The sequence below is a fragment of the Neltuma alba genome, unplaced genomic scaffold (genome assembly GCF_004799145.2).
Source record: "Neltuma alba isolate B1F8T4 unplaced genomic scaffold, ASM479914v2 tig00012821_pilon, whole genome shotgun sequence".
NCBI classification, from domain to species: Eukaryota; Viridiplantae; Streptophyta; class Magnoliopsida; order Fabales; family Fabaceae; genus Neltuma; species Neltuma alba.
This window is the reverse complement of record NW_021637213.1, coordinates 1-252,810: the sequence shown is the minus strand read 5'-3', so window position 1 is coordinate 252,810 and position 252,810 is coordinate 1. Positions and strand designations below refer to the sequence as shown.

At 33.5% G+C, this 252,810-nt stretch overlaps 23 protein-coding genes, 2 long non-coding RNA genes and 10 pseudogenes across 35 annotated transcripts; 21 read left to right on the top strand and 14 right to left on the bottom strand.

The window, feature by feature from the left end:
- The first annotated feature begins 578 nt into the window (after nt 1-578).
- Nucleotides 579-2,214, top strand: LOC114731326 (protein SHORT-ROOT-like; annotated as a pseudogene).
- Nucleotides 2,215-6,419: 4,205 nt separating this feature from the next.
- On the bottom strand, nt 6,420-10,221 carry LOC114731293 (uncharacterized; annotated as a pseudogene).
- Nucleotides 10,222-23,956: 13,735 nt separating this feature from the next.
- LOC114731316 (ADP-ribosylation factor-like protein 8a) lies at nt 23,957-27,107 on the top strand. Its single transcript, XM_028918452.1, has 6 exons — nt 23,957-24,153; nt 24,876-24,957; nt 25,063-25,095; nt 25,228-25,349; nt 26,299-26,460; nt 26,687-27,107. The coding sequence occupies exons 1-6, from the start codon at nt 24,116-24,118 to the stop codon at nt 26,802-26,804; spliced, it is 555 nt and encodes a 184-aa protein (XP_028774285.1). The 5' UTR covers nt 23,957-24,115; the 3' UTR covers nt 26,805-27,107.
- An 844-nt stretch (nt 27,108-27,951) lies between these two features.
- On the top strand, nt 27,952-33,235 carry LOC114731303 (pentatricopeptide repeat-containing protein At5g67570, chloroplastic). Its single transcript, XM_028918439.1, has 9 exons — nt 27,952-28,631; nt 28,732-28,923; nt 29,391-29,472; nt 29,568-29,753; nt 29,843-29,956; nt 30,489-30,582; nt 30,663-30,820; nt 31,275-31,715; nt 32,432-33,235. The coding sequence occupies exons 1-9, from the start codon at nt 28,042-28,044 to the stop codon at nt 33,233-33,235; spliced, it is 2,661 nt and encodes an 886-aa protein (XP_028774272.1). The 5' UTR covers nt 27,952-28,041.
- A 2,456-nt stretch (nt 33,236-35,691) lies between these two features.
- Nucleotides 35,692-38,400, top strand: LOC114731290 (NADH dehydrogenase [ubiquinone] iron-sulfur protein 4, mitochondrial-like). The gene is made up of 5 exons (XM_028918433.1): nt 35,692-35,968; nt 36,465-36,553; nt 36,972-37,101; nt 37,614-37,643; nt 38,061-38,400. The coding sequence occupies exons 1-5, from the start codon at nt 35,810-35,812 to the stop codon at nt 38,118-38,120; spliced, it is 468 nt and encodes a 155-aa protein (XP_028774266.1). The 5' UTR covers nt 35,692-35,809; the 3' UTR covers nt 38,121-38,400.
- Nucleotides 38,401-40,641: 2,241 nt separating this feature from the next.
- Nucleotides 40,642-46,060, bottom strand: LOC114731318 (uncharacterized). Of its 3 annotated transcripts, XM_028918455.1 has the most exons (11): nt 45,570-46,060; nt 44,245-44,461; nt 43,784-43,941; nt 43,519-43,664; nt 43,369-43,431; nt 43,191-43,283; nt 41,964-42,125; nt 41,746-41,849; nt 41,233-41,408; nt 40,826-41,098; nt 40,642-40,775 (listed from the first exon to the last, which is right to left on the bottom strand). In XM_028918455.1, exons 1-10 carry the CDS (start codon nt 45,664-45,666, stop codon nt 40,848-40,850), a joined length of 1,467 nt encoding a protein of 488 aa, XP_028774288.1. In that variant the 5' UTR covers nt 45,667-46,060; the 3' UTR covers nt 40,642-40,775; nt 40,826-40,847. The 3 variants fall into 3 exon arrangements, with proteins under 3 accessions (XP_028774288.1, XP_028774287.1, XP_028774289.1); XM_028918454.1 differs by having other exon boundaries at nt 40,642-41,098; XM_028918456.1 differs by lacking the exon at nt 45,570-46,060 and adding an exon at nt 45,240-45,423 and having other exon boundaries at nt 40,642-41,098.
- A 7,876-nt stretch (nt 46,061-53,936) lies between these two features.
- Nucleotides 53,937-56,759, bottom strand: LOC114731319 (uncharacterized). Of its 2 annotated transcripts, none has more exons than XM_028918458.1 (4): nt 56,421-56,759; nt 55,965-56,246; nt 55,725-55,873; nt 53,937-54,384 (listed from the first exon to the last, which is right to left on the bottom strand). In XM_028918458.1, the coding sequence occupies exons 2-4, from the start codon at nt 56,212-56,214 to the stop codon at nt 54,259-54,261; spliced, it is 525 nt and encodes a 174-aa protein (XP_028774291.1). In that variant the 5' UTR covers nt 56,215-56,246; nt 56,421-56,759; the 3' UTR covers nt 53,937-54,258. The 2 variants fall into 2 exon arrangements, with proteins under 2 accessions (XP_028774291.1, XP_028774290.1); XM_028918457.1 differs by having other exon boundaries at nt 53,937-54,393; nt 56,421-56,756.
- A 6,362-nt stretch (nt 56,760-63,121) lies between these two features.
- Nucleotides 63,122-64,772, top strand: LOC114731287 (cyclin-D1-1-like). Its single transcript, XM_028918430.1, has 5 exons — nt 63,122-63,395; nt 63,483-63,569; nt 63,655-63,955; nt 64,048-64,163; nt 64,260-64,772. The coding sequence occupies exons 1-5, from the start codon at nt 63,126-63,128 to the stop codon at nt 64,410-64,412; spliced, it is 927 nt and encodes a 308-aa protein (XP_028774263.1). The 5' UTR covers nt 63,122-63,125; the 3' UTR covers nt 64,413-64,772.
- A 6,461-nt stretch (nt 64,773-71,233) lies between these two features.
- Nucleotides 71,234-74,957, top strand: LOC114731325 (heptahelical transmembrane protein 4-like). 5 transcript variants are annotated; one of them, XM_028918465.1, is made up of 4 exons: nt 71,234-71,614; nt 71,941-72,231; nt 73,152-73,215; nt 74,154-74,957. In XM_028918465.1, the coding sequence occupies exons 2-4, from the start codon at nt 71,969-71,971 to the stop codon at nt 74,805-74,807; spliced, it is 981 nt and encodes a 326-aa protein (XP_028774298.1). In that variant the 5' UTR covers nt 71,234-71,614; nt 71,941-71,968; the 3' UTR covers nt 74,808-74,957. The 5 variants fall into 5 exon arrangements, with proteins under 5 accessions (XP_028774298.1, XP_028774297.1, XP_028774296.1 ...); XM_028918464.1 differs by having other exon boundaries at nt 71,258-71,614; nt 71,966-72,231; nt 73,152-73,425; XM_028918463.1 differs by having other exon boundaries at nt 71,546-71,614; nt 71,960-72,231; nt 73,152-73,425.
- A 2,815-nt stretch (nt 74,958-77,772) lies between these two features.
- On the top strand, nt 77,773-79,057 carry LOC114731301 (glycosyltransferase 6-like; annotated as a pseudogene).
- A 1,925-nt stretch (nt 79,058-80,982) lies between these two features.
- On the top strand, nt 80,983-83,056 carry LOC114731288 (galactomannan galactosyltransferase 1-like). Its single transcript, XM_028918431.1, has 2 exons — nt 80,983-82,766; nt 82,806-83,056. The coding sequence occupies exons 1-2, from the start codon at nt 81,465-81,467 to the stop codon at nt 82,860-82,862; spliced, it is 1,359 nt and encodes a 452-aa protein (XP_028774264.1). The 5' UTR covers nt 80,983-81,464; the 3' UTR covers nt 82,863-83,056.
- Nucleotides 83,057-94,085: 11,029 nt separating this feature from the next.
- On the top strand, nt 94,086-95,408 carry LOC114731292 (galactomannan galactosyltransferase 1-like). Its single transcript, XM_028918434.1, has one exon. It carries the CDS (start codon nt 94,086-94,088, stop codon nt 95,406-95,408), a length of 1,323 nt encoding a protein of 440 aa, XP_028774267.1.
- Nucleotides 95,409-96,129: 721 nt separating this feature from the next.
- On the top strand, nt 96,130-97,311 carry LOC114731322 (2-keto-3-deoxy-L-rhamnonate aldolase-like). Its single transcript, XM_028918460.1, has one exon. It carries the CDS (start codon nt 96,316-96,318, stop codon nt 97,123-97,125), a length of 810 nt encoding a protein of 269 aa, XP_028774293.1. The 5' UTR covers nt 96,130-96,315; the 3' UTR covers nt 97,126-97,311.
- Nucleotides 97,213-98,639, bottom strand: LOC114731300 (pre-mRNA-splicing ATP-dependent RNA helicase prp28). The gene is made up of 5 exons (XM_028918438.1): nt 98,616-98,639; nt 98,258-98,530; nt 98,087-98,150; nt 97,760-97,999; nt 97,213-97,667 (listed from the first exon to the last, which is right to left on the bottom strand). Exons 1-5 carry the CDS (start codon nt 98,637-98,639, stop codon nt 97,528-97,530), a joined length of 741 nt encoding a protein of 246 aa, XP_028774271.1. The 3' UTR covers nt 97,213-97,527.
- Nucleotides 98,640-104,364: 5,725 nt separating this feature from the next.
- Nucleotides 104,365-104,960, bottom strand: LOC114731289 (uncharacterized). Its single transcript, XM_028918432.1, has one exon. It carries the CDS (start codon nt 104,958-104,960, stop codon nt 104,463-104,465), a length of 498 nt encoding a protein of 165 aa, XP_028774265.1. The 3' UTR covers nt 104,365-104,462.
- Nucleotides 104,961-117,035: 12,075 nt separating this feature from the next.
- LOC114731299 (rust resistance kinase Lr10-like) lies at nt 117,036-118,058 on the bottom strand (the record flags this gene model as incomplete). Its single annotated transcript, XM_028918437.1, has 1 exon — nt 117,036-118,058. A coding segment is annotated over one exon (1,023 nt), but the record flags the coding sequence as incomplete, so codon positions are not given.
- A 19-nt stretch (nt 118,059-118,077) lies between these two features.
- LOC114731315 (uncharacterized) lies at nt 118,078-118,816 on the bottom strand. Its single transcript, XR_003738910.1, has 3 exons — nt 118,525-118,816; nt 118,243-118,269; nt 118,078-118,153 (listed from the first exon to the last, which is right to left on the bottom strand). It is a non-coding gene; the product is annotated as an uncharacterized LOC114731315 (long non-coding RNA).
- Nucleotides 118,817-121,274: 2,458 nt separating this feature from the next.
- Nucleotides 121,275-125,136, top strand: LOC114731298 (rust resistance kinase Lr10-like; annotated as a pseudogene).
- Nucleotides 125,137-126,064: 928 nt separating this feature from the next.
- LOC114731297 (rust resistance kinase Lr10-like) lies at nt 126,065-128,553 on the bottom strand (annotated as a pseudogene).
- A 1,644-nt stretch (nt 128,554-130,197) lies between these two features.
- Nucleotides 130,198-130,560, top strand: LOC114731296 (uncharacterized). Its single transcript, XM_028918436.1, has one exon. The coding sequence runs from the start codon at nt 130,198-130,200 to the stop codon at nt 130,558-130,560; it is 363 nt and encodes a 120-aa protein (XP_028774269.1).
- Nucleotides 130,561-137,401: 6,841 nt separating this feature from the next.
- LOC114731295 (rust resistance kinase Lr10-like) lies at nt 137,402-138,118 on the top strand (annotated as a pseudogene).
- A 14,179-nt stretch (nt 138,119-152,297) lies between these two features.
- LOC114731305 (rust resistance kinase Lr10-like) lies at nt 152,298-154,832 on the bottom strand (annotated as a pseudogene).
- On the top strand, nt 154,485-184,248 carry LOC114731307 (rust resistance kinase Lr10-like). Its single transcript, XM_028918445.1, has 4 exons — nt 154,485-154,539; nt 182,020-182,481; nt 182,751-182,777; nt 182,863-184,248. The coding sequence occupies exons 1-4, from the start codon at nt 154,521-154,523 to the stop codon at nt 183,978-183,980; spliced, it is 1,626 nt and encodes a 541-aa protein (XP_028774278.1). The 5' UTR covers nt 154,485-154,520; the 3' UTR covers nt 183,981-184,248.
- LOC114731304 (G-type lectin S-receptor-like serine/threonine-protein kinase At2g19130) lies at nt 155,111-161,538 on the top strand. Of its 3 annotated transcripts, none has more exons than XM_028918443.1 (5): nt 155,111-155,819; nt 157,351-157,401; nt 159,268-159,303; nt 159,829-159,854; nt 160,004-161,538. In XM_028918443.1, exons 1-5 carry the CDS (start codon nt 155,126-155,128, stop codon nt 161,318-161,320), a joined length of 2,124 nt encoding a protein of 707 aa, XP_028774276.1. In that variant the 5' UTR covers nt 155,111-155,125; the 3' UTR covers nt 161,321-161,538. The 3 variants fall into 3 exon arrangements, with proteins under 3 accessions (XP_028774276.1, XP_028774274.1, XP_028774273.1); XM_028918441.1 differs by having other exon boundaries at nt 155,111-155,837; nt 157,357-157,401; XM_028918440.1 differs by having other exon boundaries at nt 155,111-155,837; nt 157,354-157,401.
- Nucleotides 165,229-166,367, top strand: LOC114731311 (rust resistance kinase Lr10-like). Its single transcript, XM_028918448.1, has one exon. The coding sequence runs from the start codon at nt 165,325-165,327 to the stop codon at nt 166,171-166,173; it is 849 nt and encodes a 282-aa protein (XP_028774281.1). The 5' UTR covers nt 165,229-165,324; the 3' UTR covers nt 166,174-166,367.
- Nucleotides 177,282-178,407, top strand: LOC114731313 (uncharacterized). Its single transcript, XM_028918449.1, has 3 exons — nt 177,282-177,298; nt 177,439-177,662; nt 178,282-178,407. The coding sequence occupies exons 1-3, from the start codon at nt 177,285-177,287 to the stop codon at nt 178,350-178,352; spliced, it is 309 nt and encodes a 102-aa protein (XP_028774282.1). The 5' UTR covers nt 177,282-177,284; the 3' UTR covers nt 178,353-178,407.
- On the top strand, nt 181,318-231,214 carry LOC114731308 (rust resistance kinase Lr10-like; annotated as a pseudogene).
- Nucleotides 200,571-207,773, bottom strand: LOC114731294 (rust resistance kinase Lr10-like; annotated as a pseudogene).
- LOC114731317 (rust resistance kinase Lr10-like) lies at nt 212,370-212,939 on the top strand. Its single transcript, XM_028918453.1, has one exon. It carries the CDS (start codon nt 212,370-212,372, stop codon nt 212,937-212,939), a length of 570 nt encoding a protein of 189 aa, XP_028774286.1.
- Nucleotides 213,950-235,128, top strand: LOC114731309 (protein PHLOEM PROTEIN 2-LIKE A10-like). 2 transcript variants are annotated; one of them, XM_028918447.1, is made up of 2 exons: nt 213,950-213,956; nt 233,568-235,128. In XM_028918447.1, the coding sequence occupies exon 2, from the start codon at nt 233,661-233,663 to the stop codon at nt 234,708-234,710; it is 1,050 nt and encodes a 349-aa protein (XP_028774280.1). In that variant the 5' UTR covers nt 213,950-213,956; nt 233,568-233,660; the 3' UTR covers nt 234,711-235,128. The 2 variants fall into 2 exon arrangements, with proteins under 2 accessions (XP_028774280.1, XP_028774279.1); XM_028918446.1 differs by lacking the exon at nt 213,950-213,956 and having other exon boundaries at nt 233,277-235,128.
- LOC114731312 (LEAF RUST 10 DISEASE-RESISTANCE LOCUS RECEPTOR-LIKE PROTEIN KINASE-like 2.4) lies at nt 214,155-215,035 on the bottom strand (annotated as a pseudogene).
- LOC114731314 (rust resistance kinase Lr10-like) lies at nt 217,545-219,999 on the top strand. The gene is made up of 3 exons (XM_028918451.1): nt 217,545-217,653; nt 217,804-218,357; nt 219,038-219,999. The coding sequence occupies exons 2-3, from the start codon at nt 217,890-217,892 to the stop codon at nt 219,788-219,790; spliced, it is 1,221 nt and encodes a 406-aa protein (XP_028774284.1). The 5' UTR covers nt 217,545-217,653; nt 217,804-217,889; the 3' UTR covers nt 219,791-219,999.
- Nucleotides 225,519-227,932, bottom strand: LOC114731306 (rust resistance kinase Lr10-like). Its single transcript, XM_028918444.1, has 3 exons — nt 227,172-227,932; nt 226,887-226,913; nt 225,519-226,800 (listed from the first exon to the last, which is right to left on the bottom strand). Exons 1-3 carry the CDS (start codon nt 227,896-227,898, stop codon nt 225,683-225,685), a joined length of 1,872 nt encoding a protein of 623 aa, XP_028774277.1. The 5' UTR covers nt 227,899-227,932; the 3' UTR covers nt 225,519-225,682.
- Nucleotides 235,129-235,766: 638 nt separating the features above from the next.
- On the bottom strand, nt 235,767-239,032 carry LOC114731323 (uncharacterized). The gene is made up of 3 exons (XR_003738911.1): nt 239,022-239,032; nt 237,133-237,265; nt 235,767-235,900 (listed from the first exon to the last, which is right to left on the bottom strand). It is a non-coding gene; the product is annotated as an uncharacterized LOC114731323 (long non-coding RNA).
- A 1,123-nt stretch (nt 239,033-240,155) lies between these two features.
- Nucleotides 240,156-241,043, bottom strand: LOC114731321 (phytosulfokines 3). The gene is made up of 2 exons (XM_028918459.1): nt 240,899-241,043; nt 240,156-240,782 (listed from the first exon to the last, which is right to left on the bottom strand). The coding sequence occupies exons 1-2, from the start codon at nt 241,013-241,015 to the stop codon at nt 240,648-240,650; spliced, it is 252 nt and encodes an 83-aa protein (XP_028774292.1). The 5' UTR covers nt 241,016-241,043; the 3' UTR covers nt 240,156-240,647.
- Nucleotides 241,044-252,810: the final 11,767 nt, after the last annotated feature.

Genomic DNA, 252,810 nt, shown 5'->3' with positions numbered 1-252,810 from the left:
AGGCAAGCAACGTGAGTGGGTTGTGATAGATAGTGGGTTTCTCATCATCATCCCCTTTCACGCCGGCAGCTTTACTCTCTCTCTCTCTCTCTCCAAACTCAGTTGTGTCACGCCTGCTTCCACTCACCCTCTCTCTCTCTCTCCCTCCCCCCTATAAATAAAAAAAGAAAGAAAACCTAATCTCCACTAACCCATATGGTCATCTCTTTCTCTTCTCTCCTGTTCCTTCTCTCCCCACTTTTTGTCAGAAAAACATTCTATTCTAACCCCCTCAGCTGGCTACCCCATACCCCTTTTTCTTTTTCTAATAACCCCCCCACCTCACCTGACTACCTCCCTTCCCTTTTCTTCTCTTCAATATAATTATTAGTTCATTTGAATACCCTATACACTGTAGTACCATACCTACCATCCTTATTTCTCATCGTTTTCCCCAAACACAAAATATATATATAATTAGTTTTTAATTAATGTCGCTCTATTGCACATAGGCATCCCTATTCAAGCCTATAACTTGCAATATAACCCAATTCATCAAATTTTCCCTAATCATTCTTCTGCACACACCCACCCCAACTGTTGCAGTTAAAAACACCAGAACCCATCGCACTCTTTCTATTCACATTTCACAGTCTGTATTTTGTATTGATGTGAGGTTAAATGGATACCTTGTTTCGGCTTGTCATTTTCAGTCTCAACCAGCACTGATCCTCAATCTCTCAACAACTCCTCTAGCAGAACTTCTAGCAGCTCTAGATCCTCCAGACAAAACAACACAGCAACTTCCACCATCATCATCACTACCAGCAACAAGAAGACGAAGAATGCTTCAACTTTTTCATGGATGAAGAAGACTTGTCCCTCGTCTTCTTCTAGGCACTACTATCCTTATCATCCCCACCCTTCTTCCACCCCCCCACCACTGCTACTCCTACTTCACCACCACCACCACCACTCCCACCACTTCTGATTTCTCCTTCTCCCTCTCCCCCACCGCTCCGGACTTCCACAACTTTGAATTCTCCGGCCGATGGGCTCACGACATCCTCCTCGAGACGGCCCGTGCCGTTGCCGACAAGAAACTGCGCGTGTCCAGCAGTTGATTTGGATGCTCAACGAGCTCGCCAGTCCCTATGGTGACAGAACACCGATCAGAAGCTCGCAGCTTACTTTCTTCAGGCTCTCTTCAGTCGTGTCACACCGAATCGGGGGACCGTACCCACCGTACTTTGGCCTCCGCGTCGGAGAAAAACATGCTCTTTTGAGTCAACCAGGAAGATGGTCTTGAAGTTCCAAGAGGTCAGCCCTTGGACTACTTTCGGTCCCGTCGCTTCCAATGGCGCCATCTTGGAGGCGTTAGATGGTGAGCCCAAGTTGCACATAGTTGATATTAGCGATACATATTGCACCCAGTGGCCTACTCTTCTTGAAGCCTTGGCCACTCGCAGCGATGAAACCCCGCACCTCCGGTTGACCACTGTGGTTAGCCGCAGAGGCGGCGGCTCTATCGCGGCGGTTCAAAAAGTCATGAAGGAGATAGGTACTAGGATGGAGAAAATTCGCTCGGCTCATGGGTGTGCCCTTAAAATTCAACGTCATTCATCACGCGGGTGATCTCTCAGATTTTAATTTCTCGGAATTAGATATCAAAGATGACGAGGCTCTCGCCATTAACTGTGTGAACTCGTTGCATTCCATCACGGCCTTTGGTATAACCGAGACATGTTGATATCCTCGTTTCAGAGATTACAACCTAGGATAGTCACCGTGGTGGAAGAGGAAGCTGATCTTGATGTTGGATTTCACGGGTTTGAATTTGTACGAGGTTTCCAAGAATGCCTGAGGTGGTTTAGGGTTTACTTCGAGGCACTGGAGGAGAGCTTCCCCCGAGCAAGCAACGAGCGTTTGATGCTCGAGCGAGCGGCAGGACGAGCCATCGTTGACCTGGTGGCTTGTGATTCCATCGCAGTCTGTAGAGACGGCGGGAGACAGCGGTTAGATGGTCGCAGCGGCTGCATGGCAGTGGGTTCAACGCACTGCCGTTCAGTGATGAGGTTTCCGACGACGTGAGAGCGCTGTTGAGGAGGTACAAGGAGGGGTGGGCAATAACACATTGCTCCGACCCCGGAATATTCTTGGCGTGGAAGGAACAGCCGGTGGTGTGGGCCAGTGCATGGAGGCCTTGACGTAGTGGATGATGAGGATGCTGTGACGGAGTGATTCGCCGTGTTTTCGGTTTTTTTGGCACGTGCATGATGGGACGAGATTGCTGTGGCCGTGGTGTTTTTATTTTTTTTTTTTAATTTTCTTTATTGATCAGTTTGGCAAGACAATACGATTGGGGGTTGAGATGGTTGGGAGGGGGAGTTTGAATTTTCAATTATTCTTGATAACATTTTGTGATTAATTTTTCATATTACGAAGAAATAGTTTATGACTTTGAATATATAATATATATGTATGAAGTAATCAATGGCATAATTGTCCGACTATTTTATTTTGAGGGGATGATGAACTTATTCCCTTAAATTAATGTCATGTTGCCTTCAAGAGATGCATTTTAAGAAAACAGAGATGTGTGTATTTAGATGGAATTGTTGGTTTCATTTGAGAAAACAGTAGTCCGTGTTTGATAATATCATTTTTATTTGCTGTATAACTTTTAGTTTAGATGGCTCAATTGTATTATATTTTAATGTTTTTTATTTCAATGAAATAGGTCATAATATGAGAACAGTCTCTCAACTTCTTTTTTTCTTTTTAATGATGACTGAGAATTTGAAGTAATAATTAAAACACACCAAAATCTGAACATTTGTATATATATTTTTAAAAAATAATGGCATGGATTTGTGATTTTAGGAATACTAAAGCACAATTCTCATTATTTATTGCTAGCATTAATTATTTTTAAGTATAAAATACTTTTTCTTTTATTGTATTATTTTTTACGTACTGACAAGCCCATAGTTTTTATAAATTTCATTTCAAATATTGCATGATCATAATTAATGTTTAATTGGCATGATAAATGGTTTCCCATCATAATTTGAGAACCAATTTTGTGCTCATAAAACTGTGATGAGTACTCTGAGTTTATTAGATTTGGATCGTCCACGTCTTATTTAGATAGTTTGAATTTAATTTATTTTTATTTTTATTTATTAAAATAATTATTTTAATATGTATAGAATCTAAATAGAGGTAATTTTTTAACTATCATTCTTTCAAAAATAGTTTGTTCTATTTAAAAATAATTAATTAAAAATTTAAATTTGGACCATTCAAATTAAATATAGATAGTCCATCAAAATAATGAGTTTGAAACTCATTCTCATGTTTGCTATGAACATTCATATCTCAAGCGACAAAGTTCTCTTACTTGATTAAAAAAACACAGTAATTTATTCCCATGTGATAACTTTTTTAATCTAAACTAGTCACAAAATTAATTGAGAACACAATCTGCGTAGCACATGCTATCATTTTACCCTCAAATCAGTTGTCCTGGCGTATACAAATTGGTGCGAGATTCATGAGAAAAAGAAGATTATAACGAAGTGGTAAATAAAAAAAAAAAGTTTATGTTCAATGAAGGTCACGCCCATATTGCCTTTAACTTTCGATTAAAATTGTAATTATGGAGTTGTTGTGATGGAATTTATAGGTCAAAGGTCCTTTTTGCCTGTAAAGAAAAAAAAATATTGTGATTGAGAGTAAGGTAAAAATAGTTAAAGGTAGAGTTTAAACATCTTAGTATAATTTTATATCTATATATAATATTGCGATTGAGAGTGAAATGATGAAAGTAGGAATTATTTCCCTCTAGTTATTTTGAATACGGCATAAATTAAAATAGGACTTAAACCGCCCAATAAATCTATCACCATTGAATCAGAACTTAGGAATTGAATAATGGGCATAAATAATGCCGGGTTATACCAAAATATGGTTATGCATGGTCCAATCCCGATCAACTAGCAAGTTAATTAACAACATAATTATGCCGGAGAAGATAATCGACTTAAAAACAAAAAGAAGGCTCAGTCTTACCATAATAATATTTTTTTTTTCCCTTCCCGCAAAAAGGTCCCAAAGAAAGAATCAAGATTTGGTATTTGGTTTACAAAGATGATATCACCTGTGTAGGGATAATGGTGTATACTAATATTAAAAAAAGTTGCCCATCCATACTGGTAATTAATATATAATAAACTGAACTAGCAAAAAACGAAGGAGGACGTGTTCATCAAGTCTTTCAAGTGATATATAGAATCTTTAGGACGGCCACTATGTTGGGTTTCATATGTGAGGGAATCTCATAAAAAGGAGCAGAGTCTCCTCAGTGGAAGAAGGGTCTTAGTGGCCAGCAAAGCACGCTGTCTTTGAATGTCTTTCCTTTTTCTTTTCTCTCTCTAGAGTCCATCATCTTTATACATACATATAATTTTATATGTGTGACACAGATCTTAGCTTTAGCTTCTTTGTATGGCCCCCACGAAGCCTGAGCTCTTTCATGGAGGTGAGATAAGGGTTCACAAGAGGCACCTTTTGCCCATGAAAGCTAATATATTGTAACTGTCATGGACAATGAAAAGGAAACATTATGAATAGGGTTCATCTTTTTAGGGCTGCCTGCCCAGGACTTCTGGTGGAGCTTCCCCTCTCCACGTTTATACACCCACTCACCCCTCTCTTTATATATATGTATATATTGCCTTTTGTGCTTTTGGAAAATAATCATATATTGTGGCTTTCATTCGGTTTTAATTTTCATAAAGGGAGTTTGGTGCAGGACCCAACTTTCTTCTACCAGTTTAGGCCTTTGGTATTCTTTTCTATGACATTGACAACGACCAGCTGAAACCTTTATGTTTTAATGGGACCGACTTCGAGCAATAAAGTTTGTTCAAGCGTATTTGCCAGCCCATAGTACTCCTGGATCTTTGTCCCTCTGTCCCTGTATTTCCTGTTCCCGTAGCCTATATGGTTTCTATAATTATACCACACGAATAGTTTCTTTGATAACGCAATAATTGAAGAATCCAGTAACAACCAATATGTCAGGTCAAAAAAAAAAAAAGGTAACAACCAACATGATAGTACCATTAGGGCTTACCCTTTTTTAACTCGTGGAGATCAATCTTGCAGTTGAATTTATGTGTGACATTTGTTTTTTTTTTTTTTAAATTACAATAAAAGTTTAAGTGAGTTGAGTACCAAAAGCTTATCAAGACCAACGTTTACAGAAATACTTACAGATAGCCCACCAATAAGATCCTCATATTGGCAGTAAGATTTGAACTCACAATCTTATAAGTTATGAACCCACTCCTTACCAAATACCAAATGGTGAAATGGACCAACTCCTGTTTGCTATGCGTGACATTTGTTCTCAAAACTCACTTGAACTATTTTGAGGTTGAGGCCCAATCGGATGGTAGACACTACATAGTACTCAGAAGATTCATCTTTTCAGGGCTCACTAGCCATAAGACAATACCAGTTGATAAAAACCATGGGCTGCCGCCAACGTGGGGCTTAAGAGAAAACGGCGCCATGGACCTCGGGGCCAGGATAGAATTCTACATTAGCTGTAACAAGATATAGAACAACAAGTAACTATTTGGAAAATCTGGAAGTGGAGAAACGAATCAACCTTTGATCCCAATTTGTTAAACCTGAAGAACCTGCTCTTATTATATTGAATAGCTGGATGAATTTTGTAAAGAATGGAGTAGTTAGTCACGGTGACTATTTTGTCAGTAATCATCCTCAGTCAACGTGGCAGCCACCTCCTAATGGTTGGATTAAAGTAAATGTTGATGGAGCAGTGTCCCATTCCTCGACTGGATCAGGATGTGGCGGTGTTATCAGGGACCATAATGATAAGTGGATTGCCGGATTTTCTCACTTCTTGGGATCATGTCCAGTAATAGAGGCTGAACAATGGGCCATTTATAAAGGGCTTCAACTTGCTTGGGATATGGGTTTCAGAAACGTTATTCTAGAGTCTGATGCCTTGAATCTGATCAGCTTATTAAGAGATAACAGGGACTTCAATAACGGTGGTCTTCTGATGGTTCAAATTCAGAAACTTGTCAGACTTCCCTGGCACTTGGAGATTACCCACATTAATAGGGAGAGGAATCGGATAGCAGATCTCCTTGCAAAAGACGGCTTATCTCATACTTCCCTCCTTGATTCTTGTCCTCCCAAGCTTCAGGCCTTAGTTTCTACTGAGTGTATGGGATCTAATCCCTTTGATGTTTAAGTTTTAGTTCCGGGCTCTGCCCTCCTTTGTATAAAAAAAAAAAAAGAAAAAAAAGATATAGAACAAAGCCCGAAGCTTCGTTGCTATCATGGCATGGTCTTGAACAGATCTTGAAACAGACGACTAAACTAGATCCCAGGAGGCATTAACATGAAATCAGTATATTATATCCACGTATGCAAAGCAATTTCATGTATGTATATCAGAATCGGAAAGAAAAAGGTCAATAAATTTTGCACATAAGAAAGAATCATTTTACACCACTGTAAGTTAGGACTCGGTAGATCAAGACAAACACAGCTTGATTACCGGGAGAACTCCAGTCAATGGCCAATTTTTCTCGATATATACACGTGAATTAGGAAATGTGCTAACCTTAGTTCTTGAGACTATAGTCCTGCATCCGCGTCCTCCTGGTGTGACTGAACTCTTAGTTTTGAGCAAGGGTTTACCAATGCAACTCGGCGAGCTGCAGACTCAGGCTACATAGTTGATCAAATATTCAAATGTACAAAGAGCAACCTCATTATATGGATCCCCTCCATCCCAGAGGCAGCCTCCATTTTCTGTGCCAAAAGATAGAAACTCTTGACCATAATGGGAACTCAAAATTGTACTCCAGAGGTTGATCAGCAGGTCCTGCCACAATCAAAGGCAGCCATACATATCTTGAGTCCCTTAGGTCTGCAGGATTCCACCGATCTGCCATAAAAATAAATGAACCAGGATATCCTGGTATAGGGAGTACAAAAGTGCTCTGAGCAAAGAAAGTGGTCAATCGAAATACTTTGTTCCCTCCAACGCATGGATTTCCCATTGTTTCCCATGGCCCCAATATTGACTCAGAAGCATGAGCCAGTGCCTCGTTTGGGCCCACCCAGTGCAGCCAGATGTGATCATATAGTATGTGCCCTGGTGCTTGAATAGAGCAGGTGCTTCTCTGTGCTGGCCCACTAGAATTCTTCTAATGACAGAAGTCACATTAAGATAATCTTCAGTTAAGGGTCCAATGTGCAGTTCACTATTTTCCACTGAAGAGTATATTAGATATGCCATCCCATCATCATCCTTGAAAACTGTCATATCCCTGCTTTCATATCCATGTGGCCTTTGGCTACCAAGATAATCAAAAGGACCAGCAGGAGCATCACTGATTGCTACCCCAACAGCAGCTTTTGTATAATTGGCATCGTCTATGTGCATCCACATCACATATTTTTCAGCTTTGTCATTGTAAATCACTTTTGGCCTCTCAAGCACCTTGGACTTGTGCAGATCATGAGTTTCATTTTGTTTCCACCGCCGCCAATACAATACCCTCATTTTTCCAACTCCACAAATCCTTGGAAGAATAACAGCCAACTCCTATAACGTCCACCTGAAGGGGACAGAGATAAAAGTCTAATTAGAATTTCTGCACAAGGCAATGCAGCCGAGTAAGCATACACAGTTTTTTTTGTTGGGCCACCCCTTTGTTGCCACCCAAAGAAGCCGTCGTGGCTTATAACAGCATGGTATGACTTATAATATCAGCACCGTAGCAAAATTATTTAGAATGAGAACATAACACTGACAGGGAAAGAGCAGATTGATATACTGTAAAAAGAGTATTCACTCCATGATAGTAAGAGAGACAGAAAACAAAAAGCTTACTAGAGTGTGTGTATACATATATATATTAAAAAATCTTACTGCTGTCTTCCCGGCGGGTATGGAATCATTCCATATAAAAACTCACTAGTATTATTATCTTTGCAAGTTCAGTTTGAAGCTAATTATCTGGTTAAAAAGAAAAAGAAAGTGAAAAACAAGTTACATCCTAAGTCCACTCAGCCTATTCATACCACAAATCAACCTCCAGACCTTAATCTTATGCCACTGGTAATGTTTACTATGGCATTCAGGTCAATAATTTGTAATCCCTTAGTAAATCAAACCGCCAACAGGCATTTCCAATGCTATCCCTCCACAAAAGATTTCATATAAAATAATGACATTGAGAATATTCAGAACTCAAGATATTGAATTTGCTAATGAGACATAAGGCCCCTTGAACTAGAATCTTACATGAATTAAATACAGGTAAAACTACGCAGTTGTGCGTCAAAGTAGGGACAGTGCAGATATGTAAAGCCTAAAAGCCATATAAGCATCTCCAATCAGTGATAAAGCCTTCCGTTTGTTAAAGATATGTTATAAACTCAACAACCAAAGGATGCAACGTCAAAGCATGGCACTAAAAATAAGAACTCGCCTCTTCAACAACCAGGAAGATGACTGAGCATCTTTTCTGTCCAGAAAATAAGACGCACAAATTCCATTAGAGGGGGAAAAAATCACATTATACTTGAGAACAAGTGTTTTTCACGTAAAATGACTTACCCGGGCAGCTCCTTTCTTGTGAGCACGGTAAGTGGGCCCATCTTTGTACTCACCATACCAATAGTACGTCCTCGATTTCTTATCATACAGAATGCCACCTCCGTGGGCTTGAATAGGATTTCCGTCTGTATCCAGCCAAATTCTGCCAGGGTAGTAATAATAACTCTCATTCCCAGCATTTGCTGTATCTATAGCTCTTCTGTGACCAGGAAAAAATAGATGTCTCAGTTGTGAATTTTCATCAAGGAATTCATCAATCACTGTAGTTGTGCGCTTAGGTCTGCGTTTTGCTGCCCTAGGAGACCTCTTTCCCCTTGGTGGGGGAATTCGGATGTTCTCCTCCTCCTCCACTTCTTGAAGTTCACGAAGTTGGGGATGACGGCTTACTCGCAATTGGACCTCTCCACCTTCCCTATATCTTTGATGAATACTGGAATAGAAATGAATCAAAAGAATGCATCCTACCAAGCTCCACACCACAGCAGATGCAGAAAATCTGCTCCCTGCATTGCGACATAAATTTGTTGGTTTCCTGTATTTGTTCCTCATCCTCTTTCTCTCTTCCCTTTTATCTTCAGGCTAATGCTGCAATTAACAAAATGCAACCTATGGAGACCTCATAACCCCACTAAATTCAACTGACAAAGATTTAATGTACCTTGTACAAAAGACAATATGCAAGTAATTGTGATAAAACCAATTCAGGGAATATGATACTAAATTATTTTAAAGGGTGACAATAAACTGTTGACTAGTTGGATTCTTCTCTTTCACTACGATATTCCACTCCAATATTGACCGCCGTCAATTTATCATGGTCGGCAGCGATTTGCCCCCTCAATAGATTACAAGTCAATTTTCTCTTAAAACAAGAATCAAAGTGAAAAGCGATTCGTCAGATCCACCAGACCGTCACGCAACAATGCAACAAAGCTTACCCCTAAAATTAGCATCGCTTCGAGACAGAGAAGATCAAAATCCTCCGGAAGCTCGCAGATTACAACAACAACAATAACAGAGAATCAAATTGCGACCAAAGAAGAAGACTTACGTGATGTCACCCGAACTATGAACTGAACAAAAGTCCTAAACATGAGTCTCTCCTGCAGCTCTCAAAGTTAGAGAAACCGAGGCGCGACCACCAAAGTACGCCAATTTCAGTTTCTCGTCCCAATACGAGGCCGGCGGCGAAGAAAAGCAGAGAAGGGAGCAGGTGCAAAATGAAGAAAATGAAAATAACAGAGGCGGTAGTTAAGTTTGCGTGAAATTTCGATCTGAACACCGAGGTAGATGACGTTGACTTGCGACCGAATCTAGAATTGCACTATCAGACGGTGCTTTTTGGTGCCGAGTGTCTCAAAAGAGGGAAGACAGCTCTAGAAGCTTCAGCAAAACGAGCCTTCTTTCTGTTTGCCTCTCAAATCTTCTTTTACTTTGGCGATTCTCTTTCTTCTTTCGGCTCAGTAGACGTTGATATTCTCAATAATTTACTGTCCACCTCCAATCACACTGGGACAGTTAGCAACAACTCATCGTTTCTCATCTTCAGAACTTCAGAACTTCCGGCCAAAAAGGGCCAAAAAAAAAAAAAAAAAAAAAGGAACCCTCCGAACAAGGAAGTGAAACCGGGAATCCAAGGATGTCACTCACCAGGTACCTCTTTGACTTTTTTGCGCTGTGGTGGCAAAAACGAGAAGAGGACTTCTGGTTTTCAATTTCCTCGCCCTTAAGTAATTTTTTTTTTGGCCAATGATTAATTTAAAGCTTATACAAGTTATAGGAGTAATTTTTAGAGTGTTATAATTATTGCTTTAACAATATATTACTTATGATTTGAAAAATAAAAAATAAAAAATATTAGGAAAGCATAACTTATTTGGATTCTGCCTAAGAAGTTACTCTTTCTTTAACCGTGAGGGAAGTGTGAGGCTAAATTTTTTGAATTTGATTTAATTTAACAGCATTTAAGTAAGCAATAAAAGTATTGTAATCAACAAAACTTTTGAAGGAACCTGAATTTTATTTAGGAAAAATAGAAAAAAAAAAGACTGCTAAAATAAAAAAAACTATAAATTGGGGCTCATAATAATATTAGTATGTGTTTTGACAACAATAGTATAGGTTTTGATAATAATTTTTGTGAATAGGTTCCTGTATATAATTTTTCTATTTTGATGATTTTTTTTTGCAATTTTTCCAATTGTTTATTTACTTTTATGGAAATTTCAAACTACTTATAAATAATAAATTATGCAAATATTTTAGTTTGGATGCACATATTTTTAAATTTATTTTTAGTCTTCCAGTGCCTCTTCATATATTTTTTAAGCCAAAAAAATTCTTCACATGTTTTAATGAGTTTTAAATAATTGCTCGCAAAAAAATGAGTTTTAAATAATTTTTTTAAGCTATGTATTTTCTTCTTGGGACGCTAAAAGTGTTTATTTTTTGCAATAACTCATTACTGCCATCTAAAAAAAAAAAGGCTTTTAGCCAGCTAAGCATCCTTTTTTTTTTTTTTTCTTGGCTTGACATTTACGTATCTTTTCAACTTGCAGAAGATAAAGTCAAGGACTCATATATTAGCTAATCATATATGATTAACTTACCGTCTATTATTAAGTATTCAAATTACATAACATTTAAGAAGGCATTTGGATACTTTTACATAAATCAAGCCAAAATTTCTCTTACATATTTATATATTTATCTTAGGCTTAGTGAAATCATTTCAAAAGAAGTTAACAAACACCCGCTGATATACCCCACCAACCTACCTGCCTTTTTGGGAAAGAAACGGATACAGACAAAAGGTGAGATGTCCAAATCACGGTTAATCAAGGTTAATTATGAATTAGTTATGACGTTTCTTAACTAGGGATTCCATAGACCACGACCTGTGCATTAAGGTATGGCACGGCTTCCTAGCTGATAATCTAATTAAGAAGCTTTATTAATCTATCTATCTAATATACTTATAAAATCTTGTAATATCCGCTAATGCTTAAATGGGTCAGGTTGTAGATTCATATTTTATTTGTTATATAAATTTATTTTAATTTATGCGTCACTTTGTATCCTACCTAAGTTTCTTGTGTAATTATAGTGGGTTATTAATAATAATTAAATTCTTTCAACTTTATACAGATCTAATATTTTTTATGGTCAAATAACCCATATTTGTTGGTGCATATGCTCTCTCTCCATATATATGTGGCCCATTTTTATTATTTTATTTTATATAAAAATTTATATTTTTATAAATACAAAGCAAAAGAAGAATATTTTGGGTGGGAAGAAATGAGAATTTCTTAAAATAAGAGGGGCCGTCTAATATACTTATGAAATCTTGTAATACTTTCTAATACTTAGATGGGTCTGGTTGTAGATCCATATTTTATTTGTTATTTAAATTTATTTCAATTTTATGTGTTTCTTTGTGTCCTACGTCAGTTTCTCATGTAATTATAGTGGGTTATTAATAATAATTCAATCCTTTCAACTTTATATAGATCTAATATTTTTTATGGTCAAATAACTCAAATTTGTATGTGCATATGCTCTCTCTCCATATATATGAGGCTCATTTTTATTATTTTATTTTATATAAAAAGTTATATTTTCAAAAATACAAAGCAAAAGAAGAATATTTTGGGGTGGGAAGAAATGAGAATTTCTTAAAATAAGAGGGGCCATGAATACAATCCATATACATATGCCTTATTTTTTATTATTTTATTTTATAAAATAAAAGTTATATTTTTAAAAATACATAGAAAGTTATAAATTTTCAAAAAAATATCATAATTGTTTCAATAAGAAGTGACAAAGAATACAAATAGAATGACATTCCTAATTGAATCAAATATGTAATACACCTTATAAATATCTTTCGCTTATTTCAAATCCAATCATATATAGTTACACACCACCCTATGCTATCGCATGGGAGAGAAATTTCTAGTTATTATTTAAAATGTATTAATACTTAATACTTTTTTTTTTGCTAAAGTATAGGTATTCTTCTATTGAAGGTAATCCTATTCGAAATACTATTGGGCACTAAATGTGGGCACCTCTTCCAACAAGAATTCAAACTTTGGTTTATCACATTGTGAAAGACGCCCCTTCTGTTAAATCCAACTCTCATTGGTTTAATACTTAATATTAATAATTGGGAAAAATCAAATAGGAAGTGCAGGACAAGGATTCTAGGCCCACCAAACCAAATGGGTCATCCAATCCAATAAAAGTTACAGTGAGAGTTGGGTCTAATAAAAATGTTAGCCTACAAACTAATGTTTGAGTTTTTGCTGAAAAAAATATACACATTTAGGATATTGTTGTGTCTTAAACGAGATTGCTTTAGGATACATGTCCTTGAAAAATGCCTCAAATAGAATCGCATCCAATAAAAAAGCTGCTACGCATGGCAACATAAAAGTTGTAATAGATAACAAGATGTCAAATATTTAATTTTTTAATTTTATTATTTTTAAGCATTGTATCTCATAGTTTGTTACGGTAGAAAAATCCAAACTCCCCCTGCCATGCCAAATGATAGCAATACTAAACCACTTTTATTGATCCTACAAGCGGATAATTTGTACAATTAAATAGACCACTCTTTCTTCATCCAGGCACCAAAAAAAAAAAACCACTCTTGTCTATGTACACTTGAGCATCCATGGCTGGTAATGCCTAGAGCTAGAAGCACTGAAACTTCTCTCTTATTCTCTCATATTCACACCTTAAATTGGGAAAAAAAATAAAATCAAAATAAAATCCGAAAAATGACTCATACCCCCTATCTTGATAAATTCTACCTAACTCGATCTTGCATTCTACCTTTACAAATTGTAAATGAAATAAGTATCTCCTTACTCCTATCTATCCAGATTCGGGAGTTCTCGTTCTAGCCCTATAAAAGATGGAGGGAGATGAATTGTTAGAGCACAGAAAAGTGCGTGCTAGCCACGCGAGCACCAAGATGATCATGACAGTGGAGAGAGACAACATAGATGCCCACAAGAATCTAAGTGCAAGTTTTAAGGGTCTGCACTGGTGCGACAATATATCTGAAGTTCTGTTCTTGAGAAAGGAGCATCTTGATAGGCTTTGCAAGTCTGGATATATGTCCAGAAAATCCTGAACAGATCTGCTGTAAGCATGAGCTATGTTGTACCATGCTTCTGGAAGAAACTTTGCTTCCTTCTCACAATCCTCTGCACTTTCATCTTTCCCACATTTGAATCTTGCCAGAATCTGATGCACCCATGCTAAGCTTTGATTAGTACTATGTTCTAATTTCAACTCCTTAAACATGGGAACTGGTATAGTATCAAAGAAGTCTTACTTTTGGTAAGTCGCCAACTGGGATGGCATTCCGAGGGCAGGTTTTGGGAATGAAGTTGTAATCTGGTGGTCCAGAGAAAGGTTCACATATCTTTACAATTCCTATCACTTTCTGGGCCTGCTTGTCTATTCCCAATACACCATAAATCTCCGACATTTTATCATTCAACTGAGCACACAAAAAATGAGATTTTTAGAGCATTTGTGTTGTACTCGGAGTAAACAACATTAGATTTTCTCTACCTCTGCGATGAATGTGTGAATTGTGAAGCCTATTCGAGTCATCAACTTGGCTGCGTCTGAGTCGTTCATGCATGGCAACATGGAGCTCAGGCTACTGTTTTGTGGGTTCTGCTCGAATTCCTCAAAAGCAAAACATGCATCTTCTGCAAAACTGCATGGACGATTTTATTAAACCATGTACGTACGAAGAAGCACCTTGGAAAAAAGGGGTCCAATAATTGAAGCTATATATGTGCGATTCAAGCATGAACAATGATTTGTTTACTCACGTGTGTAAGAAAAAATCAAAACCCGTCAAGACCCAGCATAGGCTTGTCAGCATCCAACAACAAAAGATTATGCTGAAACAACAAAACCCACACTGTCACATGCTGCAATCACAAGTTATAATTCGAGCCTTAAAGAGTAAAGATAAATACACTAATATCTTACGTGATAAATCCGGGGCGCCAAAACAGCAGCAGCAGGACTGAGACAGAGTCAAATGTATGAGCAAGTTAACGAACTTTTTGTAAACATTTAAGAAATGAGCACGCTTGTTGTACTAGGAAGTAGGAACATATGCTTAAACTAATAAATTGACTTTGCACAGGTTGTGCTTACCTAGTGCTGCAATCAACATAGCTAAGTTGACGGCCACAACAACGAGATGAGCAATATATCTAGGGCAAATATAAAGCGTATATAAAATCAATCAACCCGTTGATTATTTACAAAAAGAAACTAGAGTAAAACAAAAAGAATGAAGTCATACGAGGTATGAATGGCCTTCTGGAATATACGACCACTTGAGTCGAGAAAACGACGGATCACCCGCGAGTCGCTTCTGAAACTTTCAATCGTAGTATTCAAATTCCCAGTTATCTGTTGGTTATATGGAAGCAGAAGGTATTGCATTTGTTTCATCTTTTTAATCACTCTGCTTAATGACCTCAGAGCATCTTCTCCTATGCCCAGTACTGAATCCTTCAGTTTCTCTGTTCTCTTCAGGGACTTCTGATTGGTCACGAACACCAAACTTGAAGCAACTCTGTAACACACAAAAGAGTGAGTGTACGTATATATATAGGTGCTTAGTATAAATCAAATCATGGAATTCGAAGAAAAAGAGAAAGAAGATTGTGGGGTTACATGGCGAGAGAAGTCAATAAGAGAATCAGTAAGAAGAGAAGGATATGATGATTGTCCAAACAGTCTTTGAAGGGTAATGAAGCAGAGCCACCGCATAGCCATTTGATGATCATGAAGATTCCAAAGAGCAGCCCACATAATAACCAAACTCCGGCAATGGCGTAGCCGTGAACTCCTGTAAATGCCGCAGACTGAAAAGGATCAGAAAGCAATACGTAAAATCAATTTATGTCACCGCACGTTTCATTTGCAACATCTGTATTTTGGTCATTTTGAGTTATGGTTAAATGTAATGGCAGAATATAGAATGTATCGATTTGAAAAACTACTTACAGCAAGGTAATGCTTATCTCGAACATCAAACCTCCATTGTAGTGTTTGAAACGTCGAAGTGGATCCGGTCTCTGGAAGCGCTTATCAGGAACAGAGGAACCCGACACGAGCCGGATTTGTGGGAACACAAAATTGCAAATCAAGAACAAAATTAAAGGAAGAAAGAGGGAGCGAGCGGTTGGGTTGGGCATGGCAGAATCAGTTTAACTGTGTGGGCGATTCTGAGCAAAAGGGAAAAAGACACCATTGGGGTGTCTCGAAGTGCTACAAACTAGGGGAGTAAGAGAAAAGAAATGTGACTTAGTGAACAAGGTAAGAATAGCTTGTGGTCATGGTTTAGTGAAGAATTTTGATATGTCGAAGGAAGGACAAATCGCAATGTTAGAGATGGAGGAAACGAATCGAGGGCCGAAATTGGAGGCTTGCAATCCCCAAGCCTGATCAATTTGACCAATTTTAGTACACTGAGTCTTTCTACATAAGCCAAGCTCTTTGCTTTCCTTTTTAGTCTCTATCTTCGATCCCTTTTATTTACTCTATAAAAACACTTCTAACATTCGTATGGAATAAACAAAAATGACTGGCTTTGTTGCACATATAATAATGCCTTTTCTTTTAATGGTGCACGAGCATATAGCGTCGCACTTGGGAAAGTAACGGAATTGGGATAACTTTGGGAAAAATATGAATTTAAAGGTTTGGTTTATCTTTTGGGAGTTGTCCAAAAAGCCACGGGAGAAGGATACTATCTCTTTATAAGGCTCAAAAAGCCTTGGAAAAAAATATATGCTGCCCAACAACAAAAGTAGAAAGAGATATGGGGATGTTTGGATCCAAATCAGACAGAAAATAGATATGAAGAGTTAAGATTCACCAGCCAATGACATGGAAAAACACTTGCTAATTAATCATGCTTTTGACCAAATATATATATATATATATATATAAATCACATATTCCCTCTGTCCCAATTTACCTGTTATTTTATGATGATAATTTATAATTAAAATATTTTCGCCTTCCAATTTCATAATTAATATGCGATTGCTGAATGAGTACTGTTTTGTGATCATATAAAAGTTAAAAAAAGGGAGGAAAAAAAACAATACAGACAATTGAATAAAATTACATCATACATTAAATTGTTTATCACATTTCTTAATTTTTTTCTGTAATAAAATATTTAACTACACTTAAATTGAAATGAAGGGAGGATGCATCCATGTGTAATATAAAATTATACATCTATAGATAATACAAAATATGTTATTATTTTTTTTATAAAATTTGATTTATTAAAAAGATAAAACGATGCAAAGAAAAAAGACTGTACTTGAAATGATGTGTACTACTTCTGGTTCTTAATATAAAACTTAGTTTGACATCCAATTTGATCTTAAATATAAAATTTCAATCTACTTTGTCTATCATATTTATTCATTTTTTTAAGGTTGTCTTTATAGTAGTTGTACATATTAAATATTTCATGAAATGGTAATTCTAGTTAATATATATGATTAGTAAGGGTATTTTAGAGAAGATAACACATATTTATTATAAATACCTAATTTAACTATTTTCTTAATCTACTCAAATTAATTACCTAACTCTTATATTAAATATTAGAGTTATTATTGTATAACAGGTATTGTAAGTTTCTGTTCTCTTTAGCGTTCTTATATTTATTTTCAAAGGATTGCATATCTGTTGATTCAAAATGCGATTAAAATATATAATTGCATTGCATTATCATTTCCAATCACTAAGAGATTGGGAATATATTTTTTGATTCATTCGCATAGTTACATTTTCAAGTCGGCACTTGCTCACATGACATTAAGTACTCCTCCGTTCCTTAATATAAAATTTATTTAACGAATTTGATTAGATTAAGAAAGTTAGGTAAATTAGTTAATTATAAAAAATATGATATGTTTTTTTTAAAACACCATAATCATCTTCCTTAATATCGTTTCTCTTTTTTCTACTTGATTATGGCTGAGGGAATATTCATATAGGTAATTTAGGAAAAATAGATAAATATAAGAAATAGGTTTTATATTTAAGATTAAAATTAACTCAATAATTAGGTGATATATTAAATATCAGAGGAGTATCTTTTTTGAAGGTTCTCTTATAAGGCTGTGAGTTCAAATACTTTATAAAAGATATAGTAGATACGTGGGTTGTAAGGGGGGAAAAAAAGGGAATCTCCAAGATTAAAGAGTGACATGATATCAAGAGCCATTCGATGTAAATTGAAGAATGAGAAAATATTGAGAAAAATATTATTAAAGAAAGAAGTCGCGCATCTAATAATTAGAAGGTATATTATAAAGCCTGAGATGTGTCTAACCAAGCGGTTTACCATATTTTGGTGAAGTAGACAATTCTCAAACTTAATTAATACTCCCAATCCTAATTACAAAGACTCCTAATATGTTTCATAATACAACATGTTTTAATTATGTTTTTTTGCCGGAAATAATTAATTATGCTTTTGACCAAAAGAAAAAAAATCATATATTCTCTCTGTCCTAATTTACCTGTTATTTTATGATGATAATTTATAATTAAAATATTTTCATCTTCCAATTTCATAATCAACATGCGATTGCTAAACAAGTACTATTGTGTGATTATATAAAAGTAAAAAAAAAAAAATCATGAGACCTAGCACAGTTGGCACTTGGCTAGGTTTTTTAAGTATCTAGTCAGTTTGATGGTGTGTATAAAAAAGGTCTCGTGGTTAGTACTAAAGTCTCTTCAGGAAGCCTACGATGCGAAAGGATTAGTGGATATTCTGGATTCAAACAAAAAAAAGGTTAAAAAAGGAAAAAAATAAACAATAAGAATAATTTAATAAAATTACATCTCATATTAAATTGTTTATCACATTTCTTAATTTCTATCCTAAAATATTTAACTACACTTAAATTGAAATGAAGGCAGTATGCATCCATATGTAATATAAAAGTATACACCTATATATAATACAAACTTTATTAAACTTTTTTAGGTTAATATAAGTTTTGGTGCTTCAAGTTTGCCCTTATTTTGATTTTAGTTATTCAAGTTTTAAATCATAGGTTTTGATCCCTTAAATTTTTTTATTTAAAATATTGGTTTGTATAATTCAATAAAAATTTAGACTATTTTGTCTCTTCATAAATCAAACCTTATGGTTTGAAACTTGAGAGATCAAAATCAAAATAAAAGAACACTTAAGCAACCAAATATTATATTAACTCAAATGATGAATATATTTTATAATATGGGATTGCAAGTGTCTGTTTTCTTTAGCGTTTTTGACTTCCTGGGTTCCCAAAACCTATGCTTATGTGACTTATTCAGTCTCTTGATTACCATGTAGTTTTTTTTTTTAGGGTCAGACTCTTCATCAGAATAGTTAATTAGTTATGGATTACTTCCAAAGGATTGTATGTCTGTTGACTCAAAATACGATCAAAATATATAATTGCATTACATTATTATTTCCAATCTCTAATTGATTGACATAGTTACATTTTCAACTCGGCCCTTGTAACTCAAATGATATTAAGTATCTTTCTTAAGGTTTTCTTAAATATAAGGTTGCGAGTTTGAACATTTTATAAAGAATATAATGGATGTGTGTGTTGTGATTTAAAAAAAAAAAGAGAAAAAATTAATCTTTTAGTCATTCAATTTTTAACTCATTTATAACTCAATCCTTCAAGTATGACTCGACACAATTCAAACCCTAAACTTTTGACTGGCTTAAAACTTTTTCACTTTTTTTTAGAAAATAATATTTATCAGTCCAACTCAGAAATACACATCCTATGTGTAAATTAACTAGTGCTTATGTGGCTGCCACATCTTCTTCCTCATCATCAATCTCCTTCTGTCTTCCCAAGAAATTAGCTCTCGTCTACTCTCTGATAAATCATACAGCTGCCAGCAGCAACTGAAAATGTTAGCTCGTTTCTTCTCCTGAAACTCTCGCCTCTTTCAGCATCTACATGTATCAGCAATTGTGTCACAGAAAACCCACTCTACTTTTTCTTGGTTGCACAGTTTCCCTGTTTGAAAGGGAGTGCGTATAAGATATGAAATCAAGAGGAAGCTATGTAGAGACATACTGGGAAGATCCCAAGTGTCGTATTTGTAAACATCATCATCTGCTTGATGAGCCCCCCTCCCCTTGATCGATCAGTTCGATACTGATGGGTTTCTTGTCAAGCTTCCTTCTGAGGTAGAATCTCACGAGTTCCTCATCTGTAGGATGATATGAAACTTTCAGAGAGCAGGCGAGAGCTAATTTCGTGGGTGGATAGGAGGGGGTTCATGATAAGGGAGATGATGACTTGGCCGCCACATGAGCACTTATTAATTTACACATAGGATGACTATTTTCTGAGTTGGACTGGTAAAGATTATTTTCTAAAAAAAGTAAAAATATAAGGACTGAGTTTTAAACAAGTCAAAAGTTCAGAAACTGAGTCGCACTGAGTTATACTTAAAAACTGAGTTATAAATGAGTTAAAAGTTAAAAGATTAAAAAAATTAATTTTTCCAAAAAAAAAAACACAATCAAGATTAAAATTGATACTTCTTCGGTCCTAAATATAAGATTACAAGATAAAATGGGTTTTATATTTAGGATCAGATGAGTACTAAATTATGCTCAGTATAGTTGATATACAAAGATTAAATAGTAACATGGGTCAAGAGCCATTCGATGTAAATCGAAGAATGGGAAGATATCAAGGAAATATTATTGAAAAAAATGAAGTCTCGCATCTAATAATTAGAAGGTATATCTGGTCCCAAAATAAAAAAAGAAGAAGGAATATTATAAAGCTTGAGACGTGTCTCACAAGGTGGTATAACGTATATCGGTAAAGTAGACAATTCTCAAACATAATTAATAGAGATATTATGAGATGCCAAAGAAGGAATTTAATTATCAAGAAATTTTAATCACAAATGACCAGTATGAACTTATTGTCATTCATATCTTGTAACTTGTCATTATATGCTTTTTAGTTATCAATAGACTTTAAAATAATTAAATTTATTTTTTTAGGACCTGATTATCATTCTACCTACTTAATACTCCCAATTCTTATTGCAAAGACTCTTAATATGTTTCATGATATAACATGATTTATTTAAAGCATTGATTTTCTCTCCTAGTATCCCCGACTAATTATAAAACTTCTTAACTAGTTAACTAAACTCTTCTAACAAATAATTTTATTAAGAATAATTTTGATACTTTATAAGAAAATAACTAATTTTGTTAATTTATATAAAATTATTATTAAGTACTTATAATAAGGATATCCAAAGTTTTGACGAATTTCAACTATTTTAGAAGGCAAGAAACATCAAAATTGTATATCATCATATTTTTCTTTTTTAATTTAATACGACTTAAATATATGTATGCACCCAAAATATCAACGTTGGGTTTAAACCGAAATCTCATCCAAATATTATTGGTGACGTTGTTATTGGGATAACTGAGCATTAATACCACATTTCCCTTCAATCCTTCCCTAGATGCATAATTTGAAATTGAAATACTTGATTCTATTCTTTCTCATGATTAAGAAAAAAAGATGAAATTTCATTCATCGGGTAAACTTTCTTGGATATGAATGCTTCGTACTCAATGCATGTTTGCTGACGCCTTTGGTTTAATTCAGAAATGGTGGGATTATCCAACGCGACAAGTTGAAACATTCTAGTAGCTTGGAATGAGCGCTGCAGAAGGCAGGCTTTGCCGCTGAAGTTGTTTGGCGACCCCGAAACCACGAATGTGAAGTTATTGTGTCCATTTACAACAAATGTGATTAGATTAGCTTTTAGAAATGATTGCATGCTATATTGAGTATACAAGATAAATTTTATTTTAGCCTGAGTAAAAATATTTTTTAATTAATTTCAGAAATATTCAAACTCTCTTTTTTAGTGTCCGTTTAAAATTACTTATTATAAGCATGTTTATATAAATCGAAATCGAGATAAAACTTATTTCATATACTATAAATCATAATTGAAATGTTGCTTTTGCAAACTTCAATGGTAATTTTGAACAAACCCTTAACAAAATAATACTCTTCCGGTTTTTAATATAGGACATGTTTAACTAATTTGATTAGATTAAAAAAGTTAGGTAAATTAGTTAATTATAAGAAATATGACATATTTTTCTTAAACTATCATAATTATCTTTCTTAATATCCTCCCTTCCTCTTTTACTTAATTATAGTTGAAGGAGTATCCATTAAGATAATTTAGAAAAAATTGATAAATATAAGAAATAAATCTTATATTGAGGATTAAAATCAACTCAATAGTTAAGTCATATATTATGGACTAGATGAGTATCTTACAATATAATACTTTCATAGCCAGCTACTATAATGGTACCTACTCCTATCAAAGGAAGCGACCTAGTTGACGGCTAAGCCCAATAAAACCACCAAATGAGAAAGGTTTTGTTTGGATTAGCATTTGAAATTATTTATAAGTACGTTTTATATAAGTCAAAATAAAACTTTTTTCATGTTTTTACTTTATATTCTGTAAATTATGATTAAAAATGAATATTAAATTATTCTAAATGAATATTAAATGACATTTTTTTTGACCTTGAGGGTATTAAATGACATTGAATCATGGCTTGTTTGAAAAACACAAGACATTGAATGGTGGCAAAAATAGTAAGCCCACCTGATTTCATCAAATCTAAAATTAGGCCCTCTATGGTAGGGTCAAAAAATAGGTCCCCGCTACAAAAAATACAAATGTTGAGAATGATGAACGGACCGGAAGGTGTAAGCTTTGGGGGTTGATTTGAGAAAAAACAAATTAAATCTCATATATCACTGAAATATTCATAATACCTTACGTTACATAAACGTAGGGTTCTAATTCTAAATTTTGTTCAGGTCAAAACAAAAAAAAAATCTAAAATTTGTTCATCTATATGAAAGCAGTTCTGAAATTTAAAAAATTGCTAGATGTTGGATTATACTTTTTTTCCCTTCCCAAAAAAAAATTTTCATTAATTTTGAATTGTCCATAGTGAAAGGAACATTTTCTTCTTTACTTTCATACAAATAACACATACTACGATAGGACAAAGCTTACATTATATGCTCTGGTCAAAAAACCTTACATTATATGCAAATGAAAAATGGAGTGTTTAATTTCTTTAAACAAATCTCATTATCTATTCTTATATATTTTAGCAAGATGATGCATTGTTGATGACAATCGAGGTTCTAATATTCATAATGAAATTTTTAATTTTTATAGTTAAGCTCTTAAGTCCTGTTTGATGCGAAACATTAAAAATAAAAGATAAGGATAAGGGTTGATATTAAAAAAAATCATTAAAAAATATTTAGTATGAGTAATTTTTTATTATATTGAATTACGCAATCCCATATAGATGGGATTGGAGATTACCACTTCTTCCCATGATATTTTTCAATCTCATATATATGATTTACCCGGTTCCAAATAATAAATAATCACTCATACTAAAAAAATATTTTAATATATTTTTTAATCTTAATTTTAATTCCTACTTCTAATTTTTAATTTTAGGTACCAAATAGGGTCTTGAGTTTCCACAGCCACAGGTTGCTTTGTTTTGGACGGTTTTGACTAAAGCAAGAATATTTTGATTTGATCAATTTTTTTGTTTGTTTTGCAACCAAAAACAACGAAGCTTCATTATTGTTTTTCTCTGTTCTTAAAGTGACTTCTCCCTATTCTTACGCGCCAGTTGGAAGCTCGCGTCTGGCACAACTGAAAAGCAAAAAACGCTGTTGCCCAAAAAAAAAACAACAGATGAAGGCATTGGTCACTTGCCCGAGAGGGGCCCAGGGCCCAATTGCTATCCCATGCCAGCTGCCTGGCTTCTGCCCTTGCCTGGGTGTGTGTCTTTTACGCGCTATCACTGAGAGTGGAAGAAGGCCATTCTCGATATCTTTCCCATTCGATCGAATCTTCATTTTTTAAACCAAAAATAAAAACAGAACAGATAGGCAATCGTGGCATGGCATGATCCCGGAGCTATTTGCTGAGTTCAATTATGGTATGGGACCCGCCTGGTTTAACGGACACGATGATTGATTCAATTGCGTATGACCGTTCGATATTCGTACATCGATCGGAGGAAAGGCGAAGTTTCTTTTTTTTTTTTTTTTGGTTATTTAAATCTGGGTAGGAGCCATGAAATGTGGATGTGATGAACAGTAGCTAGGTAGGAAGAGGGTACGAGGACGATTGTGAAAGATCAATTGGATGCGAAGCCCCTGGATCTCCCAAATTCAAACAGAGGAATCGTAGATCTACTTTTTCCCTTTTCTATTTTGTATTTGATCAGAACCAATGGGTTTATGGGAAGCTTTTCTCAATTGGCTTCGCAGGTTGGTTTTCTCGCTTTGCCTTCATTGGCTGCGTAAATTGACACCTGTTTTCATGAAATCAATTCAGTTCGCCATTGTCCTTTTCCTTCGTTTTGTGTATTGTGGGTCTTAAGTTTGGATTCTGGATATGAGGCTTATCACTGAGATTTTATTTAGTTGTTTAGTGGCAACTCGTAAATTGACTTGCAAATTTTGAGTTTTCTCTCATTGATCGGAAAGACCAAAAAAGATAAGAAAAAAGGTATGGTAATTGCAAGTTGAAATTTTAATGTTGTCTGTAATGCTGTAAGGGATTAATTGATATTGAGGAAGAAAGTGTGTCTGTATTGGACGGTTTCAGTTCGTCTGAAGAAGTTTATTTCTAAACGAATTATGAACATTCATCACAGAAATATTATTAGGAGCGTCTTTTGTGATGAGACAGCTTGAAGATAATCCAATTGCTGCATTGGAAATTCGAGTCCTTATCAACTTTAAGCTAACTGTTTTCGAAATTCTTCTGAAAGTAAACATATCTCAAAGGACATTGTTTAACTCACTTTTTCAGTTTTTGATTGTATCTTGCACACACACGCATTCGCATGCATGGCCTATGGATGCATGTGTGAGCTTAGTGGACATGTGCAGTGTCTTTTTCTATCATGTGATTTGTCCTTGCATGAAATTATTTGTCCAATTTCTTCAATGTGGTTAAGCTTAATACGTTGTAAATTTGATTGCAGCCTTTTCTTCAAGCAGGAAATGGAGTTATCTCTGATAGGACTTCAGAATGCTGGAAAGACTTCACTTGTAAATGTCGTTGCTGTAAGTACAATAACAATACTAAATTTCATTTAATGTATTATTTCTTTCATTCTTCATAATTTGGACCTTATTCACTGAAAGTTGGCTCCATGATCTGATTTCTAGACTGGGGGCTATAGTGAGGACATGATTCCAACGGTAAGTTCTGTTTCCCAAATGCTTATATTGTTTGTTTCTTCTCCACTCATGAGTCATAAGGATAGACAAGTTCTCTATCTATCAAGGAGAATAGAAATCTGATTAAACTAAACTAATGTAATCTGATTACAGGTGGGATTCAATATGAGGAAAGTCACAAAAGGCAATGTTACAATTAAGTTATGGGATCTTGGAGGGCAACCTAGGTTCCGCAGCATGTGGGAGCGTTACTGTCGTGCTGTTTCCGCAATCGTGTATTGACCAAATTTTTTTTTCTAGTTGACCTTGAAGATTCTTTATTTTTCTTTGTGACTTGGGCATTTTTTCAAAAGTGAAATGATAAATGCAATTATAGTTCATCATAGGCATCTACTGATGAATGTACTCGTGCACTAGTGTAGATCTGTATCTTTTCATTGGTGACTCATTTTTGTGTTTATGATGGTGTCAGCATGTTTGGTAAATTGTAAACTGTTAAGTTCTGTATAGAGCACTCGAATGATTTTGTCTGATCAAGTTGCTTAGTTGTCTAGCTCAATCTTTCATTGAATGTTCATTATAACCAGATAATGTTCTGTTAATTATATTTCTTTAATTGTCGAATCAAGTGCATGTTTGTTTCCACAGCAGAACTAAACACGTTAAATTTTTCCTGTCATGGCCTAAAGCGCAGTTCTTAGTTGATTAATAAATGCATGTTACTTTGATGCCTGTCCATGGAACTCCGCCCTTATTTGCTTGATTCATTAAATATATTTGCCTCTCTGTCATTGACATATGTCTCAGGCGGTGAATTTTCTACGTGATATTGGTCATCATGATTAATTATTTGTAGGGCAAGGAAGTGACTGCTACTGGAAGCTCTGCCTAGATTTGATTACTGGTCATTAGATTTAGATCAGTTTTACCCCACAAATCCTGATGTCTTGTTCAAGAAGCATTTGACTGCCCATGTTATAAACGAAATGGTTACATGTTGAACGAAAAAGTTGTGATGCTGCTAGTTATTGCCTCTTAAGTACTGTGATTTTGCCTTATTTGACCTAGTATTAGTTGCTCGTGTTTCTTTGAAATGAAGCCTTCTGTACTAGTGAAGTTGCACTAGTGGTGTAGTCTATTTTTCTTAATCTGGTTATGATTATGTTTATGTTAATCTAATTTCATCTGTGAAACTCAATTGTTCTTATCTCACCTTTGCCCCAGTTATGTTGTTGATGCTGCCGATCCAGACAATCTTAGCATATCAAAAAGCGAACTTCATGATTTGTTGAGTAAACCATCATTGAATGGTATACCCTTGTTGGTGTTGGGGAACAAGATTGACAAGTCAGGGGCTTTGACTAAACAAGCATTGACTGATCAAATGTAAGATAAATACCACTATGGTAAACTCTTGTAAATAATAGACAATAATAACAACAAAGTTTTATCTCATTAGGTGGGATCGGTACCCTTGTGCTCTATTAACAGATTAAATCTTTAGCATGTAGTGATGCGTAAAATTAATGAGTACTGCTCTGCTCATTCTGCGTCTTCCATATTTGATTCCCTTGATTTTACTTGTGTGCTAAAAGAGCTGCCTGGCGTGCAGGGATTTGACGTCAATTACCGACAGAGAAGTTTGCTGCTTCATGATCTCGTGCAAAAACTCGACTAATATTGACTCTGTTATAGATTGGCTCGTGAAGCATTCCAAATCAAAGAGCTGAGAAGTTCCTCTCTGCTTTGAACTCTGCTGTAACTGCTCAGTCTGGATGTTGGTGGTGGCATTTGCGCATCTAAAACTCGGTTTCACATAGCCTTATTCTTGCCCTTTGTTTTTTTCTCGGATTTTTGTTATGTTAATATCATATCATTCTTATCGTTTGGGGACGTGAACGATATGCCATATTTGTCAGGGATTACTTTTAGTGCAGTTATTGTGAGTTACATCGTGTTTGTACTTTAGTTGTACGAAAATTTGATAATTCGTTGTATAAAAAGTGATAGTTCAATTTTCTGGCTTGGAAAAATTGCGGGGTGGCTCTAGTGGAGGCCTTTGGAGAAGACAGTACTTTGAAGGTTTGAAACTATGAGAATTTAGGGCAAGCAAAATCGAACTAAACTGAATTCGTTTTGATATTTTTTATTTGGTTTTTGTTTGATAGATATTTGGTGTTTGATTATTAGGGAAAAAAATTTCGTTTAAAACCAAATAAAAAAAAACAAAATTAAAGGTAGAACGATGGGTCCTATGTGTTTCTGTCCAGGTCCCGGTCCCGTAATCATAATTCAAATTCAAAATAATGGTTCCCTATTTAATAACCTTTTCAAAAATCGATGAAACCGAAATACTTTGGTTTTTGGTTTTTCTAGAGAAACGGAATGCTCACTTAAAAACCCATTTTTAAAAAAAATGAACTTAAACAGTCTGATGAATTATTTGCTCAAAAAACAGTCTGTGAATTAGAAATTTGATCTAATAAAAAATTTGATATAATAAAGGGAGAACTTTAAAAAAAAATTACTTCAAAAATTTCAAAATCTCAAGAGAGAAATGACCAAAAAAATGTACTGTTATTAATGATAAATTAGTCCTTATAATTTAATTAAAAATGATATTGAATTTACCCATATTGCAAGGGTTTATATTTACTAATTACTAGTTCATATAAGGGTGTCAAACAAAAAATTACTAGTGCATATAACTGAACTAGTGTTATAAGATAAAATTTCCTTCAAATTATCTCAAAAATTTTTCAGCGAAAAATTATAATAAAAAAATAATCTTTTTTTTTGGGACCAGAAATAAAAAAATAATCTGTTAGGAAATAAATTCCCTCTCATTCCTCTGATGACTGATATTTCGCGCTGCGGCTTGTAAGCTGTGACACAGAATATCTTGCTCGTTGGGAGTCCCCGTCATTCTTATCTTGCAGTCTGTAATGTAATGCTCTGAACTTCGTCATGGAAAGTTTGCAAGCAGTGTTTCATCCTTCGGTCGTCCAATATGAGCCAGACACTGAGAATATCAAACGGAAGCTCATCAAGAAGGGTGTCTACCCGACACCCAAAATCATTCACACTCTTCGTAAGAAAGAAATCCAAAAACATAATCGAAAACTTAAGCGTCTTGCCGAACAAGATGACCACGTCCCTCGGCTTACGCGGTCCCAAAAGCAAGAACTCTTGGAAGAATACGAATTCCAGGCGTTAAAGGGCGAATACAAAGAATTTTCAAGAGCAATAGAAGCCAAAGCAGGAGAGAAGGCTGAAGCCATGATGGTGGGGAGGCCATGGGATGCGCTTAAGAAGGTTGAATTTCTAGAGCTTGCGCGAACGAACAAGGAATATGGTGGTGAAAAGCTTCGGAAGGAGAGTTTGAAGGAATTGAAAGAAATGTTTGAGGCGCGAAAGCTGGATGAGTTGCGGTGGGCTTTAGACGATGACATTGAAGTGAATGAGGATTGGCTCAGTGGTGAAAATGAAAACCAGGCGGCTGGGAGGAAGACAAGGAAACGCAGCGAGGCCGAGGTGATACGATTTCTCGTTAATAGGTTAGTGATGAATTTCGATTCTGGCTAAATTTTAGAGTGATTCTGTGAGCTGAGGTATTATTGAGGGATTTTTATTTCTATTTTTTTTTTTTAAATTTAGGCTAAGTGCTAAGGAGATTACTATAAAGGATTGGAAATTTGCAAGAATGATGAAGCTGTCTGGATTGCAATTTACTGAGGGTCAGTTGCTGAAGATTCTCGAAGAGCTTGGCGCTAAAGGAACCTGGAAACAAGCGCTTTCTGTGGTGGATTGGGTGTACAATAAAAGTGACAACAGGAATTATAAAAGCCGGTGATTAATTTGCTTATTATTGTCTTCTGGAGAAATTATTTTCAGCTTAAGAAGATTGTTTAAGGTCCCCTGACATTTTTGCGTTGTATGAAATTCTAAGTCAAACCTACGATTGGAAGTATTTCCTCAGTTTTCGTTATTTATGTGCTCCATCGTCCGCAAATACAATCAGTCAGACCTATTGGTTGGAGTGAATAGCTTTTATTTGGGATTGACACTGATAATTCACCTGCTTCTATAGTTTTACATTGAGGCCCAAATATAGAATGGTGCTTGGGGAGATAGACATTTTGATTGGAGAAATGCAAGATGTGCATGTCTCCCTCCTGGAAAAACACTACGTCACTGCCTAACACACGCACACACTTTGTATATGTGGGTATTATGCCAATCTTTTGCTTATCTAATTGCTTACTGCCTTATATATTAAAGTCCCTGTTCTAAAGAGATTTGCAATGACCTTGTAGGTTTGTTTACACAAAACTTCTTGCGGTTCTTGGGAGGGCAAGAAGGCCAAAGGAGGCCCTTCAAGTTTTCAATCTGATGCGTGTAAAATCAAGTGCCTAGACTGTTTTGTGAGGAGGGTTCCTCCTTAATTGTTATTAGAATATTGCTGGATTTACTTTTACTTTCTGCTTATTCAGGGGGATCTCCACATATATCCTGATATTGCTGCATATCACAGCATTGCTGTTACACTTGGTCAAGCTGGTCTTCTGAAAGAGTTGATGAAAGTTGTGGAGTGCATGAGACAGAAGCCCAATAGAAGATTTATGAACCGGAAGGACTGGGATCCCATCCTTGAACCTGATGTGGTTATATATAATGCTGTAAGAAAGAAACTAAATGTCTATTAGGCCACTGAGGAACTTCTGGTAGTGCCATTTATCAGATTGACTAACTGTTCAATTGCTGTCAGCTACTGAATGCTTGTGTTCCATCAAAGGAGTGGAAAGGTGTGTCATGGGTGTTTAAGCAACTGAGGAAGGGTGGTCTGAAACCAAATGGGGCAACTTATGGACTTGCAATGGAGGTAATTTATCAACATGAAGCATGCATACTCTAATATTGGAATATGGAAATTCAGTATAACTTTTATTTTTCTTTCCAATGATGCGTCATACTGCGAATAACTTAGCTCTGATTGGGTAATATAGTTCCCATGAGTTAAGAAATTCTAGCTTTTTGAGGACTCAAGGTGGGCAGTCCCATCTCTTATGCGTATGTATAGTATTGGCTCTTTTTGAAATACAGTTCTCAAACAAACGATTTACCTGGTTTATTCTGTTCAAATTTTTTTATAATGTTAAGGGTGAAGGACGTTTCCCCCTTATCTTTTTTATATAGAGATGTAGGTATCCATGTTAATAGGAAGGCTCAGATTTTCATATTATTCTCATGTACAACAAACTGCTTTTAAGTTCTATCCTGTTTGAGGCATGAGAGTCTTTATGATTGATGGGGAAAGCTGGTTTTGTTAACTTGTTAGGGGAAGGTTCTTACTTTCCAAATGCTTACGTTTAAAGCATATGCATTCAAGTCTCACAAGTGGTCCTTGTTATAAGGTAATGTTGCAATCAGGCAAGTATAACCTTGTCCATGAGTTGTTTAGAAAGATGATAAAAAGCGGGGAGGCTACCAAATCTCTGACATATAAAGGTAATTTATTTAGTTCCTTCATTCTTGCTATTTGGTGCTGATGTTTGCATGCTCATACATATCCTATCGGACTTCTTCAGTGTTGGTGAAAACTTTCTGGAAGGAAGGCAAAGTTGATGAAGCTGTGGAAGCAGTCAGGAACATGGAAAGAAGAGGAATCATAGGAACAGCCAGTGTGTATTATGAGCTAGCTTGTTGCCTTTGCAACTTTGGGAGATGGCAAAATGCTATGCTAGAGGTAAAGTTTTCATTTGCATTGTTATGCTATGGCTGTGCATATAGTTATTGTTTTTTATTTCTTCAGTAGGGATAAGGTGTTTAAATACCCGGAAGTACATATGAAGGAGCATCTAGCACTTGTAAATTTTTTTTGGCTCTTATATGTTGTGGAAGTTTTATTTCTTAGCATTTTTACCTTGAACCATTATCCTCCTCTAAGTTTGATTGTCAAAGACACTGGTTAAATTTAACGGTGGATAGTGGCTAGGGTAGTTTCGCTACGAAAATAAACTTCCAAGGCATATAAGAGTTAAAAAGAAAAAAGAAAAAAAAAAATCCAGGTACTGAGTGCTTCTTTATGGATACTTCTGGGGTATTTGCTTCTTTATGGATACTTCTGGGGGTATTTAAGCACCTTATGCCTTCTTCAGTAAACCAGGAATAAAATACGTTTTCTTTGGAATGTGGCACAGGTTGAGAACATTAAAAGACTTTCTCATGCGAGGCCATTGGAGGTTACCTTCACTGGCATGATAATGTCTTCCTTGGATGGTGGCCACATTGAAGAATGCATATGTATATTCGAACACATGAAAGAACACTGTGCTCCTAACATAGGGGCTATAAATGCCATGCTGAAAGTTTATGGCCGAAATGATATGTTCTCTAAAGCTAAAGAGTTATTTGAGGAGGTTAAGCGAGCTAAATCAGATTGTTATGGATCCCCAGGAGATGGTGGCGAGCCATCCATTGTACCAGATGAGTATACATATAGCTCAATGTTGGAAGCATCTGCCAGTGCACTCCAGTGGGAATATTTTGAGCATGTGTACAGAGAAATGACACTCTCTGGTTATCAGCTGGATCAAAATAAACACGCGTCATTGCTTGTTGAAGCATCAACAGCGGGCAAGGTAGTAGACATATATATTATTGAATTCTTTCTCGTCGTGTAGAAAGATAATCTATTATTTGATTGGTAGGATTATTAGTTATTTTTGCACAAGCATGATTACAGAACTCAGCACAAAAGGCATATTCATGAGGCTTCGAGTATGAGCTTGAGGTGTTATTTAGAATTTCAATAGTGGTGATTCTGGTTTTTCCCTTTATAATCAAGCTCTGAATTATTTCTGAGATGATTTGGGTCAACTGCAATTTTGTCTCATTATTACAAAGTTAGCCAGGGGAATCACGTAAGATATCCTGGCCAAAATGCAAATGAGACTTCCACCTGTATTTGGAGTTTGTGCAAAACTCACTTGTAAGTGATAAGGTTAGCACAAATACCCCTTCTTGTCGTTCCAAGTGACCAACATCTTTATTTGCCACTTGGACGACAGATTATATTTTTTCCCCCAACTGACAATACATGAATATGTGCAAGGGTTAGGACTGGAAAGGATTGTGCTGCACCTGCACAAAAATGATTTTTTTTTTGGGTTGTCAGTCGAGTTTTGAAGTTGAGGAAAATTAATTGTATAACCCCCTAAGCTGATGATGCTTTCTTCCTCTCTTCCGTCGTTTTGTATTTTGCCATTCATCATTGTTATATCCTCTCCCCTTTCTAGCCCTGCAAATTTATTAATTTGACTCGTTAAATGTGTTGGCCTACTTGGCTTCATTTCAGGGGCATTTACTGGAGCATGCATTCGATGTCCTTCTGGAAGCCGGAGAAATCCCTCCTCTTCTTTTCTTTATGGAACTGGTAGTTCAAGCTACAGCTTATCATAATTATGAAAGAGCTGTTGTCCTTATTACCACCATGGCTTATGCACCATTTCAAGTAAGCGAGAAGCACTGGACTGACCTGTTTAAGGAAAATCAAGGCAGAATAAATCTCGAAAATCTGGAGCATTTGTTGGACGCTCTTGGCAAGTGTGATGTTCAATATGAGCCAACAGTCTCAAATTTATCGAGATCATTGCATTTTCTTTGTGGAAGTGGTACAACAAGAAATGTCTCTGGTACCATTGATATTGGAAGTGAAGATACTAGCAAAGATGAGAGTGAGAGAACTGATGATGGTGGAAATGCAAATGTGCCATTTAGTTCAGAGACAGCAATGAACGAAGGTGCTGAATGGATTAGAGGCATTGTTGGCAGTTCCCATGTCGCTCCAAATATAACTTCGTCCCATGATGATCGTGTCAACAGTGATGATGATGATGATGATGATATTGCCATTGTTTCTAGGCCTCAAAACTCTGATAATGTGGACAGAACAAGTTTTTTTACTGATAGGCGGGGATTTGCTGATGATCTGGATCTTGACGAATATTTTGAGACTCTACATGAGAAGTGGGACTTGTCTGATGGAAGCACTGAAGAGGACGAGACAGCATTTGAGAGGCCCTCAGCATATGAAATATTGCAAGAATGGAAGAAAAAGAGAAAGGAGGATGGGAGTTATCCTAAATCACAAAGTGCATAATGACAGTAAGGTGCTTTAATTCAATGTGCTAGCACAACTAAGGTAGAGCTGACAGTAACACGTTGTAAAAATATTGAAGCGTTACAAGTCTGTAATTCATTTCATAATCTTGTCCTTGTGATATATTATTAATTTCTGTTATATCTGTAAATTTAAAATCAAGGCATTATATTACTACAAAGGCGTCTCACATTGTAAAATATTTGGAATGCATTTGTACAAGGGTCCATCGTATATTCAAGTTGTTTTAAATATCTTGGTGAAAAAATTTGTTTCTCTAATTATCCATAAAAAGTAACTAGTTGCATTTTGTAGTGTAATGTAGACGTACGTTACTCGTACTCAAAACTTAGAGTCCGTTTGGTTCCATTGCATACAAGTTATGAATGCAATGTAATGCAGTGCAATCTATAATGCATGCAATTTTAAGTACCATGTTTTTGTTTGGCATGATATTAAAAGGATGACAGACGACATTAATTTTTTAATTAATTTAAATATAAATAATTGTGAAAAGACAAAAATGTCATTAAAGGAAATTTCCTCCCTCCGCCTCCTCCATCCTATTGCCGATGAGTTAGAGTTGCAGCGACAACACAAATCACAAAATTAGGCAAAAATCAAAATTCACAAAAATGAAATCAATAAATTGATGTCGTAATGGCGTGAAACCAATTACTGTTGTTCAAGTCTTAATTATCAAAATCGATAAGCAGCATTAGATGGAACCTGAGATCTAGAACTTGAATACATGAACTCGTTCTGGGGGGAAAAAAAAAGAAAAAGAATCTCCGAACTGCTGAATGGATGAACCTAAATCATCAAGTAGCAACAGGCAATGAAGCACTAATTAAAATCTATGGAGATAAAAGCGTTTAGGATGGACGGAAGAATCAAAATCTAGTAGATGTTTCGACAATCAATAACACGTCTACTCAAGGAAGAAGACCATTGATGAAAATGAAGAAGGAGTCGACGACGGAAGAAGTGTTGCCAGGCCAACGGTGGTGAATAGGTATTGGCGAAAATAATCCTGGGGCAGTTGTTGTCTTTTCATATGGGTTATAGAGGACAAAATTGACATTTTATAATGGATTACAGGTCTGCAATGAGTATTCATTTGTTTACAAGCAGTCATACCCCCACTTGCATGTATTTTCTCTTGATTCACATCAACCATGCAATTACTATTATCTTATTTGATCTGTATTTATCATTTTATATTTTCAAGTGATACTCTTATTATTAAAATCGATGATCTATATATATAAATAATTTATTTCAGGTCATGATCATATAGTAAAGACTAAGTAGACAAACAATGTTTAAAAAATTAAATGGCTGCACCATTTGATGCATAATTTTGCTAAATCACATTTTTACTTAATTTTTAATGATGATAGTAAGCAAGAAGTCACGTAGCTACATAATAGTAATTTATTGTATTTCAATTATATTTTCTCGAAGAGGTGTAGATTCTTTTTAAAAATTGTTTCTGCTCACTTAGGTAATTAATTGTGAACCTTAAATGCAATAATTATTTATTATTCGAATGCAATGATAAGAACAAATGAACAATCCATGCACCCCACGGTGGAATTATGTAGCTTTAATTTTAATTAAAACATAATTGAAGAATTCAATCGTAATAGAACGTATGTTTGATTTAACTAGGAAATAATACATTTTTATGTAAAAATGACATACATGTGTAATAAAAAAATTATATCATTGTTAGCCCTTAGTTAGAGATAATGAGATTAAGAAAATTTAAAATTATATGAAGCTTTTTAATTATGGATTATCCTTTGATTTGATGACAAGGTGGTCTTGAATAATTTCTCAACATCTCTTTTCATGTGGCTATAACTTTCTCTCAATCTTTTCTAGAGAAGTTTACAGTTTAAAATCTATACAGTCCTTTCCGGGAGTTTCTATACGTTTCTGTGGTGTAGAAGAAGAGTCCATTTTTTTATTCAATTATTCATTTTAGATAATTTTTTTGTTATTTAATCTATTTAAAAAGTCTTAAAATCCTTCATTGAAGATATAAAATAATTTTTAATAATTATGAAAGATTTAAGTCAGTTAAATTTATTTAAAATAATTTCTATATTTCGATTCTAAATTGTGAAGAGCCTGCCTCATGCAACAGAGATAAAAATAAGAAAACTAGACAGGTTTTTCTATTATTTGATTCCTTATTTTTATTATTTAAAGTAATAGGAATATAATATTTTGAAAAATAGTTTAAGATATTGAAATTTATAAAATTAATTTACGTTTTAAAATTTGAAATTTAAATTTTAAAGTATTAAATAGAGAAATGAAAATTAGAGAATCGTAGTTTGGGGGGAAAAAAAAGAAAAATTAGAAAATTGAAATAAAAAAATTCCATGACTTGATGGTCCGTTTCAAAATATAAGAAATGAAATTTAGCGCAACATCGAATCTCGCATGGGCATCGCGGAGGTTGTGTAATTTCCTTTTCCCTTGGTCGCATTGTGTCGTGCTTAGAATTGATTAATTTTCCTGGGCCGAGCGTGATTGCCTGGAGATCCTGGTTCATCGACGATGGCTAACACACTGCAACGCGCGGCGAACCATGGTCGTGCCCTGCGCGCCACTTTGGCCCCTCTGTGCCGGCCATTTTCTTCAGACGCATTGGTCGAGGTCAAACCCGGAGAGATCGGAATGGTTTCTGGAATTCCTGAAGAACACCTTCGTAGGAGGGTAATCTATTTTACTCTAATTCACCTTCACTTTATTGTGTTATAAACTAGAGACTAGGATTACCAATTCCTCTTTTCTGCTGCCAATGTGGTTTCTTAGTTAATCTAGGGTTCCCTGGCTCCCAGATACGCTCCAATCTGAAACTTGATATTGACTAGGGGTTTTGTATTTGTCTCTGTGCATTCCATTGCGGCGCATGCCACCATAGTGTTTGGATGAGTGCTACTTTAAAGAATGGTGCTCTGTAGTCTAATTCCCCGGCTTGGCTCGAAGCATTCTTTTTTCTTTTTTCTTTTTGGGGGGGTGGTTTTAAGCAAGTGAGGAAAATTAACTGGTGATATGCCTAGTCATCCCTCTCTAATATAGGGAATGTACCGATGCCAACTTGAAATCTGACTGATATTGAAGTGCCACTAAAATCAAGCTCCTCCTTCCTCCTTTCTTGCCAGCCACTGAGACTCAAAATTGTTCTTCTTCTCCTCAATGTGTGATGCAGGTTGTAATTTACTCGCCCGCCAGAACTGCCTCTCAACAAGGGTCTGGCAAGGTTGGAAGATGGAAGATCAACTTTTTGTCAACCCAAAAGTATATTCTTTAGTCTCTCCGGTTCTTTCACCATTTATTTTAACTTCAGTATTGCTGTATTAGATCTGAATTACAGTTACATGGATTCTCTGTTCCTGATTGCATGTGATGAGATGCTGTGTGATGAATTTGACATCAGGGTAGATGACATTTTGGATTTTTCCCCTTGTAATATATTTAAAAGTTGAAACTTACTCACCAGAGTTCACTTATGGTATTGCTGATTCTTCCTTGTTTGATATCCGACTTCCTACTCTTCCCTATGTGGATATCCCTCTAGTTGCGAGGAGTTACTTGAAAATTCTATACAATATCCTAAGTAAACTTGGTTATTGATCTTATCACTTGAGTCAGTGGTAATTTTGTAAACATTAATTGTGGCTGAACTGCTTGTTATTGTTAACGATTATTCTGTTAGATGGGAGAATCCTCTCATGGGATGGACGTCAACTGGGGACCCATATGCCAATGTTGGTGACTCTGCCTTGAGTTTTGATAGTGAAGAAGCTGCAAAAGCATTTGCTGAGAAGCATGGTTGGGAATATGCGGTATGCTTCACTAATCAATTATTTGGGTGATTGAGCAAATTCAAGCCTTTACCACACATTTTTATTTAAAAGATTTATTGTCTAGTGGATTGATTCATCTTTTCTTACTCAGTCCAACAAAGATCATAATGAGCGTATCTTTATTGCTCCCAACATTTTGAAGTAAACGAATAATGCCTCTCATTTCTGACGATCATGAGGCAGTTCCCATAAGGCTTAATTGAGACGGAAATGCATAAAAAGAATATAGTTCAGGTTGAGTTAGTAGCGTTGTTTCGACCATTAGGCTAGTAAAATATTGTGATTGTGTAGTAGTTCTGATAAAGCTGAGTTGAGATATGGATTTATGAAATGAATAGAGTTGTCACAATCAATTAGTGGTTTTCCAACCATTAGGCTAGTAATAAGATTCCTGCTAAAGAGAAAAAAATTTCTTGATAAATCACAAACTGTTGTCCCTCAAGTTTGGTATTCTTCTATTTTTATTTATGAAATCTCGGAACTTGATGCAGGTCAAGAAGCGTCATACACCATTGCTGAAGGTTTGAGCTTCTTTCACCTGGTTTATTTATGATTTAGCAATTTTTCTTACGGTAGTTTTAGCTGAATTATGAATTATGAATTTTTATGGGGTTAAGAGTCCTGTGGGTTCTGTTAGCCGTGAAGTTTTCAAATATGCTTTAAGGTGTTTTTTGGGATTCTATCTATGTACTCCTTTTGGTCTTGGCTGATGGACCATTTTATATTATTTTTTTATTCTCATAATATCATAATTTCTTTTTCTCCCCTAAAATCTTGAGTGGTGGTTCTTGATGTCCTCGGCTGTATAGCAGCAGGTTAATATCTTGAAGTGGTGATCTTGAAACCCAGTGGCTTTACATATGTGAATGATAAGAAAGTTACTTCTGTTTGAAAATGCTTATATACTCCTTAAGCGTTGGCCTGTGGACTTGTTGCAGGTTAAATCATATGCAGACAACTTTAAGTGGAAGGGCCCCCCAAAAGTTGGGGAGCAATGATTTATTGGTTTGCATTTCTTTCCAGGAAAGTTCAGAATGATGCAGTTTTTTCCATTCCCATCTTTTCTTGGAAGAAAGCTGTAGCATGATGTCCTTGATTGAAAATAAATGAGATTGAACTTTCAACTAATCACTTGCATCTTTGTGTTATATTATTTCGTATTTTTTAACCAAGGCATCTATCTTCTGTGTCCTGACCTGATGTGCGTTGCCTTTGGCAATGAGCATAAATAACTGAATGTCAACTACAATAATATTAGTTTTAGGTTTTTGGTTGTTTCGCGTTGTTTGGGGTATAACGATTCTGTAGTCATTTTCACAGGTGTCTTCAGCTAACACAATCTGGAAAGATGGCCTTATGTGTCATATGCGATCATTTTACCGTCGAGTTCTGTCTAGCTGGTTTTAGGGAGATCAGTTAGGATGAAATATAGGAGGTTTGATCAGCTAGGGACCAATCTATTTGCTGACCTAGTAGGCTAGTAGCTTGGCTTAATCACACCGAAGTCCTTTACCCACCACCCGAACTGTATGTGTGCATTACGCCAGAGTTAAGTTTAAAGACGATAAGAATCCTTTATGAACATTCGGTTATTTCTCATTTTTGGAGAGTTTAGAATAATTTTATGGATTTTCACGGAAACAGTCACACGGAAACATTGCTTATTAGAACATTTCACACGCGTGGGGGAATTTCAGAGTGGTCCCCCATAAGCTATCAATTGACACTATAAAATATGAAGGAATTGTATAATGTGAAGTTCAGTGGGTTGCTTTCCTGTCAAGTGTCAACAAATACTTGAGTGGGTATGCAGCTATTAAGTGGATCCTTTTTTGACTGTGTATTTCAGTCTTAACTGGGCGCTTGCAATTTACTTGACATAAATGCATTCAGCTCACGGTTGCATAAATTATTATCGCAAGGACCCCGCCTGCTGCATGCATCAACTAACTAGTATTTTAGGGTTGTTTTTTAATAAAACAATTACTCTTCTGGTTTTAAGTATAAAACTTATTTTGCTTCAAAGTGGGTCAATGGGTCTTATACTTAGTACCGGAAGAGTATTTAGTTTTAATGAGTATTAAATATTTTCTTTGATATATGTCTAGAGAATAAAAGTTAACATGATGTTTGGAGATTAGTGTGGTTAGTATGGGTGATAGAGTATTGTAAATCATTTCAATTTTATGACAAATTTAATACTTTAAATCATTTTTATTGATATGTGTGAATTAGTTAAAAATGACATATAATAAAGATAGAAAAGAGTGGATACTTTTTTAGTCTTATTTGTAAGGTAGACACTTATAGATAGAGAAAAAAAAATTATATGTGAATGTATGCTTTTACCCATAGGGTATGTTGGAAAAAATGATAAATATTAAATAGGAATAAAGTTTAAAAATTACTGAATTTTAAAAGAATTAATGAATTTAAAATTTAAAGTTTTTTTTTTTGTCTGTGGAAAATTGAGAGGATCGCCATAATCAACGGTACTTGTTAATATGCACGTTCGAGATATCTACTCCTGCGTGTGACTGGGGTCCTGAGTAACTTTGGTTTTATATAAATAACTCCAATGAGGTTATTAACACTGCATGGAGCATTAACTTACTTCTGTCAGGCAATGCGCACACAATAAGCTCGCGAATTTTCTTAGCATATGATGAAAAAAGGCAGATGTTGAACTTACACGTGAAAGGAAGTTAGCATGTTTACAGTAACCGAGGTGAAAAATCCGTTCCCGATAATCATATGAGATAGTCAATACCCCCAGCTTAAGAGTGAGATGTTTTGCATGGGGAAATTGGCGAAGGACATTTTTTGGTTGATTGTAGTGACACTAATACCTCCAGCTTCTTACCAACAAGGTTGGTTCTAGCAGAAAGGATCAATCCCTCACAGTATGATGAATTAAAATTCAAATCCTCACAACGAGAGGTGCCTGCATTTGGTGCCCAACAGTACCGCGAATAGAATTATCTCTAATATGAGAATATCAATGTTTCAGCCCAAAAAAACCAGCTTCTTTTATAGGGTTCTTACCCTTTTATTTTTGTATTTGCATGTTCCACATTATTTTCTAGTAATTTCGCAAAAAGAAAAAAAGGAAAAACAAAAAGAAAAGAAAAACAAAATTTATCAAAACAGAACATAACAATAAATAACTCAATTAAGCAGAATATGACTACGAAATCTCTTTAAACTATATGGTGAGAATATTGGATTTGACGATGTGTTTTCGTTTTGTTGTAAAGTTCGTTAAGATTACGAATGAGTAGCAATTCAGAATTTTTCTTCCCTAATGCTCGAGTTTGAAATACAAATACTTCAATATAAAGGGAATACAACAAGGGAAAATATGTTCAAGGCGGAAAATGGAACCATTACTTCATCGATTTCATATTACAAAACTTACAACTCAGTGAGATGAATGAATACAAGCATACAACCAAGGCCTAATCTCGTGGAATGAACGCAAGTTAAATCTCCAATTCCTCCAATCTTCCCCCCGGGAAAACTAACAAAATACAAAGCATGAATATCTAGTATCTACCTATTTGAAAACACTAGCTTGTCACGAGAATGTTACACCAAATGAATTTCCCTATTCTACAACATCGAGTCACAATGTATCCTCAAAAAAGAGGGAAGTATATGACCTCCTGGTCATCTAACCGGAACCTACGGGATTATCCTGATTGTGCAAAGAATGCTGAGGAGGCTCAAGACCAAAACAGCCACCTGCGCCGCCGAGCAGTTGATTTGCTGTTGGGTGTTACACTTATCCGGTCTGCATTGGCGACCAACCATCTACTGAAATCAGGGGAAGTAACGAGTTCTTCCAAGGCTTTCTCAGTAGATTCTTTTGTGAAAGCATCCCACTCCGCCTCTGAATATTTTCTTCTCTCGGGCGTAGCGTGGAAGGTAGAAGGGTATGTGTCTGACAGCTTGGGAGGTGGTGTCCTAGTGAAACCTGTTGAGGCACAAAATTAGTGTTAATTACCATTTATCTCTATGCTTTTCCTTCCTCCCCAAATAGTCATGAAAAAGAACGGGAGAGAAGAAATTCCAGTGAGTTAAAACAAGCAGAAGACAGATGAACCAGACCTCGTCCAGAAGATTTGCACCGAGATAGCATGAAATTTTTCTGTCGAGGCCATGAGAATGTGAAGTCCTCTTGGCTTCGCATATTGAACATGTATTCATCATGTGAATCATCAAAAGGTGATGAATCAAGAAATTCAGATCTTCTCCTATTTTTCTTGGGGGATTTAAACAAGCTCCTGCAAAGTAAAGCACATATGACCCATAAGCGGAAAAACACCCCAAGTGACAGTGAGAGAGCTTATGGTTCAACGCTCGGTAAAGGTAAAATCTCCAAATGAATCAAATATTTACCACCAAACTCCCCAAAACTCCACTTTAATTTTTAACCAAAGCTACAAATACACCCCCCCCCCCCCCAAAAAAAAAAAAGAAGAAGAAGAATGCAGCATCCTCAAAATACATAGAATGAAGCTCCTCCAGTCATCATCCTATGTTTATGAAGTAATCTAGACGAACATATTGATAACTGAAAATAAAAAATTAAGCTCTAGAATTCACGATGGCAGACTTTACCTATGTAAGCGGCGGAGGAACCTCAATCCAATTATTCTCTTCAGCAAAGGGAGGACTAGCCCAGATAATAATGCCAATGTTCCCAATATAGGATCCATGGAACTCTGGAAGTAACATGTTCTCATCAAATTTGCTATCGGTGCTCATAAGTGAGAAACCATGAAAGCAACATATCAGAAAAGGGGTTCCTAGCAACCTAGGGGAGGGACAGTAAGAACCTGAAGGATCATAACAGCAGCCAATATCCGGATGGACCATGCAACAAAGTGAGATGTGTTTACATCCACTGACCCATCTTCTGTCAGAACAAGCTTGCGTACAACCCAGAAGCCCAACCAGGCACCAGCTAGCACAACAAAAGCCAGAAGAAATATAGCCAACTGCAATTGATAATTTATGAATTATCAATTAAAACCTCAAAAACAATGCTCAAGAATTCATATTTGAAACATAAACAAATGATAAAAAGGAAAACTGCTAGCTAATGTGCACTTTAGTAGCCAGGACAACGACCAAATTACATCGTCGCTGCTTGCAATAAATTAATTAATTAATAAAATAAATCTGTCCCTTTGTAGAATAGGGCTAATTCAAATTCTAACATGAAGTTGTTTGCTAACTAAATATATGCCAAAAATCTAGGATCCATCCTTAATGATAGCCTCAGGTTTACCTTAATTCCAACATATATAGTTCATTTCAAATATCAAGTTTATATAAAACCAGTTCGGTTACATTATATGTTTGCCAAAATCCCCTTAAGAATATACTAGGATACTTGCACAAATGAACCAAACTAAAAATCGACAAACAATCAATGTCTTGCAAAATGCAAGGATAAGTTACAGAAATTTAACAAAATACATGCAGATTTCCCAGTGTCTTATCATTCCAATGTGGTGAATGGGGAGTATTCTGAAGTGTGCATATTAAATAATACCGTGCCCTTGTCTTGTCACTCCACAAGCGTGATAAATGGTGAGCATTTACTAGAGAAGATGAAGGAGGGGAGGAGGAGGAGAAGAAGAATAAGAAGCATTGTCATTGACATGCACGTTCTACGTGTGCATTGACCCACATTTACTAAAGTAAATAAATTAGTTGAGTCGTCAAAAATTTCCTTGCTTAGGCATAAGAATAAAGTCAAGTCATAACTATACTGATTTCGGTAATAAGAAAATGAAATTCCTGTGTGGAAGGGAAATGATGATGCACAAAGAATTAGAAGCTTTTATTAAATTAAAATTTCAAAAAAATAAAATAAAATAAGAAAACCAAAAAGCCTCTAAGTCATCCATCAAAAAGCCAGTCATTCAATCTACAGATAAAAGAAGCCAAAAATATAACCATAATAACAATAAGAATCAGAAGAAAATAGTTCATAAATTTTGGCTATGCAGCATAGATGTGGAAACAAATTATCAAACAGCATAGAGATAACTTACAGGACTATACATGTCTTCATTAATTCCTAACTCTGTAAGTACTGAACGAATCAGACGGGGCACATAGCGAAGGAGAAAAGTCCCAAAGCCAACCTGATAGAAATAATGGTTAAATTCGCATCACCTGCATTCATACTTAATTAGCATATGAGATAGAAAGGAAGGAGGCTGGCCATACAGCAGATGAATATAAAAATATAGCAAGGGAATTTTTTCGACCAGTTGGAAGCAATTTCATCCCCTGTCAATGAAAAGAGGAGTCCATGTTATGGGTAAAAATTAATTTTCATAATCGTACATTAGAATTAAAGCAACAGAAATGAATTACCTGAAAAAGGATCATCAATATGACAAGAATTATCCCAACTGCCATTGCGCTACTATAATAAAATGTCAATGATTTGCTCAGAAAGGATGCCAGGTTCAACAAGATAATGCCAATTATTAAGAAAAGTATACGGAACAGATTGAATTCTGCAAAGGAGTAAAAAGAATGTTAGTACTGAAGGTCGCCACTCTTATAAGAGATAAATTTCCACATTACTTAAAAAAACTGAAAATCATAAAAAATACATAAACCTAGGAGGATTTACCTTCTTCAATGGTCACCTCAAAGTTTTCCAGCGTAGAGCCACCAGTCCGTATATCTAAGAGCTTGTGGTCAAAAGGAGAAATAGACCGAACCCAAGAGCCCTTGTTAACTTTCTCCCACTGGCCTTGTGGACACATCCCCACACTAATAGACACATTCCTGCACGAGATACACAATTACGTGGAAACCAACTTTAATTATTATTTTGCAGGTCTCATCTATCATACATTCATTATAAGAGAATAGAAAGCTCTTTCATTTGAATAATCAAATTCAGATTTAACGTAAGAGACACTTTTTTTGTATACGATGATTAAATGTTGATCATGTCCACACATCAATCTAGTTTATGCAAAGAACCACTATATTGTACAGGAAAACTAAAATGCAGGCCTCAACCATGCGCAGATTACAGCCACATAAACAAATATACACAGGGCATGTACTAGTGCTCATACGTACCTGTGAAAGCATATCTCAATGATTGGGTTGCGAACATCTGAATTTGTGGGCAGCACTTTTACCTTTAGGGAGTGGGCAAATTTCCCCAGGTTTTGGAACCTTGATAGTCCATGTATATAAACTCTTTCGCATAACACTTTAGCACCGGGCTTAGAACCAGGAGAGTTCTCGACAGGTAAGCCCCGTGATAGTTGCAGTGTGTTATTTTGATTAAAAACTAGAAAATGACAAAAAAAAAAAAAGAGGATAAATCAAAGCAGAAGCATAAGAAAAACTTCAAAATGCTTATGGCTTAAGATTTCTACTGGATAAGAAGAGGCCAACATCCACCCACTACAAGCATGACAGTGGAGTACAGCTGTAGCAAAACAGAATTATAAGTCAAACCCAAAAATCCAACCCTTCCTCCAAAGAGCAATATGTCATAGAATAGGGGAAAATGGTCAGCAAACTTGCACTTCATTTCTTAAAACATTTGCTTAACCAACACGAAAGCCTGAGACCTAAACTTACAATAAATGTTATGAAAAAGGAGGGTCTTGACCCAAATTGCACCTCCCTTGGAGATGTAAGAGTCCTGGGTCCTAAAACAGATCTCTGCTGCCAAAGACTTAGTTCCTCCTTTGTAATAATAACAACGATAATAACAACTAGATGTTGGTCTTATACTTTGCAGAGAGTTTGAGAAATGAGCCACACTGTCTATAGGCAGAACCAAGATTGGCAAACGAGGGATGTCAAGATCAAAAGGCACATATAATACAGAGTTTATATAAATTTTGAGGGGGCCGGAAATACATTACAACACCAAGAAAAAAAAAATGAAAAAATTTGGGGGTCATGGCCCCTGCTAGCCCCCCTCTCCACCTTTCTTAGATAGATTTTACACCCACAGACATGATATTAATGATGGTGGTGCTAACTACACCATTCAAAAATAATAATACTAGTAACAATAATAGTATAGTAGCACTAAACAAGAAGAGGAAGCTTACTGTTGCTTGAGTATCTTAGAAATCCGAACTTAATTATGCCGTACATTGTTTGGGTTAAAGAGGCTCTATTATCTGTTCTCATTCTTGTCAATTGAAATTAACTGTCATTTGTTCTCGAGGTGTAACCATCTTTGCGTTAAGAAGAGAAAGAATAAATGAATCAAACTTCCATTTCATTGTGAGAGTACCCTGGCAGACAAAATTTCTACCAGAAGCCATCTCATTCTAGTTCTAGTATTTACTATTTATGGATTCTAACAGCGACGGTGAAAACCCATCCTTAAATCCCAATCAAATTGGACAGCAAAAAGAGGGCAAAGAAAGACATACATAAGGAATGCTCATGGCCTGATACGAGGATTACAGCAGAAGCCCACAGGAAAAAGAAGAGCCAAACAGAGCGAGGGGACAGCAGGGTGACCACCATGGCTGGGATGGTAGGGGAAGAGTAAAGCGCGCGTTGAAAATACGTCAAAAGTTAGGGGTAATTCTGCTATTTCGTAAAAACTCCGGGCATTCGGGCCTGACAGGCACTTTTGATTTCTGCTTCCCCCGTTTTTTTTTGGGTGAGTGAAGGGTGTTTTTCGAAGATCCCACAATGACGCTACTGGACCCAAAAGAAGTTATAGCAGGCCAATGCAGGGGAATCCAGATCTTGATTCCTAGGTTTGGCTAGCCCATATAACTAAAGCCCAGGCATTTAGGGTTGGAGTTTTTCCTTCTTGCTTTTATGAAAGACCCAAAAACTCATCACCAAAAAAAATTACCACAAAAAAAAACAAGAATAATAATAGGGCAACTCAAAAAGAGTCTCATAACCAACATGTTGGGTCTACTAAAACGGACTAATCTTTGGTAAAGCATTTTGACAGGTTATCCAATAGAGAAAGAAAGTTAGAGAGAGATGCACTGAGTTTTTCCATGGACTTATTTGACCAAAACCTTCAGAAACTCCCACTAGACTGCCCCATGGGCGAGCTGCAGGTGAGTGAAGAAGGACAGGAAGTTGTACGAGCACCTATGAGATGGACTTAAATAGGCAAGCCTTACTTCAGACCTCTGGACAGGGGAATGGAGAGGAAAATGGAATGAACACAAAAACAAGGGGTAAGATGCAAAGAACCGTTGGAAGATTTACTGGGGAGGTTTCACTGGACCAAAGAGAGGAGGATTGGATGTTAGAAGAAGAAGGGGGAGTGCCTTTTACACAGCAATCAGGGATTTCATATCGAGATGAACTGAAACCACGTACAGAGTAGGAAAGAAGGCGCGAACAGGAAAGGGAATTGAAGGACCAGTGGGATGGAAATCTGTTGATGCTGAACGAGCAAGAACTCACAGAAGGAGTGACCATCATCGACACAGACAGGGGCCCAAGACTTGAATTTTCTGAAAAAGAAAGAAAGAGACTGGAGATGAAATGGCAGGATTCTCTAATCATTAAACTCTTGGGAGGGTCTCTTGGATTTATGCAACTGAGGACGAAGGTGAAAGCTATGTGGGGAAAGTCAGGGAACGTCGATCTCTCAGACATTGGAAATGGCTATATGATAGCTACTTTCCAATCTCGCGATGATTATTTCTTTGCCCTCGAAGGGGGCCCTTGGCTAATAGCAAACCACTACCTGACAGTGCAAACATGGAAAAGGAACTTTAACATATAGAATGAAAAAATCCAAAAGATAGCAGCCTCGATTTGATTGCCAGGACTCCCAGGAGATTACTATGACAATAAGTTCTTCTACAATCTGGGAAACAAGATAGGCACAGCAATTAAAGTAGACGAAATGACTCTCCTAAGAGCCAAAACGATGTATGCTCATATGTGTGTGGAGATAGACCTAAATGCTCCCCTGCTTCTGTCATACACAGTGGATGGGAATGAGCTGAAGATTGAATACGAAGGCCTCCACCTCATATGTTTCTCCTGTGGAAGGTTCGGTTATGATAAAGACCATTGTCCACAGAAAAGGCAACCGGAGGAGAATAATCAAGCACTAGCAAATATGTAGAAACAAAAAGTGGTTGAGGGGTCCCATCCGACTAAACTTCTAGCAAGCTCTCTGGTGAAGGTCTATGGAGAGTGGATGACGGTACAGGAAACAAGACAAGGAAGAAGGAACACCACTAAAGAGGGAAAACAAATCGACGGTCATCAAAAGGACATCAAAAAACCTACTAAAGTGGGGCTATCCTCGAGATATGCAGCACTAGAGTCAGAGGAGGATATTATGGAAAAAGAAGAGACAGAGCAGATTAGCAGGTGCCCGCTATAGGAGATAGAAAGTAATGTGGTCAGGAAGGGAGAAAAGAAGCAGGGCCTGAGTCGTACAAAAAAGAAGAGCATTGGAACGGAGGAGACCTCGAAAAAAGGAGAGAATAAGGGGATCGAAAGAAACCAGGGGAAAGGCAATGCCAAAAAGCAGGGTGTGCATACAGGGCGAAAAGACTCTGACCAAGAGAGAGAAGAAAAGTGAACATGTTTGAAAAATGGCGGGGAAAAGAACATGGGCTTGAGAGGGGAGGAAAATTATGGGCCTGAAGGGAGAAAAGAGGAGATAAGGAGGAGGCCGGCCCAATAAAACTCACCGAACCCATATAATGAAAATCAACAGGACCCAATAGACTTGAGGGCAGAAAGTCACGAGAAAAATATTGTGACCCATTTCTTGGAGAGTCTGCCCGAGAAAAAAGAAGACAGTATGGAACTAGATGAAGGAAGACCTCCAGACCTAATGAACCAAGAGAAATTAATGGGCAACTTGGAGGTGGAAAGCATGACCCAGGCACAGGGCAAGGAGGTGAATGATCGAGCAATGGTCGAAGAGGTGATTTAACTCAATAGAGTTGGAGGATGTGCTTAACCTGGTGAGTTCCTTACTTCTAATAGTCTTTCCATGATAATGGTTTGGAATGTAAGGGGAGCAGCTAGTAAAGAGTTCGGACTGACTCTTAAGGAATTAAGACAAAAATATCGTCCTAACATTGTTGTGTTATTGGAAACAAGATGTAGTGGGAGTATGACACAGAAGGTTATTAAGCGATTGGGCTTTAAAAAACAATTGCTTGTGGAAGCTAATGGTATGTCGGGTGGCATTTGGGTCCTGTGGCAAGAAGATGAAATAAAGATTAGAATGCTGAAAGCCCATAGACAATTTTTACACTGTGAAATATCCGGATTAGGGAAGGATACTTGGAGATTTACTGCAATCTATGCTAGCCTGAGGGAACAAGAAAGAAGATTAATGTGGGAGAGAATTGAAGACATTGTTAAAAGTAATTGCTCACCTTGGTTGTTAGCAGGAGACTTCAATGATATAAAAAATCAACATGAACAATGTGGGGGTGTAGGACTGAATGATAGAAAATGCCAGAGATTCTGTGACTACATCAACTCCTGTAATTTGATTGATATGGGATTAGAAGGACCTAGATACACTTGGATAGGACCAATTATAAGACATGCGAGTCGGCTTTCTAAAAAGCTAGATAGAGCACTGCGCAACAGTGAATGGAGAAGAAAATTCTAAAAAGCTTTCTTCAATAAATCTTTTGATACACCTGGAAGATGAACGAGGAAGGAGAGAAAAACGGCCCTTTAGATTTGAGGCAACTTGGCTAAGACACGCTGATTTTAAAAAATTCTTAGAAACGTGCTAGGTTGAACCAGGGGAAATAGAATAGAAACTGGCCTCACTAACACCAAAGTTACAGCATTGGAACGAAAATGTCTTCCGCCACATTGGAAAAAAGAAAAGAGAACTTATCCGAAGAATAGAAGGAATTTAGAAGGTGGGGCAAGGGAAACAACATGGGAAATTGGAATCACTGGAATTACAGCTTAAAGAGGAACTTAATGAAGTGCTGGAAAGGGAAGAAATCCTCTGGTTTCAGAAAGCCAGAACTAAATGGCTCAATGAGGGAGACAGAAATACCTCCTTCTATCACACAAAAACCAATATCAAGAGGAGAAGGAGTAGAGTAACAATGCTAAGAGATGATTCGAATAACTGGGTGCAAGGTAAAGTGGAAATGGGTCAAACAGTGAATGAATTTTTTAAGAAGTTGTTCTGTGAAGATAATGTCAGTAGACGTTGGATACAAACACATCACACTTGCCCGAGAGTGTCAGGGGAGGAATGGAAAGAAATTTCAGAAACCATTAATGACATCGAGATAAAACAAGCAATGTTTTCAATAGGAGGAGTAAAAGCGTTGGGAGACGATGGCTATCCAGCAGTGTTTTTCCAAAAGAACTGGGCAATAGTGGGAAACAGTGTGAGTCAAGCGGTGAGGAGTTTGTGGGAAAATCTTGAAAATATTAAGAAGGTGAATTCTACCCTCATCTCTCTCATCTCTAAGATTGACAATCCTGAGAAAGTCAATCAATTCAGATAGATTTCTTTATGCAATTTCATCTACAAAAGCCTCTCTAAGATCATTGTTAAAAGGCTAAAGAACATCATGAACAAGATAGTGTCACCCTTCCAAGTTAGTTTCGTACCTGGAAGAAACATTCATGATAATGTTGTTATTGTGAATGAAATGATACATTCGATGAAGAGACAAAAAGGGAGGAAAGGATTTATGGCGATTAAGGTTGACTTGGAGAAAGCATATGATAGAATAAGCTGGGAAATTCATGGAAAAAGTGCCAAGGGAGCTTGAATGCCTTGAGGTGATAGTCCATAAAATTATGGAGTGTATTCACACTCCTTCCATTCAGATTCTGTGGCATGGAGAAAAACTTGAAGAGATGAACCCGACCAGAGGTCTTAGGCAAGGAGACCTTATCTCCCCTTATCTCTTTGCGCTTGGCATGGAAAAACTCACACTTAATCATGGATAGAGTGAGAGAGAGAAAATAGAAAGGCTTGAAAGCGAGTCGAAAAGGCCTGACCATATCTCACATGATGTTTGCAGATGACCTCGTGTTATTTGCTGAAGCTAACCCTGACCAAATTGATATTATTGTACAATGTTTGCAGGTTTTCGGTGAAATTTCAGGACACAAAGTGAGCAAAGAAGAGACTCACATTTATTTCTCCCCAAATGTAAGTACGCTTACCAGGAAAATTATATGCAATAGGAGTAACTTCAAACAAGTTGACGAGTTAGGAAAATACTTAGGACCTGAACTCTCCTTTCCCAGGAGACGCAGAGACAAGTACAGATCAATTGTGTCTAAGGTACAGAAAAGGCTATAGGCTGCAAAGCAGCAAGCCTGTCTCTGGCAGGAAGAATGACTTTAATCAACTCAGTGACATCGTCCATGGCACTCTACCCTATGTAATACGACCGCATTCTACAAGGAGTGATTGAGGATGTGGAAAAGGTGCAGAGACAATTTCTATGGGGTGAACAAGATGGAAAAAGAAAATGGCATCCAATCGCCTGGAAATCTGTCTACAAGCCGAAGGTGGAAGGAGGGCTGGGAGTGAAACAACTCTCACTGATGAATGAAGCTTTCTTGTTAAAACTAATATGGAGGATGCATGAAAGCCCGGATGAACTATGGGTTTGTGTACTGCAAGGAAAGTATGGTAGGCAACCAATAGAGGGAGAAATGTTTCAAGCCAAGCAAGGAGACTCCAGACTACGGAAAGAGCTAGTCAAATTGAGAGAAACATTCCAGAGCAATATTGAGTGGGAGGAGCAGTACCAAGTGCGTAAACCAGTATGGAAATCAGCAGAGGATGGCTCCTTTACTACTACTCATGCCTACAAATGGTTACGAAATGAGACGCAATCAATGACATGGAGTCCCTGGAAACAATTATGGAAACTGCAGGTCCCAAAGTGAGTCAGAGCATTCATGTGGATCACGTTCAACCAGCGGCTACCTACTAAAGCAATTACAGGCAAATGGAATGGTAGCTCAGATATATTTAGAATTTGTTATAATGCACGTGAGGATTGGCTACACACACTACAAGATTGCCCCTATGCCCAACAGGTGTGGAAGAAACTGGAATGGCAGAAACATGATTGACTATTTTTTGAAGTAAATGGAAGAAATTGGTTGCAACAAAACATTAAAAACAAGGGGAGAAGAATAAAGGATTATGATTGGCCAGAGAGACTTGCTATTGGATGCTGGCTAGTCTGGAAATGGAGAAATCTCCAAGTGCATGATTAGGATTTTGTTAGACTGTATAACGAAGTTGACGTTATTAATAGTTATCTTAGGAACTACAAGAACAAAGCTGTTGCTGGAGTAAGCAAGGAGAGAAGAGGAGAGATAAGAATGATAAGTTGGAAGCCACCCGAGAAGCATTGGTGCAAGCTGAACTTGGATGGATAGAGCTCACATGGAGAAACGGCAGGCTGTGGGGGAGTGATAAGGGGGCATTGTGGAGAGTGGTTGCAAGGATATTCAGTTAAACTGCAAAGCTGCACAACACTGAAAGCAGAGTTTTGGGGGATATATGAGGGACTCAAAATATGCTGGCAGATGGGGTTCAAGAATGTAGAAGTAGAGTGCGATGCTTTACAAGCAGTTGAAGCAATAAACAAAAAACTACAAATGAGAAGTGAAGCTTACTGACTTATTTAGGAGCTGCTGTCAAGAGAGTGGAATGTTCGACTCAATCATGTCTTCAGGGAAGGAAACAGATGTGCTGACAAAATAGCATCCATTGGTGCAAGCCAAACGGAGTAGAAATTGGTCTAGTTCACACCACCGAAGGCTGTCCAGGAAATTCTGAAGGAGGACTTGCTAGGAATAGGAGTGCCAAGATACGTTGATCACACTTAGTATTCGGGCTTAGCCCATCCTCTGTCAACCAAAAAAAAAAAAGGACTAGTATTTTACAATGTAACAAACTAATGTTCAAATTCCTAATGCGATATGTACACAAATTTAGTGCCAAATAGTGCTCTTAATAGGAGGATACTTATACGTATAAAAAAAGGTCTAATACTACACTTTTAATTTCAAAAAAAGTTATTTTTCTTTTTTGAAAAAATTATAATTTTTTTCCTAAAATTAATTACAGAATAAAAGATCAACGGAGAAGGGGAGATGTCAATTGTACGTAGCTTTCAGGGAAAAAAAAATCACCACTAGAATCTAACCATGATTTTGCTGGCCATTACAAACATTGGGAATTTTTAAATACCAACAGGTCTGAATAAAATATAGAAAAATCTAAATTCGAGCTTTTTTTTACTGCTATATTTTAAATCATAATTCTTTAATTGATAGTTGAGGAGACTCCATTTTAACAGAAAAAGAAAAATAGTCCAGATCAAATACAGCAACTTTCACCAATCAATCTAATGCTCTACAGAGATGACATTAAATAAAGAAGCAAACGAATAATAGAGTATTTATTGTGGACAAATAAACGAAATGCAGGGGCTTCTTAATTTTGTGTTACAGCGAGGCTGCTAGGTGTCGTGTTCGAATGGTGGTAAACAGGGAAGAAGGCGCATCATGCATGTGAATAATAAGAAGAGTGGTAGACACATTTGAGAACAAAGATCTTGAAGCTTTTGAGGGAAAAGGCAAGAATGTGGGAAAAGAAGGGGGAAAAGTGAGTGCATTATTGACTCATGATGAAAACAACAAACATCAAATTAAAAGCAAAAGTACGTGCTACATGCAAATGTTTAATATTTATGAATGGCGTTATAGTGTAGTGGAGGCAGCACTATTAGCAGAGGAACACAAACATTGTGGGGTCCTGAGATTTGAGTCAGTGCATTATCTTTGTTTTTATTCTCAACTCTGATTTGTCTCTCCTCTACTCAGTGGACAACTTCATTCTTTGCTCCGTCCACAACACTTGCCTTGGATTTATCCTTTATAAGGAGCCAAAGTGGGTGTTATATATTGCCTTCATCAGATTTAAAAATTCCAATCCAGCTTGCACCCATTGTATGAAAGTGATCATCGTTCCATAAAAAGCTTTAGCTTCTGCTGGGTTTATGGAGGCGTGCCAAGCAAATGCTCATTTGCGCCTTTTGTTTCATCACAGTCTAATATTTAGTATGCGGAGAGAGACGAGAATGGATATTTTGCTTCTTCCTAAAAAAATATGTATCGTGGTGCAGTTGGTGCCTTCATTTTATCACTTCAGAATATATTTACTTGATAAATCCAAAAACAGACAATTGCTCAAGTAAAGTGCATAGATGTTCTAAAACCAAAAGCACATTAAGAATGGACTAAGAGAATAAAAGTCCCTTACAAACCCCTTTATCCTCATTGCCAACAACAGAAAGATATGAATTTAATGTTCTTCACTTCTGCTCGGTTGATTTGAAATCCAGTTGATATGAAGAATGCAGAATTTTCTCTTCAAAATCACTTTTTACGTTCATTCCATATTCTATTCTCTTTACTTTTAAGCCCCTTGCGGTCTCTTTCATTTATGGTGCATCACAAATTTAAAGGAAAAAAAAATCATTAGAAAACGTCTAGAGGGGTGTGATCGGAGCCTCGTCGGATCACAAGACAGGCATTCAGCCCCAGCTCATGGTCATGTGGGAATAAATGCCACCGTCAAACTTTTGAAGCAAAACAGTTTTATAGACGCACGTCTCTGTTTATACACGATAGCGAATCAAATTATCAAAATGGGGCAGGACCACCTAAGATAAATCTAGCCTCCTGGTTCCGTGGGCTCACAGTTTTAAAAATAAAAATAAAAATAAAAAATGCAAAAGCCATTTTTGGTTGCCCGCAGGACATCCACGTTCCAAGAACCAGTTCACTATCAAATTACCAAGCAAACTTCTACACTTCAACAAAAGAGAACAACGACAATATTTCACAGACGGAAAGGTAATTGCTATTACACGTACGACACTAATTGGGTTAGGCCGTTAGGGGCTGATATGTAAAGCTAAGAAGTAAACGTGTCATTCCAAAGAAAGCTACATCATAAACCACCCTATTATATCAGGAAAATTCTAAGAATTAAGGACGCATATTACTGTATGATGGTATTGGAAAGAGTGAAAAGAAAGGTTGGTTTGCGGCTTGTAATTTGTTGAGGGCCGAATAGTGCGTTCAAGTTCCAACTTCTGCAATGCTCTGTAAGGCTGGCCTCCATTGCCCCCCACCACCACCATGTTGTCTTCCCACAACTTTGTGACTGCTGCTACCACTGCCATTGCTTCCCATTCGGTGAATCTCCTGTTCCACCTGACACACATAAAATAAAGGCCACTTATGGCTATGCGCAATTGGATAGACACACGTTATGAAGGAGAGCGATGAAGGCAAAAAGAAAACGACATCTCATTTTGATACACACCCATGCTTATGAATAGTGTGCAGAGCAGTATAGCACGACTTTACGTGACATCGTTATCCCTTATCTTTTTACCTTTTTTTTTACTATTTTCTTTCAAAGTTTTAACTTTAATGTGATTGACATGTTCATCTTTCTGTCTTTGATGGTAAAAGATTACATGTGCGAATAATAATATAATCAGCTGACTGAGAATTGAAACTAACTACTGTAAATGACATAACTTTCAAGAGAATTCCAGCTTGAATTGATTTCTTTGACAAAAAGCATCCCCGCCATCATTTGTGATTAGCTCAGAGGCGGTCTTGACGTCCCTTTAAAATTAGGTGGTGCTCATGAAGGGGAAATGGGAAGAAACTTAGAAAAGTGGTAAAAGTAACCAAACAAAAGCACCACGATTATAGTATTATCCTTTGGATAATGGAGCATGCACTGTTTGACGTACGATTTTCGCTTACTATTACCCTAGAAGTCAAAATCTTGTGACAAAGTAATTAGTATGCCAATCATGTACCTAGGTAAAGCTTGCAACACAAATCTAATGTTATTTTTCTTTTATATCATCATGATGGCAAAGTTTTAACATTAATAGCACGCAAACAAAATTAAATTTTTTTGTCTTGTTTAATAGCTTGTCCCCATGAAAATCTGAATACGACTTTAAATCGATTGTAGATAGCCATGCTAGATATCAAACAGCTTTGCGCAAATCAAAACAATCATTGCATGCACTCGCAATGATTCTAGTTCTTAAAAGCAAGAGAATATGGTATGAGCACGCTCCTGATGCATCCGAATCAACGTGCAATGGTAAGGCACGCTAATCTCTTCCATATTCATGATGTGATTAATTATTCTTTCAAATTTGACTAACACATATGGCTGAACGAAATAAAAAGATCATCCTAGAGATTCGTGCTTAATTAAACAATTATCAGGTTCTTCCAGGTGCCAAGAAGATAACGTTTTCTGTAAATTTACCCACTGAAAAAAAAGAACAAGGTAAAAAATGCATAGTAAAGATGCCTTCCATTGTGTAACGTGATCCCTGTGTCAGTTATCAAATCACTAACAATTCTTACGCCCCAAAAAGAATCGATCAAAGTAGAATGCTTAACCTCAATTATTAACACTTCATCATTTGAGTGAAAAATATGTTCGAGTCTTATGTGATTTAGGCTAGCACTATTCACTTCGAAACAGAGCATCATATGATATTTACCTTCAAGGGAGCAAAATCGGGTCTCGAACTCGGACTCGGATTTGGTGCTCTGGAGTCCCTGTGTTTGATGTGAACGCCAAGACCGCCTCTGTCCTTCAGCAGTTTCCCGAGTTTAACGCATTTTTTTGCAGACAGCTCCTTTAATACATCTGCGGATCCAAAAACTTTCGCTGTAAAGGAAAAAGCAGCGACAAAGAAGAGCTACAGCGAGAGTAATATAGTAGCAGCAACATTACGAACCTTCAAAACTGATCAAGCGATAAACCTGGCCCATAAGCAGAGTATCGTCGGGTCGGAGAAGTTTGAGCTGCTTCAATGGCGCGCCATTCTCGGACTTGAGAGTGGGCGAAGTAACAACGAGAGCAACGTAGTGACCAGGATTGGAGTTCATCACCTGGTGAGCGCTCACCGACCAATAAATCCTCTCGATCTTATTCCCAGGATGCTGAATCACAACCGTCGCCGCCTCCGCCGCCTGACAATTCCCCATGATCGGAACTCAAGTTGATCGCAGCACACCTACTGAGCAGAATAACAATGAAAACGCTTCAATTCAATTGTTCCGTTACGTTTCAACAAGGAAGACGTTTGAGAATCATGCATTAAGCAGGTCAGGGGTAACTGTTTCTCATGGAAGAATGAGACGCATTGAAAAAAAAAAAAACACGAGAGAGAAACAGAGAGAGATCAGCTTACGGAGAGACACAGAGAGAGAGCGTGAGCTATAAATGAATCTGACGCTCTTCCACGTTCACTGACGCACGCCAAGAATCAAGGGAGAGCTGATGGATGGATGTGACCGAGTGTTACCGCTAACCGATAAATTATAGTCATGAGCTTATAATAGGTGATGCCTCTTAATTGAGAAATGGTCGGCTTGGTTGAGCTTTGATAAGATCGGAGCTAAACCTGAGAAGATTGCGAGCGTGAGGGGAGTAAATTCTGTTGGAACAATGTTCATAAAGCTTGTATCATATAGTCATATGCAATGAAGGAGGGAAGGGAGGCTCGTTTCGACGAGCATGAATCGTCGTCGTTTTGTGAATTGTGAGGGCGAGCTATGAGAAGTGGGTCTGCGAATTGCTGGGTTTGCACTCTATATAAGGAAGAATGTGGGGCCTGTCTCGTTCATTTATTAAAAGTGGAAACCACTTTCATAAATGATTCAGTTATTTACCATTCTCTCTCTCTCCCCCCCACTTCGTGTTTGGTATGAGAGATTTAGAAAAGAGAAAAAGTGAGAGAAAGATTTTAATCATTTCTTCTTATTTAATAATATATAAATTGTAAAAAAGAAAGGAAAATTTTTAAAAAAAATTTCTCCCCTCCCCTCCTCAACCTCTCCTTTAAAATTGGAAGAATTTGGAGGAAGAGGGCAATATTTTGCTATGTTATGACTATTATGTTCATATTTTATTATGTTGGGACTATTATGTCTTTATTTTAAATAAAATAAGAGTAAAATGTTAAAATATTTTTCCCTCCCATCGTCTCATGAACCAAATAAAATAATATTAAAACTCTTCTCCTCCTTTTTTTTTATAAGTCTAAATAAAATAATATTAAAATCATTCTATTTTTTCTCTTCTTCCATTAAATTCTATTTTTTTTTTTATTGAGCCAAACAGACCTTCAAAGTCCCGATCTTTTTGGCGGGATGCTGTTGTAAGTAACGTAACAGAATCAAGTCTAAACTCAGAGGCTTCCGAATTCGGGACTCATCCCCCGGGCCAGCAACTTTCGATACCTGGTTTTGGAATATTTAGAGGTCAGTGACGTCTCATTTTGAGATTCTCCCACCTCATCGTCACTCAAAGATTCATTTCATATTATTTTTCAAGCTCCATGTAAATCTACCCATCTAAAGATTTTGCCTGCAATGAATCTATATACTCATAGAACACATCATTTGTTCTATGTGCTCTTCTTCGCCTAATGAGATAAGATTTGTTATTACTAACATCATTTGTTCTATGTGCTCATAGGGTGTGTTTGGATGAAACCAAACTGTGGTTTGGAAAAGTGATTTTGGAAAATAGATTCTGGGAAAAATAGATTCTGTGAAGAATAGATTTTGTAAAAAAGTGATTATGAGAAGTGAGAGTGTTTATATAGTTGTTATCAGAAGCACTTTTTATATATACAAATTACTAAAAAAAAAGACATAAGTTAATATGATAATTACAAAAAAAAATAGATTTTATGATATATTTTAATTTGAAGGAATAAAATTGTTAATAATATGGTTTTTACCAACATAATTAATAATACATAAGATAATATAATTAATAAATAATTAATGTGTATATATATTTATAAAATATAAGATTAAATATATTTATAAAAAAATATGTTTATAAAAAAAATAACAAGATACATATCATATAGGCTCTCACACTCTCCCTTCTTTCTCCAAAAGCAAAAAAATTTGCTTTTTCCAAAACCATGGTTTTGGAGTCAAAACCATGGTTTTGACCCAAAACCATGGTTTTGGTTTTTGGAGGGGGTGTTTGGGTAGATTATTCCCCAAACCATGGTTTGGGTCCCCAAACCATGGTTTGGGGTGTCACCCAAACACACCCTTAGTCTACGGCACCACACTCCCACGAGTTATAATGATGCCTCATTATTTTTTGAAATCTCTTCTTCATTTTATATTAAAGGAAATCACTATAAAGTTGTAAAAAAAGAATATAAATATAAAAAGTTTTAATAATAAGCAAGCAGTATAAATTTTATTGTCATTTTCTATATTGAAACTTGTTATTTACGATGATGAGAATTATTTTAGTAATTATGTAAATTCTTTGGTATATTGTATACTGATTTTCTCTTTATGATATTGCTGTCCTTCCGGGAAAATCACTCGTATTGGGAAGGTAATACGACAAGATGGGGCATCAACTTAACGTATTCTTTGTGCTGATAAGTATCTAATGAGTTTTTCTTTCTTTTGGTTTTTTAAACTAAGCTGTGTCTCGCGGGTGATTGAGGGAGCAGCTGAGCGTTGAGGAGACGTAGTTTTATGCTTTTATTTGAATCTTGCTTAGCCCTTATCTTTTCGTCACAGGCTGTTTTTGTCTTGCCTTGAAAAAAATTAAAATAACAACAAATTGATGATTAGCTAATTAATTAAAAAATGAGGAAGCATGGCCAGCAGCAGCCCACGATACTTGCAGGTCAAACAAGATTAGACTGTACGTGTTGAGTTAAAATATCACTTCCCTTAACCATCCGTTGTTTTTGCACATTAATTCCTCTTTTATATTTGTGGTCGTCGATGCCTAATTAACAGTTTTAGTCTCTGTCATTGTGTTAAAAAATTAATCATTTTAAAACTTTTACTAAGATGACATAAATCTGTGCCCCCCCCCCCAAAAGACTTTTAATAAAAATTTCACTGAACTCCTTTATTTTTAAAATTAAAATTTTCTCAGATATTTTTAATTCCATTAAGCTTCTATGTATTTCCAATGTTTAAAATTTAAAGTATAGGCAAGAGTTTTCTTTTCAGACAATACTAAGATCAAATTTCTTATATACATTATGTCAAGGTTTCTAATCATTTATGGCTATGTGTTCTATTTTGAGAACAAAATAGGATAAGTGACTGTATGTAATTGGAGAATTTGATAAAATGGATCTAAAAAATTTGATGTAAGTTTTTCTTTTTAAAATAAAAAAACTTTGAATAATATCAACAAAATTCAAGAAAGACTTGTATTTTTTACAAGCAAAGTCTTGCATATGTTTAAAATAAAGGACATATCGGTATATATTTAGAAGAAAAATTCAAGAAAATTTGCGAATTTTATATTAAGAAAATTACGTACACTGTGAAAATAAATTCTAAAATTTACAAAATTTGTTTAATTTACTGTAATTTACTATAAAAAATAAATATATGACAACATGTGTTCTTGATAATTGTGAAATTATGAAAAGAAGTATTTGTCACTTTTAATTTTATAAATTATTTTAGGAAAAATTCTAGAAAAAGCCTTTGGAATATAGAAAATTCTAGATTGGGTCCTGGAATTTTGTAAATGACAGAAAGGGTCAATGACCCAATCTGTCATTTGTAAAATCAAGAGGAATTGACAATTTTACCCTAACTAAGTAAAAGTGAGTAATTATTCTCTAAACAAATCTAGGTAATGGTTACACTATTCTAGTGATTACATGATTAGTTGTAGTTAATAACAAGGTACCTGACTACGAAAAAGTGAGTAGTTATTTTCTACACGAATCTAGGTAACGCTTACACAGTTCTAGTGATTATATGATTAGTTGTAGTTAATAACAAGGCACCTGATTAGGGAAAAGTGAGTAGTTATTCTCTACACAAATCTAGGTAACACCTAAACCTTTATAGTGATTCCTTAAATCATTGTGGTGAATGAATATAAGTGAGGACAAAGTTGTCAATTCCTCTTAATTTTACAAGTGACAGATTGGGTCATTGACCCTTTCTGTCATTTATAAAATTTCAGGACCCAATCTGAAATTTTCTATATTCTAAGGGCTTTTTTTGGCATTTTTCTATTATTATTTTATTAACAAAAAATCAAGATAAAGACCGTGAGCATTAATTTGTCAAAAAAGAAAAATAAAGGACAAAACACCCTTTTCCCCCACCCATTCAACTTTGGGGGATGCCAAACACCCACTTGATTACAAGTTAAAACTAATTAATGCTATGCACACTAACTTAACAGAAAAGATGGTTGGCTGGAAAGAAAAAAAAAGTTAACAGAAAAGATGGAAAAAGGAAAAATAGGGGGAAACTGGATCCAAACTTTGTAGGCCCCAGCACTTACCCGGTTTCGCAGCCGTAAAATATGTTGTGCTCGTGTAATCCAATACCATCATTGGGCTTTGAGATTTTTCGTCAGGCCCACATTGCAAGCCCAAATAACTGTAATCCACATCAAGTCTCTCATACATGTGTGAGCAACCAACTGGAGTTGGGTCTAACAGAAAGGACTAGTCCCTCACAATATGGTGAATCAAAATTCAAAATTTTGTTAGGAGAGGTGTCCACATTTACTGACTAGCAGTACCTCAAATATGATTGCCTCCAATAGGAGGATACCCCAGTTTTAGCCAAAAAATATGTGTGTGCTCATGTGTGAGGAACAAATGGGGGTTGAGTCTAGCGCAAGATGCTAGTTCCTCATAACGTGCCAAATCAAGATTTGAATATTCACTTTTTTGAGAAGATCAACCTTTTTTTTGAAGAAAGAATTAATCTTTTAATCCTTATAATTTTGATTTACTTATAACCCCATTCCTCAAGCTACTCAGTATAGCCTATAGACAAAAATTATATTGTCATGATACAAGCCAAAGTAATGAGCAAATTATATCAGGTTAGCATTTCATATTATTCATGTTACGTAGAATTTAGGAAGTTTTGCTCATTAATACTGGTGGAAATCATGATGCAGGAAAATATAGTAGAGAGAAAACAATCTAGAAAGATATCATCTTCCCCAACTCCTAGCAAGCCATTGAAGACCTCAAATTGGAAGCAAATGGAAACACCACTAGCAGCTGAGCAAAAAAAGACATCAACAATCTAGGTGGATCCGGCCCTACCAAAGTACGGTGGGTTGGGTTCAATTGGATGTGGATAAATCAACGAACCAAAGAGCTGAAGTTACTTGATATTGATTAATACAGGTGAAGATTTCAGAAAGTGTGGAAAATAAACTCAGTGACTCAAAGTATTTATAATCAAATACATAGATTAGTTATAACTTACTCCTTTAGTCTTATTTATAGAGCAGATAGAGAAGACATTCTTTGGTCCTATTTATAAGGCATTGAGAGAAATTTTTTGTATGGATGTACAATTTTACTCTCTATTTATTATTATGTTGATTTTGTTTACATGAGGTATAATGTATATTAAATAGGGATAAAGTTGAAAAGTTGTTGAATTTTTTGGTTCTATTCATAGGATACTGAGAAAATTTTTTGATATGGATGTACCATTTTACCCTTCATTTATTATTGTATTGACTTTATTTATACGAGGTATAATGTATATTAAATAGAGATAAAGTTGAAAAGTTGTTAAATTTTAAATAAGAGTTAATAAAATTTAAAGTTTTTCTTGGTTTGTATGAAACATATTGAAAGTGACTCATAAATAAGACCAGAAAAGTAATTAATAACAGAACACATGTGAGTATTGTTGTATAATTACTTAATCAAGATAGATTTACATATTGACACAAGTTATGGTTTAACAATGTGGGACAAAATGCCATATTAGGGCATTCAACAAGAAACTTTTATGCTCTCAATTGCAAGCACTCTGTTCCGGTGGAAGAGGATTCTTGAACGTCTCAAACCTAATTCGGACTTGAGATTAAGAAAAGTTAGTACTCCTTCTGTCCTTTACTATAAGATCCCATTTTTTGAATAGGTTTGTCTCTTTTTATAACATCTCTTTTGAGTTTGTCTGAACATTTAATACACTATTACCTATTTTATCCCTAGTTTAATGCATTTAATACATTCTCTTTCTTTATTTATCCCACTATTACTCTTTCACATCTACCCATTTATATATAGGGGTATATTTGGAAAAAAATTATATTTGCTACATATTAATTACTTTTAATTAATGTTAACTTTTTTTTAAACCGTGCAATTTAGTTAAAAAGATCTTATAATAAAAAATAGAGTAGTATGTGTAACAACTCTATAGAAGCTTTAAAATCAACTGAGAAAGAATACTCAAGTAAGCACCAATTGATAAATACCATTAATAAAATTAGGGAGCTCTTGATGCGAGACTAAATGGTCATAGTCATAATGATGATGACAAAAATTCAACATAACGGCCTTCAATCCCATAGATTGTGGGAACTTCTTATGGTTTGATTTGTATGACAAGCTCATTGCTACTTGCACCTCAGTTTCTTCTTGTACAGCTTAGTATCATAGCCTTTAACTTCACAAAACAAAAGAAAACAAAATTAGGAGCGTTCAACCTGTAGGTGTGTTTGATCTATATACTGCCACCCGTGATTTCTCCAATCGGTGTTAGCTCTGTGTGTATTAATGTCTGTTGCATAATGCGAAAATTGCAATCCTATAGTCAATATGATAGAGACGGCTCTCATATACACACAAACACAATCATCTGATGAAGCATCCGTTCTCTTTGGAACGGTCCTACCAAGCTTGGCTTCTCTTTCAACGAAGTTTCATGAGAAACTGTACAGGGTCCCCCTTGGTACGTTGCTTTTGCAGGGCTTGTAAATTAACTTTATGACGTAATCTTGATTCGTGTAACATGTTCACACAAACACATATAAATCTAATAATTTCAAGTGGGTATTCTCCATTGTTTTGTTCTACAGCTGATACACATACTCAATCGCCATGTCCGTGTCCCCGAACCACCTAGTAAATCTTGACTTGTTCTGCAATGAAGCAGCTAGCGAGGTGGTTTCATCGGATTCCAATATTACCAACTGTGAGTCATTGGCGGTTTCGAGTGTCTCATGGGATTCCGATGATGAAAGCTGTGTCTTAACCTTACTAGATTCCGAGGTTGATCAAGTACAGGAAAGACAACAGTCACTTGCACTGCTTCATGAAAAAGCATGGCTCAGAACTGCTCGAGAAGAAGCCATAAAGTGGATGCTAAAGGTTCGTTCATATAACTTCCCATCATCCATAACCTGTCTGCAATGGTGCTGAGATACATGTATATTGTTCTGAATTCTGATTGTGTAGGTGCAAGGCTACTACAGTTTTACACCAGGGACAGCATATCTATCTGTGAACTATCTTGATCGTTTTCTTTTGTCACACCCACTGCCGGTATAGTTTTCAGATTGAGAATGATTTGGATAGAGAATTTAGAATGCAAATTTCTGTCATAATATAAAGGTTTTAATATGTGCAGAAAGATGAAGCATGGCCTTTGCAGCTAGTAGCCGTTGCCTGTCTGTCTGTGGCAGCAAAAATGGAAGAAACAAGGGTGCCACTTTTAGTAGACTTACAAATGATAGAGCCTAGGTTCTTGTTTAAGCCTAAAACGGTTCAAAGAATGGAGCTTTTGGTTATGGCCACTCTCAGGTGGCGATTGCGTGCTGTTACTCCTTTCGATTTCGCTCATCTTTTCATTGCTAAGGCCAAGCTATCATGCTCTGCCTCCTACCACATTATTTCTCGTGTCTCTGATGTTATAATCAGAACATGCTTAGGTACAATTTCTAAGGTTTTTATCCTTTTCTTTGTCTCCTATCAATATTTCCAAACAATTATATGATAACTCGATTATTTTGCTTTTAAACAGTGATCGATTTCTTAGAGTATCCTCCATCTGCAATAGCGGCCGCTGCTCTGCTTTGGACAACCAATCAGTATGTTGATGAACAGAATCTAAGCTTCTTCCACGAAAATATAAGCAGAGTAAGCCTGAACAACGTTGTTACAGAACATAAATAAAGGTTTTTTTCAATTTCCACCGTTTAATGACAATCTTGTTGGATTTGATGTTGAGCACAGGAGATGGTCCAGAAATGTTACAACCTCATGAAACAGAGGAGTTTCCGATCAGAACATTTTGCAACAACGACTTTAGATTCATTGCCCCTAAGTCCTACTTGTGTGCTTGATCTTGCAGCTACGCAAGAAAGCAGCAAGGATCACAAGCCCTGACTTTGATTTCACAAGTGTTTCGTCAAGAGAAGATGGCCAACAAAGTGCCATGAAATTGCTTTCAATTTGTCCATTCCTGATTCTTTTCATTTTACTTTTTTCCCCATTGGTGTGTTGGTGTGATTGTGTGCAGTGTGCAGTGTGCTTTTTTGGTTTTTTAATACAAAAAAGGTTTAGATGAGTTTCGTCCCGAGCCTTTATCTTGCCAAGATGAGGACATGATTCCAGGCTCAGAGGATGCTCACAGAAGTACTTACATATTGCTTAGCAATAAGATCCTCATATCAACAGCGAGATTCAAACTCACGATTTTGTGAGTTATGAGCTGACTCTTTGTCAACTGAAATAACTCTTGTTGTTGACGCTTCTTCTTCTTGGTTTTTTTCCCATAGGGTACAGTGTGGAGAGTTTTTATTGAACTGGTTGATGGTTGATTTTCTTCATGAAATAATAAGATTCTTTTTTCCCCTTTTTTTGATTAAGCCATTGTGAGAATGAGATCCGACTCTGTCATGTTAAAAACAAGTGACGAAATACAATATGCAAGCTGATGTTGTTTCTGTAGGAGATTATATTTGTACAAGATCTTCATACTCGTGTGGATTCACAATGGAGATAAAAGAAGGCTGAGATGCACAACAGCGACTGTTTTGTACTAATCTGGGTACCGTCAGATTTAGAGCGCCGTAATGTTCATCATGTTGTGTCTTTGAATTCTAACAATTGGCTTATCTTCTATAACAAGTTAAAGGGATGGATGTTTAACACTTAATGGTTATGACTTTTTAAGAGTATCAGTAAATAATATCTAAATAGTCTGAGGTTTCAAATTGAAATATTATTGAATTCAACGTAATTTACACGGAACCGAAATAAAATTATTGTGAAATTAGGGTTGAGTGTGAATATTCTCCATGTAAAATAAAAATATTTATTTTGAATAACTTGTTATTTTTTAGTCTTTTCAACCACTTAGATTTTTCTTATTAACAATAGAAGTAATTCAACTCTTGATGTTAATTAAGAGAACTATTTAAATTTATCCAAGGTTGGCGTACGCTTAAATTATGATGTCAATCAAACACATCAGCTTTTATTTAAATAAAACTCACATTGACTTTATCTATAATACTCCTTCGGTTCTTAATATAGAACCTAACTGTTGAGTTAGTTTTGGTCTTAAATATAAAACCTATTTCTCATATTTATCAATTTTCTCTAAATTATTCCTATTGATACTTCCTCAACCATAATCAAGTAGAACAGGGAGAATAGGTATTAAGAAAGATGATTATGGTATTTTAGAAAAAATGTGTCACATTTCTTATAATTAACTAACTTACCTAACTTCCTTACTCTAATCAAATTAGTTAAATAGGTTTTATATTAAGGATCAGAGGAGCATATGAACTTCTCCTCCATAGGACTTCTATGATTTACACAAGTGGCACCACTTCTCTTTACATCTTTGAGTCAAGTTAATGTTGTTTCTTACAAGAAATTTTTTTTAATAGTCTACTTGATCATTCTATATCAGTAGCATTTTAAAAGAGCTGGTAAAAAAAAAAAGCATTTTAAAAGAGGATGTCAAAATCTTTCTCAAGTTATTATTATTTTTTTTAACAAAACTGATGTTTTATTAGTTTTTCATTTTCTAACCTCTTTAATGGTAATCTTAATTGTATAACTCTTTTCATTTTATAAATTTGATTTTTTTTATCAAAAAAAAATCTATAATATATGAACTATTAATTAATTTACATATATTAATGTGCAATTAAAAATGTGTGTAATTTTATTAGTTTCCTATTCCCTATCCTCTTCAACGGTAATCTTAATTATACAGCTCTTTTGATTTTATAAAATAGATCTCTTTACTAAAAAAAATCTATAATATATGAACTATTAATTAATTTGCATATATTAACGTGCAATTAAAAATGCATGTGTTTCATTTTTTTTTAAATATCATTTTCAATCATTTACTTTAAAATTACTCATTGATGGCAACTTCATGATTGATTGAGTGGTCCATTGAAATACGATTCCACCTTGTCATTTTAATCAAAATTGAACAAGCACAAATGCCATAAGGTCAAATACAGAAAATTGATTAGTTTTTGAAGCAAAAGGGCAGAGACAAGCAGCGTGGGAGGATGAAATATAAAGAGGCTCCACTGGACAACAGCCAAAGAGATTGCCATATATAAGCTTAAACAAGATAACCATTTCCAGTTTGAAAGCTTGCTTGAGATATAAGCATGTAGCAAAATTTATTAAGAAAAAGACAAAAAGGAGGGGCAAAACGCAAAGAGAGAACCAGGAAATATCAAATAGGAGAGACACACACAATATATTATCAAATAGGACAGTGGGTACAATACGAGAATGATTTGCTGTGTAATCAGAGATTGTCTACCTCGTGAGGTGGTTGTTACGAATCATATTATAAACGCAAAAAAGTGACTTGAAAGAGGAAGCTTCCCTTTGCAATGGACCTCTCAATGAATCGATTTTTTCCCTCTTTTTGATTCTGTGACAGGTGAAAAGTGTTGAGCTTGAGGTTATCCATAAAAGGCTTTCTTTTAAAATTGGGTATTACGGACTCAATTTACAACTTACCCTTCAAAATTCACAACCCCGCAAGCAATCTTCCTTATTGAACAAATAATTCAAGGTGAAATTTTGTTTTAAAAGTTTTCACTTATGAGCGTTAAGTGAGTTGCAAATTTGTCCTGAAAATTTAAAATCATAGCAACGTTGCCTCCTGTCATTAAAAATGTTAATGATTAACATTATTATTTTAATGGTCAACGTTAGCTTTTTAATAATAAGGGACAAGATTGTTATTATTTTAAATTTTCAGAAAAAATTTACATATTGAAAATCTTCTGGGTGCCTGATATACCTAAATAAAAACTTTCAAGACAAATTTACATCTAAATAGTCCTTTTTAATTTGATACTTTTGAATTTTCCTCTGTGAATTAAATTCTTTAATTTTGCTATGTCGGTATCATTAACATTTGTATAGGGGGCAACTGTGATAATAAAGCAAAATGAAAGCATTAATTAAGAGAATAAAAATATAAGTAGCAAATTAAAAATTAAAAAAGATAAAATAACCGCAAGATGGTTTTCTCTTTTGCTTATTGATATAAATTAACATTGGGGTAGCATCTCGTCGGCCAAAAAATAAAAAACACTGGGGTTAGCATACTAGCATCATTATTTTTCATTGGGTTATTGTAAAAGAGTATGAAAATCTGATCATCATAAAATATGTGTGGGAATGTAACACCTTCTTCCAGAAAGGGGGCAGCAAAGGCAGATTCAGATGTGTGAAGAACATTAAATGGAATTTTTCTCCTAGTGGCTGCGCGAAGCTTAACTTTGATGGTGCTACTAAAAGAAATCCAGGAGACGCCGGGTGTCAGGGTGTGGGGGTGTGCTGAGGAATGAGAATGGGAGTTGGATTTGTGATTTTTCTGGAAACTTGCAATGCCCTTTTTGCAGAATTATGGGGAGATAGTAATGAATTGAAATTAGCTCAGGGAATCACTAGGATCATCATTGAAGGTGATTCATTTGTAGCAATTCATTTATTTCAAGAGGCCTGGAAAGATAAGACGGTGATTAATAGAATTATTGGGTCCTGGTTAGAATCACAAAACAAAGATGCCCAGGTGTGAATAAATCACACGTATAAAAAAGATAACTATGTTGCAGATTGGCTCGCGAACTTTAGTCTTCACTATGATGAAGGTTTGTGTAAGTTTGTGTTGCCTCGTAGAGGCTTGTCTAGTTTGATCCTTAGAGACGGAATGGGGTGTCCTTCCCTTGTGCTTGTGCTGATACTGATTAGGTAATTTGGGTGTTTTAGCCTTGCTTCTAACAAAAAACAAAAGGAGTATGAAGTCCAGTGTCAAAAATGTATTGTGTAACGTGTTGCATAAATAATAGCTTATTTTGGAGTCCTTCTTATTATGTATATTAAAAAAAAAAGAATACGGCTTATTAACAGTTTTATATTACATATAGATATATAGATTTTTTTTTTTCCTTATCAATATAATATTTCAATTATCTTTTTTTTTTTGATACAATATTTCAATTATCTTTTCATAGAAGGAAAGCTTACATTATCTAGAAAATGGGCATGGAGTGAGTGTGGACTAAAGACGAACCCATTTGGCGTTGGGGCTTGGCGTGGCCCAGTTACATAATCAAGTTTTTGACTTTCTTCAAACGTTTTTTTAGCAGCGTCAAGAAATTGGGCACATGCAGGATGTGGAGGTGTTATTAGAAATCACAGCGGACACTGGATTGTGGGCTTTTCTTATCAAATCGGGAAATGTAGTGTTTGCAAGCTAAAACATAGGCTATCTTCAAAGGTTTGCAATAGACTGGGATTTTGGTTTCAAGACAGTGATGGTTGTACCAATAAAAGTTAGTCTTGTTTAATAAGAAATCAATTCATAACTCATAAAATCATAAGTTTGAATTCCACTGCTGATATAAGAATCTTGTTAGTAGGTGATCTATAAGTATCTTTGTAAGTGTTCTTTGAGTCTAGAAACATGCTCTGGCTCTGATAAGCTCCTAGAACCTAACTCACTTAAATTTTTTTCGCAAAAAACATTTCGCGCTTTAAACTGATTACAAGAGTTTGATTGATATGCTGTTAAAGAAGGAAACAAGAGACACTGCATCCCTCATGATAATGTAGATACCAGATATGCTGAATCTCCAATCGCAAGTTGAGCTAAATTATATATGTAGAGGCGGGAATGAAATTTCGGATGCTCTTGCTAAATTGGGAATTTCTAAATCCTCTTTTTATGATGTTTGCCCAGATTACTTGAGGGCTTGTGTGGAGAAAGAGAATGTGGGAATTAATCCCACCTGAGTTAGTTTATTTTTTAGTTTGGGTTCAGCCCTCTTTTGTAACCAAAAAAAAAAATCACTTTTACATATAAACAATTTTTTTTGAAAATTTTTTGCAATTATGCAGTGGAAACGAAACATTATAAGGCCAGAGGAGATGATAATAATAATAATAATAATAATAATAATAATAATAATACTCCATTAAGAAAAATCATAATGATAAATCAAAGTTTGATAATTCGTTTGAAGTTTTTCATTTCCTTTTGTTTTAGATGGCATCTTAAAGCGAAAATAATTCGAATTGGAATTTTGTGATCTTGTCAGATTATTTATATTCAAATGCTCATTTTATATTTAATGGTAAATTCTTATGGTGAATAAAATAATAAAAATAATTGAACTGATGTTAAATTCTGTTGTAACATTAAAATGAAACATTAAACTAGGTTACTGTTTAAAGTGGATATATAATTAGCATAACATTGATTTCAACATAAATATAAATATAAAAAAGTCCCTAATTAGAAAATTGATTTTGCAAATGCATCCAGGGACTCAAGTTTTGAGCGAGTCCTTGATGGGATGCAACTCGTTTTAAAAGGATGTAATTTTCTATTTTCAATTATTTGTAAAAGCATTTTATTTTTTAATTTTTTTAATAATGAATTTTCAAATTTTAAAATGAGAATGATATTATTAATTGTGGCTGCGGACGAGGAGGGAGAAAGGCATTGCTGAATGCGCACGGGACCTCAGAATGGCGACAAGTATGAGTAATATGCTTCGGAATATTAGGCCACGTGGTTGCTGCACACTAACTTCTACTCACAACTTCACGAGCGGACATCTTCGCTTTCTTACTTTTCGCATGCTCCCGAACCCCTTGTCCTTTCCAAGATATTTTCCCCTCTCTTTCATTCAAGTCTCATTTATTTTCTGTTTTTCCCCCCCTTCCTTTTTTTTTTGGCCTGAAGTTTTTTCCCCCCTTCCTAAGGGCGAAGTTAACGGCCAGTTGTACATCACTCACCATGTCTATATGTGATTTCAGATTTAAGTATGATATGATGTCGGCATATTTATTTGCATGTATTTAATTATATAAAATAAAAAAAATTTAATTATACTACTTTCAATCTTTAATATAAAAAAAACTAATTAATTTATTTAAATAAATTAAAAAAATTTATTAAGTTAGTTATTTATAATAAATACTATTGCTAATCATGTATATTAGTTAGAACTAGCATTTGATGAAATTTTTAACACATGTAACTACTATAAAGATTACTTTAAAAAATAAATAAATATAAAAAATAAAGTGGATTGAGTTCTTATATTTAGGAATAAATTGAATTTCAAACTAACTTTTATATTAAGAACGGAAAGATAGTCATATATTTTTTTTGTCAACATAATTATTTTATATTAATCATTCATCATGTTTTCCAATTTATTAGAATTAAGTTGTTTTGTGTTGACCAAAAAAAATCCAAGCTGTTTTGTTAAACAACATCTCCAATCCTTCATATAGAAGCTAGTTTGATATTCAATTTGGTTTTAAACATAAAACCCTGATTTATTTTATTTTTATATTTATTTATTTTTTCTCAAAGTAATTCTCTTTATAATAGTTGTACATATTAAAGATTTCATCAAATGATATATTATTAATAAAAATATTTTAAGAAAAAACAATATATAATTACTATAAATAATTAATTAAATTAATTTTTTTAATCTACTCAGATTAATCAATCAAATAATTAATCAACTTATTTTTTTTTTGATAAACAATTAATCAACTTATTAAGGATTGGAATAGTTTTTACAAATAAATTTTATTTATTTCCCACCGAAATGGAAGCCCGCCCGGTCCAGACTTCAGACTCCAGAGAATTGGAAAGGCCAGGAACCCAGGGTAAGTCGCCTTCAAAATCGGAGCGAACGAATCAGACGAGACAATCATACGTATTTATATATAATTCTACTCCTCCGTCCGTCGACGACTCCGCATCTCGTCCAAGGATCTCGTCTTTTCTTCCATCGTTAATCTCTCACCGCATAGCTGGGAAATTCGTTTCATTCCACAGTCAGCTAATTGGAATTTTCTCCACTTGCCCTTTTTACCCCCCCCCCCGGGGGTCGTTTTCCTCCCCCTCCTTCTGTATTTCAATATTTTGTTCTTTTCCTTCTTTACTACGGCTCTTTTCGGCCTTCAATTTCCTCGCCAGGACAAATTTCTGAATAGATTACATATTACAAGAAGAATCTCCATCTGAGGGTTGTTCTTAGCTGGTGGTTCTTCGGTTTCAGGTAATTCTTTTCGTATTATTTGGAATTTTGTTTGATCAGTGTTGGAGACTGTTGGTATTCTATTATCTTTTGAATTTGATATTCTATTGTGATCTCACATAGGCTGATGTTTAGGGGCATAGAAGATGTAGCGAAGAATCTTTTGTTTCTCACGTACTTATGCATTATCTTGATCTTTTCCCAATATTTTTTTTTCTTTCCTGTTCTTATCTTGGAACGCATCGAATAGCTTACGAAAATTTCTTTGATGGGATGACGCCAACATTTATCTACGCCAGAATATAGCTCTGCTTAATATATTTCTTCATAATTGTATGTGTTTACAGTTTCTTTCACTTTGTTCAGTAGTAGAGAATGGCTGGCCATCATGCGAAATATGACGATATGGTAGAGTCTTCTGGATTAACGATGGAGAACCATCGGAGATGTTCTGCTAGGGCGGGGAAGGGGAAAAGATTGTGGAAGAAGGTGAAGTACCAGCTGGTTGAGTATCACTGCTTGCCGGGTTACTTGAGAGACAATGAATACATTCTAGGTCATTACCGATCAGAATGGCCCTTGAAGCAGGCGTTGCTCAGTGTCTTTAGCATTCATAATGAAACACTAAATGTTTGGACGTAAGACTTCTTCTATCAAACTATTTAATTAGCGTTTCTTCCTCCTTATTCTTAATACTTCTTGCTGTAGTTGATGAAAATTGAATTTAAAAGATGTAATTTATCATCGCTTTTATTATATTGATTTCTTATGTCTTGTCTGTACATCTTAGCACAAGGTCGCCAAGAATTAGTTGTGTTAACAATTTCCATAAATTGTGATGTGAAAAGGCATGCAGTGGCTAATTAAGGATATAATTACTATCTATGAATCCAACTGCGATGGAGTGTTATTAAATTGTGTCTTAATCATAATTATTTTACAGACTACTTGGTACAGCTGCAGACGGAAAGTGTAATTTGTTACTTGTTTGAAGTTGCCTATTTGGAAAGGAAAACTAGGACCATTGGATTGGATGTGACCTGGACTTTTTGTTCATAATGAGTTCCGTAAATGAACTGCTTCTTAACATTCATTAGATCCCGGGGATGTATTGGTTGATTCTACTATTGCAGCTTATCTCCATTATGTATTACGGAAGTAACAGATTTTAATTTAAAAGAATAAACATGCAATTTTCTAAATGCCATTTACTTCGAATAGACTATTTGCTCTGTCTTGCTGTGTGGATGATAAATTTTTCAAAAGCTATTGTGAACGCTTGAGAAAATGAATATTAAATACACATGGATTGTCATATGCCTTTTTGTACAACAAAATTGTGCGAGTGCCTTTCCTTTTCGCCCTTTTCTGTTTAGTGTTCCTCCTCCTTTTCCCTCCTCCATTTAAGTGTTGTTAAAAAAAATATGTGAATCCATTGCTTTAATCATTTGCTTTTCTTTTGTTGTCTAATCCCTTTTAAGAATATTGATCACTGAAACGCACATTCTTATTTGTATGTAATTTTCTTACTCCTAATCATTAATTGTTATTACTACAGGCATTTGATTGGATTCTTCCTATTTCTGGCATTGACCATATACACTGCCATGAAAGTTCCGAAGGTAGTTGATCTTCATTCTCTTCAGCATTTTCATGGCATTGTGAAGAAGGCTGATCTGCACAAATTGCAAGAAGAACTTCTGAAATGCCTTCCTTCATTGCCCTCAATGGATATGCTTACATCACTTTCAAGTTGGCATGTAAAGGAACTTCTGTATAACTGTTTGCCAGAACGATTTTCCAGTGGTAATCATACTGATGGTTGTGTTCTGGTAATTGCTTTACAACAGACTACTAGTTTTTCTAATTCTTCTTTTAGAGGGATATCATAAGATTTGGATTCTTATTGATATCTGGGCAACTTTCACTTTTACCTACTTGCCTGTAATTTCTTCTTTTGAGTTTGTGTGTTTGTCAGACTACTGGTGAGTGATTAATGCACAGATTCAATTTTGTACTACCTCCGATCCTAATATAAGAGCCAGTTGATTAATTTGAGGAGATTAAGGAAATAAGTTGAGTTAGTTATTTATTCTAAATAGGTATTGTCTTTCCTAAAATATCCTTGTTAATCAAGTGTATTGACTAGAACTATCATTGTTAGAAGGGCTATTTTGGAAAAAAAAAAGTATAAATATGAGAGAGAAAATAGATTGGGGTCTTATATTTATGATTAAAATAAATGCTAAACAGGGTTTTATATTAAGGACCGGAGGTAGTATTAGGTAGTTATATCACCAGGGTTACAATTCATTGCATATTTAGACTGTGGAAGAAATTCAGATGTCATAGTTGAGGCGAAACATAGAGTAAATGATAATGATAGCTGGTTGTCAATGAAAGCTTAAGTTCCTGGTGCAGGCCTGCTAGTTGCATTGAATTTATGATTATAACGTTCACTAGGATATGATGTGCTCCGCGTACAATTTTCATCAGATTATCTAGATGATTGACTGGCTTTAACGAGCCATTTGCTTATTTGTTTGGTTATTTCTTGCAGCATAGTGTGAAGGAGGACCTAGCTAACATAATTGCACCGTTGATGATGAGACCAATTACAAGGTGGCCATTTTTTGCATTTTTGGGGGGTGCCATGTTTTGCTTGCTGGCTAGCAGTGTATGCCACCTCCTCTCTTGTCACTCAGAGCGCATGGCATACATCATGCTAAGGCTCGACTATGCTGGAATTGCAGCTCTGATATCCACCTCCTTCTACCCTCCAGTGTATTACTCTTTTATGTGCAATCCCTTACTCTGCAACCTCTACTTACTATCCATAACACTGCTGGGTATCTCCACCATCTTGTTTTCTCTACTTCCGGTCTTCCAGAACCCAGAATTCCGCACAATCCGGGCATCCCTCTTCTTCGGCATGGGTCTCTCGGGTGTAGCACCTATTCTCCACAAGCTTTATTTGTTCTGGGGTGAACCTGAGGTGTTCCGCACAACAGGGTATGAGATTTTGATGGGCGCTCTCTATGGGATTGGAGCGCTAGTTTATGCTACTAGGATCCCAGAACGTTGGAAACCTGGGAAATTTGACATTGCTGGGCATAGCCACCAATTATTTCATATATTAGTGGTAGCTGGTGCATACACTCACTATCGTGCGGGATTGGTTTATCTCAGGTGGCGTGACCTTCGTGGTTGTTGATTCAGTGAGCTTCTATGCACATGACGATGTTAGGGTTTAGCTTATAGGTACAATTTGGTCAATAACAATGGAGAGTTTACGTCTTCGAAAGATGTAAATTTATGATATAGTCGTGTTCCTGGTAGGAGGTGTTTATGCATCTGGCCGGGCATATTCGTGTATGCATATTGTATTCGCATGAACAAGTCAGTAATGGCAGTTTACAGTATGGATGTTACTCTCTTATTGTCTCTCTGGTCCGATCGAGGAGCGACTTGTAGTATGCTGGCTTTGTGTTTCTCTAATTTTCTGAGAGGCTGGGTATTCTTGGAGTTTTGATGCAACAAGTCTTATTTCACTAACATAAATGGCATGACGTGATTGCACGAGAAGTTTTTTTTATATAAATATATAGTTTTATTTTTTATTTTTTATTATATTAATTTTATTTGTATTGTATATTAAATAGAGATAAAATGGGTCACTTTTATTACCAAAAAAATGATAAAATAAAAACATTGTTGGATTTTAGGAAAGAGTTAATGAAATATTGAAAATAAATTATAAGGATAAGTATTTTCTTTTAGAAGAATATTTATTTGACTTCATTGCCGGGTAGAAATTTTCTATTCGCAGAAAAAGGTGGGGGGGGGGGGTGAGGAGACTGACTGCTGTATTGAGATGCCAGAATATCATCCTCAAGGCGGCAGCATTCTTAACCAAAGCCTCGTCACTTTGTCAGTGTTGAGTGTTGACTTTGATCTAAATTTTAGAGGGAGGCATTGAGTGTTTCATTAACACTGGTTAATAAATTATTGACACCCAACCCGTTATAACTCCTGGTACTTAATTAGTACTTTTCTAATTTTATTTATAAGTCATTCTTAAAATATTTTAGACAGACAAAATTTTTTTTTTAATTTCATTAACTCTCATTTAAAATATAAAATTTTTTTAACTTTCTATTTAATATACATTATATCTAATTAAATAAAGCCAATACAAGGGTGAAATTATACATCCATAAAAAATTTTCTCTTAATACCCTATAAATATAACAAAAAAAATCTTCTCTTTTTGTTCTATAAATAAAACCAAAAAAGTATTTGTTATAATGGATATTGAGGTAGGCTCCACAATTTCCCATCTTTCTTTTCCATAAATTAATTTTGACTCAATAAGAATTAGTACTGTAAAGACGCTAATATTGTTGGTTGAGTGGTAACCGGTAAGTTGTGGCATTTCCTAAAAAATAGATCACAAATTCAAATCTTAAGAAACAGATTTATTAAAAGGACTTGAATTTTAAATACTCTCAGTTCAACAGAGATTAGTTTTAAATCCAAAATAATTTAAGCATACCCTAAATTACATCCAAAAAAAAACTTTGCATCCCTAATTATAAAACTAAAACTAATACTACTTCCAGTCATAATCATAAAAGCTAGTTGACTAATTTTAAAAAAATTAAAAAAATAAGTTAAGTTAGTTATTTGTAATAAATATGTGTTATCTTTCCTAAAATGTCCTTGCTAATCAAATTTATTGGCTAGAACTACTATCATTAGAAGGACTATCTTGAAAAAAAATACATAAATATAGGAGATAAAGTAAATTGGAGTCTTATAATTAAGACCAAAATAAAAATCAAACGAGTTTTTATATTGAGGATAGGAGGCATTGTTGTCAAACTCACGAGTTGAATCTCCGAGTTTAACGTTTTTACGTTTTCAGCTAACAAAATCGTGTTGACTCGTTCTTAAACTCGTGATAACTGTAAACTCGGTTAAACTTACGAGTTTATTTACCGAATTTACCATTTTTATGTTTTTAGCTTACTAAATCGTGTCAACTCGCTCTTTAACTCGTGCTAAATTTTTGGATTTGATTATGTTTAGTGACTTTATATATGAATTTTATAAAAATTTCTTTATTGAACATGATAAATTATGAATATTAATAGATATAATTTTAATTATTTAAATTTAAAATATATTTAAATGAAATTGTTCTCATTTTTTTATATATATTAATTATTTGATTATATACTTTTAATGCCAATTTATTAATAAAAGTAAACTCTTACAAGTTCACGATTTGAGTTTACAATCCGAGTTTATATCATTATTACGAGTTTGTTTAAACTCGCGATTTTAATAACCTTGATAGGAGGTAGTATAATATAGTATTGGTCCTCTGTAAAATATTCTCCGAATTATAACCGTTCTAATGTTAGTTTGTTTTTATCACAAAAAAATATAACAAGAAAATATGAAATTTTTATCTAAATTTTCTCCACTACCGGTTGAAATTTCTTTTTTTTTGAAAAAAGGTACTATGTTGCGCACCCAGGGACTAGGGGCTATTTTTAACTTCAGTGCAATATATTTTTATTAAATGTTATTAAAATTTAAAATAATCATGTAGAACTTAACAGGAAAATAAATTTAACTGAAAAACATTCACTTTTTTTTGCCAACGATTTACTGTTTTCATTTTAATTATTAATTTAATGGAATTATTTGTTTTTTGGTAACAAATTTAATGGAATTATTGATGAGAGCATTTTTAGTCATCATTTTGAATTTTGATTCTATGTTCGACGGAATCACTGCAAAGGACATGACGGTACGAACTTATTCCCATATTATCGTTGAGACTCGAGGCCCCCAACCTTGGTCAACTTTGATGAACTTCGCTATGGAACTTCCTTCTAAGTGGCCCTCCTCGCTACTGATTTCAAGACTCAAAATCACAATCTGCATTCATCATCCCTCAAATCAATTGCATTAAATTCCCCTCACTGATTACTCTCTTCTTCCTCTGAACTGAAATCTCTTCTCATTATTACTCCTGAACTTGCCTCATTCGCAGTCAACCCAATGAATTCACAAATCCTGATGATATTCCCACTTACCAACCCTTCTCACTATAAGTTTCAACTCACACTCTTCTTCAAATCCAATCGAATCTTCATCCTTTCCAAATGGCCAAGCCCAACCCTCGCAAGAAACCTTGCCCCGATGGCCTTCTCCTCCTCAGCGCAACGCTCTTCGTTCTCCTTCTCCTCTGGACTCTGTGTTCCACCAGATTCCACCTGGCGCTATTCTTCCACTCTTACTTCTCTGGCCGGATCAACAAAACCAGCTCAGACGGATTGCCCGGGCCGCCCGACAGAACCTTCTACGACGATCCGGAACTGAGTTACTCCATCGAGAAACCGATGAACAATTGGGACGAGAAGCGAAGGAAGTGGCTACAACTCCATCCATCCCTCCCCGCCGGGGCACAGGATCGGATTCTCCTCGTGACCGGATCACAGCCGTCGCCGTGCAAGAATCGCATCGGCGACCATTTGCTGTTGCGAGCCTTCAAGAACAAAGTGGACTACTGCCGAATCCACGGCCACGACATCTTGTACAGCAACGCGCTTCTCCACCCCAAAATGGACTCGTATTGGGCCAAGCTCCCAATAATCCGGGCCTCCATGGTGGCCCACCCAGAGATCGAATGGGTCTGGTGGGTCGACGCCGACGCAATATTCACAGACATGGAGTTCAAGCTTCCCATGGAGAAATACAAGAACCACAACCTCGTGGTCCACGGGTGGCCCAACATGGTATACGGAGACAAAGAGAACAAGAGCTGGACGGGCCTAAACGCCGGGTCACTCTTGATCCGGAACTGCCAATGGTCCATGGATCTGATAAACGAATGGGCCAAGATGGGCCCAATAAGTGAGAACTACGAAAACTGGGGGAAGATATTGAAATCAACATTCAAGGACAAGCCATTTCCATTACCAGATGACCAGTCGTCGCTGATTTATAAGCTGTTTACAGAGAAAGAGAGATGGGGAGAGAAGACATATCTGGAATGGGAATATGAACTGGAAGCGTATTGGGTGGGAGTGGTGGAAGGTATGAGGAAGTTGGGGAAGAGTACAAGGAGATGGAGAAGAAGAGGGGGGGTTGAGGAGGAGACACGCGGAGAAGGAGAGCGCGTGGTACGGAGGGAAAAGGGAAGAGTATATGAAAAGGAAGGGAGTGAGGAAGAGGAGGGCGTTTGTGACGCACTTCACAGGGTGCCAGCCGTGTAATGGAGAACATAATCCCAGTTATGATGGGGAGAAATGCTGGAAGGAGATGGAGAGAGCTTTGAACTTTGGGGATAATCAGGTGATTCGCAATTATGGTTTCATTCATAGAGATCTTCATAGCTCAGCCGTGTCCCTCCTCCCTTATGATTATCCCTGGTTTGACTTGTATTGACTCTCCTTTTATCTATTATTCTGCCTTCTTTTACTGCGTCTTCATCCTCTTCATCGCCAGCCTAATTAATTTTTACAGTTCAAAATGCCATTGCATGTGCTAATGACCCTAGCTAGCAGCATGAAAGGTATATACGTGGAAAGTTTCGGATTTGACCTATTATTTGTAACCTCTTAATACCTGCCCTTGATTGATAAATACAATATGTCCTTTTGAAAGACGAAGTAACAAATTAAATATGAAGTTGTATATGAGGGAGGAAGAGATCGAATGAAACAAATAGTAATTGTAAAGGCCTTGAACGGAGTCTGCCATTTAAGGTCTCACAAATGGCACTGGGACAGGCCAAGTCAAGAGGGGGAAGGAATCACAGAATCATAGGGACTTGTCCTTTACTGATAGGATTTCTTCTTCTTTCTTTTTAATTAAGGAAGAAGACGTGGCATCAAACCTTGCATGTCCTGAAGCCACGAAGGCAGTAATAAAACCAAAAGCGAATTGAGTCAAACCGAAGATATCAGAAACTTGTCTTGAACTAGGAAGACAGGTTCTTTGAAGAGTAGCCGAGCAGGGGACTAGTGGCTTACTTAGAATGAGAGCTTCTGTGCCAAGGGAGGAGCAACTTCAGCATTCTTGGCTTTCAAAGGAAGAAGAATCATGTGGTGGTTCTTGTGAGAGGAGCTTTATATTTTGCATTCTCACATTTTTCAAGTAGAAAGTCTCTTAATCTGACCTTCTGGAAGTAATATAGCAAATTAACTGATCTACCTATATCATCTAGTAAGTTTATAGGAGCCTCACTGAATACAAGCCCTACCGCCACTTATTACATGAGGCTCCCGTGCAACACAGGGCCCCATCATATGATGATTTCCAGAAGTTTATCACCACTACAAATTATTCGTACAAATTTGGAATTTTAAAGTATTTAACAAGAAAACTTTTTTTTTTTTAATGCACAAACTAGTGTGAGGCTATGTTATCAAGGTTTTTAATCAAATTAAATTAAAACATGATAAATATGACTGTGAATAATAATAGTAATATGATACACAGCCGCATATATTTGGCGGATGATAACTTCTACATCTATACCATATATAACATATCATATTTTAAATGAAAATATTATTGACAATAGGCGTCTAAAATTAATATACTAATTGAATTTGGATTATGTGTGGATTGTTTTCAATGCTTTCTCTGATTGAGCATTTGAATGCGCATATTAATATATATATATATATATATATATATATTATATGATGATATTGGCTTTTCCTTTCATGTGTTGGGCCATAAATTAATGCATGATTGAAGGATATTATTTTTCACTTTCCCACCTTTTCAAAAAACACGAGGGATGCAGCCTGCAACTCTTTACACGTCATATGTATAAGATTAAAAATGGGATTCACAATTCAAAAATAATAACTTCCTATCTTTAATGTTATTTTCCAAGGACGGAGAAACTTGAGGCGTAGAAAATGCATCACTAAAAAGTTTCAATTCTTCTTCCAAGCCCACAATCACGGCCTCCCAGTTTTGGAGCCTAACATGAAATCAGAAATTGTCAACATACACTCACGCACGCTTCAACTGTTTCATTCGCTAACATCCAAATGAGTTGATTTAATTTACGGGCTAAAGTGTCAAATTAATCGGTTTGATTAATTGATTTGAAAGATATTAGACACGTCACATTTACTTTCAAAATTCCCCATCATTTCCCACATGAAAGCTGCACATAAGATGCTTTGTTAAAGCTCATTGGGCACCCATACCACGGAATCCAAATTATCTTTACACCTAATTAATGGTACTTAATTTATATGCATCACTAACATTAACCTTGATTATAATTGTTCAAAAGAAAAGATTCTTCTTTTTCTCATGCATTCTTTTATGGCCCCTCACTGCTTTCGCCTTTTTTCCTGTGACATCCAAGTCCAAATCAATTAATTAAATTAGCGTGAAAAGTAAAAGCTAGACAATGAAACGGAATGAAAGGAATTTGGCGGGGCAACTGTCGGTCGCTCTCCACGTGTCCATAGTGATTTATTATCACTCCCTGCAATCTACTGCTAACACGTTAGCTATTTGCAGGAAACCAGGCATTCCCTTTCCCAGTGAGCTCTTTCTCCTATAAACGACACTGCGTATCGTGGCTTGGCTTCTCCACTCGGCAACTCCGCTTCCTTCTTCACTCTCTTCCATTCCCAAAACCCTCTGTTGTGTGTGGTTTCAGCTTCAGGCAGGTTGTGATCTTCTCCGTCGCGACCTCTGCTAATTCGTAATCCTGCGAACAATGGTCTTTCACATGGCCAGGAGTTTCCATCACGCGACGATTCACAAGAGACGTTAAGCATGATACACTTCATCCACCTCCGTTTTCTCCGGGCATAACATGGTATCTGTTGAGGCTTCACATTTCTGTACTAGCTCTTCTATGGCCAAGTTCAGCTCAAGAAACAAATCCTCTGGCTGTTTTTCCGATGGTTGCCTCTTCCTCGGTGGAGCATTTTCCGCTCTTCTCCTGGTTTGGGGTTTCTGGTCATTCATAGCCCCAATCCCTCCTTCAAACGCCAATTTTGAGTCCGTCGCCACTAAACTGAAATCATTCAAATTCCCAGGAACTGTCTCCGGCGGTACGAATTGCGCCCCCTCCACTCATGGCCCCGATCTCCGAGACGACCCGCCGGAGAAAACGTTCTACGATGACCCCGAAATGGGCTACACGATGGACAAACCGATGAAGAACTGGGACGAGAAGCGAAAAGAGTGGCTGTCGCGTCACCCGTCGTTCGTCCCCGGAGCGCAGGAGAGGATCCTCCTCGTGACGGGATCTCAGCCGTCGCCTTGCCGGAATCCCATCGGCGACCACCTACTTCTGAGACTCTTCAAGAACAAAGTGGACTACAGTCGTCTCCACGGCTACGACATCTTCTACAACGCCGCGCTGCTTCATCCAAGAATGAAATCATACTGGGCGAAGTACCCAGTGGTGAAGGCAGCCATGTTGGCCCACCCGGAGGCCGAGTGGATCTGGTGGGTCGACTCGGACGCGTTGTTCACCGACATGGACTTCAAACTCCCGCTGCATCGTTACAAGGATCACAACCTCATAGTTCACGGGTGGACCCATCTAATACACGAAAAAAGAAGCTGGACGGGCCTGAACGCCGGCGTGTTCTTAATCAGAAACTGTCAGTGGTCGTTGGACCTCATGGAGGCGTGGGCCAGCATGGGCCCACAAACGCCAGAGTACGAACAGTGGGGCAAAACCCTCAGAGCCACCTTCAAGGACAAGGAGTTCCCGGAGTCAGACGATCAGACGGGCCTCGCTTACTTGATCGCAGAAGAGAAAGAGAAATGGGCGGACAAGATTTATCTGGAAGCCGAGTATTACTTCGAGGGTTACTGGGAGGAACTAGCAGAGCAGTACGAGAATATTACGGAGCGATACAGTGAACTGGAGAGGGAGGACGAGAGGCTACGAAGGAGGCACGCCGAGAAGGTGAGTGAGAGTTACGGCGCGGTGAGGGAACCGTACCTAAAGGAGGCAGGGAACGGCAGAGGAAGCTGGCGGAGGCCGTTTATCACGCACTTCACGGGGTGCCAGCCTTGCAGCGGAAATTACAATCATAGGTATACGGCAGATATGTGTTGGGGCAAAATGGTGAAGGCTCTGAATTTTGCTGATAATCAGGTGATGCGTAACTACGGTTTTGTGCATCCGGATCTACAGGATAATTCTGTTTCCTCAATCCCTTTCGATTACCCTGCAGTGCAGGAGAGAACCTGAGTTAGGCAATTAATAAATTACAAGTTAATTACACTTATTTAATGAGATCCAATTATGAATGACCAATGCACACTGAGATTCTGTGTATATTTTATGTTTATGGCTATGATGGGTTAGTGCATGTGGAAGTGATTGGTGGGGGGAAGTGATTAATTAATGCATAATCGGATGTCCCCGAAGGGACAATTAATTAATGCATAATGAAGCGGTGTATGATGATATTATTGTGGTTCTGGATCCCTAGAAAATGTAGAATGTTGGTTTGGTGGTTGTACTCCTCCGGTCTTTAATATATGACCCAATTCTTAAGTTGGTTTTGGTCCTAAATATAAGACCATTTCTCATATTATCAATGTTCTCTAAATTATCCCTATGGATACCCCCTCAACCATAGTCAAGTAGAAGAGGAAGATGAGGTATTAAGAAAGATGATTATGGTGTTTTAAGAAAAATGTGTCATTTTTCTTATAATTAACTAACTTACCTAACTTCCTTATCTAATCAAATTAGTTAAATGGGTTTTATTAAGGATCGGAGGAGTACCTTTTATTCTTCAATAGTAAATTTTTTACTGGATCATGTTTATACCTTGACTCGCCAGTCCGTTAATTTATGCTTCTCGGTGAAAGCCTGGAAGTGAAAATGACTTCTTCTTTTTTTTCTTGACCGACCTGGGAAGTTGAAAACGACTCGACACTTTCTAAGTTTTTATCACTTCGCTATGCCCAAAAAACTGTTTCGGTTTCAACCAACTTGGCTTGACGTCAATGTATGTGCTGCCAACTTTCTGTGCTGCCAACTTAAAATTGTCATAAGATCTGCTAGGTTAATATAATTTTTTATATTTAAAGTTTTAAATCATAAGTTTTGAATTTTTAAGAGACAAAATGGTTCAGGTATTTATTAATTTATAAAGATTAATGTTTTAAATAAAAAGAAATTTGAAAAGCTAAAATCTATGATTTTGAATTTTAGGGATCAAAATCAAAATAAATATAAACAGAAATAATAAAAAATTATATTAACCCAAATCTGTTTTATATCGATTATTGTCTTTTTATTTAGCATTCATGTTAATAAAATAATGAGAATTAAGGTTTGACAGAATAAATTAGTTCCTTATAGTTAAGATTGAAATTTCTATTGAAATAGGTACGCACATTTAATACCAAATGACCTCTCAAATGAGATTATTTTCCAACGGCAAGATACACGTGGGTTAAGAAATTAATGATAATGAAAGCCAAATATACGTGGATTTTCGAATACGATTTACGCCACCTCAGCATCTATTTTCCGTAATGTTCATAAAAGCAAGTGGCCCAGTGGGTGATGTAGAAGTAGGATTAATATAAAGAAATTAAGGCAATTAATTATTCCTAGGAAAGCAAAAGATTCAATTAGTAATGGTGAGTCGTGAGTCTCGTGACATGAAGAGATATCTGTACACCCGTGTGTTGACCTTTTTTTTTTTTTGGGTGATCATCAACATTGGATTTAAATAACAATTATCAAATTATTTTCATTGATTTTTTTTTTCAAACAACTAAACATAAGAACGACTTGAAGATCAAAATACTTTTTCTTTAAATTAATTTATAATAAGTAGATATAAAAAATTTATGAAGAATACACTCTTTCAATAATTGTCAAAGATAATGTTATGCATTTAAACCTATTTAAAATGGACTACTTAATAAATTTTGTGAACTACTATTATGCTGTATTGCCTAAAAAACGAATTGTTCAAGTATTGAGAACAACATGTGACTCAAATGATACAATTGTTTTGTTCGGCCAGGCATATACAACCCAATAATGTGATCCTTATAGTATAATGGAGTCTCTGTTTCGTCCACATGTGGGCATGGGTTGGGGTTGTCGGTTGGGGAGCATTGTATGGGGTGTCTCATAAATGTCTATTTTGGACCTTCAGAACCGAGGACCCACTTCATCTGCGGCCCAATCACTGTCAAAATACTTGACCCTCCATCACAAGTTCCAATTTATTTTCTACCGGGAAAAAAAAAAAGATTCGAATTTACTGTAGGAGTGTGGGAAAGCTAAAGGATGAGAGGAGGATTAAGCCTGTTTGGAAGTACTTTTTTAATCATTATTTACGGAATTAAAAAACATATGAGAAAATTTTGTATCGATTTATGTAAACTAATAAAAGTAAATACAAACACGCCCTTAAATGAGAATCGGTTTCTCCTCTTTCCTTTTTTTTTTTCTTTTCAGCTGCCTCTTTATTTTTTTTTATCCTTTCCCAATTTCCTATAGCCACTGCCTTGCCGTAACGGTACCCTTCCCCCCCCCCCCTTCTTCTAAGCGTTTAGTTTTTTTTTTTTTCAGTTTGCATTATTATATACTACCTCCGGTCTTTAATATAAGACCCTGTTTGACTTTTATTTTGATCCTAAATATAAGACTCCAATCCACTTTTTCTCTCATATTTATATATACTTTTTCCAAAGTAATCCTTCTAACAATGATAGTTCTAATCAATACACTTTATTAACAATGATATTTTAGGAAAGGCAACATCTATTTAGGACAAATAACTAACTCAACTTACTTTCTTAATCTCCTCAAATTAGTCAACTGGCTCTTATAATTAGGACCGGAGGTATTATAATATAAATTAGAAAGAATCTCATGAAAAGAAGTTTGAAATTACTAAATTTTGAATAAAAAATTCCTATGTATTATATACAAGTCCAGAATAGTTAAAATATATTTTTATCTGGAATTTAGTAATTTCAAACTTTTTTTATGGGATTCTCTCTATAAATTAATTTTATAAACTATTTATAAAATTACTAAGTTTTAATTCTAAGTTTCACATCCTGTCATTCATATATAAACTCAACTCTTTGATTCATTAGTTGTTCGCCTTTTTCTCTCCTCTCTTCAATCACTCAAAGATGACAATACTAACTCACTCTTTCTTCCTTAATGTGCATTATTTGATGAAACATGATAATTGCTATAAATTTATTTTAATGACATTCAAATGAAGTATTATCTCAGTAGAAAAAAATTGTCGTCTTGATTTTCATTGCACAAGTAAAAGAAGAAACTATGTTGAAATATAAGATTATTGGTGCCACCATGATGAATTCTTAGGATTGCTTCTTTTACTATTATAAACAAATTATCCTATATGTATTATTGTAAACTTGTAATTATGGGATATCTTAATGAATAAATTATTTTATTTTATTATAAGTTTAAATTAAATCTATTTAAATAATTAAATCATATAATATTTTTATAGCTTCAAAACATATTTGAAAGCTTAAGAAAACTTCTAAATAAGCTTGAAATGTTATATATGAGATTTTTTTTTTACCAGCGTTACATATGATATTTGAGACATAGTCTTTTAAGCTTATTTAAAAGCTTACATTTTAAGTAGAGCTTTTTAAAGGCACAAGTTTAAGCCTAGGGGGAAAAAATATTTACACACACACTCAGCCTCAGTTTTAAAATCAGGCTTTATGGCATGTTTGGTTGGATTATAGGAATGAGGATTACATGTAATCTTAATATAAAAATCTAATTCAATTGTTTGGTTGGGCTTTACAATGTAAACAAGATTACATCTTAGTATCCTGATTAGCTTAAAAGCCTGCATCCAGATTACATAGATGGACCCTATGAATGAAGATTACATGATGGGGAAAATACATTATCACCCTAGCTTGGAAAAGTCAGACACAATTGGAGCACCACTGCCATCCAACTCAATCCCCAACTCTCATCTCCTCCCACTCATCGTCTTTTTTATCCAGCCCCAACCTCCAGACGCACCCACCTTCCTTCCTTCTTTTTTGAAGTGAAAAAGGGATTTTATTGCAAATCAAAAGTCTCCAGTGAAGCAACTTGAAAGTGGTGTACCTTGAGATGATACACCATGAGGATATGGTAGGTGGGTTTCGAATACCGTCTGAACTAGTAACCAAAAGGGGTCGAAAGGATTCGTGAGTGAAGCTGATCAAGGATAACAGATTTTCATTGTGATGAGGAAGGAGTACAAGACGCAAGAGGAGGCTTTCTTCTTTCTTTTTTTTTGATAGACAAGGATATTTTTGTCCTTTTAATTTTATATGTAATTAAGTAAATATGAAAAAAAATTATTTTGCTACCCCATTCTTAACATGGTACCAAACAAACTTATTGTAACCACAATTACATTACATTACATTCCTATCCATTACATTTATTGGAGGCTCAAGCCTATTTAGTTAAAACCTAATCTAATCTAACTTATTTCCATCTTTACCCTGACTCCTAGACTTCATCTGCATTATCCTCACCCAAATATAATTTTCAATCAAGTTTAACACTACTGCAAATTTGCTAATACTTGACGGTTCGTGGTTAAGAACTATCAAATAAGGTGACATTATTTGATAGTTCTTTGCAAGAACCATCAAATAAGGTCAAGACATTATTTGACAATTCTTTGTAAGAACCGTCAAATAAAGATCTTATTTGTTAGAGAGATTAAGTAGCTTCATTTTTATGATATATAGTTATTTTTTATTATTTATTTTTTATTTACAAGATAATATAATTATTGACAACAACAAGATAATATTAAATAAACAAATTATATTTATGGAATTAAAAATCCAATACATTATATATAAATATCATATATTTGGAAAGAAATTAATCATTTGAACACTCTATGCATAAAAGAACATTGCCTCTTCCTTCGAATTCTAAAAGAAAATCTATTAATGAAAAATTCCATGATGTGGAACACCACTGCAACAATATTCTCGAATGCCCATATCCTCTGTATGCAAAATATTCTCTTTTTGCAAAATATCAACATTTCTAAATTAGTAGCTATTTGAAATCCCATGTCACTTCTCAAATATTTAAATAAACAAGCATGCAAAAGTGATTAATCACTTCTCAAATATTTATAGATAGCACTCATCAAAGTCAGAGCACAAGATTTAATATATTTCTGACCCATAATCTCATACGATGCCCTTTCCTCAAAGAGCTTAGGCCAAATTCAAAGTTAATTGCCCAAGCCAAAATCATTATAAAACTCTAATCTTAAGAGCTAATATCCTAATTTCATATTCACATAGAGCAATATTTAAACCTTCTGCTTATTGCCAGCTATTTTCCTTGTAGAAGCAACACCATATTGATGAAAGTCAAAATAAGCATCCTACATTCAGTATAGATATTACAGCACAAGTATAGATATGTAAACAATAGGACTACCAAACTTAGTTGTTAGCTTAAGTTGCTAGCTTATGATCACTATTTTAGTAATCGATAATCATATACAAATCCAAATTTACGTTATATCAAACTCTTCTGATTTCTGCATTGCTTCTTGAGCAGCTTTAACAGCTTGATTGTTCATGCCAAGATTAGAACAAAATCGCCTCTACAGGTTATGATGAAACCAGTATTAGTGATACTAAATTAATACTAAAAATGATGAAATGTGTTTATTAGAGGAGTGAATAACCAGTCAATAGATCAAAATCACTATGTATTCTTTTGCTCGGCCAATTTCCTTCTTTGTGTCTCCATTGGCAATAGAGCAAATTTCTAGTTGAAATCCATAGGTTCAAGAAAGCTCATTTACAAAAGGAAACATAAATTGGGAAGCATATATTAGATGTTTAAAAGTATCACAAGATGTACCCTTTACAGTGCGTGGCTTATCTTCTTGTCACAAGCAATATGGAGGTAAGCAGCTAGTAAGCATCCTGATTTCTTCCTGATTTTCTAAACTTTGGTCTTCGACCCTCTTATGTATCTCATTAGCTTAGTCCTTCAAATCAAAAGCAATATGAGAGGAACACACGTGGTTAGAATTTAGCCATTACCATCTCTAAAAAACACTTTTGAGAGACACTTCCAATTGTGGCTGGGCATGGAAATACATAGACCCACACGTTCCAACACCAATTAGAATCTAGTTTTCACTAGTTATAAGGATAGGCCTTTACTTATTTTTGAACTAGTTACCACTATATACCCTCTCTTCTTTCATCTCTTCCCTTATAAAAAGATGTTTTCAACACCATGGTAGGATCTGTCTAGGGATGGGCACACATTATGATGGCTTGGCTTATTCATTCCCTACCTTCAAAATTAATTTAGTCGATTTACCAAAAGGATTCAAACCTCTTTAATTTCTGTTCCCCCAAAACAAAACAAGTTTATTAAGACAATACTAATTGAGTGAAAGTCCAACCATCCCTGAGCAATTTCCTTCATTATCTGAAGGATTAGTTGCATATAACAACTGAAGACACACACGCACACGCACAAATAAAATGTAAACAATAAATACTATTTATTTTGATATGATACCTTTCTCTAGCAGTACTGATTGGTTCTGAGTCCCAATGAGCATATAGTGCCTTACTCTTTTCTAGAGAGGTGACTGAGGGCAAGTCAAAAATACATCTAATTGCCTTTCCCTATGAAGCCAAAAAAGCCATATTAGAAGTAACATTAATATGCTTCGCATGTTATCTTATTTGATGATTTTTTAGTTATCTTATTTGGAAAATATAACAAATAAATTCAAATTTTGAAACCCTAAAATCGCTTTCGCAAATGATCCCCTTAGACTATATCTCTCCATGAAGATCTCTCAGCAGTGCAAATCCTCTTCGACTTGGGCTTGAAACAGTTAAAATCGACAAGATACATAGCTTTTTAGTGGCTCATGAATGGAAAGTGATGAGGAAGACGATGAGGCTAGAGCAGAGAGTGACGAAGATGAGATTGTACTTGAGATTGTCCTAAGGTTGGAGGAGATTGTGGAACGAGACGGGCGGTAGAGAGGTAGTTGAAGGTAGAGGTGGCAACGAGGATGGGAATCGACGAGACTTGACGGCCAGAAGAGCTTGAGTGAGGAAAGTAATCGAGGTTGGGACAGGCAATTGTGGGAGAGGGGCGGAAAAATATTCAGAAAATGTTCGACAAGAAGACTGTGGGTGATTAATTGTTTTGACGGTTAATAAGGAGAACTGTAAAATAAATATTTTTAATAAATTATAAAACTCTTATATAATGAATACTAGATGGTTTTATCTAGAACCGTCAAGTATTGTTTTTCTATTAGCGTCTTTTCTTGTTTGACAGTTTTTAGAATAATCGTTAAGCATTTGGCGTCAAATATTTATAAATTTGTAATAGTAAAATTTTTTTAGACCTGGAATATTTCCCAATCAAGTTAAGCCGAGGGCTTGTCTCTGGATTAAGATTGCCTTGCTAAATGGCCAAGGTTAAAATTTTCTTAATCAAGGATTTGGACCCATTAAAATATTTTTCTTTTACGCAGCGTTCAATTTAAAAAGACGATAAATATGTCATAATTAAAATATATGCGTTTGCTCCTTTTACGACTACGTTTGAGCTCTACACGATATGAAGCATTCAGCTTGAGAATTAACTTCTGGCACTGAATCCGAACGCGACAAGATTCACCGCATTCTAGTTTTTAATTTGGAACATACATTAATTCTGAGCAATCTGTTTCGTCTACATATATAATGTGGGCGGCAGTACCAAAATTCTTCAAGATCTAGCAGATCTTCCACCTCCTCTATAATGCTAGGCAAACCCTGTTGACAGCAACACTTGCAGAGAATGATAAATCCGAGTCATGTTTTACAGACACTGTCCGTAAGAGCTATTTTGCAACCACCGATAAATAAGGATGCGGCACTCCCAGGATTAAACGGATCCTTCCTATATAACAGGGTGAGCAGAACAATAGAAGATAGTAGTAAACTCAACTGGTAAGAGAACACACAAGAGGGGGAAGAGAGGAGCTCGAAAACTCTAGAGCTGTGTGTAAAACCTTAGAATGAAACACCCTTTTATAGGCCTCATATTTTAAACGTTGGCAGCCTCCTTTTCACATTAAACCGCCAGCTTTATAAAATTGAACGCATGCCATCAATTTAGGGACGTTGTAGTAAATGGTAAATCCGTTTAATCTTTCAAAACATTATTTAATGTTTAGTCGGTTAATGCATTGAAGCAATTTGAATGGACCGCATTCAAAATTGCTTCAACACATTTGAATGGTAGGAAAAACCGTTTAATACTTTAATAGGTTTTATTGCATAATAAAGGCTCACCATTTGATGTTTAAAACTTCCACCGTTTCATTTTTTAAAAACTTCAACGTATTTAAGTGATAAATAACTATTAAGAATTTTCAAACATTCCATCTTTAAGGCATTGAAAATCCATTTATGACATTAAAACTCTTTAACATTTGATTTTCCTATTCTTAATAATAATAAGAAAATCTGTCCATGATTAATGCTCAATTTGTTTTCATCTTCCCACATTCCCAATTAACGTAGGATCCTTTCTTTGACACACCCAAAAATATTACAACATATAATCCGAGTTCTTTGCATATTATATGCTGAACTCCTTAAATTAGCAAGTACTTGTTCTTTCTGCTCATTGTGTCGTTTTCCAACTTGTTTTTCCGTTTCTTTTTAATCTTCTTTGCTTGGTAGTGGTTTACATGTAGTTGCAATTGTAAATTTATGAGAGGGGTAAATCGTAAACCGGAATGACATTGTTTTCAAATAGAAATAAGAAATCACTGTTAGATTCTTTTACGTACCTCACTTGTGGTATGATTTGATAAATCTTTCATTTTAATCTTCAAATTAAATAACTTATAGCTTATCTCTTATTAAAATTGGCATGCATGTATCAATTTGATTCTTATTATAATTAAGTCACCTGTAAAAGAGATTTTTTTATCCCAAATATAAGTAAGATCAATTTTTAATTTTACCCTTATTTGATTCTCATTCTTAAAGAGAGAAAAGAAAGAGAAATGTAAGAATGATTTATTAATATTGAGAGGAAAGATATTTAATAAGAATAAATTTGAACAATTTTATCAATTTAATTCATTTTTTAGTATGTAAAAATGAGTTATAAGTGATTTACAACAAAAACCCGGCTGATATTCTATATTTTTATCTTACTTTTACTTAGCCAGAAGTCCTTCAACTCTAAGGTGTTTCATAACTCAAGTTTAGAGTTTATATTTTTCGTCTTGTATATGCTTAGTTAAAAACCTAAAATTAGGTCAAACAAGTGAAGACTCGGACAATCTTACCATAGGCTAATCCTTGCAATAAAGTATTTTGTCTTTTGCTAAAAAAAAAAAAAGTATTTGTCTTAGCTTCAAATGCTTACGCTCTTATGCATATCTTCAATAACTTTAATATGTAAAACATACGCACTTTTATTTTTTCTTAGATTTTTCAAAGTACTTCTCAAATAATATACGATCGTGAGTTTTTTCTCGAGTCAGTAAAAATTATATGCAATTTTTTTCCCTTTGCTTTGATACTTTTCAATTAATTCTCTTAATAAATATATCACTTTTACTGTAAACCTTCCCGACAAATGACGATACAATTAGTTTTTAGAAAATACGGGTCTCAAATCTATAGTTATGTTCAAACTTGAAAAATTATGCGTCTCAATTTTATTGGTGGATTACTGAGAGTTTATCATCTGAGAAATTTACCATTAGCTTTATTTAAATTTATTGGATAAATAATTACTTTTATTTATACATCAACACCATTGCAGGCTAAAAGTTACGCTAATGAGTGTTTACGTCTGCAAAACTATATTAAAAGTAAACACATATCTATTGATCCGTAATATATACTCATCCGATCCCTAATATAAGATCTAATTGTTAAGTTAATTTTGATCCTAAATATAAGACCTATTTTTTTATATTTATCAATTTTTTGTAAATTACCCTTATAAATACTCTCTGAATCATAATTAGCTAAGCGAGGGAGGGAAGATATTAAGAAAGATGATTATAGTATTTTAGAAAAAATATGTTATATTTATTATAATTAACTAACTTACCTAACTTTTTTAATCTAATCAAATTAGTTAAATATGTCTTATATTAAGGATCTGAGGAGTAGTACGTAATATTATATTACATAACATTTTTTTCCCGTTATAACATGCTAATTAAGCATATCATATTCGACTGTACACATTTATCCTCAATTTAATAGTATAAGTTTTAAACAATATAAGAAAAGACCAGGCGCAGTTTTATTGTAAAGGGAAATTATTGTAGTTCATGTATACCCCATACGTTAGACTCCATTTTTTGATCTAATAATCGAATTAACATAATCTAAGAGAAAAGTTAAATACGTTTTATATTTAAAGAAGCTACCATATTATTTCACATTGAAAAAAGGAAGTCATTTCCAAGGCACTAACTATATATGTTAATACAATCCAGTGAATTTAAACATACAAGTTACATATAATACAGAAACATTATTAATGCTAACATCAAAATACATATTTGTTGGCATTGCTTCATCATCTCATTTCTGTGGTACTCCTCTGGTCCTATTTATAAGGTACTTCTAACATGTTTCACACAGACCAAGAAAAACCTTAAACTGCATTAACTCTCTATTAAAATATAACAACTTTTCAACTTTACCCCTATTTAATATATACTCCTTTCAAAAAAAAATAAGTACTTACACTATAATAAATGAAGGACAAAATAATACATTCACACTGAAAAATTAATGAAGTGACTTATAAATAGGACAAAAAAAAACCTTCTCTCTCTGTCCTATAAATAGGACTTAGAGGAGTACCACGCAAACTAGATAATGAAGATCAATTGGAAAGAAAGGGAATTGGCCGTGCGAACTGTCGTTTACATACCACGTGTCTAAACATGAACTAGTTTTTTATACTGTACACGTAAACACAAGTGCAGAAACCATGCAAACACCTTACCAGTTACCTCTCTCTAGTATTATATAGACGACAATGCGCATCATAATATAAATAGCTTTCGTCTCCAGCTCCTACACGTTTGAAACCACCACTTTGTACTCAATTTCAGGGATGGAGTTTGGAATTTTCTACTCTTTTTCCACCATTGACGACCTCTGCTAATTTATACTTTAGCAGAGACACTCCCAAATATAGTTCACGCAACGCAAGCTAAATCGTTTCCACGACGAGACGCTACCCCGCTATATATCAGACACGCCGACCAGGTAATTAAGTGGGCTAAAACCAAAAGCCAGCTGGTAAGTGCTTTAAGCCACCGCCGTCTTCTTTACTATAAATGGCATCTCCGGAGCCCTCCTATTCTACAATTAGCCCATCATGGCCAGGTCGAATTCTAGAAACAAATCCTCCGTATGGTTCTCCGATGGTTGTGTCTTCTTCGGAGGTGTGCTTGCTGCTGTTTTCGTGGTTTGGGGTTTCTGGTCGTTCATAGCCCCATTTCCTCCCAAGACCCCCAACTTTCAGTCCGTCACCGCTAGACTGAAATCCCTAAAAGGTCCCGACGGCGCTCTTATCTGTGGTGCTGGTACGCATGGTCCTGATCTCCGACACGACCCGCCGGAGAAAACCTTTTACGATGACCCTGAAATGGGTTACACACTAGACAAACCGATGAAGAACTGGGACGAGAAGCGCAAGGAGTGGCTGTTACATCATCCGTCATTCATCCCAGGAGCGCGAAAGCGGATCCTCATGGTGACGGGATCTCAGCCGTTTCCTTGTCAGAATCCGATCGGCGATCACCTGCTTCTCGGGTTCTTCAAGAACAAAGTGGATTACTGCCGTCTCCACGGCTACAACATCTTCTACAACAACGTGCTGCTTCATTCAAATATGGAAACATACTGGTCGAAGTATCCGATGATAAAAGCGGCGATGATGGCCCATCCGGAGGTCGAGTGGATCTGGTGGATCGACTCTGACGCCATGTTCACAGACATGGATTTCAAGCTCCCACTGCATCGTTACAAAAACCACAACCTCATGATTCAAGGGTGGCCTCGCCTGGTACACGAGGACAAAAGCTCGATGGGTCTGAACGCCGGCGTGTTCCTGATCAGAAACTGCCAGTGGTCGTTGGACTTCATGGATGAGTGGGCAAACATGGGCCCACAGTCACCGGAGTACAAAAAGTGGGGAGAAATACAGAAAAACACCTTCAAGGACAAGAATTACCCGGAGTCGGATGATCAGGCGGGGCTGGCTTACTTGATCGTGGAAGAGAAAGAGAAATGGGGGAACAAGGTTTACTTAGAAACAGAGTACGCGTTCTCGGGTTACTGGGAGGATCTAGTGGGGACATATGAGAATATAACGGAGAGATACAATGAGGTGGATAGAGAAGATAAGAGGCTAAGGAGGAGACATGCAGAGATGGTGAGTGAGAATTACAGTGAGACGAGGGAGAAGTACCTGAAGAAGGAGGAGGCGAGTTGGAGGAGGCCGTTCATAACACACTTCACGGGCTGCCAACCTTGCAATGGAAATCACAATGAGATGTATTCAGGTGACTCTTGTTGGAATGGAATGAAGAAGGCTCTCAATTTTGCGGATAATCAGGTGCTGCGTAATTATGGTTACGTACACCCGGATCTACTGGATAACTCCGTTTCTCCTATCCCTTTCGATTACCCTGCCTGACACATCCTTCAGGTCATTATTTATTTTTTTATTTAATTAATTTTATATGCTCTATTAAAAAAATAAAGCCAGAGCATTGTTCAGCTAGGGCGTGTCATGTTTTCTGGTAGTTTTACAATTTTTAGGCCATATTGGGCCAATGAGTGTCTTATGCGGGTTTGATTTGGGCCAACAGGGCGCGGGAGCCACATATCAAGATCCGGGCAATAGAAGCGGAAAACGGGAACCGATTCGTTTGTTGAGGTTATGCATGCCAAATTGCCAATAGTCCTGGATAGCTTCCCAGTTAGGCTTGCTTTTCGTTCACAATATTGTACCTTTTTTTTTTTTTTTATGTGGACCCCAAGAAAAAAGTTTATGTTATGTCTTTCCCTTCTCTATCCTGACCACTTGGAATGGCTCTCTGTGCATTTTAGATGTATAGCAATATCATGATATGCTTCTATGATGTTCTTATATTCAGTTGTTTTATATATCTCGTTACAAAAACTAATTTTTAATAAATGACATTTCGACAAATAAATTTTGTAAGAAAAACAATAAATTTGTTATAACTTTTTCTGAAAGCTGAAGTTTAAAATGTACTACGCCGGGGAAAAAAAAAAAAACAAAAGAGTTGCACTCCTGATTTGCGTTTCTTCGACCATGATTCAGTATGAAAGTGAAGTTGATGGAACAGACAAAAACTTTGGAGAATGAAAAAAGACGTTCCCACTTCCCAAAGCCAAATACCCGTAACTGTGCTTTGTCACAGGACTGCCTCCATGCTACAATATAATGCGTCCAATGAGTTATCTGTCTCTTCTACCGTTAAAATGACTTGTTCAATTAGCTTTCTTCCACAATCGTTTCCGTTATGAGCTAGCTCTTCGCTCATCCTGCACTCACCAACCCTTCTATACTGGTAATGGAGAAGATGAACAATGGCAGCATCGTCACCACGAAAACTCTCAAGTTCCGAGTCCAAAACGGCGAGGTCCTCTATGGGGTATCTCTCCTCAGCTTCTCCCCGACAGTCGCAGAGATCTTAGGCTACGTCGGTTACGACTTTGTCCTCATCGATATGGAGCACGGCCCCGGCGGAATCTCAGACGCCCTCCCCTGTATCCACGCACTCGCCGCCACCCAAACTCCCGCCATCTTCCGCGTTCCCGAGAACTCCCCCGTTTGGGTCAGGAAGGCCATCGACCTCGGCGCACAGGGTATCATTTTCCCCATGATTGACGACCCTGAATCAGCCACAAAGGCGGTGTCGTATTGCCGATATCCGCCAGCCGGAGTTCGAGGGGCCGGATCCATCGCTAGAGCGTCGAGATACGGGCTCGATCCGAATTACCCGGACCAATCCCATAAGGAGTTGCTGATTATTTGTCAGATAGAATCAGAGGCGGGCGTCAAGAACGTGAAAGACATTGCGAGCGTGGACGGCGTGGACATGATAATGGTGGGCCCGCTTGACCTGAGCGCCAGCATAGGTTGCTTGACGAACCCCAAGAATGAGAGGGTGAAGAAGATGATCGACGAAGTGGAAAAGACGGTTTTAGGCCTTGAAGGCAAAAATGGTGGTGGACCTTACTTGGGAAGGTTTGGAACCGCAAGCGATGGACCTGAACAATATCAGAATCGTGGGTATCGCTTGATTCGTGTTAATGTGGATGTAATCCTCTTCAAAAACGCCTGCCTTGAGGACATCAAGAAGTTCAAGTCAGCAAAATGAATGGATATCGATTTGGATCTTCCTCTAGGTTGTAACAGTAGACAAATAAAATAACTTGATGTTTCTGCAAAATTGTGGTTGTATCTGTTGTGTCAAACAATAACAAGCTGATTTATTTCGTAGCTGCTCATGTGTTTGTACTTTGTATGTCTAAATCTTATCGTCAAAATTGAAATTCCTTCCGTTTAATATTACAGTACTCATATCAGTTACCAGGTTTCTGTTGCTTCGTAAGATCCTCTAATAAGTAACAAATTACAATGCAACTCTGAAGCATTTTTCTCACGAACTCAAACCACATAAGCTACCATCTCAGATAAGTAATATTTACTGCACTGGTCAAGTACTTATCGTTTACAACGGCAAAATTCAACAGGAGTCATCATCCTTCGAAATCAGAAGCTAATGGTCTTCTTTCAGGTCAACAGAAGGTTCTGAAGCAGAGTGTCGATTGAGATTTTCAGCATCAGAGGAGTTTTGCTTCACCTTCGCCATTCTTTTTGCTTTCCTTCGCTGATTTACTTTCTTCGAGGTTTGAGGGCCTAAACAAAGTCATGTGATAATAAACGTCCCAACAATATCGAGCTGTTAATTTCATGGAGAACACAACGAGAAGTGCACAAATGATTCTGACCTGGCTTGTCTGGTCCACAATTTTCCTGACTCTCAGAGGCATTTGATCGAACAGCTGGAGGGTGATCCGCATGTTGATCGGTGGGTAACAACGGCCCGATTAGTTTTCCGCGACGGAGGGCTTCTTCCTTGAGCTTCCTTTTACGGATTTTCTTCCGTTGAGCCCTGGTTAGCTTTGGCGAGTCAGATTCCTGTTCTTCCTCGGTACTTGTAGATGCATTCTCATAAACATCCAAAGTATCTACAAGTCATAATTCCATAAAAAGAGAAGTTTGGTTACTGTTTGCGAGTGCTAGTTACAGTTGAAACAAATTATATGGTTTAGAACCTGGAAGAGCATCAGAACCAAAACCTTCGATCGAAGCCTGCACAGGATTCGCCTCTTCCTCTGGCTAAAGATGATGACACTATTACATTTACCATCAAAACGAATGCAGGAAAAAAGTGAAAGAAAAGAAAAGAAAAGAAAGGAAGAGGGGAAGTGAGAGAAACATAGTACTGGGGATGCAGGAGATTCATCTTTAGGCGGAGGTGGAAAGAGCATTTCAACGATGGCCTCATTGAACCTGCGTTTTCTCTCTTCCCGGTTCATGAAAGCCAAACGAACGACCAAAATTGAGAACTTGAGACAGTAGTGCTGCTGATTTGGCTTCAATACAGAAACGCCTTCTGGGTCTTCTTTTGTCTTGGTACTTGAACTGAAGCAGTGAACCTCAGAAAGAATTAAACTTCGAGGAATCAATCGAGATTGAAGGCATATGAGTATAAACGTCTGTGCGCGTGGGAACAGGGAAGACACACACACACATAGATTTTTTGTTTTATTCTATTTTATTTGCATAAAATTATTTTATCACCAGGGCAAGTATAATAGTTTCCATTCTTTTAGTCTATTTTACCTACTTCTATAGTTTCCATTTACCCGCTGTAAAACATCCCATTGTACTAGAGGGTAAAATTTGTTTGTTTTGTTTTGTTTTTTTAAATTTTGGCTGAAAAATAACAATGATTTTCAGCTAATCTAACGGGTAGCCTATGTCAAACCGAGATGAGGTAGCAGGCTAGCCAACCCAATTTTTTTTTTTTTAATTCTTTTGTAGTTCTACAATCTTAACAGATTATCCATTTAATATGCATCCCATGCAGGCATGATTATGAACCCTATAATTTGCTAGGAGAATTTTTCCATAATTTGAAAAATATTAAAAGAGATCCGTATGTATTATATAACATCAAGTAACGTTTAAAAAAGCTAACATAACTATTGAAAAAACTAATAATAAGGGGTCAGGGGAAAAAAAACTAATAATAAAGGGCGACATAACGAAAGCGAAAAAATAATCTACAAGTGCTCCAAATCTTCTTCCATCTGAAAGTATGAAGTGATAAACACTAAACAAAGCTTAATAGTTCATTGAAAAAAATAATAATAAATGGTAAGTCAGTCAAAGTTTTCTAGAGAGAGAGAGAATAATATGGGTTAACCGGATTAGTCCAAGGGCCTAATGGATCAAGTTGTTTTATATGGGTTCTAACTTTTAAGCCTAGCCCACTCATATTGTAGTCAGAAGTATTAGTTCGATTTTGTAATTCTGGGCTAAGGCCCTCTTTGTACAAAAATGAGTAAAAACCAGTGTAAAAGACGGAGCAAGACCAAGAATTGGGTCTAACCAAAAAAAAAAAAAGAAGTAGTTTCTCACTACATGAAAAATCTAAGATTTGAATTTTTGCTCAAAAAGATACTCACATTTAGTGTTTAATAGTGTCTCGAATAGAATTACATCCAATTGAAGGATACCTATGCTTATAAATAAATAAATAAATGACAATTTTTTGGTACAATTAAATGACAATTTGTGCATGGTTATATTATTATATCGAACTGTATTCTAGCCCCGTCGAGGATGTAGCATCGATTGTTATTGTTGAGTTCAACTTCAATACAATGAGAAATATGAAGACATAAATCATATCATCTACATAATTTATAAAATTAAAGTAAAATAAAAGATGGTACTACTATTACTCTATTATTGTTGACGTGGTTGTTGGTTTACTTCTTACACAATTCAGATTTTATCCCACCTCTGTATGTAGATGGAGAAATGTTCTAAAGTACCCACACTAGATAATCAAGAAAAAAATAGGAAAAATACAGTGGGACTGATTTTAATCATATATATTCTTCTGGTTCTAAATATAAGATCCATTTTATAAAAATCACAATTTAGGACGGAGGAATAGCAATTTTTTGTTGGGATTCTGTATTTCTGTGACATTTTATAAAATTCTGAATTTCCATTTGTGAACCGAAATCCAGACAACAGCAGAATCCTCTCATATATTTTCTTATTGGAATTAGTAAAGTAAATTTTACGTTATTGTAGCTTAGATAGGCTGCTCAATTACTTAGTCAATGAAAACAATTTTAGTAAGAATATTAATTAAGTAATTGGATATTACCCGAGACTGAGAGTTTTGAGACGTTTTACCTTCCATTTATATTTATATTCCATTATCCTATACGCCAAAATCTTCACTGGCAGGACCCAGTTTGTAATCAACCAAGAACTTACGTCAAATCCTAGAGGCACTACTTTCGTTCTTTAGTTTGCTATACGTACAATTCAATGCAAAGCCAGGTTGCTTCAAATTCGACGTTTCTCAATCATAATTATTATCTTCCACAAACATATAGTAACAAGTAATTATAATCCATTTGACCAACGATTTGCAGTAGAACAGAAGAACAGAGAGAGAAGTGGAGATACAAGACATAGTGATTTAGTTTTCTCAGTAAATATTTCCTCCGGTTCTATATATAAATTTTACTTTTAAAAAGGAGTCTGCTTCCAAATTATAAGCTTCATTTTTGAGTTTGTTTAAACATTTATTACTTTTTTCCCCCTATTTTGACCTTAGTTGATTGTATTTAGTATTCTTATTCTCTCATTAATATTACCCCGTATATTCTCTTTCATCATTTTTTTTAATTTATTGCCTCTCTCATTTATTCTCTTAATAAATAAAAGCAAATTTTTTTTAAAAAAAATATATTTCTGACATATTTATTATTTTTAATTAATTTTAGCTGCTAGTTCGTTAGACGTGATTTGGTTATTTGAAGCTTATATACAGGACCAGAGGAAGTATATATTTTTAAATATTATATATAGATTCATGGGGACCGAATCCTTTGCTCATTTTTATTAAAAATATGTAAACAAATCGATATTTTGTGGTCTACACTCTACATCTGATTTGCGTGAGATTTCTACTTTGAAAGTTGAAAATAAAAACAATTCAGTTGAAGAACGAGTTGAAATCAAAGCATTGAAGGCTTTTATTAATGTGTTTAGAAGACTAGAAGAAATGACTTTAATACGGCGGGCGTTTAGAATTGTGTAGAACTCTTTGAAAAATATAATCCTTGGGCTTGCTCTTCAACAAACTGTGGACTGGAAACTAAGCTCAACCATTTAATTTGAATTGATATAAAAAATGAAATCTTGATCGAAGACTTTAATACTGGCTCCAACATATTTTTATTTAAAAGAAAAAGTGCACTTTTGTGATATAAATTTGTGAAATATATTTTTATATCATTTAATTTATAATACAACATATTAAAATCAAAGTTTACTCTATTGTCTATATTTTATAAAATATGATATGAACGAATTTTCAGTTCAACTTTTCTGCCTAATAAATCCTTTCATATTGTGGATGAAATTATGAAAATTCAAAATTTTCATAGGTAAGCATTTTTTCGCAACCATGTGTGCATAGTTATATTTGGTTTTCCTCATAGTTAATATTTGGTTTTCCTAGTAAAGGAAAAGGGGACGGAGATATAAATGATGTGTCGAGGAAAAATTAATTAGAATACATATATTTCAGGACTCAATTCTTTTAGAGCAAATTATCAAATTTAAATTTCATGAAATAAAAAGATCATATTATAATAATTACGTTTTATTTATGTTTTGGTTGAAAAATTAAAAAAGGCAGTAATATTAAATATTAGTTATTGAAATGAATAAATCCTGCCTCTGACTTTCATTTAACATTTTGTACTTTTCTTTCTTTCTTTGTTTTTTTTTAAAAAAAAAAGAGAATTCAGGGCTGAGCCTAACTGATCAAATACCATCAATCTCTGCTCAACAAAATGAGCTTTTAACAATAAAAGGGGGAATAGTTGGCAATAGTTGAAAAAGTCCTATTATGAAATTACCGGGACCTTGTTCTTATCCGCTCCAATCAACTTTGTCAACAATTCACACCGCTAAATATAAAGGCCAAACAAAAAAATTTATTTTGATGTAAAATATAAGACTTTAATTAATTCACTTTATATTTTAAATTGATAGTTTTTTTAAAAATTTTTTTGTTAATTTTATATATCATAACGGTTTTTATTAAATAATAATTAAAATACACATGATTAGAAAAAAATATAAAAAAATAACACATATTTATTATAAATAATTAATTTAACTAATTTTTATAATATCTGTAAATTAGTTCTCTTGTTCTTACATCAAAGACCCGTCAAAGTATTTTTCATTTCATTCATACATATACAGGTCCCCCACGTGAATATGAATGATTCCTGTTTGTTTGTCAAACTTCTGACGAAATTAAAAACATGACGAACATAACTATATTTATGCCCCTTATATTATATCTTATCATGAGTTAATTGAAAAACGTTATTGGTTTAAATAATAAACAGCTATTTCATGAGTTGATATTTATTTTTGGGAAGAGGAAAAGATAGTTGAGTATGGATTACTCAACCTTGCGAAGTATCAGCAAGTCTACCAACAATTAAGGAAGTCTGGGAAGCTGCTTGCCTCAGGAAACAAGTTATATTTATTACTTATCCGGTACTTAATATAAAATTTATTTAACTAATTTAATTAGATTAAAAAAATTAGATAAATTAGTTAATTATATAAAATATGACACGATTTTCCTAAAACACTATAATCATCTTTCTTAATACCACCTCTCACACTTCTACTTGATTATGGTTGAGGGAGTATCCATAGAGGTAATTTAAAGAAAATTAATAAATATGAGAAATGAGTCTTATATTAAAAACCGGAGTAGCAATATTAACATGAATCATCATGGTGGGCGTGAGTCATGGTGGTTGATGAGTACCATTATAGCTGCAAATTATATTGCTCCACATACTCTTATTTGTGCAGTTTTCATTCGTTTCACTTAATTTAATAATCAAACAATTTCTCCATCCTACAAGTTGGGGCTTCAAAGTGAAAGCCTCAACTTATCAATTAGTAGTAGTAGTGCATGCACGTTAGTTTCGTTCACCATTATTGAAAGTTTGAAACCCCACTATATAAAACTGCAGCAAGAAATGGTTTTCTTAATTTCTAATATAAAGTCAAAGATACATTATTAATATCATATAACTATATACCGGATTGGTACAACCGCACCCATAATATGTATGGCTTCTCCTTTTTCATGCCTTGATTACTTTTTTATGGATAATATATGAGATTTGTATAATGATAATAAATTTAAACACTGCATTTTTATTTCAAAATATCAGATAACAAAAAGTGGATGAAATTTTTTTTAATAATATTTATCTTGCTTCTATGTTATTTAATTATGATAAATTTACATCTCACTCTTCATAGAACTTGAGGAATTGAGCTAAGGTAGCTAGCCATTGCCGGAAATCCTGATGCAGTTTTTAACACGTACGGAATTCGGAGAGGTACAAAGTGAAAGGTTCAGAATGGCAATGAATAACTGACATGTTTGTTGTTTCATTCTAGTATCTCCGATCCTTAATATAAGACCCTATTTGACTTTTATTTTGGTCATAAATATAAGACCCAAATCCACTTTGTCTCTAATATTTATATATTTTCTTTCTAAAGTAGTCATTCTAATAATAATAGTTCTAATCAATATACTTGATTAGCAAGGATATTTTAGGAAAGATAACACCTATTTAGGACAAATAACTAACTCAATTTACTTCTTTAATCTCCTCAAATTAGTCAACTGGCTCTTATAATTAGGACCGGAGGTAGTAATATAAGACATGAAGAAAAATGATACTACTTCTGGTCCTAATTATAAGAGCCAGTTGACTAATTTGAGAAGATTAAGGAAGTAAGTTGAGTTAGTTATTTGTCCTAAATAGGTGTTGTCTTTTCTAAAATATTCTTGCTAATCAAGTGTATTGACTAGAACTATCATTGTTAGAAGGGCTACTTTAGAAAAAAAAAAGTATAAATATGAGAGACAAAGTAGATTGAGGTTTTATATTTAGGATCAAAATAAAAGTCAAATAAGGTCTTATATTAAGGATTGGAGGTAGTATTATCTATATGCATTACAAATTTTTTGTCATGAAGACAACCTAAATTTTCTAGAAGTTATGTACGCAGCCAAACTCAGACGAATGGAAACTCATGAATTACTCAATCTGGTTCTAGTTCTCCTGAATCACGACACTACGCAGATATACACACGGGCGCACACACCCTGGAATCAATAATTTCAACATTTCGCACAAATACGATTGAGATAACCGAAGAGCAGAAATCAAGAAGCTAATTAATAACATGATAATTCTCACAAAAACACAGATATACAATCAAGAATCTCAACAATTCTCATGATCAGATCCTTACGTTACTTGACATAATTAACTGCTAAGAGCGTACTCTTGCACTTCTGCTGACGGCGTAGCTTCTGCTTCTAGCATAAACAGAAGGCTTTGTCTTGAAGTCGTCGTCAAATTCACACGGCTCATCTTCATTGATTCTTCCGATTGCCACGCTGCGACTCCGAGGCACCGCCATCTTAGACCCCTTAGCCGGCGCCTGCGACGACGGTGACCGCGTCTGTTTCTGAAGTACTGAAAGATCGAGCCCACCGCAATGGCGGTAAGGCACAGAATTAGCCCTCACGAGCTCCCTATAATCATCAGAAGAAGGTGAGGATGCGGCAGGCCCGGCGCTGAAGCTGCGAGGGAGGACCAAGGGATGGGAGGCGGGGCAGCCGAAGGCGGTGTCGACAGAGTTGAAGTGAGGAGAGAGGCGGTTCATGCCATTGACGTAAAAGTCCCTAGCCCTGGTGAGGAATCGGATCGGAGCTTTTATGTACCAACTCAGTTTCCTTTCTTTGATGGCCTTATTCTTGTTCCCCATGACGATGATACTGTAACTGAAAGGATTGTTTGCTTTAAAACCTAGAAATGTCCTTTTTATAATCTACTCACGGTGGAAGGAGGAAAGCTGGGATAAGGTTGGACCCCGGGGGATGATTCATATGTTTGAAATGAAAATCCGGTAATTTATAATTAAGTTTGATTTGATGGATGGGTGGATAATAATCTTCTTATTTTTTTATTATCATTGTTGTCTCTTGACTGTATATCATTAGCACTTGGATACCTATATGGTTGCCTGCTGGATTCTTTTTCCTGAGAAAAAAAAAAGGCTAAAATATTTTACAGATTGTTTCGAATTAATTAAAAAAAAATTTAGGGTGAAATTTACTGCTAAAATTTGGAAACTTGCTATTTAGAAATTAGGAAAGGTACTTATAATTAAAATTTCCAAAATTTATAGTAATTTTTAAAAACATGATAATAAATCTATTAAAATTTATTAGTAACTTGAGTCTTTAAAATTGTATAGATTTAAAGACTTTTCAACTTAAAATTTTTAAGAAACAAATCTTTCGATATGTTTCTTTGTAATATACAAAGGCAGAGCTTCTTTGACCTTCATCCACCCCACAAAAAAAATAAAAAATACTACCTTCGGTCCTAATTATAAGAGCTAATTGACTAATTTGAGGAAATTAAAGAAAGAAGTTGAATTAGTTATTTGTAATAAATATGTATTGTCTTTTTTAAAATATTATTACTAATCAAGCATATTGGCTAGAACTATTATTATGAGAAGGACTATCTTGGAAAAAAATACATAAATATGAGAGAAAAAGTGGATTGGGGTCTTATATTTAAAATCAAAATAAAAATTAAACAAGATCTTATATTAAGAACAGGAGGTAGTACTATCCTACTTTCCTTTACCTTGTCAGCTTGGCAAGTACGTACGGTTATTATCTCAGTCAAGCTACGAGGCTCCTCCCCTCCCTTTAGTTCATTTAGTTTATAATATATTTTGATTATTATCTTTCACATAAATCTTATTAATTTTTTTGGCCTGAACATAAATCTTATTAATTGACAACCGAATTTTCGTTAGCCAAACCAAACTCACAGAGATGGTTTTATGAAACTCGAGGAGTGATTGCTGCCTCTCACTCTATATATACAATCAAACAAACAAACAAACCCAGAAAACTTAGTTTTTATGTCCATTTCGATAGTTATTAAAGGTATTTTATGGATATAAAAAATTTATTATAATGAACTTAAATAAAAAAGTTCGAATTAAAATACATTGATTTTAAACATTATGCTGAATAAAGGTAATATTTTTTTTACTGACAAAACCTTTTTTTTTCAAAATTAAATATCACAAGATTCCCACAATGATTAGATCAAGCCGATGCTTCATATTGCGTCGGAACAAAGGGAAGCATAAGAAAAAGAATAGTGCCGGTCCAGTTAAACAATATTGCCCTATATTGTTGTTAAGTATTAACTAACTTGATCAGGACAATATTCTTATTTGAGAAGTCCATGATACCAACTGTTTGAAAATAATGGCTCATTTGCCCCAAAAAAAATCAATTAAAAAATTAAACAAAAAAATTGAATAAACAATTTGTCAGAAATAAAATTATATATATTGAAGTTATCAAAAAAAATTATATATATTGAATGAGTGCTCTGCTGGGTGAACGTGTGGAATTTGTCAAAGGATTATGCTTAAAAATATATTTATACAGCAGAACTAAACTATTTAAAGCCTGAAACGCGCGTTCGAACATAAGTACTATTTTAGGAGCAGAGAACCATATTGTTGTGCTTCAAACTGTGGATCAGAGTTTAGTGGGTAAGAATACAAAAAAAATGACAATCCAGAAAGTGGGGAAGTGCCACCACCATATAAAATTATTAGAATTTGAAGTCAGAATTAATGAGATAGTGCTTAATTTGTATTGGGAAAAAAAAAAACAGAGGGGTAATGCTTACTTTAATTCGGCCGGACTTATTTTATTTCATCGTTCTCCTTGTGATTTTTGCAAGTTGAAGGCTGACTCGTTGCTGTTTTTTTTTTTTTAATTGCCCTTTCTGGCTAATCAAGATTGACTTGTCATGCTGCTGAATTGATCTTTGAATTTTCCATTTATTCTCAAAGCCCGCTGATAAGATGAATAACGACTCAGGAAAAAGTAAAGAAAGAAAGAAAAAAAAAAGGTTGGCGGGATTAATTCTGAAGTTAGAGCAAATCATACATTGTTGAAAGCAAATGAATGAGGATTTATTTGTTTATTTGTTTTCCCGCCTCAAATATCATTGTCCAGTTAGGTCAACGAAAATTTTTTATTTTGTATTGTTGAAAGCAAGTGAATAAAAAAACATTGCATTTCTTTATTATTGTGCGCCTTTATTATCTCAGTCAAGCTATGATTCTCCTCCCTTTCTTTATGTTGTTATTATTATTTATTATTCCTTCCGGTCCTAAATATAAGACTCATTTTGTAGTGTAAATTATACTGTAAAATGAGTCTTATATTTAAGATTGGATGAGTATATCATTAATTATTTTTTTTCACCTTTTTTTGCTGGAATTGACAACCAAATTTGTTTGGGAAAATTACAATAGAAGACCCTTAAAATAACAAAACAGAAAAATAGGCACCTGAATAAAAGAAATGGCTTGGAGAGACCAGGTCTCAAATTGCAATTATCAAATTAAGCCTAAAAGACTAAAAAACCATTCTTCTTTTTTTTTTTTTCTTTCGTCCTTCTCCTCTCCTCTCTTTTTCATTCTCTTTCCTCCTTCCTTTCTTTTCCTCTTCTGTCTCCTGTGAGCCTATTAAACCACCACAAATGCCTAAAAAATTACTTAGTTGTTTGCTCCAAAACTGTAATTTTCTTCCATGTTTTTTGATCTGCTATGTTTGTATCTCTCTAGCGCCAAGAATATCTAATTCCTCAACTTTACTTTGTCCAGAATGGATAGTACTATTGGTGAAGCTGCATTTGATCAGGCTCAAGTATTTAAACATGGTACGGCGTTGAAGTTGGAGCTGTGATTGTAACCAAAATGGGTGGGCATGCAGAGGGCGGTGAAATGCTTTAAACTTTCCTCGCTCATTGTCCAAGACTTCCCTCAACATATTGGACTTCTAACCAATTTCTTTTTGAAGAAAGTGTTTTCTGATCTGCTATGTTTGTATCATCTTGCTATAGTTGGATAGTTCAAACCCAAAGCTCACGGCTCGAGGTTCTAGTATGTTGGAGAAGTAAAGCAGATGGTGGAAAAGATATGGAGCAAAATGAAAGGACTTGAAGTTGATAGACCAGTGGTCAAGAGATAATGTTTGTCACTGACTGATTGGAGCTACATCAGTTGTGAAACCATAATGCCTTCACATTATTTATTTGTAAATAATAAGTTTAGTATGAAAAATAACAAGTCTAATATAAAAAAATAACAAGTTCAAAAAACTATTCACATTAACTTAAGTTTTAGTAAAAATTGACAGCATTTTCATAATTTATTTGGGAATAAAAAGTCTAGCATAAGAAATAATAAGTGTTGAAAAATCATTCATATTAACTTAAATTTTAGCAGAAATCGGCATTGTCTTTGCAATTTAACTACAAATGACAAGTTTAGTATGAAAAATGAGAAGTGTTAAAAAGTTATTCACAGTAACTTTAGTTTTAGCAAAAATCTGGTCACGCGAAAAGTGTGTCATTGGGTTTCTTATGAAATTGAGTTTACTGGGAAATCATCATTATTTGCACATTACATAGCCAAATGATACGTGTGTTAAGAGAGATAACAAGTGTGTCATTGCAATGAAATTAAGTTTCGTGACAAGTTGCCATTATTTTCATATTTTATAGCTAAATGACAAGAGTAGTAAGACAAATCACAAGTCAAGTAAGTAACATGAGAAGCCTGTAATCAAGTTTCTAATAAAATTAAGTTTTATGAAAAGTTATTATTATTTTCACATTTTATTAGTAAAATGACAAGAGTGGTAAGTCAAATAAAAAGTGTGGTAAGCAAAATCACAAGACTGTGACTAGGTTTCTCATTAACTTCAGAATATTAAATAGATTAACATTGTTATCATCTAGAATTGATAAATACAAAATGTTAGTATTGTTCTACCCATAAACAAAATATCAACATTTCCATATTGTAACATTCCAAAAAAATAATAATAAAAATAAAATAAAATAAAATAAAGTTATTTTTTTAAAAAAATAATATATATTATATAATATTTTATTATTAAATAATAATATTTTATTAATTTAAAAAAAATACACCCCAACTTTTCCACCAAAGCCGGTGGAAAAGTAGGGTGAATTGAAGGCAAAGAAGAATTTCGATCGGGTAATTAAAGAGGGAGGAGGAAAAAAAAATGGCGAAGGATAATAAATGAAGGCAGAAAAACTTGGGGTGGACGGTTGAAATGAGAAGGATAAATAGAGGAGGGAGTGTTGTGTAGAGTAGAGAAAGAGAGGTGAGAGACGCAGGAAGAAAAACAAAGAACAAGAGAGTGAGTGAAGATTTCTGCAAGGACGTGCTAGCATTTGGGGATCATTTAGATACATAAAAATACTTCTTTCTATTAGATTTCTTTTATGAATATTTTCTATATATTTAGAACTTTATATTAGTAGTATTACTACAATGTTTAGAGAAAATTTTGTGAGCTGGGTACAGAGTAAGTAATGATTTTTGACAATATATGACTGTAGAAATTTAGAGATAAATAAGTAGTTAATTTTAACCGGTTTAGATTTGTCTATTTATTATCTATGGTATTTAAAATTAAATTTATTTGTTGAAAAATCTGTCATTTATGATATATATCATATTTATACCGATTAAAAATAGGTTAAATAATTTATTTGGGTTGTTCGATATATTATTAAAATTTTAATCAGTTTATATTTGTTTATTGATTGTTTTGAGAATTTTAAACTAAGATTTTAGTTGAAAAATGTATTATTCAAGATATATAGAATGTTTTTACCGATTAAATTTAAGTTAAATAACTTATTTGGGTTACTTAATATATTATTGATATTTTAATCGGTTTAAAATGTAAAATAGGTTAAGACTATATTATTAGAAAAATTTTGAAACTAGAAACTTAAGTTATAAATTGAGATTCTTACAATATTAGATAAAAACCATATTTTATAAATATTTATAATTTAAATTAGTTATTTGGGTAGAGAAAAATTGTTATTTGAAGTAAGAATTTTTGGATAGTAAATATGTATAAATATTAATAATAATAAATTCTATGTAATTTAAGTTAATTATTTGTATGTATATTAAATTGTATCTATATTATTTGTAGATTATCTTGTACTTCGGAGTTTGTAATTTGTGCTCTTATTTCTCAAGCTGTGAGGTTGAGCTTGGAGTAGAGGTAATCAGGGTTAATTTATTTTATATACATGCTTTGGATTGTAAGGTGTTTATTATGTTTTTATTTTCTCAAGTTAATTTGTGAAATTATGCCTGTGAATAAAGAGTATATTTTCTTATATGACAAATTTTGGTGAAGTGGGAAATATGTTGATTTAAGTATGCTTGAGTTGTGCTTTATTATAAATTTTGTTTTCTTGTGGTGCTGAATTTTAATATACTAATATTATGTTATAAAAAAAAAAGAAAATGTGTCATATTTTGTTTGGAATTATATCATCTTACTTTGAAAAATTAGGAGATTTTTAAATATATATATTATGACTATGCATGGGGTTCATATGTGGAGGTTGGGATTTTGTTATGTGGAGGATAATTGTTCCTGAAACCCGCGCGGCATGCCTACACTATTGATCCCAGTGTTTGGCCTTTTTGTTAGACCCCTGTAGTTCCTCCTTTTCCTTGGCCCGGAATTGAGAACGAACTCTTGGGTAGACACCTCTTGCACCATAGTCCATTCTTGGGCGGTGTAGGTACAGGAGGGGGGCCCGTTGCTTGATGTGAGTGGGGTGACCTTTGGCCGGGTTACTCAGCACAAAAAGTCCGGGTCCTTGTCAAGGAGTCATAAAGAGGAGCAAGGTGATGGAAGGGCATATTTCATTGTGTTGTTGCATATATGTACTTTTATATGAATTGTGTTGTGGATGAAGAGATATACTCTTTTTATGTGATTGTATCTATTAAAATATCATTTATTTCTTAAACTATATTTGAGCACTACTTCACCAACTTACCATCCTACTTGTGTATATCATAAATTAATACTTGGTTACTGGGACTTTACGTCTCACCCCGCTATTCATCAATACTTTTCAGGAGAGCCATCTAGTTTGGCTCGGCGCGAAGGGAAGCAACCAGAGGCATAGGCGAGCATAGCCTAGTAGTCCTCTTTTGGTTTAGGCATGTAATGTTATGTATATTGCCATCTTAGGGCCCACAACTGTGTTGACATATATTTTCTTTTGTTTGGATGACTGTATTTGATGGAATGCTGTTAAAATGGCTAAAGGCCATAAGACTCTGCTGTATGTGATACTCTTATTTGTATGACTTGTGGGTCGGGTTGAGCACCCTAAGTTTCTTGTGCCCTAAGTCTTTGTGGGATGAATATTATGTTGGGCTTGTGGGCAGTTACTGTGCCCTGAGGCTTTGTTCTACGTTGTTAAATCCATGGGTGTTTTATGTATCCTGAGCCATTTGGGATATTTTTGAAATAAGTCAAACTCTTTATAACCATGGTAGCATTTTAACACTCTAACTCAATTCTTTTTCTACCATGGTTATCATTTAAAAAAAAATAGTTTTATAATTATGTATTAAGAAGAGGTCTTTTCACATATCATCATGTCATGTGGTTGACAAGTCTGTAATTACAATAGTACTAAGAGAAATTACAACAATGGTAAGCCAAATAACAAAAAACCAAAGGTGTTTTGACAACAACTGATTTTATAATATTCAGTGATAAGTAGATATTAGCATAGTTTATTCACTTAATATTCCCTTGTCACTAGCATTTCTAGATCATCATATGAACATAGTACCGAAACAATATCTATCTACAAACTACAATCTTCAAAAGAGAAAGAATTTAATTTGCTCAAGAAAACTTTATCTTCAACTTGCAAAACCCAAACAATGTCTTCCAACTTTGACATGGCCACCAAACTTCCGGTGCCCATACAAGTAGCTATGGCATAGTCAAAGAGGGATTTGAAGTAGAGAAAAGGATATGTGGTGGTGCTGCAGGAGGATTTGATGAAGTTTGAAGGGAAGGAGGCAACGACGGAGAGGAAGGTGGCCACAACAAGAAGAGACATAAGAGAAAGTAAAGAGAATTTGGCCATCGTGGTGAATAGTGATGAGGAAATGAAAGATAGTGCAAAGAAGATGTAAGAAGGAATAGAGACGGGAGTGGGGATGAGAAAAGGAGTTGCGGGGAGAAGGAAAAAGAAGAGGAAGGAGAGGAAGAGGAAGAGGAAGAGAGAGAGAGAAGAATAAAAGAGAAGGAGGAGGAAGAAGGGAAGGACATTTTGGTCTTTTAACTAACATTTTATAATTCATATTAAAGATCTGTTCTCTAACCGTAATTTTGTTAATTCAAGAACCCATATTGCAATTTCATAATTTTCAAGGTTTTTATTTGCTATTTTTTCAAGTTGTTTCTCCAAAAACTTTTCTGGGTATCTGATCCATAAAGGAAATCTATTATAATTGGGCTTGCCTTTTCCACCTGTCCCCCCCTTCTCTCAGCTTATTCTACCCACAGGCCCAATCACTTCGGGCCATGTTCATAGCCTCGGTTTTTGAATGAAGATATATCATTCATAGTTAAATTAATTCTTCGACCTGTGAATGGTTTAAATCATCGATGTATGACATAAATAAAAATATAATGAAGCATTCATCCGTCCAATTGAGAAAAGAGCTCGCCGAGAGAAAAAGCTTTCACGAGAAGATAGAAAAACTCTATTTGAATGAAAAATGAAATCACTTACTAGCTGCCAGGGAAATACAAGAGTAATACCAAAAAAAAAAAAAACTTATCATTTCTCACCTCAAAGATAGAAGAGTTACTATGTGCTACGCTGAATGGCTTTGACCTTTCTTGTCTGAACAATTCTCGGCGTCGGGGGTAAGAAACCACGCTGCAGATAGGCAACTCCATTACTTGATTTCTTCTTTTTCCCCCCCCCCCTTTTTTTTATCGTTGAAAGTCCATTATTGATTTAAAGTGGTGTTTATATTTGCATTTTCTTTCCTAATTCAGGGGCAAATTATCAATACATCTCCCCCTATACTTGAAATTGGTTCATATAAGTTTACTACTTTCTCTCCTTAATATAAGAGTTCGTTGAAAATTCAATTTGGTTCCAATTAATCCATATAGTAATTATACATATTAAAGAATTTTCATGAAAAAAAAATTTCAATACACATGATGAACAATGGTATTTTTAAAAAGATAATATTTATTTATTATAAATAATTAATTTGACTAATTTTATTAATATTTTCAAATTAATTATCCAGTTATTATATTAAAAGTGAGGGTAATGTCATTGTTAAAATACCATATTACTTTTGGCCTTATTATAAAACCTCGTTGACTATTAAAAAATTTTTATAATTAGGACAGGAGATTATATATATGTGAATACAATTGTTAAAATAAGAATTAACCTGTACTAGCTTTTATTGTTAAAAGTTTTGATGCGAACAATTAAGGAACAAATTTCAGCTGGCGAAAGGGTTGGACACTCTCACCAAAAGGAGAGGATTCAATCCTAGAGAGTGTCACTTTGTTGTGACTCTAGTCGCGGCGGTGAAAGAGGCATCTTTAAAGCCAAGGCCTCAGCTCGTAACATGTGGTGATTCCCCACGTGGAGCTCTCCCTATTCCAATAAAGCTACAGAGCTGGATAGAACTGAAGTCAATGGTTAGTTGCCTTGCTTTTGGATCGTGGGTGAATCCGATCCCTTTCTTAAAATTTTTGTACCAAAGAAAAAGGAACAAATTTCATGAATCATTAATGGTCAAAAGTGATGCCGCGTTTGATTAATGGTGTGTACCTGGGCGTGCATACGCACGCTCCATTCTTATCGTACAAGTTTTAAAAATAAAAATATGATTAAAAAAAAAAAGGTTAAGTTGAATCTAGTAGTTGAAATATTTTTTCCATGTATCTAATATTTTAAAATATTTTGTAATATATCTAACCTCTTAAAATTTTTTTAAAAAAATACGTTCGACACTTTAAAATATTGTTTGGTACATCCAGTATTTTGAAACATTTTTTTTAGATTTGTTTAACACTCAAAATTTTTTTTAGTGCATTCAACACCAAGATAAAAAATATTTTAAGGTGTGAGACACACCTAAAATATATTTTGAAACGCTAAATGTACCACAAAGTATTTTAAAATATTAGATATACTTCAAAAAATATTTTAAGGTGGTAAAGCGATAGTAGATTATAGACTAGTTACTCCTGCGGTTCTTAATATAGGACTCATTTAGTTAATTTGATTAGATTCAGGAAGTTAGATAAGTTAGTTAGATATAAGAAATGTCTCCTAAGACACCATAATCATCTTTTTTTAATACCCATCTCCCTCTTCTACTTGATTATGGTTGAGGGAGTATCTACAAGGGTAATTTAGAGAAAAATGATAAATATAAGAAATGAGTCTTATATTTATGACTAAAACCAACTCAATAATTGGGTCCTATATTAAGGACAGAAGGAGTAGTTAACTAGTCAATGCATCACCCTTAGAACGTTGAGACGATGATGAGTTTTTGCTATCGACAACTTTGGAAGGCACCATTTGAGTTTTACGAAGTGATTTTCCATTTGAATTTTTTCAATCTATAAAAACATTTAAAATATGTAAAATCATAGAGTTAGCAACACACAGACACTGGGGACTTTCCGCTTCCGAAGTGGGGATAGTTGGCTCGTAGTGTTCTGTGCCAAGGATGACAATGCAGTTGCTTTTGTTTGCTACTCCTCTCATTTAACAACCCCAACTTTGGAGAGTGCACGATGCTTCCTTTTCATTTGTCGGCAGCCCACTTTCTATTTTAAAATACTACTGTTTTATATATCTATTAAATTCTGGACATTTTTTAGTTGTTGCATTTATTTTTTCCCCAAAAATAAATATTTTCACTCGTTAAAATATAGTAGAATTATAATCAAATCTCATAAAAAAAGCTTGTAATGACAAGTTATATAGTAGAAAATGACAATCTCTGAAACTTATTTTGTAATTTTTTTCATAGGACTTGATTGTAATTCTCCCCCAAAATATATAGATAATAATTTAAAATTTTTTAAATTGTAATTATTCTTTATAATTAGAATCCAGCCAAGATTTGCGCGAAGATGCGGAAGAAAGGGAGAATTTTAGTGAGGGATCAGATTCACAAATTAGTTATTAAGAAGGTATTTGTATTTATCACTCACGTAGCACAATATTTACTCCTCAAATTATGAGCATTTACCATTCACATAATACGAATTTACAACTAAAATATATATTCAACACTATTTACCACTCAAATAGCACAATCTACAAATGGAACATTGATTATTCATCATTAGTGGTCCTTGGGAATAAAAGATTCATAAATTTGGTTCTTAGATATAATTCTTCTTTGGAAAAAAATAAAAATATTATATGATGGGATAAGGTTCTTAAATATCCCAAAAGTATTAACGAAAGAGCACTTAGCACCTAAAATTTTTTTTCTTACTTTTATATGCCCCGAAAGTTTATTTTTACATCAAAAATATTTTGACCGTTATTTATTGTTAAGTTTGATTGTTAAATTATGCAGTCTAACTAGTGTCTTTAACAGTTAAACTTAATAGTCAATAACAGTTCATGATAGAAATATTACAAAAATGAAACTTTTAGGACATATAAAAGCAAAACAAAAATTTTTTCAGGTACTGGGTGCTCATTTGTGAATATTTTTAGGATATTTATGTATCTTATTTCTTATAAAACGGAGTAAAGTATTCATGAGCAGCATAACTTCATACACAGGGAGAGAGTTAGGATTTAAGAATAAAGGAAGCCAGATGAAAAAGATACAGCATGAAAGTTAATATAAATTTTGTCATAAAAAAGAGTTAATGTAAACTTTATGGCTACAAATAAAATATATACCTGTATAATACCATTATAACAATAAACGCTAAAACTTTTCGAGGCTATGGCTTCCGCCAGTCCCTGTCTCTGCCTTGCCTTGCCTTTTTGTGCATACAGATATTTGACTTAAGAGGTAAATTTGTTCAGGAAGTTGACTCAGGAGTATTAGGAACTTGAAAATTTTTATTCGTGTAAACTTTTTCTAAAAATTTAAAATCCTTACAATTTTATCTTTTATCATTAAAAATGTTGACGGTTAGTATCCCTGTTTTAACGGTCAATACTCATTTTTTTTAATGGTAGGCGTAAAATTGCTACTATTTTATACTTCTAAGGCAAATTTGTAACAAAAAAAAAACTTTCGAATGCCTAGTGCTTCTGAATAAAAAATTTTTAAGACAAATTTATATCTTAACTGTATATATTCTTTTGGGAGGCTGTTTTTCCTGATTTTCGAAGGAATTTGGTGGGAATCACAAGCATCAGTGTATTGACTCAGAAGCAGGATGGGAGGAAAAGAAGATACGATTAACAACTGTATTTGGATCCTTCCTTTTCATGATTGATTTTTTTTTTAAAATATAAATGATTGGTGATATTAATGGAGTTGCTTTCCTTGACCACGTGGACATGGGCGCACCATAACATTTACGGAATTCCATCCATTCATATCCAACCTGTCTGATTCTCTTGGAAGCTGTGGCCGAAGCTTCTCTGTTTCTACTTCCTTTCCAGCCACGGAATAGCAATGTACTTCTTTCATTTTAATTAATGTTCATATGAAGAATCAAGAAGGATTAGCTATTTGCTTTCTATGATCCATTATATTCTTCTATAATCAAGTACTGAAGGCTCAAAACTACGCACAAACACAATCGATGACAGAACCGCACAATTTAAAAGCAAATATTTACAATACCAAGTTCATATAATATTTGACTGTTATAGACTTTCACTCTACTCCCTGGATTATTGCTAAACCTTGCATCAGATTTCTTGCTTGTACATTAACCCTTTCTCTTGTTGAAGGACCATCAGAATTAAAAGGATTTGGAGGCATTGGTAATCTGTCTCCTTCTCCTTCCAACATTTGAAGAACTACTTGCATTGATGGTCGATCCACAGCATGCCATTGAATGCACCACAGGCCTACCATTCCCAATTTTCTTGCAATTTTAGCATCCCCTTCTTCCTCAATATGAATCCTCACATCCTCCTTTTCTTCTAAAATATTATAGATCCATTCGGGATAGTAAATGTGGGGAGCATTTTCTTTTGTGTCATGGGTAATCCTTCTTCCTCCTATTAATTCAAGTAGCAACATTCCAAAACGATAAACATCTGCTTTGTGAGATATATTTCCAAAATTTCGTGAGAAGACTTCTGGAGCAATGTAACCCAATGTTCCTCTAGCGTTTGTCATTGACACTATGCTTTGATCCTTGGAACACAGTTTAGCCAACCCCAAATCACATATTTTTGGAGTCAAGTCATCATCCAATAGAATATTATGAGATTTGATGTCAAAATGAAGTATGCATTGCTCACAGCCTTGATGAAGATAATCAATTCCTTTGGCTGTACCTAAAGCAATCTCATAGAGCTTTTTCCATCCAACAAAGTTTTGCCTATTGCCTGGTGAATTTATGAAATTTTGTAATGAACCATTTTGAAAGTATTTGTAAACCAGTGCTCTCCTAAAGCCATCAGCACAGAAGCCCATTAAGTGAATAATGTTGACATGATGGATTTTACCCATTGTTCCAACTTCAGTGATGAACTCTTCACCATTTCCTTCAGAATTAGTGAGGATCTTCACTGCAACCTTGAACTTAGATGGAATGTTTCCTTTGAACACAATACCGAAAGACCCTTCCCCTAACTTGACTTCAAACTGATTGGTAATTCTCTTGATTTCAGCATAAGAATATCTGGTGGACTTGAGAGCTCTATAGTCTTTCAAAAACTTCTCAATTATTGCTTGGCTTTCTTTCTGTGATTTATAAGAGTTGCTGATATAAAGAATTGCCGCAAGAGTACTCACTACTAGAAGTGAGCCCATCATTGATCCTGTACATATAACACAAACTCGAATATTTAGTTTTAGAAAGTATAATCTGCTTTCAGCAGATTATACTAAGTTCATTTTGGAAACTAACCTGCAATTACGTATTTGTTTGATGAACCTGCAAAAGAAATTAACATGATTGGTCAGCTAAGCATGTTGATATAGGTATTCCAAAGAAGTCATGCCTTATCATGTAAAGAACATTGATGCTGGGCATGAGACAAGAAATGTGTGGTGATTTTGTATGTTTATTAGAATAGATAATTAACATTCCAGGCAAATGCTATGGCCAGTTTATGTAAATGATATAAATCGCCATACATGTGTATTGAAAAAGAAGAGCAAAAGTTTTGATGGAAGAGTTTCATATTACCACTGTGACGATCCCCAAAACATGTAATATCATAGCTGAATATTACTATTCTTGAATCCACATCTTGTTCCATTTGATTCACAATGTTTGCGCATTGGATTAGACCACATCAAATGAAGAGTGTTCTCAACATCAAAAATCTCAAGTGGGACAGAAGAAATGTTAAATATTTTGCTGCAAAATAACAAGGGAAGTTGTCCAATCTCGCGATAAGACAAAACGGCATACACATGGTAAGCAGAGCTGCTGAGGCACGTTGAAATAATCGCTCCATCTCTTGGCGATGAGCAATTGAAAATTGTAAAGTCATTAAGATTTCGGTCTATGAACTGGAAAGGAGAAGGAACTAGAGTGAGATTGTGGACATGCCTTGGAAGGCAACCAGAAGGATCATATAATTGAATGGTTTGAGATTTGTAATCAATATGTTTGACACTGAGCTTGACTGATCCAGGAAGCTCAAGAACAGCATGTTTGGTAGAAGAACATTCTAAATCAAACCCAGGATAGCCGCATTGTTCTGGTTGGCGTCCTTTTACTCGGAAAGGAAACTGAACAGGAAGTTTTCCACATGATGTTTCAGGTTTTGGACAGCTATTCGAGCTTCCTACTGACCCTAAAAACATGAGAGTTAGCAACAAGCATACAGAGAAGAAGGAGTTTACGACTGCAGTTTCCATATCTCCAGCGTTTGGCTTGCCAAGTAGCCAAGATCAGTTGCATCTAAAATACAAAGTCTCAGAGACTTTTTCAAACAAGGTTAGCTTCCCAATAATTTTCCCACATGGTATACCTACCACCTTACGTGTAAACACGCCTTTATGAATTATATATTGACATCGTATATGCAATCAAGTTGGCTAGTGGCAACTTCTTGATTGCAATAATATTGAAATATGTGGCAGACTAGCTTTGTAAGTCTCGTTCTTATTTACTCTTCATTTGGAGATCTTGAGAATCATGTATTCCTCCACAGGAAAATTACTGGTAGCTCTGTTTTTGATAATGTTATTCTACAGAACTTGCAAGGCATCAGATGGACACAAAACTGCTCTATTTTATGTGGAGATCACAACATTAGCAGCCCTTTTCAGCTAAAAGAATATCCAGAGGAGTGTAGTGATCAAAGGCACAACCTATCTTGCGAGCACAACCAATTGGTAATGTACTGGCAGTTTGGGAGATACAGTGTTGTGTCCATTAATTATGAGAACTACACAATCCGATTGAGGGACGCTAATATTGTAGAGTTGGATTCCTCTTCCCTTCCTGGGTATTCTTTAACAGACTACAACTTTAGCCAAAGGGATCCATATATCTCCACCATCGATGGGCGCAATGAAAATGGAGTTTGGCAATGGTATGGATTGAACACAAATATGATATACGTAAGGTGTGAACACCCTGTGGATTCCCCTGGGTTTGTGGACACAGCCCCTTGTTTCAACACTTCAAATGGCTCTGTGGCTTCTTCTTCTTCTCCGTCTTCTTCTTCTTCTTCATCATCATCGAAGTTGTATGCCTATGTCGGCAGTGGATACGTAAGAAATGTGGGGGTCGAGGATGATTGCCGTATAGAAGCGATGTATATGACTTCGTGGCCTGCTCTGTAGAACCAGTCCAGCTCCTGCACAGACATTGACAATATCCTTCTTTATGGCTTTGAGCTCTCTTGGATCAACAGTTTCTGCCCACATTCTGGACATGATTATGAAATAATTCTCGGTATTGGTGGTGAGAAACCACGCTGTCAAATAGGTAAGTCCATTAATTTTTTTTCCTGCTTACGTTGACGATCCATTATTGAATTTTGATGCAATTTTGGCTGCCAATAATATTATACATGTGGTACAAAACCATTTTTTGGGAAAAATATATCATTTTTTGGTTCAGGGTGTGTGTATCATATGCATTCCACTGTTATCGTACATATTTTTAAAATAAAAAATATAATTAAAAAAACTAGTGTGGATGAAATTGAATTCGTTTGGTTTGTATATGAAATAAAGAAAGCAATAAACTATCTAGTTAACAGGAATCTATCCATCACCCTTAGCACACAAGGTGACTATTTTTTAAGAGGAGTCTATCCATTACCCTTAGGGCATTGAGATGACTATTTTTTGCTATTGACAAATTTGGAAGATATTACTTGTATTTTGAAAAGAATGCTTTTCTATTTGAATTTTTTTAATCCATAAAAAATTTAAATATTTAAAAGTAAAGAGCTAGCAACACGCAGATAGAATAAAATCTCAATCTTTATCATATTAGCTGTAATATTTTTTTTTTTGCCCGCATATTAGCAGTAAAATATATATACCATATCCCTGTACTAATACATTTGTTTATCTGGTGTAGCAGCAGCAAGTAGCATTTTTAAAATGATCCTTTCGATTATCCAGGGTAAGGCACCCCATCATAACTTCTAACTTATTTGATTCCTTCTTGCATAACATGTAACATACTATTTTTTTAAACAAAAACTATTTAATATTTTATTATATTTTAATATTTAAAAAAAAAAACACACCACCCCACCTTTTTCCACCGACAGTGGAAAAAGGAGGGGGGTTATTAATGAACATAGAAGGAAAAAAACAAAGAGAGAGGGGCGGCTGAAGAAAATGGGATCAGATGTAGTAAGTGTAAGTTGAAAAGAAGGAAGGAGTATTAAATAGAGGAAGGAAAAGAAGGAAAGGAACGGATGAAGGAAGAATTTTTGGAAAAATAATAAATGAATGAAGAAAATGGGAGAAGGGATAGTTGGAAGTTGGAGAAGTGAGTTTAAAAGAGGGGGAGCAGGAGACGGAAGAGAAAGAGAGAGTGAGAGAAGAGAAGGAGAGGGCGAAAGGCAGAGAGAAAACAAAAGAGTGAGTAAAAGTACGTGCTGTTAGAAAGACAAGGCAATATTTGGAAATCATTTAGGTACATAAATATACTTCTTTTTATCATATTTTCTTTATGAGTATTTCCTATATATTTAGAACTTTATATTATTAGTATCATTATAATGTTTAGAGAAAATTTTATTATTTGGGTATAAAGTAAATATGGAGTTTTGACAATACATGACCATAGAAATTTAAAAATGCATTATTAAGGAATTTTAATCAGTTTATTTTTGTTGAATGATTATTTTGAGAATTTTAAACTAAGATTTTAGTTGAAAAGTTTGTTATTTAGACTTGTAATATGTTTTTACCGATTAAATTTGAGTTAAATAATTTATTTGAGTTATTTAATATATTATTGAGGTTTTAATCGGTTTAAATATTGAATAAGTTAAAAATATATTTTTGAAATAATTTTTGAAGGCTTGAAAAATGGTAAATTAAGAATGTTGTGAAATTAGATAAAACTACAGTTTGTTTATAATCTAAAAAGAAATTGCTTGGTTTGAGGAAAAATTTTATATGAGATTATAATAAATAATTGAGAATTTTAATATAAAATATTTAGATTTTGGGTAATAAAAATATATATACTTTTGTTAAATTTAAATAGCCTTATATGTAAATTATTTTTCAAAATAATATCTATTATAAATGCCTAGATTTGGGAGAGTTAATATATTTATGTAATTTTGGTTTAGAGGGTAGTCTTAGAATTTTAGAGTAGTTTTGGAGTAGTTCTGAGTTTATATTAATAAATATTTATGTGTAATTTTGTAGACCCTTGAGATTTTAGAGTAGTCCTTGTGTGAATATTTGTAAGTTAAAGAGTACCAGGTAACTTTGAAAATTCTTTCTTGTACATGTGAATTGTGTATGATTGTATTATGAATTTAATATATTTTTATATATTGAAATATAATATTGTGATTTTTCAAATGAATGTTTTGGTATGTTATTTGATTTTGTTAAGATTTATTGCTATTAGTTATGATTAATAATTAAATATATTGATAGCTATGGAATTATCATGAGTTGTTATTAAATGGTATATAATTTTTATTGCTATCTTATTTTTAATATATTTGAGGACGTATTTATGATGTAATATTATTCGCATCTGACATGCATTGTTGGGCTAAGGATAAAAGGAGATTGCATGGATATAAAATTACCACGTGGTGTGCCATCACTCGGTGTACAGTGGATGGCACTTGTCAGGGCTCATTCTTCCATGTTTTCCTTTGGCCGGGAATTCATTGGAGCTGTGGGACATGTGACACCTCCCTATTCACAAAGGAGGGGAGCCATAGTCCGAGCTTGAGCTCTATATCTTTGGCTGGATATATCTCTAGTGTCGGTGAGCTTGGAATAATTCAGTAAAAATGGATTAGTTCCTATCGGACTATGTGTTAGCCTATGGCTCCAGTCAGCGGTATAAGGGTGGATGGTGATATAAGGGAGGCAGCATACTGCATTATTTTTGGATATATTGAAAAGAGAATGAAAATTGAATTGAATGTTTTAAACTCATGATTTTTAATATATGCATATATACAGACATATAAACAGATTTTTGGTTTATCATATATGATTTGCTTGTATAGGTTAGAATTTCAGTGGTTATTGAGACGTTTGATCTCACCCCCCTATATTAACAATTTTCAGGCGAAGGATCTAGTAGAAATCAAGGGAAGGCACTAACGGAATGAGCCGTGAAGGCTTTTGTGCTCCTCAAACACATGCTATGTTATATTTTTATTTGCCATGACTATAAGACTTTAATAGTTTATGTGGTTAAGCTATTTTAGAAATTTTTTGAAATTTTGACTTGTTTGCAGTATTAGAAATATGTATGGACTTCTAAATTAAATATTTTATTGCGTATATTGATATAATTATGTGAGGTGTTACATAACACATCCTTTCAAGTTGCACTGTAATGGGAATCTCACAGAAAAAAGAAAGTCAGAGATCTCTGTTGCTCATGTATAAAACTTCTATGAATTTACTGTTAAAGATTTGTCCTAGACATCAACCTTTTTCCCCTTTCACAAATAATTTTTATGACATATTCATTTAATTATTATAATCTTTATTGAATAATGGTGCATTTTTTTTTCATTTTCCTTATACGATGTATAGATAATTGTTTATACATTGTGAAGGAAACAGCTAATGCCAAGAGCTCACCTTCATACTAACATGACGACTTGACAACTTATTCAATATGCGGCACTAACTTTTTTAACATTACAGTTATTTTCTCTTGATGGAAGCTAATATTAGTTTTTGTTTTATCTATTTTTCAGATCTTGTGGACTACGTACACACTATATTAGGTAATCCTTTAACTACTCCAACAGAATTATCTAATTCATAAGAGGGTGAATATGGATAGTTTAATAACTGGCCAAGCACTAATAATGAAGTACTAGTTCAAGGGTACGTTCTAAATATTAAATTTTAATGAATAGTTTATCATACTCTGGGTAAAATCATTCTGGGGACTCCATTTGTCATTGCCCTTCTGATCTATAATTGTCTACGGAGACATTTATCAATGTATGACAACATTGAAGAATTTTTTGCAAAGTGACAACAATATCATGCCTATGAGGTACTCCTATGGAGAAATCAAGAAGATGACAAAAGGGTTTAAAATCAAACTCGGGAAAGGAGGTTATGGCTCTGTGTTCAAAGGACAACTTCAAAGTGGTCGTGAGGTAGGTGTCAAGATGTTGGATAAGGCCAAAGCTGATAACCAAGAATTCATAAATGAAGTTGCTACACTTGGTAGAATCCACCATATGAATGTTGTGCAACTTATCGGTTATTGTGTGGAAGGATTGAAACGTGCTCTTATATATGAGTTCATGCAAAATAGATCTCTTGACAAATACATTTTTTCTAAACACGACAACGAGCAATCCTTAGATCTTCATCAGTTGTATGCCATTTCTGTTGGAGTAGCTCATGGTATTGAATATCTTCACAAAGTTTGCAACATTCAAATTTTGCATTTTGATATAAAGCCACGCAACATCCTTCTTGATGAGAACTTCATCCCTAAGGTTTCTGATTTTGGCCTTGCCAAACTCTACCCTACTAGTGATGGCATTGTGTCACTCATAGCTACAAGAGGTACGATAGGATACATGGCCCCTAAACTTTTCTATAGAAACGTGGGTAGGATCTCTAACAAAGCCGATGTGTATAGTTTTGGGAAGTTATTAATGGATATTGCTGGTAGAAGAAAGAATCTAAATGTGTCAGCTGCATAGTCAAGTCATTTTTACTTTCCCTTCTGGGTTTATGATCAATTAAATGAAGGAAATGAGATAAATATAGAAAATGCAATGGAAGAAGAAATGAAGTTGGCAAGGAAAATGATGATTGTGGGACTGTGGTGCATCCAAACTAAGCCAAATGATCATCCTTCAATGAACAAAGTTGTAGAGATGCTTGAGGGGGAGGAGAATGACTTAGAAATGCCTCAAAAGCCTTATTTTTATCCACAAGATGTACCCAATGTTGATGTTAGTAACCATTCAAGTTCGATAGTGTCATCCTGTGATCAATCAGTAAGTAATTATAGAGAAACAACTTCATTTTCAGCTCAAGAAGATGGAAGATCATCATAGCATTGTTTATAGTTCTCCAAACATTTCTGCAAGGTTCTTAATTATGAATCAGAATATTTCCTTTTGTTAGATCAGTACAGTTTTATTTTTTTGGCCAAACAGGTCAGCATGGTTTGTTTCTGTGGTAGGCCTTCAGGTTGAGTTTCCTTATGCATTAGACATTGTAGAATGAATTAGGATCTTAGCAACACGGATCATTAATGACTCACGGTATGAAGCTTTCTACATAATCCATTATTTTGTTGTTCTCGGTTATTTGGCATTGGCAGGATTTATGTCTCTTTGGATAACACTTGCTATTTTTATTTGCAGCAGAAACGATCAAAAAATATTGCCAATGGGCCAAGTTCTTTTTTAAAGCATTCCTAAATGAATTATACAAAATTGTTTGGAAGCATCCATTCTATATTAAATAGATTTAAACTAATACGTAATAAATACTCATATAAATATCCTAACATGCACTTCAAGTCTATTCTACTTAGTTTTGCAAATAAAATGTCGCTAAGAGTCTCTCCCAAGTATCAATGCTAAGCTACACTCTATCATGAAACAGTGTACAGCCTATAGATACAGTTAGTCTGCATTTCTCAGGATTCAGATCAGATGTAATATATTCTTCATAGCACTTTACATATTCTTAACTGGAGAAAAAAAAATAGTCCAGAATTGAGGACTCTCTTAGTAATTTGACTGCTACATGCCAATTTTCAGATTATTATGCACCAGAAAACTTAGAGAGAGAGATAGAGAGAAAAGCAACACAATCCAAGGTCCTCAAGTCGATACCAAAGAGTTCCTAGCTTATTGGCATCTCCATCTCAAAAAGAAAATAAATATTGATCATATAAATAATTAGCAAGGCTTTCATATATTTACATATTGCATTTTCTATATATACTCGAGTGACTGAAGACTTAAAACTACAAACTTAAACAATGACAGAACCACGCTCACTGATCAGAAGGAAAACCAATATTAATATTTGACATTTATTAACTCTCACTCTGCTTCATGGATTATTTCTAAACTTTGCATCACCCGTCTAGCAGGCTCACTGGCTTTTATACTTGTTGAAGGACCTTCAGAGTCAAAAGGATTAGGAGGTATTGGTAATTTGTCTCCTTGTCCTTCCAACATTTGAACCACCACCCGCATTGATGGTCGATCCATAGCATGCCATTAGATGCACCACAGCCCCATCCTCTTCTTCCTCAATATGAATTCTTATATCTTCCCTTCCTTCTAAAATATTCTAGATCCATTCAGGATGGTAGATGTGGGCTGCATTTTCTTCTGCATCATTTGTGATCCTTCTGCCCCCTATCACTTCAAGTAGAAGCATTCCAAAACTATAAACATTGGTTTTGCGAGACACATGTCCAAAGTTTTAAGAGAATACTTTGGGAGCCATATAGCCAAAAGTACCTTTGGCATTAGTTATTGACACTATACTTTGATTTAGAACATAATTTGGTTAGCCCAAAATCAGATATTTTTGGAGTGAAATCATTATCTAATAAAACATTTTGAGGTTTTATGTCAAAATGAAGTATGCATCTCTCACAACCATGAAGATACTCAATTCCTTTGGCTATGCCTAAACCAATTTCTTGTTACTTTTTCCAACTAGGAAAGTTTTTCCTTTGACTGAGTGAATTTATGAAATTTTGTAATGAACCATTTGGTAAGTACTCATAAACAAATGCTCTTCTAAAGCCATCAGCACAGAAGCCAACTAAGCGAATAATGTTGGCATGATGGATTTTGGCCATGGTTCCAACTTCCATGATGAAGTCTTCACCATTTCCTATTTCGGAATCAGAAAGAATTTTCACTACAACTTGGAATTGGGATGAAATGTTTCCTTTGAACACAGCACCAAAAGATGCTTCTCCTAACTTTTCTTTAAATTGATTGGTAATTCTCTTAATTTCAGCATAAAAATACTTGGCGGGCTCCAGTGCTTTACAATCTTTCAAAAACTTGTCAAGTATTTCCCGGCTTTCTTTTTGTGATTTGTAAGAATCGATGATGTAATGAACTGCAACAATAATTGCTACTAGAAGAAATGAGCCCACAATGACTCCTGTGTATATAAAAACTCAAATTTAATAGAAAAAACTATACTTCCATTGGAAAATTCCAAGCTCAATTTGAAAGCTAACCTCCGGTTAAAAACTTGTTTGATGAACCTGCAAAATAAATTAACATTATATTGGTCAGCTTTGCACATGCACTCAAGTACTTATATATTATTATATTTCTCTATATAGTAGATTTTTTAGAAAGCATAGGCCCACATGACTTAGAGAGGGGTGTCAGCTGCTACTTAGATGCTGCCCCTGCTTCCCCTTAATTTTGGGGCTCTTCCAAAAAAAATTTTTGCTATTTTTTTACCATTAAATTCTACATAGTTTGATATTTTATTTGTAGAAAATGGTTCAATTTCTTTTTAATTTAGAGTTCTACATCTTTAAAAAAATCGTAAAAATTTGAAAACTATACCATTTTTTATAAATAAGATGTCAAATATCACTCCTTTTGTATAGAATTTAATAATAAAAAGAACAACAAACAAAAATTTGGGAAGAGCCCAAAATTAAAAGGAAGTGGGGGGCATCACCAAGGGGTAGCTTACACCCCGCTCCCCATGACTCATCTTAATAAGAATTTTGATGCTTTCCATGTTCATGTGAATTTGTATATCCATTGGAAGCGACAGTTATATGAATGAATCCATGTTATGGTCTGCCATTTAAATTTGTTCAGAAAGCAGACTAGATCATACCTGTGTCAAAGCATGCAGTTTCATTACTAATGCTGCTATTCTTGAACCCGCACCTTCTCCCCGTTGATTCGCAATGTTTACGCATAGGATTAGACCAATTCAGATGAAGACTGTAATCATCTCTAAAAATCTCTCCTGGGACGGATGAAATGTTAAATACGTTGGTGCAAGACAAAAATGAAAATCGTCTGATGTATGTACTTGATGAAATGGCATATACGTGATGGGTAGATCTGCGCTGGCAAGTTGAGATTAATTTCACATCCTCGAAGCTTTTCGGTTGCGAGCAATTGAAGACAGTGAAGTTGTCATCATCATCCTCAAGAAACGACCTGGCTTTGAGTTGGAAAGGGGAAGGAGGAAGAAGAGTGAGGTTAGGGAGATGTAGAGAGAGGCAGCCATGAGGATCATAGAGCTGAACAGTTTGGCAAGTGTAATCAATGTGTTTGACATTGAGTTTGATTGAAGGAGGTAGCTCAAGAACAGAAAAATTGGTAGAGGAACATTGTAAACCAAACCCAGGATAACCACACTCTTCAGGTTGGTGTCCTGTTATCCGGAAAGCAAATCGAACAGCAAGTTTTCCACATTTTGCTTCAGGTTCTGGATAGCTACTTTGGCTTCCTACAGATTCTGAGAACCCACCTATCAGCAACAAGTAAATGATGAAGAAGGAGTTTACTGTTGAAGTTCTCATCATCTCCCCCCTCTGGCTTTCTCCCAGTAGCTAAATGAGTTAATTTAGATTTTTGTTTTTTTTAATTTAGTCTTTGTAGTTTCAAAATTTCTTAAGACTTAGCAAATTTAGGGGTGTTTGGTAACTTAAAAGTACTTTTCAAAATATTTTTTTATAGATCGAGATAAACTGTTACATATGTTTATTTCATATACTATAAAAGTACTTTTAAAATCATAATTTTAATTCTATTTAACCACGTTCTTACTCCTTAAAGTTAACTAAAATTTATATAGAAGTCCCTGGCAAGGCAATGTGGGAAAATGAGACAGTAATATACTGACAAGGTCCCCACCACCACGATCACTTTGGTCAAATGGTAGATCTGTTTCTAACTACGCAGGCATTCACTTAAGCCCCTGTTTTCGTAGTAGTAGAACAGAGCCTTGGGGGCATTGCTCATTTTCTTTTTCATTAGTTAGATCATTTTTTTATGCAATCATTATGTATATCATTGCTTAACACTCTCTATAACGTGAATTAAAAAAATTAATTAAATAATGAGAGGATACTTCTCTCAGATTTATCTTATAGTGTTGCCATAACTTCTCTATCTTATACACTCTGTAATTTAGCTGTGGTGTTCTTGACTTAAACACGTGTGTGTGTAATTTGTAAAATCTATTAATGGAATCCAAAGGCATTGAAGGAACAATATCATCGAATGAAGACTTGTACAAAAGGTATTTCACACGGTCAATAACCTTTTGCATAGAGAAGTAAAGACCAAAAACCAGACTCAAATGAATGAAATGATACGACGGATGGTGCGAACATGGACGAACTGGCTTATGCATTTTAAAAATTTTTTATGGAGCCACCAAATCCCTTATGTCAAACACACAAAGTAACATTTAACCTTTTTTAGAAGTTGTTTGCTGTATTCTGAGGACCGTTTTACAAATTCTGAAGTTATAGGGACTAAATTAAAAACTGGTGCAAAGTACCAGGAATAAGGGTCGAATTTCACTGATTACGTCCCATGATATGCCTGCACAATCCAGATAAATCATTGAAGTGGGCTCAGGTGTTTGCATCAGGACCATTCGGGCAGAAAAAATGCCAATGTCATGATGATAAGAAATAAATGGTTGAGTATCTTCAATAATTATGCCGCGCACAGCCCTTTGTGTGTAGTACTGCGAAGCTGCCAAACTCGTGCCATCGTCAGAAGCATTCCTTCAGGCAAATTTTTGATCGGATGAAATATGTAACTGAGGACTGGGCTTTAAACGTCATTACGGAATTGTAATCGCTACTTACTCTTGAGTCTAAGGTAAGAAACATGAGTTATAGGAACTAATTAAAAATTGATGCAACTAAACGTCCAATGTTCCTGATCTCCTCACACGACGTACCTGCATGATTCAGATAAATCATTGACAGTGGACCCGAGTCTGCAACTGCTTGAAGATAAGGAATATATGGTTGTGGATCTTTAGTTTATATCGTTTCTTGTCCTCTCTTCAATATATAATTATGCAAGTACGCCAGGAGAAATCCTGCAGGCAAATTTTGGATCTATGAAATATATAATTGGGACCAAGCTTGAAGGTAAGAAGCATGTGTTGCTCAGCAGCACAATTACTGGTGCCGTTGTTTCTGATAATGGGATCCTACGAATCATGCAAGGCATCAGAAGGAGATGTTAATGTTAGGAGAGCTTTCCGGCTAGAAGACTCTCAGAAGGGGCGTGGTGTCCCCATTTACGAGCTATCTTGCGAACAGAACCAATTATTAATGCTTTTGAAATCTGGGAGGTATAATGTTGTGTTCATTAATTATAAGAATAGTACGATCCGAGTGAGGGATACTCGTGTGGTAGAGTCGGATCACCCTTCCTTGCCTGGCTATTCTTTAACAGACTTAAACTTCAGCTATTGGGACGATCCATATAGCCCCACCATTATTCCATCCGTTTTCGATGGTGTTTATGTGGAACTTGAATCGAATCAACTGACAAGAGTATGATATTCGTAAGGTGCAGAAACCAGTGCATTCCCCCGTGTTGGTGGACACAGCCCTTGCTTCAAAACTTCAAATGGCTCTGTAGCTTCTTCTTCTTTGTATTCACATGTGAATGTTGGCAGCAAAACTCTCGGTGACTTGGGGTTAGACGATGATTTTGGTATAGAAGTGATATACATGACGTCCTGCGCCTGCTCCGAAGAACAACCAGACTTGTCCTGCACAGACACCCACAATATGCTTCTTTATGGCTTTGAAATTTTTTGGTGGAAAGGAATATCAAACTTTAACGAAATCAAGCATCTACGCTGTTTAGTAGGCAAGTCCTTAAACTCTAGCTGTAGCTTCATTACTCTTGCATTTTCCTTACTTAAATCAGGCAAATTCTCCGTTCTGGAATTGGGTTCAAATGAGTCTGTCATAGACATTGTTAAAATGTTCATGCGTCCGACTCTATCATCTTCATACGCACAGAGAGAGAGAGAGAGAGGCTTTACAAACTTAATCCACATCCCTCGCTGTCATTTGTCTTTATCCACATGTCTTCACTCTTGTCCTGTTCATACCTTCCAGGCTGAAAAGAATTTGCTATAAGTGTCACTCAGAATCGAAGCCCACGTAAACATTAATCTGATTCCTTTACATGTATAATCAAGAGTGAACTTGCCAATTTGAGTTTTGGATAGTGTTGGGATCGAGTCTTTTGAAAATGGGTTTGCATCATAATAACTTAATCAAGAACTGATAAAGTCCATCATTGGTAAAACATTTCACCCTATATGCAAATTATTTAAATTAGGAGAAATCCCCCATATTATTTATTACTAACATAGTTGTTTATTATCAGAGGACTTTGTAGCTCGCTACGTATTTGCGTACCGTCGGGTAGGAGGTAAGGAACTTGTAACATTTTTAGCACGACACATTTTTTTAATTTTGTAAAAGTATATATTCATCTAATAGCATTCTTCAAAATAAAATATTTAAATAGAGTGTCAGATGAACTTTTTACTGTTCAAATTTTTTTTTAAAAAAGATTTTGTGACCTAAAAATTTGTTTTTATGTATGTCGTAAAAATAATTCTATGGCTAAATTTGTCTTCAAGCAAATGTTAAATTTTTAAGATTCTTGACATTCATAGCTTTAATTGAAAATCTTGAACTGTGCCACTTTAAATATAACAAGTTGTATTTTGTCAAATTTTGTTATCCTAAATTTAAATAATTATATTTACAATTTCCCTTCTATTCAATGTGGCCCTAGCTATTTGCTCAAGATATAAATTGACATCACCTCTCTTTCTTTGCTTCGCAGCCCCTTATATTATCCGCCATCATTTTGTTTAGGTATTTTCTTGGCTTGAACCAAACAATAAAAGTGACGTGTTATAGTTCGAGATAGAGGGCCAGCCCCCACATTCGAATTTTTTTTTTTTTTTGTGTTTCTTCTCTTTCAAATTTTCGTGAGCAGTTATACTTTGCCTTTGTAGAGGAATTTTTGGGATCGTAATTGTCATGGTCTGTCGATCCATAAATGGCGACGAAGACATCTGGCAGTGCATGTCAACATTGAAGAATTTCTGCAAAGCCACAGCAGCACCATGCTATAAAGTACTGCTATAAAGAAATCAAGAAAATGACACAAGGGGTTTAACGTAAGACTTGGGAAAGCAAGCTATGGCGCTGTGTTCAATGGAAAACTTCGAAGTGGCTATCAAGATGTTGGATAAGGGCAAAGGCAATGTCAGGATTTCATCAACGAAGTTGCTGTACTTGGTAGAATCCACCATGTTAATGTGGTGCAACTCATAGGTTATTTGTGTGAAAGGATCAAAGCGTGCTCTTGTATATGAGTTCATGAAAATGGGTTTAACATACTTTTTAAAAAATATATAAATATCTAAAATTAGTAATATTTTATTAATATGTAAAAAAAAAAAAAAGAAATGGCTTTCCACCACCAAATTCGGTGGAAAGCCGGGGGGATTTGACTTGGAGAAGAATTTTGGGGGAGGGTAGTCAATGAGAGAAAAAATGAAGGAAGAGTAATTAATGAAGAAGAAAGAAAAAGAAAGGAAGGAACATATGAAGAAAGAATGTTGGGGAGGAGTAATAAACGAAGGTGGAAAAATTGGGAGTATATTAATTGACGAAGAAAAAAGGACGGACGCAGGTTGGAAAAAAAAAAAAGGGGACGGTTGAAGAAAAATAGGATGGGTGTAGATATAATAAATTGAGGAAGAGAATTAAATGTCATGATATTAAATACCTGCGGCCTTTGTCTTCCTTTCACTTTTGTGTGAGAAGTAGAGAAGAGAAAGGAGAGGCAGAGAGGAAAAGAGAGCAAGCGAGTTGAATTGCAGAGTACGTGACAAGTTTTGGGAATCATTTAGGTACACAAAACTATTTTTTTTTGTCAAATTTTTTTTATGAATATTTTCTTATATTTATAGTTTTTATTATTAGTATCATTATAATATTGAGAGAAAATTTTACCATTTGAGTATGGAGTAAATGTGGAGTTTTGATAATATATGACCGTAAAAATTTAAAGATACATTAATAAAAAATTTTAATCAGTTTATATTTGTTCAATGATTGTTTTGAGAATTTTAAATTAAGATTTTAGCTGAAAAATTTGTTATTCAAAGATATAGAATGTTTTTGCTGATTAAATTTAAATTAAATAATTTATTTGGATTATTAAATATATTATTGAGATTTTAATTAGTTTGAATATTGAATAGGTTAAAAATATATTTTGAAATAATTTTTGAAGGCTTGAAAAATTATAAATTAAGATTTTATGAAATTAGATAAGTTACAATTTATTTATAATTCAAAAAAATTGTTTGGTTGGAGGAAAATTTTTAATGAAACTATAATAAATAATTGAGATTTTAATATAAAATGTTTATATTTTAAGAAATATAATACATTATATATTAAGTTCTAAATTTAAATAGTCTTATATATGTAAATTATATTTTCAAAATAACATTATAGCTATTATAAATAGCTAGATCTGGGAGTTTATGTAATTTTAGTTTAGAGAGTAGTCTTAAAATTTTAAGGGTTTTGGAATAGTTTTAAGTTTTATATTAATAAACCTTTATGTGCAATTTTGTAGACTCTTAAGAATTTAGAATAATCTTTGTGTGAATATTTATAATTTATAAGTTAAAGAGTACCAGGTAATTCTAAAAATTCTTTCATGTACATGTGAATTGTGTATGATTATATTGTGGATTTACTAATTTTTATATCATACTGAAATATAATATTATGATTTTTCAAATACATGTTTGATATGTTATTTGATTTTGTTAAGATTTATTGCTATTATGATCAATATTTAAATATATTGATAGGTCTGAAATTATTATGAGTTGATGTTAAATGATACATAAATTTATTGCTATCTTATTTTTAGTAATATATTTGGATATATTTATGATGTAATATTATTTGCATATGGCATATACATTGTTGAGCTAAGGATAGAAAAGATTTGTATGGATATAAATTACCGCGTGATATGCTATCACTCAGTGCCACAGTAGATGGCACTTGTCAGGGCTTCTTCTTCCATATTTTCCTTTGGCTTGGAATTTTTAGAGTTGTGGGACATATGATACCTCCCTATCTGCAAAGGAGGGGAGTCATAGTCCGAACTTGAGCTTTATATCTTAAGCCAAATAAATCTCTAGTGGTGGTAAGCTTGAATAATTAGTAAAATGGATTAATAATCCTATTAGACTATACGTATAGTGCCTATTGTAACACCTTATATAATTATATCCATATACCTGATAAAATATTTCATATAAAATCCATACGTTACTAACACTCCAAACATTCATAATTTCAAAATATTTCTGACATAACAACAAAATACTATTAAAGTTTTATAATCATGAGAATTAAAATATAACATAGCAGTGTCCGAAGAGCACAGAAGCCTTCATTGCTCACTCTATTAGTGCCTTCCCTTGATTCCTACTAGATCCTTTGCCTGAAAATTGTTAAGATAGGGGATGAGATCAAACGTCTCAATAACTACTGAATTCTAACCTATACAAGCAATTATATATGATAATAAAAAAAAATCCGTTGTATGTGTCTGGTGTGTGATATTATATATATATGAAAACTACGGATTGATACATTCAACTCAATTTTTTTTTTAACAATATACCAATATTATTTTTCTAATATATCCAAAAATAATGCATATATGCTGCCTCCCTTATATCATCGTCTACCTTATATACCGCTGACTAGAGTCATAGGCTACACATAGTCTGATAGGAACTAATCCATTTTACTGAATTATTCCAAGCTCACCGATACTAGAGATATATCCAGCTAAAGATATAGAGCTCAAGCTCGGACTATGGCTCCCCTCCTTTGCAAATAAAATAAGGAGGTTTCACATGTCCCACAGCTCCATTGAATTCTCGGCCAAAGGAAAACATGGAAAAAAGGGGCCCTGACAAGTGTCATCTACTGTGCACCAAATGATGACATACCACGTGATAATTTTATATTCATGCAATCTCCTTCTATCCCTAGCCCACAATGCATGTCAGATGCCAATAATGTCACATCACAAATACGTCTTCAAATATATTAAAAATAAGATAGCAATAAAATTTATATACCATTTAATAGCAACTCATGACAATTCCATAGCCATCAATATATTTAAATATTGATAATAATTAATAGTAATAAATCTTAACAAAATCAAATAATATATCAAAACATTTATTTGAAAAATCATAATATTATATTTTAGTATGATATAAAAATTAGTAAATTAACAATACAATCATACACAATTCACATGTACAAAAAAGAATTTTCAGAGTTACCTGGTACTCTTTAACTTACAAATATTCACACAAAGATTACTCTAAAATTCTCAAGAATATACAAAATTGTACATAAGTATTTATTAATATAACCTCAAAACTACTCTAAAATTCTAAGACTATCCTCTAAACTAAAATTACATAAATATATATTAACTCTCCCAAATTTTGCTATTTATAGTAAATATGATATTATTTTGACAATAAAATTTTCATATAAGACTATTTAAATTTAATAACTTAATTAAATATATCTTTATTACCCAACATATAAATATTTTGTACTAAAATTCTTGATTATTTATTATAATCTCATTTAAAACCTTTTCTTAAACCAAACAACTTCTTTGAATTATAAACAAACTGCAACTTTATTTAATTTCATAAAATTCTCAATTTACAACTTTTCAAGCCTTAAAAATTTTTTTCAAAAATATATCTTTAACCTATTTAACATTCAAACCGATTAAAATCTCAATAATACATAAAATAACTCAAATAAATTATTTAACTTAAATTTAATCAGTAAAAATATATTGTAAGTCTAAATAACAAATTTTTCAACTGAAATCTTAATCTAAAATTCTCAAAACAGTCATTGAACAAATATAAACCGATTAAAATTCTTTAACAATGTATCTTTAAATTTCTACAATCATATGTTGTCAAAACTCTATATTTACTTCATATCCAAATGGTAAAATTTTCTCTAAATATGATAATAAAACTAATAATATAAATCTCTAAGTAAAAATATGTATAATGAAAATTTGATAAAAAGAAGTATCTTTGTGTATCTAAATGATCCCCAAAGCTTGTCCTAACTTTCAGATCACGTATTGCAGCTCTTATCACTCCCTCCTTCTCTTCTCTCACCTCTCTTCCTCTTCCGTGCTCTCTTTGTCTGGCTTGAAAAAAGATAACCGGGATAAGCGTATATAATACCCCACACATTTAATTCTTTCCACCACCCCTTCCTATTTTCTTCAACCTATATTGTCCCCTATAATTTTTTTTTCCCAACCTGCGTCCTCCCTTTTCACTTCTTCAATTAATACTATTGCCAATTTTTCACCTTCATTTGCTACTCTTTCCCAACATTCTTCCTTTGTCTGTTCCTTCTTTTCTTTTTCTTCTCTCCATTTAATGCTCCTTCTCCTTTTTCAACCTTACACCACCCTTCTTTCCATTTTTTTTATTCTTCTAATTTACTACCCTCTCCCAACTTCTACTTTCAAAGTCAAATGCCACAACTTTCCACCAAATTCGGTAGAAAGTTGTCTCTCTCTCTCTCTCTCTCACATTTTGAAAAGTATGTTACACCTATGGCTCTAGTCAGCAGTATAAGGGTAGACGGTGATATAAGGGAGGCTGCATATTACATTATTTTGGATATATTGAAAAATAATGTTGGTATATTGTTAAATTGAAAATGAAATTAAGTTGAATGTATACATCCTTGATTTTCATACACAAAATATATACTCACACACATATAAACAAATTTTTGTATATTATATATGGTTTGCTTGTATAGATTAGAATTTTAGTAGTTATTGAGATGTTTGATCTCATTCCTTATATTAACATTTTCAGGCGAATGATCTAGTAGGAATCAAAGGAAGGCACCGATGGAGTGAGCCATAACGGCTTCTGTGCTCCTTAAGCACATGCTATATTATATTTTTATTTGCCATGACTATAAGACTTCGATCGTTTATTTTGTTATGTCAGGAAAATACTTTGAAATTATGACATGTTTGGAGTATTAGAAATACGTATGGACTTTTAAATAAAGTGTTTTATCGTGTATGTGAATATAATTAAATGAGGTGTTACATGGGTCACTTGACAAATACACATTCTCTAAGCCTAATGACAATGAACAATCCTTGAATCTTCATCAATTGTATGCCATTTCTCTTGGAGTAGCTCGTGGTATTAACTATCTTCATAAAGGATGCAACATGCAAATTTTGCATTTTGATATGAAGCCACACAACATTCTTCTCAATGACTAGTTCATGCCAAAAATTTCTGATTTTGGCCTTGCCAGACCCTATCCTACATATTATGGTGTCGTATCTCTAACAACAGCAAGAGTGACTATAGGATACATAGCTCCTGAACTATTCTATAGGAATGTGGGTGGAGTTTCTTATAAAGCCGATGTCTATAGTTTTCGAAAGCTATTGATGGATATTGTTGGGAGAAGGAAGAATTTGAATGTGCTGGTTGAACATTTAAGCCAATCTTGCTTTCCCTTCTAGGTATATGATCAACTAAACGAAGGAAATGAAATCAACATAGAAAATGCAACAGAAGAAGAAATGAAAGTGGCAAGGAAAATGATGATCATTGGGTTGTGGTGCATTCAAACCAAGCCTAGTGATCGTCCTTCAATGAACAAAGTTGTGGAGATGCTTGAAGGAGAAGAGCAAGACTTAGAATTGCCTCAAAAGCCTTATTTTTATCCGCAAGATTTGCCTGCAGTTGATGATGATGATAATAATTCAAGTTCAATGATCACATCATCTGAGCCTGAAGAATGTTCCTCAATGGACGAAATTGTAGAGATGCCAGAGGGAGACGAGAAAGACTCAAAATTGCCTCAGAAGTGTCATCAATATGAACTAAATTTACCAACAAAATCTTTCAGGTTCAACAAGTCTGTCTACGCTTAGAACCATGTTTAATTAGGATATGAGAGAGAGATATACATATATATATATATATAGCGTAGTAAATTTATGTTGGATACCAGCGATCTACTGATCCTAATATATATTAATCTTTGTTGAGACAAGTGATGCTTCCAACAAGTATCTTTGCCTTTGTATCAGAGACCGCAAATGTGAATAAGAAGTTTTTTTTTGGAGGGGGGGGGGTTTGTTGCTTTATTAGCATGAGAAGTTGATATTAGACTTTCATTTTTATTTGATATGTGGGATAAATTATGGAAAGAAGCGCTTGTCTTTTTATGGTATGTTTTCCGAAGAATTGGTACAACATACTACTTCCGATCCTAAATATAAAAACTAATTGATTGATTTGAATAGATTAAGAAAATAAGTTAAGTTAGTTATTTGTGATAAATATGTGTTATCTTTCTTAAAATATCATTGCTAATCAAATGTATAACTTAGAACTACTATTATTAAAAGGAATATCTTTAAAAAATAAATAAATATAAGAGACAAATTGGATTAGGATCTTATATTTACAACCAAAATAAAAGTTAAACAAAATTTTATATTAAGAATTGGAGACTGTATCATTTATCAGTAAAATCAGATATATATGTCCTTTAAGGTGTCTTGTCTGGCAAAGAACAAGTGTTGAAATCGCATATCTCTTTATCAAGTTCCTTAATTTATGACGTCAATATGGTCTGTTTCTCTTCTGACCCTTTCAGTTAACTTATTTGAACTACTGAGGATGTATTCTTCAAGAGAATGTGTTCTTACAGAAAAGATCTAAATCACATGTTATTATCCTCTAAAACAAGTTTTAAATGAGAACATTGTCAAATAATATGTGCTTTTATTTTTTTTAGCAAAAAATAATATGTACTTTTATTAAGATATAATTTTTATATTAACAAATTATTAACACTTTAGTTTAATAGTTCATATAAAATTATCAGTTTCATTTGTGAATTTGGGGGCAGAGCACAGTCCACATGAGTGTTGATCATTATTTAGACTATCTAGATCGATTTTCGATGTTCTAGATTAAAATTAAATTTTTATATATTTTAATTAATTTTTTATTTTAGTAAATAAAAAATTTAAAATAAAAACAATTTCATAACTAACATAAAAAATTACATATTAAAAATTTTAAATTTGAACTATTCATATCAAATTATAAACCGTCTAAATTACATTATAATAATAAGCACATGGTACTTATTATTGTGATAAGCACCAAATGAAAACCTCGCATCAATTCGGGCTTCGCTAGAGATGATGTTAATGTGAAGATTTAGAGTCAGAAGTCTCAAGTTCTACAAGTTTTATATTAAAAAGCTCACTTGATTGCTGCCCAGCGTTTTTTTTTCTTTTTTGGGTTTTTAAATTTTTAACCTGTAAAGTCTGATTTTGGTCTTAACTTGCATATTATATTTTGAAAGGAGAATTACAATCAAGTCTCATAGAAAAGAAATAATTACTAAAAAGTCCTAATAATAACCTGAACAGCCTATAATAACAAGTCCTATAATGGAGAATGACAATTTTTGAGACTTTTTTTGTAATTTTTTTTCTTTCATAGAACTTAATTGTAATTCTCCCTTCAAATAATGATATTTTGAGATTTTTCTCCCCCATTCTATTTGTATAACAATGTCCAAAATTTAATGAAATGTTTAATTTGTATCTTTAAGACTTATTCTAGAAAATGTCAGGGTCTCTTGTACTTTAAGCTTAAATAAATTGATGCCATTTATTATTAATAATAGATGTCAAGTAGAATTGCAATAATATATGCCCTTGAAGCTTCTAACAAAATGTTAGATGACAAGACATCATTCTATTGGAGGCAATTTTATTTCAAGCATTGTTGGACATTAAATATGAGCATATCTTCTTATGAGAATTTAAATCATGATGTGCTCATATTGTGAGGGATTAATTCTCTCTACTAGACTTAACTCCTATGATCAGCAGAAATGGAATTGTATTGGTAATATATACCCACGTTGGATTTCGTATATAATATTAATGATAGACCTGGGCCAGTATATATATAGATATCATGCCCTGGACTCCTCCAAGGAGAATCAATGTGTTTCGTCTTTCAATGTAAGTCCGCTATGTTTTGGACTCACTTCTCACTTGATAGTCTTTGACTTTGAACACTCCCACCGGTTTCGGCCTCGTGGGTTGAGAGGACCTAGTAGACACCTCGTGCGTAAGCCCCTAAAGTGCTATCTCATATCGTTAATATGAAAATTTATTTTATTTTTATTTCAATCTTAAATATAAGATCTTAATTCACTTTATCTCTCATACTTATTTAACTTTTTTTTAAGATGGTCTCTATAATAATCATAGTTATAACCAATATATTTGATTAGCAAGGATATTTTAGAAAAGACAACACCTAGTTATTTTAAATAACTAACTTAACTAATTTTCTTAATCTACTCAAATTAGCTAACTAGCTATTATATTAAGGACCTGGGGCAGCATAATTTATAGTTAGCCATTTTATAAATATTAAGAGAAATTGTTTTAAAATAGTTTAACATTTTAGATACGTCCCAAATCACAATTATTTTTTTAAGAGAATTTAACACATAAATAATTTCCTTAGCAATATAAAGTTAATTATCATGAATCTCTCCCTTGATCACAGCCCTTACGGTTGACAAAGTGTAAAATGGGTCTTGTGTGGCTCATCGTCAAAATTAAGTTATTGGAGCTAGGGATATTTTTGGAACAAGACTTAGGCATAGAATTTTTTTCATGATGTGATAATTAATTTACTTTTCCATTTCTCATTTTGGCTTTGCTCCATAGAATAGGTCAAGTCAATGGACAGTGTGACAAACACCACACAACTTGGGAGTTAATAGACATCTCTCCATGATGTGATGCTATCTTCATCTTTGTATATTTATTTTTTTGAAAAAATTAATTTACAAGTCCTTATAGTTTTACTTAATTTTGATTTAAGTCCCTATAGTTTTTTTTTCTTTTTATTTGATCCGTATTTTTTGTTTTATAATTAGCGTTAATCCTTCTGTTTGTTAACCTTACATTTGCCGTTAGTTTTAGTTGACTAGAGGTGATGTGCCATTTGAATAAAATCTAGCAAGCAACCATCTTTAAGATAGTCTATATAACAATAGTAGTTCTAACCAATATATTTGATTAGTAAGAATATTTTAAGAAAGACAACACTTATTTATTTCAAATAACTAACATAACTAGTTTTCTTAATCTACTCAAATTAGTTAACTAATTCTTATATTTAGGATCAGAGGCAGTATAATTTATAGTTAGCCATTTTATAAATATTAAAAGAAATTGTTATAAAATAGTTCAACATTTTAGATTTTGTCCCAAATCACAATTATTTTTTAAGAGAATTTTACACATAAATAAATTACTTCGCAATATGAAGTTAATTATCATGAGTCTCTCCCCTAATCATAGTTCTTATGGTTGACAGCGTGTAAAATGGGTCTTGTATGAGTGAACGTCAAAATTAAATTATTGGAGATAGGGACATTTTTGGAATAAGACTTAGGCATAGACTTTTCTCTTCATGATGTGATAATTAATTCACTTTTTCATTTCTCATTTTGGTTTTGCTCCATAGAGTGGACCAAGTGAATGGACAGTGTGACAAACACCACATAACTTGGAAGTTAATAGACTTCTCTCCATAATGTGATCATATCTTCATCTTTCAATATTTATTTATTTTTGTAAGATAGTTCTTATAATAATAGTAGTTCTAACTAATACATTTGATTAGTAAGGATATTTTAGAAAAGACAACACTTATTTATTTCACATAACTAACTTAATTAGTTTTTTTAATATATTCAAATTAATCAACTAACTCTTATATTAGAGATCAGATGCAGTAAAATTTATAGTTAGCTATTTTATAAATATTAAGAGAAATTGTTTTGAAATAGCTTAGCATTTTAGACTTGCCCCAAATCACAATTATTTTTAAAGAGAATTTTACACACAAATAGTTTACTTTGCAATATAAAGTTAATTGTCATGAATCTCTGCCCTAGTCACAATTCCTATAGTTGTGAGCGTGTAAAATGGGTCTTGTGTGAGTCAACGTCAAAATTAAGTTATTAGAGCTAGGGATATTTTTGGAATAAGACTCTGGCATAAACTTTTCTCCATGATGTCATAATTAATTCACTTTTTCATTTCTCATTTTAGCTTTGCACCATAGAGTGGACCAAGTAAATGGACAGTGCGACAAACACCACACAACTTGGGAGTTAATAGACTTCTCTTGACGATGTGATGATATCTTCATCTTTCTATATTTATTTAATTTTTTAAAAATAGTTCTTACAATAATTGCAGTTTTAACCAATATATTTAATTAATGAAGATATTTTAAGAAAGACAACACATATTTATGTCAGATAACTAACTCAACTAACTTAAATTAATCAACCAGCTTTTATATTAAAGATCACATTCAGTATACTTTATAGTTAGCAATTTTATAAATACTAAGAGAAATTGGTTTAAAATAGTTTAACATTCTAGATTCTGTCCCAAATCAAAATTATTTTTCAAGAGAATTTTACACATAAATAAATTACTTTGCAATATGAAGTTAACTATCATGAATCTCTCCCGTAATCACAGTTCTTATGGTTGAGAGCGTGTAAAATGGGTCTTGCATGAGTGAACGTCAAAATTAAATTATTGGAGATAGCGACATTTTTGGAATAAGACTTACGCATGGACTTTTCTCCATGATGTGATAATTAATTAACTTTTCCATTTCTCATTTTGGCTTCGCTCCACAAAGTGGACCAAGTCAATAGACAGTGTGAAGAACACCACACAACTTGGGAGTTAATAGACTTCTCTCCATAATGTGATCATATCTTCATCTTTCTATATTTATTCAATTTTTTAAGACAGTCCTGATAATAATAGCAGTTCTAACCAATATGTTTAATTAGTAAGGATATTTTAGGAAAGATAACAAATATTTATTTCAGATAATTAAATTAGCTAGTTTTTTTAATCTACTCAAATTAGTTAACTAGCTCTTATATTAGAGATCGGAAGTAGTATACTTTATTGTTAGCCATTTTACAATTACTAAGAGAAATTGTTTTAAAATAGTTTAACATTCTAGATTTTGCCCCAAATCACAATTATATTTCAAGAGAATTTTACACATGAATAAATTACTTTACAATATGAAGTTAATTATCATGAATCTCTCCCCTAATCACAGTTCCTATGGCTGAGAGCGTGTAAAATGAGTCTCATATGAGTGAACGTCAAAATTAAATTATTAGAGATAGGGACATTTTTGGAATAAGACTTGAGCATGGACTTTTCTCCATGATGTGATAATTAATTAACTTTTCCATTTCTCATTTTGACTTTGCTCCACAGAGTGGACCAGGTCATGAACAGTACAACTTGGGAGTTAATAGACTTCTCTCCATGATGTCATGATATCTTCATCTTTCTATATTTATTAATTTTTTTAAGATAGTCTTATAATAATAGTAGTTCTAAATTCTAACCAATATATTTGATTAGTAAGGATATTTTAAAAAAGACAACACATATTTATGTCAGATAACTAACTTAACTAGTTTTTTTTTTAATCTACTCAAATTAGTCAAATAGCTTTTATATTAAAGATGGCAGGCAGTATACTTTATAATTAGCCATTTTATAAATACTAAGAGAAACTGTTTTAAAATAGTTTAACATTTTATATTTTGCCCCAAATCACAATTATTTTTTAAGAGAATTTTTCACATAAATAAATTACTTTGCAATATGAAGTTAATTATCATAAATCTCTCCCCTAATCACAATTTTTATGGTTGAGAGCATGTAAAATGGCTCTTGTATGAGTGAACATCAAAATTAAATTATTGGAGATAGGGATATTTTTGGAATAAGACTTGGGCATAGGCTTTTCTTCATGATGTGATAATTAATTAACCTTTTCATTTCTCATTTTGGCTTTGCTCCATAGAGTGGACCAAGTAAATGGACAGTGTGACAAACACCACACAACTTGGGAGTTAATTGACTTTTTTCCAGGATGTGATGATATCTTCATCTTTCTATATTTATTTAATTTTTTTAAGATAGTCTTTATAATAATAGTAGTTCTGACCGATATATTTGATTAGTAAGGATATTTTAGAAAAGACAACACATATTTATGTCAGATAACTAACTTAACTAGTTTTTTTTTAATCTACTCAAATTAGTCAAATAGCTCTTATATTAAAGATGACAGGCAGTATACTTTATAATTAGCCATTTTATAAATACTAAGAGAAACTGTTTTAAAATAGTTTAACATTTTATATTTTGCCCCAAATCACAATTATTTTTTAAGAGAATTTTTCACATAAATAAATTACTTTGCAATATGAAGTTAATTATCATAAATCTCTCCCGTAATCACAATTCCTATGGTTAAGAGCATGTAAAATAGCTCTTGTATGAGTGAACATCAAAATTAAATTATTGGAGATAGGGACATTTTTGGAATAAGACTTAGGCATAGACTTTTCTCCACGATATGATAATTAATTCACTTTTCCATGTCTCATTTTGGCTTTGCTCCATAGAGTGGACCAAGTGAATGGACAGTTTGACAAACACCACACAACTTGGGAGTTAATAGGCTTCTCTCCAAAATTACTTTGCAATATGAAGTTAATTATCATAAATCTCTCCCGTAATCACAGTTCCTATGGTTGGGTCTTGTATGAGCGAACATCAAAATTAAATTATTGGAGATAGGGACATTTTTGGAATAAGACTTAGGCATAGACTTTTCTCCGCGATGTGATAATTAATTCACTTTTCCATTTCTCATTTTGGCTGTGCTCCATAGAGTAGACCAGGTGAATGGACAGTTTGACAAACAACACACAACTTGGGAGTTAATAGGCTTCTCTCCGTGATGTGATGATATCTTCATCTTTGTATATTTATTTTTTTTGGTGAAGATAGTTTTAATAATAATAGTAGTTCTAACCAATATGTTTGATGAGTAAGAATATTTTAGGAAAGACAACACCTATTTATTTTATATAATTACCTTAACTAGTTTTCTTAATCTACTCAAATTAGTCAACTAGCTTTTATATTAAAGATCGGAAGCAGTATAGTTTATAGTTAGCTATTTTATAAATATTAAGAGAAACTGTTTTAAAATAGTTTAACATTTTAGATTTTGTCCCAAATCACAATTATTTTTTTAAGAGAATTTTTCACATAAATAAATTACTTTGCAACTTGAAGTTAATTATCATGAATCTCTCCGCTAATCATTGTTCCTATGGTTGAGGGCGTGTAAAATGGGTTTTGTATGAGTCAACGTCAAAATTAAATTATTGGGGTTAGGGACTTTTTGGGAATAAGACTTAGGCATAGACTTTTCTCCATGATGTGATAATTGATTCACTTTTCCATTTCTTATTTTGGCTTTGCTCCATGGAGCGGACCAAGTGAATGGGCAGTGTGACAAACACCACACAACTTGGGAGTTAATAGGCTTCTCTCCATGATGTGATGATATCTTTATCTTTGTGTATTTATTTTTTTTTGGTGAAGATAGTATTAATAATAATAGTAGTTCTACCCAATATATTTGATTAGTAAGAATATTTTAGAAAAGATAATATTTATTTATTTTAGATAACTAACTTAATTAATTTTTTTAATCTACTCAAATTAATTAACTAGCTTTTGTATTAATGATTGGAGACCGTGTATTTTATAGTTAGCCGTTTTATAAATGCTAAGAGAAATTGTTTTAAAATAGTTTAACATTTTAGATTTTGTCCCAAATCACAATTACTTTTTAAGAGAATTTTACACATAAATAAATTAATTTGCAATATGAAGTTAATTATCATGAATCTCTCCCCTAATCACAGTTCTTATGGTTGAGAGCGTGTAAAATGGGCCTTGTATGAGTCAACATCAAAATTAAGTTATCGGAGATAGGGACATTTTTGGAATGAGACTTAGGCATTGGCTTCTCTCCATGATGTGATAATTAATTAACTTTTTCATTTCTCATTTTGGCTTTGCTCCATTGAGTAGACCAAGTCAATGGACAATGTGACAAAAAGCACACAACTTGGGAGTTAATAGACTTCTCTCCATAAATGTGATGATATCTTCATCTTTCTATATTCATTCAATTTTTTTTAAGATAGTCCTTATAATAATAACAGGTCTAACCAATATATTTGATTAGCAATGATATTTTAGGAAAGACAATACATATTTATTTCAGATAACTAACTTAACTAGTTTTTTTCCTACTCAAATTAATCAATTAGCTCTTATATTAAAGATTGGAGACAGTATACTTTATAGTTAGCCATTTTATAAATACTGAGAGAAATTGTTTTAAAATAGTTTAACATTTTAGATTTTGTCCCAAATAACAATTATTTTTTTAAGAGAATTTTTCACATAAATAAATTACTTTGCAACTTGAAGTTATTTATCGTGAATCTCTCCCCTAATCATTGTTCCTATGGTTGAGGGCGTGTAAAATGGGTCTTGTATGAGTCAACGTCAAAATTAAATTATTGGAGAAAGGGACATTTTTGGAATAAAACTTAGGCATAGACTTTTCTCCATCATATGATAATTAATTCACTTTTTCATTTCTCATTTTGGCTTTGCTCCATAGAGTGGACCAAGTCAATAGACAGTGTGACATACACTACACAACTTGGGAGTTAATAGGTTTCTCTCCATGATGTGATAATATCTTCATCGTTGTATTTTTTTTTAAGATAGTCTTTATAATAATAGTAGTTCTAACTAATATATTTGATTAGTAAAGATATTTTAAAAAAGACAGCACTTATTTATTCCACATAATTAACTTAATCTACTCAAAATAGTCAATTAGCTCTTATATGAAAGATCGGAAGCAATATACTTTATAGTTAGCTATTTTATAAATACTAAGAGAAATTGTTTTAAAATAGTTTAACATTTTAGATTTTTTCCCAGATCACAATTATTTTTTAAGAGAATTTTACACATAAATAGTTTTTTTCTAACCGAAATACACATAAATAGTTTACTTTGCAATATAAAGTTAATTGTCACGAATCCCTGTCCTAGTCACAGTTCCTATGGTTTAGACCGTGTACAATGGGTCTTGTGTGAGTCAACGTTAAAATTAAGTTATTGGAGCTAGAGATATTTTTGGAATAAGACTTTGGCATAGACTTTTCTCCCCGATGTGATAATTAATTTTCTTTTCCATTTCTCATTTTGGCTTTGCTCCATAGAATGGGCCAAGTAAATGGACAGTGTGACAAACACCACACAACTTGGGAGTTAATAGACTTCTCTCCATGATGTGATAATATCTTCATATTTGTATATATATATTTTTTAAAGATAGTCTTTATAATAATAATAGTCTAACCAATATATTTGATCAGTAAGGATATTTTAGGAAAGACAACACCTATTTATTTCATATAACTAACTTAATTAGTTTTTTTAATTTACTTAAATATGTCAACTAGCTCTTTTATTAATGATTGGAGGCAGTGTACTTTATAGTTAGCTATTTTATAAATGCTAAGAGAAATTGTTTTAAAATAGTTTAGCATTTTAGATTTTGTCCCAAATAACAATTATCTTTTTAAGAGAATTTTACTCATAAATAAATTACTTTGCAATATAAAGTTAATTATCATGAATCTCTCCCGTAATCACAGTTCCTCTGGTTGAGAGCGTGTAAAATGGGTATTGTGTGAGTCAACATCAAAATTAAGTTATTGGAGCTAGGAATATTTTCGAAATAAGACTTGGGCATAAATTTTTTTTTCATGATGTGATAATTAATTCACTTTTCCATTTCTCATTTTGGCTTTGCTCCATAGAATGAGCCAATTCAATGGACTGCGTGACAAACACTACACAATCAGAGAGTTAATAGACTTCTCTCCATGATGTGATGATATTTTCATTTTTCCATTTCTCATTTTGGTTTCGCTACAAAGAGCGGACCAACTCAGTGAACAATATGACAAACTTGGTGAAGCTTCCTGCGTCAATTTCATTGGGAGAGGCGTGTATTATTTTAGTTCCACTTCTAGATATAAATATAAAAGCTAGACAAGAATTTATTTTGATTTTAAATATAAAATTTTGATCTATTTTGTCTTCCCAAATTTATAATTTCATTATGTAGCTAATTCGTCAAAAAATTTGTGAGTAAATTTTTAAAAATATAATACATATTATCAATGTTAATTAAAAATAAAAATTAAATTTTAAAAAAATTATTTGTAAAAAATTATTTATGATTTAAAGTTCAAGATTAGTTTCATTTGAAATTAATATTATGTTAAAAATAATTTTTAAAAGAAATAAAACGTTATAAAATAAATAGTAAAACAAATATTTAAATTTTTTTGTCATAATAAAAATAAAAATAAAAATTATTATATAATTTTTTTTAATGATATATATGTGTATATATATAATTGTTTAAGTAAAAAAATATTTTATATATATATAATTTTACTTTAAATTTATAGATTCATTGTAGCTTAACTAGTAAAGACAAATATAGGCATACGAGATCCTTTATTTGGGCCATGAAGAAGTCACATCTGACGAGGCATTATTTGGTGGTGACACGTAGTGTTAGCCGGCGACTATCACAAATGCCAAGTGGCATTTTAAAAATTTTTTTAAAATTTTAGATGAACAACAAATTAGGGATAAAAATTTTTTTGTCACTAATTAGTAGCAAAAAATTTTCTTCACTAATTCGTTACTAGTTAGGGATAGAAATTTTTTTATCACTAATTAGGGATGTAATTCTGTCACTAATTAAATTAGTGACAGAACAAAGTTTTTTGTTAAATAAAAATTTTGTAACTAAATTTTATTGCTGATCACTTTTTCTTTTGTTTAGCGGCTCAACTTGGACCGACAGGCTTTTCATTGGTACATGTTTGTAAAGATTTTTTATGAAAGAAGACTTGTCAAAGTCTTAAAAAATGAATGCCAGGCTATTAACTAGGTGACAGGCCTTTTTCTTCTTTAGCCATTTCGTACTCAAATTTTTTCATCCCTTTAGTAACAGTTTAATCTTCTTTATTTGGATTCTTAATCTATTATTTCCGACAAAAAAACATATGCAATGGGCCGTGTTGTTTTGGATGAACAAAGATTAAAGAAAACAAATTTCCACCCTTTCAGGCACGTTTGAGTTTTCCCAAATGCGTCTCAGTTTCCTGCAAACTCATCAAAGTCCACAGTAAACTACTCCCTCCGTTCCTTATTATAAGAGACATTTGGTGCTCATGGCATGTTCCTATATATAAAAGACACTTAAAAGTTGTCTCTACTTTTTTGTGTTAATTTCCTATTTTGCCCATATTTATTGTCTCCAACTCACACTCTCTCTCCTTCCCACTTCTCTTTTTTTTAATAAATTACCATTGTTCTCTCTCCTTATTAATGAGGGTATTTTTTGAAAAAAAATTATACTTTTAACATATTAATTGTTCTTAACTAATTTTAACTGTTTTTTTGATAAACGTAATTCGGTTATTTGTCTCTTATAATAAGGAACGGAGGGAGTATTTTAATTCGTAATAAGCCCTTGCGGATAGCTAGACTTAGGGCTTCTCTAGTAGTCCGATGAAAAAATTAAGGCCAGATGAGGGCTTCTTGACGACTTACTTTTCCATCTGCACACACTTGGCGATGACCAGAAATGATTGTTCGATCGCTTTGATTCCAATGTGCAATGTATTTTGAAAAGGAATCACGGATGGAAGATAGGGTTGTCACTTTCGTTGACGACGTCTAAGCCATAGCAACCACATATTCGAAATTCATATCTAATCTCGTTGTCTTGGAAACTTTCGCTGAAGCTTCAATTCTTCATTCAGTTTCAGGGTCCGTATACAGTGATGAGCCATCTGGGCCGTCCAGATTAAATCTGGACGGTCCAGATTTAATATTTTAAAATAATTATTTTAAAATAGAAAAAAATATATTTTTAAAGAATGATAGTTATGAGATTATCTTTATTTTTTATCCTATACTTATTAAAATAATTATTTTTAAAAAAATAAAAATAAAAATAAAATTCAATCTGGACGGTCCAGATCTGATGAGCATTGGGTGCTCATCAAAACTGATGAGCACCCAATGCTCTCCGTTCAGGTTCATTTGGCTCTCCGCTTTTAAAGGACAAGTAAATTAAAATCGCACTTGTTTTGAAAATTTTGGGCAATGGAGGTGTCTTTAAAAGAAGGAAAACAATAGGCATGTGTACTACAAAAAAAATGATCCAATTAATAACGATATAATTTATATTTATTTCATAAGAATTTGAATTTAAATCTTATTATCAATACCAACATCTCATTGATAAACAATTTATAAATATTTTTGTAAATACATTGATCTTGAGTCTTTGAGTAATCCAACTCATCTACAAGTTTATTTTTCTTCTACATGAAAACGTTGGGATTTACACAATTAATTTTAATAAAAACTATGTTAAATTTTAGTCAGCATCATTTTGAGCTGGCTCATTATATCCACATGTTTTATGCGTCTTTGTTTAGAACAAGTCTCCAATGGAAAGCTAATAAAGATTAGGTTTAGCAGAATAGATTAATGTCTTACAAATGTAATAAATCAAGATTCAAATTTCTCTGAGAAGGGATGTTCAGATTTAGCACTTGAATATATAAGACTTACATAGATTATGAGTTCTAAGTCTAAAAAAAATTATGCAAATTATATACTCCTCTGGTCCTATTCATAAGTTATTTCTACTATATTTCACACAAACCAAAAAAAACATTAAATTTTATTAACACTCATTTAAAATTCAACAACTTTTTAATTTTATCTTTATTTAATATACATTATATCTCATGTAATCAAAGTCAACATAATAATAAATAAAGGGTGAAATTGAATATCTATATAAAAAATTTCTCCCAGTGCCCTATAAATAAGACCAAAAAATATCTTTTTTGTCTGTCCTGTAAATAGTCAGACTAGAGGAGTATTGTTATTTCATTTCTTCTCTTTTACGCGAACTTCTAAGCTGAGATTCCATCAGTTGTTGTATTGCATTACAAACTATCAATTTAATATCTTATGCTCTGCTACATATATGGAGAATGTCAATGGGAATTGTATATTTCGAATTTGAAACTCAACTTTTCTTGTTCGTGTTCTTAATTTTTATTAAACATATACTTCGAGTACATGTACATATATGGAGAATGTCAATGGGAATTGTATCCTCATAATATTATTCTCTGTATATCTTGATACTTCCTTATCCGATCCTTACGTGATCTAAAATATCGATCTATGGATTATTCCCCAACATTTGGTAAACTTCATGGGCATTATAGAAACCTTTTACAGCAAACCCACATGAAAGCTTTATCTGCTATTTATATATGAAAAACATGCTAATTAAGAATGAATGAGATATTTCCCCCTTAACTGATTAATCATGCTTATTACAGCTAGATTATGAACAGAGCAGATATTGAGAGAGAATATGTAGCGATGATCCATTTCCAATGTTAATTATTGGCGATAAATTTTGACCATTACAAACTGCAATTATGCTCGGTTTGAACGCATATCATATGAAAAAACAAAGAAGTCTTGGATATATGCTTTACATGTTGCATCCTTCTATTCTCAAGAAACAAGGCTCACTCAACTTTTCTTGTTTGTGTTCTTAATTTTTATTAAACAAATAATTCGAGTACTAAAAACAAGCAGGTATATATTTATTCATGTACATATATGGAGAATGTCAACGGGAATTGCATCCTCATTATATTACTCTCTATACATCTTCATACTTCTTTATCCCTGCATGATCTAAATGTCGATCTATCGATTATTCCCCAACATTTGGTATACTTAATGGGCATTATAGAAACCTTTTACAGCAAACCTACATGAAAACTTTATTTGGTATTTATATATGAAAAACATACTAATTAAGAATTAATGAGATATTTCCCCCTCAATTGATATGATGATCATGCCTATTAAAGCTCGATTACGTATGAAGAGGGCAAATATTGAGAGAGAACATGTAGCGATGATCCATTTCCAATGTTAATTATTGGCGATAAATTTTGACCATTACAAACTGCAATTATGCTTGGTTTGAAAACACATCATATGAAGAAACAAAGAAGTCTTGGATATATGCTTTACATGTTGCATTCTTCTATGCTCAAGACACAAGGCTCAAACAACATACATATACAAATGACATAACAGCACACAACAAAAGGAAAACTTCCAAATCAACCAAACCGGTTAATATTTTATCATTATTGACTGTCACTCTACTTCTTGGATTATTTCTAAACCTTGCATCAGACTCCTTGTGGGCACGTTGGCCCTTTTCCTGGTTGATGTACCTTCAGAATTAAAAGGATTCGGAGGTATTGGTAATTTGTCTTCTTCTCCTTCCAACATTTGAACCACTGCTTGCATTGATGGTCGATCTACAGGATGCCACTGAATGCACCACAATCCCACTATTCCCAACATTCTTGCAATTTTACCATCTCCTTCTTCCTCAATATGAATCCTTACATCCTCCCTTTCTTCTAAAATACTATAGATCCATTCGGGATAGTAAATATGGGTCGCATTTTCTTTCATGTCACGGGTGATGCTTCTTCCCCCTATTACTTCAAGTAGTAACATCCCGAAACTATAAACATCTGCTTTGTGAGATACATTTCCAAAATTTCGAGAAAAGACTTCTGGGGCAATGTAACCCAAAGTTCCTCTGGCATTAGTCATTGACACTAAGCTTTGATCTTTAGAGCACAATTTGGCCAGCCCAAAATCACAAATTTTTGGAGTGAAATTAGCATCCAATAAAATATTGTGAGGTTTGATATCAAAATGAAGTATGCGTTGTTCACACCCTTGATGAAGATACTCAATACCTTTGGCTATACCTAAAGCAATATCGTGGAGCTTTTTCCACCCAATAAAGTTTTGTCTGTTATCTGGTGAATTTATGAAATTTTGTAATGAACCGTTTGGAAAATATTCGTAAACTAAGGCTCTTCTAAAGCCATCTGCACAAAAGCCCATTAAACGAATAATATTGACATGATGGATTTTGCCCATTGTTCCAACTTCTGTAATGAACTCTTCACCATTTCCTTCAGAATTAGTGAGGATCTTCACTGCAACTTTGAACTCAGATGAGATGCTTCCTTTGAACACAGTGCCGAAAGATCCTTCCCCTAACTTGACTTCAAATTGATTGGTAATCCTCTTGATTTCAGCATAAGAATACCTGGTTGGCTTGCGAGCTCTATAATCTTTCAGAAACTTTTCAATTATTGCTTGGCTTTCTTCCCGTGATTTGTAGGAGTTGTGAACATAATGAATTACAACCGGCGTCACCACTAGAAGAAGGGAGCCCAGGATTGATCCTGCACACATGAGAGCTCGAATTTAGTTTCAAAATCAAAACAATTGACCTTTAGGAGAAAAAACCAAGTTCAACTTGAAGCTGACCTGTAATCAGAAATTTGTTTAATGAGTCTGCAAAAGAAATTAACATGATTGATCAATTTAGCATGTTCATATATAACCCAATCATGACTTACCATGTGAGGACTCTGATGTTTTTCATGAGACAAGAAATGTGTATGTTCGTGTGACTTCGTATGCTCATTATAGGTGATTACACACACACACACATTTATTCATGAATGCATGCTATGGTCGAGTTATCTAAATGATATGCATCTTGAAAAAGTGGAACAGGTTTAATTTGATGCAGGACATGAATATTACCTTTGTAAAGAACCTCGAAACATGCAATATCATCACTACTATTCCTCTTGTTGAATCCACATCTCGTTCGATTTGATTCACAATATTTGCACATTGGATGAGACCACATCAAATGAAGTGTTCTCAACATCAAAAATCTCAGGTGGGACAGATGAAATGTTAAATAATTTGCTGCAAAAAACCAGGTAAATTAGTTCATAGACATAGGTGCCAGAAGGAACAGCATATACTTGATAAGTAGAGCTGTTGAGGCACGTTGAAAGGAATTCTCCATGTCCTGGGGATGAGCAATTGAAAAGGGTGTAGTCTTGGGGATACGACGACAGGGATATGAATTGGAAGGGGGAAGGATGTAGATTGAGGTTACGGACATGCCTCAAGAGACAGCCAGAAGGATAATATAACTGAATGATTTGGTATTTGTAATCGATGTGTTTGACATTGAACCTGACTGACCCAGGGAGCTCAAGAACAGCATGATTGGTAGATGAACATTGTAAATCAAACCCGGGGTACCCACACTGTGCTGGTTGGCGTCCTATTAGTCGGAAAGGAAACCGAACAGGCAGGTTTCCACACTTTGTTTTAGGTTCTGGACAGCTATTGGAGCTTCCTACAGACTCTGAAAACCCAAGAATTAGAAACAAGCATACAAAGAAAGAGGAGTTTACAAGTGAGGTTTCCATTTCTTGGTTTCCCCGGAGTAGCAAGATGAGATAACAAGTTCCTGATTTCATCTCAAATATGAAACCAAGATATTTTTCCGGACAAGTGTAGCTTCCCAGCATTTTCCTTGCATGATGTATGTGCTTACGTCAATAAACTCTCTCCTCATTTGTGAATTGTTGGAAGTCCTATCAAGTGTCAACTTCAGTATAATTTCAATGCAACCTTTCGGTGATAAGAAACAACTTCTCTATGATGGTGTGAATACACACGTTTGTCAATTTTTTTACAGTGCTGCCACGCTGTCGGTGTCAAAAAGAAAATTTTCTAGGAAACTTCTTGATTGTACGATATACAAGGTTGGAAGGCCTTTTATATGTCTTTCCAGAGTTGAGATCAATAAGAACTCTTTGTTTTGAGACCATCATGACAAGGGACATGTGTTCCTTATCAACACAATTTCTGGTGGCTCTGTTTCTGATAATGTTATTCTGCAGAACTTGCAAGGCATCAGATGGTGGACACCAGAACTGTTCTCATTTGTGTGGACATCTTAATGTTAGCAGCCCTTTTCGGCTAAACGACTCTCCAGAGCAGTGTGGTTACCTCCGGTTTAACCTATCTTGCGAGCACAACCAACTGGTGATGTACTGGCAGTCTGGGAGATACAGTATTTCGTCCATTGATTATGAGAACCGCACAATTAGAGTGAGGGATGCTAATATTGTGGAGTTGGATTCCTCCTCCCCACCTGAGTATTCTTTAACATACTACAACTTCAGCAATGAAAATGAAGTTGTGACACGGTTTAGACGGTACGACGGCAATATGATGATGATGTTCGTGAAGTGTGAACACCCTCTGCATTCCCCTGGGTTTGTGGACACAGCCCCTTGCTTCAACACTTCAAAGGGGGCTGCAGCTTCTTCGTCTTCGTATTCGTATGTACATGTGAATGTTGGCTATGGAACTCTCGGTGGTTTGGGATTAGACGATGGTTGTGGTATAGAACTGATATATATGACGTCGTGTCCTACTGCGCAGAGCAACCAGTCTTGGTCCTGCATAGACATCCACAATATGCTTCTTTACGGCTTTGACCTTTATTGGCCCTATCTTTATTGGCACTATCTATTTGGTAAGTCCATTAGTCGCTTTAATTCCCTGTCAATACATATACACTCTGCATAACTGGAACTTATTTTTATCATTTTTGGCCTTTAATTTATGCTGGTTCTCTCTATCCTTATCCCTTGTTTTTGGAATTCCTTGAAATAAGTCGATCATATTGTTAAAGCATTATGCATGTGACTCCATTTTTTTGGGATAATAATATCTAATATGTTCAATGAATTATTATATTATAATTGTTGAAATGCGAACTAGTGTGTGTCGTTTTTTTTTTAATTATTTTTTTACGATAACTACAAGAGAAGTTTTTATGATTGAAAAGCCTTCAATCAATATATATATATAAGAGCTAGATATCCGCACTCCACCTTTATCACATAAGTTTTAGATTGTTGCACATGAAATAAGTTTAATTGAAATCAAAGCGTGAATAAAAATTAGAATCAGACACCAATAATATTAAAAAAAAAAGAAGAAGCAGAATATAAATGCTACTAATGAAAAATACTATCTCTTATGCTTAATATAAGAATTAATTTGACTTTCAATTTGATTCTAAATATAATATTCTAATTCACCTTGTTTTTCATGTTTAACTATTTTTTTCAAAGTTGTCCTTACAGAAGTTGTACATGTTAATAAAGACTCCATCTATCAAATACACATAATTAGCAAGGTTATTTGAGAAAAGACAACAGATATTTATTATAAATAATTAACCTAACAAATTTTCTTAATTTACTTAAATTAGTTGACTAACTCTTACATCAAAAATCAGGGGAAGGCAGTATATGAAATGTACCAATAAAGATATGTTGAATATTTCTTCAAAGTATTTAGTTAACATTTAAGAGAAATTCTCCTACGGCTCTAACCTCGCGAATCACGGTGACTTTACCTTGTAATATTAGGTAGGAGATTAGTGTTGGAATGCATTATAACGTAATAGGAATGAGGTTAATTACTAGTACTCCTCCAATCCTTAATATAAGACCCAATTGTAAAGTTTGTTTTAGTCCTAAATATAATACATATTTCTCATATTTATCAATTTTTTCTAAATTACCCTTATGAATACCCCTCAACCATAATCAAGTAGAAGAGAAAGAGGTATTAAGAAAGATGATTATGGTGTTTTAGGAAAAACATATCACATTTCTTATAATTAATTAACTTACCTAACTTCTTTAATCTAATCAAATTAGCTAAATGGGTCTTATATTAAGGAACAGAAGAGTACCTCGTTTTGTATGTTTAAAAAATGGTAATATTTTGCATTACTCTATCTGGTGTTATAATAACATGATAAGGATAATAAGTAAAATAGCATATAGTTTCTTGATGATATTTTCCCTTGGCATCATCAATAGTTCACAACCATCATACATTTGGTATTTTCTTAGTTATAGAAGGAATATATAAGTTATATTTTTTTTTTCGATGTCATTTTATTGTTATTGAATTTTTTATTTTACAATATTCTAACACACATCCCTACTAATACATTTGTTTGTCTGATGTAGCAGCAGAAAGAAATACCATTCTTCAAAAGATCCTCCAGCTTATCGAGGGTAAGGCATCTTATGATAACTTCTAACTTTTTGGTAGCCTGCATAGCATGTGCTTGCTAGTTGCACTGTTTCAAAGAATCTCAGAAAGAAAGAGTCATAAATTAATTTCCACTGCTTATATATAAAATTTTTATGATTTTACTTCAAAAAATTTGTCCTACACCAACCTTTTCCCCCTTCATAAATTATTTTTATGAGCTATTCATTTAATTATTATAACCTTTACTGAACGCTAGTGTATTTTTATTTTATTTTTCCTAAATCTCTAAACACTAAACTAATCAACAAATAACTTTTTGAGTTAATACGATGTTAAAATTTAACATCATTAAGGTTTTGGTTTCTAATTTAAAATAAGTGGTTTTGATCCTTGAAATTTGATTTCATTTTGATTTGCTCAAAGATTTTTGGTTCTTGGAACAATGTTTTAGGAAATAAAATCATTGGTTTCAAATTTCAAAAACTAAAACAAAAATCAGGTCAAATTTGAAGAACTAAGAATAATATTAACCCTTTAAGTTCATACAAATATCATCAATTATTATACTATTTTACTCATAATTATAAAGCATAATATATTATTAATCATATGCCACTTAATTTTAGGCCACATATAGATAAACCCCTACTTATATTATATTCTTTCAGTCAGGGGACACCAATTAACAATAGAAATGTTTTTTTTAATATAAATGTAGAAATTTAAGAGGATTCATCACTGCAGTTTAAAAATGAGAGATGCTATGTGCACATAACCTAAAATTTACGAGGCTATATACGATTTGGCCTTGTATTTTTAGGAGAGTTCAGGCAGTTGAGTTTCTATCTTAATATATATGAAGGAATGCTGCCCATTTAAACTAATATTATTTCTAAATCTTGGACAGAGAAAATTCAGATATTTTTGTTGAATTAATTGGGGTTAATATCATCTTTAGCTCATGAAATTTGGTCCTTTTTTTTTTGTCCTTGAAATCTAAAACGAGTGATTTTGGTCCCTGAAACCTTATTTCAAAAATCAAAAACGTTGTTTCAAAGACAAAAAAAATATTTAAATAGATTAAAATAGAGTCAAATTTCAGGGATAAAAAATGATATTAATCTAGTTAATTGTATTCACTTTAAATGAACAACTAAGTGAAAAAAAATATTTAGATAATATATTCTGAAGTTATACATTTCTAATAAAATGCCTCCGGTTCCGAATATAATTTGCACTGCAAAATAAATATTATATTTAGAACGTATGAAAAGTTCTTGGGAAAAGATTGTACCTCCGGCTTAAGATTGACTCTCACTATTTTGCTTCATTATTCCAAGTGGCAATGAGTGTGAAGCTCCGTTAGAGGTGTTTGTTCTAGTCCTTCTCAGCTCAACTTGATTAATCGGAATTTAATGTGGCTTTGAGGTATCATGTGGTTAGGATGAGACAAATAATTACCTCCAATAATTAAGATTTAACAAAATTATTCAACAAATATATCTATAAATAATAAAGTAATATTGCTTATTTTGCAGTTATACATTATAAATGTAGTTTGTACTTCCTCCTTAGGGTTAAGGTATAAATGCGTTTCGAAAGTTTTCATTCAAGAACAATAGTGTCCCATAGGTTTTCCGCGTTCAAAGTTTCCTATAAGTATTAAAATGAAGCAATATTGTTTCTTATCATTAAAAATGTTAATGGTAAATATTAATACTTTAATAGTCAATATTAGTTTTGAATAAATTTCGGGGCGAAATTTATACATAAGCCCTTCTCCTAATAGGCTAATACTATGCTGATGCACAAGCTATATTCACATTAATCATGGTACTTTCTCGCAAGAGGAACTGATATCACTTCTTGTTTTCTCTGTTTTGCAGACATTTGGTCATACCTCTACGCTATGATAACGTTCGGTATCCCTTGACTTTAACAAACTTATCTAATTTTTAAGAGTAGAAGAGTAGACAGTGCAATGACTGACCAAACATTAGAAATTCCAACCTGTACTAGTTTCCGTCGAAAGGCACATTCTAATTAATTACCTATGTTCTCTCTTGAATTTTCATCTACAGCTATTTATGCTGGAGGTAAATTTGTCTTGGGGGCTCCATTTCTACTGTTTGTATATAAATTTTTATGAACTTACTGTTAAAAATTTGTCCCGCAATCTTTTTCCCGTTTACAAATGATTTTTTTACTAGCTATTCATTCAATTACTATAAGCTTATGATGATACTGTATATTTATTTTATTTTTCTGATACGATGTTTAAATAGTTGTGCATATATAGGTTGAGGAGCACTAGATAGTTCCAAGAACCCACCACCATACTAATATAACGACATCCTATTCAATGTGGCACTAAGTGTTTTCACAGCTATCACACTACTTTCTCATAAGAGAAACTGATGTCAATGTTTGCCTTCTCTGTTTTGCAGACTACTTGGCGTGGAGGTTCACTCTAGTATGGTCAGGTATCCTTGACTTAAACAAAATAATCCAAATTTTAAGAGTACAAGAGTCGAGAGTTCAATGGGTGACCAAACAATAGAAATTCATTACTAGTTTCAGTTAAAGGGCACACTCTAATTATTTATCTTCTATTTTAAATTTTCATTGCCAGCTCTTTATACGGGGGCCAAATTTGTGTTGGGGGCTCCATTTTTCCTTGCCCTTCTGATCTATAAATGGCGACAAAGGCATTTATCTATGTATGAAAGCATTGAAGATTTTCTGCAAAGCGACAACAACATCATCCCCATAAGGTACTCCTATGGAAAAATCAAGAAGATGACAAAAGGATTTAAAGTAAGACTTGGGAAAGGAGGCTATGGCTCTGTGTTCAAAGGACAACTTCGAAGTGGTCGTGATGTGGCTGTCAAGATGTTGGATAAGGCTAAAGCCAATGGGCAGGATTTCATCAACGAGGTTGCAACACTTGGTAGAATCCACCATGTAAATGTGGTGCAACTCATCGGTTATTGTGTGCAGGGATCAAAGCGTGCTCTTGTATACGAGTTCATGCAAAATGGTTCTCTTGACAAATACATTCTCTCTAAACCTAATGACAATGAGCAATCCTTGAATCTTCATCAATTGTATGCCATTTCTCTAGGAGTAGCTCGTGGTATTGAATATCTTCACAAAGGGTGTGATATGCAAATTCTGCATTTTGATATAAAGCCGCACAACATCCTTCTTGATGGCAACTTCATCCCAAAGGTTTCTGATTTTGGCCTGGCTAAACTTTACCCAACAAATGATAGCATTGTGTCTCTTACGGCGGCAAGGGGAACTATAGGATACATGGCTCCTGAACTGTTCTACCAAAATGTAGGTGGAGTCTCCTATAAGGCTGATGTGTATAGCTTTGGGATGTTATTAATGGAGATGGCTGGTAGAAGGAAGAATCTGAATGTGTTGGCTGAGCAATCGAGTCAATTTTATTTTCCTTTTTGGGCTTATGATCAGTTAAATGAAGGGAATGAAATTAGCATAGCAGATGCAACAGAGGAAGAAATGAAAGTGGCAAGGAAAATGCTGATCGTTGGGTTGTGGTGCATTCAAACCAAGCCTAGTGATCGTCCTTCAATGAACAGAGTTGTGGAGATGCTTGAAGGAGAGGAGCACGATTTAGAATTGCCTCAAAAGCCTTATCTATATCCAGAAGAGTTACCAGCGAGGGATGATAATGCAAATTCAATACGGCGATCCAACTCATCAAGCAATCATCCTTCGATGGAAAAGGCTCTTGAAGCAGATAAGCAAGAGTCAGTATTGCCTCAGCAGTCTTTTCTATATGCACAAGATTCACCAACAATTGATGTTAGTGCTCATTCACGTTCAACGCCTAAATCCTCTGATCCTTCAGTGAATAATCCTAAAGAGACAACCTCATTTTTAGCTAAAGATGATGAGAGATCAATATAGCATTGTACATATGTATGTTGAGTACTAATGACCTTGATACATATATTTTTATTACGAGATACTCTTAAATATGAATAAGAAGTGGGGGTTGTATCGACCTGAGAAATGGATGCATGTTAGGCTTCCATTTCTTATATCATGTGATACAGTAAGGAAGAAGCATTATGTCTTTCTTGATAGTTATGTTTTTGAGGAAATTGATAAAAATGTTTTACCTACTGCCTTGGTCCTAGGACTACATTTATCAAAAGAGACATGCTCGAATAGGGGACACATATTTAATGATCCAAAGTATGTGAAAGCTTTTCATATAATGGTATATATTTTGCCCTCTCAGTTATTTGGTAGTGTCAGGATCCATCTTTCCTGGCAGATAACACATGCACTTTTTATAAAGAAGCAAAAGGATTTGAACCACAAGCTTCCATTGATACAGAATGATAGTTGATCTATATATAGCATAACTTTGGATGCACTTAAGTAATACTTTTCCTAGTTCTTTATTTTTATTTGGCAATTTTAGAATCTTCTCTTCGCGTCAATATGAATTCTAACCTCTTGTCTAGCTTTCTCCTCTCGTGATCTTTGCCCCTGCAACCCTCCTAAATGGCTGGTACGTGTAGCAGCATCATGCCAAGACTAACATCTTATTATATGTTCAGAATTTTCTCAGAAGAATTTTGATGTAATGGGACTTTTTGTCCCTTCGACGGTTGCCAATAACATTGTACTTTTGTCCATCTGATGAAACAATGTTTCATAATCGGACAGTTCAAGATTTAATATTAGCGACCCAACTCTCAGTGATTTGGGGTTAGACGATGGTTGTGGCATGGAATTGGCATATATGACGTCGTGGCCTGCTACGCAGAGCAACCAATCTTGGTCCTGCACAGACATCCACAGTATGCTTCTTTACGGCTTTGACCTTTGTTGGCCCAGTGTATTAGGTAAGTCCATTAATCGCTTTAATACCCTGTTAATGCATATAGACTCTGCATAACTGGAACTTTTTTTTTTCCCTTTTTGGTCTTTAATTTATGCTGGTTCTCTCTATCCTTGTCCCTTGTTTTTGGAATTCCTTGAAATAAGTCGATCATATTGTTAAAACATTATGCATGTGACTCCAATTTTTTGGGGGATAAAAATATCTAATCTTTTCAATTATTATATTATAATTGTTAAAATACGAACTAGTGTAGTTGAATGGTTTTAGATTGTTGCGTTGCCAAAAAAGAAAAAAAAAAAGAAGTTTTAGATTGTTGCATATGAAATAAGTTTAATTGTGAATAAAAATAAGAACCAGAATAAAAGTGCATTTTGATAGAATCGATTTTCTTATTAAATGCTATCAACAAAGGATACTCCTCTCATCCTTAATGTAGGACTTAATTAACTAATTTGAGTAGAGTAAAGATATTAGTTAAATTAGTTAATATAATTTTTTTTAAAACACCCTAATCACTTTTCTTAATTCTTTACCTTCCTCTCCTACTTAAATATTATTGAGGAAATATCAACAACATTAATTTGGAAAAAAATTGATAAACATATTAAATAGGTCATATATATAAGACCAATATGAGCTCTCAAATTAGTTCATATTAAGGACCGGAGGAGTATATCAAATTTATTAATAAAGATATCTTGAGTATTTTGTTCAAAATATTCAGTTACTCCCACCATCCTATTTATAAGCTTTAAATTTGAAAAGGGTGTGGTCCATTATATAAAGTTCAATTTAGATTTTGTCTCTACATTTAATAGTTTTTTTTTAAATTTTGCCCTTAATGATTATTTTCTCTTCTTTGCCACACACTCCCATCATATTTTCCCATGCATTTTATTTTATCCTTTTTTTTTATTTATTATAAGGACATATTTTAAAATAAAAATATATTTCTTATTTATTTATTACTTTTAACTAATTTTAACTGATTTTTTATTATATATAAACCATTAATTTGAACCTCATAATAAGTACTCGAGCGATTCACGTTTAGAGTAATGAAAATGAGATTACTAATTTACCTCATTTCATAGGTTAAAAACAAAAAAAAAAATGATAGTACTACTTCTCATCCTAGATATAATATTTAGGTTGTAGTTTAATTTTAAGAATTAGTGGTTGGTAATTAACTTTAGTTTTGCCAAGAAAGAAAAGTAGGGTCATATTTGGTCTATGAAACAATCTTTTATTGAAATTGAAATGTGAATTAAAAGATAAGAATGAGAGTAAAAATGAGTTTTAATTTGATGATGTAATGAAAAGGAGAGACATTATATTCTTTTTAAAAAAAAAAATTAAGAACTCTTTATGTTGGAGAATTTGTTTTAAATTTGAGGAAAAATTACACCGCAGTTTCACATAAGAATGGTAACACAACAAAATCCCACCAAATGACGAAATAGCTGGCTGTCATGTCTCTCGGCACTTGGGTATAAATAAGTTTAGAATTACAGTTACAAAATTATCCTACTGGATGTTTTTTTTTTTGCCAAAAAAAAAACAATTACAAACACCAATAGCCAGCCAGGAAAAAAAACCATTCAAATAAAACCTAGAGATACAACCCATCACACAGCAAAACCAAAAAACAAAAACCTAAAGTACAACTTATCAAAAGAACCATACTTTTTTCCAAAAAAAAATATTTTATGTTTTTTGGTTATCTCCTAAACTTATTTTTTTTTCTTTATATAAAGACGTCACTCTAATTTTTATACTTTCAACTATTTATCTATATTTTTTATAATTATATCGCGTTAAGCTATTCCCCACCATAATTGCTCGACCCATCATAGTTTTTCATTGTGTAAGAGAAAAAGTGATTCACCATCACAAGGATATAATGATTAGCACGCTGGCACTTGAATGTCCACCGAAAACTCATGTTATTCTCTAGTATTCTCCTTCTTTTTTTTTTTTTGTCAATTATTTTTCTTAATTTCTAAGAAAAATCATGTGTGACATGTCAAATAAATACGTATCAATGTATCATGTCTATGTGACGGCCATCATACATTTAATATTTTCTTAGTTTTAAGGAATATATAACTTTTTTTTTTTGGTTTACATTGGATATCATTTTATTGTGAGTGAATTTTTTTTTTTTTTTTTTTTACAATATTCTACCACATATCCCTACTAATGCATTCGTGTATCTGGTGCGGCATCAGCAAGCAGATTGGGCATACTTGAAGGGATCGGTTTGGCTATCGCAGGTAAGGCATCTCATGATAACCCATAACGTTTTTGGTTCCATGCATGGAAGTTGCGCTGGATCAAAGAATTAATCTCTTTGAAAAAAGTCATAAATTTCTGCTGCTTATATATAATTTTTTTTTATGAATTTACTTTCAAATTTGTCCTACATCAACCCTTTTCCCCTTCAGAGATTACTTTCATGAGCTATTCATTTTACTATATTTTGTGTAAACTCATAGTGTCCCCAAATTATTTTAGATTTGACTCTCTATCGGATTGGAAGCATTAAAGTTAAAACCTCTCAACAAATATGCTTTCTGAGATTCGAACTTGTGCCCTCGTTCTTACAAGGATGAGATATTTACTATCTCAACCAACATCTTATTAGTTCATTTTAATATAATCTTTGTTGAATGATAGTGTATTTTTATTTTACGTTTCTTATACGGTACATAAATAATTGTTTATAGCTTGCGAAGGAATAGCTAGTGTCAAGAGCTCACTTTCATACTGATATAACAACTTCATCACAGCCTACCCAATGTGGCACTAAATGTTTTCACATTAATCATAGTACCTTCTCGCAAGAGAAACTTATATCAATTTTTGTTTCCTCTGTTTTGCAGGCATCGGCGCTCTGTTAGGTAATCCTTGACTTTAACAAACTTGTATAATTTTTAAGAACATAAGAGTAGACAGTTCAATGACTGGCCAAACAATAGAAACTCAATACTAGTTTCAGTTAAAGGGTACTTTCTAATTATCTATTTTCTCATTTAAATTTTCATTAACAGTCATGTATACGGGAGGTAAATTTGTGCTGGGGGCTCCATTTGTCATTGCCCTTTTGATCTATAAATGGCGACGAAGGCATTTATCAGTGTATGAAAGCATTGAAGATTTTCTGCAAAATGACAACAACATCATCCCTATAAGGTACTCCTACAATGACATCAAGAAGATGACAAAAGGATTTAAAATAAGACTTGGAAAAGGAGGCTATGGCTCTGTGTTCAAAGGACAACTTCGAAGTGGTCGTGACGTGGCTGTCAAGATGTTGGATAAGGCTAAAGCCAATGGTCAGGATTTCATCAACGAGGTTGCAACACTTGGTAGAATCCACCATGTTAATGTGGTGCAACTCGTCGGTTATTGTGTGGAAGGATCAAAGCACGCTCTTGTATATGACTTCATGCAAAATGGGTCTCTTGACAAATACATTCTCTCTAAACCTAATGACAATGAGCAATCCTTGAATCTTCATCAATTGTATGCCATTTCTCTTGGAGTAGCTCGTGGTATTGAATATCTGCATAAAGGGTGTGATATGCAAATTCTGCATTTTGATATAAAGCCGCACAACATCCTCCTTGATGGCAACTTCATCCCAAAGGTTTCTGATTTTGGCCTTGCTAAACTTTACCCAACAAATGATAGCATTGTGTCTCTTACGGCAGCAAGGGGAACTATAGGATACATGGCTCCTGAACTGTTCTACCAAAATGTAGGTGGAGTCTCCTATAAGGCTGATGTGTATAGCTTTGGGATGTTATTAATGGAGATGGCTGGTAGAAGGAAGAATCTGAATGTGTTGGCTGAGCAATCGAGTCAATTTTATTTTCCTTTTGGGCTTATGATCAGTTAAATGAAGGGAATGAAATTAGCATAGCAGATGCAACAGAGGAAGAAATGAAAGTGGCAAGGAAAATGCTGATCGTTGGGTTGTGGTGCATTCAAACCAAGCCTAGCGATCGCCCTTCAATGAACAGAGTTGGGGAGATGCTTGAGGGAGACGAGCAAGACTTGGAATTGCCTCAAAAGCCTTATCTATATCCAGAAGAGTTAACAGCAAGGGATGACAATGCAAATTCAATACGGCGATCCAACTTATCAAGCAATCATCCTTCGATGGAAAAGGCTCTTGAAGCAGAGGAGCAAGAGTCAGCATTGCCTCAGCAGTCTTTTCTATATACACAAGATTCACCAGTAATTGATGTTAGTGCTCATTTACGTTCAACACCCAGATCCTTTGATCCTTCAGTGAATAATCCAAAAGAGACAACCTCATTTTTAACTAAAGATGATGAGAGATCAATATAGCACTGTAAATATATAAGCTCAGTGCTAATGACCTTGATATATATATTTATTACGAGACTCTTAAATATGAATAAGAAGTGGGGGTTGTATCGACCTGAGAAATGGATGCATGTTGGGCTTCCGTTTCTTACATCATGTGATATATTAAGGAAGAAGCATTATGTCTCTCTGGATAGTGTGTTTTGGAAGAAATCGATAAAAATGGTTTACCTACTGCCTTGGTCCTAGGAGTACATTTATCAGAAGAGACATGCTCGAATCAGGGACACTTATTTAACGATCCAAAGTATGTGCAAGCTTTTCATATAATGGATAGTATTATTGTATATGTTGCCCTCTCAGTTATTTGGTAGTGTCGAGATCCATCTTTATTTGCAGATAACACATGCACTTTTTATAAAGAAGCAAAAGGATATGAACCACAAGCTTCCATTGATAGAATGATATACAGATGATCTATATAAAGCATAACTTTGGATGCACTTAAGTAATACTTTTCCTGGTTCTTTATTTTTATTTGGCAATTTTAGAATCTTCTCTTCGCGTCAATCTGAATTCTAACTTCTTGTCTAGCATTCTCTTCTCGTGATCTTTGCCTCTGCAAGTGCAACCCTCCTAAATGGCTAGTACGTGTAGCACCATCATGCCAAGACTATTATATGTTCAGAATTTTCTCAGAAGAATTTTGATGCAATGAAACTTTTGTCCCTTCGACGGTTACTAATGATATTGTATTTTTGTCCATCTGATGAGGCAACGTTTTCATAATCGGACAGTTCAAGTTTAATGGTTGGACGATCAATCTTAATTAAATTAATATAATTTAAAGAGTATGTATAAAAAAAAAAAAGATATCTTAGATATTATTTACTAATATTCTTCCTATACATGACAAAGTTATAGTCAATCTTGTGTGTGCAATTACTGTCTCTTTTGAGACAGTTGGCTAATAGATTCTGTATATTAAAAAGGGAAAATTGCAACAAAAAGATTGTGAAAATTGAAAAATTACAAATAAAGTATTTTGTCAAAGATTTGTTGTTATTTGCCATTCAATTGCTATAAAAACTTATACAAATCTTATAATGAGTCCTAATTTATGATTTTGTAATTTTTTGTATTAAAAAAGTAAGATATAAGTGGCCTAATATAACATAAAGTTATATAGCATGGGTAAATGTTTTTTTTTTAATTACGTATAAGTATCCTTTTATTAGAAAATTTGTGGAGTTGATGAAAACAAATAAGCCACGTTTTTTGCTCTTATTGTTTGGCAAGCCCAATTCCCATATAGCGGCTTGTTTTCCGCTTCATAGCAGATCACTTGTATTGAAAATAGTTCTGTCATGGTTTGCATTGCTTTTACTTCCCCCAAGCCCGTTATACCGAGATGGATGAGTGGAAATGAACCAGAAGTCTGAATCACTGGGTCCTTTTCTTCAAAGACTTGAAAATTATGCATTGTGTCCCAAGGCAACAAAAATTCTTCTTGCTAATAAGAAGTTAGTTTAGAACAATACTTATGTCAAGTTTATTATATTTATTATGTTAAATTTTTCAATCATATGTTTCCTATTTTTGAAATATTAGTATTTAATAAATTTTAGTTATAAATTCACATGACAAAAAAGGACACATGACTATGTGTGATAGGAGAAGTTGACATATTGAATATAAAGAATTTGATCAAAGTTTTTTTCTTTAATTTAATATTACATTCAATTATTATTGAACTAGAAACTAAATCTTATACTTATCCTGTCCTTAATATATGAACCTAATTAACTAATTTGAGTAGATTAAGAATGTTGGTTAAATTAGTTAATATGATTTTTTTTTCTAAAATACCTTAAGCATCTTTCTTAGTTTCCTTCCTTCTTGTCTTACTTAATAATTATTAGAAAAATATTAATAAGATTAATTTAAGAAAAAATTGATAAATACATTAAAGATATCTTATATATAGAATAAACATCAACTCTCTAATTAAGTCGTATATTAACTAACAGAGGAGTACAAAAGATTGGAAGTAGTAACTCACAAAGTCATGGATGCATTTTCATGTAAGAATCAGAGTTGGTTGATAAATAATCCATAAAAATTTCTATAAGTGCTTTATAAGCCCAAAAACGTGCCCTAACATTATTGAAATATCGAAATCCCACTTGTCTAAATTTTTGTTTATAAAAAATTTTATACTCTTGTGATCTTTAATGTATGAACTAATTGTTGGGTTGAGCTTAGTTCTAAATATAAGCCCTATTTCTCATATTTATTAAATTTTTCTAAATTATCTTGTTAATACATTCTCAACCATAATTAAGTAGGAGAATGAGGAAAGATATTAAGAAAGATGATTATGATATTTTAAAAAAAACATGCCATATTTTTTATAATTAACTAACTTACCTACATTCTTTAATTTAATCAAATTAGTTAAATAGGTTTTACGTGCTTGGACATATTAAGACCAATCCTAAACGTGCCTGTATCTATCTTAGTTATGAAAATTTATTCTCCAAAAAATAGGTTCAAACTTGATATTTATTTTGGACCATTGAATATGTAGTTCAAATATGAATTTTGAATCGAATTATTCTACTTTGAGATTGGTAGCTTCAATGATGACCCCTTTTTTCCACCCCAAGCTAATACAGTCAAATTGATGTGGTGGCTTCAATTCTGCAGTAGAGCTTCAGGGCTTGATTTTCCGTTTGAGAAAAGAAATCATTGATAAGAATAAAACATTTTTATGAGTGCTTAGTGTTCAAATCACGAAGTAATTAAACATGTACAACTACATGACTTCATTTACTTATTTATTGAAAAAGCAATATTAATTCTGATAAGTCATTTATAAAATTTGCACCATAAAAATGGGTTGAAAATTATTCAAGTTGGATAGACAAGCTTTTCATTCATAAATACTCGTGCATTTTTGTGGGAAAGTCTAAAATATTAAATGCTAGACTATTGGCTGGGTGACAGGTCTGCTTTCATGCTCACAAATTTCCACCCTTGCAGGCACGTTATTGAATTTTTCATTGTCTTGGAAACTTTCAATGAAGCTTCAATTATTCTTCCTTCAGTTTCATTTGGCTCTTCAATATTGATGAACAATTTATATATTTTTGTAAATACATATCTTGAGTCTTTTGATTGCCTCAGACTTATAAGTCTCAAAATCTAACTCACCTACACGTTTTTTCCCCTCCAGATGAAAAAGTTTTAGTCCTTAATGTAAAAAGCTAATTGAGGGTTGAATTTAATCTTAAATATAAAAATTCAATTCATTTTGTCTCTTATTTTTTCTCCAAATATCTCTATTAATTGTAAAAAGTTCTCACTAAGAAATAATTCTAATAATCCAATACCCATGATTGAAAACGATAATTTAGGGAGACTAATACATATTTATGACAAATAACTAATTTTATTAATTTTCTTAATAACTCTAAATTAGTAAAATGTCTTTCATATCTAGGATAGGGGAAATATCAATTTAATTTTTTATGCTCTGCTACAGAGCTAATATAATATTTTGAACCTAAGTCTGATACTCAAACTTCTCTAGTTTGTGTACTTAATTTTTATTGAACACATACTTCAGGTACTAAAAGCAAGGAGGTGTGTGTATGTATTCATATATGCATAGAATGTCAACGGGAATTGTATCCTCATTATATTGTTCTCTATATATCTTGCTACTTCTTTATCCCTATGTGATCTAAAAAAATGCAAATTAAAGGAGGAGAATTTGATTGAGAACTGATGCTTATGTTGGTACTTTTAAGTGCATTATAGAAACTTTTTGCAGCAGACCTACATGAAAGCTTTATTTGGTATTTATATATGAAAAACATGCTAATTGAGAATGAATGATATATTTTCCCTCTTAGTTGATCATACCAATATTACACCTAGATTACTTATGAACAGAATAAACATTGAGAGAACATGTCTCAAACATATATGTAATTTTTTAGTAATTATAAACTTGTCATTACAAATTGTTCTATCATCACTGGAATTTTTTATTAATTATATTTTTTTAAAAATTTCATAGCAATTTTTTCTAAAAATCACCTACTACCTGCCAACAAAAAGTATTATCGTTAATAAGAATTTGATCAATAACTCGAAAATCATGGATTGAAATGTTACTTTTGAGGTGAAGATTTTATTGTGAATAAGATTTGTCAATATTTTTATATTTTCACCTGAGTGAATTGTGATACAGTTCACCTAAACTTTTTGTTCACAAAAAGATTGTACTCTTCCGGTTCTTAATATAGGACCCAATTCTTGAGTTGATTTTAATCGTAAATATAAGATCTATTTATCATATTTATCAATTTTCTCTAAATTACCTCTATAAATACTCTATCAACCATAATCAAGTAAAAGAGAGAGATGAGGTATTAAGAAAGATGATTGTGGTGTTTTAGGAAAAATGTGTCACATTTCTTATAATTAACTAACTTACTTAACTTTCTTAATCTAATCAAATTAGTTAAATGTGTCTTATATTAAGGATCGGAGGAGTATATTATCTATTTTAATTATGAAATTATATTCTCAAAAAAATACATTAAAATTTAATATTTATTTTCAGTAAAATAATCGCTTAATAATAATTTATTAACACTTTTATTTTAATAATATTATGTACAGTGCATTGAATTACACAATTCAATTGTGGCCATCATCTCCACCGTCTGGCTTTCTCCTAGTAGCTAGGGATTTACATTGGGTGCTTATCAGTTTTGATAAGCACCCAATACTCATCAGATCTGAACCGTCTAAATCTGATCTGGACGGTCCATATTTATTTTTATTTTTTAAAAATAATTATTTTTATAAGTATAGAATAAAAAATAAAAATAATCTCTTAACTATCATTCTTTAAAAATGTAATTTTTTTATTTTAAAATAATTATTTAATAATATTAAATCTGGATCGTCCAGATTAGATTTAGGCGGTCCAGATTGCTTATCAGGTGATGAGTATTGGGTGGTCATCACCTGATGAGCACCGAATGGGGACCCCAGTAGCTAGATGAGTTAATTTAGATTTTTGTTTTCTTTTTTAATTTAGTTTTTGTAGTTTCAAAATTCCTTATGACCTGTCAAAGCTAGTCCTTGAAGTAACTATAATTATGTAGAAGTCCTTGACAAGGAAGTGTGGGAAAATGAGACAATAATACACTGACAAGGTCCACACTATCAGGATCACTTTTGTGAAATGGTAGCTTTGTTTTCTGGTAACTACGCATGCATCCATTGAAGCCTCTGTTTTTGTAATAGGAAAAACAGAGCCTTGGAGGCATTTCTCTTTTCTTTTTATTAGTTATATATCAATGTTAATACTCCCATCAATGCGGATTGAAAACAATTAAATATATAAAAAAAGTGAGAGAATACTCGTGCCAGATTTAATATAATTAGAAAACAAAGCTTATATAAAATCCGGCAATCTCGCATAATCGTAAGCCTCAGATTACATTCCCGTCCGTGGACTCAAGAAAGAAGCCGACTAATTTCACGGAATTCTCTCGATCGCTCTTTTTCGGAGAAATGAACAAGAATCCAACTTTGTCCACCACCGTATATTAATCATTGTCTTTTTTGTAAGAGTGATAAGAATCTCGTCAATGGCAAAAACAAGTGAGGTATGAACATACTTTACCTGTTTTTTAATCCAAAGGAATAAGGATAGAGGTAAATCCAAGATAAAAATAAAATAAAATAATGAGAATATAGGAGGGTGTATGGGTTATGATAGAGAAGTAAAGACCAAAAACCAGACACAAATGAATGAACTGATACAACGGATGGCGCGAACATCAACATGGACAAACTAGCTTATGCACGTTTTTCCTTCCCTCGGATTGCGGAGAGAAGGTTTGATATTTCCAGGGATGGAAGGAATTTTAATGTTAATTTATTTTGGTTCATAAGGGAAAAGTTACCCATATTTATTTAAGTTGCTTGTTCAAAATATTTTAATAAAATATAACTATAAACGACTCTTAATATATAAATATATTCAAAATTATATTGTATGATTATACTTATAATATATATACAATAATAATTATAACCATTGATATTTTTAATATAAACAACGATTGATATCTAGTAGCTAAAAAATGGAACTATTATGAAGATGGCAAAAAATATATACAGTTCTAACTCGTTTATAGTCTACAAACGAGTCTCTATAATTAGGATCAGAGGTAGCATATCTGGCATTGTGAAACATTGATTGCCTGCGAGGGAAATTTCCCGCTCATATATGGTAGAAGGCTCTTAATTATCTAGATTTTTTTTCTTTCGTGGAAGATTTACCTGCCCTCCTAAACATTTTGCTCTGCGACATTTTTATTTCATTTTTCTTGTACAAGGTATGGATAATTGTTTATAGGTTGTGAAGGAAATAGCTAATGCCAGGAGCTCACCTTCATGCTAATATGACAACTTGACAACAGATTCAATATGTGGCACTAACTATTTTAACTTTACAGTTATTTTCTCTTTATGGAAGCCAATATTAGTTTTTGCTTGCTCTATTTTTCAGATCTTGGCGGCCACGTACAACTATATTAGGTAATCCCTTGACTACTCCAACAGATTTATCCAGTTCATAAGAGTGTGAATATGGATAGTTTAATAACTGGCCAAGTAATAATAATGAAGTACTAGTTAAGGGCACGTTCTAATTATTAATGTCCTGTTTCAAATTTTCATGAACAGTTTATCATACTCTTGGTAAAATTGTTCCGGGGACTCCATTTGTCATTGCCCTTCTGATCTAAAAAAATGGAATAAACTATTCATGAGCAGTATAACTTCATACACAGGGACAGAGTTAGGATTCAAGGATAAAGGAGGCCAGATAAAAAGATACAGTATGAAAGTTAATATAAATTTTGTTCACAAAAAAGAGTTAATGTAAATTTTAATGGCCACAAATATAATATATACCTATATAATACCATTATACCAATAAAACTAAAAATTTTCGAGGCCATCGCTCCTGTCAATCCCTGTCTCTGCTTGCCTTGTTGTATATACAAATATTTGACTTAAGGGGTAAATTTGTTCAGGAAGTTTGACTTAAGAGTAATGGGAACTCAAAAATTTTTATTCATATAAAATTTTTCCAAAACTTTAAAATTCTAACAATTCTACCTCTTATCCTTAAAAATGTTAACAGTTAGTATCCCTGTTTTAACGGTCAATACTAGTTTTTTGATGATAGGGGTAAAATTGCCACTATTTTGTACTTTTAAGGCAAAGTTGCAACAAAAAAACTTTCAAGTGCCTAGCTCTTGAATGAAAATTTTAAGACAAATTTACATCTTAAACCCATATATATTTTTTGGGAGGTTGTTTTTCCTGATTTTGAAGGAATTTGGTGGGGAATCACAAATATCAGTGTATTGACTCAGAAGTAGGATGGGAGGAAAATAAGATAGGATTAACAACTATATTGGGATCCTTCTTTTTCATGATTGAAATTTTTTTAAAAAAAATAAATGATTGGTGGTATTAATGGAGATGCTTTCCTTGACCACATGGACATGGGCGCACCATAACATTTTCGGAATTCCATCCATTCATATCTAACCTATCTGATTCTCTTGGAAGCTGTGGCCGAAGCTTCTCTGTTTCTATTCCTTTCCAGCCACGGAATAGCAATATACTTCTTTCATTTTAATTATGTTCATATGAAGAATCAAGAAGGCTTAGCTATTTGCTTTCTATGATCCATTATATTCTTCTATAATCAAGTACTGAGGGCTCAGAACTACACACAAACACAATCGATGACAGAACCGCACAATTTAGAAGGCAAATATTTACAATACCAAGTTCATATAATATTTGACTGTTACTGACTTTCACTCTACTTCCTGGATTATTTCTAAACCTTGCATCAGATTTCTTGCTTGTACATTGGCCGTTTCTCTTGTTGAAGGGCCATCAGAATTAAAAGGATTTGGAGGTATTGATAATTTGTCTCCTTCTCCTTCCAACATTTGAACAACTACTTGTATTGATGGTCGATCCACAGTATGCCATTGAATGCACCACAGGCCTACTATTCCCAATTTTCTTGCAATTTTAGCATCCCCTTCTTCGTCAATATGAATCCTCACAGCCTCCCTTTCTTCTAAAATATTATAGATCCATTCAGGATAGTAAATGTAGGGAGCATTTTCTCTTGTGTCATGGGTGATCCTTCTTCCTCCTATTAATTCAAGTGGCAACATCCTGAAACTATAAACATCTGTTTTGTGAGATACGCTTCCAAAATTTCGTGAGAAGACCTCTAGAGCAATGTAACCCGACGTTCCTCTAGCATTAGTCATTGACACTATGCTTTGATCTTTGAAGCACAATTTAGCCAACCCAAAATCACATATTTTCAGAGTAAAGTCATCATCCAATAAAACATTGTGAGGTTTGATGTCAAAATGAAGTATGCATTGCTTGCACCCTTGATGAAGATATTCAATTCCTTTGGTTATACCTAAAGCAATTTCATGTAGCTTTTTCCAACCAACAAGGTTTTGCATATTGTCTGGTGAATTTATGAAATTTTGTAACGAACCATTTGGAAAGTATTCGTAAACTAGTGCTCTTCTAAAGCCATCAGCACATAAGCCCATTAAGCGAATAATGTTGACATGATGGATTTTGCCCATTGTTCCAACTTCAGTGATGAATTCTTCACCATTTCCTTCAGAATTAGTGAGGATCTTCACTGCAACTTTGAACTCAGATGAAATGTTTCCTTTGAACACAGTACCGAAAGATCCTTCCCCCAAGACTTCAAAGTGATTGGTAATCCTCTTGATTTCAGCATAAGAATATCTGGTGGGCTTGAGAGCTCTACAGTCTTTCAAAAACTTCTCAATTATTGCTTGGCTTTCTTTCCGTGGTTTCTAAGAGTTGCTGATATAAAGAATTGCAACAAGAGTACTCACCACTAGAAGTGAGCTCGTGATTGATCCTGCACATATAATAAGAATTTGAATATTTAGTTTTCAAAAGTATAACGTGCTCGCAGTAGATTATACTAAGTTCATTTTGGAAGCTAACCTGTAATTACGAATTTGTTTGATGAACCTGCAGAAGAAATTAACATGATTGGTCAGCTAAGCATGTCGATATAAATATTCCAAAGAAGTCACGCCTTATCATTTGAAGAACATTGATGCTCGACATGAGGCAAGAAATGTGTGGTGATTTTATATGTTTATTAGAACAGATGATTAACTACATTCTAGGACAAATGCTACAGTCAGTTTATGTAAATGATATAAATTGCCATACATATATATTGAAAAAGAAGGGCAAAAGTTTTGATGGAAGAGTTTCATATTACCACTGTGATGATCCCCGAAACATGTAATATCATAGCTGATATTACTATTCTTGAATCCACATCTTGTTCCATTTGATTCACAATGTTTGCACATTGGATTAGATCACATCAAATGAAGAGTGTTCTCAACATCAGAAATCTCAAGTGGGACAGATGAAATGTTAAATATTTTGCTGCAAAATAATAAGGGAAGTTGTCCAATCTCGTGATAAGACAAAATGGCATACACATGGGAAGCAGAGCTGCCGAGGCACGTTGAAATAATCGCTCCATCTCTTGGCGATGAGCAATTGAAAACTGTAAAGTCATTAAGATTCTGGTCTATGAACTGGAAAGGAGAATGAAGTAGAGTGAGATTATGGACATGCCTTGGAAGCCAACCAGAAGGATCAAATAACTAAATGGTTTGAGATTTGTAATCAATATGTTTGACACTGAGCTTGACTGATCCAGGAAGCTCAAGAACAACATGTTTGGCAAAAGAACATTCTAAATCAAACCCAGGATAGCCGCATTGTTCTGATTGGCATCCTTTTACTCAGAAAGGAAACCGAACAGGAAGTTTTCCACGTGATTTTTCAGGTTCTGGACGGCTATTTGAGCTTCCTACAGACCCCAAAAACCTAAGAGTTAGCAACAAGCATACAGAGAAGAAGGAGTTTACGACTGCAGTTTCCATATCTCCAGCGTTTATTGTGCCAAGTAGCTAAGATAAATTGCATCTAAAATACGAAGTCTTAGAGACTTTTTCAAACAAGGTTAGCTTCCCAATAATTTCCCCACATGGCATACCTACCACCTTATGTGCAGACACGCCTTTATGAATTATATATTGACATCATATATGCTATCAAGTTGGCGAGTGGCAATTTCTTGATTGCAATAATATTGAAATATATGGCTCGCTAGCTTTATAAGTCTTTTTCTTATTTACTCTTTTTCATTTGGAGATCTTGAGAATCATGTATTCCTCTTCAAGAAAATTACTGGTCGCTCTGTTTCTGATAATGTTATTCTGCAGAACTTGCAAGGCATCGGATGGACACAAAAACTGCTCTTGTTTATGTAGAGATCACAACATTAGCAACCCTTTCTGGCTAAAAGAATCTCTAGAGGAGTGTGGCGATTAGAGGTACAACCTATCTTGCGAGCACAACCAATTGGTAATGTACTGGCAATCTGGGAGATACAGTGTTGTGTCTATTAATTATGAGAACTACACAATATGAGTGAGGGATGCTAATTATGAGAACACAAATATGATAGACGTAAGGTGCAAACACCCTGTGGATTCCCCTGGGTTTGTGAACATAACTCCTTGCTTTAACACTTCAAATGGCTCTGTGGGTTCTTCTTCTTCTAATCTTCTTCTTCTTCATCATCATCATTGAATTAGTATGCCAATGTCGACAGCGGATACGTAGGAGATGTGGGGCTCGAGGATGATTGCCGTATAGAAGTGATGTATATGACTTCGTGGCCTGCTCTGAAAAACCAGTCCAGTTCCTGCACAGACATCCACAATATGCTTCTTTGTGGCTTTGAGCTCTCTTGGATCAACAGTTTCTGCCCGCATTCTGGACATGATTATGAAATAATTCTCGGCGTCGGTGGTGAGAAACCACGCTGTCAAATAGGTAAGTCCATTAATTGTTTTTTTTCCCTGCTTACGTTGATGGTCCATTATTAAATTTTGATGTAATTCTGGTTGCCAATAATATTATACAAGTGGTACAAAACCATTTTTTGGGAAAAATATATCATTTTTTGGTTCAGGGTGTGTGTGTGTCATATATTCATATGCATTACCCTGTTATCGTATATATTTTTAAAATAAAAAATATAATTAAAAAAACTAGTGTGGATGAAATTGAATTCGTTTGGTTTGTATATGCAATAAAGAAAGCAATAAACTATCTAGTCAAGAGGAAACTATCCATTAGCCTTAGCGCACTGAGATGACTATTTTTCAAAGAGGAATCTATCCATTACCCCAAGCACACTGAAATGACTATTTTTTGTTATTGACAAATTTGGAAGGTATTACTTGTGTTTTGAAAAGAATGCTTTTCTGTTTGAATTTTTTTAATCCATAAAAACATTTAAATACTTAAAAGTAAAGAGTTAGCAACACACGGACAGAATAAAATCTTAATCATTATCATATTATCAGTAAAATATTTTTTTTGCCCGCATCTTGTCAGTAAAATCCATATACCATATCCCTGTACTTGTACATTTGTTTATCTGGTGTAGCAGTGGCAAGTGGCATTTTTAAAATGATCCTTTTAATTATCCTGGGTAAGGCACTCCATCATAACTTCTAGCTTCTTTGATTCCATCTTGCATAAAACATCCTTGCAAGTTGCACTGTAATGAGGATCTCACAGAAAAAGAAAGTCAAAGATCTCTACTGCTCATGTATAACACTCTTATGAATTTACTTAGACATCAACCTTTTTCCCCTTTCACAAATGATTTTTATGACCTATTCATTTGATTATTACTCCTCCGATTTTTAATATAGGACTTAATTATTGAGTTGATTTTAGTCTCAAATATAAAACTTATTTCTCATATTTATCAAATTTTTCGAAATTACCCTTATGAATACTCTCTCAACTATAATTAAGTAGAAAAGGGAGATGGGATATTAAGGAAGATAATTATGGTGTTTTAGAAAAAACATGTCATATTTCTTATGATTAACTAAGTTACCTAACTTTCTTAATTTAATCAAATTAATTAAATAGGTCTTATATTAAGGACTAGAAGAGTATAATCTTTATTGAAAAATAGTGTACTTTTATTTTATTTTTCTTGTACGATGTACATAATTGTTTATAGGTTGTGAAGGAAATAGCTAATGCCAAGAGCTCACCTTCATACTAATATGTATTCAATATGTGGCACTAACTCTTTTAACAATACAGTTATTTTCTCTTTATGGAAGCTAATATTAGTTTTTGGTTTTTCTATTTTTCAGATCTTGCAGGCTACGTACACACTATATTAGGTAATCCCTTGACTACTCCAACAGATTTATCTAATTCATAAGAGTGTGAATATGAATAGTTTAATAACTAGCCAAGCAATAATAATGAAGTACTAGTCCAAGGGCACGTTCTAATTTTTCAAATTTTCATGAACGGTTTATCATACTCTTGGTAAAATTGTTCTGGGGACTCCATTTGTCATTGCCCTTCTGATCTATAAATGTCTGCGGAGACTTATAATTAACTAACTTTCCTAACTTCTTTAATCTAATCAAATTAGTTAAATGAGTCTTATATTAAAGACCGGAGGAGTACTTCGTTTTGTATGTTTAAAAAATGGTAATATTTTGCAATACTATATCTGGTGTTATAATAACATGATAAGGATAATAAGTAAAATAGCATATAGTATCTTGATGATATTTTCCGTTGGCATCATCAATAGTTCACAACCATCATACATTTGGTATTTTCTTAGTTATATAAGGAATATATAAGTTTTCTTTTTTCGATGTCATTTTATTGTTATTGAATTTTTTATTTTACAATTTTCCTAAAACATCATAACCATCTTTCTTAATACCTCTCTCCTTCTTCTACTTGATTATGGTTGAGGGCGTATTCATAAGAGTAATTTAGAGAAAATTGATAAATATGAGAAATAAGTTTTATATCTAGGACCAAAACAAACTTAACAATTGGGTCTTATATTAAGGACTGGAGGAGTATTAGTAATTAACCTCATTCCTATTACGTAATAATGCATTCTAACACTAATCTCCTACCTAATATTACAACGTAAAGTCACCGTGATTCGCGAGGTTAGAGCCGTAGGAGAACTTCTCCTAAATGTTAACTAAACACTTTGAACAAATATTCAACATATCTTTATTAATACATTTCATATACTGCCTTCCCCTGATCTTTAATGTAAGAGCTAGTCAACTAATTTAAGTGAATTAAGAAAGTTTGTTAAGTTAATTATTTATAATAAATATGTGTTATCTTTTCTCTAATAACCTTGCTAATTATGTGTATTAGATAGATGGAGTCTTTATTAACATGTACAACTTCTGTAAAGACGACTTTGAAAAAAATAGTTAAACATGAAAAACAAGATGAATTGGAATATTATATTTAGGATCAAATTAAAAGTCAAATTAGTTCTTATATTAAGCATCAGAGATAGTATTTTTCATTAGTGGCATTTATGTTCTGATTCTTTTTTTTTTAATTATTATTGGTGTCTGATTCTAATTTTTATTCACGCTTTGATTTCAATTAAACTTATTTCATATGCAACAATCTAAAACTTATGTGATAAAGGTGGAGTGCCGATATCTAGCTCTTCTATTTATATTGATTGAAGGCTTTTCAATCATAAAAACTTCTCTTGTAGTTATCGTAAAAAAATAATTAAAAAAAAAACGACACACACTAGTTCGCATTTCAACAATTATAATATAATCATTCATTGAAAATATTAGATATTATTATCCCAAGAAAATGGAGTCACATGCATAATGTTTTAACAATATGATCGACTTATTTCAAGGAATTCCAAAAACAAGGGATAAGGATAGAGAGAACCAGCATAAATTAAAGGCCAAAAATGATAAAAATAAGTTCCAGTTATGCAGAGTGTATATGTATTGACAGGGAATTAAAGCGACTAATGGACTTACCAAGTAGATAGGGCCAATAAAGGTCAAAGCCGTAAAGAAGCATATTGTGGATGTCTATGCAGGACCAAGACTGGTTGCTCTGCGCAGTAGGACACGACATCATATATATCAGTTCTATACCACAACCATCGTCTAATCCCAAACCACCGAGAGTTCCGTAGCCAACATTCACATGTACATACGAATACGAAGACGAAGAAGCTGCAGACCCCTTTGAAGTGTTGAAGCAAGGGGCTGTGTCCACAAACCCAGGGGAATGCACAGAGTGTTCACACTTCACGAACATCATCATCATATTCCTGTAGAGCGGTCCATAGCATATCACAACTTCATTTTCATTGTTGAAGTTGTAGTATGTTAAAGAATACTCAGGTAGGGAGGAGGAATCCAACTCCACAATATTAGCATCCCTCACTCTGATTGTGTAGTTCTCATAATCAATGGACAAAACACTGTATCTCCCAGAGTGTTAGTTCATTACCAGTTGGTTGTGCTCGCAAGATAGGTTGTACCAGCAGTCACCACACCGCTCTGGAGAGTCGTTTAGCCGATAAGGGCTGCTAACATTAAGATCTCCACACAAATGAGAACAGTTCTGGCGTCCACCATCTGATGCCTTGCAAGTTCTGCAGAATAACATTATCAGAAATAGAGCCACCAGAAATTTTGTTGATAAGGAACACATGTCCCTTGTCATGATGGTCTCAAAACAGAGAGTTATTAGTGATCTCAACTCTGGAAAGACATATAAAAGGCCTTCCAACCTTGTATATCATACAATCAAGAAGTTTCCTAGAAATTTTTTTTTTTGACACCGACAGCATGGCAGCACTGTAAAAAAATTGACAAACGTGTGTGTATTCACACCATCATAGAGGTGTTTCTTATCACCGAAAGGTTGCATTGAAATTATACTAAAGTTGACACTTGATAGGACTTCCAATAATTCACAAATGAGGAGAGAGTTTATTGACGTAAGCACATACATCATACAAGGAAAATCCTGGGAAGCTACACTTGTCCGGAAAAATATCTTGGTTTCATATTTGAGATGAAATCAGGAACTTGTTATCTCATCTTGCCACTCCGGGGAAACCAAGAAATGGAAACCTCACTTGTAAACTCCTCTTTCTTTGTATGCTTATTTCTAATTCTTGGGTTTCCAGAGTCTGTGGGAAGCTCCAATAGCTGTCCAGAACCTAAAACAAAGTGTGGAAACCTGCCTATTCGGTTTCCTTTCCGACTAATAGAATGCCAACCAGCACAGTGTGGGTACCGTGGGTTTGATTTACAATGTCCATCTACCAATCATGCTGTTCTTGAGCTCCCTGGGTCAGTCAAGTTCAATGTCAAACACATCGATTACAAAAACCAAATCATTCAATTATATGATCTTTCTGGCTGTCTCTTGAGGCATGTCCGTAACCTCAATCTGTACCCTTCCCCCTTCCAATTCATATCCCCACAAAACTACACCCTTTTCAATTACTCATCCCCAAGACATGGAGAATTCTTTTCAACGTGCCTCGACAGCTCTACTTATCAAGTATATGCTGTTTCTTCTAGCGCCTATATCGATGACCTAATTCCCCTGTTTTCTTGCAGCAAAATATTTGACATTTCATCTGTCCCACCTGAGATTTTTGATGTTGAGAACACACTTCATTTGATGTGGTCTCATCCAAGGTGCCAATATTGTGAATCAAATCGAACGAGATGTGGATTCAACAAGAGGAATAGTAGTGATATTGCATGTTTCGAGGTTCTTTACAAAGGTGATATTCATGTCTTGCATCAAATTAAACCTGCTCCACTTTTTCAAGCTGTATATCATTTAGATAACTCGACCATGGCATGCATCCATGAATAAATATATATATGTGTGTGTGTATATAATCACCCATAATGAGCATACGAAGTCACATGAACATACACATTTCTTGTCTCGTGAAAAACATCAGAGTCCTCACATTTTAAGTCATAATTGGGTTAAGTTATCATGTGAACATGCTAAATTGATCAATCATGTTAATTTCTTTTGCAGACTCATCAAACAAATTTGTAATTCCAGGTCAGCTTCAAGTTGAACTTGGTATTTTCTCCTAAAAGCCAATTGTTTTGATTTTGAAACTAAATTCGAGCTCTCACGTATGCAGGATCAATCTTGGGCTCACTTCTTCTAGTGGTGACAACGGTTGTAATTCATTATGCTCGCAACTCCTACAAATCACGGAAAGAAAGCCAAGCAATAATTGAAAAGTTTCTGAAAGATTATAGAGCTTGCAAGCCAACCAGATATTCTTATGCTGAAATCAAGAGGATTACCAATCAATTTGATGTCAAGTTAGGGGAAGGATCTTTCGGCACTGTGTTCAAAGGAAGCATTTCATCTGAGTTCAAAGTTGCAGTGAAGATCCTCACTAATTCTGAAGGAAATGGTGAAGAGTTCATTACTGAAGTTGGAACAATGGGCAAAATTCATCATGTCAACGTTATTCGTTTAATGGGCTTTTGTGCAGATGGCTTTAGAAGAGCCCTAGTTTACGAATACTTTCCAAACGGTTCATTACAAAATTTCATAAATTCACCAGATAACAGGCAAAACTTTATTGGTTGGAAAAAGCTCCATGGTATTGCTTTAGGTATAGCCAAAGGTATTGAGTATCTTCATCAAGGGTGTGAACAACGCATACTTCATTTTGATATCAAACCTTACAATATTTTATTGGATGCTAATTTCACTCCAAAAATTTGTGATTTTGGGCAGGCCAAATTGTGCTCTAAAGATCAAAGCATAGTGTCAATGACTAATGCTAGAGGAACTTTAGGTTACATTGCTCCAGAAGTCTTCTCTCGAAATTTTGGAAATGTATCTCATAAAGCAGATGTTTATAGTTTCGGGATGTTGCTACTTGAAGTAATAGGGGGAAGAAGCATCACCCATGACACGAAAGAAAATGCGACCCATATTTACTATCCCGAATGGATCTATAGTATTTTAGAAGAAAGGGAGGATGTAAGGATTCATATTGAGGAAGAAGGAGATGGTAAAATTGCAAGAATGTTGGGAATAGTGGGATTGTGGTGCATTCAGTGGCATCCTGTAGATCGACCATCAATGCAAGCAGTGGTTCAAATGTTAGAAGGAGAAGAAGACAAATTACCAATCCCTCCGAATCCTTTTAATTCTGAAGGTACATCAACCAGAAAAAGGGCCAGCGTGCCTACAAGAAGTCTGATGCAAGGTTTAGAAATAATCCAAGAAGTAGAGTGACAGTCAATAATGATAAAATATTAACCGGTTTGGTTGATTTGGAAGTTTGCCTTTTGTTGTGTGCTGTTGTGTCATTTGTGTGCGTATGTTGTTTGAACCTTGTTTCTTGAGAATAGAAGGATGCAACATGTAAAGCATATATCTAAGACTTCTTTGTTTTTTCATATGATATGCGTTCAAACCGAGCATAATTGCAGTTTGTAATGGTCAGAATTTATCGCCAATAATTAACATTGGAAATGGATCATCGCTACATATTCTCTCTCAATATCTGCTCTCTTCATAATCTAGCTGTAATAGGCATGATTAATTATCAGTTAAGGGGGAAATATCTCATTCATTCTTAATTAGCATGTTTTTCATATATAAATAGCAGATAAAGCTTTCATGTGGGTTTGCTGTAAAAGGTTTCTATAATGCCCATGAAGTTTACCAAATGTTGGGGAATAATCCATAGATCGACATTTTAGATCACGTAAGGACAAAGAAGTATCAAGATATACAAAGAATAAAATTATAAGGATACAATTCCCATTGACATTCTCCACATATGTACATGTACTCGAAGTATATGTTTAATAAAAATTAAGAACACGAACAAGAAAACTTGAGTTTCAAATTCGAAATATACTTGCTATGTAGCAGAGCATAAGATATTAAATTGATAGTTTGTGCAATACAACAACTGATGGAATCTCAGCTTAGAAGTTCGCGTAAGAGAGAAGAAATGAAAGAACAATACTCCTCTAGTCTTATTTACAGGACAGAAAAGATATTTTTTTGTCCTATTTATGAGGTACTGAGAGAAATTTTTTGTATGGATATTCAATTTCACCCTTCATTTATTATTATGTTGACTTTGATTATATGAGGTATAATGTATATCAAATAAAGATAAAATTACAAAATTGTTGAATTTTAAATGAGCGTTAATAAAGTTTAATGTTTTTCTTTATTTGTGTGAAACATGTTAGAAATAACTTATGAATAGGACCAGAGGAGTATATAATTTGCATAATTTTTTTAGACTTAGAACTCATAATCTATGTAAGTATTATATATTCAAGTGCTAAATCTGAACATCCCTTCTCAGATAAATTTTTTTTTTTTTTTTTGACCAGACCTTCTCAGATAAATTTGAATCTTGATTTATTACATTTGTAAAAGATTAATCTATTCTGCTAAACCTAATCTTTATTAGCTTTCTATTGGAGACTTGTTCTAACCAAAGACGCATAAAACATGTGGATATAATGAGCCAGCTCAAAATGATGCTGACTAAAATTCAACATAGTTTTTATTAAAATTAATTGTGTAAATCCCAACGTTTTCATGTAGAAGAAAAATAAACTTGTAGATGAGTTAGATTACTCAAAGACTCAAGATCAATGTATTTACAAAAATATTTATAAATTGTTTATCAATGAGATGTTGGTATTGATAATAAGATTTAAATTCAAATTCTTATGAAATAAATATAAATTATATCCTTATTAATTGGATCAATTTTTTTTGTACTACACATGCCTATTTTTTCCCTTCTTTTAAAGACACCTCCATTGCCCAAAATTTTCAAAACAAGTGCGATTTTAATTTACTTGTCCTTTAAAAGCGGAGAGCCAAATGAAACTGAATGAAGAATTGATGCTTCAGCGAAAGTTTCCAGGACAGCGAGATTAGATATGAATTTCGAATATGTGGTTGCTATGGCTTAGACGTCGTCAACGAAAGGGACAACCCTATCTTCCATCCGTGGTTCCTTTTCAAAATACATTGCACATTGGAATCAAAGCGATCGATCAATCATTTCTGGTCATCGCCAAGTGTGTGCAGATGGAAAAGTAAGTCGTCAAGAAGCCCTCAGCTGGCCTTAATATTTTCATCGTACTACTAGAGAAGCCCTAAGTCTAGCTATCCGCAAGGGCTTATTACAAATTAAAATACTTTACTGTGGACTTTGATGAGTTTGCAGGAAACTGAGACGCATTTGGGAAAACTCAAACGTGCCTGAAAGGGTGGAAATTTGTTTTCTTTAATCTTTGTTCATCCTAAACAACACGGCGCATTGCATATGTTTTTTTGTCGGAAATAATAGATTAAGAATCCAAATAAAGAAGATTAAACTGTTACTAAAAGGATGAAAAAAATTTGAGCACGAAATGGCTAAAGAAGAAAAAGGCCTGTCACCTAATTACTAGCCTGGCATGTATTTTTTTAGACTTTGACAAGTCTTCTTTCATAAAAGATCTCTACAAACATGTTCCAATGAAAAGCCTGTCGGTCCAAGTTGAGCCGCTAAAAAAAAAAAGTGATTAGCAATAAAATTTAGTTACAAAATTTTTATTTAACAAAAAAAAAATTGTTCTGTCACTAATTAAATTAGTGACAGAATTACATCCCTAATTAGTGATAAAAAAATTTTCTATCCCAAACTAGTGACGAATTAGTTAAGAAAATTTTTTGCTACTAATTAGTGACAAAAAACTTTTATCCCTAATTTGTTGTTAATCTAAAATTTTAAAATGCCACTTGTCACCTGTGATAGTCGCCGGCTACCACTACGTGCCATCACCAAATGATGCCTCATCAGATGTGACTTCTTCATAGCCCAAATAAAGGACCTTATATGCCTATATTTGTCTTTATTAGTTAAGTTGCGATGAACCTACAAATTTTAAAGTAAAATTATATATATAAAATATTTTTTTACCCAAACAATTATATATACACATATATCTATCATTAAAAACTAAAAATAAATTATATAATAATTTTAATTTTTATTATGACAAAAAAATTTTAAATATTTGTTTTACTATTTATTTTATAACGTTTTATTTCTTTTAAAAATTATTTTTAACATAATATTAATTTCAAATGAAACTAATCTTAAATTTTAAATCATAAATAATTTTTTACAAATAATTTTTTTAAAATTTAATTTTTATTTTTAATTAACATTGATAATATGTATTATATTTTTAAAAATTTACTCACAAATTTTTTGACGAATTAGCTACATAATGAAATTATAAATTTGGGAAGACAAAATAGATCAAAATTTTATATTTAAAATCAAAATAAATTTTTATCTAGCTTTTATATTTATATCTAGAAGTGGAACTAAAATAATACACGCCTCTCCCAGTGAAATTGACGCAGGAAGCTTCACCAAGTTTGTCATATTGTTCACTGAGTTGGTCCGCTCTTTGCAGCGAAATCAAAATGAGAAATGGAAAAATGAAAATATCATCACATCATGGAGAGAAGTCTATTAACTCTCTGATTGTGTAGTGTTTGTCACACTGTCCATTGAATTGGCTCATTCTATGGAGCAAAGCCAAAATGAGAAATGGAAAAGTGAATTAATTATCACATCATGAAAAAAAAAAAATTTATGCCTAAGTCTTATTTCGAAAATATCCCTAGCTCCAATAACTTAATTTTGACGTTGACTCACACAAGACCTATTTTACAAGCTCTCAACCATAGGAACTGTGATTACGGGAGAGATTCATGATAATTGACTTTATATTGCAAAGTAATTTATTTATGAGTAAAATTCTCTTCAAAAAATAATTGATATTTGGGACAAAATCTAAAATGTTAAACTATTGTAAAACAATTTCTCTTAGCATTTATAAAATGGCTAACTCTAAAGTACACTGCCTCCAATAATTAATATAAGAGATAGTTGACATATTTGAGTAAATTAAGAAAATTAATTTAGTTATATGAAATAAATAGGTGTTGTCTTTTTTAAAATATCCTTGCTGATCAAATATATTGGTTAGACTACTATTATTATAAAGACTATCTTAAAAAAATATATATACACAAATATGAAGATATCATCACATCATGGAGAGAAGTCTATTAACTCCCAAGTTGTGTGGTGTTTGTCACACTATCCACTGACTTGGCCCATTCTATGGAGCAAAGCCAAAATGAGAAATGGAAAAGAAAATTAATTATCACATCAGGGAGAAAAGTCTATGCCAAAGTCTTATTCCAAAAATATCCCTAGCTCCAATAACTTAATTTTGACGTTGGCTCACACAAGGCCCATTTTACACGCTCTCAACCATAGGAACTGTGACTAGAACAGGGATTCATGACAATTAACTTTATATTGCAAAGTAAACTATTTATGTGTACTTCGGTTTTTAAAAAAAATATTTATGTGTAAAATTCTCTTAAAAAATAATTGTGACCTGGGACAAAATCTAAAATGTTAAACTATTTTAAAACAATTTCTCTTAGTATTTATAAAATAGCTAACTATAAAGTATATTGCTTCTGATCTTTCATATAAGAGCTAATTGACTATTTTGAGTAGATTAAGTTAATTATGTGGAATAAATAAGTGGTATCTTTTCTAAAATATCCTTACTAATCAAATATATTGGTTAGAACTACTATTATTATAAGGACTATCTTAAAAAAAAAAAAAACTACAATGAAGATATTATCACATCATGGAGAGAAGTCTATTAACTCCCAAGTTGTGTGGTGTTTGTCACACTGTCCATTGACTTGGTCCACTCTATAGAGCAAAGCCAAAATGAGAAATGAAAAAGTGAAATAATTATCATATGATGGAGAAAAGTCTATGCCTAAGTTTTATTCCAAAAATGTTCCTATCTCCAATAATTTAATTTTGACGTTGACTCATACAAGACCCATTTTACACACCCTCAACCATAGGAACAATGATTAGGGGAAAGATTCATGATAATTAACTTCACGTTGCAAAGTAATTTATTTATGTGAAAAATTCTCTTAAAAAATAATTGTTATTTGGGACAAAATCTAAAATGTTAAACTATTTTAAAACAATTTCTCTTAGTATTTATAAAATGGCTAACTATAAAGTATACTGCCTCCGATCTTTAATATAAGAGCTAGTTGATTAATTTGAGTAGCAAAAAAACTAGTTAAGTTAGTTATTTGAAATAAATATGTGTTGTCTTTCCTAGAATATTTTTACTAATCAAATATATTGGTTAGACCTGTTATTATTATCAGGACTATCTTAAAAAAAATTGAATGAATATAGAAAGATGAAGATATCATCATACTATGGAGAGAAGTCTATTAACTCCCAAGTTGTGTGGTTTTTATCACACTGTCCATTCACTTAGTCTACCCAATGGAGCAAAGCCAAAATGAGAAATGAAAAAGTTAATTAATTATCACATCATGGAGACAAGCCAATGCCTAAGTCTCATTCCAAAAATGTCCCTATCTCCAATAACTTAATTTTGATGTTGACTCATACAAGGCCCATTTTACACGCTCTCAACCATAGGAACTGTGATTACGGGAGAGATTCATGATAATTAACTTCATATTGCAAATTAATTTATTTATGTGTAAAATTCTCTTAAAAAATAATTGTGATTTGGGACAAAACTAAAATGTTAAAATATTTTAAAACAATTTCTCTTAGCATTTATAAAATGGCTAACTATAAAGTACGTTGTCTTCAATAATTAATATAAGAGCTAGTTGATTAATTTGAGTAGATTAAAAAAAATAATTAAGTAAGTTGTCTAAAATAAATATATATTATCTTTTATAAAATATTCTTACTAATCAAATATATTAGGTAGAACTACTATTATTATTAAGACTAGCTTCACCAACAAAAAAAATATATACAAAGATGAAGATATCACCACATCATAGAGAGAAGCCTATTAACTCCCAAGTTGTGTGGTGTTTGTCACACTGTCCATTTACTTGGTCCACTCTATGGAGCAAAGCCAAAATAAGAAATGGAAAAGTGAATCAATTATCACATCATGGAGAAAAGTCTATGCCTAAGTCTTATTCAAAAAAAGTCCCTAACCCCAATAATTTAATTTTGACGTTGACTCATACAAGACCCATTTTACACGCCCTCAACCATAGGAACAATGATTAGCATAGAGATTCATGATAATTAACTTCGCGTTGCAAAGTAATTTATTTATGTGAAAAATTCTCTTAAAAAAATAATTGTTATTTGGGACAAAATCTAAAATGTTAAACTATTTTAAAACAGTTTCTCTTAATATTTATAAAATAGCTAACTATAAACTATACTGCTTTCGATCTTTAATATAAAAGCTAGTTGACTAATTTGAGTAGATTAAGAAAACTAATTAAGGTAATTATATAAAATAAATACGTGTTGTCTTTCCTAAAATATTCTTACTCATCAAACATATTGGTTAGAACTACTATTATTGTTAAAACTATCTTCACCAAAAAAAAATATACAAAGATGAAGATATCATCACATCATGGAGAGAAGCATATTAACTCCCAAGTTGTGTGGTGTTTGTCACATTGTCCATTTACTTGGTCCACTCTATGGAGCAAAGCCAAAATGAGAAATGAAAAAGTTAATTAATTATCACATCATGAAGAAAAGTCTATACCCAAGTCTTATTCCAAAAATGTCCCTATCTCTAATAATTTAATTTTAACGTTCACTCATACAAGACCCATTTTACATGCTCTCAACCATAAGAACTATGATCAGGGGAGAGATTCATGATAATTAACTTCATATTGCAAAGTAATTTATTTATGTGTAAAATTCCTTTAAAAAATAACTGTGATTTGGGACAGCATCTAAAATGTTAAACTATTTTAAAACAATTTCTCTTTGTATTTATAAAATGGCTAAAAATAAAGTATGCGGCCTCCGATCTCTAATATAAGAGCTAGTTGACTAATTTGAGTAAATTAAAAAAAACTAGTTAATTTAGTTATCTAAAATAAATATTTGTTGTCTTTCTTGAAATATCCTTACTAATGTAATATATTGGTTAGAACTTAGAACTGCTATTATTATCATGACTATCTTAAAAAAATTGAATAAATATAGAAAGATGAAGATATCATCACATCATGGAGAGAAGTCTATTAACTCCCAAGTTGTGTGGTGTTTGTCACACTGTTCATGACCTGGTCCACTTTGTGGAGCGAACTCAAAATGAGAAATGGAAAAGTTAATTAATTATCACATCATGGAGAAAAGTCCATGCCTAAGTCTTATTCCAAAAATGTCCCTATCTCTAATAATTTAATTTTGACGTTCACTCATATGAGACTCATTTTACACGCTCTCAACTATAGGAACCGTGATTAGGGGAGAGATTCATGATAATTAACTTCATATTGCAAAGTAATTTATTTATGTGTAAAATTCTCTTGAAATATAATTGTGATTTGGGGCAAAATCTAGAATGTTAAACTATTTTAAAACAATTTCTCTTAGTAATTGTAAAATGGCTAACAATAAAGTATGCGGCCTCCGATCTCTAATATAAGAGTTAGTTGACTAATTTGAGTAAATTAAAAAACACTAGTTAATTTAGTTATCTGAAATAAATATTTGTTATCTTTCCTAAAATATCCTTATTGATTAAACATATTGGTTAGAACTGCTATTATTATCAGGACTGTCTTAAAAAAATTGAATAAATATAGAAAGATGAAGATATCATCACATTATGGAGAGAAGTCTATTAACTCCCAAGTTGTGTGGTGTTCTTCACACTGTCCATTGACTTGGTCCACTCTGTGGAGCGAAGCCAAAATGAGAAATGGAAAAGTTAATTAATTATCACATCATGGAGAAAAGTCCATGCGTAAGTCTTATTCCAAAAATGTCCCTATCTTCAATAATTTAACTTTGACGTTCACTCATACAAGACCCATTTTACACGCTCTCAACCATAAGAACTGTGATTACAGGAGAGATTCATGATAGTGAACTTCATATTGCAAAGTAATTTATTTATGTGTAAAATTCTCTTGAAAAATAATTTTGACTTGGGTCAGAATCTAGAATGTTAAACTATTTTAAAACAATTTCTATTAGTATTTATAAAATTGCTACCTATAAAGTATACTGACTTTAATTTTTAATATAAAAGCTAGTTGATTAATTTGAGTTAGTTAAGTTAGTTATCTGACATAAATATGTGTTATCTTTCTTAAAATATCCTCATTAATCAAATATATTGGTTAGAACTACAATTATTGTAAGGACTATTTTTAAAAAATTAAATAAATATAGAAAGATGAAGATATCATCACATCGTCAAGAGAAGTCTATTAACTCCCAAGTTGTGTGGTGTTTGTCGCACTGTCCATTTACTTGGTCCACTCTATGGTGCAAAGCTAAAATGAGAAATGAAAAAGTGAATTAATTATGACATCATAGAGAAAAGTTTATGCCAGAGTCTTATTCCAAAAATATCCCTTCCTCCAATTACTTAATTTTGACGTTGACTCACACAAGACCCATTTTACACGCTCTCAACTATAGGAACTGTGACTAGGGCAGAGATTCATAACAATTAACTTTATATTGCAAAGTAAACTATTTGTGTGTAAAATTCTCTTCAAAAATAATTGTGATTTGGGGCAAGTCTAAAATGCTAAGCTATTTTAAAACAATTTCTCTTAATATTTATAAAATAGCTAACTATAAATTTTACTGCCTCTGATATCTAATATAAGAGTTAGTTGATTAATTTGAATATATTAAAAAAAAACTAATTAAGTTAGTTATGTGAAATAAATAAGTGTTGTCTTTCCTAAAATATTCTTACTAATCAAATGTATTAGTTAAAACTACTATTATTATAAGAACTATCTTAAAAAAATAAATAAATATAGAAAGATGAAGATATGATCACATTATGGAGAGAAGTCTATTAACTGCCAAGTTATGTGGTGTTTGTCACACTGTCCATTCACTTGGTCCACTCTATGGAGCAAAGCCAAAATAAGAAATGGAAAAGTGAATTAATTATTGTAACACCTCATCTAATTAAGTTCATACATATTTCTAATACTTCAAACAACTCATAATTTCGAAATATTTCTAACATAACAACAAAATAAACTATTAAAGTCTTATAGTCATGACAAATAAAAATATAACATAACATGTGCTGAGGAGTACAAAAGCCTTCACGGCTCACTCCATTGGTGCCTTTTCTTGATTCCTACTAGATCCTTCGCCTGAAAATTGTTAATATAGGGGTGAGATCAAACGTCTTAGTAACTACTAAAATTCTAACCTATACAAACAAACCATATATGATAAACCAAAAATCTGTTTATATGTGTGTATATAAATATATTAAAAATAACGGATTTAATACATTCAATTCAATTTCATTTTTTTCAATATATCCAAAAATAATGCAATATGCTGCCTCCCTTATATCACCGTCCACCCTTATACCGCTGACTGGAGCCATATGCTAACACATAGTTCGATAGGAACTAATCCATTTTACTGAATTATTCTAAGCTCACCGATACAAGAGATATATCCGGCCAAAGATATAGAGCTCAAGCTCGGACTATGGTTCCCCTCCTTTGTGAATAGGGAGGTGTCACATGTCCCACACTCCAATGAATTCCTGGCCAAAGGAAAACATAAAAGAAGGGGCCCTGACAAGTGCCATCCACTGTGCACCGATTGATGGCATACCACGTGGCAATTTTATATCCATGCAATCTCCTTTTATCCTTAACCCAACAATGCATGTCATATGCAAATAATGGTACATCATAAATATATTCTCAAAATTATTATTAATGATAAGATAGCAATAAAATTCATATACCATTTAACAGTAACTCATGATAATTTCATAGCTATTAATATATTTAAATATTGATCATAATTACTAGCAACAAATCTCAACAAAATCACGTAACATACCAAAACATTTATTTTACAAAAAAGATCATAATATTATATTTCAGTAATATAATAATTAGTAAATTCACGATATAATCATATACAATTTACATGTACAAGAAAGAATTTTCAGAGTTACCTGGTACTCTTTAGCTTACAAATAATTACACAAAGTTTACTCCAAAATTCTCAGGGGTCTACAAAATTGCACATAAATATTTAGTAATATAAAACACGAAACTATTCCAAAACTACTCTAAAATTCTAAAACTACCCTCTAAACCAAAAATACATAAACATATTAACTCTCCCAAATTTTGCTATTTATAATAAATATAATATTTTGAAAATATAATTTACATATAAGACTATTTAAATTTAATAACTTAAATATATATTTCTTACAATATAATTATTTTATATTAAAATCTCAACTATTTATTATAGTCCCATTTAAAATTTTTCCTCAGCTAAGGAACTCCTTTGAAGTATAAATAAATTTTAATTTTTATAAAATTCTCAATCTACAATTTTTCAAGCCTTCAAAAATTATTTCAAAAATATATCTTTAACTTATTCAATATTTAAACCGATTAAAACCTCAATAATATATTAAATAACTCAAATAAATTATTTAACTTAAATTTAATCGGTAAAAACATATTACAAGTCTAAATAACAAATTTTTCAACTAAAATTTTAGTTTAAAATTCTCAAAATAATCATTCAACAAAAATAAAATGATTAAAATTCCTTAATAATGGATCTTTGAATTTCTATAGTCATATATTGTCAAAACTCCATATTTACTTTATACCCAAATAGTAAAATTTTCTCTAAACATTATAATAATACTAATAATATTAAGCTCTAAATATTTAAGAAATACTCATAAAGAAAATTTGATAAAAGGAAGTATATTTGTGTACCTAAATGATCCTCAAATCTTCTCCTATCCTTCAGACAGCATGTACTTCCACACTCTCTTAATTTTCCTTTCTTCCTCTCGCTCTCTTTCTTTTCTCTCCCTCGCTCTCCTCTTTTTCTCCCGCACTCTCTTGCTCTTGCTTGAAAGAGATAACCAGGGGATGATGATATATATAAAACCCTCATGTTTTCATTTTTCCACGACTCATCTTCTAAATTTCTACTTCCACCGTACTTTCCCCCTCTTTTTCTTCCATCCAATTTCTTCTTTCATCATTTATTACATTCCATTTTTTTTCCAACCCATTTAACATTCCCCTCAACATTCCTCTTTCATTTAATACACCCCCCTCAAATTCTTCTTTGCCCCCAACTTTCCACCGATTTGGTGGAAAGTTGTCTCCCCTTTTTTTTTTAATAATAAAATATTATTATTATATATATTATTTACAATTTTTTTTAGTATGTTACAATTATCACATCATGAAGAAAAAAGTCTATGCCTAAGTCTTATTCCAAAAATGTCCCTATCTCCAATAATTTAATTTTGACGTTCATTCATACAAGACCCATTTTACACGCTCTCAACCATAAGAATTGTGATTATGGAAGAGACTCATGATAATTAACTTCATATTGCAAAGTAATTTATTTATGTGTAAAATTCTCTTAAAAATAATTGTGATTTGGGACAAAATCTAAAATGTTAAACTATTTTATAACAATTTCTTTTAATATTTATAAAATGGCTAACTATAAATTATACTGCCTCTGGTCCTGAATATAAGAATTAGTTGACTAATTTGAGTAGATTAAGAAAACTAGTTATATTAGTTATTTGAAATAAATAGGTGTTGTCTTTCCTAAAATATCCTTACAAATCAAATATATTGGTTACAACTACTATTGTTATATAGACTATCTTAAAAGATGGTTGCTTACTAGATTTTATTCAAATGGCAAATCACCTCTAGTCAACTAAAACTAACGGCAAATGTAAGGTTAACGAACAGAAGGATTAACACTAATTATAAAACAAAAAATAAGGATCAAATAAAAAGAAAAAAAAAACTATAGGGACCTGAATCAAAACTAGGTAACACTATAAGGACTTGCAAATTAATTTTTTTAAGAAAATAAATATACAAAGATGAAGATAGCATCACATCATGGAGAGAAATCTATTAACTCTCAAGTTGTGTGGTGTTTGTCACACTGTCCATTGACTTGACCTATTCTATGGAGCAAAGCCAAAATGAGAAATGGAAAAGTAAATTAATTATCACATCATGGAAAAAATTCTATGCCTAAGCCTTGTTCCAAAAATATCCCTAGCTCCAATGACTTAATTTTGACGATGACCCACACAAGACCCATTTTACACTTTGTCAACCATAAGGGCTGTGATCAAGGGAGAGATTCATGATAATTAACTTTATATTGCAAATTAAATTATTTATGTGTTAAATTCTCTTAAAAAAATAATTGTGATTTGGGACGTATCTAAAATGTTAAACTATTTTAAAACAATTTCTCTTAATATTTATAAAATGGCTAACTATAAATTATGCTGCCCCAGGTCCTTAATATAATAGCTAGTTAGTTAATTTTAGTAGATTAACAAAATTAGTTACGTTAGTTATTTAAAATAAATAGGTGTTGTCTTTTCTAAAATATCCTTGCTAATCAAATATATTGGTTACAACTACGATTATTATAGAGATTATCTTGAAAAAAATTAAATAAGTATCAGAAATAAAGTGAATTGAGATCTTATATTTAAGATTGAAATAAAAATCAAATAAATTTTTATATTAACAAAATGAGATAGTACTTTAGGGGCTTAAGCACGAGGTCTCTACTGGGTCCTCTCAACCCACGAGGCCGAAACCAGTGGGAGTGTTCAAAGTCAAAGACTATCAAGTGAGAAGTGAGTCCAAAACAAGCGGACTTGCATTGAAAGACGAAACACGTTGATTCTCCTTGGAGGAGTCCAGGGCATGATATCTATATATATACTGGCCCAGGTCTATCATTAATATTATATACGAAATCCAACGTGGGTATATATTACCAATACAATTCTATTTCTGCTGATCATAGGAGTTAGGTCTAGTAGAGGGAATTAATCCCTCACAAATGAGCAAATCATGATTTAAATTCTCATAGGAAGATATGCTCATATTTAATGTCTAAAAATGCTTGAAATAAGATTGTCTCCAATAGAATGATGTCCTGTCATCTAACATTTTGTTAGAAGCTTCAAGGGCATATATTATTGCAATTCTACTTGACACCTATCATTAATAATAAATGGCATCAATTTATTTAAGCTTAAAGTACAAGAGACCCTGAAATTTTCTAGAATAAGTCTTAAATATACAAATTAAACATTTCATTAAATTTTGGACATTGTTTTATAAATAGAATGGGGGAGTAAAATCTCAAAATACCATTATTTGAAGGGAGAATTACAATTAAGTTCTATGAAAGAAAAAAATTACAAAACAAGTCTTAGATATTGTCATTCTCCATTGTAGAACTTGTTATTATAGACTGTTCAAGTTATTATTAGGACCTTTTAGTAATTATTTTTTTTTCTATGAGACTTGATTGTAATTCTCCTTTATTTGAAAGGCATGATGTAAATATAATATGCAAGTTAAGACCAAAGTCAGACTTTACAAGTTAAAAATTTAAAAACCCAAAAAAGAAAAAAAAACACTCTGCAGCAATCAAGTGAGCTTTTTAATATAAAACTTGTAGAACTTGAGACTTCTGACTCTAAATCTTCACAGTAACATCATCTCTAGGGAAGCCCGATCTGATGCGAGGTTTTCATTTGGTGCTCATCACAATAATGAGTACCATGTGCTCATTATTATGATGTAATTTAGACTGTTCATAATTTGATATGAATAATTCAGATTTAAAATTTTTAATATGTAATATTTTATGTTAGTTATGAGATTGTTTTTATTTTAAATTTTGTATTTACTAAAATAAAAAATTAATTAAAATATATAAAAATTTAATTTAATCTAGAACATCCAAAATCAATCTAGATAGTCTAAATAATGATCAACACTCATGTGGACTGTGCTCTGCCCCCAAATTCACAAATGAAACTGATAATTTTATATGAACTATTAAACTAAAGTGTTAATAATTTGTTAATATAAAAATTATATCTTAATAAAAGTACATATTATTTTTTGCTAAAAAAAATAAAAGCACATATTATTTGACAATGTTCTCATTTAAAACTTGCTTTAGAGGATAATAACATGTGATTTTGATCTTTTCTGTGAGAACACATCCTCTTGAAGAATACATCCTTAGTAGTTCAAATAAATTAACTGAAAGGGTTAGAAGAGAAACAGACCATATTGACGTCATAAATTAAGGAACTTGATAAAGAGATATGCGATTTCAACACTTGTTCTTTGCCAGACAAGACACCTTAAAGGACATATATATCTGATTTTACTGATAAATGATACTACCTCCAATTCTTAATATAAAATTTTATTTGATTTTTATTTTGGTTGTAAATATAAAATCTTAATCCAATTTGTCTCTCATATTTATTTATTTTTTTAAAGATAATCCTTCTAATAATAGTAGTTCTAACTCATACATTTGATTAGCAAGGATATTTTAGGAAAGACAAAACATATTTATCACAAATAACTAACTTAACTTATTTTCTTAATCTATTCAAATCAGTCAACTAGTTTTTATATTTAGAATCGGAAGTAGTATATTATACCAATTCTTCGGAAAACATACCATAAAAAGACAAGCGCTTCTTTCCATAATTTATCCCACATATCAAATAAAAATGAAAGCCTAAATCAACTTCTCATGCTAATAAAGCAACAAAACCCCCCCCCCAAAAAAAGGGAAAATGACAATAAAATACCACTTGAATTCTAAAAAGACAGATAAGGGACCTGAATAAGCAAAATGACAAATAAGGCACTGGGTACCAATTTGGAATTCATATTTTCGGCCAAAAGACCAAAATGCCCTGATGAAATGCGGGAAGACTGAAAGCTGAAAGTGAGAGAAAGGAGAGAGGAAGACCGACGCAGTGAGAGAAAGGAGAGAGGAAGACCGACGCTGATGAAATGCGGGAAGAAGGAAAGAAGAATGTTGGAAATGCTATTATCTTACTCCTTCGCATCACCATTCTGTAGAGATTGTTGATTTAGTGGGTTTTGGTTGTGGGAAAGAGGATTTGTAGTGAGAGAGGGAGTGAATCGAAGTGGAAAGATGAAGCGGAAATCACAAAACTGGTAAGCAATTACGTAACGTAACTGCTGTCATATGCCTGCTGGTTTTTGGTAAATCCCATTACGTGAATGGTAAATTTCACTATACATGTAGTTAATTATGAATTTTACAAAATACATATTGTGATTTACAACTTTTGTAGTGAAAGTGACTACTTTGTTAATAGGTTTTGCAATCTGTTTTCAGGAGATAAACAACTTGTTTGTAAAAACTAATAAAATTTCACGCTAAATTTGACAAAACGTATAGTGGGATTTACAACTTCCGTAGTAAAAATGACCACTTATTCAATGGGTTTTATAACTTGTTTTCAGGGGATGGGCAACTTGTTTCTAAAAACCAATAAAATTCCATGCTGAATTTTACAAAACATAGAGTGATATTTACAACTTTTGTAGTGAAAATTACCACTTCTTAAATGAGTTTTGCAACCTCTTTTCAAGGGATTGGCAACTTGTTTCTAAAAATCAATAAAATTTGATGTTGAATTTTACAAAACACACAGTGATATTTACAACTTTTATAGTGAAAATGACCACTTCTTAAATGAGTTTTGCAACCTCTTTTCAAGGGATTGACAACTTGTTTCTAAAAACCAATAAAATTCCATGCTGAATTTTACAAAACATAGAGTGATATTTACAACTTTTGTAGTGAAAATTACCACTTCTTAAATGAGTTTTGCAACCTCTTTTTAGGGGATGAGCAACTTGTTTCTAAAAATCAATAAAATTTGACGCTGAATTTTACAAAACACACAGTGATATTTACAACTTTTATAGTGAAAATGACCACTTCTTAAATGGCTTTTGCAACCAGTTAATTCAACGTGACTACAAAAGTTGTCACTTTTATTAGTTTTTACAAACAAGTTGTTTATCTCCTGAAAACAGGTTACAAAACCCATTAACAAAGTAGTCACTTTCACTACAAAAGTTGTAAATCACAATATGTATTTTGTAAAATTCATAATTAACTACATGTATAGTAAAATTTACCATTCACATAGTGGGATTTGCCATTCACGTAGTGGGATTTACCAAAAACCAGCAGACATATGACAGCAGTTACGTAACGTAATTGCTTGTCATTGTTTTCTGATTTCCACTTCATCTTCCCCGCAGGTTCACTCCCTCTCTCACTACAAATCCTCTTTCCCACAACCAAAACCTACCAAATCAACAATCTCTACAGAATAGTGATGCGAAGGAGTAAGATAATAGCATTTCCAACATTCTTCTTTCCTTCTTCCCGCATTTCATCACCGTCGGTCTTCCTCTCTCCTTTCTCTCACTGCGTCGCTTTCTTCCTCTCTCCTTTCTCTCACTTTCAGACAGGGCATTTTGGTCTTTTGGCCAAAAATCTGAATTCCAGATTGATACCCAGTCCCCTATATGTCATTTTGCTTATTCAGGTCCCTTATTTGTCTTTTTAGAATTCAGGTGGTATTTTATTGTCATTTTCCCTAAAAAAAACTTCTTATTCACATTTGCGGTCTCTGATACAAAAGCAAAGATACTTGTTGGAAGCATCACTTGTCTCAACAAAGATTAATATATATTGGGATCAGTAGATCGCTGGTATCCAACATAAATTTACTACGCTATATATATATATATCTCATATCCTAATTAAACATGGTTCTAAGCGTAGACAGACTTGTTGAACCTGAAAGATTTTGGGACTTGGATTCTCTCCATTGTTGGTAAATTTAGTGCATATTGATGACACTTCTGAGGCAATTTTGTGTCTTTCTCGTCTCCCTCTGGCATCTCTACAATTCCGTCCATTGAGGAACATTCTTCAGGCTCAGATGATGTGATCATTGAACATGAATTATTATCATCATCATCAACTGCAGGCAAATCTTGCGGATAAAAATAAGGCTTTTGAGGCAATTCTAAGTCTTGCTCTTCTCCTTCAAGCATCTCCACAACTTTGTTCATTGAAGGACGATCACTAGGCTTGGTTTGAATGCACCACAACCCAATGATCATCATTTTCCTTGCCACTTTCATTTCTTCTTCTGTTGCATTTTCTATGTTGATTTCATGTCCTTCGTTTAGTTGATCATATACCTAGAAGGGAAAGTAAGATTGACTTAAATGTTCAACCAGCACATTCAAATTCTTCCTTCTCCCAACAATATCCACAATAGCTTTCCAAAACTATAGACATTGGCTTTATAAGAAACTCCACCCACATTCCTATAGAATAGTTCAGGAGCTATGTATCCTATAGTCACTCTTGCTGCTGTTAGAGATACGACACGATAATATGTAGGATAGGGTCTGGCAAGGCCAAAATCAGAAATTTTTGGGATGAACTAGTCATTGAGAAGAATGTTGTGTGGCTTCATATCAAAATGCAAAATTTGCATGTTGCATCCTTTATGTAGATAGTTAATACCATGAGCTACTCCAAGAGAAATGGCATACAATTGATGAAGATTCAAGAATTGTTCATTGTCATTAGGTTTAGAGAATGTGTATTTGTCAAGTGACCCATGTAACACCTCACTTAATTATATCTACATACACAATAAAACACTTTATTTAAAAGTCCATACGTATTTCTAACACTCCAAACAGGTCATAATTTCAAAGTATTTTTTTGACATAACAAAATAAACGATCGAAGTCTTATAGTCGTGGCGAATAAAAATATAATATAGCATGTGCTTAAGGAGCACAGAAGCCGTTATGGCTCACTCCATCGGTGCCTTCCTTTGATTCCTACTAGATCCTTTGCCTGAAAATGTTAATTGAATGAGATCAAACATCTCAGTAACTACTAAAATTCTAACCTATACAAGCAAACCATATATAATATACAAAAATTCGTTTATATCTGTGTGTATATATATTTTGTGTATGAAAATCAAGGATGTATACATTCAACTTAATTTCATTTTCAATTTAACAATATACCAACATTATTTTCCAATATATCCAAAATAATGCAATATGCAGCCTCTTTTATATCACCGTCCACCTTTATATTGCTGATTGGAGCTATAGGTGTAACATACTTTTAAAAAAAAAACAGAGAGAGAGAGACAACTTTCTACCGAATTTGGTGGAAAGTTGTGGCATTTGACTTTGAAAGTAGAAGTTGGGAGAGGGTAGTAAATTAGAAGAATAAAGAAAATGGAAAGAAGGGTGGTATAAGGTTGAAAAAGGAGGAGTATTAAATGAAGAGAAGAAAAAGAAAAGAAGGAACAAACAAAGGAAGAATGTTGGGAAAGAGTAGCAAATGAAGGTGGAAAAATTGACAATAGTATTAATTGAAGAAGGGAAAAGGGAGGACACAGGTTGGAAAAAAAATTATAAGGGACAATACAGGTTGAAGAAAATAGGAAGGGGTGGTGCAAAAAATTAAATGTGTGGGGTATTATATACCCTTATCCCGGTTATCTTTTTCCAAGCCAGACGAAGAGAGCACGGAAGAGGAAGAGAGGCGAGAGAAGAGAAGGAGAGAGTGAGAAGAGCTACAATACGTGATCTGAAAGTTAGGATAAGCTTTGGGGATCATTTAGATACACAAAGATACTTCTTTTTATCAAATTTTCATTATACATATTTTTACTTAGAGATTTATATTATTAGTTTCATTATCATATTTAGAGAAAATTTTACCATTTGGATATTAAGTAAATATAGAGTTTTGACAATATATAATCGTAGAAATTTAAAGATACATTGTTAAAGAATTTTAATCAGTTTATATTTGTTCAATGACTGTTTTAAGAATTTTAAATTAAGATTTCAGTTGAAAAATTTGTTATTTAGACTTACAGTATGTTTTTACTGATTAAATTTAAGTTAAATAATTTATTTGAATTATTTGATTATTATTGAGATTTTAATCTGTTTGAATGTTAAATAGGTTAAAGATATATTTTTGAAATAATATTTTAAAGCTTGAAAAGTTGTAAATTGAGAATTTTGTGAAATTAAATAAAGTTGCAGATTGTTTATAATTCAAAGAAGTTGTTTGGTTTAAGAAAAGGTTTTAAATGAGATTATAATAAATAATCAAGAATTTTAATATAAAATATTTATATGTTGGGTAATAAAGATATATTTAATTAAGTTATTAAATTTAAATAGTTTTATATGAAAATTTTATTGTCAAAATAATATCGTATTTACTATAAATAGCAAAATTTGGGAGAGTTAATATATATTTATGTAATTTTAGTTTAGAGGATAGTCTTAGAATTTTAGAGTAGTTTTGAAGTGGTTCTGAAGTTATATTAATAAATACTTATGTGCAATTTTGTAAATTCTTGAGAATTTTAAAGCAATTTTTGTGTGAATATTTGTAAGCTAAAAAGTACTAGGTAACTCTGAAAATTCTTTCTTGTACATGTGAATTGTGTATGATTGTATTGTTAATTTACTAATTTTTATATCATACTAAAATATAATATTATGATTTTTTAAATAAATGTTTTGATATATTATTTGATTTTGTTTAAATTTATTACTATTAATTATGATCAATATTTAAATATATTGATGGCTATGGAATTGTCATGAGTTGCTATTAAATGGTATATAAGTTTTATTGCTATCTTATTTTTAATATATTTGAAGACGTATTTATGATGTAACATTATTGGCATCTGACATGCGTTGTTGGGCTAAGGATAGAAGGAGATTGCATGGATATAAAATTACCACGTGGTATGTCATCACTCGGTGCACAGTGGATGACACTTGTTAGGGCTTTTTTTTCCATGTTTTCCTTTGGCTGAGAATTCAATGGAGCTTTGGGATATATGACATCTCCTTATTTTATTTGCAAAGGAGGAGAGCCATAGTCCGAGCTTGAGCTCTACATCTTTAGCTGGACATATCTCAAGTATCGGTGAGCTTGGAATAATTCAGTAAAATGGATTAGTTCCTATCAGACTATGTGTTAATCTATGGCTCTAGTCAGCAGTATAAGGGTAGACGGTGATATAAGGGAGGCAGCATATTGCATTATTTTTGGATACATTAGAAAAATGATATTAGTATATTGTTAAAAAAAAATATAATTGAGTTGAATGTATCAAATCCGTAGTTTTCATATATATATATATACACACAAACACATATAAACGGATTTTTTTTATTATCATATATGATTTGCTTGTATATATTAGAATTTCAGTAGTTACTGAGACGTTTGATCTCATCCCCTATCTTAACAATTTTCAAGCAAAGGATCTAGTAGGAATCAAGGGAAAGCACCAATAGAGTGAGCCGTGAATGCTTTTGTGCTCTTCGGACACATACTATGTTATATTTTTAATTGTCATGACTATAAGACTTTAATAGTTTATTTTGTTGTTATGTCAGAACTATTTTGAAATTATGAATTGTTTGGAGTGTTAGTAACATATGGATTTTTATATGAAATATTTTGTCGGGTATATGGATATAATTATATAAGGTGTTACAATAGGCTAACACATAGTCCAATAGGAACTAACCCATTTTACTGAATTATTCCAAGCTTACCGATACTAGAGATTTATTCGGCCCAAGATATAAAAGCTCAAGTTCGGACTATGGCTCCTCTCCTTTGCAGATAAGGAGGTGTCACATGTCCCACAACTCTAATAAATTCCAGGCCAAAGGAAAATATGGAAGAAGGAGCCCTAACAAATGTCATCTACTGTGCACCGAGTGATAGCATATCACGTGGTAATTTATATCCATGCAAATCTCTTTCTATCCTTAGCCCAACAATGTATATGTCATATGCAAATAATATTACATTATAAATATATCCTCAAATATATTACTAAAAATAAGATAGCAATAAAATTTATGTACCATTTAACATCAACTCATAATAATTCCATAACTATCAATATATTTAAATATTGATCATAATAGCAATAAATCTTAACAAAATCAAATAACATATCAAAACATGTATTTGAAAAATCATAATATTATATTTCAGTATGATATAAAAATTTGTAAATCCACAATATAATCATACACGATTCACATGTACATGAAAGAATTTTCAAAATTACTTGGTACTCTTTAACTTATAAATTTTAAATAGGGTTAATTAATCCGCAAGTCCTTATAGTTTCAACGAATTTTGAATCAGGTCCCTATAGTTTTTTTTCTTTTTATTAGATCCTTATACTTTTATCTTTTTTTAGTTAGGTCCTTGTATTTATTTTTCTTTTAATTAAGTCCTTATAATTTCACTAAATTTTTAATCAGGTCCATGTAGTTTTAATTTTTATTTATTAATTAAATATAAGCTTAATTAAATAGATTAATACTGAAATATAAAATATTAATAATTAAATTAAATTAATAATTATGTAATAAAAAAGTAATAGAATTAATTAATTCAGGAAATTTTTTTAGAACAATTAATTTTTTTGCTGAAAAAATTAAAATCATTATAATAATTCAATATCTTTAGAATATTATTGTTTATAAACTAATATTAAATAATATGTACTATTTTATGTTTATATAATAGTACTATTGGAATTTATAAAATAAAGAATAAAAAATTCAAGGACTTAATTAAAAATAAGGTGAATGTATAAGGACTTAATAAAAAGAAAAATAAATACAAGGACCTAATTAAAAATAGGTGAAAGTATAAGGACCTGATAAAAAGAAAAAAACTATAAGGACCTGATTCAAAATTAGTTGAAACTATAAGGAGCTGTAGATTAATTATCCCTTTTAAATATTCACACAAAAATTATTTTAAAATTCTTAAGAGTCTACAAAATTGCACATAAAGATTTATTAATATAAAACTCAAAACTATTTCAAAACTACTCTAAAATTTAAGACTACTCTCTAAACTAAAATTACATAAACTCCCAGATCTAGCTATTTATAATAGATATAATGTTATTTTGAAAATATATAAGGCTATTTAAATTTAATAACTTAAATATATATGTATATATTTCTTAAAATATAATATATTAAAATCTCAATTATTTATTATAGTTTCATTTAAAAGTTTTTCTCCAACCAGACAAATTTTTTTGAATTATAAATAAATTGTAACTTTATCTAATTTTATAAAATTCTTAATTTATAATTTTTTAAGCCTTCAAAAATTATTTCAAAATATATTTTTAACCTATTCAATATTCAGACTAATTAAAATCTCAATAATATATTTAATAACCCAAATAAATTATTTAATTTTAATTTAATCAGCAAAAACATTCTATATCTGTGAATAACAAATTTTTTAGCTAAAATCTTAATTTAAAATTCTCAAAACAATCATTGAACAAATATAAACTGATTAAAATTCTTTATTAATGTATCTTTAAATTTTTATGCTCATATATTATCAAAACTCCACATTTACTCCATACTCAAATGGTAAAATTTTCTCTCAACATTATAATGATACTAATAATATAAAGCTATAAATATATAGAAAATTTGACAAAAACAAATAGTTTTGTGTACCTAAATGATTTCTAAAACTTGTCACGTACTCTGCAATTCAGCTCGCTTGCTCTCTTTTCCTCTCTGCCTCTCCCTCTCTCTTTCTCTACTTCTCGCACAAAGTGAAAGGAAGACAAAGGCCGCAGGTATTTAATATCATGACATTTAATTCTCTTCCTCGATTTTCTTATGTCTACACCCATCCTATTTTTTCTTCAACCGTCCCCTAGATTTTTTTTTTCAACCTGCATCCGCCCTTTTTCCTTCTTCAATTAATACTACTCCCAATTTTTCTACCTTCGTTTATTACTCCTCCCCAGCATTCTTCCTTCATCCGTTCCTTCCTTTCTTTTTCTTTCTTCTTCATCAATTACTCTTCCTTTATTTTTTTCTCTGATTTACTACCCTCCCTCAAAATTCTTCTCTAAGTCAAATCCCCCCGGCTTTCCACCGAATTTGGTGGAAAGCCATTTCTCTTTTTATATATATATATTAATAAAATATTATTAATTTTATATATTTATATATATATTTTAAAAAGTATGTTACAACCCATTTTTTATGAACTCATATCTAAGAGCACGCTTTGATCCTTTTACACAATAACCTATGGGTTGCATCACATTAACATGGTGGATTCTACCAAGTATAACAACTTTGTTGATGAAATCCTGACCATTGCCTTTGCCCTTATCCAACATCTTGACAGCCACATCACAGCCACTTCGAAGTTTTCCATTGAACACAGCGCCATAGCCTGCTTTCCAAAGTCTTACGTTAAACCCTTTTGTCATTTTCTTGATTTCTTTATAGCAGTACCTTATAGGCATGGTGCTGCTGTGGCTTTGCAGAAATTCTTCAATGTTGACATGCACTGCTAGATGTCTTCGTCGCCATTTATAGATCGACAGACCAATGACAATTACAATCCCAAAAACTCCTCTACAAAGGCAAAGTATAACTGCTCAAGAAAATTTGAAAGAGAAACACAAAAAACAAAAAAAAATTAGAATGTGGGGGCTGGCCCTCTATCTCGAACTAACACGTCACTTTTATTGTTTGGTTCAAGCCAAGGAATTACCTAACAAAATGATGGCGGATAATATAAGGGCTGTGAAGCAAAGAAAGTGAGAGGTGATGTCAATTTATATCTTGAGCAAATAGCTAGGGCCACATTGAATAGAAGGGAAATTGTAAATATAACCTCACTCGGATCGTACTATTCTTATAATTAATGAACACAACATTGCCAGATTTCAAAAGCATTAATAATTGGTTCTGCTCGCAAGATAGCTCGTAAATGGGGACACCACACCCCTTCGGAGAGTCTTCTAGCCGGCAAGCTCTCCTAACATTAACATCTCCTGATGCCTTGCATGATTCGTAGGATCCCATTATCAGAAACAACGGCACCAGTAATTGTGCTGCTGAGCAACACATGCTTCTTACCTTCAAGCTTGGTCCCAATTATATATTTCATAGATCCAAAAGTTGCCTGCAGGATTTCTTCTGACGTAACTGCATAATTATATATTGAAGAGTGGACAATAAACTACATAAACTAAAGATCCACAACCATATATTCCTTATCTTCAAGCAGTTGCAGACTCGGGTCGACTGTCAATGATTTATCTGAATCATGCAGGTACGTCATGTGAGGAGATCAGGAATATTGGACGTTTAGTTGCATCAATTTTTAATTAGTTCCTATAACTCATGTTTCTTACCTTAGACTCAAGAGTAAGTAGCGATTACAATTCCGTAATGAAGTTTAAAGCCGAGTCCTCAGTTACATATTTCATCCGATCAAAAATTTGCCTGAAGGAATGCTTCTGACGATGGCACGAGTTTGGCAGCTTCGCAGTACTACACACAAAGGGCTGTACGCGGCATAATTATTGAAGATACTCAACCATTTATTTCTTATCATCATGACATTGGCATTTTTTCTGCCCGAATGGTCCTGATGCCAACACCTGAGCCCACTTCAATGATTTATCTGGATTGTGCAGGCATATTATGGGACGTAATCAGTAAAATTAGACCCTTATTCCTTGTACTTTGCACCAGTTTTTAATTTAGTCCCTATAACTTCAGAATTTGTAAAACGGCCCTCAGAATACAGCAAACTTCTTCTAAAAAAGGTTAAATGTTACTTTGTGTGTTTGACATAAGGGATTTGGTGGCTCCATAAAAATTTTTTAAAATGCATAAGCCAGTTCGTCCATGTTCGCACCATCCGTCGTATCATTTCATTCATTTGAGTCTGGTTTTTGGTCTTTGCTTCTCTATGCAAAAGGTTATTGACCGTGTGAAATACCTTTTGTACAAGTCTTCATTCGATGATATTGTTCCTTCAATGCCTTTGGATTCCATTAATGGATTTTACAAATTACACACACGTGTTTAAGTCAAGAACACCGCAGCTAAATTACAGAGTGTATAAGATAGAGAAGTTATGGCAACACTATAAGATAAATCTGAGAGAAGTATCCTCTCATTATTTAATTAATTTTTTTAATTCACGTTATAGGGAGTGTTAAGCAATGATATACCTAATGATTGCATAAAAAAATGATCTAACTAATGAAAAAGAAAATGAGCAATGCCCCCAAGGCTCTGTTCTACTACTATGAAAACAGAGGCTTAAGTGAATGCATGCGTAGTTAGAAACAGATCTACCATTCAACCAAAGTAATCGTGGTAGTGTGGACCTTGTCAGTATATTACTGTCTCATTTTCCCACATTGCCTTGCCAGGGACTTTTATATAAATTTTAGTTAACTTTAAGGAGTAAAAAGGTATTTGAATAGAAACAAAATTATGATTTGAAAAGTACTTTTATAATATATGAAATAAACATATGGAGTAATTTATCTCGATCTATAAAAAAATATTTTTGAAAAGTACTTTTAGGTTACTAAACACCCCTAAATTTGATAAGTCTTAAAGAATTTTGAAACTACAAAGACTAAATTAAAAACAAAAACAAAACAAAAATCTAAATTAACTCATTTAGCTACTGGGAGAAAGCCAGAGGGTGGAGATGATGAGAACTTCAACAGTAAACCCCTTCTTCATCATTTGCTTGTTGCTAATAGGTGGGTTCTCAGAATCTGTAGGAAGCTGAAGTAGCTATCCAGAACCTGAAGCAAAATGTGGAAAACTTGCTGTTCGATTTGCTTTCCGGATAACAGGACGCCAACCTGAAGAGTGTGGTTATCCTGGGTTTGGTTTACAATGTTCCTTGACCAATTTTGCTATCCTTGAGCTACCTCCTTCAATCAAACTCAATGTCACACACATTGATTACACTTGCCAAATTGTTCAGCTCTATGATCCTCATGGCTGCCTCTCTCTGCATCTCCCTAACCTCACTCTTCTTCCTCCTTCCCCTTTCCAGCTCAAAGCCAGGTCGTTTCTTGAGGATGATGACGACAACTTCACCGTCTTCAATTGCTCGCAGCCGAAAAGCTCCGAGGATGTGAAATTAATCTCAACTTGCCAGCGCAGATCTACCCATCACGTATATGCCATTTCATGAAGTACATACATCAGACGATTTCCGTTTTTGTCTTGCACCAACGTATTTAACATTTCATCCGTCCCAGGAGAGATTTTTAGAGATGATTACAGTCTTCATCTGAAGTGGTCTAATCCTATGCGTAAACATTGCGAATCAACGGGAAGAAGGTGCGGCTTCAAGAATAGCAGCATTAGTAATGAAACTGCATGCTTTGACACAGGTATGATCTGGTCTGCTTTCTGAACAAATCTAAATGATAGACCATACCATGGATTCATTCATATAACTGTCGCTTCCAATGGATATACAAATTCACATGAACATGGAAAGCATCAAAATTCTTATTAAGATGAGTCATGCGGAGCGGGGTGTAAGCTACCCCTTGGTGATGCCCCCGGCTTCCTTTTAATTTTGGGCTCTTCCCAAATTTTTGTTTGTTGTTCTTTTTATTATTAAATTCTATACAAAATGAGTGATATTGGACATCTTATTTATAAAAAATGGTTTAGTTTTCAAATTTTTATGATTTTTTTAAAGATGTAGCACTCTAAATTAAAAAGAAATTGAACCATTTTCTACAAATAAAATATCAAACTATGTAGAATTTAATGGTAAAAAAATAGAAATTTTTTTTTTTGGAAGAGCCCAAAAAATACTCGTGTGGTAGAGTCGGATCACCCTTCCTTGCCTGGCTATTCTTTAACAGACTTAAACTTCAGCTATTGGGACGATCCATATAGCCCCACCATTATTCCATCCGTTTTCGATGGTGTTTATGTGGAACTTGAATCGAATCAACTGACAAAGAGTATGATATTCGTAAGGTGCAGAAACCAGTGCATTCCCCCGTGTTGGTGGACACAGCCCCTTGCTTCAAAACTTCAAATGGCTCTGTAGCTTCTTCTTCTTTGTATTCACATGTGAATGTTGGCAGCAAAACTCTCGGTGACTTGGGGCTAGACGATGATTTTGGTATAGAACTGATATACATGACGTCCTGCGCCTGCTCCGAAGAACAACCAGACTTGGTCCTGCACAGACACCCACAATATGCTTCTTTATGGCTTTGAACTTTTTGGGTGGAAAGGAATATCAAACTTCAACGAAATCAAGCATCTACGCTGTTTAGTAGGCAAGTCCTTAAACTCTAACTGTAGCTTCATTACTCTTGCATTTTCCTTACTTAAATCAGGCAAATTCTCCGATTCTGGAATTGGGTTCAAATGAGTCTGTCCGACTCTATCATTTTTATACGCGCACACACACACACACACACACACACACAGAGAGAGAGGCTTTACAAACTTAATCCACATCCCTTGCTATCATTTTTCTTTGTCCACATATCTTCACTCTTGTCCTGTTCATACCTTCCAGGCTGAAAAGAATTTGCTATAAGTGTCCCTTAGAATCGAAGCCCACGTAAACATTAATCTGATTCCTTTACATGTATAATCAAGAGTGAACTTGCCCATTTGAGTTTTGAATAGTGTTGGGATCGAGTCTTTTGAAAATGGGTTTGCATCATAATAACTTAATCAAGAACTGATAAAGTCCATCATTGGTAAAACATTTCACCCTATATGCAAATTATTTATAATTAGGAGAAATCCCCCATATTATTTATTACTAGCATAGTTGTTTTATTATCAGAGGACTTCGTAGCTCGCTACGTATTTGTGTACCCTCTGGTAGGAGGTAAGGAACTTGTAACATTTTTAGTACGACACATTTTTTAATTTTGTAAAAGTATATATTCATCTAATAGCATTCTTCAAAATAAAATATTTAAATTAGAGTGTCAGATGAACTTTTTACTGTTTAAATTTTTTTTTTAAAAAGATTTTATGACCTAAAATTTTTGTTTTTATGTATGTCGTAAAAATATTTCTATGGCTAAATTTGTCTTCAAGCAAATGTTAAAATTTTTAAGATTCTTGACATTCATAGCTTTAATTGAAAATCTTATTAAACTGTGCACTTTAAATAACAAGTTGTATTTTGTCAAATTTTGTTATCCTAAATTTAAATAATAGAGAAATATAATAATATATAAGTACTTGAGTGAATGTGCAAAGCTGACCAATATCATGTTAATTTATTTTGCAGGTTCATCAAACAAGTTTTTAACCGGAGGTTAGCTTTCAAATTGAGCTTGGAATTTTCCAATGGAAGTATAGTTTTTTCTATTAAATTTGAGTTTTTATATATGCAGGAGTCATTGTGGGCTCATTTCTTCTAGCAGCCATTATTGTTGCAGTTCATTACATCATCGATTCTTACAAATCATAGAAAGAAAGCCAGGAAATACTTGACAAGTTTTTGAAAGATTATAAAGCACTGGAGCCCACCAGGTATTTTTATGCTGAAATTAAGAGAATTACCAATCAATTTAAAGAAAAGTTAGGAGAAGGATCTTTGGTGCTGTGTTCAAAGGAAAAATTTCATCCCAGTTCCAAGTTGCAATGAAAATTCTTTCTGATTCTGAAATAGGAAATGGTGAAGACTTCATCAGGGAAGTTGGAACTATGGCCAAAATCCATCATGTCAACATTATTCGCTTAGTCGGCTTCTGTGCTGATGGCTTTAGAAGAGCGCTTGTTTATGAGTACTTACCAAATGATTCATTACAAAATTTCATAAATTCACTTGGCCAAAGGAAAAACTTTCCTGGTTGGAAAAAGTTACAGGAAATTGGTTTAGGCATAGCCAAAGGAATTGAGTATCTTCATCATGGTTGTGAGAAGCGCATGCTTCATTTTGACATAAAACCTCAAAATGTTTTATTAGATAGTGATTTCACTCCAAAAATATCTGATTTTGGGCTAGCCAAATTATGTTCTAAAAATCAAAGTATAGTGTCAATAACTAATGCCAGAGGTACTTTTGGTCATATAGCTCCTAAAGTATTCTCTCAAAACTTTGGAAATGTGTCTCACAAAGCGAATGTTTATAGTTTTGGGATGCTTCTACTTGAAGTGATAGCGGGGAGAATGATCACCAATGATGCAGAAGAAAATGCAGCCCACATCTAATATCCTAAATCGATCTATAATATTTTAGAAGGAAGGGAAGATACAAGAATTCATATTGAGGAAGAAGAGGATGCTATAATTGCCACACAAAAAAATAGGAGTAGTGGGACTGTGGTGCATGCAATGGCATGCCATGGATCGACCATCAATGCGGGTGTTGGTTCAAATGTTGGAAGGACAAGGAGACAAATTACCAATACCTCCTAATCCTTTTGACGTTGAAGGTCCTTCAACAAGTACAAGAGCCAACGAGCCTGCTAGACGTGTGATGCAAGGTTTAGAAATAATCCATGAAGCAGAGTGAGAGTTAATAAATGTCAAATATTAATATTGGTTTTCCTTCTGATCAATGAGCATGGTTCTGTCATTGTTTAATTTTGTAGTTTTAAGTCTTCAGTCACTCCAGTATATATAGAAAATGCAATATGTAAATATATGGAAGCCTTTTTAATTATTTATATGATCAATGTTTATTTTCTTTTTGAGATGGAGATGCCAATATGCTAGGAACTCTTTGGTATCGACTTAAGGATCTTTGGATCGTGTTGCTTTTCTCTCTATCTCTTTCTAAGTTTTGTGGTTCGTAATATTATGAAAATTGGCATTTACCAGTCAAATTCCTAAGAGAGCCCTCAATTCTGGACTATTTTTTCCCTCTCCAGTTAAGAATATGTAAAGTGCTATGAAGAATATATTACATCTGAATCCTGATGTTTTGGTTTCAAATGCAGACCAAATGTATCTATAGGCTGTATATAGTTTCATGACAAGGTGTAGTTCAGCATTGATACTTGGGAGAGACTCTTAGCGACATTTTATTTGCAAAACTAAGTAGAATAGACTTGAAGTGCATGTTAGGATAATTATATGAGTATTTATTATTAGTTTAAATCTATTTAATATAGAATGGATGCTTCCAAACAATTTTGTATAATTCATTTAGGAATGCTTTACAAGAGAATTTGACCCACTGGCAATATTTTTTGATCATTTTTGCTTCATATAAAAACAGCAAGTGTTATCTAAAGAGACATAAATCCTGCCAATGCCAAACAACCGAGAACAACAAAATAATTATATAGAAAGCTTCTACCATGAGTCATTAATGATCCATGTTACTAAGATCTTAATTCATTCTACACTATCTAATGGAAAAGGAAACTCAACTCGAAGGCCTAACACAGAAACAAACCATGCTGACTTGTTTGGCCAAAAGAGTAAAATTGTACTGATTTAACAAAAGGAAATATTCTGATTCACAATTAAGAACCTTGCAGAAATGTTTGGAGAACTATAAACAATGCTATGATGATCTTCCATCTTCTTGAGCTGAAAATGAAGTTTCTCTATAATTACTTACTTATTGATCAGAGGATGACACTATCGAACTTGAATGGTTACTAACATCAACATTGGGTATATCTTGTGGATAAAAATAAGGCTTTTGAGGCATTTCTAAGTCATTCTCCTCCCCCTCAAGCATCTCTGCAACTTTGTTAATTGAAGGACGATCATTTGGCTTAGTTTGGATGCACCAGAGTCCCACAATCATCATTTTCCTTGCCAACTTCATTTCTTCTTCTATTGCGTTTTCCATGTTAATCTCATTTCCTTCATTTAATTGATCATAAACCTAGAAGGGGAAGTAAAAATGACTTGACTGTGCAGCAGACACATTTAGATCCTTTCTTCTACCAGCAATGTCCATTGATAACTTCCCAAAACCATACACATTGGCTTTGTTAGAGACTCCACCCAAGTTTCTATAGAAAAGTTCAGGGGCCATGTATCCTATTATTCCTCTTATAGCTGTGAGTGACACAATGCTATCACTAGTAGGATAGAGTTTAGCAAGGCCAAAATCAGAAACCTTAGGGATGAAGTTGTCATCAAGAAGGATGTTGTGTGGCTTTATATCAAAATGCAGAATTTGCATGTTGCAACCTTTGTGAAGATATTCAACACCATGAGCTACTCCAACAGAAATGGCATACAACTGATGAAAATCCAAGGATTGCTCATTGTCATGTTTAGAGAAAATGTATTTGTCGAGAGATCCATTTTGCATGAACTTATACATAAGAGCATGTTTTGATCCTTCCACACATATTCTAACACACATCCCTACTAATACATTTGTTTGTCTAATGTAGCAGCAGAAAGAAATACCATTCTTCAAAAGATCCTTCAGCTTAGCCGGGGCAAGACATCTCATGATAACTTCTAACTTTTTGGTAGCCTGCATGGCATGTGCTTGCTGGTTGCACTGTTTCAAAGAATCTCAGAAAGAAAGAGTCATAAATTAATTTCCACTGCTTATATATAAAATTTTTATGATTTTACTTCAAAAAATTTGTCCTACACCAACCTTTTCCCCCTTCATAAATTTTTTATGAGCTATTCATTTAATTATTATAACCTTTACTGAACCCTAGTGTATTTTTATTTTATTTTTCCTAAATCTCTAATAAACACTAAACTAATCAACAAATAACTTTTTGAGTTAATAAGATGTTAAAATTTAACATCATTAAGGTTTTGGTTTCTAATTTAAAATAAGTGGTTTTGATACTTGAAATTTGATTTCATTTTGATTTGCTTAAAGATTTTTGGTTCTTGGAACAATGTTTTAGGAAATAAAATCATTGGTTTCAAATTTCAAAAACTAAAACAAAAATAAGGTCAAATTTGAAGAACTAAGAATAATATTAACCCTTTAAGTTCATACAAATATCATCAATTATTATACTATTCTACTCATAATTATAAAGCATAATATCTTATTAATCATATGCCACTTAATTTTAGGCCACATATAGATAAACCCCTACTTATATTATATTCTTTCACTGAAGGGACACCAATTAACAATAGAAATGTTTTTTGTTTTAATATAAATGTAGAAATTTAAGAGGATTCATCACTGCAGTTTAAAAATGAGAGATGCTATGTGCACATAACCTAAAATTTACGAGGCTATATCCGATTTGGCCTTGTAGTTTTAGGAGATTTCAGGCAGTTGAGTTTCTATCTTAATATATATGAAGGAATGCTGCCCATTTAAACTAATATTATTTCTAAATCTTGGACAGAGAAAATTCAGATATTTTTGTTGAATTAATTGGGGTTAATATCATCTTTAGCTCATGAAATTTGGTCTTATTTTGTTTTTTGTCCTTGAAATTTAAAACGAGTGATTTTGGTCCCTGAAACCTTATTTCAAAAATCAAAAACATTGTTTCAAAGACAAAAAATCTTTAGATAGATTAAAATAAAGTCAAATTTCGGGAATAAAAACTATTGATTTTAAATTTTAGAGGCTAAAATCAAAACGAGATCATATCTAAGGAACTAAAAATGATATTAACCTAATTAATTGTATTCACTTTAAATGAACAAGTAAGTGAAAAAAAATATTTAGATAATATATTCTGAAGTTATACATTTCTTATAAAATGCCTCCGGTTCTGAATATAATTTGCACTGCAAAATAAATATTATATCTAGAACGTATGAAAAGTTCTTGGGAAAAGATTGTACCTCCCGCTTAAGATTGACTCTCACTATTTTGCTTCATTATTCCAAGTGGCAATGAGTGTGAAGCTCCGTTAGAGGTGTTTGTTCTGGTCCTTCTCAGCTCAACTAGATTAATCGGAATTTAATGTGGCTTTGAGGTATCGTGTGGTTAGGATGAGACAAATAATTACCTCCAATAATTAAGATTTAACAAAATTATTCAACAAATATATCTATAAATAATAAAGTAATATTGCTTATTTTGCAGTTATACATTATAAATGTAGTTTGTACTTCCTCCTTAGGGTTAAGGTATAAATGTGTTTTGAAAGTTTTCATTCAGGAATAATATTGTCCCATAAGTTTTTCGCGTTCAAAGTTTCCCTATAAGTATTAAAATGAAGCAATATTGTTTCTTATCATTAAAAATGTTAATGGTAAATATTAATACTTTAATAGTCAATATTAGTTTTAAAAACTTTCGGGGCGAAATTTATACATAAGCCCTTCTCCTAATAGGTTAATATTATGCCAATGCACAAGCTATTTTCACAATAATCATGGTACTTTCTCGCAAGAGCAACCTATATCACTTTTTGTTTTCTCTGTTTTGCAGACATTTGGTCATACATCTACTATCTGATAATGTTAGGTATCCCTTGACTTTAACAAACTTATCTAATTTTTAAGAGTACAAGAGTAGACAGTGCAATGATTGGCCAAACAATAGAAATTCCAACGTATACTGGTTTCCGTTAAAAGGCACGTTCTTATTAATTACCTATGATCTCTCTTGAATTTTCATCAACAGCTATTTGTCTCGGGAGCTTCATTTCTACTGCTTGTATATAAATTTTTATGAACTTGCTGTCAAAAATTTGTCCTGCAGTCTTTTTCCCGTTTACAAATGCTTTTTTACTAGCTATTCATTCAATTACTATAATCTTAATATGATGAGATTGTACATTTATTTTATTTTTCTGATACGATGTATAAGTAATTGTGCATATATAGGTTGTGAAGTAATAGCTAGTGCCAAAAACCTACCACCATACTGATATAACGACATCCTATTCAATGTGGCACTAAGTATTTTCACATCTACCACAGTACTTTCTCATAAGAGAAACTGATATCAATTTTTGTCTCCTGTGTTTTGCAGACAAATGGTTGTGGACGCACACTCTATCAGTGTTAGGTATCCCTTGACTTAAACAAACTAATCCAAATTTTAAGAGTACAAGAGTAGACAGTTCAATGGGTGACCAAACAATAGAAATTCAATACTAGTTGCAGTTAAAGGGCACATTCTAATTATTTATCTTCTATTTTAAATTTTCATTGCCAGCTCTTTATACGGGGGCCAAATTTGTGTTGGGGGCTCCATTTTTCCTTGCCCTTCTGATCTATAAATGGCGACAAAGGCATTTATCTATGTATGAAAGCATTGAAGATTTTCTGCAAAGCGACAACAACATCATCCCCATAAGGTACTCCTATAGAAAAATCAAGAAGATGACAAAAGGGTTTAAAGTAAGACTTGGAAAAGGAGGCTATGGCTCTGTGTTCAAAGGACAACTTCGAAGTGGTCGTGATGTGGCTGTCAAAATGTTGGATAAGGCTAAAGCCAATGGTCAGGAGTTCATCAACGAAGTTGCTACACTTGGTAGAATCCACCATGTTAATGTGGTGCAACTTGTCGGTTACTGTGTGGAGGGATCAAAGCGTGCTCTTGTATACGAGTTCATGCAAAATGGGTCTCTTGACAAATACATTCTTTCTAAACCTAATGACAATGAGAAATCCTTGAATCTTCATCAATTGTATGCCATTTCTCTAGGAGTAGCTCCTGGTATTGAATATCTTCACAAGGGGTGTGATATGCAAATTCTACATTTTGATATAAAGTGCCTGTTTGGCATCACTTATTTTGAGCTTATAAGTAGCTTATAAGCTCTATAAGCCCGATCGACATAATAGGTCTGTTTGATTGGGCTTTTTTGCAATCGGGCTTTTGTCTTAAAAGCTATAATAAGCTATAAGCTAAAATTAATAGCTTATGACTTGTAGCTTTTAAAATATGGAGAGAGAGAAAGTTAAGAAATTTATTATCTCCTTTGGTTTTTATTATAAGCCTCAAATAACTAATTTGTCGATAATAAAAAATTAGTTAAAATTAATTGAAAGTAATAAATAAGTTAGAAATATACTTTTATTTTTAAATATACTCCTAAAAATATATTTTTATTTTTTCATGTTTTATTTTATATTTAAAATATTTTTTATGACTTCTTCATATTAAATTATTTTAATTTCATTATATTATGTGAAATTATTTTTTTAATCATGTTTTATTATTTACTAAAACTCATATCTATTTTGTTCATTTTACAACCAAACTTATTTTTGCTCAATCATTATCCAAACAATCTTTTATCAATCTCACTTTTGCAAATAAGCTGCTTTTCTAAACTCTAATCCAAACACAATTCAGCTTATTCAATTTAGCTTTTACTCAACTTCACTTCTCCATAAGCTACTTTTTCAATAAACTGCTTTTTCAATCGCTCATCCAAACGGACCCAAAGCCGCACAACATTCTTCTTGATGACAATTTCATCCCAAAGGTTTCTGATTTTGGCCTTGCTAAACTTTACCCAACAAATGATAGCATTGTGTCTCTTACAGCGGCAAGGGGAACTATAGGATACATGGCTCCTGAGCTCTTCTACAAAAATGTACGTGGGGTCTCCTATAACGCTGATGTGTATAGCTTTGGGATGTTATTAATGGAGATGGCTGGTAGAAGGAAGAATCTGAATGTGTTGGCTGAGGAATCGAGTCAATTTTATTTTCCTTTTTGGGCTTATGATCAGTTAAATGAAGGGAATGAAATTAGCATAGCAGATGCAACAGAGGAAGAAATGAAAGTGGCAAGGAAAATGCTGATCGTTGGGTTGTGGTGCATTCAAACCAAGCCTAGTGATCGTCCTTCAATGAACAGAGTTGTGGAGATGCTTGAAGGAGATGAGCACGATTTAGAATTGCCTCAAAAGCCTTATCTATATCCAGAAGAGTTACCAGCAAGGGATGACAATGCAAATTCAATACGGCGATCCAACTCATCAAGCAATCATCCTTCGATGGAAAAGGCTCTTGAAGCAGAGGAGCAAGAGTCAGTATTGCCTCAGCAGTCTTTTCTATATGCACAAGATTCACCAACAATTGATGTTAGTGCTCATTTACGTTCAACGCCTAAATCCTCTGATCCTTCAGTGAATAATCCTAAAGAGACAACCTCATTTTTAGCTAAAGATGATGAGAGATCAATATAGTATTGTACATGAGTACTAATGACCTTGATATATATATTTTTATTACGAGATACTCTTAAATATGAATAAGAAGTGGGGGTTGTATCGACCTGAGAAATGGATGCATGTTGGGCTTCCATTTCTCATATCATGTGATACAGTAAGGAAGAAGCATTATGTCTTTCTGGATAGCTATGTTTTTGAGGAAATTGATAAAAATGTTTTACCTACTGCCTTGGTCCTAGGACTACATTTATCAGAAGAGGCATGCTCGAATAGGGGACACATATTTAATGATCCAAAGTATGTGAAAGCTTTTCATATAATGGTATGTATTTTGCCCTCTCAGTTATTTGGTAGTGTCAGGATCCGTCTTTCCTGGCAGATAACACATGCACTTTTTATAAAGAAGCAAAAGGATATGAACCACAAGCTTCCATTGATACAGAATGATAGTTGAACTATATATAGCATAACTTTGGATGCACTTAAGTAATACTTTTCCTAGTTCTTTATTTTTATTTGGCAATTTTAGAATCTTCTCTTCGCGTCAATATGAATTCTAACCTCTTGTCTAGCTTTCTCCTCTCGTGATCTTTGCCCCTGCAAACCTCCTAAATGGCTAGTACGTGTAGCAGCATCATGCCAAGACTAACATCTTATTATATGTTCAGAATTTTCTCTGAAGAATTTTGATGTAATGGGACTTTTTGTCCCTTCGACGGTTGCTAATAACATTGTACTTTTGTCCATCTGATGAGACAATGTTTTCACAATCGGACAGTTCAAGATTTAATAGTTGAAAGATAAAGTTTTAATTAAACTGATATAATTTCAAGAATATGTATAAAAACAAAGATATCTTAGATACTACTCCAGTCCTTAATATAACACCTATTTAACTAATTTGATTAGATTAAGGAAGTTAGGTAAGTTAATTAATTATAAGAAAAGTAACACATTTTTCCTAAAGCACCATAATTATCTTTATTAATACTCCCTCACCTTTTTCTACTTGATTATGATTGAGGGAGTATCCATAGGGGTAATTTAGAGAAAATTAATAAATATGAGAAATAGGTTTTACATTTAGGACCAAAACTAATTCAAGAATTGGGTTCTATATTAAGAACCAGATGAATATTATTTATTAATATTCTTACTATACATGACAAATTTATGGTCAATCATGTCAACATGAAAATAATAATATTTATTGTCAATTAGAAATCACCATAAAAATCATCATATATAACCAGTTAATTATCCGATCAAATCGGCACATGCCTTGAGTCCAAAAAAAAAAAAATCGGCACATGCCTTCATGATAAACTAAAACCACCAATGAATCATCATCAAATATACACTTAAAAAAACTAACCCAAAGACAAATAAAAGCCAAAAAGTAACATAACTTGTGTAATTAAAAATAAAAAATAAAAAATAATTTTGACTAATTTGTCACAAATTCACTTTTAGCCGGCTTTTAATTGTTCTGAATCATATACACACACAAACACACTACTTTAGTTCTTAATATAAGATTCAATTAACTAATTTGAGAATATCAAAAAAGTTACTAAATTACTTTAAAATATTTATATTTATCGTGTTTTTCAAAATTAATTTTTCTCAATTTTCAGTCATTTTCTTAATACACATAAGTATTTCATAAAGATTATGTAACTACTACAATTAAGTTATTCAGTCATTTTCTTAATTTTTTCAAGTTAGTCAATTGAGGCTTATACTAACTAGCGAAGGCAATATTTATATTTATATATATAACTCGTTTGTTATTCAATTTGATTATGGCAACATTAGTTTGAGAGATAATTTGCATTGATTATATACTACTCTTCCTGTCCTAAATGTAAGACTTATTTTGTAGTACACTACAAAATGAGTCTTATATTTTTGAATGAGTGGAATAATATTTTTGGCGTGGAATGGTGGATGACCAAAATAACGTTGGAAGTAAAAAATGACCATTCACAATCCATACTTATCTTGATGAAAATATTATACTTGTTGAGCAATGAGTGAAGCCCTTTCTTGAGGATTTTTCTATCTGAACATGTGTTTAATTACCATACGATGAAGTCATGAAATGCTGCATATATCTATTAAAGGGATTGGTGAAAGTGTCCTCTATTTTTGTATGCGCAATTACTGTCTTTTTTGAGACAGTTGGCTAATAGATTCTGTATATTAAAAAGGGAAAATTGCAAAAAAAAATTATGAAGATTGAAAAATTACAAAGTATTTTGTCAAAGTATAAAAACCTATACAAATCTTATAGTGAGTCCTAATTTACGATTTTATAATTTTTATGATTTTTTTGTAATTTTTTATATTGAAAAAGTAAGATATAAGTGGCCTAATATAACACAAAATTATGTAGCATGGGTAAATGATTTTTTTTTTAATTATGTATAGGTATCCTTTTATTAGAAAATTTGTATAGTTGATCAAACAAATAGGTCACGTTTCTTGCTCTTATTGTTTGGCAAGCCCAATTCCCATGTGGCGGCTTGTTTCCCGCTTCATAGCAGATGACTTGTATTGAATAGTTTTGTCATGGTTTGCATTGCTTTTACTTCCCCCAAGCCCATTATACCTAAATAGATTGAGTGGGAATGAACCAAAGGTCCGAATCACTAGGTCCTTTTCTTTAAAGACGTGAAAATCATATACTGTCTAGCCAGGCAACAAAAACTCTTCTTGCTAATAAGAATTTAGTTTAGAACAACACTTATGTAAGTTTATCATATTTATTATATCAAATTTTTCAATCATATATGACTATCTGTCTTATTTTTAAAATATTAGCATTTAAGAAATTTTAATTATGAATTCACATGAAACAAAAAAGAATACATGACCATGTATGATAGAAGAAATTGACATATCAAATACAAAAAACTTGATCAAAGTTCTTTATATTTGATTTAATATTACATTCGATCATTATTGAACTACAAATTAAATCTTATACTTATCCTGTCCTTAATATATGAATCTAATTAATTAATTTGAGTAAATTAAGGATACTAGTTAAATTAGTTGGTGTGATTTTTTTTAAAACAACTTAAGCATCTTTCTTAATTTCCTTCCTTCCTCTCCTACTTAATAATTATTAGAAAAATATTAATAAGGTTAATTTAAGAAAGAATTGATAAGTATATTAAATATATCTTATGTATAGAATCAATATCAACTCTCTAATTAAGTTGTAGATTAAGTAATGGAAGAGTACAAAAGATAGGAGGTGGTAACTCACAAAGTCATGGATGCATTTTCATGTAAGAATCAGACTTGGTTGATAAATAATCTATAAAAATTTCTATAAGTGCTTTATAAGCCCAAAAACATGCCTTGACATTATTGAAACGTCGAAATCCTACTTGTCTAAACTTTTGTTTATAAAAAAATTTTATACTCTTATGATATTTGATGTATGAACTAATTATTGAGTTGAGCTTGGCTCTAATAAGATCTATTTTTCATATTTATATATTTTTTTAAAATTATCCTATTGATAACCTCTCAACCATAATATAATCAAGCAAAAGAAGGAGAGAGGATATTAAGAAAGATGATTATGACATTTTAAGAAAAACATGCAATATTTTTTATAATTAACTTACCTAACTACCTTTCTTAATCTAATTAAATTAGTTAAATAAATCTTATATTAAAAACTGCGAGGACGTGCTTGGACATATCAAGACCAATTCTAAACGTGCCTGTATCTATTTCAATTATGAAATTTTATTCTCCAAAAATTATATTCAAACTTATTACTTATTTTTTTTACCAGAAAAACTTATTATTTATTTGGACCATTGAATATGTAGTTCAAATATAAATTTGGAATCGAATCATTCTACTTTGAGATTGGTAGCTTCAATTATGACACCTTTTTTCCGCCCTAAACTAATACAGTCAAATTGATGTGGTAGCTTCAATTCTGCAGTAGAGTTTCAGGGCTTGATTTTCCGTTTGAGAAAAGAAATCATTGATAAGAATAAAACATTTTTATGAGTGCTTAGTGTTCAAATCACGAACTAATTAAATATGTACAACTACATGACTTCTTCATTTACTTATTTATTGAAAAAGCAATATTGATTCTGATGAGTCATTTATAGAATTCGCGCCATAAAAATGGGTTGAAAATTATTCAAGTTGGATAGACAAGCTTTTCATTCATAAATACATTTTTGTGGGAAAGACATGTCAAAGTCTAAAATATTTAATGCTAGACAAGTGGTTGGGTGAGGGGTCTGCTTTCATACTCACAAACTTCCACCCTTGCAGGCACGTTATTGAATTTCTGAGTGTGTCTCAGTTTCCTGAATATTGATTCTGATAAGTCATTTATAGAATTTGCGCCATAAAAATGGGTTGAAAATTATTCAAGTTGGATAGACAAGCTTTTCATTCATAAATACATTTTTGTGGAAAAGACATGTCAAAGTCTAAAATATTTAATGCGAGATAAGTGGTTGGGCGAGGGGTCTGCTTTCATACTCACAAATTTCCACCCTTGCAGGCACGTTATTGAATTTTTCTGAGTGTGTCTCAGTTTCCTGGAAACTCATCAAAGTCTGAAGTAAACTTTTTTCATTTGTAATATGCCTCTGGTCATAGCTAGACTAAGCCTCTATTGGTCCGATGAAGAAATCAAGGCCTACTGAGGGTTTCTTGATGACTTAATTTTCCATCCATACACGCTTAGCCTTTGGCTTTAGTCATAGCTGTAAATAGTGATGACCAAGTTAAAAATAATTGATATCGGCGGAACCATGGAAGGAAGATAAGGATGTTCCTTTGGTTGACCACGTGTAAGCCGTAGCAACCGCATCTTCGAAATTCGTATCTAATCTCATTGTCTTGGAAACTTTCTCGGAAGCTTCAATTATTCTTCATTCAGTTTTATTTGGCTCTTCAATATTGATGAACAATTTATATATTTTTGTAAAAACACATCCTGAGTCTTTTGATTTGCCTCAGACTCACCATTCTCAAAATCTAACTCACCTAAACGTTTTCTTCCTTTTCCCCGTAAATGAAAAAAATTTTAGTCCTTAATATAAGAGCTAATTGAGAGTTGAATTTGATCCCACATATAAGAATTCAATTCACTTAGTCTCTTATCTTTTTCCAAAATATCTCTATTGATTATAAAGGCTCTCACTAAGGAATAATTCCAATCATCCAATACACATTGAAAACGGTAGTTTAGGGAGACTAATATATATTTGTGACAAATAACCAACTTTATTAATTTTTTTAATATCTCCAAATTTGTAAACTAACTTTTATATTTAGGATCGGAGAAAATATCAATTTAATTTCCTATGCTCTGCTACAGAGCTAATATATTTTGAACCTAAGTCTGATACCCAAACGTTTCTAGTTTGTGTCCTTAATTTTTATCAAACACATACTTCAGGTACTAAAAACAAGCAGGTGTGTGTATGTATTCATATATGTATGGAATGTCAACGGGAATTGTATCCTCCTTATATTGTTCTCTATATATGTTGCTACTTCTTTATCCCTACGTGATCCGAAAATATGCAAATTAAAGGAGGAAAATTTGATTGAGAACTGATGTTTATGTTGATACTTCAAGTGCATTATAGAAACCTTTTGCAGCAAACCTGCATGAAAGCTTTATCTGGTATTCATAGATGAAAAACATGCTGATTAAGAATGAATGATATATTTTCCCCCTTAGTTGATCATACCAATATTACGGCATAGATTACTCGTGAAGAGAATAAACATTGACAGAACATGTAGGCTCAAACATATACGCAAACAATGACAGAACAACACACAACAAAAGGCTAACCTCCAAATGTACCAAACCAGTTAATATTTTATCATTATTGACTGTCCTCAATCTACTTCTTGGATTATTTCTAATCCTTGCATCTGACTTCTTGTGGGCACGCTGGCCCTTTTTCTTGTTGACATGCCTTCCATATTAAAAGGATTCGGAGGTATTGGTAATTTATCTCCTTCTCTTTCTAACATTTGAACCACTACTTGCATTGATGGTCGATCCACAGGATGCCACTGAGTGCACCACAATCCCACTATTCCCAACTTTTCTGCAATTTTAGCATCACCTTCTTCCTCAATATGAATCCTTACATCCTCCCTTTCTTCTAAAATATTATAAATCCATTCGGGATAGTAAATGTGGGGAGCATTTTCTTTTGTGTCATGGGTGATCCTTCTTCCCCCTGTTAATTCAAGCAGCAACATCCCAAAACTATAAACATCTACTTTATGAGACACATTTCCAAAATTTCGTGAGAAAACTTCTGGAGCTATGTAACCCAATGTTCCTCTAACATGAGTCATTGACACTATACTTCGATCTTTGAAGCACAACTTGACCAACCCGGAATCACATATTTTTGGAGTGAAGTCATCATCCAATAAAACATTACCAGGTTTGATGTCAAAATGAAGTATGCGTTGCTTACACCCTTGATGAAGGTACTCAATTCCTTTGGCTATACCTAAAGCTATACCATGGAGCTTTTTCCAACCAATAAAGTTTTGCCTATTATCTGATGAATTTATGAAATTTTGTAATGAACCATATGGAAAGTATTCATAAACCAGCGCTCTTCTAAAGCCGTTAGCACAAAAGCCCATTAAGCGAATAATGTTGACATGATGGATTTTGCCTATTGTTCCAACTTCAGTGATGAACTCTTCCCCATTTCCTTTAGAATTATTGAGGATCTTCACTGCAACTTTGAAATCAGATGAAATGTTTCCTTTGAACACACTACCGTAAGGTCCTTCCCCTAACTTGACTTCAAATTTATTGGTAATCCTCTTGATTTCAGCATAAGAATATCTTGTGGGCTTGAGAGCTCTATAATCTTTCAAAAACTTCTCAATTATGGCTTGGTTTTCTTTCCGTGATTTGTAAGAGTTGCGGATATAAAGAATTGCAACTAAAATAATCACCAATAGAAGTGAACCCATGATTGATCCTGCACATATGATAACTCGGATATTTAGTCTCAAAAAGTATGATTTACCTTCAGCAGAATATACATAGTTCATTTGGGAAGTTAACCTGTAATTACAAATTTGTTTGATGAACCTGCAAAAGAAATTAACATGATTGGTCAGATAAGCATACTGATATAAGCATTTCAAAGAAGCCATGCCTTATCGCTTAAAGAACACTGGTATTTGCAAGAGACAAGAAATGAATATATACGTTCATGTTATTTTCTATGTGTATTAGAACTGGTACCTATATTCGCGGATAAATGCTACGCTTGGTTTATCTAAATGATTTGCCATATAGATATATTCAAAAAGTAAAGCAAGTTTTGATGCAAGAGTTTCATATTACCACGGTGAGGATCCTTGAAACATGTAGTATCATTGCCTCTATTACCATTGTTGAATCCACATCTTGCTCCATTTGATTCACAATGTTTGCACAATGGATTAGACCACATCAAATGAAGAGTGTTCTCAACATTAAAAATTTCAGGCGGAACAAATGAAATGTTAAATATTTTGCTGCAAAATAACAAGGGAAGTCCACGAATCAGACTATAGGATGAAACGGCATATACTTGGTAAGTAGAGCTGCTGAGGCAAGTTGAAATAAGTACTCCATCTCTTGGTGACGAGCAATTGAAAATTGTAAAGTCATCAAGATTCCGGTCGGTGAACTTGAAAGGGGAAGGAAGAAGAGTGAGGTTACGTAAATGCCTTGAAAGGCAACCAGAAGCATATAGTTGAATGGTTTGAGATTTGTAATCAATATGTTTGACATTGAAATGGACTGATCTAGGAAGCTCAAGAACAACGTGATTAGCAGAAGAACATTGTAAATCAAACCCAGGATAGCCGCATTGTGCTGGTTGGCGTCCTATTACTCGGAAAGGAAACCGAACAGGAAGGTTTCCGCATGTTGTTTCAGGTTCTGGACAGCTATTCCAGCTTCCTACAGACTCTGAAAACCTAAGAGTTAGCAACAAGCATACAGAGAAGAAGGAGTTTACAAGTGAAGTTTCCATGTCCTGGCTTTCCCCAAGTAGCAAGATGAGATAGCAAGTTCCCAATCTCATCTCATATACAAAACCAAGAGATTTTTCCAAAAGAGTATATCTTTCAAGCGTCTCCTTGCATAATGTACCTTCTCACGTCAATAAACTCTCACTTTTGTGAAGTATTGGTAGCCCTGTCAAGCTGTCAAGTGTCAACTTCAAAAGAATTTCTAGAAACCTCTCGATGATAAGAAACATGTGGTGTCAATACACACATGTTTGTTAATTTTTTACAATGCAGCCAAACGGTCAAAAGGAAGATTTTCTAGGCAAATTCTTGATTATACGAAATACATGTTTGGAAGGACTTTTATATGTCTTTTAGGAGTTGAGATTACTAATTACTCTTCATTTTGGGATCTTCATGATAAGGGACATGTTTTCCCCATCAACACAATTACTGGTAGCTCTGTTTCTGATTATGGCATTATGCAGAACTTGCAACGCATCAGATGGACACCAGACCTGTTCTAGTCTGTGTGCAAATCACAACATTAGGAGCCCTTTTCGACTAAAAGACTCTCTAGAGCAGTGTGGTGATCAGAGGTACAACCTTTCTTGCGAGCAAAACCAACTGGTAATGTACTGGCAATCTGGGAGATACAGTGTTTTGTCCATTGATTATGAGAACTACACAATCCGATTGAGGGATGCTAATATTGCGGAGTTGGATTCCTCTTCCCTCCCTGAGTATTCTTTGACAGACTACAACTTTAGCAAATCAGATCCATATACCTCCACCATTTATGGACCCAGTGAAAATGGAGATTTGCTATGGTATGAATTGTACACAACTATGATGATGATATACGTAAGGTGTGAACACCCTCTGGATTCCCCTGGCTTTGTGGACACAGCGCCTTGCTTCAAAACTTCAAATGGCTCTGTAGCTTCTTCTTCTTCTTCTTCATTGAATTTGTATGCCTATGTTGGGATGGGAATTGTAGCGTATGTGGCGTTAGATGACAATTGCCGTATAGAAATGATGTATATGACATCGTGGCCTGCTCTGAAGAACAACCAGTCTTGGTCCTGCACAGACATCCACAATATGCTTCTTTATGGCTTTGAACTTTCTTGGCTCAAAAGTCACTCGGGTAAGTCCATTAATCAATTTAATTCCATTTGTCAATACATATATACTCTACAAAACTGGAGCTTTTTATATTTTTTTTTATATTTGATCTTTTAGTTTCATCGGTCGCTACGCACTGTGCATACGCACCTTCGCACCCTAGCTATGCATAATCAATAGTTCACCACCATAGTACGTTTAACTTTTGCGTAGTTATATGAAATATAGGTTTTTTTTCCTTGGATATCATTTTATTGTTACTAAATTTGTTATTTTACAATATTCTAACACATATCCTTACTAATACATTTGTTTATCTGGTGTGATTGCAACAGAGAATAGCATTTTTGAAATGATCCTTCGGAGCATCCTGAGTAAGGCATCTCATGATAACTTCTAACGCTTTTGTTTAAGCCTGAATGATACATGCTTGCAAGTTGCACTGTATCAACAAATGTCACGAAAAAAAAAAAGATTCAAAAATTTCTACTGCTTATATATATATAAATAATTTTATGAATATACTGTCAAAAATTTGTCTATATCACCTTTTCCCCCTTCACAGATTATTTTTATGTGCCATGCATTTAATTACTATGATCTTTATTGACTGGTTGTCGTTTTTATTTTATTCTTCTTATACGATATATATATATAGTTGTTTATTGGTTATTATGAAGGAATAGCTAGTCCTAAGAACTCATTCATACTAATAAAACTTGACAAACCTACTATGTGGCACTAACTCACCTTAATCATAGTAACCTTTGGCAAGAGAAACTAATACCAACTTTTTCATCTTGTTTTGCAGACTATAGGATATACTTCGCTCTGTCTGTGTTAGGTATCTCTTGACTTTAACAAACTTAATTATCTAATTTTTACGAATACAAGAGCAGTAGAGAGTGCAATGACTGCGCAAACGAGTTTCAGTCGAAGGACACGTTCTAATTATCTATGTTCTCTTTTAAATTTTCATTAACAGCTTATATTGGAGCTAAATTTGTTTTGGCAACTCCATTTCTCCTTGGCCTGTTGATCTATAAATGGCGATGAAGACATTTATCAATGTTTGACAACATTGAAGATTTTCTGCAAAGCGAGAACAACATCATCCCTATAAGGTACTCCTACAATGACCTCAAGAAGATGACAAATGGGTTTAAAGTAAGACTTGGGAAGGGAGGCTATGGCTCCGTTTTCAAAGGACAACTTCGAAGTGGTCGTGACGTGGCTGTCAAGATGTTGAATAATGCCAAAGCCAATGGTCAAGATTTCATAAACGAAGTTGCTACCGTTGGTAGAATCCACCATGTTAATGTGGTGCAACTGATAGGTTATTGTGTGGAAGAATCAAATCATGCTATTATATATGAATTCATGAAAAATGGATCTCTCGACAAATACATTCTCTCTAAACCTAATCATTATGATCAATCCTTGAATCTTCATCAATTGTATGCCATTTCTCTTGGAGTAGCTCGTGGTATTGAATATCTTCACAAAGGGTGTGATGTGCAAATTCTGCATTTTGATATAAAGCCGCCCAACATCCTTCTTGATGACAACTTCATCCCAAAAGTCTCTGATTTTGGCCTTGCTGGACTCTATCCTACAAATAATAGCATTGTGCCTCTTACAACAGGTGGGGGAACTATAGGATACATGGCTCCTGAACTATTCTACAGAAATGTAGGAGGAGTCTCTTGCAAAGCTGATGTCTATAGTTTTGGGAAGCTATTGATGGAAATTGCTGGTAGAAGGAAGAATTTGAGTGCATTGACTGAAGAATCCAGTCAATTTTACTTTCCCTTTTGGGTATATGATCAACTAAACGAAGGAAATGAAATCGACATGGCAGATGCAACAGAGGAAGAAATGAAAGTGGCAAGGAAAATGATGATCGTTGGGCTGTGGTGCATTCAGACCAAGCCTAGTGATCGTCCTTCAATGACCAAGGTTGTGGAGATGCTTGAGAGAGATGAGCAAGACTTAGAATTGCCTCAAAAGCCTTATGGTTATCCGCAAGATTTACCAGCAAGGGATGATAGTGATCTTTCAAGTTCAATATGGGGGTTCAGGTCAAGCAATCATCCTTCAACGAGCAAAGATGTAGAGATGCTTGAAGGAGAGGAGCAAGAGCAAGATTCGCCAACAAATGATGTTGATGATCATTTCTGTTCACCGCCTCCAGTGAAGAATAATCCTAAAGAAACAACTTCATTTTTAAGTAAAGAAGATGAGAGATCCATATAATTGTAAAATATACGCAGGGTACTGGTGATATATTGACTTTATTACGAGAGACTTAAATACGAATGAGAACCGAGGGTTGCACATAATGAGAAATGGGTGCATTTTAGGCTTTCATTTCTTACATTATATGATGTATTCAGGAAGAATCATTTCTCCAACTTTCTGGATAATTATGTTTTTGAGGAAATTGATAAAAATGTTTTAGCTACTGCCTTGATCATTGGACTACATTTATCGGAAGAGACAAGCTTGCCCTTGAAAAGGGGACGCGTATATTTAATGATCCAAAGTATGTGAAAGCTTTTTCTTTTTTTCCTTTTTTTTTTTTGATACAAGTATGTGAAAGCTTCCCCCCCCCTCCCGCTAAAGTATAGGTATGCTTCTATTAGAGATAATCTTATTTGAGATACTGTTGGATACTAAATGTGGGTACTTCTCACAGCGGATATTCAAACCTTAATTTATCATGTTGTGAGGACCTAATTTTTTTTGCTAGACTCAGGGGATGTTTGGGTAAAATCAAAACTATGATTTCAGAAGTACTTTTACAAAATAAAAAGTAAATATTTGGAGGAGTTTGTCTCCGTAAAGTATCCAAACACCCAGTCAATCCCGTTGGTTATGTGAAAGCTTTCCGTATAATGGATTGGATTATACATGTTGCCGTCTCAGTTATTCGGTACTGTAAGGATCCATCGTTGTTTGCAGATAACACAAATGGGCCACGTCTTTTCCTCCTATTGATTTGCAAGCCCAATTCCATATGGCGGCTTGTTCCCCTCCACGCTTGGTCACATGATCCTTTTGCTTCCACTAGGCCCATGATCCCGAAATACATTAAGTTGAATTATTTGTTTGTGGGCTTGGGAATCAACTACTGGATCCTTGCACTATCATTTTGAGAGATATAACAATTAGGAAGAATTATAATTAAGTTCTAAGAAAAAAAATAATTATAAGTAAATTTCAATAATAATTAAATTATTATTATTTTCTATCTTAAAACTTTTCATTACAAACTGTTATGTTGTCATCAAAATTTTTGAGTAATTATATTGCTTTTTTAAATCTTCATAACAATTTTTCTAAAAATTATCCACTCCCTGCCAATAAAAAATATTCTCGTTAATAAGAATTTCGCCGATAACTCACAAAATCATAGATTGAAATGTTACTTTTGAGATGAAGATTTTATTGTCAATAAAGTTTGTCAATCTTTTTATAAGTGCTTTTTTTAATACAAAAACATATTTTCACTCGTGTGAACTTTGATCTAGTTCACCTAAACTTTTTATTCACAAAAACATTGTATATTATCTATTTTAATTATCAAATTATGTTCTCAAAAAATATATATTAAAACCTAATATTTATTTTCAGTAAAATAATGGCTTAATAATAATTTATTAACACTTTTATTTTAATAATATTATGTACCGTGCATTGAATTACAAAATTTAATTGTGGCCTAAAATAAAAAATCAAATTTATTTATATAAACTATTCCTTAAATAGTGTAGTTACTGTATTTTATAAACAATAAGCCATAACAATTTTAGTTCAAATGACGGAACTGTAACTTATTTTTATAGATATTATCTACTCTAAAGTTTTGGTGATAAAAAATAAGTAATTTATATTATATCCTATGAAAGTCTAATTTAATCTTTTTTTTCGTTTTAACAATTTATTTTTTATGTTGAAATTTGAAAATATATGAGAGCAGATAATATTTATTTTTAAAAAAAAAAAGGGGGAGTAGCAGGGTGTGGTGGGGTAAACAGATTTGGAGTGGTGGCGTGGAACGATGACGGTGACGGTTGGGGTGATGGCCTCCGCCAAAGAATAGAAGGCTCACAATTGCCCTTCCCATTCCAATTTGCAAACACGAGACGTCTCTGTTTTCTTCTGCAACGCCCTTGGAGTCTTGACCCCCTTCCCTTCTCCATTCATCTCTCCCTCTCTCTCCTCTCCCTCTTGTTCCGCCGCCCAGCCTCACGTTCTTTGTTCATTGTATCTATTCTTAAACCCATTCACTGTCTGCCTGATTTCGCGCCGTTTCATCGGAACTCAGCAAGAAGGAGGTGCTCAGCAATTAAAGCGTTGAAGCTTCAATTTCTTGCAAGTGATCTCAATGAATGAATAAATGAACGAACGAATTTATCGACTTATGTGAGGAAAAGGTGGAGTTATCAATCTGTGCGTTTCGTTGGAATTCCTGGTCATGGAATTGCAATTCATCGAAAAGGGTTTTGATTATGCCCGTAAAAGAAAAAAGTGGCTCTTTCTACTTGCTGCTTTTGGCTTCACTGGGTACGGTGCTTTCAAAATTTATCACTTGCCTTCAATTGCTCGCAAGAGGAAGAGACTTTTAAAGCTTTTGGGAGCATTGATATCCATCTCCGAAGCAGTCTCCGAATCGGCAGAAGCTGTAGGGGTCGTCTCGAGAGATATGAAAGAGTTTCTGCGCTCTGATTCGGATCAATTGCCTAATAGCTGGAAGCAACTTTCCAAAATCACTCGGTCACGTGAGTTTTCAGATTCTTTGGTCAGCGTTACGCAGGCCTTAACTCTTGGTGTTTTGCGAAGTTATCATTCTATGAATAACACTGATCATAATCAAACCAGCCATAGTTCAAGTCTTGTGGATCGGTTAGTGGATAAACTGTTTGCCCCCTCTGGGACAGGCTTTGTTTCTGTAGTTGTTGGAAGCTTTGCTCGGAACCTAGTCCGTGGTTTCTATTCAAATGGGCATTCGAGTGGAGAATCAGATTCAAGTTTAAGCAATACGATTAGTGTCAGACATCTTAGCTCCTCCAATTTGGAATCTGAACCTTTGCCAGGATGGGTGGATGCGGTTTGCAGTGAAAAGTGCAGGGACCTAATTGGGAATTGCGTCCAACTATTTGTAAGTACAGCAGTTACTGTTTATCTTGACAAGACCATGCATATCAACACGTATGATGATTTCTTCTCCGGCTTGACTAATCCAAAGCATGAGAGTAAAGTGAGAGACATGGTGGTTTCTGTTTGTAATAATGCCATAGAGACACTCGTCAAAACATCTCACCACGTGCTAACAAGTTCGGACCCAAATGCCAATTCAAGTTCAACTGATTATTTGCCTATTGAAGAAAGTTCAAGTCCAGCTAGAGATGAGAATTTAGATGAAGAAACAACATCTGTTGAATTAAAAGAAGTTTCAGATGAAGAAAAAGAGAGTGGATGGATGGGCAAGGTATCTTCTACATTGGCTGTTCCCAGCAATCGGAGGCTTATTCTTGATGTGACTGGTAGGGTGTCATTTGAGACGGTTAGATCTTTCATGGAGTTTGTGTTAGAGAAGTTCTGCGCTTGTATCAGAAGATTTGCAGATGTTGTGCATGAGACAATAGTAGAAATTGTGACATATGTAGCAGCCAAATCCGCTGTTATAATTACAATATGTCTCTCTTTGTGCCTGCACTTAATGGGTGGCGCTTGGACTTTGGTTCCTGCTTAAGTAATATATGAGAAATGTTTCATTCATCAAGTGGATTTGAATGGAATTTCGGACTCAGATGATGCTGGGAAAATGCAGCAACAAGTGCGATTTCTTTGTATATCAAAGAATGATGGTCAATTCCATGTCACTGAAAGAATTAACAATGAAGATAGATGTCAAGAGTCGTGTGCAATTGTATCGACAATCTTTCCTCGGCATTCAAGGGCCCGGTCTCCTGCGTTTTCTATAACTTCATTAGAGAAAAATCGTCATCTATTAATTATACAGTCATATTTGTTTCATGGTGTAATGACTAGTACACACTCTTGAATTGTAACCATGCTGTAAATATACTATTCTGTATATATAACTCAAAAGTGTTTCTTGTTTGAAGTTGTAATGACTAGAAATTCTTAAAGAGTAATCTTGCTGTAAATATATCATTTCATATAATATATACTGGCTCCGGTCCTACATATAAAAACTAATTTGTAGTAAACCAACTCTGATATTTAGGATCAGACGTTGTATTTCATAAAGTCATTTCTACTTATAAAGCAGGTACATCTTCGGGTCGTGGTTTGAACTGCGTTTATAAACAACTAAGAGCGAGTGTCAAGATGAAGCTAAGTGGACTGCTGATATGTGATCCATGAAATCTTCTGGGTGCTTAGTGGTAGCCTCCTTTCATGGATGGCCATTTCACTTCAGGAAAGAAAATGAGCTTTAATAATAATGCAAAGATCAACGCAAATAAAACTTGATTGTAATAGCTAATAGTCACGAATTTTATATAAATTTCTGTATCTAGTTTGATTTACTATTCAGGTCGCGGAATACAAAGGTTACTCAAACTAGCAGAAAGAAAAAGGCTTGAAAAGAATGGGAATTTTGTTTCTTTTTTTTTTTTTTTGGGGGGGGGTCCCTCCATGATAATTAGCGACTAGAAACTGAAGCTGTGTCCCAAAACAACCACATATAGCACAGCTGATGCACTGACTATTTGGAGTACAACCCAAAATAAAATGTTGTCTGCCACTTTTCAACTTCAGTCCAATGAAAAAGCAATTATGGCAAGACTTAATGCGATGGAGAGCTAAGTGGAGCTTGAGTCCTCCTCCTTTGCTGATGCTTCTTCCTGAAGCTTCTTTTTCCAATACTCATCAATTGGTGGTCCAAATATTGCCTTACCAGAAACCACACCGATCCTGCAAAGACCACACACGAGCATCCAAAGAACAATGAGACCTTCGAATATAAGCATATAACTTAACACTTCAAAAATTTGAAATTCTTAAAGCAGGCTAGGCTGATTTGAAGTGTAATATCAAGAACAAAGGAATTAAAACAGAATGAATCAATAGAACCAAATATCCGTACAGCACAGGATGCACCAGACAGGAGCTAACTGGAAAACCACAATTTTCAACTTAAATTCAGGCTTTCTCATTTGGAATTTTGCCTCCCTTTTTGAATGGTAATTGCAAACATCATTCACAAGAAATGAAAATACAAAGACTCGAAATAGGAATTCTCCAAACCCATCATCATTCACCACCTCCCTGTAGCAAGATGTTGTTTGATTTAAGGTACAAAAATTACAATCAGTGTTCCTAGATATCCTAGACAACATATCAGCATGAGAGTTGTTTTTCCCTATACATGAATCTAATTTGGACATGATAATTCCAATCAATAATGCTTCAAGTTTCCTCTAGTACATCATAAACTGGGTGATTTCCATTAAATTACCTAGTAGCCATGTCGAAAGCTTGGGTGCAATTTGTCAGCAAAATTATTCACTTCATCCCTCTGTTCCAGCAAAGCTCTAGTCCTCGTTTGAAACCTCAGACTGCTTTAAAGTTGTAAAAATTAGTTTTCCTATTTCAGTATCACTAGTTTTATGTTAAGCATTGCTTGCAGCATACTGACCACAAAGCTTCAACAAAGTAGACCCTAGCTGAAGTTACACTAAATAACACACTAGAGCGCTTCTTGGAAGTAGTTATTTTCGAAGTTATCATTCTAATGCATACACGTCTAATATTGCAGATAATCATCTTCAACAAATAGAACTCAATCAAACGAAATACGTTTATTATATTGTAATGTCAGCAAGTTTCTCAATTGGACGAGAAGTAAAGTTCTTTCACAAACAATCAGAATCAATTTGGGTGAATCAACACAAAGACTATACAAATATCAATCAAGAAATCATCAAATGCAGAAACGTTCAACCAAGCAACGTTATGAAAGCAAGAACCAAGACATCATTTGCGCTTACCGAATATGAATGATATGACCTCTAATTGTACTTCCGCATGTGAAATTAGTCACTTATTCAATAGACTTGATATTAGTGATTTAATACAACGAGAGGGCAAAAGATGGTTAAAAATCCAGAAATCAAAAGAGAGCACATTAGGCACAGACGTCTTACACGACAGCTCCAATCACCATCGGAAAAGAAAGAAATCTACTTCTGCCGAACATAATCAAAACTTACGGCGTGCTTGATTTGTATTGGTTCTCAACCTTGGAGACTCGAGGCTTTCAGCTATCATCTCCCTTCCCTCACCACCAAAAGGCGAAGCGAGGTCGACAGAAGCGAGGAACTAGAGGGAGGCAAGGCACCGACCAAGATGGGCCAGATGTGAAAAGCCCACATCAATTAAATCTGTCAAAGCTCCATGACCCATACAACATAAATCCCTTTTGCATAATTGAAAATTTTTCCAAAGATTTAAAAAAAAGCATAAATGATAAAGTAACTGAAATGGTGAAAGATTTGGTGACAATTAATATGCAAATACTTATAGTTTCAACAGATTTTTAATCAAGCTCTTATAACTTTTTTTTTATAAGGTTCTTATGATTTCACATGCTTTTAATCATGTCTTTATAATTTTTTTCTTTTTATCAGGTCTTTATTATTTTACCTTATTTTTAATTAAGTTCTCGTAGTTTTTATTTTTTATTTTATAAATAATAATATTCTATTAATAATAAATTATTATAATAATCTTATGTTAATTTTTTTTAAATTTTTAGTTAAACATATATATTATTTATTCTTCAATTCTAATTTTTATGATTATAAAATTCAAATTATAATAATAAAATTTTCTAAAATTATAATATAATTATAAATAAATTATAGTTAAGTGTAATTGATTATTCTGATTAATTATTAATTAATTAATGATTATATTAATTATTTTCTCCAATTATATAATTATTAATTTAAAAATGAAATTAATTTTAAAGAAAAAATTCAATAAATAATTTTTTAAACTACAATAGATCTAATTAAAAAATAAATAAAACTATAAGGACCTGATAAAAAGAAAATAAAATAGAGGGACCTAATTAAAAACATGTGAAAGTAAAAAGATATGACAAAAAGAAAAAATTTTATAAAGATCTAATTAAAAATCATATGAAACTATAAGGAACCAGAGATTAATTATATTTTTAATTTTATATAAAATTTTAATTTAATCTCTTAAATTTACAGTGTGTAGTTTCAGTTCTTAATTTTTAATAACATTACTTCGAATAAAAGAAAATGTTGACTCAACAAATTAAAAAGGTAATTTTGCAATTAAATACTAACAAAAATTTCTTTAATACAATTTTTCTTTCTTCATGCTTCAGCGTTTAGGTAAAAGTGAAAAGGCAAAAAATAAGAAAAGGGCGAAGGTGAACGGCAAGAAAGCGGGCGGCGAGGGCCGCGGATATAGCCCATAGGTAAAGCAGCCCAAAATGCAATTATTTCATTTTCATTGCAGTTTTTGTTTCGCTTCATTCCAACCCACTTAGAGTAAGTGGGTCATACGGGTTAACCCAAACTCCTGAGTATTACACGCATGCATTGATGAGAGCATTGTTAGTGCGGTTGACTATTGAGAGAAGCCCACAAAAGTTAGGTGGTGAGGAATTGGTTCATCACATATAAAGTTATGGGTTCAACCAACGGGATTGAATTTAACAGAAAGAACTAGTCCCTCACAATGTGGCGGATTAAGGTTCGAATTCTCATTGAGAGAGGTGCTCATATTTAATGTTCGATAGTACATCGAATAGAATTACCTTTAATAGAAGGATACCTATGTTTTAGCATAAAAAAAAAGAGTTATAGGTTCAAATTCTGTTGTTAGAATGAGAGTTTTGTTGATGAGTGATTAGTAAGTGCATCTATAAGTATTCTTGATGTTTGGAGGAATAGCTTGATGCTAGTAAGCGCAATCCAATTTATCGAAACTTTTTTTATATAAAAAAAATTTAAAAAAAAAACAATATTGAGAGTAAAGTTGACGTCTCACTTACGCTTTTGGTGGCTTGGTGGTGTCCATGGGTGGGGACTGCTCCCAATACCCTAGCGTTTCCTGCTTGTATTAATTACGCCTTTACCTTTATTCCTTCTTATATTTATATTATACATTTAGAATGCGAAAAGGTCATTGGCTCCGTTGTCCTCTCACGCTCTTCCTTCATAAGGTACAATTATTGATGAATACTGATGCTTTGTGGCCTTCAAGCTTCTCCAACCAGAAAAAGAAAAGAAAAAATTATAATTAGTTCCTACTTAAGAAAATTAAATATAAAATTTTTTTTTGAAATCATAAAATTATTTTAAAATCTCAAGAGATCTTATTGTAATAAATTTTATTTGTTTAATTATCAAATTACCTTTCTTTTTTTAAAGTTTATATTGACAACTGAAAGAATAGTCGTTGATAACTTAAGACATAAGAATTAACAATTATTACGGTAGGTATTAACAACTCATGTATTACATTTTGTGATGTACTAAAAAAATATATTATCAATACCTGCCACGATAGTTGTCAATCATTGCACCTTAAGTTGTTAATGACAGCCCTTTCAGTTATCAATACAAACTTAAAAAAATAATAAGAACAATTTGGTATTGAAACAAATAAAATTTATTGCAAAAAAGCCTCTTGAGACTTTATAATAATTTAATAATTTTAAGAGACTTTTTTGTATTTAAGTCTCTTAGGTGGGACCTAATTACAATTTTTTCAAAGGAAAACACGAGAGGCATATGTGTTGCGTTATTTGTTGGGGGCGCTTCTCCATCTTCCCTTATATATTCCCAAAATTATGTTTTTATACACAAGAAAGAAATGTATTCTCAAAATTAATGTGTAATGTTAACTAATACTATCTCCTAATCTATTTAATTAATTTAGATAGATTAAAAAAATTAGTTAAATTAATTATTCGTAAAAAAATATGCGTTGGTTTCTTAAAATGTGCTTTTAAATCATTTATATTAAAACTACCTCATAACACAAACTCCTTTAACATGTCCACTTAATAGAAATGGTTTAGAAAGACAATAATAAATATGGGGTAGAGAATGAATTGATATTTTATATTTATAATCAAATTTAACTCTCAAACTAGTTATTATATTAAGGATTGAAACTAGCATAAATTAATCTCAGCTTGTGCATACCATTGAATATTGAAAACAGAGTAATTCACTGTACCATTACATTACTTGTCACCAAGCGAATCATGGTGAACAAGAGAAAGTAGCATTAAATCCACAATTATGATCCTTCAAAAGACACACTACACACACATACACACTCCTTCTCCTTAGAGTTACAGATTTCGAAACACAGCAGCCCAGAAGATGAACAGCGTATGAACCACTTGCTTCGTATATAGTCGCTCGAAAAGCCTACGATCGATCGCAAAGATTGATTAACATATTTGCACGTTGGGTCGTGACCTCAATGAAACTGGACAAACTCTTACAAACAACACAAGCTCATCATGGAGAATCACTACTCACCCTGTAAATTAGGTACATAACCTTATCATTAACACTTCCTTTTCTCACAATATCTCACCAAAAATATCTCACGAGGACTCTTGCAGTTTATATACTATGTATATTTGCTATATAAGGATGCTTCAAGGTTTATGCTTCTGGGTATAAATATAATCAACGTGAGCCGCAAGTGTTCTTCTGATCAAGCATTCTTCTTCTCCGATGCCTTCACACCTCTCTTCCACCGTCAACTCATGCTCTGCTTCACTTTCAACGCCCTGCTCACAAATAAACAAAACCTTATTAGGATGTATGGATCGAAGTCATGAAACGAAAGCTATTAAACCAGAAACAGAGCATTTGAGAAAAGCGAAAATTATTAAATTGAACGAACCAGATGTGGCGCTTTTGGGGAGGAATCCTTGAGGAAAGCGGGGTGAGGGCGAGAGGCTTGTGACATAACATAGCAGAGGAAGATGGTAGTGAAGAACAAGGCTGCGAGCTTTCCCATATTTGCTTTTATGTGAAGAAATTCTGTGAGTTCAGATAATTGAGACTTGAAGAAGCCTATTTATAGAGGATCAGAAAGAGGCCAATATTGGTCTGAACAGGATTACTTATTGTCACAGCTGGACATTCTATGAAGTCGACATTTTTACAATTTTTTTGAAAAAAAAAAAGAAGAAGAAAAGTTATCACATTCTATAACTCTTCTCCTTCACTCAAAAACTGTGTCTCTTGTCTTGGGGTTCATATTTAATTATTTTTAAAAAAAATAAAGTGAGGGGGGTGGTGGGGTAAGAAGATGAGCAGAAAAATCTACTTTGTGAATAGATGGAGGAAAGGAATCAGGTAATAATGTAATGCAACGGAAAATCAGATTCCCAATGCTAGCTTTGCACTTTCTGCACCACTAAAGTGCCCAGAGAATATATTCCCAGCTGGTGAAAAAAACTGGTAATTTGTTCCATAATTTGGGTGACTACTGCTTAATATTCTCGCATAACCGGTGATATCATATTGTCAAGTCTCCTAAATAATTTTAGGTGTAAAAATCTTGAAAGCATTCACACACAAAGTAGCTAGAGTCAAACGAGTCTGATTCAGCTGATTTGGAATGTTGTATTACCATTTTTTTTTATTTGATCAAATTCATATGAGAAGAGATTCACGTTTAAATTCTGAAATGCAAGCATTCAAACGAAGTTGAGAATTTGGATAAGGTCACTTCTCTGGCTCCCTCACATATTAATGTTAGGTGCAAAACTGACCACGATCTTTTTTTGTGGAATACTAGTCTTCAATATAATGTATGATATGGAGTGACGCATTTAATAAGAGGCTATTATTGACTTTCTACTATTTCCCTTTTTTTCTGTCAGCAAGGAAAAATGCTTTCTTTTTTGTGTATATATGAGGATTGAGTATTAATTGTTGGAAGACTAGTGTGTTACGTTTTGCAGATATGGATTATTATGAGTAATAAGCATATCCAACTTCCAGCTGTATATACCAAGTGGTTTTAGAGAGATCATCTTGTGATGACGTTTCTGAGATGTTATCCATATGTGCGCCTTTCAAGAAGAGAAATCTTTAGAATTCGAGCCTACAGAAATGAAGTTTAAGGCAAAGTACTGATATTTTGGTTATGGAGAGGGAGCCCAAGATAAGAAAGTATATATATGAAAGGATTCTGAAATTATTTTTGTTATTATTATTATTATTATTCCCAGTACAGATGAAGAAGAAACTAATATTACTTCCGGTCCTTAATATAAGAGTTAAATAACTAATTTAAACAGATTAAAAAATTAGTTAAAGCAATTATTTATATCAAATGTGTGTTGATTTTTCTGTATTACTATTATTCAATCATGTACATTAAAACTAAATTTGGGTGAAGATATCTTACAATTAATAGAGATATTTTTTAAAATTATAAATTTGACAAATAAAGTGGATTAAGATCTCATATTTATAATCTCCAATCAATTTTTATATTTAGTACAAGAGGTGGTATAAAAAAAACCCCTCTTGTCGGAGATCACGAAAGCAATCTGACAGTAAAAACAGTTATCTCCAAGGTTATATTAGCATAGTATTCTAGTATCAACAAAGTTATATCAGCAAATTTAAAAAATAACTTAAAGAGAGTTAATGCCCTGCTTTTTTTCATTATAGTTAAGCGTGAATAAAGAAGTGGGGGTGGGGGACAAAATTAGCTTCTGTACTCTTTTAGTGTCACGGCGAGTTATTAAACCTACAAAGAAGTGTTCTGACATACATGTTATAAATTGTTTATACAATGGACAAGGAAAAAAAAAACAGCATAAAAAGAAGTAACAGAACCGTATGTTGCAGTAGGTAAGATTCCTAAATCAAAAGTTTAATTAAGGAGGAAACTTATTAAGCCTTTACTGAGATGTCAAAGGCCACAGGGCTTTCGGCTAAGACTAATTTAAAGTTGTAATGTAGAATCAAACGCCGACACAGTTTCACGCTTTAGAGCTACTTTGTCTCTAGGGTTGTCTTCAAAACAAGTGTAAGCTACAAGATGCAGCATTTATTCCAATAAGATCATATTCTTAAATCTTAATGATCACTTTCATATATAATTCCTGTGACATTATTACATGAGCTCGTGACAAATCCCATTGCAATACTCCATTTCGCGGATAAAAATGTGGAACTATTACTGAAACAATTAAAATATATGTACAGAATATTGTAAAATTGTACGATGTTGACTTGGAGCCTGCAGGGAGAGGTGGTGGGTGAGTATAATAGTGAGAAAGGAATTGGTTTAAGAAAAGTAATACAAAGGGGAATTGTTTGATTATTAAGGTAAGTAGAGAGAGAGGCGATATATTTGCGGCTTAAAAAGGCATAATTAGGTTGTTGAAGGAGTCAAAGCAGAATTTTTCTGGTCCACATGTATGAATGCCCCTCCGTTGGGTAGAGTGGAGTCGAACAAAAGGTCGTTGAGTTCCTCCTCATCATTCCAATTTCCAACTTTAACTTCATTGGAAAAAATAAATATTTTAGATGTTATTATGATATATATATATATATATATATATATAAGCGATTTTGTCTATCTTTACTAAGCTCATCTATATTTAAATTATTTTCTTTTCATTGAATTAGGAGTAAGTGAAATTTTTCATGCCCTTGTTATTAATATTGTTATTAGCTTTTAATATAAAACCTAATTGTTGAATTAATTTTGGTCTTAAATATAAGTCCTATTTATCATATTTATCAATTTTTTCTAAATTATCCCTATAGATATTCCCTCAATCATAATCAAGTCGGAGAAAATAGAAGATATTAAGGAAGATGATTATAATATTTTAGAAAAAATTCATATTTGTTATAATTAACTAACTTATTTAAATTTTTTAATCTAATTAAATTGGTTAAATAGATCTTATATTAAGGAGCATAGAAGTATTAACTATGTAAATTTAAGTATTTAATTTTTTAAAAAGAAAAGAAAGGAAAAATGTTTGCTTTCGCCTTTGATTTGATGGGAAGGAATGCCCCAACATCCCAAAGGAGTACGTGTCCCAATGATTCCATTTAATGGGGATAAAGGAATGGGACTGTATCCTATCGAGTATGGACTATGGAGTTATCTGGGAAAAAAAAAGTCAAAAAAATATGCCTACTTTTGAAAGCTATGCATTTCTTTCTACTAATTTACTTTAATTTAGTTTTTTGCATTTGATTAAGTTTTTTCATAGAATTTTGATTTTATTTATCTCATTTGATCTTTTATTTCTATCCAACTAATAATCATTTATTAAAAAAGGTCTCATCTTCATTTTTTTAAAAATTTTTTGTAAGATTTTTATTAGATTACAAAAGGATTTTTAATCACGTTCCCCTGCAATGCAAAAATCTGAGATATATAGATCGATATCTTGTTCTTCATGAATATCCATGCGACGGGACTCACAGTAGAGCTCTTGGATTCAATCACGTTCCCCCTCCAATTTACTGTATATGAATCACCCTTATAAAGAAGATTCCATATCGCTAGAAATCCACAAAATATATTGTTCATCGATCACCTTAAACTGTCGATTCTGTGCATTCATTATTGCCCCGCCGTCCAACCCTCTGAGATTAATTATTCTATTGTTTTTTCTGCAACCAGAAAGACTCGAAAAAAAAATGAATGGCCACACACACACACATATGCATATGCGAACTGTATAGGGCCAGCATATTAATGGAAATTCCATATCACTGTCACTTAGAATTCAACACTGCAAAACTTCTACCATTGCACTGATCGACAATGACTCAGGGGTCCATATACATAAACATATGGCCAACAGTTTCCGTGATCAATTTTGATTTTTGAACCTTTCATTGTACTTAGAATCTTCACGGATCCGGAATTATCTTCACCTTGTTTTCGCACAGAACAATTACACGATTCTAACTTAGAAAACTACAAGATTGTCCGCATTTTTTTCTGCATGATTTTCATGCTGTGGGCTCCATATAGAAGAAAATGCAGACGCATGCATCCGGACTGATCAATATGGAACTGACAATTTCTGACTTTCATGTGTTGAATATAGAAATCAGCACCAACACAAGTGGCTCTGTCCTTGCCAATACTTTTGTAAAGTGTCTCGGTAATAAATCTGTCTTCAAGCCACGTTCTTGTTATTAATATAAATTGTCCAAGAGTCACTATGCTATCTCCTCCGCTGGTCAAAAAAGAAACTATACTACCTCCTCCTATCCTAAATATAATATTGATTTTGTAGTGCAATATAAAATAAATCTCATATTTTAGTCCCAAAAAAACAGATTTTATGTTTAGAATCAGAAGTAGCACACAGATGAATAATTATATGCTCTTGTATATTTCGCAAAATAGTGAACTACCCTCTTATTCGTTCAACTATATATGATTATACTAACTAACTTGCCGTACTATGCGATGCTCATGATACAGACATGGACTTCCAAACGTTGCTTACTCCACTCCTCAACTACATGAATTTATTGTTGGCTAATATGCATCATGATTATGTTTTTCTATATGGCTTGATGTATTGATAAGAAAAAAAGTTAATCACATGGTTCATATGGATTATGTATAATATAGATGTACCTTGAATATCACACACACTCATAGATGTCATATACAAAATGTAAAAGCTAGCCGTGAGATATATTTTGATCTTTGTTATAATTGTACATTTTAGGGAGATTTTCAGTATATCAAAAGAACAGCATCCAATACAAATGATTAAAATAATACTTCAAATAAAAATCAATACATATAATTTTTAGATATAATTAATTTATTTAATTATTTTAATATACAAAAATTAGTTATATAACTTTTATTACATATAAGAGGAGCATTGTGTGTATATTATTTTATTTATTTATTATATTTCATGCAATGAATATATGAGTGAATGAGTCCAAGAGATCTGAATTCTATAACCATTCAATGTCTGATTTGATGTTTGCTTTTGCAGAGCGATATGGTCAGTGTCTGCTTCAATCATACATCTTCGAGCTTTCCTTGTCGGCGTGGAATTAAACAAAGAGAGGTTATAGTCTTTTGCTTCAAGATCAATTTTTATGATGCCATATGTGCAAGTAAATTAGGGTTCAACCAAGGGGACCCAAAATGAAAAAGACTCATCATTTCTAAATAATAAGCACGCTGGCTAGGGAGGCAGACGACGTAAGGAAGTCCATCACAATGCGATAATCATTCTGGATGCACTGTTGAATCATTAGGGTTTTCATTGGCAGTGATATATGATTTCTTTGTAGTACTATGAACATTTAGGCTAATTAGGTGAGTATCTCCTAACTTTAAAGTGCAGAGAGCATGTTCACAGTAAGCTGGACAATTTGTTTTTTTTTTTAAATTAATTTTGCGTGCCATTGTTACATACAACACATAATTTGCTTGTTTACGTGCTAAGGTATTATTACAAGTCATTCTTTAAGTGGTTTATAAGCTGAGTCCTTAATTAGCTTGATGCAGCATAAAAATTAAAAAAAAAAAAAAAGATTGTCAAAACTTTGACATAGAAGACGTACAGTAACATTAATAAACAAGAATATTTCTAATTTTCTGACTTCAATATACCCGATAATTTTGTCACAATCCTAGCTACATTACTTCATTTAACTTGAGAACTGTGTGAAATTAGCTATCAGTGTTTTAAGGGTTTGTTGAGTTGATGATTTTCAGTCCGTGCCTCTTCCTCCTAATTTCTCATACTTTACATTTCCACTTCAACATAAGAAGACTTTAAACTGATTTCACACTCTTTTAATTTGTTAATGTAAAGCCAAGTTCTGGTGATTACCATTTAATTTGATACCATGTAATAGTCCAAACAAAACCTAATCATCAAAGAATTCAAAAAAGAAAAAAAAGAAAAAAGAAAAAACCTGTTATGGCCAAATAAACAAAGAGAATTTGATCAAACAAAAATAAAATATAATGCTCTCTGCATTCCTTAATATATACTAGTATAAGAACTAATTATGAGGTTAGATTGGGTCGCAAATATAATATCTCAATTCAATCTGTCCTTTTTTTTTATTGACTGTGAGGAATTCCTACCAAAAAACAATTCCAATCATCTAACACACATTATTGAAGAGGATAATTTACAGAGACCAACATACATTTGTAATAAATAACTAATTTAACAGATTTTCTCAGTTTTTCCAAATTAATTATTTAGCTCTTATGTTAAAAATCGAAAGTAGTATTAATTAAAAAAAGTTATATACATAAACCATCAGTTTAATTACTGTGGGTGGAAATCGTTCTTAGGGTTTAATTACCAAAACATACAGAAAGGAAGAAATTGGGTATTGATTATCTGTTAAATGGTTCCGAGGGTCCTGTGGGTTAATGCAACTACATGCCATGCCCAAGTGCTCATTATCAATCTATATCGTGCAGACTAAATTTAAATGGTTCTTTTTACAAAAAAAAAAATGAATGGTTCCCATTTAATTTAATTTTTTATATTATTTCTTTCAAAAAGGTAAAATAGGAAATAAAAAAATAGTTCTTCAACTGTTGCTTTTTTAAAAAGTTATTATCTAACAATATCAAAAATTAAAAACCTTAAGTCTAAATTATTCGACAAATTTGGATTATTTAAATCACATAATAGCTGTAATATATGAGACTTTTTTTTGTAAAAAAAAAGTTTAGGTGAATTGAATCCCAGAAATTCATTAAGACCAAGACATGCTTTTAGGATCAAAAAGCTCTTACATGATACTTACAGATTACCTATCAATAAGGTCTTCATATCAGTAGGAGGATTCAAACTTATAACTTCTAAGTTTTAAGCCACCTTCTTACTAATTGGACCAATTTATATATGAGGTATTTGATGGGGATCAATGAACTGCTATTGTCTTCTTTGGTCCAATAATGTGGACTCAGACCACACGCCGTATTTGTTTTGGTTTGGGCTTCCATATATTATACAAGCTTCACCAGATCCATTCACTACTGTGTGGCCACTGGCAACAATAGTTGGACTTGGCAAATACTAAAAGTATTCTCTTCTTCGCACAAAAATCAAACCAATATGTAAATTCAATGCGAGAGGATTCTTGCTGTTATTAGAAAACAAACTTTAGCAATGAAGCAATCTACAACATGTAATAGATTTGCACAAAAAATAAAAAGAACTTTTTTCGTACGTAATTTTTTTTTTCCGTGTGGTTGCCTCTGGAATATTCTTGAAGTGCTTTCCAAGCAAACTATGGGTTTCAAATATGGAAATACTCCAGATTTCAAATTCATGCATGTATTGTTTCATATTCATTCTTTTTTCCATAAAATAGTTAAATGAAATGGACGGGAAAAGATTCTGTAGTTATTTCTCCAAGCAACTCTCAGTTAATTCCATCGCTTTCCGTTATTCTCTTCCCACCACAAATATAATCTTAGTTAAGTAATTAGCAAAATCTGAGATGAACCTTGCTCACTCTTTGTTTGTAAAGATGAAACATTACTGTTCTGCCGTAGAATACTAATTTTCCTTGATTCTTGAAACAAAACTGTATTTTCCTTTGATGGCCTGGATTGAACGAGGACAAGAGACAGCATGTGTGTTGGATATATTCTCGAGATACACAAAAAAAAAACTAATTAAATACTTGATCATATTAGTACTTCATAGTTTATACCTAGTACATACAGTATGTAATTCGTATGCTGGAATATAAATAGAACGTTTCTTATGGGCAAAGATGAACCAAAATAATATGGAATTTTGTTATATACAAAGCCAGTCAAAAAGTGAAGAATTGTTCCTATTCCAAACCCCTTCACGGCCTTGATACCATTTCTTGTAGTTATGGGCGTCTCTTAATTACAAATTAATCGGCCAAATATTTTATATCTCCGTCGTCGTCATCTATTGAGGGTAAAAATATTTGAATGGAGATAAATCTCCGAGCTTAAAGGGGTAGAGGCTTAATTCAATCATGAGCTGCAACAACCCCTTCTTATTGGCAGGCAAAAATAAGCTTCACGATATAGCAGGGCGTGTCTTCAATGGCGTCGCCTCGGTCTTCTTCGCTTCATTAGACTGGCTATCTTGCATGTATGTGGACACAACGGACGACCCTGAAGACGATTCGAATGCTTTGCGTCTTATTTCAAAACGGGAAATGGAAGAATCACAGTCCTCCATCGAAGTCGAGATCAAGTAAGGACACTTGAACTGCAATATCTGCAAGATGGTAAATAAATTGATGTCTCTCTGCATCTCATGTATTCTTCCATGCTGTTACTGTATATATTTGTCAAATTCAGTGCCTTGTACCCTGATTTGATCTGAATATGTTATATATTATAATCTCAGATATAAGAGGGCAATAAATAAATGATTGAGCAAAGGGTTGTCTATTAAAATACTATCATTTCTGTTTGCCCAGCAGAGAGTTTCTGTAGCATATATATGTTTTAAGGAAAAGAAAGAGATGGAATTGGAAGGCACGTGGTTGAAGGGACGTGTAATATTTGATGAGAATCAGAAGATCAACGAAACACATTAATTAATATTCTTCACTCCAAAGTGGGGGCAAACAAAAGGAAGGATTGGAATATAAGCCAACAAAGCAGTTGGTATAGTTGATCATAGGAATAAGCGAGAGATCGATTATATTCTGCCTTTAATTTTGTTGTGCAATGATGATATGATGATCAACCACAAAGCCATTATAAGGTGAGTGCATGTGGTTAAAGATGCAGCACACAGTTCTGCAATATGTAGTCTGCTTTTGCTAAAGCCCTTATAAGATTTGGTTTCTATAAGGCAGACACTTTGCTCTTCTCTTTGTCACAAATTAAAGGATCTGCCAACTTGTAGCTTTATTGAGTTTGGATACATTTGCATGTGGTGGGGTTTGAAGCAAAGGGGCTTGAATTAATCATCTATTTTGGGTTATGTGAAGAGAGAATCATGGATTTTATTTGGGGGTCTCTGATGTGCCATTTTTTTTCATTAGACAGATCAAGAGATACTTTTATATTTGCACTTTCTCTTTCTTTTTTTCATTTGTTAATTTTTTGAAATGAGTGGCGTGGCTTTTTTCATTTTTAACTCTTGACTGCAAAGTAGAGATCACTTGGTCCCCAGAAAATGGAGACGATTAAATGGACTTTGGGAACTTTGGTCCAGTGTATATATTATTTGTATATCATATTTTCTCTGCTGCTGCTGTTTTGGTAATGAGTGACTTTCTTGTTGCATAACAAAAGAAATACTACCTTTCTTAATATAAGAGTTAATTTGACATTTAATTTAGTCATAAATATAATACTCTAATCATTTTGTTTCTCATATTTATCTATTTTTTTAAGGTAGTCCTTGTAGTAATTGCACATGTTAAATATTTTATCAAATAGTAATTCTAACTAATACACAATGATTAGTAAAAGTATTTTAGGGAAGACAACACTTATTTATTATAAATAACTAACTTAATTAATTTTTTTAATCTACTCAAATTAATCAACTACCTCTTGTATTAAAGACCGGATGAGGTAGTAAATCAGTTCAAACTTCTTGTATTTATATATTTTGATGATCTTTGTGCCATTTTCTGTCATAAATTTGGAAGAAAAATGGTTCTGTATTCACTATATTTGACATATCGTATTACATACTGATTTAGATGTGAGTTAGATGAACCATCAAACCCAATTTAAGGAGAAACTGTCAAAAACGTAACTTTATCTATTCACAAGTCACAAATGACAGTACACTGTCTATAGCTTGAGATCTTTTTCAAAGTGTTAAATCGCTTACTCTTACTTAATCTTGTCACAGTTAGTTGAAAGAATATCTAATTTGCCGCAACATGTACGTACATGATTTGCATATGGAAATTAGGGGGTGGGGAGTGAGGGGACGGCTACATGCAAGCTAGAAAAAGCTAAAAAAGTAAAGGCCCTACAATTCTCTGAATACTGCCCTACTCTTTCTCTTTGTCTGTTCTTTTCTTTCTTTCTCTTTTATTTTTTTATTTTAAGGAGGGTATGTTTTTTTCCCTTTCCCCTTCATGAATATATGTGTCTGCCTTCATCTTTACTTTTAGTGATGTTCCTTTATCAATCACATGGATATTGCTTGCCACATTCCACCTTCTTTCTATGATATCTTAGCTAGCCGTAACTTCACAGAGAGAAACCCACATGGGTCAATCTTAGGCCAACAACCTTCAGAGCTTGGTGGCTTCAATCTTATATAATGTTAATTAGTATTACGATGCCCACCTATGCGATCTACCTTTACTCTTCGTCAAGGTACCTTTTATTAAATTAATTATTTTATGTTAATTAATTAGTTGCACTTACATCAGTGCTTATCGCATGATGAGTATAATGATACTCATCAATCTCAACTATTTAAATGTAATATAGAGTACCGAGTATAATGATACTCATCCAAAATAAATGTAATTTTTTAATTGTAAATTTTCAAAAAGAAACCATTTTTTATTTAAAAATTACTAGTTAAAAATTTTGACTTTAGACCATAAAAAATATATACGATGGTGTAAATTTTATAGATAAAAAACTATCAATGAGATTTAATTAGATAGTAACTCAAATGAGTTGATTGAATTGAGAGGTCCACTAGAGATTAGAAATTGTTAAAGAAAGAACAAGATGTTTCTTTTGTTCAGACATATCCAAAAATAAGAAAAGAAATAGTTAATATATTAAGATGATTTGTATTTACAAAATACCATCTCAATTCATCCTATTCATCATATCCGGGATGTGATATGGTTCGAAAGATGAACTAGACAGTTCCAATAAGATTTTATTCTTGAACAAAAATCTATTTTTTGATTTATTTCATCTATTCCATTACCGATAAACATCATGGTGCTTATTACTACAATGAGTACCGAAACTAGTTCCACACAATTACAGATGGCAATATTAGTTCTAGTAGAATCGAAACTAATTTGAGTAGTTGACGTGCGCGCGCCTGTTTTGTGGACTGCTCATTGAACCACAGAGTTCGAAAAGCATTTGGCCATAAGATCAAAGAAATCAGAAAAAAGAAACGAAACGTACGTACACCATCATACACCTTTTCCCCACCGCAGCAACTATGTTCTATAAGGTTAAGCATTTGTAAAAGCTGCGCCATCTTCAATATTTGCTTTTGCTCTTGCCTTTCTTAATAATAATAAAAAAAATGATCCGATTCCTCTAAAGCTAATTAAGCCCCTAAGCCTCTAAAATTAGCGAAGATATGTTCGCAAGGTTAATATTTTATACACACACAGCGGACAGAATTTGTATATAGCACAAAAGATGAAGTTTCTGCATTCAACTTCATCAATTTCAGATATTCTCAAATTTAAAAAAAAAAGTTGGGTTCTTTTCTTTACCTTCTGTTTTAAACAATCATAATAAGTTGTTGCCTATTATTAGTAGCTGCATTTCGAAAATTCGCGTAACTAGCTTCAGTAATTATATTCCCAAGTTAATTACGTCGTATTTATTTTTGAAATAAAATATGAATGACTTCAAATTTGAATTTAATTACATATTGTCTTTATTTTTTTAATTTAAATAATCATTATTTCTTTTTTGGCCAAAATCATTATTTCTTAATTAATTATAAGTTAATTCACTTCTTGTGTTCTCCTTCCTATAAAGTAGCATATATTTAAAAAATAAAATATAAATTTGATAACATGGGGAAAGAAAAACATCCTTATCTATTTTAGTTTCGGGTGAACGAAAAA

Coding starts and splice junctions, on each gene's coding strand:
- LOC114731292 (XM_028918434.1), top strand. CDS start 94,086: ATGGCCAGGTCGAATTCTAGAAACAAATCCTCCGTATGGTTCTCCGAT.
- LOC114731306 (XM_028918444.1), bottom strand. CDS start 227,898: ATGAGATTGGGAACTTGCTATCTCATCTTGCTACTTGGGGAAAGCCAG. Junction 226,914..227,171: donor TTTCAAGGATCCTCACCGTG/GTAATATGAAAC, acceptor TTTCTTTTGCAG/GTTCATCAAACAAATTTGTA. Junction 226,801..226,886: donor AAACAAATTTGTAATTACAG/GTTAACTTCCCA, acceptor TCATATGTGCAG/GATCAATCATGGGTTCACTT.
- LOC114731322 (XM_028918460.1), top strand. CDS start 96,316: ATGGAGAAGATGAACAATGGCAGCATCGTCACCACGAAAACTCTCAAG.
- LOC114731317 (XM_028918453.1), top strand. CDS start 212,370: ATGAAAATTCTTTCTGATTCTGAAATAGGAAATGGTGAAGACTTCATC.
- LOC114731316 (XM_028918452.1), top strand. CDS start 24,116: ATGGGTTTATGGGAAGCTTTTCTCAATTGGCTTCGCAG. Junction 24,958..25,062: donor CACTTGTAAATGTCGTTGCT/GTAAGTACAATA, acceptor TCTGATTTCTAG/ACTGGGGGCTATAGTGAGGA. Junction 25,350..26,298: donor CGTGCTGTTTCCGCAATCGT/GTATTGACCAAA, acceptor CCTTTGCCCCAG/TTATGTTGTTGATGCTGCCG.
- LOC114731313 (XM_028918449.1), top strand. Junction 177,663..178,281: donor GAAACCACGCTGTCAAATAG/GTAAGTCCATTA, acceptor TATCTGGTGTAG/CAGTGGCAAGTGGCATTTTT.
- LOC114731303 (XM_028918439.1), top strand. CDS start 28,042: ATGGAAAGTTTGCAAGCAGTGTTTCATCCTTCGGTCGTCCAATATGAG. Junction 29,754..29,842: donor ATGTGGTTATATATAATGCT/GTAAGAAAGAAA, acceptor AATTGCTGTCAG/CTACTGAATGCTTGTGTTCC. Junction 29,957..30,488: donor CTTATGGACTTGCAATGGAG/GTAATTTATCAA, acceptor CCTTGTTATAAG/GTAATGTTGCAATCAGGCAA.
- LOC114731319 (XM_028918457.1), bottom strand. CDS start 56,214: ATGGGGAATTGTCAGGCGGCGGAGGCGGCGACGGTTGTGATTCAGCAT. Junction 55,874..55,964: donor TCGCTTGATCAGTTTTGAAG/GTTCGTAATGTT, acceptor TTGGATCCGCAG/ATGTATTAAAGGAGCTGTCT. Junction 54,394..55,724: donor CCGATTTTGCTCCCTTGAAG/GTAAATATCATA, acceptor TATGTGTGTCAG/GTGGAACAGGAGATTCACCG.
- LOC114731307 (XM_028918445.1), top strand. Junction 182,482..182,750: donor TTTCGAGGTTCTTTACAAAG/GTGATATTCATG, acceptor TTTCTTTTGCAG/ACTCATCAAACAAATTTGTA. Junction 182,778..182,862: donor AAACAAATTTGTAATTCCAG/GTCAGCTTCAAG, acceptor TCACGTATGCAG/GATCAATCTTGGGCTCACTT.
- LOC114731309 (XM_028918446.1), top strand. CDS start 233,433: ATGGAATTGCAATTCATCGAAAAGGGTTTTGATTATGCCCGTAAAAGA.
- LOC114731311 (XM_028918448.1), top strand. CDS start 165,325: ATGTATACGGGAGGTAAATTTGTGCTGGGGGCTCCATTTGTCATTGCC.
- LOC114731296 (XM_028918436.1), top strand. CDS start 130,198: ATGGGATCCTACGAATCATGCAAGGCATCAGAAGGAGATGTTAATGTT.
- LOC114731321 (XM_028918459.1), bottom strand. CDS start 241,015: ATGGGAAAGCTCGCAGCCTTGTTCTTCACTACCATCTTCCTCTGCTAT. Junction 240,783..240,898: donor CCCCAAAAGCGCCACATCTG/GTTCGTTCAATT, acceptor ATTTGTGAGCAG/GGCGTTGAAAGTGAAGCAGA.
- LOC114731314 (XM_028918451.1), top strand. CDS start 217,890: ATGTATGAAAGCATTGAAGATTTTCTGCAAAGCGACAACAACATCATC. Junction 218,358..219,037: donor TGCAAATTCTACATTTTGAT/ATAAAGTGCCTG, acceptor ATCCAAACGGAC/CCAAAGCCGCACAACATTCT.
- LOC114731304 (XM_028918440.1), top strand. CDS start 155,126: ATGACAAGGGACATGTGTTCCTTATCAACACAATTTCTGGTGGCTCTG. Junction 157,402..159,267: donor GATCCTCCAGCTTATCGAGG/GTAAGGCATCTT, acceptor TCTGTTTTGCAG/ACATTTGGTCATACCTCTAC. Junction 159,304..159,828: donor CTACGCTATGATAACGTTCG/GTATCCCTTGAC, acceptor TCTGTTTTGCAG/ACTACTTGGCGTGGAGGTTC.
- LOC114731288 (XM_028918431.1), top strand. CDS start 81,465: ATGGTATCTGTTGAGGCTTCACATTTCTGTACTAGCTCTTCTATGGCC. Junction 82,767..82,805: donor TGAATTTTGCTGATAATCAG/GTGATGCGTAAC, acceptor CCGGATCTACAG/GATAATTCTGTTTCCTCAAT.
- LOC114731290 (XM_028918433.1), top strand. CDS start 35,810: ATGGCTAACACACTGCAACGCGCGGCGAACCATGGTCGTGCCCTGCGC. Junction 35,969..36,464: donor AAGAACACCTTCGTAGGAGG/GTAATCTATTTT, acceptor TGTGTGATGCAG/GTTGTAATTTACTCGCCCGC. Junction 36,554..36,971: donor AACTTTTTGTCAACCCAAAA/GTATATTCTTTA, acceptor TTATTCTGTTAG/ATGGGAGAATCCTCTCATGG.
- LOC114731325 (XM_028918464.1), top strand. CDS start 71,969: ATGGCTGGCCATCATGCGAAATATGACGATATGGTAGAGTCTTCTGGA. Junction 72,232..73,151: donor GAAACACTAAATGTTTGGAC/GTAAGACTTCTT, acceptor TTATTACTACAG/GCATTTGATTGGATTCTTCC. Junction 73,426..74,153: donor ATACTGATGGTTGTGTTCTG/GTAATTGCTTTA, acceptor TATTTCTTGCAG/CATAGTGTGAAGGAGGACCT.
- LOC114731318 (XM_028918454.1), bottom strand. CDS start 45,666: ATGGTGGTCACCCTGCTGTCCCCTCGCTCTGTTTGGCTCTTCTTTTTC. Junction 43,665..43,783: donor TGAGGTGACCATTGAAGAAG/GTAAATCCTCCT, acceptor ACTCCTTTGCAG/AATTCAATCTGTTCCGTATA. Junction 41,099..41,232: donor GTGCAAATCTTCTGGACGAG/GTCTGGTTCATC, acceptor GTGCCTCAACAG/GTTTCACTAGGACACCACCT.
- LOC114731300 (XM_028918438.1), bottom strand. CDS start 98,639: ATGGAAACTATTATACTTGCCCTG. Junction 98,531..98,615: donor AAACTATTATACTTGCCCTG/GTGATAAAATAA, acceptor CCACGCGCACAG/ACGTTTATACTCATATGCCT. Junction 97,668..97,759: donor TTGTGGACCAGACAAGCCAG/GTCAGAATCATT, acceptor GACTTTGTTTAG/GCCCTCAAACCTCGAAGAAA.
- LOC114731289 (XM_028918432.1), bottom strand. CDS start 104,960: ATGGGGAACAAGAATAAGGCCATCAAAGAAAGGAAACTGAGTTGGTAC.
- LOC114731287 (XM_028918430.1), top strand. CDS start 63,126: ATGTCCGTGTCCCCGAACCACCTAGTAAATCTTGACTTGTTCTGCAAT. Junction 63,396..63,482: donor CCATAAAGTGGATGCTAAAG/GTTCGTTCATAT, acceptor CTGATTGTGTAG/GTGCAAGGCTACTACAGTTT. Junction 63,956..64,047: donor TATAATCAGAACATGCTTAG/GTACAATTTCTA, acceptor GCTTTTAAACAG/TGATCGATTTCTTAGAGTAT.